The sequence below is a fragment of the Protomyctophum bolini genome, assembly GCF_963924005.1.
Source record: "Protomyctophum bolini genome assembly, chromosome: 14".
Lineage (NCBI taxonomy): Eukaryota > Metazoa > Chordata > Actinopteri > Myctophiformes > Myctophidae > Protomyctophum > Protomyctophum bolini.
Window position 1 is genome coordinate 6,781,936 of NC_137875.1, and position 288,358 is coordinate 7,070,293.

General features: G+C 42.3%; 3 protein-coding genes across 4 annotated transcripts in view; 2 read left to right on the forward strand and 1 right to left on the reverse strand.

Annotated features, from left to right (window-relative positions):
• adgrb3 (adhesion G protein-coupled receptor B3) overlaps positions 1-84,756 on the forward strand; it is a 223,785-nt gene extending 139,029 nt beyond the window's left edge. The window contains exons 13-32 of the mRNA XM_080781955.1: positions 5,829-5,975; positions 8,940-9,015; positions 9,719-9,824; positions 11,986-12,029; positions 25,601-25,727; positions 28,968-29,071; positions 30,580-30,682; positions 60,139-60,289; positions 64,798-64,867; positions 66,005-66,071; positions 70,529-70,632; positions 72,498-72,596; positions 73,544-73,715; positions 74,032-74,127; positions 75,238-75,277; positions 78,730-79,026; positions 79,594-80,069; positions 80,828-80,863; positions 82,248-82,352; positions 84,332-84,756. Of these exons, the coding sequence (XP_080638081.1) occupies positions 5,829-5,975; positions 8,940-9,015; positions 9,719-9,824; positions 11,986-12,029; positions 25,601-25,727; positions 28,968-29,071; positions 30,580-30,682; positions 60,139-60,289; positions 64,798-64,867; positions 66,005-66,071; positions 70,529-70,632; positions 72,498-72,596; positions 73,544-73,715; positions 74,032-74,127; positions 75,238-75,277; positions 78,730-79,026; positions 79,594-80,069; positions 80,828-80,863; positions 82,248-82,352; positions 84,332-84,532 (2,621 nt within the window). The 3' untranslated portion in view covers positions 84,533-84,756. The remainder of the gene's footprint in view (positions 1-5,828; positions 5,976-8,939; positions 9,016-9,718; positions 9,825-11,985; positions 12,030-25,600; positions 25,728-28,967; positions 29,072-30,579; positions 30,683-60,138; positions 60,290-64,797; positions 64,868-66,004; positions 66,072-70,528; positions 70,633-72,497; positions 72,597-73,543; positions 73,716-74,031; positions 74,128-75,237; positions 75,278-78,729; positions 79,027-79,593; positions 80,070-80,827; positions 80,864-82,247; positions 82,353-84,331) is intronic.
• A 14,049-nt stretch (positions 84,757-98,805) lies between these two features.
• lmbrd1 (LMBR1 domain containing 1) lies at positions 98,806-221,132 on the reverse strand. Of its 2 annotated transcripts, XR_013965329.1 has the most exons (17): positions 221,063-221,132; positions 217,481-217,657; positions 215,680-215,743; positions 187,439-187,536; positions 185,976-186,043; positions 178,341-178,429; positions 163,290-163,363; positions 140,162-140,287; positions 138,201-138,353; positions 130,146-130,210; positions 129,634-129,736; positions 126,113-126,217; positions 125,302-125,451; positions 124,551-124,632; positions 103,710-103,801; positions 101,025-101,718; positions 98,806-100,948 (listed from the first exon to the last, which is right to left on the reverse strand). XR_013965329.1 is itself a non-coding variant. In XM_080782808.1 (16 exons), exons 1-16 carry the CDS (start codon positions 221,120-221,122, stop codon positions 101,608-101,610), a joined length of 1,617 nt encoding a protein of 538 aa, XP_080638934.1. In that variant the 5' UTR covers positions 221,123-221,132; the 3' UTR covers positions 98,806-101,607. The 2 variants fall into 2 exon arrangements, 1 of the variants encoding a protein (XP_080638934.1); XM_080782808.1 differs by having other exon boundaries at positions 98,806-101,718.
• Positions 221,133-235,996: 14,864 nt separating this feature from the next.
• Positions 235,997-288,358, forward strand: part of LOC308328714 (uncharacterized protein) — a 222,889-nt gene continuing 170,527 nt past the window's right edge. Inside the window, exons 1-12 of the mRNA XM_080782807.1 lie at positions 235,997-236,189; positions 243,080-243,204; positions 249,609-249,683; positions 250,372-250,471; positions 262,535-262,658; positions 263,860-264,056; positions 264,458-264,539; positions 266,658-266,738; positions 268,913-269,083; positions 271,340-271,384; positions 280,435-280,482; positions 285,660-285,707. Coding sequence (XP_080638933.1) covers positions 243,117-243,204; positions 249,609-249,683; positions 250,372-250,471; positions 262,535-262,658; positions 263,860-264,056; positions 264,458-264,539; positions 266,658-266,738; positions 268,913-269,083; positions 271,340-271,384; positions 280,435-280,482; positions 285,660-285,707 — 1,059 coding nt within the window. The 5' untranslated portion in view covers positions 235,997-236,189; positions 243,080-243,116. The remainder of the gene's footprint in view (positions 236,190-243,079; positions 243,205-249,608; positions 249,684-250,371; positions 250,472-262,534; positions 262,659-263,859; positions 264,057-264,457; positions 264,540-266,657; positions 266,739-268,912; positions 269,084-271,339; positions 271,385-280,434; positions 280,483-285,659; positions 285,708-288,358) is intronic.

The window sequence follows — 288,358 nt, forward strand, 5'->3', positions numbered from 1 at the left end:
AATGAATAAAACATGTTCTAGACATTCTAATGATCACAAAAAAACATATATTACAATTATTTTACCTACATTTATTAGGGTAAAGGTCAAAAGTTTAAGGTTAAAAAATGTTCAAAATTGTCCAAACATTTTTTATTTGTGTGAATTTCAGCCTCTCTGGGGGGTATTCATATGCAAATATCATGACTAATGGCATTGAATTGGCATTGCAATGAACATCACTGATGACATTTAGGTGAAAAAAGAACAGAAAAAAATAATAATCATTTAGTAATTAATTAAAATAAATTTGTTGCTAAAAAGCAACCCTGGGTGCTAGAGGGTTAAACCCCTTATCCCTAAACTGCTTTGTCATTTTTTTAATCTTTTAAAACATCTTAAAATAGTTCAACTAGCCAATCTGCATCGGCATGTAGTGAGTTTATGGATAAATGGCATATAGTTGTAGTTCTAGGCCGGATCAGCAGCCTGCAAAGCAACTCCATCCCAACCCAGTCTATACCATTATAAATAAACACCCAGTAAGGCTCGTGGAAATAGTTACTTTTGGACAATAGTTGTATATTACTCAAAATATGAACGTAATTAGTTATATTACTAGTTACTGGAAAAATTTTTATTTACTTTCCAACACTGAACATTTTTTGTAATACGCAGTAAAAAAACAATTTCAAGATTTCGGTGTCCCGATGAGTAATGAGCATCTGCCATATTATAGTTTTGTAATGCATTGCCTTATTTCGACATCATTTTAAAATCTAAATTAATCAAAAACACTGAAGAAATAATTCACGGAATTAATCAATTATGAAAATACTAATTAGCAGCCCTACGATGGGGGTCAAAGGCTCATCCATTTTCCTGACAAAATGGTTATACGGTAATAATGTGTGTATGTTAAGCGGGTACATGGTACTGCGTGATACGTTAATGACTCGAACAAGTGTATAATGGAGACAATACCATTAACTCCGGGGGGGGGGGGGGGGGGGGGGGGAAGCAGGCCACACAAAACGCTCCTTGAACGCCTCTGAATGTTTCCTCCAGAAGCATCATCATAAAACCCAAATTATCGCTTTATTCGTTGCTCTCGAGTCCCATCAGTGGCGAGGCGTAAATCCCCCATTTACCTGCCTGAATTACGGAGCGATCTGAGCCCACTGTCACGCGGGGTCCCCTGTCGCGCTGCACATTGTGCCCCGTGACTAATGCTCTCCCTCCCGCCCAGACGCTGCTGCTGCTGCTGCACAACATCTGCTGCTTCAGGACCGCTGCCTGCTTATACCGCCACTCCGCCCTCCTCGCGGGGTCCCATGGTGCACTGTGATTTCACGCCCGCTGTGGGATCTGGGATGATCCCAAACACACACACACACACATGACACACACACACACACACACACACACTAGAGTCGACTATATCTACAGTTGATTTTCGTAACGCCTGATTTTACACTTGGTGGCATGCTGAAAATGGCCGATAATTTTTTTTAAATGAAAAACAGCAGAGAAACGCAGGGGGAGAATACATCCTAAAACGCAGCAGTCTGCAGGGACCTTAAGCCCAGGAAAAGGGCCCTCACAAGTACACACACACACACACACACACACGCACACACACACACACACACACGCGCGCACACACACACACACACACACACACACACACACACACACACACACACACACACACACCCCATTGTCAGCAGAGATTTAAACACTCCTGCATGGAGTCCTTCCAGGCTTCCAAATTGTATACTGCAGGCAGAGCGCGAGGAACAATAACACACTGTTGCATCAATGGAGGGATTAGCAGCCTCACATTCCCCCTCCTCACCGTTAGAGTACCTCCTGACACGGACCTGAGTGATGCCTGACACGGACCTGAGTGATGCCTGACACGGACCTGAGTGATGCCTGACACGGACCTGAGTGATGCCTGACACGGACCTGAGTGATGCCTGACATGGACCTGAGTGATGCCTGACATGGACCTGAGTGATGTCTGACATGGACCTGAGTGATGCCTGACATGGACCTGAGTGATGTCTGACATGGACCTGAGTGATGCCTGACATGGACCTGAGTGATGCCTGACATGGACCTGAGTGATGCCTGACATGGACCTGAGTGATGCCTGACATGGACCTGAGTGATGCCTGACATGGACCTGAGTGATGCCTGACATGGACCGGATTGGTGTGATATGCCTGACATGGACCTGAGGGATGTGATATGCCTGACATGGACCTGAGGGATGTGATATGCCTGACATGGACCTGAGGGATGCGATATGCCTGACATGGACCTGAGGGATGTGATATGTCTGACATGGACCTGAGGGATGCGATATGCCTGACATGGACCTGAGTGATGCCTGACATGGACCTGAGTGATGCCTGACATGGACCTGAGTGATGCCTGACATGGACCTGAGTGATGTGATATGCCTGACATGGACCTGAGTGATGCGATATGCCTGACATGGACCTGAGTGATGCCTGACATGGACCTGAGTGGTGCGATATGCCTGACATGGACCTGAGTGATGCCTGACATGGACCTGAGTGATGCCTGACATGGACCTGAGTGATGCCTGACATGGACCTGAGTGATGCCTGACATGGACCTGAGTGATGCGATATGCCTGACATGGACCTGAGTGATGTGATATGCCTGACATGGACCTGAGTGATGCCTGACATGGACCTGAGTGATGCGATATGCCTGACATGGACCTGAGTGATGCGTTATGCCACATGCGACATTACAGAGCACTTTTTACCCTCATTCTGGTGGCGCTGACTGAGTGCCTGTCCTCCTCTTCAATATTGATCCTTTGGCATTTACCGGGCCATCTCTAACGGTGGCATTGGAGCAGCTGTTTTGCATCAGAACCACAAGGGAAGGAAGATGAAATGATAATTATGGAGATTGCCTGATTAGCAGTTGCCAGCGGCTAATTGTATCTTTGATTGGGAGCGGGCCCATTGTCTGCGTGCGTGCGTGCAGTGCAGTGCGTGCGCACATGCGTGCGTGCGCATGAGGGCAAGGGCCATCTGCACTTCTCAGGGCGAAAGCTTTTCATCCGTGAATAATGTTGAAAGTGGCTTTAGTTTAATCGAGGCAGACAGAATGCTCTCTCAACAACACAACAACGATACGATCCTCTTGTACGCGAGAGCCCTTGACGGCTCCATGAGACTATAGAGAGATTAAGAATGATGAGTAACTTTGATTGCGTTACGTGGCGGTTTCATCATTTGTTATGAGGTCTTGTCAGGACAGACAGAGAGAGATCACGTCACGACTACCATCATTCTTCACCACTTTAACTTCGTTGACCTATTGGAGTCCCCCAGGGGTCGGTACTAGACTAGCTGCCTTTTGCTCCCTCTACATCAATTCTCCAGTGGTGGAAAAAGTACTCAAAATGCTTTACTTAAGTAAAAGTACCAATACTGCAATCTAGGTATAGCTCTGTTAGTAAATGTCCAGAATTCAAAATGTGCATGAGTAAAAGTACAAAAGTATTTTGCCATCACAATGTAAAGGAAAAGTATATAAAGTACTCAATATGCAGAATGTCTCATTTCAGAAGATGCCTCATATCACAACGCAATGCTGGTCATGCGACACATTGTAAGCTTGTACTGTAGATCGGGTATTTTCAAATGGCCAGAAAGTATATACTGTACAGCTGAAATGTTTAATGTATGTTTTGTAATAATAATAATCAAAATCTACAAAGTAACTACTGTAGCTTTAAGGGCCGTGCTCAATGAGAACATCCCTTTTATCCACACTATGTATAAGACCCAGACGGGTCCATGAGACTTGAGATTAAAACAGTGAGTGGCTACCTTTGATCAGTGGCATGGCATTACCGTTGGGTTTCGTCATTGTTATATCATGAGGTGATATGCTGTTCAAGGTTCAAGGTTTCAACGTTCAACGTTCAACGTTCTTTATTATTTGTCTCCCGGGGAAGAAACTTGTCTTAGACAAAGGGCCCTTATGTCCATGTCGTCACAGGCAAGCGCCAAATACATCTTTCTTGCAACGTCAAAGAAAAAGAAAGCAGAAGCAGGAGAAAACAAAGAAGAAGTGGGGGGTAGGGGGGGGGGGGATTCGAGGGAGGGAGAGAGAAAGAAAAGTGTGACCGCCTCCTTCAGAAGCTATAGCAAGAAGGATGTTCTTGGATTTTGGTAATTATAACCTTCTGCTTCCACTACTTTGCCTCTCTGCCTCTGTCTGTCCTGCACGTGGGTCCGAAAACCTCCTGCTCGTACTGTGACACATACAGTATATGGAGATCTAAGGGTGGTAGTGGGGACATTCTCAGGGTTTGATGAGGGCCCAGGGGGGAACTCTTGGAACATATGGAATGTCAGAACAGGTTCTGACATATATCCATATATGGAGATCAAAGGGTTTGAGGTTTGAGGCCAGATGTAGAGTTGCTGGCCAATATCGATGACATCAGGATCTTAACTGCGACAGCAGGTCACATTTACTATGATCAGGGTCTCCACATCTCCATCAGGGTCTCCACATCTCCATCCCTGATGATGTCACATGATGTCACGAGGCCTGGGCACCATATATGGTGCCCGACCAACACACTGACGGGAAATGCACGATCCCATAGTTAACTATCATCAATCATCTTATTGGCCCACGGTATAATCATTGATCATTACCCTCCTTAGCCCTATTTCATGCTTAGGCTTTTTGAAAATAGGAATACGATTTTTCTAAATTAGATTAATTAGTAGGCTAATTAATGTAAATCCTCAAAGTAACTATAAACTAAAGCTGTCAAATTGTAGTGGAGTAAAAAAGTATAAACATTTGCCTCTTAGATGTAGCTGTGAAAGTATCAAGAAATGGCCAGGAATACTCAAGTAAACTAAAAGTACCTTGAAGTTGTACTTGAGCACAGCACACTAAATAAACTAGGTACTTTCCTGTTTCCCATCACAGTGTGAAAGGAAAACATCACACCCTGTGAACTGAACCGTGCTGTCACGGTTTGAGACAAGGAGAGATAGGACCCAAGTGCAGGACTGACAAATGGAGGCTAAGTACGATGCGAGAGGTTTTAAATGTAGAATTAAATACACGAGGGAGCAAGAATACACGAGGAGAAACACTAGGAAACTACTAAGTTCTATAGGAATACAAGGAAATAAACAGGCTGACTTACATTGAGGATCTGACAAAGGACTGAAACACACTGTGGCATATATATATATATATATATATATATATATATATATATATACAAAGACTGACTAGACACAGGTGAACAACTAACAAAATCAACACAGGGATTGGCTGAGAGACAAACAAGACACAGGTGGAGAAAACTAATAATCACAGGTGGTGAGACAACCCAGGTAACAAAAGCAACAGAGGAAACCAAGGGACCAAAAATACTACAAAACAAAAGCACAACAGAAAACGTCACGGATCGTACGGGCTGCTCATCGACACTGCTGGCTGGCTGCAGAAGTGCTCAGTGTGAATGGCCCTTTAGGCTGCTCAACAGTGCCACTTTAGTGTCACCCAGCAGTATTGCAGCTGTTGAGGCCTCGTACTCGGACATACATACACACTCGCGGCGGTCACTCATTGGAGTGGTTTGGCACCGCTCAAAAACAGCATAGCAAACTTCAGTTGTATAGGCTGTGAGATTATGCCTAGCCCGTACTGTATGCCTACAGTACAGTACAGTACAGTACTGCCTATGAAAATTGGATGGATGAAATTGTGTGGATGAAATACAGTGTGTACTGATGGGTATTGTCTATGTCTTTCTGCAGTGGCCAGCATTCAGAGACTTCCGGCGGTGTCTGTGATGACCGATATCAACTTCCCCATGAAGGGTCGTAAAGGCATGGTGGATTGGGCCAGGAACTCGGAGGATAAAGTGGTCATCCCAAAGGGCATCTTCGTCTCTCAGTCAGCAGGTAAATGTGGCTCTGCATGACGCTCTGAACGTGGCACTCTGAGGCACTGTTTCACAAACAACTGACTCTGGATCCATTTGTTGGGTAGCGGACAGATTTATATGGGATTTTGTTTTGAATGATTATTATTTCAAAAATAAATTCCAGGGAAACTTTGACAGAAAAAGACTCGCTCACCGTATAGAAACTAGAAGTAGTTTCTTTTATCATGCTCATAAAGTGCTCTGTGCTCAAAGTGCAATTAATTTAATTTATTTAATTATTTAATTAATTGAAGAGAGTTTTTTTCTGTCAAAGTTTCCCTTATGTTTTTGAGACCACCGCTACCGTAGTCAAGTTTGGGGAAAAAAGGACGAAGAAATGCCATGAATTAGTAAACAAATGTTTAAGAATCTGATTTATTTTGGGTATTGAGCTAAAAAGTTTGGGAACCACTGCTCTAAGGTATAAGGGCTACTCTGGAGCCGAATGGAACCGCATTCCATGACCGAAGCAGCTGCACCAATCAGTCCGTCCCGCGGCGAGTTCTTTACAGTTTTGTAAACGCAGACACGTGGAAAAGTAGAGCACAAAAAAAGGTTCACGCGCGGAGCTTACGCCCAACCTGCGCACCGCCATCCACGCCCCGGTGTAGCCGGGGTTCCATTGATTATGGCGGCAGCGTACCGTTGCGGACTCCCGCGGATTCCGCCGGAGCAATTCCGCAGCAATTCCGTCCCCAGTGTAGCCCGGCATTTAGACGTATGATTAAATTCCGTTCGCCCTGGGATAGCTGTGATGTCAGCTCCATTCATTATGTCCCCATATGAATGGCAAAATCACAGGTACCTGTATAGGCACTGGAGAAATGCAATTTAAACTTTAAATTGGATTAGCTATTATGCTATACTGTACCATTATGTAACTTGTAGGGTTTTCTGTGTGTGTGTGTGTGTGTGCGTGTGCGTGTGCGTGTGCGTGTGCGTGTGCGCGCACGCGCACAGTTTCTCAGTGTTTCAGTTAACCCCATTAAAACCGGGAAAGCAGCTGTGAATTTAGATTTCTTTGGCTATTGAAAAACAGCAGATATACAAGCTCATAGTGCGTCACTTTGTGCTGCGCTATGAGCTTGTAGATATGCCATTTCTGAAAATCCCGATCTTTGAATTTTAAATATTTAAATATTATATAATATTATATGATATTATATATACTGTATATATTTATCAAAAAAGAGAAAAACCTAGATAGCACCTGACGAAGCTCACGGTGAAACGCGTCGTGCTAATAAATAAGTTGATGCAGTAAGTTGTCCGTCTCTGTTCCCTGGAGTGTGCAGTCCCTTCCTTGGAAGGTTTTTCTCTTTTAGATGTCTATGCCTGCTAACTAGACTTGCACCTCCTACGGGTCTTTTTGGATGTGCAGGAGTCCCTTTTTTGTCTCATTATATATATCATTATTTAACTCAAAGCTTTGCTTCTGTGGAGGTCCATGAAAGTTTGAGAACCACTGATGTATAGTAACAAAAAGTGTTTTTCAGACACTTGTTTCAGGCTTTAGAAGACACGTGGTCTCAAACTGGGTTAATAGCACTCGTGGAAGGATATGAATGTAGCCGGAGGCTGTCTCGTGCCCGGTTTAATCCAGGGATGACCGCATAACGACGGATGATCCCACAATATTTACTACCGTGGAACAGAACATAAAATATGAGGCCAGACAAAGCCTCTGAATCACCTTTGATTTACATGGACGGGGAAACGGAGCGGGATGAGCGATGCGTTGTCTTCAACGCCGCGGCGGCCCAGCGTTATTTTGTAGGACATGAAAACAGAGCATCCTCCCGTCTTTGATCGCTGCCCCTGTGCGCCGCGCTCAGCCTCCGCTTGTTCCATCATTAATGTATTTCTCCATTGACTCAGCACTCTTTCTGCGTTTCCTTTCAAGCTTTCGAGCCAAAGGCCAGAGAGTATATCCCAATCCAGTGCGTATTTATATATATATATACCAGTACCCAGTGCCAGACAATTTGGTTAATTGGTAATCAGTCTTATCTTCGGGGTACATCAAAGATAAGGAAATGAGCGATTGATTTGGGATGTACGCCTCGCGTCTAATCGCAGGCACTCTAATTTGGACAGTGAAAGAAGCCGAGCGAAGAGGAGAGTTTAGCGCCCGTTCCAAACAGGAGATAAAAATCGCTATCAGTTGCAGGAAATTATAATAATATACAATTATATATATATTTTATATTAATTTGGGGAATTTAGCAAATGCTCTTCTCCAGAGCGACTTACAAATTAAGTGCAAGATCAGAGTACAGTAAAAATGGCACGAATAGACGACAGGGTAAAGTGGTCACGTACATTTGAGTGCACAGAAAAACTATTTTGTGCTTCAAAGGAACTAGGAAGCACGCCTCGCATCAAGTGGGTGCCGTGGCCCGTGACACAAGACAAGGGTGTCACATAAATATGTTTAATAATATTTGGAATACCACTATATCACTTCAGTTTAGCCACTTAAACCCTGGCCTGCGTAGCCTACTTCACAGAGTAAGTAAGCCTCGCCAAAAATATGCGGTCCACAAGCTCACAAAGTCATTCAATCTGTCGTAATGGAAACTACTATTCTCTCAAGTTTTCCTCGTGAGTCATGTTATGTAATGTATGTATTGTACTAATGAATTGACTACAATGGACGGCAATGGAAACAAGCCCCCGGGGCATTTTGTGTTATCCTTTTAGTATTGTTATTATAGGCAAAAGTGTATACTAGTGCTGTACGTGTGCCATTTACTTTTTGCTTTGCACATTGGCACAGAACAGCTCTCAATAAGTTAGACATTTTGTCTTGATAAGATTGGTTTAACTCATCTATCAGGATATAGCTTTGTATAGCAATGGTTTTGTCATGAGACACAGTGACTGTGTCAGAATGACACCCCGACAGCAGAGCTAAACCCTTGTTTTCCTCCCGGTATAGATATGGACGGTTCTCCGGTCTACATTCTAGGAACGGTCCTTTACAAGACCCTTGGACTCATGCTGCCATCGCCAAAGTAAGGACCACATATCAGCCTATTATTATAGCACTTCATAACAAACTGTCTCCAGGATATCCCTGGAAGTGTCCCGTGTTGTATGAACGTTAACATAGTCTAGACTGCATGACAGTACAGTCATTAAAATGTCTGTTATTGGACGTCTGGATGGGCAAATAACACCATTTTGAAAAAAGCAGATCTACAATCGGCTTGCATATCGTCAATTTTCATCCAACAATATCAACTGTACATTTATTTGACTAAAACTGGACCTAAAACATTTACCGAAACCCGGTTCCAAGTATAGGAACCGATAACAACATGGTGGGTACCGTACCGGTTAGCGATACCCATACAAATAATTCCATTTGGGTTCTGCCTATTGGTTCCTATAGACAGACGCACATTCACACGCCATTTGTTTATTTTCATCCCTTTTCATCTTAGACGTGCTATAACTGGAGTAAACAAAGGCTTCAGGTATTATATCTTCAAAGACGCATTTGTCTGTCAGGAAGTTTTTTTTATAGGAGGAGAGAGAGTAATATTAGATTACAACTGCTTACCACGCGTATAATAAATGAATGCCTGTCCGTTTTTGCATCGGTGTAAAACAGTGGACAGGGAACACAGCTAAAACAAAACGGAACGGTATTCTAAATCAACACACAGTGACGGGCTTGTTTTTTTGTGTGTCTCTGCTTCTTCACACACACAGGAACCACACGGTGGTGAACTCCAAGGTCATCGCCGTCACGGTCAGACCCGAGCCCAAGGTCGTGGTGGAGTCGCACTTAGAGATCGAGCTGGCTCACCTGGCAAACGTAAGAGCACTTCAACGATGTCACTACTGGGAGACGCAGGGATGACTCATGCTCGCAGCAATTTACCTCAGGGTATTATTATCTCAAAGAGCAAAAAGCTGCGTGTAGTTTAACTAATGGCCTTTTTCATCCATTCAGAGACACGCTTTTTTTTGTAGTGTACCTTTTGGTATTAGCATTGGTATTAGCATTATGTTATGCTTTAGCTATTGAAAAATAGCAGATCTACAAGCTCATAGCGCGCCACCGAGTGGCGCGCTACGAGCTTGTAGGTCTGCTATTTTTGAAAAATCGAAGAACGACTGACAGAAATATAGCTTTTTCAGAAAACTGTCAGGATGTAGAAAACATTTTTAGAATCCGATTGATACGGTTCCAGTTTGTATGCCCCACAGTGCATACAGTACTGCATCTGTTCTCCAGATTGTCAGTGTCATGCCACACTGACTGTACAAAGTGTAAGTGTATATTAACCCATTCTGACCGGGCACCCATTTTGGTGTTAGCATCATGTTATGCTTTACCTATTGAAAAATAGCAGATCTACAAGCTCATATCGCGCCACCGAGTGGCGCGATAAGAGCTTGTAGGTCTGCTATTTTTGAAAAATTCGAAGAACGACTGACATTTTTAGAATCTGATCTCAGGTCAGAATGGGTTAATCAGACCAGTGTGTGTCCCGTGGAAACCTCGTATGAATCTGATCTCAGGTCAGAATGGGTTAACGTTGAGGCGTTTGCTAGTGTGCGTTGGTACATTGCACAAGGACAATGCTTTCCCCAGTGTTCTGTATTCATCTCAGAGATAAAGGAGACATGCACGTACACGCGGCACGTACGTACATGAGGGTGTGTGTGTGTGTGTGCGTGTGCGTGCACGTGGATACTGCAAGGTGATACGGTACATGCCACGGGTGTGCTGTACAGTAGTCTATAGTTTACGATGCGCTACAGATTGTGTTCTGCTCGTGATAGACGTTTCTGAAGGACAGATATTTCTGTGTGAGAAATCGTGACAAATGAGCACATGTAGCGTTGCTGCAGCTGCTGTGACAGGAACCTCCCACATATCTCCCATAACCCATTCTGACCTGAGATCAGATTCATACGAGGTTTCCACTGGACACACACTGGTCTGATTAACCCATTCTGACCTGAGATCAGATTCTAAAAATGTCAGTCGTTCTTCGATTTTTCAAAAATAGCAGACCTACAAGCTCGTAGCGCGCCACTCGGTGGCGCGCTATGAGCTTGTAGATCTGCTATTTTTAAATAGATAAAGCATAACATGATGCTAACACCAAAAGGGGTTCCCGTTCAGAATGGGATAATATTTCAAACCTTTTTATGTTTCTTCGTAAATTTAGGGCCCTGCTTCGTCATCGCGATTGCACAGTGTCACATAAAAGTTGCTCAAGGACACTTGGACACATCTTGTAACTTGGGGGGGCAAGCCTATAGGCTGGGACTGAACTGGGACTCACTGAACTGAACTGTGGTTTCCATCTGGCCACTCTACCCCTGAACCGTCCCACAGTCAATGTTTTATTCAAGACTTTTACTTGTAACTTGAGTAGTTCTACATTGCAGTGTTTATACTTTTACTTAAAAGGAGCATTCAGTGATTTGGGTGATTTGGAAAACCCTCCGTTTCTGCCCCAGTAACAAGATGTGCACACGCTCTACAGTGGGGGGGGGGGGGGGGGGGGGGGGGGGGGGCGTGCAACAGGCCAACAGCGCGCACACAAAGGCCCGCCCCCACTCGATCATGATTGGAGGAAGGCCCCTCTCATCCTGATTGGATGAAGACTGGGCCCTCTAGCCAAAAAACGAAACCTTTTTTTTTACCCCAGGGGTTAAAAAGTGATATTTGAATTGAGTCAAATCACTGAATTTCAATCCACAAACCCCATCACGAGCGGGGCTGACATTTCTTTAAAGAAAGAAATGTCAGTATTGTTTGTTTTCCTCACCACTGATCGTGAGACAAAAGAACACAATGTGAGGATGTCAACGCCGACGCTCAACAAGCAAAGCCTCTTTGATGCATGATGATGACCATCGTCATGACAACGACCACCACCATCACCACCATCATCACCACAACCATCACTACATGATTCACTTGACTAACATGAGTCTTCCTTCTTTGTGTGTTCCAGGGAACCTTGAATCCTTACTGTGCACTGTGGGACAGCAATGTAATGTAAGTCTTCTTCCACTTGATCTATTGTGCATGTGTGTGTGACTGTGTGTGTGTGTGTATATATATACAGTATACAGTGGTGGGTGATAAATGCTTGTGCTTTATACAGTACAGTACACGCTGCGTCCTCCTCCTTTGTGCTGAATGTTTTAAGGCACTGGTTCCCAAACAATGGGTCAGGACCCATTTGTGGATCACGGACCATTTTCTTTCCCTACAAAATATATTTGAATATGAATAATAAAAAATAATAAAAAAGAGAGAAGAGAAGTAAGTGACAAGCTCACATCGCGGCGCCAAGCGACACGTTGTGAGCTTGTAGATCTGTTATTTTCACTATAGTTTGTTCCCGGGCACACTTCTAGTTTCTCTTTTGGGTCACAGGCTAAAACGTTTGGGAACCACTGTTTTAAGGCCTAATGTATTCGTGGAGTAGAGGAGGAGGGAAACGGTCCCACACTGGCTAGACATTTCACATTGAACTCCTGCTTCATCAAACCAATGGCGTCGTTAGATGAAAACGATGCACACATGGCCCTGCTGTATAATATGACCATTTACTGGATTAAGCAGACTGTCAGTTATAGTCTGATGTTATTTTGAAATAGACACGTGGACCCGGGTGGGCCTGCACTCTTTGACGTGGCGTGTTGTTTAACGACAAACCGCTTGTCCTGATTTATCTGGTTATAATCACAGCGCAGTGACATGGAATGATGGCGTGATGATGGTGTTCCATTTCAGACAGTTGGCTTCGGTTCTTATCCCATTCTGACCGGGAACCCATTTTGGTGTTCTCATCACATTATGCTTTAGCTATTGAAAAATAGCAGATCGTGGCGCGCTACGAGCTTGTAGGTCTGCTATTTTTGAAAAATCGAAGAACGACTGACATTTTTAGAATCTGATCTCAGGTCAGAATGGGTTAATCAGACCAGTGTGTGTGTCCAGTGGAAACCTCGTATGAATCTGATCTCAGGTCAGAATGGGTTAATATTCAGCACCGTGCCACACGGAGGAGTCATTTAGGGGGTAATACCGCCAGCTGTCTGTTCGGCCATGTCGGTTCGAGCCCACTTGTGAATGTGTGCGTGCGTGTGTGTGAGTGCGTACGTGCGTGCGTGTGCACGTGCGTGCGTGAGCGTGCGCGCACACGTCTTGGTGCTTGTGTCATGTTTTGTTGGTTGTGCTGGACATGGAAAGGCATGTGATTTCATGCACTCTGCCCTTTGCATATTATTATATACACCGTTTCAGAGCACAGCTGTACGACAGCCGAGACATGAGCTGGAACATCTGGCTCCGTCCAGAGTGATGTAAACTTGTACGACAGCGGTGATGTCACCAGAGTTGTTCGACAAGAGTGATGTACTTGTGTGAGGGTGTGAGGGACAGCAGTGATGTCACCAGAGTTGTTCGACAAGAGTGATGTATACTTGTGTGAGGGTGTGAGGGACAGCAGTGATGTCATCAGAGTTGTTCGACAAGAGTGATGTACTTGTGCGAGGGTGTGAGGGACAGCAGTGATGTCACCAGAGTTGTTCGACAAGAGTGATGTATACTTGTGTGAGGGTGTGAGGGACAGCGGTGATGTCACCAGAGTTGTTCGACAAGAGTGATGTATACTTGTGTGAGGGTGTGAGGGACAGCAGTGATGTCACCAGAGTTGTTCGACAAGAGTGATGCACTTGTGTGAGGGTGTGAGGGACAGCAGTGATGTCACCAGAGTTGTTCGACAAGAGTGATGTATACTTGTGTGAGGGTGTGAGGGACAGCGGTGATGTCACCAGAGTTGTTCGACAAGAGTGAAGTACTTGTGTGAGGGTGTGAGGGACATACCAGCAGGGATGTCACCAGAGTTGTTACGATATATATCAGAAAAGCTGATGCTATACTGCCTAAAAGCTGGGTATGGACATATCGGTATGCGGGGGCTGGGCTATCGTTCCTCAATCCGTTCTCTAGATATATTATAGTTCTGTGGTTACTTGCCACCCTTTGGTTTGTTGTTGTGATCCGTAGCGTGAACGCATCGTCGGCAGTGAGCGCTCGCTGCGCTCGGCACAAAGTCAACGTAAACACGGCACTTAAACAACGCTAAGCAAAAAGAGTTTGACTGTTGTGGCTTCAAGAATGACGGTGGAATGAATGGGCTTCTGTTTTTTGTCAGGGTAAAATGCTATCACTGCTCTGGAACTTGGCACTGCTGACGGAATTTATATATTGACATTGTTTCGCTTTTTCTTTTCATCAACCCCGCTCGTAATATAAAATATGGCCTGACCAAAGATCTCTATTTTTGGCAACTGTGATAGCAGTTGATGCATTAGAGCCTTTGGTCAAGGGCACTTTAATGGTATAATTTTTTTTTACACTGGACAAAAATGTTTTCATCGGCAGAGTGTTATAATATATTGTTCTATTAAATCTCAGTAACCTCAAAATATAAATAAAAAAAACGTACTGGCCCTCTGCAGCCACGCCAGATACAAGACCAAGGACCAATGCACTAATAGACAGATAACAGAATGGAAGCCTAATACAAAATATTATACTTTTACTCCAGTACAATTATTTGGAAACTTTAGTTACTATTGTTACTTTTTGTTAACCCCTTCAGTCCTATACATTTCGGCCATTTGAAGATAGCCGATCAGGAAGCTCACAATGCGTTGTGATGGGGGCTTGTAGAACGGCTATTTTCAAAAGATGTTTAGGTTCAAGGTTGTCTTTATTTGTCTCCCTTGGGAGAAATGTGTCTTGGAGACAGAGTCACAGCTGCATACAAATAAGACACGTCCGAAAAGGAAAAAACACCCTGAAACTCCCAACCTTCACAGAACAGAGATATTGCACACATTCCCTTGATAAAGTGCAACTAGTCAGTAAAGTGCATTCGGCAATCTCTGATTGAGCATTTTGATTGACAGGGGAACAAAAGAGTGTTTAAAACTATTATACACACACCGTGGAGTTCTATACCGGCTCCTACCGGATGGCATTAGCTCGTACTCTCGGTACAACACATGCAAGGGGTCAGATACAATATTCCGAGCTCGCCTCAACACTGCTTGTTCAAAGATGGCCTGGGGAGCTGGCCTGGGGACATGCCCATGATCTTCCCAGCCATGTTAGCTAGTCTACTTATTTGAGATTTGTACTTCACAGTTAGATTGCCAAACCAGCTGGACATACCGTAAGGACTGACTCTCTACTTATACATTTGAAATGAGACATTCTGCATCATGAGCACTTAAACTTTTGCACTTGAGTAAAACATGTGAGTACTTTTCCCCACCACTGAGCCTATTATTTGCTAAATTGTTACGGTCTTTGACTGGAACAGGACGCACGACTCTGGCCTCCTGAGAATCATTGGGAGCTGCTAGTGAAATGTCTACAGTGCCAGCGAGGTTTACATACACAGCTCAGAGGGACAGAGTACAATGGAGCAACTCAATACAAGTACAGTAAGAAGAATGCATCGCTATAGTCCAACAAGGCCGCTCATTAACCACTTTAGCCACGTTTTTATGCTCCATCTGTCAACGTGGCAAAAAATAGCCCAAACTACAAGCTGAGCGAGGCATCGCGTCGCACCATGCATGAGCTTGTTGATGTTTGAAAAATGTCACCTACAGCAGTGGTTCTCAAACGTATTATTATTTTTTTGTTCAGGTCACCCCTGTAAAAAAACGTTATCATCCACACCATGGCACCCGTGAATGACGTATGTCATACTCATTATATTACACCATGTACAGTACATAAATGAAACTTTCCCCTTTAAGTTCCGTTTCCATTAGGACAGAACTTTTTTTTTTTTACCTGGCGTTTAACCATTTGAACCCCAGCATCCCTATTCTGGGGGGAGCTCGGTCTAAAGCTCACAGCGCGTCTCAATGTGTGACTTGTACAGTAGATCAGATTTTTCTGTGAAGAGACTGGATTGAAAAAGAACCCACAAAGTCTAGACGGTCTAAGTGGTTAAACTGAAGTGATACGTATTCTGCGGCACCCCTCATGGACTTGTGTCACGGCACCCACTTTGAGAAACCCTGACCTACAGTGCATATAAGGATGCGACGGTTGAAAGTTGTTAGACGTTATTGAGGACCATGCCAGTCAGTAGTAGTAGCCATTAGGAGAGAATTGTCACTTATCTTTTGAAACTCACTATGCCGTTTATTTTATCTAAAATTACATTATACTCGCCATTTAAGTTCACACAATACACCTCGAAAAATAGTTTCTGAATTTCACACATTTTTTTTTATATTGAAGAGATAACATTGATTACATTCTTATTACAGTACCTAAAAAATTAAGCAATTTGGGGGAAATGGTTGAGGTTTATCTAAACCACCGGCTCTGATAAGTAGAGTCCATGCAGGAACCCCACTGGGGGTTTCAGTCAGTGTTGATATAGACAGCAAGTCTTTTGAATAAAATCTAAGTTTGTTTTAGTCACATTTTATATTTTATCTGAAACGTTTTAGTCAACACCCAAATTGTCTTTTAGTTCTACTGGATCTCTTCTCCACTAGTCCCTCCACTAGATATTTTAGTATAGTTTTTATTTGTTGATGAAGTGGTCAGTACATTTAGTCTTAGTGTCATCATAGCTTAGTTTTTATTTAGTTTTCGTCAGTGTTACATACTGCACAGTAAATTTGCTAGATTATTATATGCTGAAATAATAACATTTAAAACAGGTCGTGAAGCGAAATCTCGTATGTTGTAATTTTGTAAATAGCCTGTACATTTTCTCAGTGGTTTATGAATGGACCTGTGTGTTTTATAACGCATTCAAGGTTAGCGTTTGGCCAGATGGTCGACTGAATAAAAAGATAAACATAAAATGGAATAAAGACCCCTAAACACTGAATGTAATACAAGAGCTCGGCTTTGTACTCTTCCCCCAGCACCTGGTGTAAGTAGGTCAGACACTCACATTTTTATTACGCTTCTAAATGTCAACATTTTCACAGTTATCAAACGAGCCCAGACCAACATAATCGTCTACATTTCAGTGGCTTTCTCCTCCTTTCCCCTTTGAATTCGGCGAGCATATGCCTTTGGTGAGACTCATTGGAAAACAAATCAACCAAGAAAACTGTCTGCTGTGTGTGTGTGTGTGTGTGTGCGTGCGCGTGTGTGTGTGTGTGTGTGTGTGTGTGTGTGTGTGTGTGTGTGTGTGTGTGTGTGTGTGTGTGTGTGCTATATGGTAACGAGGGAACAATTACCACAATAAAGTACAGTATAATTACATTCCTGCAATTATGTTACGAGTAATCTGTTAATTCCCAACATGTTACGACAAGATTTAAATAACATTATTCAGTGGCACTTAAAGAAGGAGAGACAGAGGATTATTCAGCCTACTTTCATGTACCGAAGGAAAGGATATACCGTAGAGTTTCTACTGGCGTCTCTATTTTGGAAGTGCCATTATAACAAGCGAACATTTTCAAAAGTTATTTTCCGCAGTATGATATCACACGCTTAAGTATTAAATTGGGCTTGTCTGATTTTGTAAGACTGCAACGGACCATAAGTTTCACATTATGCGACAAGAACACAAGGATGGTGTGTGGTATTTGTACTAAAACCTAACCAGACTCAAGACATTATGCAATATATATCCTTTGTGTGTATTCCTTTGTTTGGGTGTTATACACCCGCCTTATACGAACAAGTACAATTTAATTGGTCCTCACTAATGTTCATGGTAAAAAGTAGCACTTCTATGAGACACAGTCTGTGTCTCATAGAAGGGCTGTGGGCAGTTCAGAAACCCATCTTCTATGAGACACAGTCTGTGTCTCATAGAAGGGCTGTGGGCAGTTCAGAAACCCATCTTCTATGAGACACAGTCTGTGTCTCATAGAAGGGCTGTGGGCAGTTCAAAAACCCATCTTCCAGTTACATCATCGTAAATATATTTAAATTTTATCATCGTGAGAACTATTTCATTCCATTATCGCATTGCAACTTTTCAGGAATAGAAAGCCTATAGCAGTTTCTATTAGCTTGGATTCCCCATCGATCGATGGGTTTCTGAACGGCCCACAACCCTCCTATGAGAAACAAATTGTATTTTATCATGATCATTAGTGAGTACCAAATATATGAAGACAGGTTGGAAAGTGGTGAAGTCGTGGAGTCTGGCTTGACTGTATTAGTGTATTGGTGACTCTTTTTTTATCATACTGTAAATTATTGTGCGTGCATTCCCTCTGATTATTCAACAAGGCCCTCTGTGACTCGATACTCCAGGGTACAACTTTGAAACTAAAATAGAACACGACAGTGTGCAGTTATATTCCAGCGCTGGGCCAACAACGCTAACACTGTATGTTAGCCACACACTGTGGAGTAGCCCTGGATCTGTGGAAGGCCACTAAACGCACTGGGACGGGACTCATGTGTGGGTCGCGGACACATTGTTATGGGTCCCCTTAGTTTTTGTTTCCCACATTTGGTTTTTAATATTATTTCAAAACATTAAAAAAAAAAAAAAAAGCAAAAAAAAAACTGTTTGATAACCACTTAGCCTTTTTGGGTTTATGATCCTGTCGAGAGTGCATGGTAACTTACGTCATGTAGTCACTGGTTTGTAGTTGTCAGGCTACCCTGTGTCAAGTCACAGATTCATAGGAAAATAAATAAAAAGAATATCAGATTTTAGTATCAGTGACTGGGGTAAACAAACGTACTGTATGAATCACAGAGATCGTGGGCAGACATGTTGAGACTGTTATTGTGCAAAACATGCTCCTTCAAGACAAAAGAAAAACGAAAAACATTTTCTCCCCTTCAAGTCCCAATTTAGTAAAGCCAATTCCCAATTCCCCAGCCTCTCTACAAGTACTCCATCTCTGCTAACCCCCACAATCAGTCATTGGGAGGGTGAAGAAAGCCTCAAGTCTCCTCCGATACCCGGGCCGTCAAGCCAACATCTTCTTTCCACCCGACACGATACGCGTGGAGGTACACGCTATCCCCCCCACCTCCTCCCTCCCCTGAACAGGGAGAGTTAAGAGTTATAGATCTATAAGGCTCCATTTGGTTACCAACTCTTCCATCATTTAGCAGGGGACCACTCCCCGGACCACTGGTCTAGATCTATGAAACACAAGCTGTCTTAGCTGTGATGCAGCTTGTAGTTCTAGACACTATAGTCTAAAGACAGTATGGGCACATTGGCTCAGAGTCAGATGGCATTAGTCTCCATTGGTGAACGTTAGCCTAGGGAGACAGGACACTGAAGGTATAAGAAAATAAAATACAACAGATCAGTTGGTTCCCTGGCAAACCCCACCAAGTACTCTGCAGCTGCTGTTAATCGTACATGACATGTACGGAGGTCATAAAGGCAACATAAAATCCATATTTGACTTACAGTAAAATAAGTGTTGCTGTTTTAACCGCTACAGTATATGTGATTTGCTTTAGACCCATGTACCCAAGCACAAAGCCAGCACATGTACAGTGCAAGATTACCATACATTTTAAGGGGATTGTATTTATCTGTAATGTATTTCATGTGAATTCTATGAAACAAATCAATCATGCGTACAAATGTACTATTCTCAAAGACCTTTTGATGCCCCTTTCCAATGTCTGTAAGCACCACATTTAGGATAAATTCTACTGAAATCATCTTTGACTTTCAGATTTACATGATATAAAGACTTGCAAAACCTGTCCGTCATGCCATCACGCCTCGTGACACGTCATACCACCATATATGGCCATCAGTCATCACGCCTCGTGACACACTCCATATATGGCCGTCTCCATATCTAGGATCATCACCTAGATCTGAATACATGGAGCCGGCCAGCAACTCTGACCTCAAACCCTTAAATCTCCATATGTGGAGCTGACCTGTTCTGACATTCCATAGTTAGTGCAGCCGCGCCCGGCAGCCGGCGAAAACTAGAGTTCTCAACAGGCTGAAAATTAAGGCCAGGCCCTACCTGGGCCCTCATCAAACCCTGTAAACCCTGTACACTCAAGACACTGCCCCCGTTGCCACCCTTAGATCTCCATATATGGAGCTGACCTGTTCTGACATTCCATATGTTGATCTGACCTCATCAAACCCTGTACACTCAAGAGTAATGTCCACCCTTAGATCTCCATATATGGAGCTGACCTGTTTTGACATTCCATTATGTTGATCTGACCTCATCAAACCCTGTACACTCAAGACACGCTCCATATATGGCCAGTATAGAATTCATTCCATGTGTTGATCTGACCCCCCATGCCAAAGCGCCAGCTGTCAAGCAGTCTGCCGTCACCCAAGCGGATGCACGCGACCTTTAGGAATTCTAGCCTCTGCATAATCAAGGATTTTTGCCGTATTTCTGGAGGGTTTATCCAATTTAGAGGAGATCGATCACAATCACACACCAGGCTTTTTGCCGTCACTGTAACCTTCCTTCCAGCAAAGACTGACTGATACATTAACAATGTCGTCAGAGAGACCAGCCATTTGATTTAACAACATTGTGTAATATACTGTACACACTGTACATACAGTATATGAATGTGTGGGTGGGAATGACATGCAGGTTCTCTCCAACATTCTGTAGAGCCGCATACGATCAGTGGTGGAAAGAAATTAATTACATCTACTTAAGTACAATTGTGTTGAGACAATGTGTCGCATCGTGACCATTGCGAGCTTGTAGATCTGCTATTTTCAAAAGATCGTTAACTTCGAAAACTTGAAATGGGACATTCTGTTTCTGTATAATGATTACTTTTTGATGCCACTACTTTTGTACTACTCAATTTAGAATTCCGGACTTTTAGGAGTATTTCCACATTGCAGTATTGATACATTAGTTGTCCACTGTAAAGCACTGTATAAGTTCTAGTGTGAATCGCGTCATGCTTGCCTTTTGCTCCTAGGGTTCCGACATATAGCACACTGCGTGAAAAGACGAGTTAACGGGTAATTATGGGCACTATATTTTGCCCGTAAACCTCTTAAAGTTTAGCGGGCATATACCGTTAATACACAGGTGTGATGGTACACATTTCCTGTAATATTCTCATCCGTATTCCAAGCTTTTTGCGCAGTGGCAGTAGGAGCTGCCTATCAATAGCTATACCTCCCTCCTGAATCTTCAACTAATAATTGCCCGCCATTCCTTGCAACTATGTTGGCGCTCGCAAAGACGGTGCACAGAGCACCGTTGTTTTAACAACCGCGCTGGATAATGATGTGCTGGTTACGATGTCACCGCTGGGCTAATCACACACACCATCTGGGCTCTCTCAAAAGCATGGCTGTGATTTGCAGACAGAGTTAATGTGTTGGGTGATGTTGAGCCCACCAGTCCCTTTGGTTTCTATTCTACAAACCCAGTGTGTCACACAGCCAGGTAAGGAAGGACGACTCACCCACATGCCTGGGTTTCTGCATCGGGCTCTCTCTCTCTCTCTCTCTCTCTCTCTCTCTCTCCCTCTCTCTCCCTCTCTCTCCCTCTCTCTCTCTCTCTCTCCACTTGGATCCATCTCACACTATAAACCAATATGTATGAGTGGAATAAGCGCAGCAGCAGCAGCTTTCACTGCCGGAGAGATCCATCATTCTCTTTTCTGGTGGCTGCTCACTGGAGGGTGCTCGCACGCAAAGTCGTGATGACTGATGTCTTCATTACAAGAATGAGGAGTGGTCCATCAAGCAATGAGTGTGTGTGTGTGTTGGGTGGCATGTGGTCTGACTCACTGAGGTTGACACGTACAGTACCAATGTTTTTGAGCTCTGCGGTGTGCTATATCGGCTCTTCTTGGGCATGGGCCTCCATGTTGTGCGAAACCTGGCCAGTGGCTTACATAAATCTGCATGGAGGAATGGACTACTGTAATCTCTCTCGTTTGCACAAAAGACAGTTTGTGGAGTGTGAATATCCGTTGGTTCAGGCCCTTCCTGGGGAACAGGCAGTTCAACCCAAAGATCTCAAGGAGATGACGGGTCATGGGGAGCTATTAAAACCCATTAAGTACAAGACCAACACGATATTTTAGAGGGCCTGGGCAACTGTGTCCAACTATGTCTGAGGTCTCTTTGCTTTGTGTGGAGTGGTACAGTATGTGTACTTACTGGTGATGCATTTCTAGCTGTTATCTGAATACAGGAATTGTTCAAATAAGGCAAAGCCCTGAACTACAAAAATGTATGTTGATCCTACTTTGGACTTGATCCTACTTTGGACTGCATACTTTGGACTGAAAATGATTGGGAATCACACTTTGGCGTGTTGCTTTAAAATCGCACCAGTGTTTTTCCAAGCATAAATTTGTCATATCCTATGGCTTGACTGTCAAAGTCAAAGTCATACGATTTGTCACAAACGCAGTGAAATTTGTTCTCTGCATTTGACCTATCTCTTGGAGCGGTTCGCTGCAGGCGTGCCGCGCTCGGGAATAATTTGATTAGTTGTTTAGCCAATTTCATAACATGAAATATCGGACAGATCTGTCTTGAACACATGACTATAGAGATACTGTGTAACGATTTGCGGGATTTTTGGACAGAATCTGGAGGAGTAATATAAAAAAATGTGTAACAGGCTGCTCTGGAAAATTCTGGATGGACGCACACAGAGTGCAAAACATACTCTCCCCCCATACCTTCGGCCTGGTGGAGACAATAAACGTGCAGAGAATTTAAACTTGCTTGATAGTTCAATCTAAAATTGTAACTGATAATGGAAACAGTTTTTTTTGTACACTCCTAGCTGTGAAATGGCAATGATGTGTAGCTCATTGATGGCGGCATGGTCCTCTGACTCTAACATAATTAAATTAGAAATCACTGTAGAAACCGCTGCAAATCAAAGAGGAAACATCCTAATTATACGGCAGAGAAGAGTATGTCGGGCCTAAGCATCTGACCTGTGCTGTGGAAGGGTGCATGTGTCCCACGGGAACCCATTTGGTAAAAATGGGAGCATCGTCTACGAATTACAATATCACACGTTTATGGCAGTGGTGTCTTGAGCATTACACCTACTGTAACACACAACTAGCTTAGCAAACAACAAAGAAACTGTGGGAAAAAACAGTTCTACAAGTGATGAAGTATAAAATAGGGCTTAAGTGGTACAATCTCAATGAATTCAACTTGAACATTGCCTATATGTGGCTATATTTAGCTTTGTTTTTAGATATCCATACTCGTTTACACGTCATTCTCACAATTACAGTAACTGTTCCAATGTGGAAACTGCATTGTATGACTGAGCTGAACCGGTTTCATGTGTGGAGGGAGGGAGGGGTGGGGGGAATTTTATTTGCTTCCGACACAAAATCCATTAGGGGCAAAAAATGGTCCCAGAAATCCCAGTTAGGAGGAACTCCAAGGAAGAAGAGAGATCATATTATGTTAGAGGGGGGACCATTCATTTTATTGCTGTTGAACTGCCAGTGGGGTCTTAAGAATGGAACACAAATTACATTTAATTAAGGCTTGAGGGATAAATAAGAGTTGTTGCAGTGGTAATTCAAGTGGTGGTGAAGAATCGCCTTACGCAGCAGAAACCCGGGTGTTTTATGTCGCTGGAAGCAATGTGAACGTTGTGTTTACCTTTGACATGCTATGCGGTCTAGATCCTGTAGTGTACAGCATTTGGTTGTCAAACTTTTTATTTTATTTCAAGAAAGCCCCCCAGAGGTGCAAGGGTCCATTTGGTATACCCCCGCTCGAGGAACCACAAGTGTCACTTTGAGTGATTGATTAATTGATTGATTGAATACTTAAAGCCTATGGGATCTATATTTTGGAAAGAACTTGGGGCCCCTTCCCCCTACTGCCGTCACAGGTGTTATTGATGATACTGATGAAGGCTCTGTTCCATTCTGGTCAAACCTATAGTCAGGGTGCTGCTATTGTGCACTGGAAACACAAAGTGTACCTTTGAGTGGGTTCCAAATGGCCCTGTACGGGTCTGCAACTCTACACAAATGGAACCAAATGGACCCTTATGGGTCCATTTGTACACTCTCAGGGTTATGGCGATCCTTGGAATTAAAACGTTTGAGAACCATGCGTATATACATACCAAATGGAACAGAGCCTTAATTAGTATAATGTTAATATAATGGGTATCACCTGTGAAGGAAGTAGGGACATGGCCTGAACTTAAGTATAGTTATTCCGTGTGGCTTGTTTCCATTGGGGTCCTTCATACTCAATTCGACTGTAGGACTTATAGTGACACACAACAGGCTATAGTTATGCCAACAGGTGTTCATGCACACAGTAAAGTATATGTGCATCAGGGAAGAATGCAGCTTAACAAAAGGTTTTAAAAACCACTGAAGTGTCATTCTTCACTAAAACGTGAAATACCGGTAGCCTGCATGAGGATTTCTTTTTATCCGTCTAATCGAATCTTTCTCTTGAGATTAAATTAAACAATTAGATGATGACGAATGGTTATGGCACACAGACGCGTTCGGTGTTCCATTCATTTTACCTACTAGAGAGTGAAAGGAGGCAGACACTGGCTGGCTGCAACCATTCTCTCCGCAGCCGTGGGGTGGTCTAAATAGTTCTGCGGTGGTCTTTTTTATTTATTTTTTATCTCCTTCGTTTAAATCAAAAGCTTCACGCTCGCTCCGTCGCGAAAATGACCGCAGAAATAAAGCAGCCCCAAGCGTCACGCAGCTTCGCAATTACATAATTTCGGCGATGTAAAGAGAATACGGGAAAATACACCTGATATTCCCCACACGGCCCGGTCGCTTCAACCCTCCCCTCCGCTCCGCTCCGTACGAGCCCAGGCAGTGTATCAATCTGATGTTGTCCACCGTTTCCACGGTGAAAATAACCCCCCCACCCCCCTCTATAGCAGACAGGAAGAGTAAAAAAAAGCCGCTAATTACAGAGGAGATCGATCGGATCGAGAGGGAGCAAAGATACAACCCAATTAAAAGCAAAAGAGATGAGAGATTATTAACGGACAACAATGATAAGAAAATAAAAGTGTGGAGAGAGATAGAAAAAAAACAACAGAATCCTATACTACCACGCAAAAGCAAGCGATCAAAGCGACGCACGGTAAATATACAACCACCGCCTGCTGTTAATGATAATAATTACCCGGGAGAGAAATACCAACGTTGCCTTTTCGTTATGTTCAGCTGCATATAAAGAATCAATCAGCACCAGTCTCTGCTGGACAGCTCCGCGCGTCCCTCCTCCGCCTCCTCCTCCTCCTCCTCCTCCTCAATGTGCAAGCTCTCTCCGTCTCTCTCCCTTCTGTTCCGGAGCTCAATGCTTGTTGTAAAGCCGCTAAAATGCAGTGTCGATTCGCTTTTTTTAATTAGACGTTTGCAACATGTAGGAGTGCAGTGTGTAATGTAATATGCTCTGTATATGCAACATGCGGGTTTTTTTGATCGGATCTGACGATGAAATGGTGCCGAAACAACATGTGAAGTCGTGCTGATGCCTGCTGCCTGCTGCTGCTACAGACAGCATACCGCCGTGTTGAATTAGCCTAATTGCCTCTGCCCTCCTCCTCTCCTCTCCTTCTTTGCAGGAACGACTCCTGGGGTACGTGGTCCACAAAAGGATGTAAAACGGTGCTCACAGATGCATCCCATACGAAATGCTTATGTGATCGCGTGTCTACCTTCGCCATTTTGGCTCAGCAACCAAGACAAATAGTAAGTGGGCTGCATGGCTTGTTTGTTGATTTGCTATTTTGATAGGTAGAATATGCTAGATAGGCTAATAGGGGGAAGTGATACTAGCCAATGTAATGTGCAGTGCTCTTGAATCATTAATATTGCTGTTGTTGGCTGATCTTGTCAGTCAAGTGTACACAGTGTGGTTAAACTGTGCCTCTGTTTATATTTGGTACATATCATTTACAATATTGTGTGTGTGTGTGTGTGTGTGTGTGTGTGTGTGTGTGTGTGTGTGTGTGTGTGTGTGTATTTAGGTGTATAGGCAGGTCTGTGCATACAAAGTGTGTGTGTGTGTGTGTGTGTGTGTGTGTGTGTGTTGTCTCCTCTGGCATCAATCAATGGCAACAACACACATCAATATCGATGTAATGTGCTAGCATCCAGGAGAGTCTTCTTCCAATCACACCCCGCTGTGTCCATTATGCTGTACCATGAGCATAGCTATACTAGCAGCATCAGTGTATAGGCTACTGTGGTGTTGAGGCCTTCATCAGTGTATAGGCTAGTACGGTTCTCAACCAGTGGTCCTTGAGGGGGTTCCAGGTGGTCCCCAGCTATACATGTTGGAGAGTTGGTATAACCACATGGACCCTCATCTATATCTTTAACTCCTGAGAGAGTAAAATTAAGCCAAAGTTGACCCGTATGGGTGCATTTGGTTTCATTTGACGCTCTCACGAGTTAAGTCATTGTCTACACAACTAGAGAATGGAATTGTGGACAAAATCCTAAAAACAAACGATGAAATATTCTTTAGTTTTGGGTCTGAGAGGCTAAATGTCATAGAATGCCACAGACGAATACAGTCTACAGTAAGTCCACACTATTTATCCATAATGTATAAATGATAGATAAGGGGGCCAGGACAACGAGGCCTTTTCGTGGAGGGGTCAGAATGAAATTTGGACAGTTTTTCGTCTGTGGTACATGGTGGTCCGTGGCTGAAATGCCAAATAAATACTGGGCCTTGATGTGAAAAAGGGTTTAAAACCACTGGTGTAGGAGCGCTGCTGTGGTGTTAAGGCCTTCAGCAGTGGCCGACGGCCAAGGAGATTTTAGATAGGAGTACACTTAACAGATGGTGTGTTCACTGTCCATCTTCAACTAGGGCTGTCACACCACTACACGTTTAAGTTGACGATTAATCGTCACACAAAATGTATTTTTTTTGCCGTTGGAAATTGGAACGTTGTGGATAGAAATTACATTTCTGTTTGGCTTTTAGGCTTCGTAATACAAATGCACCGGATATGACATGATATGATGGGTGATATGACAAATAATTGAAATATACCAAAGAATTACTGGCATTTTTATAAAGTTTTACTAAAAATAGAAGAAATAGCTTATCTACAAACTTACCACACGTCACTTGTGATGTGCTGTAAGCTTGTAGATCTGCTATTACCCGTTTTGCTTAAGAACATCTTTCAACATGGACAAGATTATGAAGGTTTTGACAATAATCGCGATTATCTCAAATAATTGCGACTAGACGATTAGGTAATAATTGTGTATCTTTAACGCCGGATCACTGTACGTTGTACTTCTTAACTGCTTAAAAATGTGTTATTGTTTTGAATATAATGGATCTACAAGCTCACAATGTGATGCGACACGTTGTGAGCTTGTCGACATGCAATCTTTGCTAAATGTTTATTTATTTATTCATTTCAATATTTTTCACCTACGCCCAGACGACGAGGAAGCCATGGCTAAATAGTTTTCGTACTGCTTATCTACTGATTTTCTTTCATGTGCAGCCCATATTTTCACATAGACATAGTACAGTGAGCCCGATCTCACCCAAACATGGTCATGGTGAAATAACACAGATTGGCAATTCCGTACATACAATACTAGAAAACCCCCAAATACATACAGTACATATTACACTACTACTGTTTTGACCGCGACGGGGGCGTGACTTTCACCCCATTCACGATTCTGTGCCTTATCGGGTTGCAACTCGGACGTCGCTACACGTGGTGGATCTCGTTGCTCAAGTTCGCGTGAGACGGCGGACGTCGCCCCTCCGTCGCGGTCTATGGGGAGGATTTCAGTCCAATAGTTTTCTAGTTTTCTAGAAGTGTATATGTACGGAATTCAATCTGTGTTATTTCACCGTGTTGGGTGAGATGGGGTTGGCACTCACAGACAACACACACAGACAACACACACAGACAACACACACAGACAACACACACAGACAACACACACAGACAACAACAAGACCTGTGTTATTTCACTGTGTTGGCACACAGACAACACACACAGACAACACACACAGACAACACACACAGACAACACACACAGACAACACACACAGACAACACACACAGACAACACACACAGACAACACACACAGACAACACACACAGACAACACACACAGACAACACACACAGACAACACACACAGACACACAGACAACACACACAGACAACACAACACACACAGACAACACACACAGACAACACACACAGACAACACACACAGACAACACACACAGACACACAGACAACACACACAGACAACACACACAGACAACACACACAGACAACACACACAGACAACACACACAGACAACACACACAGACAACACACACAGACACACAGACAACACACACAGACAACACAACACACACAGACAACACACACAGACAACACACACAGACAACACACACAGACAACACACACAGACACACAGACAACACACACAGACAACACACACAGACAACACACACAGACAACACACACAGACAACACACACAGACAACACACACAGACAACACACACAGACACACAGACAACACACACAGACAACACACACAGACAACACACACAGACACACAGACAACACACACAGACAACACACACAGACACACAGACAACACACACAGACAACACACACAGACAACACACACAGACAACACACACAGACAACACACACAGACAACACACACAGACAACCAGATCACGTGGTTCGTTTCAGTGCTACAATTTCATTTGGACATAATGAGGTTTCAGCTTTGACCTTCTAGGTCACTGATGCAGCGCCCACACGCAGGCACACACACACACACACACACACACACACACACACACACACACACACACACCTCTGAGGGGCGCTTCATAATGGCCCCTTGCTTTTGATTTGTGTGGTGTGGTGACCAGTAAAGACGTATGCCTGCCTCTCCCTCCTCCTCCACAGACCATGGAATACTCGGGGGTTCCATCTGTGACACTGATCGTTGGCTGCGGTCTCTCCTGCCTCGCCCTGATCACACTGGCAGTGGTCTACGCTGTGCTATGGAGGTAATTATGACCCACTAGAGCGGGGGGGTCTTCAACGTTCAACTTCCTTATTAGCCGAGAGAGAGAGAGCGAAAGAGAGAGAGAGATGAAGCAGAGACCCCCCCCCCCCCCCCCACACACACACACTACATGTTGTATGAAATGGTGTTTCCGATTCAACTACTGTAGACTTGTTTGACAGCACTATCATCAATGTTGGATTCATGTTAACGTGTATTTTCAGACAATTGAAGATGCAGTGCAGTTTTTATTTATTTTAAGTGTGGAAACAAGTGCTAAAATTATTATTTTTATGTGGCCACACCCACTAGTTCATTAACTCTTTCTATGTTAAGCTTTCCCCTCTACTCCCGTACATAAAGCTTTCTATCAAATATGAAACGGTTTCACCGTGCTCCCTACAATGGCAGACTCTCCAAGCCAGGAAACCGATAGGGATGCTGGGGTTCAAGTGGTTAATGTAAAAACAATATACTACTTATCACACAAGGATTTGGTGGCCCTCCTGTAGTAACCCCTAGTGTTGATTACTGTAGTGTGTAGTAAAATGTGAGATTGCCCCAGACCAGGTTCTAGTAGTTCATGTGGTTTTAACCCATTCTGACCTGAGATCAGATTCATACCAGGTTTCCACGGGACACACACTGGTCTGATTAACCCATTCTGACCTGAGATCAGATTCTAAAAATGTCCGTCGTTCTTCGAATTTTTCAAAAATAGCAGACCTACAAGCTCGTATCGCGCCACTCGGTGGCGCGATATGAGCTTGTAGATCTGCTATTTTTCAATAGCTAAAGCATAACATGATGCCAACACCAAAATGGGTGCCCGGTCAGAATGGGTTAATGTAACTCTGAGATTATATGCAAAGATAACCAAAATGGCATTTGGTTAATTTGCAAACTCTCAGAGTTGCATTAAACAAGGTGTACTTTACTGTGCAACAGCCTTCAAAGGATAGGTTTGTTGACTAAGACTAAAAGACTAAAGACTAAGATTGTGATATTTAGTCGACTAAGAAGACTAGACTATAACACTAAACAAATTCCGATGACCAAATGGGATTAAAACTAAATGGTGTGTTATTCAAAAGACTAAGACTAATCAGAATTTGCTGTCAAAATTAACCCTAAGATTTAGATGTTTAGTCGACTAAGAATTTCAGATGAATAAAAAAGGACTAAACTAAATGGTGTGTTATTCATAAGACTACATCTGAATTTGCTGTTATTGCATTAATATGATTTAGTAAGACATCTTTGTTACAGTGTAATGGTCAGGGTCAACAGATGGTACTGGGGTGGGGGGGTCAAAATAATAATGAAAGATTATAAATCTGTGAACCATTGACCTTGCAATACGGTAATATGCTACGAATCCTTTCTCCTATGAACCTGAACCATTGACCTTGCAATGAGCTGACGTGCTACGACTCCTTTCTCCTATGAACCTGAACCATTGACCTTGCAATGAGCTGACGTGCTACAAATCTTTTATCCTCACGGCAGATACATCCGATCGGAACGGTCCATCATCCTGATCAACTTCTGTTTGTCCATAATCTGCTCAAACATATTGATCCTCGTTGGACAGACGCAGACCCACCATATGGTAAGTGTGCTTTTTATGATACGTTAACTGTCTAATGGTTGCCTTGCATCTTAATCATTATTTATCCAATTAGCCACTCATTGATGGCCCGAGTGGTTGTCATGCATATCATACGGGCTCTGATGCCTGGCGGTGAGATCCTGGTTAGATTCCCCGGGCTGGCACTGCGTGAAAAGAGGAGTTAATGGGCAATTACGGGAACTGTATTTACATGTAATATACAGGTGTGATGGTACAATTCGGGAGTTTACGGGAGTTTGTTGGAAAGATTAACGGGGGTTTCCTGTAATATACACATCCGTATTCCAAACCTTTTGCGCAGTGTGGGCCTTTGCTGTGTGTAACTCCCCGCTTTGTGTCTCTACACTGTGTCTATCTAAAAAAAACAAAAAAAGCCAAACAGATATGGATCAGCACAAAGGTATAAATCAACAGTGTTACTTTACCAAGGCCTTGTCTGGCCTGGCTTTACGACTGACTGGTCTCACTTCACAAAGGTCTGACTTCGGTGTGTGGCCCGCTGGCCCCGTGTCAAATTCAACACTGGTCTGGCCATTAGAGAACAGTGTCTGACCCAGCTCACATTCCCCAGCCAGTGGTTCAGCTCTGGCGCCTTCTGGCGCTTTCTGGGAGAAGATTTAGGGTTCCCAAGAGCTGAGCGATTCTACAAATGCCTTCTAAGTACAGTAGTTCTCGAGTTCTCGAACCTTTTGTCGCCAAGGAAGGTGGGGCCGTGGGGGTAGGCGCCAATTACATAATTTGTGGGGTCCTTGACACTGATATAGAAACATACGTTTTTCATAAAACTGTCATCATTTTAGAAGACATTCTGGTCTCAGGTTTTAAAGGGTATTGGAGCTATGTGCTATGGTCCATGGCCTTGCTCACACCACATAAATTATGATTAACAAGTAATGTAGGTGTTTTTTTGGCCATGGGGGCTGTGCTATATGTCACCTCAATGGTAACAGGTTCATGTAGGATGTTGGTGATGGGGTAGTGCAATATGTCACCATTGTCATAAATTGTGTATAGTATGTGTGTGTACAGTAAGTGTATGTGTGTAATGCATGTGCATACTATTACATGTGCTGTTTGATGTATGCCTTTTTTCTTGGGTGGAATCGAAGGACAGTGTCTCCCAGGACAGGTTTCCCAGCAGGGACATTAAAGTATACATTATCTTATATCATAATATCTTATATACAGTAGATAGGGATTTTTCTTTTTTACATTTTTTAATTTCTTTTTTAATCTTTTTTTTTTTGCGGCTTTCAACTTTATTTTATATTTTTTATAGAGTGACAGACAGTAGGCTGACAGGACATGGGGAGAGAGATGGGGGAGTGACATGCAGTAAAGGCCGTCGGGAGTCGAACCCGCGGCACACTGCCAGACTCGGGCTACCGGCCAAGGTGCCTGGACCGCTGAGCCACGGCCCAGGCCTATTTTCTTATGTTTAACGACTATCATATCGGGCTTTATGTCATTTTGCACATCACTGTGCTTTTAAGGCAACCCTGTCCTGGCCTGTCCTTCAGGTACAATGCACAGTACGTATAGCATTTCAGTATATGAAACCATCAATAGACAGCTTTAGCCTTCAGTTTAAGAAAAGAAAAGAAAAGTGTAGCAGATTTCTAAACGGTTTCATGACCACAAAGTTTTTCATGCATTCACACAACAATGTGGCTCTCGATCTCTACATTGTTTGTCTTGGAAAGCATTGAGAGACAATCTTCAAGATTATCGGAGCAATTTGTTGTATCGTTGTTCATTGAGGCATCATGTCACGTTTCTTATTTGAGTTACTTTCAGTTATTGGTTATATTGAGCGAACGGCATCTTGGTATAGATGAGACTTTAAGAAAGAACAGACAAAGGACTGTGCAAGGATGTTGAAACTAAATATCGCTGCAAGGTTTATTGACATAGTTGGAGGGAATGGATCATTACCAATTCAGCATAGTTATGTAGCATCAGTCAGTGTGTGGGATGAAGTTAGGGCTGGGCACTGCATCAGTATTTCATTGGGATTTTGGATATGGTAATATTGTGGCATGGAATAAGCGGCATCCTTAACTGGTTTTTGACACAGATGGGAACGCATCTGTGTTAATTTAGATTTCAGCTATTATAGCAACATAAGTTTTTCAGAAAACTATCGGATTTAGAACACTGGTTTAGAACAAAAAATAGCAGATGTACAAGCTCGCAGCTATTTTTGAACATGTTTTGAAAAATCTTAAGGTGTTGAAGATGGAGTGCTACGATTTTTTTATAATATAAGGAGGAAGAACTTTTCCCAAAAAGTGTACAGTATTTGTTAAAATCATGCTTTTATGTGGACATGCCCACCAGTTCATTAAGTATGCCTGGTTTGCCTGATGGGTGGTGATCCATAAGTGAAGCCGCACCCACAGCTGTAGTCGTATGATAAAGGGGAGGGGCTGATAGTGTGATGTCACTATTATTACTGTTTATTTCATTGGCCTGTTTGACGGTCAAGGGTTCAGCCTCCAGTCCTCTTCTGGGTGTCCCTGGAAACCTTTTTTCAGATGGGAGGTCCGCGGCCAAATATATTTCTATTTGGGGGTCCTCCTTGGTTTGAGAAGTTTGAGAACCATTGATTTAGAAAGCATTTGTGGAATTGGCCTCAGGTCTTCTTAATGTGTTAATCATGTATCTTATTTCATTCTCAGTCATGGAGGACACACACGCACGCATGCACACACAACACACACAGTCACACACACACACACACACACACACACACACACACACACACACACACGCACACGCACACGCACACGCACACGCACACAGTGTATCTAATGAAATGCTTGCAGTGGCTTCCTTGGATGCATTCACTCATGGTCACAATAAAACCGCCCGGCAAAAAGAGTTGCAGTTGGGACTATAGAAGCTCTCTAGCTGTTGCTCAGAAATGCTGTAAAGCTTCAATTACTGAAATGAGATGTAGGAATCATAGAAGAGGAGGGGGGGGGGGGGGGGGGGGGGGTGAATCCATCTCTCTGTCATCTTTGAGATGGTTCCAAACTGGCCGACCGGGGGTTAGAAAGGCCATCCACGGCAATTTAAAGGAGGAACCGTTAGGAACAATACAATAATATGTATCATATTTCCTACCCCCCACTTGCTCTGTAGCAAGTCAGTAAACAAGTGGCTAATGTAAGCGATTGTTTGGCAAACAGTATAGCTGTGATTTACTGTGATTTTTATCTGCCCACGCATATGCCATTCTCAGTGATTTGGCAGCATCGCAAGAACAACACTTTTCTCTATTATATAACCATTTATTTATTTATTTACACTTATTTCAACCAAAGAAAATCACGGTTACCCTTACCCTATACCTTTGACCTTTATCCTGTTGGATATATCTAACATATGTACAGTATGAAATAATTGGTATTGCTGAGGGGGGAATGAGGCTACGCATTCTATTATAAACCCTAGGTAAGGTTCACTTTCATTTTTTAATGGCTTGACTTTAAATGAACAAATAAGTTAGCTCCGAAGCTGTAGCTGTAGCTGATACTTCTAAGGAGCCGCGAGACGGTGGAAAATACATATTTCTATAAATGCAGATGAGTGTTTATCTTTATTTAGATGCTATTCACCTCGCCGGCTCTGTTTGTAATTAGACGGTTGGCTTTGTGATGTACTGACATCAGTTGCCCTACATACAGTAATACATATTATGATACAGTTCTGTGTCCAACACTTGTGGTGTGTGTGTGCACTGCAGTGCTGTTTTTGACATGGCAGCTTTTGATTTAGTTTAGGTCACAAGGTCTTTTGAATGAAATTCAAGCCATATTTGAAATGTTTTAGTGTTAAAGTCTAGTAAAATCTACAGTTGATTTAGTCAACAAAAAAAATATTTTGGCAGGTCTTGATGAATGAAATTCCATTTAGTTGTAACCATATTTTAGTAATCTGAAATGTTTTAGTGTTAGTCTAGTAAAATCTACAGTTGATTTTGTCAAAAATATATATATTTTGGCGGGTCTTGATGAATGAAATTCCATTTAGTTGTTGTAGCCATATTTTAGTCATCTGAAATGTTTTAGTGTTAGTCTAGTAAAATCTACAGTTGATTTTGTCAACAAAATAAATATTTTGGCGGGTCTTGATGGCGTTGTAAATAATGGCTGATTTTATACGTTGTTCCACGCAGTGAGCGGAAAGAACTAACAGTTACAGTTCGCCATGACCATTTACGCCTCGTCTCCGTCCAGTGGAAACCTCTTGTCCAAAACAGTTGCTTTTCGGGATTCAAATGTAAAAAAAAAAAAGAAATCGCAAAAATAGCAAATTGACAAGCTCGGAACACAAAATGGGTTAATTTACAAAAAAACTGTATAAACATGGAGATAGGAGGTCTCTGCCGGACAGCGGCGGTTTGTTTGTTAGTGCCCCAGATCTGACACTGTATCCCAGGCTTTAAGATGGACAGCCCTCCAGGCCTTTTCTGAGAGCCGAGCTGATTTGAGGCCTTGTCACATCTAATCACGGCTCCTGTCTCTCCCACTGTACTGTTTACTGTATGTCTGTCTTCCACAGAGAGGGGGAAGGAAACCCCCATAGGCTGATTTTGTAGTTTGTACAGTTGTACAGTCTAAAAACTACAGAAGGGTAAAACAATAAAAAAATACTGGGCTGTAAGCCTCTCAAACGTTTTCATGTCAAGGAAGGACCTTGGCTGCGGAGCAGTAATGAAATTAGGCCTACTGGAAAATATTAAGTAGCGAGGGAATCCGTTAATTTGTATAATTCCTTAATTTGGGGGAACAAATCCATGATTCATACAAAATTTGGATCTTTCTAAATCATTGAATTTGTTTTCAATTCATGATTCTAATTTTTTGCTTTTTTTGGGGGAATGTCTTGAAAATAATAATTAGAAATAAAATAAAGAAGGGACCCATAAAAAGGTGTCCACGACCCACAAATGGGTGCCGATCCTGTGTTTGGGAAACAAATGGTCTCCGCACTCATCACACACACACACACACACTCATGATGTCTAGTCAGGCTCGGTATCTATCTGTGAAGAGGACGCTCATTTTTCAACATGCTGTATGTATACTAGTCCCAAATGTCTCTGAAAAGGAGGCGAATATGACGTTTTAGCGCATCTGGATTTTAACCCATTCTGAACGGGAACCCGTTTTGGTGTTGGCATCATTTTATGCTTTAGCTATTGAAAAATAGCAGATCTACAAGCTCATAGCGCGCCACCGAGTGGCGCGCTACGAGCTTGTAGGTCTGCTATTTTTGAAAAATCGAAGAACGACTGACATTTTTAGAATCTGATCTCAGGTCAGAATGGGTTAATCAGACCAGTGTGTGTCCAGTGGAAACCTCGTATGAATCTGATCTCAGGTCAGAATGGGTTAATTTAGGAATGGACAACTGTGGCAGACTTTGTGTAGAATGAAGGCTAGACTGTGAGTCACTTGGATGCTTGGTACAGTAGAGCGTGTCTACTGTACTTTCACTGCCATGTCACTGCCAGAGAGCGTGTACTGTATGCACACGGAAAGGGAGCACATGCACAGACCCCGTCCCAAAGTCTACTTTCTCTGCTCGTGTTAACCCATTCTGACCGGGAACCCGTTGCTTTAGCTATTGAAAAATAGCAGATCTACAAGCTCATAGCGCGCCACCGAGTGGTGCGCTACGAGCTTGTAGGTCTGCTATTTTTGAAAAATCGAAGAACGACTGACATTTTTAGAATCTGATCTCAGGTCAGAATGGGTTAATCAGACCAGTGTGTGTCCAGTGAAAACCTCGTATGAATCTGATCTCAGGTCAGAATGGGTTAAAGTAAACATGCGACGTGCCGTGGATGATTATTTTGGCATCCTGGCTACATTCAAAACGGCTGTTTAACTTTTGTATAATAGTTACTCTGTTTGTATTTCTCAATTTATTTGTAAAAAACTAAAAAGTGAATAAACAAAACGTTAAGAAAAAAGTCAGCTATAGCAGTCTTCTTGGTATTTATCTGTTTTTATACAGGCAAAATATTTGGATTCAAACATAATCTGTTCTTAATTTCTTATTTCCTAATCCAAATCCCATCTTTCGCTAAGTATGTTTTCACATTTAAACGGCACTAGTATTAAACGTTTTCCGTGTCCACATTCATGAAGATAAAGGGATACAAATTGCACGGGGCAGGCACAGCTGAGCCAGAGCAGGTACAGTGTCTCCTACCGGAAGCGCAGCCGGACATCAAATTAGCAGCTTAGTTATCTACTCCTTTAACCCATTCTGGACTGAGGTCACTGAGGTTCAAAAAAGGCTTCTAAATCCTAATAGTTTTCTGAAAAACCCATGTTTCTATGTCAGTTGTGCTCAACCTTTTTCATGTCAAGGACTCTATCGGGCCACGGACCCCCATCTGAAAATGTGTAGTTCCAGGGACCCCCCAGAAGCCAATATTTTAGTTAAAAATGTTAGCTCTGAAATATAATTTCAAAGATTTGCGCCACATTTTCACGACTTTTCAAAAACAGCAGACCTAAAAGCTCGTAGATCTGCTATTTTCCAATAGCTAAAGTATAACAATGCTTAGAACACCAAATTGGTCCAACACCACAAATGGGGTTCCCTCCCAGAAATGCTTAATTAAAAAGATGTAGTACTTTTTCCACCACTGAATGTGAGTTGGTACCAGTACTGGTAGTAGGGGTGTTTGTGGACCATGCTGAATGTGAGTTGGTACTAGTTCTGGTAGTAGGGGTGTTTGTGGACCATGCTGAATGTGAGTTGGTACTAGTTCTGGTAGTAGGGGTGTTTGTGGACCATGCTGAATGTGAGTTGGTACTAGTTCTGGTAGTAGGGGTGTTTGTGGACCATGCTGAATGTGAGTTGGTACTACTGGTAGTAGGGGTGTTTGTGGACCATGCTGAATGTGAGTTGGTACCAGTTCTGGTAGTAGGGTTGTTTGTGGACCATGCTGAATGTGAGTTGGTACTAGTGCTGGTAGTAGGGGTGTTTGGCGGCCATGCTGCCGCGGTACAGAAAGTGCTGATGAAGGGCTCTCTCTCTCTCTCTCTCTCTATAGTCTATAGCTTAAAACATCTGAACCAAGACGTGGGATAAGAAATCAATACATTTACACAGCACAAATCTGTCCTCTATCTCCGCACAACACAATTACACAAGACAACACGTGTAAGTATAGGATGGTCCATCTGGCAAAATTGCAGAGGTGAAAAATGTGTCATATAGTAGGCTATCGTACATATACTGTTATTACTGTACTACAGTATACATTGTGTGTGTGTGTGTGTGTGTGTGTGTGTGTGTGTGTGTGTGTGTGTGTGTGTGTGTGTGTGTGTATGTGTGTGTCACTGTGCGTGCGCGCATGTATTTTCTCATCCAATTTACACCCATGCAACCTTACACTTATTTATACAAAAAAAAGAATACGAAAGAATTTCACTATAAAGTTTCCAACTTTTCTTTTTGTCTGTTGCCTTTATCTCTTTTCTCCTTGTGAACTAATCTGCGTCTCGTCTCGTGCGAGAACAGGGACGACACATCCTTATCTCTTTTCGTAGGAAAAAACATTTTATTGCAGGACAATCCAATCTCTCCTTAGCTACTGTACAGTTTTATCGGGCACAGTAAACCGAGGCTTCCAGGGCAATGCATTTATTAATAGCTACTCTCCTTTTTCCTTCTCCGACCGTCTCTCCTGCTCCTGTATGTACTGTATGTGCACGTGTGTGCGCGCCGCGCATGTGCGTGCGTGCGTGTGCATGTATGTACTGTATGTATTTTGTATGTATGTGTCGGGTAGAAACCTTGTATGCAGTGGTGTACTTGGGTACTGTAACAGTTTAACCCATTCTGACCTGAGATCAGATTCATACGAGGTTTCCACTGGACACACACTGGTCTGATTAACGCATTCTGACCTGAGATCAGATTCTAAAAATGTCACAGTCGTTCTTAGATTTTTCAAAAATAGCAGACCTACAAGCTCATAGCGCGCCACTCGGTGGCGCGCTATGAGCTTGTAGATCTGCTATTTTTCAATAGCTAAAGCATAACATGATGCTAACACCAAAAAGGGTTCCCGTTCAGAATGGGTTAAATGCCAGGGACGACAAGACGAGATGAATCCAATTATGCACTGATTGCACAGGGACGATAAGACGAGTTTTTTGAGGAGAAAAAAAATAAAAAATACTACAGCTCAGAGGCAAATTTTGTAGGCTACTTTCACTCCACTACAATTATTTGAAAACCTTAGTTACTAGTTACAGTATCAGTAGTATTCAAACGTTTCAGATGGTGGTGGTCGGTGGCCAAATAAATATAATTTTGAGGATCCTTGAAAATTGAGAACCACTGATATAGAAACATGCAGTTTTTTTTTAGGATTTAGAAGGATTAAGAATCGGCCTCCTCAGGTCTTGGGGTTAAGAAAGAAGTTAAAATATGACTGTACCATATCGATATACCTAGCCTAGGGTGCTGATTCTATTAAACAAATGCCACCCCTACCTGATATAGGCAAACAAAACAGCATGCTGTGCTGGACAGCCTGGGCAGTACAGTAGTCCAGTACAGTATAGGAGGAGGAGGAGGGAGAGCAGCTCAGGGCCCCTGTGGTGCTTTTAATTGCCACCTCTCACTGCCGCCATCTTTTAATTGCCGTTACCGCCAGCCTCCCACCGCCGCCGCCATCTTTCACCACAAAGTGTGTAGCTACTGTACGTATATATCCTGTAATTGGCTCCATTGTTTATGGATTCCGAGTGTGGCCCATTGTCTAATAGAAATCGTGTCTTTGTTATGGAGCAGGAGGGCTGTGCGTGTGTCTGTGCTTGTGCGCGTGCGTGTGCGTGTGCGTGTGCGTGTGCGTGTGTGTGTGTGTGTGCGTGTGTGTGTGTGTGTGTGTGTGTGTGTGTGTATGTGTGTGTGTGCACACGCGTGTGTGTCTTTGTTCAGCTTGGTTTATGGCAAGAAGATAAACATACAGGCAGACGACTCACAGTCTGTCTGCTGAGCTAGACCATTGATTCTCAACCACACGCATTTTGGGGAGACAGTGAAGTGACAATGTAAGGACTTACATAAAAAAAAGATTAAAAAAAGAGACCATTACTGCATCAAAAGTAATCATCAAACTTGTGAAATATTGTAAGCAAGATGAAAATCTAAGTGTTTGCTAGTAGATTTGTGCTATAGACAATCTGTATGAGTGGAACAGAGTCAAATGCATCAACTCCTACATACATTCCAACTGTCTTATCAGGGTCCCAATGTTTTTTTGTTTGTTTTTTCCCCCTAGGGTCCCCCTAGTTCAAATTAGTCTTCCAGCCTGATTCTCTGCGTTCCACGGATCTGAAAATGTCACTGCGCTACCCAGTCTGAGACAGAGGCTGCTTGACTCGCATTTCATAACGTCAAGTGTTACGTAGCCACGTTGTTGCTGATACAGTACGTCATCAGCCAGCACCAGTCTGTCCATATGCTTCTCTCACTGTTGAAAAAAGTAAACGATTCAGTAGTAGGCCTACAAAAACAATGACGGCTGTGTGGGGTGAGTTTAGGTCATGATAAGGGGATGTTGCAGGACAACAGCAGTAGCTGTGTGGGGTGAGTTTAGGTAATGTCAAGGGGATGTTGCAGGACAACAGCAGTAGCTGCGCAGCGCGCATTGATACAACATCAAACTGGTGTTTTTCCTCAACCCGCACCACAGACCAATCAGAAGCCACAGTTCCATTTCAACGTTCATATGTCCCGCCTACCTGTGGAGAATAGGAGACTTTCCAGACTGAGTAGCGAGTAGCGAGTGACAATTCAGAATCGCGGAACGCAGCGAGTTCAGGCTGGAACTTAGGCTAAATTCAAATAGGATTATTCTGGGGGGACCCCAGGTCAAGTAGGATTATTTTGGGGGTCCTCAGTTCAATAGATTATTTTGGCCTTAAAAGTTTGAGAACCAGTGAGCTATACTGTAGACATTTAGAACTGGTCCAGGACCACCTCAGACAGAGTTACTACAGAGGGGACGCCAAATCTTTGTGTGATAGGATATAGGATGTTTATATTTATTTGTGTACATTAACCACTTAGCATCCCTATTCTGAGGAGAACTTCAGCAAAAAAATAGCAGCTCTACAATCTACAAGAGATTATGGATTGTCTATTATTTTTGTGATAGATGGTACAAAGTACCGGCTATAGGGCTTAAAGTGTTTAAATATCTGTACGTGACAGAATATCATAAACTGGGGCGGGTGTGATTACTTTGGGCACCAAGGCTGACACTGTTTGTTTCTTCTGTGCCGAGTGACTGTCTTTGCACTGCTACGGGAAGAGAATGAAGACAAAGCTAGCTTGATGGCCAAGGTTTTGCGCTATTAAACACAGGCAGTCATAAATTAACATCTACACTTCCTTAAATGACAGGACATAAGATCAACACAGAAATCAGTTAAGCGTTTTATATCTGTCTAATTAACCTTTTCCTCAGTATAAAGGAGCGTTTGAGGAAATCAAGACTAGATGTTTGGACATGCTAAACACGTATACGACTAAGAGATCCCATGGTGCATTAGAAGGATTATCCTTCATTTAAACGTTGCACAGGCTAGTAATAGTTGTTTGTCACAGAGACTGAATATCGTGGCATTTACAGTAAGTGTCTTTTTAGTGCCATACATTATGTGCTTTACTGTGGATTTAAAGGGCCACATGGGCCATTATTTGGTTATGAAGTCTTTCATAATTAAATGACTACATTGTACAAGATACGAAGGACGGTGCACATTTTGTACAGTACAGAAGCTTTCCAGAGGTGACCTTGAACTTATTTTGACGTACGGTCGTACTCAATTGATATTCTGAGCGCTTGCGGTATCATCTAGTGTGCTTTGTATCATCAGTGTGCTTTAATTCAGTGCTTTTCAAACCCTTTTCATATCAAGGTCCATTATTTATTCGGCATTTGAGCAACAGACCACCATTTGTTCCATGCTGTATTGATGTGGTACCATAATATACCATACTATTATAGGAGAGACAACGGGCAAATTGATTGATGGATCAAAGTAACAATTCTTCTACATCCTCTAATTATGTGTAGACGTCTTGTGAATTAAGTAATGCAATTATTTAACAATAAGTTAAATCTGGGGACCAGACGGAACCCCCCCCCCTCAAGGACCAGTGGTGGTCCCCGGACCACTGGTTGAGAACCACTGCTTTAATTAATCACCGTTGTGCCTCATGTGGCGCAAAGGAAATGCATCTCTAGTCAAGTTGTCTGTCTGTGGGTTGGTGGGTTGGTGGGTCCATGTGTCGTCTGGGTCAGCGCAAACTGTTGTTGCTAGGCAGTGGCATCTGTTGTATGTGACGCTGTAGACTGGTTCCCAAACTTTATGGCGGGGGGTCAGACCAAATGTGCACTGGCGGATTTGTTTGGTTTCCAAGCGACGTCACACCCATGCAATAACCTGGCCAGTTCTGCTCAGTACCGAACCCTGGACCTGCTGGTCACAATGCATTTTCTTTTTTTTTCTTTCTTTCTTTTTATCCCACAATTTTTTCACCCAGTGTCAATGATCTAATGTAATCCTGAGGGGCTACACTTCCTCTGCCAACCGCCTTGCATTCTAAGTGAAATAACAGTATAGTACACGCACGCACAATTATACTATACTGTAATGTACTCTATACATGACTTATTTTATATTTTATGTGTAGGGGGGGGGGGGTGGTGGGGGGGGGGTGGGGGTGGAAAGAGATACATGTCGGCACGAGTAAAAGAAAAAACAAAAAGAAAAAGAAAAAAGTAATGCACGATTGGATCGATACGGTGCAGTTAAGACGTGTCACCCACGCCGGAGAGATTCACTTTGGCACCTCGCTACTGTTTGCTCTTCAACTGGAGAGTCCATCCCTTCCTTCCCTCATCTCTCCAGATTCTAATAAACGCCCTCCCTCCCAAAGGGGCTGTTTGTTTGCTATTCATGAGAGGAGGAAGCAAAGCCTCCTTGAGATGTAATGAGGTGAGCGGAGGAGCGCTTGCTTTTTTCACATCTCTCTCTCTCTCTCTCTCCCTCCAAGTGTTCCACCAGAAGCACACGCACAGCGCTCAGAGCAGCAAGCAGCCGCGTTCTTTGCGTATAACGAGGACAACTCAACCTTAGCATCTGCACCGCGTCACCTTCAACACGCGCACGCGCACACAGAAGGAAGCACACGCACGTGTTTGTGTTACTGCTACACTTGTGAGGACACGGGGATGTTTTAGGGCAGCGGTATTTATGAATGCCATGTTTCGACTGTAAGCGTATGTTGTGTTTGTATTTGGCACTGGACGTCACAGTCACATTGGACGAACCAGATGCATATTGCTTACAGTATATTAGCAACAGTGCTAGTTTTCAACACAAAAATAGAATAGCACTATAGTCTGAAACAAGTACAGACATAATCTATCTCTGCTGTCCGGAGGAAAGCTCATAACTCCAAAAGGTTTTATTTTTCAGGAAATGAAAAATATAAGTTTTTAAGGAAATTAATAAAACCTTATATTTTTTTAAACGATGCAATGCTGCCTCATCAAAGTTGGTGTTGTGACTTTTAGATATTGTCAATTACTTGCTTGAGAAGGAGTTTGTCTGCTAAAACAGCTACCTGTTTTAGCAGACAGTTTGAGGGTCCAGTGGAGTCAAGAGGTTTTGTCCAATGCGTTTTTTTTACTACTTTCCATTGGTTCAATATTTTCAACAAACGTAAAGGGTGTTCAATAGCACTGATTTATGGAATAAAAATATAAAAAATTGAGTTATAAGGTTTCCTCCGGACAGCAACGTAGTACCAAAAGCAGACATACCGGTACTTATTCAAGTAACCACTTCAGAACGCAATATAAAAAGTCTGAATTCAGTATGAGGGAAAAAAAACGCCAACAAGGCATAATACTGTGTTTGTCTCTAGAATCTACACTGCAGTTCACATGTAGGTACAGTACGTTCCCTTCAAGCGGTCACACATCCTGCATACAAAGCTGGAAAGGTAGTAGCAGCAACGGCAGTCAACAGCCTCCTTTTAATAAGATTTGCAGGGAAGAATTATAGCTTCCCTACAGCTTGAGGATTGTTTCGGGGAGATAAATCTATACCCTCTTCTTTTACGGCATACGGCTCCTCTAGGGGCCAAGCCATCTGGGAGAGGCTCTACGTATGTCTGAGTCTGTCTGTGAGTCTGTCTGTGAGTCTGTGTGTGTGTGTGTGTGTGTGTGTGTGTGTGTGTGTGTGTGTGTGTGTGTGTGTGTGTGTGTGTGTGTGTGTGCGTTCGCGTTCTGGGCCAATCTCGCAAACTGGTGGACAGAGCCGTCGTGCCAAATGTGCTGTGCATGCTGCCAGTAGGCCAAGGAAATGTTGTCTTTCCACATATTTTATATCTTTTTTTAGAAACTTTAATTTTACAATGGAAGTCAATGGCATGTTTAAGCCCTATCCGAGGCTTAAACATTGCCCAAATATGTAGACAACAGTTGTCATATAGTACTGATGACGTGACTGATGGCAGTGATGGCCAGTGTTGCCAAGTCTACTTTTTATAAGTGACTTTGAGATTATTTATTTTCTGTGAAATTGCTTGTAAATATTGGTAGTTGTTGGGTTGCTTGTTTTTGGGCTTGTTTCTGAAGTGTACTGTGGTACTGAAGTGTACTGAAGTGTACTGAATTCAGCTTGTGTGGTAGGTGGCCTTAATGCTCAAAAACAACATTAGACAATTAGACTGGCTGGATTGTTTTCTAGACGGGCCACATGAAGTCCGAGATCCACGTGGAAGACCACGCCGTTATTACACCCGTCTCGTTTTAACACACTAGGGTGACCAGGACGCCGGCATGGGGACGTCTTAGGGCGCACTGCCATTCACTTCCTTGTTCACGGCCCGACTAAAGTGGCTCATAACTCTAAATCTATGGTGCTCTGATCAAAACGGCAATGTTCTGTGTTCATTTCTTAATAACCTAGACTTAACCTAGCATCTGGTTTGGAATATAAACGCTTCTAGAGAGAGTTTAGAGGTGACAGAGCGACCAAATAATGGAAGATTATGTCTCCCTGTTTTGGGGGTTAACCCATTCTGACCTGAGATCAGATTCATACGAGGTTTCCACTGGACACACACTGGTCTGATTAACCAATTCTGACCCGAGATCAGATTCTAAAAAATGTCATTCGTTCTTCGATTTTTCAAAAATAGCAGACCTACAAGCTCGTAGCGCGCCACTCGGTGGCGCGCTATGAGCTTGTAGATCTGCTATTTTTCAATAGCTAAAGCATAACGTAGTGCTAACACCAAAATGGGTGCCCGCCCAGAATGGGTTAATGGAAGGCGGAGCTTTTCAGAGTAAAATCTGCCTCATCTGCTGGGCGCCTTTTATTCTGAATCTTCCTGGGCAAAGAAAGCCCCACGGGCAATGTAAATAAAACAATACTAACAATACACTTTCAGGGCCAAGCAACTTTAACTCAGAGAGTTTGGGGTTTAATTTGTTAGGTTAGGCTATGTGCCTGCTCTCTCTCTCACTTTCATTAGTGCTGCAACCTTGGGAAATATGACGCAGAAGAGAAGTGACTCGCATAATAAATCATTACTTGTTTGTTTGTTCTTGTAGAAACAGTATGCGTTACAGTATACAGTCGCTGGCTTGTGTTCGTGTATCGACTCGCTCCCCTGTTACTCAGTCCAGTGGCTTAACAAAGTTCCCATTTACCGCTAGGAAACTCCCAGGTTGCACCTTTAAGTAGCTGTTAGTCAATCCATAAAAGGCAAAAACCTCTACAATGACTGTCCTCTCAAATTCAATTAGAATTTAATAAACTCTATTCCCTGCGGAGGAATCACTGGAGCATTAACCCATTAAAAAATACGATTGAGACTGCAATGACTATACTACCAAGACATATTGTAAATAAATAAATAAATACATCATTTCATGAACACAAAATAAGCCCCCTTACACAGTCAAATCCTAGTCAAAACTCCAAGCCCCTGAGGGTCCATTTTGGTAACATTTGTACACTATTACAGACTATTTTACCGTGTTTAAAGCAACGAGAGTTGTTAAAGTCCTGTCCAGGAAGACAGAGTGGGAGTCCCGTACTCTCTTAGTGGCAGTTCTAAAGATGAACTCATTACAGAAAGAGGGGCCTGATTTGATCAACGATCACCATAATGTATAATAATCTATCTATAATTCTGTCTGGGAGACGTCTCGACAACGGTCTGACTGATCGACTTCAGACTTCAGACATTGCCTTGTGCATGCTCGACTGGGATTTCGGTCAGATTAGCATTTTTCCCGGAAAACAATGAATCCAACAATCTCTGTATCTGTCTGTCTGTCCCTTTAGGCCCATATATAAATAGTGGTGAAATGTAAGTACATGTGCTCCAAGTACTCTTGAGTTAATCCATTTTGACCTGAGATCAGATTCTAAAAAGTGTCTTCTACATCCTGAGACTTTTCTGAAAAAGCTATGTTTCTATGTCAGTCGTTCTTCGATTTTTCAAAAATAGCAGCTATGAGCTTGTAGATCTGCTATTTTTCAATATCTAAATCATAACATAATGCCAACGCCAAAAGGGGTTCCCGCCCAAAATGGGATAAACAGTGGTGAAATGTAAGTACATGTGCTCAAGTACTCTTGAGTTAAATTGTACTGTAAGTGAAAAATGTAGGTACTTTCACTTTACTGTAGTATTTCCAATTTACAGTACTTCTACTCAAATATCGTAGCCTACTTTTTACTCTATACTATAATTATTTGAAAACGTTAGTTACCAGTTACATTGTAGATTAGAATTATTATTACAAAACATGCATTAACCACTTCAGCCCTATTTAAACTTTGGCTATTTGAAAATAGCCAATCTGCAAGCTCACAATGCGTCACATGAACTTGTAGATATATTACATAATTTATTTTAAATAAAATACACATACGTATGATAACCAATACCTTTGTACTTTTACTCAAGACAATTTTGAATCCTGGACACTTGTACTTTATCTAGGAGATCCAGACCAAACACATGTACCCTGAATCAGACCTTAATACATGTTGGCCTTGAATTGTTTTGTTCTCCATTTCCCCCCACAGTAAAATGAAGTTAGAACGGAACTAGTTGTCTTCATTCTAAATCCAGGAATTTTAGTAGGTCCAAACTGGCCTATTAATAGTGTCCTGGTACTACTCACACATGCACCGTTTGTCAGCCTCAAGACAGAACCAAGGCCCGGCCCAGGCCTTAATACTCAGGCCCGTTGAGAACTCCACCGCTGGGTTCTGCAACGGTGAGTACCAGGACACTATTAATAGACCATTTGTGAAGGACCTACTAAAATACTGGCATTAGAATGAAGACAACTAGGGGCACGGTGGCAAGACAACTAGCTCCATTCTAACAACATGTTACTGTGGGAGTGGTGGGGAAATGGAGAACAGGGGGCATCTATGAAACAATTCAAGGTCAACATGTATGTTGGGACAGGATTATAGGCTGATTCAGTAAGAACACATCCTTATCACTCAGTAATAAAAAAAAGAAAGACAAATGTCAGGAGAACATTCTTTAGTTTAAGAATTACTGCTCCTCTTCTCATAAATCTGAAATGCAATAGGAAACAATTGCAATCAAAAGGTAAACAATTCAAACAGGCCTCATTCAAACGGTCAAAATTAATGAATTGTGCCTTTACAAGGGGCCATTAGTCCCCGCTGCAGGAAATTAATTACCCCAGGTTCCGTGGATTGGAACATCAGGTTCTAAGGATAATGATGTGATCAATCACCATACTGTAGCACGCGTGAAAGGCAGTTTCCTTCATTTTAAAAATCCACGCTCTCTTGATTAACTATAATTTAAATAATTAAAAATATTGCCTCTCTTTAACAATCAATTAACATGGCTGTTTGGTCTCCTCCGCTGCACTATCAAGATATTTAACCACTGAAGCCTCTGTATAGTAGAGTCCATGTTTTCTACTGTATAGTAGAGTCCATGTTTTCTACTGTACAGTAGAGTCCATGTTTTGTTCCATGTCCGTTGTTCCTGTTGGATTTTTGACGTGTAATGATTTCATTTCTTCACCACGTACAGTATATTCATATTATTGGTTCTCACTAATGTTCATGATTACTCGTCTCATAGGAGGGCTGTGGGCAGTTCAGAAAGCCTTGTCTTGCATCGACATCATCGACGGGGAATCCAAGCTAATAGAAACTGCAGGCTTTTCTATTCCTGAAAAGTTACAATTCTATTAATGTAACGCCTATAACGATGATGTCACTGGATGAGCGGTTTCTGAAATGCCCCCAGCCCTCCCTATGAGACACACAGGAGGGTGTTATTTTATCATGAACATTAGTGAGGACCAATTATATGAATATACGTAGGTTGAAAAGTGGTTAAGTCGTCCTTTAATTCCTGACCAACCGCTTGCTCCCCTGCCTGTACCAACGTTTAACCCATTCTGACCTGAGATCAGATTCATACGAGGTTTCCACTGGACACACACTGGTCTGATTAACCAATTCTGACCTGAGATCAGATTCTAAAAAATGTCAGTCGTTCTTCGATTTTTCAAAAATAGCAGACCTACAAGCTCGTATCGCGCCACTCGGTGGCGCGATATGAGCTTGTAGATCTGCTATTTTTCAATAGCTAAAGCATAACATGATGCCAACACCAAAATGGGTGCCCGGTCAGAATGGGTTAAGTAGTTGCATAATCCTGCAATATTACAGTTTAGTCCCGCATAATCCCACACTATTTCCATTGAGACCCTAAAAAAACATTACAAACAGACTCGGAATGAGCCAGAGAGAGAGAGAGAGAGAGAGAGACAGTCAGAGATGGCCATTACAGCACCATGGACAGCGACACAGTGGGGCTCAGCTGGACTTACTGCTTGACAGTTAAGTAGGTTATGAAACAGATGCATTATGCACTGCACTGTACCTGCATTTAGCCATGAGACAAATGTGATCAAATCAAGCTACAAATCAAGCACAACCACACATGCTTCAGGTGGCCAAGAGGTTTCTTTTTGACCACCCCATTGCCTGCAAATTATTTGGTCTTTGAATGTGTGATTAACCTTTTAGACCAAATAACAAAAAACAATACTGGGCGTTGGGGTGCGACATTAGAGTTATATATTGTCATTTTTATATAGAGGGGGAAACATTATAGGCTACACGTGTATGGGTAAAGGGCCGGGCACATCGATGTAATTAATATATATTTGATTGATTGTGCCAGCTCCAGAGGTCCGCATCTCAGCAGCAGTAGCAGGTTTATAGCAGCAGGGTTTATATACCATAGGATAGATCAAGTCATGTGACGCATCACAGCCACAAATAGTGCTACAGCGTTATATAAAATGCACTTCCGCATACCTCACCGTCAGTTACTTGGATTCATGGACATTTACATGCCTCCGTGAGGGAGGGAGAGAGAAAAAAAAGGAAAGAGCCATGCGTGCGTGCAGGCAAATCAGTTCCACCGGTCGCTTGCAGAAAAGTTTACAGAACAAAGAAGGACGGACAGAACTGTTATCTTTTGACTGACAAAACATTTAGAGGTTCGGGGAGGTCCATCGGGGTGGAATGATTTCAAACACTGTCATTTTTATTTGGCATTCTCGTTCCAAGGAAAGGAAAATGTCTTGTCGGGTCAAACCGACCATGCACAGCTCGTATAGTCACGATGCTATATAAACTTTATTATTCCAACGTTTCGGGAAACGGGTTGCCTTCTGCAGGGTAGGCTATATTGAATATTTAATTGAATATCGGCGAGTATAGTCAACATTTATTTATTGAGCTATGCGCTTGGCGAAAACAATACGCCAGTCAGTCAACACACACCATATTTCACCATATATATTTTTTTCCGTTTCGGGAAAAATAAAGTCAGACATTGTTATTTCTGCAAACCGCATCTAACAAAATATAACCTCTAAAACAACATTTAGTCTACATGTTGTGAGTAGCCTACATTCGTAATGTAAGTTTGCCTACATGTGGAAGTAGTTGGAATGCAAATGAGACATTAGTTTGAACAATGCCCGTCTTCAGCCGGGAGGGACGTGTGAACTTCACTGCTTGTAAGGGGGGCGAATGTTGGCGAAAAAGAGCAGTCATAGTAGGTATAAGTATGCCTAAAATTTACAGAACGTCTCAGATGGAGGAAAAGAAAACAGACGATTTGAATCGAATATTTAGAAAAAGTCATGCAAGGGGAACTTTCGCAGAACTTCATGGGCAAAGAAAATCCACTTAAAAATCTCAAAATCGGTCAGATGGACCGCTTAGACGTGCTAGTGTTAATGTGGTTAAGTAACAGCTATATCGCTCCAGGCCTACACCTCGGCTCAGCCAAACATGGTCACATTCTCAAGCCCCACAACACCACAAAGACCAGTTCAACTTCTCACACATTTCTGGCTCAGGGCCACCCCCCATGTCACCCCTGAATTACATGGTTACTTTATAGCACACCTATTGTCATATTAACGGTACATAAATATGTAAATATTATCCCCAAAGATAGAGTATGTCACAAGGGAAACTGGAGAGAATATTTGTTTTCCATTAGGACAGACCTTAAAATGACTTTTATACTTCCTGTTCTGGGGGGGAACACTCAACAAAAATAGCCGATCTACAAGCTCACAACGCTTCACAAAGACTTGGTGTACTGTACGCTGAAAGAGAACGCAAGTGGTGACATTAGTTAATTCCAAATATCATCAAAGTATTCTGAGGCACCCCTGGACTTGCGTCATGGCACCCTGCCGTAGACAGACAGCCACCCCAGGGCTGTGCTGTGTTGCAACATAGTGCCATGCAGCCCCTGGCCGTACCGTCATGCCCGTCGACGTCACCTCTGCAGTAGTGTTTTAATGTGGTCCCTTTCTTGGGTCCTCTGTTGCCATGGATACTGACACAGTGAGCTCAACATCCCCCGGCATTTGCCTTTCTAAAGGGCAGCGTGTGCTCTGGGTTTCAACCTTCGTCGCTGACGGCCAGACACCTCAGAATTTCAACTTTTAAATATATGTAATTTTTCCTACTTCATTGCCTAGCAACCCAATGCTAATGTATGTAGCATTGCAACATCGAGCTATCATAAACCACTATGATAAACCACCATTTGACGAAGATCTACGTCAAGGGGCGGTAGACCACTGAATTAAGATTTGACGCAGATCTACGCCAATGGCGGCGAATGTGTTTTAATGCCCTACTTCGTCGTACAACATTGAACCAATGGAAATGATTAGCAGGAGATTGTGACTAAATAATAAAAACCTTGGATCTATTGGAACACAAGGTTTCCAGTTGACACAGACACCTTGCTTGTTGTATGATGACATGCCGTCATCCAGTTCTCGCAACGTCCTTTGCTTTCACGCGTTTCAAAGGCGTACTGTAGCCAACCAAGACCTTGTGTCATTGGTCGACCTCACAATAGACATGTGCCACCATGAAAGGGCATGCGTGCTTTGTCAGTGATCTAAGGCAAACACAACTGACACGTACCACGCTTGTGCCCGACGCTGGTTCACAGCAGGGAAATTGAGATGCATTTACTTAAGGTAAAAGCACTATTTACATTATGCAAGAAGGAAATTGCCATGAAATTCACTAGGCTTTAGTGAACCTGAACGCGATTGACATTTTGTAAACAGCAGCTTGCCCACTAATGTGTGTCCCACTCCTCCCACATGTTCCACCATGTCTGCTCAGCAACATTTGCATCTTTAATTATCACACGGCCAGGTGGCAGCGACGTCTAGGAAGGTTCATGTGCTTATAAGCATTTCCCTCAACTCTAAACTGCTTCACTCGTCATTAACATAAGCTTAAAGAAAACTATAAAGTCTGCACGCTGCTTATATGCTCCCTCTGTTTATTACAAACGTTCTACAGTTCTACAGCGGCTGTATCCAGATCAGACGTGACTGAATTGTTGAACCTGTAATAAACAGTGGGAGTATAATGTATTAGTAGTGTGTGGACTTTGTTTTGTTGTTGATATTCTGTTTGTACTGAACCTGGATAATACCGTGCATGTGCATGCACTACGTTTGCTAATCAACATAAATGTACTCTTTGAGGGGGTCACTGCACATAGTATACAAATACTTTGACAGTGAAATGAATAGTGGCGTCTAGCCAGAGTGCAATACAGTAATGCAGTAATGGGAATAAATACACTAAGAGGAACAAAATGCATGAAGATATATATGCATATATATACACACCCACCCACACAAGCCATAACATGCTAGTGTATGTACTGTATGGTGTGAGCATGAGAGTTCAGATGGGTCATTGGGTCATTGTTCAGCGTCATTGAGGAGGGGCAGAGTTCAGCAGGGAGACAGCAACAGCAAAGAAGCTGTTCCTGAGCCTACTGGTGCGGGAACCAATAGACCTATAGCGCCTCCTGGGTGGAAGGAGGGCAAAGAGTCTGTGGTTTGGGTGAGAGGGGTCTTTCAGGATGCCCCTCGCCCTACGCAGACATCTCAAAGAGTCTGTGGTTTGGGTGAGAGGGGTCTTTCAGGACGCCTCTCGCCCTACGCAGACATCTCAAAGAGTCTGTGGTTTGGGTGAGAGGGGTCTTTCAGGATGCCCCTCGCCCTACGCAGACATCTCAAAGAGTCTGTGGTTTGGGTGAGAGGGGTCTTTCAGGACGCCCCTCGCCCTACGCAGACATCTCAAAGAGTCTGTGGTTTGGGTGAGAGGGGTCTTTCAGGACGCCCCTCGCCCTACGCAGACATCTCAAAGAGTCTGTGGTTTGGGTGAGAGGGGTCTTTCAGGATGCCCCTCGCCCTACGCAGACATCTCAAAGAGTCTGTGGTTTGGGTGAGAGGGGTCTTTCAGGATGCCCCTCGCCCTACGCAGACATCTCAAAGAGTCTGTGGTTTGGGTGAGAGGGGTCTTTCAGGATGCCCCTCGCCCTACGCAGACATCTCAAAGAGTCTGTGGTTTGGGTGAGAGGGGTCTTTCAGGATGCCCCTCGCCCTACGCAGACATCTCAAAGAGTCTGTGGTTTGGGTGAGAGGGGTCTTTCAGGATGCCCCTCGCCCTACGCAGACATCTCAAAGAGTCTGTGGTTTGGGTGAGAGGGGTCTTTCAGGATGCCCCTCGCCCTACGCAGACATCTCAAAGAGTCTGTGGTTTGGGTGAGAGGGGTCTTTCAGGATGCCCCTCGCCCTACGCAGACATCTCAAAGAGTCTGTGGTTTGGGTGAGAGGGGTCTTTCAGGATGCCCCTCGCCCTACGCAGACATCTCAAAGAGTCTGTGGTTTGGGTGAGAGGGGTCTTTCGGGATGCCCCTCGCCCTACGCAGACATCTCAAAGAGTCTGTGGTTTGGGTGAGAGGGGTCTTTCAGGATGCCCCTCGCCCTACGCAGACATCTCAAAGAGTCTGTGGTTTGGGTGAGGGGGGTCTTTCAGGATGCCTCTCGCCCTAAGCAGACATCTCAAAGAGTCTGTGGTTTGGGTGAGAGGGGTCTTTCAGGATGCCCCTCGCCCTACGCAGACATCTCAAAGAGTCTGTGGTTTGGGTGAGAGGCGTCTTTCAGGACGCCCTACGCAGACATCTCAAAGAGTCTGTGGTTTGGGTGAGAGGGGTCTTTCAGGATGCCCCTCGCCCTATGCAGACATCTTTGGCGCTGTAGATCCCCAATGGACGGGAGTTGGGTGCCAATGATGTACTGGGCCGTTTTTACTACCCGTTGCAGGGCCTTTCCGATCAGACACTGTGCAGCTGTTGTACCACACTGAGATGCAATTTGTTAAGATGCTCTCAAATGGTGCAGCGGTAGTTGCTTAATGACTTATAGTTCACCATTAAGGCATTTGCTTCAACTCTAAACTGCTAGCAGCGTTCACAACATTAGCATAAGCTTAAAGAAAACAATAAAGTTTACACTTTGCTAATTTGTTCTCGCTGGTTATTGCAAGTTCACCAAGCTGTTGTTGAACTCTCAAGTGGGAGTGTATTAGCACTGTGCAAACTTTATCATTTTCTTTGTGTTTGTCTTGCACATGGATACTACAGTGCAGTGCATGTGCATGCATTACACTCTGACCTGTCACATTAAAGTTGATTAATGGTGAATTACAGTTTTCAGTTAAGGGCGATTCGGCAACCAAGGATTGTTTTGTGTCCCAAGGCTGTAATTTAGTTTACTTTTATCTAATGCTTTACTTATTATTAAATATCTCACTGTAAACCACTGAAACCACTCAAATGTCTCTGAAGCACGACACACAGTCAGTCACACAATTTACTTTTGGTTCACGAGGCATATCATTGATTCCTCAATTGTGCCAAATGTCCCACATCCAGAATTTCAAACTTCTACTTGCATTAATTAAAGTATTTCATGTATTCTGCTGTATCAAATACAGTACATATATTGTTCTACCTAAACATTTGAATTGTATTTTTCCTTTACGGTATATGGTTTCCTTTTTCCCCCACAATACCTGTCCCCAAACAGAGATGTCATGTTAAAAAACGGGAAATGCGTCAATGAGAATACTAAAATGTATTGCAAGATTTTAAGCTTTTATTGTCAATCATATGCAAATGTGCTGTAGAAAAACTCATATTTTAGTAAGTAATGGCTATTTTCAGCCAAAAACGCCAGATGTCATGACCATCACGAGGACTGTCTGTGTGATGCACGATTCCATTGGAAATCTGCCATCTTTTCTGTCACTTCCACCACATAAATTGGCAAATTGTCTTTTCTAGTTTAAATTTAAAAAAACGTGACAAATGAAATTGCTTCATGCCAGCCATGATAAATAGTGCAATATATCCTTTCTGTGTGCCTAGCTGGAAGGAGGACATTTTTTTTAAATTATCTGACCTATAGCAATACTCTTGTACTTTTACTGAAGTCAATGAATTCCAGACTTGTAACAGAGTATTTCTACATTGCAGAAATGTGAATACCTTTTCGATCCACCAACTGCTCCTTGCATGGACTTGTGGTGATGAGGCAGGCTATACCCATCCCCATCACCCATCCCCAGGCTATACCCATCCCCATCACCAAGACAGACAGACAGAGTGTGACGATGTACTTGGGCTCTCATTGTAGAGCACTGTACCATACGGCTTACAGATACAATTCCGCAACTAAATACTACATGTTTTGGTTGTGTGCGGTTTCTGGTTACTCTTGTGTATCGTTTTATGCATTTATGGGTCTATAATGCACACAGAAGGAAAGAAAATAATCATGCTAACTGAATCCATGTAGGCATAATTAATATCCTCGCTGTAGGTAAACACCATTTCATGTAATTTCCATGGAGGTACTGTGGGATTCGTCTTATGCCTCAAACCCCTGCTGCTAACATTATAGAAGTGTTGCATGGTTTTCTATGTTTCTCTCCATGGGATTGCATTGCCAACGGTATAGTACGTGGGTGTGTATTAACACTATGGAATGAGAATGAGAATAAACTTTTCCGTCACGTCACAGGTTTTACAGGAATAAATAAGGTGAAATATAATTTAGTAGTTTTCAGGAAAGGGGAGGGGGGGGTGGGCAGAGAAATGGAGAGCAAGTAGAAAACACAGGAAAGAAACGGGCCTGAAGCGATTTAGAAGATATTATGTGCATTTAGAGTACCTTACGTCTTATCGCATAGAAAAGTAGCAGGCATGTACACAAGGTTTAACATACGGTAAAAAAGTAGCAATGCATCAGTGTTTTTAGTCATATTTAAGTCATCTGAAATGTTAGTCTAGTTTTAGTCGACTAAATAAGATTTTAGTCGATTAATCTACAGTTGATTTTGTCGAATAAAGCGTAACTTGGCGGGCCTTGATGGCTTTATAATGGCTGATTTTACACTTGGGCTGCATACTGAAAATATCTACAAGCTCACAACGCATCATGGTGAACTTGGAGATCTTCTATTTTCAAAGTGCGCAACCAAACATAATGACTTCTCTTTGAGTTCTACTAGATCTCCTCTTCTCCACTAGTCCCTCTCTAACATTTTTGTCTCGTTTTTTTTAATCGTTTGACGAAATGGTCAATATAATGATTTAGTCTTTAGTCATCGTAGCTTAGTTTTCACTAGACCAGTGCCCTTCGGTCACCGGCCTACTTGGGAACGATGCAAGTTGCCCGACTGGCGTATAGGTCTATAGTTTCCATTTAGTTCTCTCATCAGTGTAAACGTTTTAGTCTACGAAATCAACACTGGTCTGCACATCTTGTATTCGAATACGGAGCCAGCAATGAAGCGTTGCAATGGAACACCACGTACTGACTCAACACAACTCAGTCAGACTTCAGCTTAAATACATTCCTACTCCCTCAGGGAGAGTAGGTGGGTCTTAACACATGAGCCAATGGGAAGACCCCCCTCAGACCGCACAAAGTCACAGGTCAAATGTCAGTAAAGATAATAATGGGACAAGAAAACAACTTCTCATAGCTTAGCTTCCCATGAGTGATTTGATCTCCTTAACCCATTCTGACCTGAGATCAGATTCATACGAGGTTTCCACTGGACACACACTGGTCTGATTAACCCATTTTGACCTGAGATCAGATTCTAAAAATGTCAGTCGTTCTTTGAATTTTTCAAAAATAGCAGACCTACAAGCTCGTATCGCGCCACTCGGTGGCGCGATATGAGCTTGTAGATCTGCTATTTTTCAATAGCTAAAGCATAACATGATGCCAACACCAAAATGGGTGCCCGGTCAGAATGGGTTAAAATGTATAACTTAGTGTATTCCACATTTCCTCGACAGTACAATCCACATGATAAATCGACATAGGAAAAAGTATTCTGCACATGGAACACATCCACATGTACGGTAGGAAGGTAAATACAAATCATACGGGGAAAAAAATAATAACACGAGCGGAATACATGAGAGGCTATAGGGCACTCCATTGTTGCCTCTCTTGTGCAGATTACCACAGCTTCACACTGCAAATCACCAGAGGGCCCCGAACTCATACAGCTTAATCTCCTCTTACAAATGTCAGCGCACACTGACGCCACTCCTAAGTATAGTTCTTTTTCAATTTCCTCCAAATCCTCTTCTTAAACACTTACGCCCCGGAGATGCTTTTCGCGCGGGGAAAAGCAACAGACAAGCAACCGAAGGCAAGACTTGTCAATGCAACAAGAGGCACTCTCCCCGCCTCTAAAGCCATGTTGAGTTTGACAGCTAATTCTGATGTAGTTTTATTCATATTTCACTAGTCATCTGAAATGTTAGTGTTGATCTAGTTTTGGTCGACTACATACAGTATAATATTAAAACTACAGTTGATATAGTCGACTACATTTTTATTTGGCCGACCGTGATGGCGTCGTAATGCCTGCTTTTACTCTGGGTTGCATGCTGAGTTTTAATCACCACAGCTTAGTGTTTAATTAGTTTGTCAGTGAAAAAATGAATGAACATTTCTCGTCAGAAGAAATCACTGTGATCCACGAAATCACTGTCATCCCAAATCAGATTTTTATCCGATAAGAGTAAAAAAACCCACATGCAAACAGATTTCTGTGAAATCTTTGAATCTCATTGCTATACGACGGCGTTCTGATGTGTGATTCAAATCCCATTTCTAAATGTGCGTCTCGCTCTGAGACACCTAGGCCTGCGTTACACGTTGTCGTGTGACGGGGGGCGGGGGGTTCGCAAACGCAACTCACTGAGCTTATACATCTGCTATTTTTGCAACAAATCCAACCTGATCACTAGGCTAAAAAATACAGTAACAGCGTGGACTGTGGACAGTCAGTCAGCCAGTCCTAAAGAGCAGATTTGAGAGAAAACGTGGGATATTAGCCCGCAGTCTGATCAAGGCCTAAGGCCTTTGTGTCTTCTAGATGAGTGGAGCTGCGCGGTGGTTGGTTTGTAGCCCGGCGCTCCTATCTGTGTAGAACAGTTGACCTTGACTTCCATGCCTCCAGGTAGACGGTCCCCAGCATACTAATGAGTTCCACCGCAGAGGACTGTGACGTGCCGACGCCATGTCTGTCTGTTTGTGTGAGCGTAGCTTAGCTTAGCCACGGCTGGGATCATTAGCAGATGCTGGAAAGTAACATACTGTACTTGTGTACAATGTTGAGGTATTTTGTACTTTACTTCTGACCTGAGATCAGATTCATACGAGGTTTCCACTCGACACACACTGGTCTGATGAACCCATTCTGACCCGAGATCAGATTCTAAAAATGTCAGTCGTTCTTCGATTTTTCAAAAATAGCAGACCTACAAGCTCGTAGCGCGCCACTCGGTGGCGCGCTATGAGCTTGTAGATCTGCTGTTTTTCAATAGCTAAAGCATAACATGATGCTAAACACCAAAACAGGTTCCCGGTCAGAATGGGTTAATTTCCAATACTTTTTCTTCCAGTCCACTACATTTTTCAGGGGGAAATATTGTACTTTTACTGAACTACGTTTACTTGAAAACGTAAAGTTAGTTTATAGATTTTGATTGTTATTACAAAAAACATACATTAGCAGCCACTTCAGCCCTATATATAATTTACATTTCGACCATTTGAAAATAGCCCATCTAACAAGCTCACAATGTGTCACGATGCGACCATTGTGAGCTTGTAGATCTGCTATTTTCAATAGATTTTTATACATTTGAAAACTTGAAATGGGACACTTTTACTTTAGGTGCTTTAAGTGCATTTTGATGCCAATACTTTTGTACTTTTACTCAAGTACATTTTGAATTCCAGACTTTTACATACTTGTAACGGAGTAGTTCTACATTGCAGTATTGATACCTTTACTTAAGTTAACCAATTGAGTACTTGTTCCACCACTGATCATTAGTATTCTTCTGCATATATGCATTGTGGTTTAACATTGACCTTTGTATTTTAAACTGCAGCTACAGTATTAAAGTGGTAATAACCTAATTCGTATATCATAACTAATGAAACGTTGAAGAAAAATCAGTTTGAGACAGACACACACACACACACACACACACACACACACACACACACACACACACACACACACACAAGTGATTCTTTCCTTTTCCATGTCACAGACAGTGCGCATTTAATTACTCAGCCTCTATGCAGTGAAATCCTGAGTGTAAATGTGATTCTGAGACCGTTCAAATGGAATGGAAATGGGCCCGTAAGGACCACTTGAGTGAATTAACACGCATAACGATCAGAATCTATGCATTCATAGATCGCCTGCGTTTCCATTCTCCTATTGATCCATCGATCCGGGAGCCCCCATGGGGGGTCCGTGAGGGAGTGCAAAACCATAAATAATATATTTTCACCATTATCTCACAGTATAGGCCTACTATAGAGTAGACAAGATGTAGAATCATTTCTCTTATATTCTTTGTTCAAGGTTTTGTTTTTGTGTGCTTTTCTGCCTTAAATGAATAGTACAGGGTGGAGAGACCATGAGTGGCATGCAGCAAATAATGCACCTGGCTCTGGAGTGTCAAACTGGGGTACCAGAGGTCATCGATACTGTATGTCCGTACTGTACACAGACTAAATGGAATGTGTCAGTGGCAAAGACAGAGCCTTGTCGTCCGTGGCAAATTTTAGATTTTCTTATTTTGATCATAATGCATAATCACTGAATCTCCAGGTTTTCTTCAGGATATGACACTGATTTACTGTGACACTATTAGGAGTCCACTAGTACTATAGTAGCCTGGAACTCACCTATGCTTTCTAGGGCATAGGCAGCTCCCGAAACTGTGTGCAGCTGCTGGACATGAGACTAATTAATTAGAGCGACAGAGAGAGAGAGGAGTGTTTACGTGTGCGTGTGTGCGTCAATTTAACAAAGGTGCAGACGATCAGAAATCAGCAGAGAGTGATCGACGTTTGCGCTACTCTATGCCAAATTGAAGTGGACTCGGACCCAGACGTTTTTTTTTTCCTCCCTGGAATTAAAAACGTCTGGGTTTCCGAGGCTAGTACTATAGTGGTTCTCAAACTTTTTGTTATTTCCAAGGACCCCATGAACTCTGAGAGTGTACAAATGGAACCATTGTTTCCTACACCTCTTCTTTCTGCCTCTTCTTTCTGAACCCTAACCCTGTGTGTTCTGCCTCCATGTCCCAACAGCTGGTCTGCACCATGAACACATGTAGCCTTCCTCCACTTGTTCTTCTAAACCCTAACCCTGTGCGTGCGTTCTGCCTCCATGTCTCGTCTTCTTCTAAACCCTAACCCTGTGCGTTCTGCCTCCATGTCTCGTCTTCTTCTAAACCCTAACCCTGTGCATTCTGCCTCCATGTCTCGTCTTCTTCTAAACCCTAACCCTGTGCGTTCTGTGTCTCAACAGCTGGTCTGCACCATGACCACGGCCTTCCTCCACTTCTTCTTCCTGGCGTCGTTCTGCTGGGTTCTGACCGAGGCCTGGCAGTCCTACATGGCCGTGACGGGGAAGGTCCGGACCCGGCTGATCCGCAAGCGCTTTCTCTGTCTCGGATGGGGTAAGACTTCAATCTGTGCAACTATAGTTTACTCTATAGTCAGTCAGTGATCTGGTAATATTTTCCGAATCCTCCCAGACATACAACACAAGCTATTATATTTAGTTTTCTGCCTCTAGGCCAAATGAAGCATAGTATGTATACCTGTGAGATGAGTGGGGCTTGAAATGTGTGTACAGTAGCTGAAGCGAAGACAATCGATATTTAAAATACAATGGTACATATCCCCACACTATCCCCGCTGCGCCTCTGCGTGGGAGGGGGGAGAAGATGTTAGACCGTGTGGAGCTCCCAGGGCGGGGAGACAGGTTTTAGAACAACACAATACTGCGTCATCAAAGTTGGCATGGCCTGTGGTGAGTTTATATACATTCAATGTGTCCTTATATTATTATCACGTTACCCAAATGCAGCTCAAGTGGAGTTAGGAGGTAGATAGATGCTGTATCTGTCGTTGGCAGAGATTCATTTCATACCAAGCAGCCATCAGGATACAAACAAATATAGGTTTTTGATTAATTTGATTTTGATTAATGTGGAGATAAAAACAATCTGAAGGATGGGATTTCCCTTCGCCCACTTAAACTCTGTACGTTGCTTTGTTGAGCGGTGTAGGCTACCCAATACATGCTCCTTTATTCCCTCTACACCAGATCTCTATAGACAAGGTTATTTATTAGGTTATTTATTAGTGTCCCCGAAGGGCAATTGGTTTTTACAGCAGGTCATAAGGCTTGAGACCGCCCTCTTCAAGAGGCAAGCAGAGGCAAGCAGACGATAGACATGCTGGACACGTCATGTTGCAATACTTTGTGAGCTTGTATATCGCTCCCTTTTCTCCGAATTTTCACACGCACAGAATTGGGATGCTAAAGGTTCACACGGTTAAAATCATCATTGATTTAACTTAACCTCTTTTGGCTTAATGCACACAACTTCTCATTCTCATATTTTGGTTTTCACTTTTCGTGTCACGATTGAGTCGTGTTCCCGGGCGAGGTTCTTTGCCGTGTAATGTTTATGCATTTTACCTTCAAACTCTCTGAGGGTTAGAGGGAATGGCCTCGTCTTGTCCAATGACCTTAGGTCTGATAAATAGGCTGCGAGCCACCCCGTTCGGATCACAGCAGAGCCTCATTCATCCAGAACCCTCGGGAACAAGAGGTCGTTCAGGAAATTCGATGTATCCGCGGCAACCAAATAAAATGTAATACACGTTTACCGAAACACGGACACGTCACTAATAAGCATAGTGTCGGTTTAATTTGCAATGCATGCGTACTTTAAGTTCTATCATGGGAAGGAATGCTCATAACTAACCATGTAACATGATCTATATCTGTGGGTTAGGCATATTGATGCAGCTCTCATTAGTTGCTTTGGAAGCCTGGGGCTGAAATAAACAACGTTGGTACTGTATGGTCAGACTGCGGGTACAGGCTTTTGTTCCGACATACTATTGATCCGAGACCTCAATCCCTAACCTAAACATAACCGCAAGCACGGGAGCAGCGCATGTCGGACCATCGCATCGAATGTCCCCGCGCTTCGGACCTTTGGTGTGTCGGAAAAGCGTGCGCACCCCCAGACTGCATGACGCTGTTAAAACATTAAAAATAAATGCTGCATTTCAACATACGGGTCAACATACGGGTCTAACACCCCCAACAGGGTTGGTGGGAAACCCCGGTATCGTTTAGCCAATTAGCCATATTATGCAAAGACAGGTGTGTTCTGTGTTGCTGCCTCCTCTCACAATACGTGTTGAAGCTCACATGGCCATACAGTACATATGTTAATACACACACACACACACACACACACACACACACACACACACACACACACACACACACACACACACACACACACACACACACACACACACACACACACACTATATAAGATAAAAACAAAATGCAATATTTGCCTCTGAGATGTAGTGTAACAGAATTTAAAATATTGGGGGGAAAAATCTAATTACTCAAGTAAAGTAAAGTACTTGAGTAAATGTATTAGTTACTTTGGAGTGGAAAGAAACCGTCCACCATTGCCTTGCACACAATACCTTCCACTTGTTCTCGCTGCCATTCTTTGTTATTGACAAAGTACATCACACTTGCTTGAGAACGCTTAATAAAAGAAAAGAAAAAAAGTGGAGAGAAATCAATTTCATTATGACAGCCCACACTCACTCTTCTTGTTACCTAGCAACAAACGAGGCTCTCTTAGTTATTTCGCAGTGTTACTATTTGCTGGAAAATATGTATACTGTGTATATACATGCATATACTGTACAGTATATTGTGCAATCATTCAACAATCAACAATCAATAAAATGAATCATGCAGCTGCAAACGTCAAAGCAAACCTTAACCCATTCTGAACGGGAACCCATTTCGGTGTTAGCATCATGACATGCTTTAGCTATTGAAAAATAGCAGATCTACAAGCTCATAGCGCGCCACCGAGTGGCGCGCTACGAGCTTGTAGGTCTGCTATTTTTGAAAAATCGAAGAACGACTGACATTTTTTAGAATCTGATCTCAGGTCAGAATGGGTTAACTACTCAGGCTCTATCTATACTGTATATGTTGGTACAGTAAGATGAAGCACGTGGGTGAAATCACCCCTCAACGACAGACACACTAGGGGGTGGAACATGCTGTGCACCTAAGATGCACAGCAGAGAATAATATGGCGGGTACATAAGCTCACAGTAGGAGCTACTTTCACTATTTTTCTTGCTCTATAATGGACATGGAAAGTACCTGCCGGGATCTGTTAAAGCCTGTCCTCTAGTGTCGAATATAACGACACGGTAAATTGCTCCATCTCTGTTCAAATTCAAGGATATAGCAGATGCCCTTTCAGAATGCACATCGTCCACGCGGAGACTAAAATCTGAATTGGCCTTTGCAGTGAGTTACGGTCCATTTTTGTCCATTTGTAGTGTACTGTGTACGCTCTCAGAGTTAAATTAGCACAGAGGAAGAAGCACTTTAGGGTGTAAATTCGAGTAATAGTTACAGTATAGTTAATTTCAAGGACCCCCAGTTTGATATGCATTAAGCCACACAGACCCCCGTTTAATGTATGTCTACAGTATGCATTTCTACAGTACATGTATGTGTACAAAAAAAAGCCTGGTGGTCCCGAAGGCTCGAACACAACGGTTGAAAGACCAGTGGCCTGCAGTATACAGTAACAGTATACAGTAACAGAGTATGCAGTGATTTATGTGATCATCTGAACAATATAGGAACCTTCACCCCTCTGCTGAGGTGAAGGTTTCAACAGCGAAAAAAGCAAAAAGAGATTTATTTAGTTTCCTGCGAATCAGATTCTATTAAACCGCATTCCTAGGTGGTTGAAATTCGATTAATTTTTATTTTATTTTTTTAAGATCTGTCTCAGTCTGGCCACCCTGGACACTGAAGCCTTGTGGTTGTAAATGCATCGTACAAGTACAACAACACAGCCTGTAATGTTAAGCATTACTCACGCCTGTGTTGTTACGCCGTTACCACGGCAACCCACGCAGAAAATAGACCCAGCGATGTGTGAATAATAATATACGATCTGAACGCTTGTAAATTACAGCGTTGACCGTCAGTCTTAAAGATTGCCTTTCGGAAACAAATGTTTTTGGTTTTATTTCTGCAGGCTGAACAAAGCCATAGGAAAGCCTCCAGGAAACGGCTTTCATCAAGTGGCAAAGTGTTAATATTCTGACTACACACTGCGTGTGCGTGCGTGCGTGCGTGCGTGCGACCGTGCGTGCGTGCATCACGGCTGGAATGCAACAATCCATAACACTGATCCATGCTGAAGAGGCCAAGAGCGAGAAAGTCTGGGCGAATCCACTGGTTGTGTACTAGATTTTAAGCATTGCTGCGATTTTGTCTGAGCAAAAGTGAAGTGCAGTCAGTGTCCATGCAGGCTGTAATAAAATGCATAATCCAACTGTATATTCTAATACAGCCTCGTTACCCAGGCTTTTATTTCTGCTCACATTGGGCTCAACAATAAAAGCCTGGGGGAACAAGACACATGTCCTGGTCTAGGAGTGGGAGTGAACTACAGTGCAGTGAACTACAGGGCAGTGAACTACAGTGCAGTGAACTACAGTGCAGTGAACTACAGTGCAAAGGGACGTCACTCCAAATGTGGTGACGTCAGTGTTGTCTGCCGTTTTCTACCAGGGAGGGGAGGGGCAGAGGCGGGCAAGGGTGGGCGCTCAGATCGATGAACCGATATATATCCGACACCGTGATCCGGGCGGCACCAGAACCACCAGAACCTCTATACCAGAAATCACGGCGGCTAGGCCAGGCTAATTACGTGACTGCGATTAATTAGACAAAAAGGAAATGGTGGTTTTCACTCACTCTGCTCACTCAGATACTAACTATTCTTTCTCTGTCTCTGTTTTCTCTTAAAGGTTTACCAGCCTTAGTGGTCGCCATTTCAAACTATTCCTTCTCTGTCTCTGTTTTCTCTTAAAGGTTTACCAGCCTTAGTGGTCGCCATCTCAATGGGATTCACCAAAGCAAAAGGCTACGGGACCCCACAGTAGTAAGTAATCTTAGTTTATATCATCACTGCATTCAGTATACCAGTGTTTCCCAAGCTTTATATCTGCGACCGGGTACCAGAATTGACCACTTATTTAATACCCTATTTAATCATGAATATTAGCAGATCTACAATGCTCTACAACAGAGGTTCCCAAACCATTTCATGCCAGGACCCCCAAATTTACACTAATTAGCCTTGCGGACCCCCATTTGAAAAGATATGCCAGATTTTTACGGCTCTAGCAGTGATTCTCAAACCGTTTAACACTAACTAACAATTCTGAGGTCATTTTGACCGTTTTTATTTTTTATTTTGAAGTTGACATCCATCATCATTTTCAAGGACCCCCAGTTTGACATGCATTAGTCTACGGACCCCCCCATTTAATGGCTTTTCTATCTCTGGGACCCCCAATTTATATTGTAAAAGCAATGTTAATTTAACTCTGAGTGTACAAATGGAACCAAATGGTTATAGAGCCATAAGGGTCCATTTGGTTCCAAACTATCATTTAGCTGGGGACCCCCTGGAACTCCCTCAAGGACCCCACTTTGGGAACTCACAACACGCCAAGATGCAACGTGTTCTGAGCTTGTAGATCTGCAATTTTCTACTATATATAGTTTTTTTTATTGTAGGAAACATAAAAAGGGACCTTTTCTTTATCCATAAACACTGCTAGTACGGTATACAGTGAATGAATGCAGTAGTAGACTCATGCCAATACCCATAGTACTGTGTGCGGTAAAAGTATCCTACAGTATACAAAGCTAAATTGTTGTGAACCTCATTCGTCAGCTAATTATGAATTACGTAGTTGAGGTAACGGGGGTACCTGACACAGCCCGACAAGAACTCAATCACTTTCTTTTTTAACAGCCAGGCGCCCAATTAGGTGCAGCCAATTCCCCGCACCCGCAGCACACACAGAGGAATAAACAATTATGCTTAAAACCTCTTTAGCATTATATTACCCTGTGCAGCTTTTTAGAAATAGATCCATGACAGTGACACATGTGCGACGGCTCCCTTGACATTTGAGGCAGAATGACATTGTGTACTTGTGTGTGTGTGTGTGTGTGCAGTTAATGACATGCCGGATGCTAATTTCGGCTTTCCTTTTTGCTCTCACAGCTGCTGGCTGTCTTTGGAAGGAGGTCTGCTTTATGCCTTTGTTGGACCGGCAGCCGCTGTTGTGCTGGTAAGGCTTCTCATTCTACAAATCTACATTCTACAAGGCTTCTCATTCTACAAATCTACATTCTACAAGGCTTCTCATTCTACAAGTCTACATTCTACAAGGCTTCTCATTCTACAAATGTCTTTAAATCCTGACAGTTTTATGAGAAACCTATGTTTCTATGTCAGTGGTCCACTGGTGCTCAGACGCTTTCATGTCATGGACCCCCAGAATGATGTGTATTTGGCTGCAGACAGCCATCTCTAAATATGTTGTCCCAGGGAAACCCAGAAGCTAATATTTCAGTTAAAAAAAGAATATACATTTCAAGATTAAAAAAAAATAGCAGATCATCAAGCTCATAGCGAGGCACTCGGTGCCGTGCTATGAGCTTGTAATGGTTAATGTGGTTACATTCTAAAGTAACACAGATCCGTTACAGGTCTAAATGGGCAGGTGGACAAAATGGTATAGTTGTGGCTGTAGCTCAGGAGGTAGAGCAAGTGGTCCAATGATACATGGGTCGGCGGTTTGAATCCCAGCTCCTCCTGTCTATATGTCGAAGTGTCCATGGGCAATAAGATACTGAACCCCACATTGCCTCCAGTGGTCGCCCCACTGTGTGAATGTGGGAAGTCAGGACGCTGGCATTGACTCAGTCTGTTCGCCGCTTCACCTCCTTTCTTTCAAGAAAGAAAGCTGTATATTTTTTACGATGAAAGGCTATACATAGTCAGCAAAGGAATAGTACATTTCAATCTAATACCTAATTGAGGTGTTCTTTTTAATCTGGTGAATAGCTAAGGATATTTATCAATTACTTCCTTATTTAATCACATCAATTAGACTGTGTATTTGAGTCACCCACATTATATTTACACCTCTCAATAAACAATACTCTCCCCATAGCCACCCACGAACACAACTGCACTACCTAAAATGCTTTCCCATGCTTTATATGAACGCACGTTCGTCCTGCACATTGCTGCCGTGTTCATCTCAAAACTGTGCTCCATTTCTCTGCTGTGCTGCTGTTCTGGGACAAGTAGACAGATGATGAATGTGGGTCAGACACGTGCTGTTTACAAGCCAACTCCAAGCCACAATGCGCCTGGAAACACCTCGCCTCCCAAGGAGGTGTGAAGCTTCATTTAAAACACCACCGCACGCGGCCTCCGCCACTCGCCAAGAGGAACAGATCTTTCCAGCCTGAAGATCTGTTCATTTTTGGCAAGCGACATAATCGTTGTGCTACAAACTATGCACTATAGGCTTAAGTGATGAGATTTCAGTCTATCCCTGACACTTCCTACAGGGTGTATACGCCTATATTTGTATGCACGTACAGTATGTGTTATCAAAACATGACATGGAAGCTCTAAATGGGATGAGAGATTGTTCACACGTATACACAAGTCAATTTCACCCAAAAAACCTGAACTGTGAACATTCAGTGGATTTTCTGTGGCCTGTTTTTGGCCTGAAAAAGTGCCCGTGTGTCGGGTCACATGATGTCACCATCCTCTATGCATCAGCCCCTGGGGGGAGCAGAGGCGATGATTGACAGACACAGCAAATCCACTGAATGTTCAAGGTTCAGGTTGTCTAAAAAAGTCTAAAAAAGAAAAAAAGAAAAAGAAAAAAGAATGCCATGAAAGCTTTAAATCAGTTTAGTCTCTTCCTGAATCTTTAGTCTGAACTAGACTACAGCAACACAAATTAATCTAAGTCAAAAGCACAGAACATACAGTATCTGCTACTCCAGTTCCATCATGGTTAGCTTTTAATCTAACAGGCTTAGTATTTATATCGATATGTTATTTTAGCTGGGCTAGATTACAGTGGTGGAAAAAGTACAAAAATATTTTACTTAAGTAGAAGTACTGATTCTCTACTTGAAAATTACTTAAGTAAAAGTACAAAGTACCCATTAAGAAAGTTACTTAAGTAAAAGTATAAAAGTACCTCAAATTAAATGTACTTAAGTACAAAAAGTACTCTGTGTAAAAATGTACTTAAGTATAAAAGTAAAAATTACAAAGTACAAGTAAAAAGTACAACATGCTTTTCAAAATGCCTACAAAGAAATGAAGTCCAAAAGTGGCTTTATTTCAACACTCGTCTCGAAACTGGCCATTCATTATCAATGGCATTTATATGTTTGTGTTGGGATAAACACTAGAAACTAAACTGGCCACTCATTATCATTACAAACAACTCAGGGTGCAAGCAAGCTCACACAAAAATATATTTCAGATTGGGGTCCACAGTAATTTAGGGGAGAATGGGGAGAGCCATTGCAATTTGCAAAACAGACATTATAATTTCGTGAATTCACGCATTATAATTAGCCCTTCACTAATTAAGCCCCACCCACTCCACTTTGCAGGGCAAACTGTCTCCCATTGAGATGCATGTAAATGTGTATTACATTATTGGGGGATAAAGTTGAAACCGATATCAACTTTAACGACCATCCCGTTCGACAGACATGCAATGCACGGTAAAGACTAGGCCTACAGTGATTATTATTGCAATCACCTGGATGGGTGAGTCGTGTAACATTCCTGACGTTAAGATGTGTATGTGAGTCCCATACACATGCGCTGCATCTGCTGGTTATTGCAGTTCTGTTTTCGTCACATAATGTGACGAAAACAGAACTGCAATAACCAGCAGATGCAGCGCACGTCAGACACACACACACACACACACACACACACACACACACGCACACACGCACACACGCACACACGCACACACGCACACACACACACACACACACACACACACAGCGCGGCTCGCTGTTATTTATTCACCGCACCAGAGAGAGACAGAGAGAGAGAGAGAGAGAGAGAGACGGGCGCTTCTTGTCCAGCTTTTTCAACGCACCGCACCACCATGCTTCTGTGTGAATGTGAACGAATGAGTGAGGCGATGACTTTATAAACTTTATGTGGAAAATGCGGAGATTGCGCATATTTCGCGTGGAAATGTGTAGCGAGTAACGAAAGGTGTCCAATTTTAATGTAGCGGATTAAAAGTACGATTTTTTACTTGTAAATGTAACGAAGTAAAAGTAAAAATACAGAAAAATAAAAATAGTAAATAAAAGTACAAATTCTCAAAATGTGTACTTAAGTACAGTAACGAAGTAATTGTACTTCGTTATTTTCCACCACTGCTAGATTAGTTTGAGTCCCATTGAAAGAAAGGTGTAGGAAGGATCCCAGCGTCGTTGAAAGCACAGCACATCCTCAACCTGCCTCAGCTCTCCGTTAGCGCCAGGCACTGATAATAGTCTGATAATAGTCTGATGATAGTCACAGCACATTCTCAACCTGCCTCAGCTCTCCGTTAGCGCCAGGCACTGATAATAGTCTGATAATAGTCTGATGATAGTCACAGCACATCCTCAACCTGCCTCAGCTCTCCGTTAGCTCCAGGCACTGATAATAGTCTGATAATAGTCAGTCACAGCACATCCTCAACCTGCCTCAGCTCTCCGTTAGCGCCAGGCACTGATAATAGTCTGATAATACTGTAGTCTGATAATAGTCTGATAATAGTCACAGCACATCCTCAACCTGCCTCAGCTCTCCGTTAGCGCCAGGCACTGATAATAGTCTGATAATACTGTAGTCTGATAATAGTCTGATAATAGTCACAGCACATCCTCAACCTGCCTCAGCTCTCCGTTAGCGCCAGGCACTGATAATAGTCTGATAATACTGTAGTCTGATAATAGTCTGATAATAGTCACAGCACATCCTCAACCTGCCTCAGCTCTCCGTTAGCGCCAGGCACTGATAATAGTCTCCAAAAAGGTCTCCAACCTGTCTCAGCTCTCCGTTATAGCACCAGGCACTGATAATAGTGTCCAAAAAGGTGCCTTTGAAAAAAAAGACGAGTGATTCTTGTCGGCCAGATCTTCCCCAAAGGCTGCCATGTTGGCCTTATTGCACGGCGCCTCATCCATCCATGGACGAGGCTACAATCTGGAAGATCGTCTATTTTCAAATGGCCAAAATATATATATATATATAGGGCTGAAGTGTTTAATGTATGTTTTGTAGTAATACTCAAAGTAACTAGTAACAAAACTTTTCAAATAAATGTAGTGGAGTAAAAGTACAATATTTGCCTCTGAGATGTAGTGGAATAGAAGTGAAAACACTGGGAAGTGGAAATACTCAAGTAAAGTACAAATACGTCAACATTGTACACTGCCCTATAATGTACTCAAGTTACTTTACACCACGGTTGTACACTGCCCTAATGTACTCAAGTTACTTTACTGTACTCAAGTTACTTTACACCACGGGGAAACGGAGGAACGAGTCTCTGCAAACAAAATGACCTGGATTATTTCCCTGCGAGGACCGTCTCAGCCCAAGGTCTTTATAAATAGCCCAGGCTGTGTGTGTGTATAGCCGTGTGATTGCAAACACTAAATGCTGTTTGTGTTCCACCGACAGGTCAACATGGTGATCGGCATCCTGGTCTTCAATAAGCTGGTGTCCAGGGACGGCATTCTGGACAAGAAGCTGAAGCACCGTGCCGGCTACGAGCCACAACACAGGTTAGCACTGCTGGTTTTTACCCCCCCTAAATGTTTAGCTCCACGATTGTTGTAACCCCATTTTCTTTCACCCAGTGTCAATTACCTAATGGCTAATGCAGTGGTTTCCAACCTTTCAACAACCATTATTTATTCTGCATTTGAGATGAGATTTAGCCTCTCAGATCTAGATATCGTAAAAGTTTGTCCACAATTCCATGGTATACCATAGGAGATATAACAGGAAAAGGTTGATCAGAATAGCCATTCTTTGGCTATACGAAACGGCATGAAAGAGACCTCCAAAGATACACCCCCCCCCCCCCCTTTTCTAGAGTTTAGTTAGATTTGATCAACATTTTGGGAAGAATTCTGGGCTGCGACTGAAAAATTGGTCCCGACCCATTGTTTGAGTAACAGCGCCTCACTAAATCACATCCTTTTCTTTTCCCCACCCCCCCCGTATGGAAATCTAGACCCCCTTCTTCTGGCGGTGGAGTGAAAATTAGAGGCAGATAAACATAAAGAGGTCAGATCTCTCATGGGAATGATCTGGCATCGTCTCTTCTTGGCAGAATCAGACCAAGACGCACATCCTTTAAACAGCCACATATCCGACTACGCCTGATATGGTGATGAGGGAGGGGGGGGATTTAGGCTACTGTATGTTCAGGCTGGCAGCCCCAAATCCAATTTCTGGCCAGCTCTGCCCGTCTCAAAAATCTGATTTCTAAAAGATGTATCTTGGTCTGCACGCTCTAAGCCACACTCAAGTCGGATATCCAACTGTCCCAAAATGCCACTGGCAATGCGGCAGACACTGTAAACCATGTTAACCTGAGAAACTGTACGATAAAGGGAGTGTGTTTATGGGAGAAATATGGAGAAAATATCTGCTGTGGCTGGCGGCACAGAACATTGTTTTATATATCCTTCCCCTAAAACATCCGGGACGACGCTACACCAAACTATTCTTCCTTCTGGCTCCCAAACTGTGGAACAAACTCTGTGGAACAAACTCTGTGGAACAGACGCATCACCATTATGACTGCGTGGCTTCAATGTGCGGTTAGGGTTAGGTACAGGGTCAGTAATGTGGTTAGGGTTAGGGAAAGGGTCAGTAACGTGGTGAGTCAGAATGGCGATGTGTTGGAATAGCGGGTTTCAGAATGCCGGTGTGTAACCCTCCTAATCTTCTAGCCTTAATCTGAAGACTCATGCACCTCTTCAGACTCCACATTAGCCCGTAGCACTTGCCCTAGCCTTGACAACCTTGAAGGCTTATGCAAAGGTTAAAATGTAATTTAGCATGATAGGCAGGCTGGTGGTTTTGGAACCCCTTCAAGGACCCCTAGGGGTCACCAATGATGTAGACAGATGGCAGGTTATTTTGTAGACCTGGCATCCTATAGTGTGTATACTGTAGTTTCAATGTACACATTATAGATGTTAGGGCCGATTCATACTCCTATTTTAGAGCTGAATAAAAGTCGGTTCGGCTCTGTACAATGTAACGTCATTTGAGGTTCGGGGGGGCGGGTACCGTCCTAAAGTCGTCTCTTCGGTGCTACTGAACACTTCTGACGAGCCAAAATCTTTTCGGCACTACAGCGCCGAAACAGCTGTAAAATAGGAGTATGAATCGGCCCTTAGACTGATGATTTGTTCTGGGTTTATCTATGATCCTAGATTACTGTCTCTATGCATTTGATTACCTTGTGTTGACCTTGCTTACTGTAAATCGCTCTGGATTAAGAGCGAACTGCTAAATGCCTAAATTGTACATTTTGTGGCCTTTTGTAAGGCCTTGACGTCAGTAGGACGACGGCGGTAACAGTCAGTAAACTAGGAACTGTTTGTCATGTTGTCGTTTCTGTGTCCCACAGACAGATGAGCGAGCCGCACACAGGATTAACGCTCAAGTGTGCCAAATGTGGTGTTGTATCAACAACTGCTTTGTCAGCGACTACAGCGAGCAATGCAATGTAAGTGCCAAGCGTCAATGTCTGCGAATCAATAACACCACGGCGATACTGCACCGCACGGGGTGTGTGAGTGTCTGTCCACGTGCACTAACATGATACCTCAGCGCTTTCTGAAGCCAGGGTACGTTAGGCAGGCAGGCTGTATACTGTAGAGCAATTTTTTTTGCTCAAGTCAACCCCTGTAAATTACTTTTCCATCCACGGCACTGCTAAATCACAGATCATTTTCAGAATCTTACATCATATTGCGGTACGTATGTAAATATGCAAGTCATTCCCCACAAGATACAGTATGTATGTCACAGAGGAAACTTGAGAGAATATCTGTTACATTATAGAGGGTATATGCACGTGACATCGTCATCATACCAGCAAGTTATGCGAGAACGCCTACTAAGTGGCAAATAACTACTTTCTGGCCTTGGCAGTCCATACTGTACATCAAACAAAAGTCCCATTCACCAAAAATAGCCGATCTACAAGCTCACAACGCATGTTGTGATACGTTGTGTGAGCTGGTAGATCTGCTATTTTTGGTGAAGAAAGTTGGTGTAGATGAAAACAATAACAATGCAACTCGGGTCCGTTTTACCAAGTGCAGAGGGTCTACTATAAGTGATTGAACTGAAGTGATGGTGATTAATTACAAATATTATTATTACTAGTAGTAGTACTACTATTGTAAGGCATCCCTATAGATTTGCGTCGAGGCACCCTAGGGTGCTACGACACCCACTCTGAGTTACAGAGACATGGCTACACTATCTGAATGTGTCACAGTGAAAATGCCCCCGGGGGTATTTTGGTAGAAGTGATGATGTGATACAACAGGGTTGAGAGACGCACTAGACCTTGACCTTTAGTATGTATTTCTGTCTCCTTTTATGTTGTACTTTCCCTCCTTTCATCTCTCTCTCTCTATGTTTATTTATGTCTCTCTCCCTCAGGGCCTCCCTGTGGAGTTCGTGCGTCGTCCTACCTCTGTTGGCGTTGACCTGGATGTCTGCGGTCCTCGCCATGACGGACAAGCGCTCCATTCTCTTTCAGATCCTTTTCGCCGTCTTCGACTCCCTGCAGGGTTTCGTCATCGTGATGGTCCACTGTATCCTGAGGAGAGAGGTACAGTACCCAGTCTGAGTGATATACATCCAGGATTATATAGCTTCCAACTAATTATTCTGACATCCAGCAAGTCTTTGGCGCCAATGTACTGTACACTCCCTTATCAAAACACACCGTGTACATGCAGTATAGTGTTTATATGTATATGAATCATATCGGAACACATTTCTAGTTTTGCATTAAACCAAATTTATATATAGGGCATACAAGTTGTACCGTCCCTGTGCTCATAGTACCGTCCCTGTGCTCATAGTACCGTCCCTGTGCTCATAGTACCGTCCCTGTGCTCATAGTACCGTCCCTGTGCTCGTAGGTACAAGACGCTTTCAGATGTCGGCTCAGAAACTGTCAAGACCCAATCAGCGGTGACGCGACAGGAACCTTCCCCAACGGCCACGCTCAGATTATGGTAAGCAGAGTCACCCCCCCCATGCAAGCATTATTAGATCAGCTTTCATTTAAAAAATAAAAAAAGACCCACAGCACTGTGTAGTGTTCTGTTACACGGTTATTTATGATAACCACACACAGCTTTTTGTTCTCCCACAACCTTAATTTAACTTGTGCACCTAATGTGATTTTTCATTCTTTTATTATTCCGTTTAATATCTCCTCTCCTGGATAGGGTATTGTGTCCCACGGGCTTATCTTTTCCCCCAAAAATAATCCGTCGGTGCAAACCGCAATTACACGCAGGGTAGACGACTTGGCCCTCCGACAAATGGGCCGACATCCATTTTATTCGGTTCTCGTACGCAGCCCCAAGTCCCCCGTCTCCGTTTGGTGCAGCGCATTGTTCGTGTTTTTGACGTGCATCTTTCTCATTTCCCGTTATCCCCCTCAGGGGGTTTGAGGCCTCGCCTACGACCGCCCACCCCACCCCACCCCCCACCACCCACCCACCCGTATAACAGTATCGCGTGCCCAAAAAAGAGCCGATCTACAAGCTCAGAACGTGCTGCGGCCTCGACGCGTTCGGAGCTTGTAGATCGGCACGTTTTCTTCTTTTGGCCATGCAAAGGGCCGTGGCACACCGAAACATAAACGGGGCTTTAATAGAGCAGTGTTCCCCGGCTGACCTTTGAAATGGGACACACATCTCTTCCATCTAGCACAACACCAGCGGCACATCATGGCTATGATCTGCCATTAGTATTCTAATATCCCTCAGATTTAAATCATTTTCACAGTACTGGAAATGGTGTCAGAGGACGCCGGTTCAATACAGTCATTAGCAACGGAGAAGCGCCCAAATGCTTTCCAGACGAGCAGGCCTTATTTATTTTTTAACTGCAAGCATTTTTTTATTTTTTTTGCATGGGTGTCTAATTAGCAGAGACGAACGAATGGACCTGTAGCTTTTGCATTTGCCCAGTCAAGCACTTACATTATCAAAAGCACTTACTGTAATGCTGGCTTCTGTTTTGTTTTTTTACTGATGCCTCATATGTTACAGTACTACAGCATAGATGATGTTATTTGGAGCAGCGTTAACCATTTGTCCGTCTTGTACCAACAGACCGACTTCGAGAAGGATGTGGACATCGCCTGTCGATCAGGTAAGGGCCGTAATGGTCTCCTGCTAACGAGGTCATTAGTGTGCAGCTGCCTCTAAAAGCCTGCGACAGGTTTCAGTGTAGGGTAGGCCTCGTATGCATAGACCCCAGGGGACCCCCACAATGGGACGATAAGAGGGTTCACAATGATACATAATAATTAATAATTATAATAATATATAATGCTTTTCTTAGTAGTCAATTTACAAAACAAATCAAAGAGTTAGCAGGGAAAGCACGGACATGTTTTATTCTCTCTGCTATCGTAGCAGAGCGAATAAATGTCTGCCTAAAGCGATGACTGGGGTGGCAGTGATTTTCCTTATTTGCGTCATATGGCATTGTTGAAGTTTAAATAGAATTCAGTAGAGGTGTGCATTGGCACTGCCCTCACAATTCAATTCGATTACGATGCACAAGATAATGTTTCGGATCAATCTACGATCGTTGCAACACATCACACTTTTGTATAGCGGTATTATACTGCACAACACATACAAACACATTAATAACACATATAACACATTATACAAACACATTTTTCATCAGTCAGATATACTGAACATATTTTATTTGGAAAAATATTATTGTGACCGAAGGTCGCAGTTAACTATATGGAATCGTGCGTTTAGTTGTTTGTCCGTCAGTGTATCACTCAAAACCCCCATACATGGAGAAAGCCATAGTAAATGTGACCTTCTGTCGCAATTAGGCCCATATATGGAGATCCCTGATGTCATCAATATCAGTATATAGCCTATGGATGTCAGAACCTTTTCTGACATTCCATAATTGATCCTTCTCCATCCATCCTTCCTCTTCGATGTCTCCCAATTAAGGCTAATTGTTCTGGAATAATGTACTAAACTAACGACTGGTGTATTGACATGTTAACAGCCCATGTTCTGGAATAATGTACTAAACTAATGACCAGACCATGAACATATTCACTATTCTTATTACAATCTCTGTAGGTAATTTCTTCTTTCTTTATCGCTGTGCCAACGTGCTGCAGGTACTGACCAATTAGTCCACGATTAGTTTTTTTAAATGGAGATCACCCTTTAGTCTAGCGTCTGGGCTGTCTCCTTTTTTTGACCGTCTGGAGGTGTGGATTTCCACAGTGGATGCACTTCAGGCAAAATAATTAATTTGTTTGGGCTAAAATAATTCTTAGAGGTTGATATCAAGGACAGGAAAAGCCCACAGGTTATACTTTACAAGCCATCTCACTCTCTATGTGGTGTAAAGTAACTACGTACGTTTTCTCAAGTACTGTACAGTATTTTGAGGATATATATATATTTTTGGATGAGAGGTGGATGAGAGCTGCGATGAGACACATTTTTTAAATCCTTGTATACATTTGAAAACATGTGAAATGGGACATAATTAGACTTTTCTACTTTTGGTACATTTTGATACCAATGCTTTGATTGGACAAATTGCAGATCTACTTAAGTCACAGCGCGTCACAACACTATTTTTTGCGCATTTCTTGGGTGGGGAGAAAATTTATGCAAATGCTTGCCTATCATGACATGCCCAAGGATAGGGCTGTTAAACATCATATTATACTGTGTATTGTTGCCATCCAGGAGAAACAACATCACATCTCCAGATTTAAACTTTTCGTTTTGTTTTAGGTGTTTAAGTAGGAATAAAGAGCCAATCTACAAGATACAAATTACAACCAATTCAAAGTACCGTATTAAGAGCTTGTGACCAAATAAATAATAACTATATTTGATAAGACTCGAAAACTAAATCCCATGTTCTGGAAGTAACAGCTTTGGATGCAGGAGATAAGAGCTTTTCACCCAACCACGCCGTGTACAACAGTATAATGTATTTTTAGTTCAGACCTCTCATTTCCACTACGTATAAATTGTGCATCTCTTTCCCCCGTGGACACGCATCGTCTCTCTCTCCCGGGTCTTCCAGGCTACTGTACGTACATGCAGCAAATTAAGCAGGAACAAAAAGAAACGCTTAGATTTTTTTTATCTCATGTTTTTTTCCCGTGTATAGTCTTGTGTGAGCCCTTTTTTGTAAATTGCTCCCTCCTGGTTCAAGGCTTCAATGATGATGAGAATGCCCTCGAAAAACAAATCAACAGTGGAGGTTCTTCTCCTGATCAGAGAGGCGGAGGCGGGCGGCGTCCTTGTTTTCCTCTACAAGGTGACCCTTAACATGCAGGACACTAGTGAGACGTGGTGTAGCGTTTTCACAGAGAGGTTCTAGGGAGTGAAAATTACTCCCCAAGTGCAGATTTCGTCTGCATGTATTTACCAACTTTCAAGTCTCCATTCCTAGTAAAAACGGACCCGAGTTACGACCGTACTCGGTAGTGCCGTTTCTTCTCATCTACACCAAAATCTTTGACAAAGAATCACACCTGTGTGAACTGAGTGGTGCAACTCCCACCCCCCCACCTCTCTCTCTCTCTCTCTCTCTCTCTCATTAGCAGGCAACAGTGCAGCACTATCCCTCTCTCCGTTTATGGCACAACAGTGCCCCTACTGGTACTCATAGTCATATACTGGTGCTCATTAACCAACACATAGGCACATAGGTGAACACAGGCATAGGTGAACACGGAGTCACGGACATTGCTGTTCCTTGGAGTGGTTGCACCACTCAAAAATAGCAGATCTGAAAGCTTTCGATGTTGTGAGCATGTCATGTCATTGTAGGCGAAGATTCGTACAAAATAATGCCGATCAAAAGCACGCAATGCGCTGCGACGCAACACGTTGCGACCTCGTAGATTGGCTATTTCCGAGAATTCTCTCTTAAACAGGGTGTCAATTGTACTACACTAACTACAGTATATGCACCGTTTAATATTCACCACGTGTTCTCTGCAGTCACGTTTTAAAAATATACAGTAAAAACAGAAAATCCAATTTGAGAAATGTCCATTCAATCTGAGTGCATATTGACTCAACTTATCTGTGTATTTGTCCATGTGGTGTTGCAGCTCAGAGACAGTATCCTCGCTATGAAAGTATTATCTGAGTACAGTGGTTCACAGAGTGGGGTCTGGGGCCACACAGGGGTCCCTGAGGAGGTTCCAGGGGGTCCCCCCAGCAAAATGACTTCATACAGCATCAGTTTAACCACTTTAACCCTAAATACTTAGGCTTCAATAGCCGATTTATAAGATAACGACACGTTATTAACTAGTAGATCTGCCATTTCCAAGAAATCTTGAAAAGTATGTTATTTTTTGGAATAGTTTAGAAACATTTTAACAACAAAAATCATGTATGGGGGTCCCTGGCACAAGAAGAAAAATAAATCAGGTCCGCACACTGGAATAAGCTCCAAATGTTAAACATTTATATAAGGTTTCTTACACCATAGTGGTGGACACGACCCTTCAGATGGGGGATGGGAGGGGGGTCCACAGCCTAAATATTCACAGTGTGATTCTTTCCCCCTCTGCACAGCGCTCCACAAAGACATGGGCTCGTGCCGCGCGGCCACCATCACCGGCACGCTCTCCCGCATCTCCCTGAACGACGAGGAGGACGAGAAGGCGCCCGAGGGGGGCGGCGGCCTCAACTACGCCACGCTGCCCGGCAACATCATGTCCAAGGTCCTCATCCAGCAGCCCGGGGCGCTGCACATGCCCCTGGGAGGAGGAGGAGGCGTGCACGGAGACATGGGCGACGGAAACGCAGACATGCGCCGCACCGTCTACCTGTGCACGGACGACGCCATGCGCCAGAGCGAGCAGGACATCGGTAAGGAAGGCCACGCCCCTTTTGACTTAATCCCCCACGATCGCAATCGTGAGAGGATCGCAGGTCTTTTGTGTAATTGTTAGAATCCTTTCCACGGGATGGGGGCACAGTGCTGTAGCGATATCGCCTCACAACTAGAAGGTCCTGGAAGGTTCGATTCCCACCAGGGATGCTGTAGGCGTTTTCAGTCATCAGGGCCATTCTGTGTGGAGTTTGCATGTTCTCCCCGTGTCCCCCTAGGGTAGGTACTCTCACAAAAAAAACATGCAGTAATCCTGGCCTCCCCCTGGCCAGCCGAGCCCCTGATGGAGGGGAAAGGAACTGGTTGGAATAACGTGTTCCTTCCACGCGCTACGTCCAACCAGGGAAACTCCTCCCTGTCAGGTGAAAAGAAGCGGCCTGCTCGTGCGTTGAAAGGAAGCTCTCCCCAGGTTGGCAGAGGGAGAGTAGAAACCAGGATTACAGCTTAGGCACCGGGTGAAAAATGAGTTACAGAAATAGCGGGATAAAAAAATAAAAATGTAAAAATAAATCATATGACGTCTGACCGTTTGGTCCAACCCTCAGACATGGGCGTCGGCCACCACCACGACATGGAGGGGGGCCACATGGGGGGCCCCCAGGGCCACCTGGGGCCGGGCCAGCAGATGATGGAGACGGACTACATCGTCATGCCGCGCCAGGCCGCGGGCGGCAGCGTGCCCACGCTGTTGAAGGACGACGGCGGCGGCGGCACGCTGCCCCACCACCACGAGAGGCTGATGTCTCACTACAAGCTGAGTCCAGACTACGGCCTGGGGGGCCCGGTGGGGGTGGGGGGCAGCATGGTGGACCACATGAACCTCAGTGCCGCCGCGGACCACCAGCAGTACGGCGGCGGCAGCGGGCCCCTCCCGCCGGGGGAGCAGCACCAGCTGGGCCAGACAACGCTGCCCTTCGAGCCGCGCACGGCCGTCAAGAACTTCCTGGCCGAGATGGAGGGAGACGGCTCGGGGCTGGCCAGGAGCGACACGGGCTCCACCATATCTATGAGCTCCTTGGAGGTAAAGAGAGCAGGGTTCATTTGGTTCATACATGGGCGACTAGCGGCCCCGGGGGGCCATATGGGGCCCTCACCTTCACTTAGAGGCACTGCAGCAGGGTTCATTCTGTTCATACATGGGCGACTAGCGGCCCCGGGGGGCCATATGGGGCCCTCACCTTCACTTAGAGGCACTGCAGCAGGGTTCATTCTGTTCATACATGGGCGACTAGCGGCCCCGGGGGGCCATATGGGGCCCTCACCTTCACTTAATGCGGCCCTCAGGTCTGAATCTTCATTTCGTTTCACTTCATTATTCAGACTGAAAGCCCTCCCCACGGCAGCAGTTTCTAGCAGTAATACTAAACAATTTCAGTTGACTAAATTGAACTAAAACTATTTGTCACTGTCAAAATTAACACTGCTACAGTCAGTAGTCAGTCATTCTCAAGAATTTTACATTTCAAAGACTCATAGTTTTAATATGTTTTTTTTAGGCCCTTATGCCATTCTTGACTTTGCTTTGATTTTGATGCTGTTTTATGTTTTTAGCTTTTCTTGTTCTGTAAAGCACTGTGTGCTGCATTCTTTGTCATGAAAGATGCTCTATAAATAATGTTCATCATTATTATTATAAATAGGGATGTTGAAAATCAATTGTGTCATATTGTTAACAATTTGGATTGATTATTTATGCACTGCACGATACTGAATACTCTCAAAGTCTAATATAATATCATGATTCTTTTTTCTCTCCTTTTTTCCCCTTCTTTTTTACAGAGAAGGAAGTCACGGTACTCTGACCTGGACTTTGAAGTAAGTTGACCGTTTGGTCTCGTCACGTTTGTTCATCTCTGCATCTCTAGCTTTTTTTTTACCGCTGTCGAGTGACATTCCGTTGCGTTTGTGTTTGCCATTTGATTTACCACTACCACTACTGTTGTGGCACTTAAGCTTATTGGAGTTACTTCTCACATCATCTTAACCAAACAAAAAATGTATGTTTGTGCTGTGTATAGTCAAGGTAAAAGCAAGGTTATCAACTGACAAACAAGGCAGCAGTTCTCACATCCATGTTTTGTGTTATTCCTCTCCATCTCCTACACATTCACCCAATGAATGCTTTTTAAAAGAAAAGTCATTTGCACATTTCACATCAGATTTTTCCAAGTGTCTCTTAAACAATACTTATATTGGCTTGCAACCCGAGGAAATAGATACGTAACCAACCGCCCTGTCTACAGGTTTGAGCAATACCTTTTGCATTCAAGGCTTTTCTGCACATGTAATACAAATTGAAAAAAAATAAAGGAAACATGTTAAACGAAGCGATGATGCGGCAGCCGTTGTGTGTAGGATGCATCGCCTTGGGTTTGTTTCAGGTTCACAGGTTCGCACGATAGCAATGTTTTACTCGCTAGCGTGACATGATATTGCCGCCAGCAACCTAAATCATCATTGAATGCCGGCATGCAAAAATATCAGTGTTCACACATGGCACCGAAATGTACATTTCTCATCATTTCAGTAATATACCAACATTGTTTTTTATGAAGCATCTTGTTCATAAAACAACAAGTTTGTTTCATAGGATTCATGTATCCTTATGAAAAAGACCGTCATGACTCACTGTCATGACAATACTGGTATAAAAACACTGTGTACTGTACATACTGTACATGTACTGTACATGTACTGTACATGTCGTGATGACAATGCAGGGATTTCGACTACTGTAGGTAGGGTGACGTGATATTGCTGGTATGAAAGACTATATCAGTAAATTGCCAGCATTTCAAGCAAGTGTGAACAGGGCTGAGTGCAACACTAAGGCCAGACCATCATTGTTTTCCATCTCCATGGATAATATGATAACGATGGACTGACTTTATGCAATAAATAATGCCGAATTCAAGCACTCTAGAGTCCAGAGTAGACACATTATGGCAGAGAAGTCTTAGTGAATTGTGGCTTGTTTTTATTATGCTAGTGTTTCCTTTATTTTAGAAGGTATTTGTAACATATGCAGAAAAACATTACATTGATTTTCTGGCCCACTATTAAAATGTGGCCTGTACTAATATGACAAAGACACTTTCAAATATAAAACAGAATAGCTGTAGGGGGTGGAGAGACGAAAAAGATGCATTGATTTGCATTATTTGGCTGTGAATACAAGACAAACCCCTTGCCATTGCAGAAAGTCATGCACACCAGGAAAAGACACATGGAGCTGTTCCAGGAACTGAATCAGAAATTTCAAACCCTGGACCGATTTCGAGACATACCAAATATGGGCAGCATGGTGAGTAACAGGAAACCCCCAAAAAAGATGGGGAGGGGGGGGGAAGGGGGTGGCTCAATAGAGAGAGAGAACCACCATCTCTATCCAAACATTCTGTTTTTCGATCGCCAGCACAGGATACGTAGTGTGTGATTGTGCAAATGAGCGGTTATCCGGCTAATGTATTCATGTGGAAGAGGGGCCTCCTATACCTACTTGGCTTGCCAACAGCTGGCAGGGGCGGAGGGCTGCCTCCCCCCCCCCCCCCCCCCTCCTAAAGCAGTCGAATCGTTTTTCTCCACAAGGCCAGAATTAGGGGAAGGAGGGAGGGCGATGGCTGTGTTTCGTAATCCGGCTGCAATAGAGTGCATCCATTTCCAAAACGCAAGCAAGGCCATGAATGCACTTTTATTTACATTGCACATTTATCTACCCCCAGCAAACCCATCATTATTCCATTAATGCATGGCCGATTCTTTAATCTATCAACATCTATAGACATAATTGCCTCGAGTTTTGCTATTTATTCACTTAAGTGCGTGTGTGCGTGTGTGCGTGTGTGTGTGTGTGTGTGTGTGTGTGTGTGCATGTGCGCGTGTGTGTGTGTGTGTCTGTGTGTGTGTGTGTGTGTGCGCGCTCGCGTGTGTGCGTGTGTGTGTGTGTGTGTGTGTGTGTGTGTGGGGGGGGGGGTTGGGGGGAGTCTTTTGTTTGTGAATTATGCTCACTGGAGTAGGTATTGAAAGTGCTGTTTTGAAGTGCAATTGTTTCCAATTCTAACCCGCCGGCTTTCGACACGAGAACCGTCCAAAACAACTCTCGCTTTCGCTTTCTCTCTCTCTCTCGCTTTCTCTCTCTCTCTCTCTCTCCACACTTAACCAGAGATCTAGATAATGGCCATGGATGGTCGACATTTATCCACAGAAATGGCCTCTGTGTTGTGTAATGCACCAATTGGCTGTTGACCAAACATAGCTACACCATTGTGTGTGTGTGTGTGTGTGTGTGTGTGTGTGTGTGTGTGTGTGTGTGTGTGTGTGTGTGTGTGTGTGTGTGTGTGTGTGTGTGTGTGTGTGTGTGCACGTGCGCGTATAGGCGCTGTCAGCTAAACAACAGCAGCCTTTCCCACTGCATGTAATCCTCTTTCACTCACATTTCAATCACCCCCACAGCACAATGTAATTTGCTGCTTGTTGCTTAGTTACCACTGCAAGGACTTTTGTACAGAAAACGATAACCACATCCTGAACACCAATCCCCCCCCCCCCCCCCCCAAATGAATCTACTGCAGAGCTGGCTGCAGACAACATTAGTAACCATTGTGTAGAGTAGACTGACTGGCAGCAGTCTCTCTCTCTCTCTCTCTCTCTCTCTCTCTCTTTCTATCTCTCGTTCCATTGTGACTGTCAATAACAACAAATTCAAGATTACAAAAGGGCTTCACAGCTGGAGCCCACAGTCGACCGGAGTCGCTGGGCTTCAAGGGAAGCATTATCCACTTCAAACTCTGTGAGAATAGTGTGTCGTCCACTTAAACAAAAGTAAATAAATCAATATCCGTTTATTCCGTTATTTGATAGTTCTTCCGACATTGTTGTTTCGCCGACAATGACAACCTGCTCCGTTTCAACACCGGGGGGGGGGGGCTTTTTACACTGAGAGTGTACAAAGGGTCCATTTGCACGTTCTCAGAGTTAATTAAATAGCAGCGTATGAGCTTGTAGATCTGCTATTTTTGAAGAATCGTGAAAAGTGACATGAAAGTGTTGGAGAACGACTGACATAGAAAAACATAGCTTTTTCAAGAAAACAGTCGGGATTTAGAAGACATTTGTAGAATCGTTCCCAGGTCAAAATGGGTTAAAGGAATTTCGAACCATAGGCCTGATAATATCAAACCGTCGCGTCCTTGAATGAATGAAAGTAAAAGGTTGAGAATGTTTTATTCTAGCTCTCGACAATGCTATCCTGTCTGTCTCTATAATCACTGTCTCTGATCACAGGACAAGGCAATGATGATGCAACAAAACAAGAATCCATGGGAGAGCTACAACCCAGCCTGTGAGTACCAGAACTACGCCACTATGAATGTACTAGAATCTGACCCACACAAGGACTCGTTGGAGATGACTCCCGCAGAGTGGGAGAAGTGTGTCAACCTCCCCCTAGACGTCCAGGAGGGAGACTTCCAGACGGAGGTCTAAAAAGACCTCCGTTTTTTTGGAACTAAAATCTAGGGGGGGACAAAAAATGCAAACCAGGAAAAAAAAAAAACCCGAAGGAGAGCGAGGATGTATTTTGCACTGAAGAAAAGAACAAACAAGAAAAACAACACAAAAAACAACAAAAAAGAAAAGAAAAAAAAGCGACAGACTTTTCTAACAGCCTTGGCATACATATCTGGATAATAGGAGTATGGCAGGGACAACATGTGCCAATACGATACGAAGGACATATAAACGCGAGGTCACAGCGAGCGACTGAGGGACAAAAGGGGTGGGGGGGTTTGGGGGGGGAAACAAACATCAGTGTTACTTTTTGTATTCTCACTAGTGTAGTGTGAGGCCTGGTGTATATTTACCATCATGTGTTTCAAAGATATCTGTTGAGAAATTGGCTATGACAAAAACAAAGTACTCTCTCTATCTCTCTCTCTAGACGACACCTCAAAACAAACTATATAAATGACACGTCATGACGTGGTATCCCCAAGCTTCGTCGGGTTCAGTTTTGATTTCATAAAAACTGGACCCGGAAGCACAATGTATATATTTATGCAGGTTTTTAAAAAGTTTATAACAGTCTGTTTGGCCATTACTACACTTTTTACTTTATAATATAAAAACATGGGAGTCAAAGAGGATTTTTTCTGTCATATTAAAATGAATGTTTGTCAAGCTACATTCTTCATTGCTTTAAATGCAATAAAGATAATACTCACTTTTATATAAATAATATATTTCACAACTTTAATACTGCAGAATTATGCTTGAAGGATCCCAGCAAGCTCTCTCATCTGCAGCTCTGTATAAAATATTTAAAAACAAAATGTTGTATGGTGTAAATAAACTTTTGTCTACATATGTTTTACTTGTGCCAATTTATTTTAATGAAAAGAAGAGAAAAAAAAAATGCCAACCTGATCAAAAGTTATAGCGAAAAATGTTAACATTTGAAAAGGAATGTAAATAAAAGAGGAAATATGTTCGTACTGCTTCAGGGGTTGTGTCGAGTTTATGTGGTCTGCTGTTGTGATATTGCATTGCTCTTTACTAACAAATCAACTTGCCCACATAACGCAATTGTTACGCATAACGTAAAAGGTTAAAGCTACATTCTGGCAGTTGTTCGTCCGTTGTCTCCCTCTAGTGATGGAGAGAGGTCATTTCAAGGATGTCTAAACTACAATAAAGATGGCGGCGCTTCTAGTTATACTTTTGAGTATCGACATTGACAACCGGAAACCTTTTAGGGCCGATTCATACTCCTATTTTAGAGCCGAATAAAAGTCGGTTCGGCGCTGTAGAGCCTACAATGTGACGTCATTTTAGGTTCGGGGGGGTGGGTACCGTCCTAAAGTCGACTCTTCGGTGCTACTGAAAATTTCTGACAAGCCGAAATCATTTCGGCACTACAGCGCCGAAACAGCGGTAAAATAGGAGTATGAATCGGCCCTTAGCCCGTACGTGACCCAAAAGGGAAATTTGATGTTTGGCCGAAATTTTAATATTTTGAAATAATTAAAAATGAAATGTAGGAAAAATAAATAAATAAAGGAGATATTTACTCGCGACTCATAAAGGGGCCTGTGAGCCACTGTTGGGTGCAGTACTTAGTTTACTACAACCTATCTCAAACCCTCACCCTAAACTTAACCTCCCACGGGGCAGCACACCTAAACCTAACCTTAACCCATGTCTAACCAATGACTAGTCTAAACTAAGTATGCACCCCCCACTGTTTGGTCTAAAGAGTAGGGAGACCACCTCCAACCATGTGTAACATCCGGGAGTCAAACCTGCAGGTCTCCTGCATGGAAATCCAACATCTTAAAGGACCACTTCACCACTTTTCAACCTATCTTAATATAATAGGTCCTCACTAATAATCACGATAAAATTGCCAAAAAAAAATCTACTCAGTCTGTGTCTCGTCCACCAGTGACATCATTGATGGGGAATCCAAGCTAATAGAAACTGCAGGCTTTCTAGTCCTGAAAAGTTGCAATGCGAAAATGGAAAACGTTCTCACGATAATACAAATCTAAACATTTTTGTAAAAAAATATTGTTTAAAAAAATATCTGCCTAATGATGTCGTCACTGGTGGACGGGTTTCTGAACTGCCCACAGCCCTCCTATGAGACACAGCCTGAGTAGAAAAAAATGGTGCCATTTTATCATGATTATTAGTGAGGACCTATTATATGAAGATAGGTTGAAAAGTGGTCCTTTAACCACCAAGCCAAAGGCATATCCCTATGACTTGGGGGAGATATTACTTGTAGTCTTTCTCTTTTAGGCTGAGGTTGTGAGCTGCTACACATGTCTAGTTATATTGTATTAAACATATACTGTATTACAGATTGGTTCAGATAACATTTTATTCATTGCTTTTAAAGCTCAAGGATTGAAATCATTGCATAACAGAGAACGATTCTTATCCCAAAGCAACAGACAAGAGAGTGGAATTTTCTAAATTAGATCTACTCCTGAATAGTATAAATAAGTCTATAATGTCTTTAGAAAGCTGAAGAAAACTCAGCCGTTGAACTGAATAGTACTTAAAAGGAATGTAGTTCTATATGCGGTCCCCCAGAAGCCAACTTGAGATTAGATAGTCCATCCCCTTCCATCTGTACCAGATCAGTAGCCAGTAAGCTGCCCAACTCGCCTCACAAATCCACACATAATGTGCTTTCACTGCTTTCTGATTTCTGGCTAACTTTCACAGTCTAATAGGCTTCTGTGGCCGTGATGCGCCTTGAGAAGGTTAACTGGATAAGATCAGTTAGGTTTTACTGGGGGAGGAGGGGAGGGAGGGAGGAAGGCAGATGGAGCAAAGATAGCACCATCCATATGGCTTATAGGAAATCTTATTTATTGGGCCAGGCAGTCTGCCTGTATATGGCAGCAGCCATCAACTTCAACCCAGAGAACATCATAGCATGTTCCTGTTCCCCCTTTGAGCACAATTTTTGCTCCGTCGTATGAGGGAGCCGCGCGAGCTCAGATTGTGTCATATTCGCACCACTTTGCGAGCTTGTAGATCTGCGATTTTCAGCGACAAGGTTCAAGGTTGTACTCTATTACATCTTGTGTACAAATTACATGGGGGGTCCTTTTTGTGGGCGTGGGCGTGACCAGACTAAATCGGGGGGAGACACTGTGTCATTACAATAAACAGGGCCTGGCGCTCCTGTGTACAGGTACATAAGAGTAAAACTATTTTTTGTTTGGCTTCCTTCAGACAATGCAGCAGCATAAATAACATCAAACAGCAACAACAGCAAAAATAACAGGAATAAAAAGGATCATGAATCAGGCTCCAAGAAGACTAAGAGGATAAGGAGCCTCCTTATACTCCTTATGCACATGAAGCAGCAGCAATCCACCCATCGAGACGGTCAGAGAGAGAATGATTAGCATCAAGAGACCACTTGCCACAGAGTGATGGGAGAGAAGGAGGCTGGCAGGAAATGAACAGGGCAAAGATCCCAGTGCTTACACTAGCTATAGCTTCCCATAAGTTAATTGGGCTGACGATGAGAGAACAGTTTGGGGGTTTTTTCCAACAGCTCTGGTATTGTGACACCGCAGCTCAGGTTAATAATGGGCATTGCAGTATAGTTACCGAGGTTTCATTGCATTATGATAAATACATTGCAGGCAAGGCTGCATAAATGCATTGCAAAGCTGCCTATTGAATTGTGAATGCAGACATTGCTTCCTGGATCCAATTTTCTGTCATTTCTGATTGCAGTCTGGCGCCCTCTATTGAGACACTAGTGCACCAACCAACTCCTGGCTTGGTTTACTTGTTTAAGGTGATTTCAAAGCAATGTATAATCTAATTTATGCACGCAAGCACGCGCACACTCGTGCACACCCACACTTTGAAATAAATTACTCTTAACATTAAACTGTCTTTTACCAATCGTTTTCATTACAGCATTATAGTATTTCCACATTTCATTGTAATTTATTTAAAGTCTTTCTCAAAGCATTTAGTGTCAAGTGCTCACACACTTAGTTAGTAATGAACAGCTGATTTAAGTCAAGGATTGAAAGCAAGGGATTTCCACTTTAGAGCTGCAATAAATAACTTATTTTTTAAAGATTAACCATGAATCTATGCGGCAGAGCAGCGGCCGGTAGCCAACCAATACTGGTCCCAATACAGCGCTGCTAGTGCAGTGAGAGAAACACACACCGGGAAACAACACAGGTCAACGTGACATGACAGGTCAAGTACCTGCAGTGATTATTAGCTGCTGCCAACTACTGTAGTGGTACTGTAAGTGGACGTACAGGATGAGACTGAATAATTGACAAGGCTGATTGGAAGGCTGCGATGCAATGCAAATAGTATTACTACTACTACAAATAATAATAATTACATTTTTTCCCCCTTTTGGGAGGCCCCTGGAGCCTCGAGGCCCGTTTCAATCGAAACGATTGAAACATATATAAGGCCGCCACTGACTGTAGTACTAATATGGTACTGTACTACTGGTACTGTGCTGTACTGTACTGTACTACACAGTGTATTGTACTACTGGCACTGCTGTGTGCTGTACTAATACTGTACTGTACTCGTGTACTGTACTACTCATACTGTACTGTGGTGTGTGTGTGTGTGTGTGTGTGTGTGTGTGTGTGTGTGTGTGTGTGTGTGTGTGTGTGCGTAGTGAAAAGTGGAGTGGCTGGTGAATGTGGAAAATGTGATGTATTTTGCATCACAGTAAAATGTTGCGCAATGACATAGTCATTCAAATGCAAACTGTAGCCTACGGTAAATCTGCAAGTTGGAAGCATCATGCAATGTGGTGCATGTGATTTCCAATTTGTGCAAACAAAGTGGTTTGGTGGAAGAGGAGGAACAGATAAACAGGCTTTGCACCCCCTTTTCAATTAGGGTAGAAACTGAAGGATGATGGAGTTTTAATTAACGCATCGTGCTGCCGTTTCCTGTATTATGTGCAAATTCGAAACAGGTGGTAGTATGTAGGTACGCAGAGCCATTCAGTGACTTCTGATGAGCGGCTCTAAACTCAATACTTATATCAGTTATTTGTCATACTCATAACATATGTCTATGGTGGAATTTTATGAAACAAATGCTTTGCAGATTGAAAGAGGATAATTCAAGCTTGCCTTACAGCTGCAAATGTTGTTGAGTTTAACTCCAGATTCATCCCATTATTTAAAAAATATCTAGTGTTGCAAATTGCGACTGCATGACAACAGTTATGTAACTCTGAAAGTGTACAAATGTAACCTTACGAGTCCATTTGTACACTCAGAGTTATGAGAGAGAATCACCACCAGTTGAACTCCTAATGTGCCATACATATTCTGAAGACAATCTGGAGACAACATTCAGTAATTGGGTCTTATGATCAACATACAGTAGGAACTATAGGAACATTATAATGGTATGTGAAACAGTAAATGTAAAATTTGCCACGGACACTTTTGTCTTTGTAGCCTACGGACATGTTGATTGATGACTATAGTCTATAGTCAACTATAGTTGGTGGGCCCAGATGACACTAACCTACTGGTCCGACATCGGCTCCCCATGCAGATGGTCTGTCTTCTCCATGGTTAGTTAGCTCAGCTCCAGTGTGTTCTCCGGTACAGGATGGAAGATGGCAGCTATAGGTGCGTCTCCTCTCCAATGTCAGCAGGCCTCGTCCCAACAAGGTAGCTGGTCAGTCAGTTATTGTCGTCAAGGGACACTTGTGTGACGGTGGAGTATACATTGTTATGGCTGGCTCTGAGGCCATAACGAAGAAGGGGAAACCACACCGGAGGACAATCCAAAAATAAGTATTTTACTTACATAATTGTGAAAAAAGACAACGCAAGCAATTCAATTAAAGTTTCCAAATCATACCGGCAGGGAAACATGCTGCCCAAAGTCTAGAACCAAAACAAAGACTGAACAAAGGTGCTCTCCTGCGGCAGCCCCTGCAGCATGTGGAGAAAAGCAGTCTTGAAGTGCTTTGAGAGAAGGTCTCTTAAATAGTGTTTGGAGAGACAATGGCCAGGTGTCTCCCCTCCCACTAATCATCTCTGGCTCCACCCTCCAATCCAGGACTGCAATGGACTTGTTAAAGGCACAGCCACACACACACACAGACAGAACCTGTGTTGGCACTGTAGTTGGACAGCATTTTTCCATATACACAGCATCTCTTTGCCAAAAATAGCTGATAAAGATCACAATGGCTATTGTTGGCTAATACCCCTCCGCCCATGAAATATGGATGCTGGGGTTTATGTGGTTAAGCAATAGAAATGTCCTTTTTTATATACGTGAAATTCATTGCAAACCACATCCCACACGTGCACAATTCCCCATGTGATCGAGTTAACGTTAATTGTCTAACATTGGCTATAGCCTAAAGCTGTTATGACCTTTTTCATGGAACATGGCATGGCAGCCATGTTGAAATCGTGGGTAAACATAGGTGTTACCAATTATACTAATTAAGGCTCCATTCCATAGAGTGCAGCAGCTAGAGCCTGGCAGCCTGCCCCACCTGACTCTGTCTGATGCGAACAATCTCAATTAGTATCAATTAATGGCAACACTGTGTTAACCCTGCCCTTTCACTCAAAATGTGGCTGACTATAATGAAAAGGTATATAAATACCTTTTCATGCCAAAATACTATTCTCGCATGTTTAGTGGAAGGCGGGAAGAGGGCATATTGAATAGCTTTAAAAATAAGTCTGTTTTTTTAACTGAATATAGAGAGAAGTACTGCCGTGGCAGACAACGTACTGCCGTAGCAGAAAACGTACGCGTTATCAGTCTCAGAGGTAAATAAAATCATGTAAAAGGACATATAATGAGTGCTGGGCATTTTCTTCATCTCAACTTAAACTGAATATAAACTAGCTGCTGCTTTCCACACCAGCACAAAGGAATTATTGAAACAATTACAAAAACGACATTTACAAACATCATCTTAAGCAGATCTGTTTGTAATGTCTGGTAATGTGGTATTACGGTAAGGTATTATTTTAAGGTATTGTGGTAGAGTAAGCTACACCTGTAGTTTTGCCTTTGTGGTGCGTCTATAGAAGATGTTTTCACCATACCATGCCTCGGCGCCACACACAGGGACACAGTGTAGTGTTGTCCACAGAGCTGTTGGACATCTCGAGACATCTCAAGGTTAAATGACATGCTTAAGGGCACTTCATGGCCTGTCGTCAAGGGACTGTGATGGCAGGACTGAGCCCGTGGCGAGCTAACTGTCAATGTTTACTACTAGACCACCCAAGGATTTCATCTTCATCATCATCATCACCATCATGACCTTTATTCCAGCTCGGAGTACATGAGGGGCAGGCCAGGACCTCATTTTCAATGTACTGTAACCAAGATTTACTAGCTAAGGTGACATTCACAGTTCACACCAGAAAGCTTTACTGCGATTAAAGTGAATCCTCCTGCTGCGTGGGTCGGGACCCACTGTTGTATGTTTGTTTCTTTAGAGCACTGAAACAAATTCCAATCAACTCTGTTGACATGGCAATAAAGTATTGAGCAATGTCCACAGACAGCTCAGTCTAGTCCTGATTAAGCCTCAAAGTCGACTGAAGGACAAAATACCTAGTTAGGGTTAGGTTAGGGTTTGGGGTATGGTCAGTGTCGGACTAAAGACCTGGTTAGGGTTTGGGGTTATGGTGTCGGACTAAAGACCTGGTTAGGGTTAGGTTAGGGTTTGGGGTTATGGTGTCGGACTAAAGACCTGGTTAGGGTTTGAGGTTATGGTGTCGGACTAAAGACCTGGTTAGGGTTAGGTTAGGGTTTGGGGTTATGGTGTCGGACTAAAGACCTGGTGGGTTAGGTTAGGCTTTGAGGTTATGGTGTCGGACTAAAGACCTGGTTAGGGTTAGGTTAGGCTTTGGGGTTATGGTGTCGGACTAAAGACCTGGTGGGGTAGGTTAGGGTTTGGGGTTATGGTGTCGGACTAAAGACCTGGTGGGTTAGGTTAGGGTTTGGGGTTATGGTGTCGGACTAAAGACCTGGTTAGGGTTAGGTTAGGGTTTGGGGTTATGGTGTCGGACTGATGCCTGGCGGACTGTTAGTACGTCAGACCCATGTCTCTCTCGACAGAGCGACGTGATTCCATTGAGAATAAAGCAATTGTCAACCAGTAGATGTGACGTTGTGAGAGATGTTAGGTTGGTGACATTAGAGGTACTACATTGTTAAATGTTCAATGACCTCCACCCGCAGTTTTAACATGCAGCATTTTCAATACTTTATTCTACTCCACTACATCTCAGATCCAGATATTGTACTTTTACTCCACTACATTTGAAAATGTAGTTACTAGTTAAATTTGAAAACTTGAAATGGGACATTTTGATGCCAATACTTTCGTACTTTTACTCAAGTCAATTTTGAATTCCGGACATTTTATTTCTAACAGAGCATTTCTACATTGCAGCATTGATACTTTTACTCAAGTAAGAAAATGCCAGGTCAAAAGTCCATGGAATAGGGCTGTCTCCGTCCATGCTGTGGAGAAGCGTATTTCATTTGGTTTGGTTTGGTGGAAACTGATGCTGGGAGATGTCGACAAGCCTGCTGGACGAGGCCAAACGGTCTTCATGTGGGAATGACGGTGGCAGGTCCCACAGGCAAGCGCAGGCCAGCCAGGTTAACCTGCTTAGGGGCCCCAAACACTAGGATCAACATAACTACATTGATCCTGCCTCTCTCTCTCATTTCAAGCACTTTTCTCCCCAGAGGCAGGGCTGGCTGCTGAAGGGTAAGGCAAACAGTCACCTATTCGTAAATCAAAAAGCTGTCAGGAGAGCTGAGCCCAACAGGAACTATCTGAGTGATTGGTAGGTTGAGCACATAGAAAGAGATTGCGCTGGGTTCAATAGTACACACACACAACTATTATCTTTCCTTGTGTGGGCTTGAAACTGCAACGCAAACTGTTCAATATATCAACGCTGCTATATAGTTTGAAGGGTATTCAACTAATGAAAAGTATTAACAAGAAATACTAAAGGTATTAAAACGAACATACTTAGAAAGACAAAATTATGACTACATTGGGTCCATCTGTAAATAGGCTCTGTCTTCCATTTCCTAAAAAGTAATGATTTTGGACATACAAGGTTTCCACCCGGCGACAGTGATGATAATAGTATAAACTACTACAGTAACCAGCTCAGTGGCCAGCTGTGGTGTTAAGAGTGTCCACCCTGAGACTGGGAGGCCGGGGTTCGATCCCCGGTCGGGTCATAACAAACACTATAAAAATGGTACAAACTAAGTGCCTCCCTGCTTGGCACTCAGCATTACGGGTTGGGTTGGGGGTATACTGTAAGTCCCTGTGACATACTAGTGTCATGTCCAGGGGGTGTAGGCCTACTTGTACATCATTTCCAGGAGGTGTATCAAGCTGCCTCACGCTACAGAAACAGGAGATAGGCTCCTGCCCTGTCGGCCTCATGGCTCGGCTTACTTACTTACTCCTACAGTATTAACCATTTTTAGGGCATGGCAAACCGTCTAGGAGAGGATCTGTCTGTCTGTCTGACTGTGTTTGGAAGATAATCACTAGCCACAAGCCCAACATCCCCTAACCTCAGTCTTAACCGGTCACGTAAGTCCCCATAACCTCATATACAGTAGCCTCGGTTCCAGCCTTACTCATCTGCGAAGAGAAAAGCCTTGTCACAAACTCACAACCTAGGGCAGAGGTCACAAACTCACAACCTATAGGGGCAGAGGTCACAAACTCACAACCTAGGGCAGAGGTCACAAACTCACAACCTAGGGCAGAGGTCACAAACTCACAACCTAGGGCAGAGGTCACAAACTCACAACCTAGGGCAGAGGCGCTATCGTCGCAGAGTGTCAGTCCAGAACATCCGTCAGATTTGTCCGACCGACCGCTGTGACTCACAACACTTGTTCCATTCACGGAGAATGAATGTATGCCCTTGTCTATTTGCACATCCTTACAACGGCAAACTACGTCCCTGTCTGACAAACATAAGCTTACAACACGCATAATTAATTCTGTCTGGCTCATGTCCAAATTGAATTAATTCCATGACCCGCCAGCTCCGCTATATGCGTTTCTATTGATTGTATAAAAGACCCTGACGGCTGTGAATGTTTTTGTAACAAGGTTTTTGATAAAATAAATATTCCATTTGCTAGTACAATCCAAAAACAGGTTTGGAAATCATTTAATTCAATTTAATTCAATACTCACTTACGTCAGACAGCTTGACGTTATCTGATACGAGAAGCCAGTATTGTATATCTTTTATTCAATTCATCTCGAGTTAAAGATATATAATATGACTAACTAATGAATCAAGTAATTAGCCTGAATACTCCTGGTACTTCCGCCAAAATCCTGCAACTTCCATCCCCCAAAAAATGATAGCTTACTAAAGAAAGTCAACTGGATTGAATTAGTCGTTCTTTTGGACTATTGGGACTTTGGGCGTTATGTGATTGTGACATGGCAGAGGATATTAAACAATAGAAGTGTCAGGGAAGCTCTGCCCTGAGTGCTTAGCAACCTTGAACCATTTTCCTTCAGCTGCACCCCTATACGTACCTATTCTTCACTTTTGCCATTGTGCGATAATTGTAAAGGATCAAAAAAGGTCATAGTAATTTATTTACCTTCACAACACACGCATGTTTGTTACTACTGACATGCGGTACGAAAACGTGTGGTCCTCGTAGCAGTTTCTATTGACTTGTGCTTTCTTTTGAAATGTACTAATTCTACATACTGTGAATACAATTTTCAATCAATCAATCAATCAATCAATCAATCTGCAGTAATGATAAATAAATGGTGCATTTTACAAAATATACTGTCGCAACTTCATCTAAAGTGCTTTACAATGAGTTGCAGCATCCTGCTCATCGGGAACAGTTCAGTGTCTTGATCAAAGACACGTCGACAACACTAACACTGTGGGAGCGTGGGCCTCAAACCACACTAACACTGTGGGAGCGTGGGCCTCAAACCACACTAACACTGTGGGAGCGTGGGCCTCAAACCACACTATAACACTGTGGGAGCGTGGGCCTCAAACCAAGAATGTTATCGATTCCCGGGTGGACGCTCCGCCTCCTGAGTCCTGACTGAGCCACTGACCGCCTCTCTCCAACGAGAGCTCCAAAGTTTGAGCAAAGCGACTCAACATGGAGGTACTGCCCGCTAGAAGCAGTGGTCACCCTCACTTTTCTGTGTTCATTAAAAACGTTGTGCAGGAGGATGCTAAACGCACACCAGTCTTGGTAGTGGTGCCAGCTCACGGCAGAAACATCAAAAAAGTTAAGTCTCAAAAGACAAAAGAGTGGCCGCACACACTGATAGCCAAAGTGCCGATTATTTATTTGGATGCAGAGTAGAATAGAAACCAACGTTTCGGCAGGTACAATTAACTGCCTTCTTCAGGGTATAATCGGCACTTTGGCTGACAGTGTGTGCGGCCACTCTTTGGTCTTTTTAGACTTAACTCTTCATTAAAAACGTGACATAATGGAAAGCCACTTATCATGGGAACATGCCTGAATGAAATGCCACTATATTCACACCACTGAATTACAAGCAAGGGGAAAATTAGGTACTTAAAGTGTTCAGGAAAGCTGGGTGGCAAGGCAACGCGGGGATTAGGTTAGGTAAGCCTGGGTATCGAGGCTAGGTTAGGTATAATAGATTGCTGGGAGGTATCATTTCAGTAACCATTAACACTTTAGTGTACTTAAAGGCATACTACCACAGGGATTTGATTTTAAGTTATTAAAATCCATCCATCTTCAACTGCTTATCCGTAGTCGGGTCGCAGGGGCAACAGCTGCCACTCCAGAGAGTTCCAGACTTCCCTCTCCAGAGCAACATTAGTAACGTCATTTTGGGGGGCGATCCCGAGGCGTTCCCGGACCATTTTGGAGATATGATCCCTCCATCTGAACCTTGGTCTGCCCGGGGCGTGTCACATCTGGTATTTTTGTAATTTTGTTGTGTTCGAAGTGTTCACAAAATTTGGAATAATTTTGAATTACATAGAAATAAAAAAAGAACTACTGATTTAGAATCCTTTTGTAGAATCGGCCTCATACAGTAGGTCTTAATGGGTTAATTAGTTACAAATGGAATGGTTTTGTCCAACGTCTAGGAACAGTTCACAGGTCAAGTGGCACACCTATACCGTATGAACACAATAAGGATACTCAGCCAGGAGTAATTACAGGACATCGGTTGAACATGTTGGGGTTAATTGAACTTTAAATACCGGACAGAGACAAAAAGGCACCACAACGGGCTAACGAGGTCGGTCACACTATGCCAATTAGTGTCAAAATTAAAGGTTGCATCGTGACAACACGTTTCATCTCATTGAACTAGTGCACAAAACAACATCCAATTAGATTTAGTTCTGACTTATTGTCAACTATTCAGTGGACCTGTGAGTGGCAGAAGGCAGTAAGAATGACTGTGTGTTTGTTTCAGTCTTTAGAGAAAAGGAGGATTGAAGGAGCACTTCAGCCATTTTCAACCTTATCTTCATATAATTGGTCATCACTAATACCTCATTATAATAATGGCGCCAGCTCATTTTGCCTAGTGGGATTCCAAGCTCATAGAAACCACTACAGCCCTTTCTCTTCCTGGAAAGTGTTGAACTAGAAGGCATTGTTCTTGCAAATAATAATAATAATAATAATAAAGAATAACGGACGGACGGAAGGAAGGAAGGACGGACACACACACACACACACATACACACACACACACACACACACACACACACACACACACACACACACACACATACACACGGACAGAGTGCAAAACATACTCTCTCCCCATGCTCTTTATTTCATTTTTCCTTTCTGGCTCCTTCCTTTCTTTCAAGAATTTGCCGGTGCCGTTTCAATTTACTGTTTCTTGTGAAGCTTTTTCCACATTGGTTACAGTACTTTACAGTACAGTTTCTTTCCTTTATCCATCCTGTCATTGGTGCCCTAAACAAACCTTAAAGTCCATAGACTTGGCTGGCAAAGATTTGTGTCATAATAAGTGCTCTGAACAAACATTGAAGTGAGCAAGTAGACATAAATGACACCATTTTATAATGTATTATTATTATAATGTTATATTATGTATTATATGGAAAATGTGTGAAGTGGTCCTTTACTGTAGTTAGTACTAGTCCTTCCAAGGGTATCATGAGTTTACAGTAGTACTACATGCTGCATTTTGTCAATACATACTGACCCCCCTAACACACGTATTATTGATTTGACTAATGTAGCTACTACAGTAAGGTCAGCAATGGCAGTACACAATACACAGCCTGCCATGTGTTTTAACCTTAGACTCTACTCTAAGGTTTTAACCCCAACTGGAGAATAAACTATGATCAGCCTATAGGGTTTCATGACGGTTTACAGACCAAACCTTGAACTAATATCACTGTGTAGATATTATTCTGGAATCCCTGTGTGGAACCTGCCTTTCCAACGGGCAGATACTTATCATTTACTGACAAACAAAATGGACAAAAGTTACACCATAAGTGGCCTAAAGTACAATTCTAAGTATACAGGTCGACGCATTTCGTTGTGATGAAATATATGAGCTTGTAGGTCTGCCATCTTTTGCTGAATGTTACCCTATATTTGTGTATGCCCAGCAAATTGACACTAGGATTAAATTAAGGTTCTCTTTCAGGGGAGCCAAGCTCCATGTAGCTTTGAAACCTGTCTCCTTTGTTTTGACCTTTTCAATTTCAAGGACCCCCACTGAGGGCACGGACACCAAATGAGCTCATGCCATTGACCCCACCACTACTGTATTTTCTTTCACAAGTAAATCTGAAGCTATAAAGCTATAAAATGTGCTATAGATTCATATACTTCATTAATGAATGCCACACTATTTATCCATAATGTATAAATGATAGATAAGGGTTCAGGACAAAGAGGCCTTTTCGTGGAGGCGTCAGAATGGAATTTGGACTTAGACAGTTTTTCGTCTGTGGTACTTTTTGACAAATTGTGAAATTGTCAAATAAAACTATTTGATCAAATGATTGTCACTAACACACCGTGCATTAAGTTGTGAAATCCAGCTACTTCATTTGTACCGTACACAATGTAATACAGTATAGTGTGTAAAGATAATGTGTTTAGTAAGCTCAGGTAAGGTAATGGAAAAATACGATACTTGATGGGTAACCAAATCCAAATTTATTTAGGTTAAAGACCACATAATTAGACAAATCTTCTGCAGCCATCTTGCTCTGTCCTTTTGCTGTAATCACCTTGCAGCGAATCAATAGAAGTCAAGCCATTAACCTTAGGATAAATCCAAGGCTTGATAACACAACCCACGGCCTTGAACCAAGAAACAAACTACACCAACCAAAGCTGCAGGTTCATTCAACACCAAAATAGCTGCAAAATGAAATCCATGCAAATCACTATCACCCAGTTTTCTCCATAACCATAACCCATTTTGGGTGTTTAGGGTTATAATTTAGCTATTAAAAAATAGCAGATCTACAAGCTCATAGCGCACCACAGAGTGGCGCGCTACGAGCTTGTAGGTCTGCTATTTTTGAAAAATCGTGAAAATATTTATTTCAGAAAACTGAAAAGATTTCTTTACATTTTTGAGGTCAGGCCAACCACTTGGTAGGTCCATAGAGGGGTCTAATTGTGCGTACATTGTGGGTTTCCCCCGTTAAAAGTATTGGATGCGTCTGTTGTAGTCTACATACATCGGAACAGTAGTGTACAAAACATTTCATTAAAAACAAACATCCAGTGTCATAAAGTAATGCATAATTGACCAGATCATGTCTGATGCATTATCGACAATTTCTGCTTTACATATTATGGTTGCATTAATATTTTTTCCTTTAATTTAGCATGACGGTCAAATAAATGTGTGAAACAAGTCATTTTTTAACTGTATTACCGAAAGAACGACCAAAAGGAAAATCTTCATTCCAAAGCAAAATACATTTGTTCACTTCTTTCACGCTCTTGGAGTACAATGAGCCAAAAGCTATTAAACCAGGGATTAGTTAGACCCTAAAAACATGACAACTAGAATTGGTCCTATTTATGTATTTGAAACATCGTGCACATTATGCAAGTATAATATTACCAACTTAAAAATGGCCTGAGATGAGACCAAACAATGCAAAACAAGCGTAACCAAAATATATTACTGTAACGTTTGTAAATTCTACTGCATTGAGAATACAGTAATACACACATGTACATTTTATTCCAGTGTGAATTATCTTAAAATAAACAGATGGGGGGGAACAAGCAAGTAAAATATTACATTTTTTTAAGTCTCTACTGCTTATGAATCTTCGTAAATCTCAAAAATCGAACAAAGACATCATAATGTTGTGTTTGATGCACACAAGCAGCCATTAAAACCCTTTATATTCAGACATTCACCAACAAACTGGTCCAGTTTCCCCAATAGCAGATTTTTAAGTGACATCTTTGTAACACATCTGTTGTTGGTTCTACTATTTGAAATGATTGTCAACACTTTGACCGTTAATGCTAGTGAATGAAATAAAATAAAATATAATTTGCCTCATTATACCGTTGACCAAATTGCTTGCCAAAATTGTAACAACAATTGTTCCATTATTGCACTCTTTAGTATATTGTGCAAGTAATGCAGGTTTAGATACAAAACGCCCAAAACCTTTACATTTTTCTACTTAATCTAGTTTATTTTCCACTAAAGCGAGGCCAACTCTGACAATCCACGTCTTACTCCACGTAATACAATCGATACAAATCAAATACCAGTGTGTATAACCCCCTGTTTCTATCCTTATCCCATTCTGACCTGAGATCAGATTCATACGAGGTTTCCACGGGACACACACTGGTCTGATTAACCCATTCTGACCTGAGATCAGATTCAAAAAATGTCAGTCGTCCTTCGAATTTTTCAAAAATAGCAGACCTACAAGCTCGTAGCGCGCCACTCGGTGGCGCGATATGAGCTTGTAGATCTGCTATTTTTCAATAGCTAAAGCATAACATGATGCCAACACCAAAATGGGTGCCCGGTCAGAATGGGTTAAAGCTGTATCCACCGATATACTGTACAACAAAATGTCATCGCTGTCAGACACAAACATAACAATAGGTTTTCGTCTGATGACGAAGACCTTTTGGTCGAAACGCGTAGGTCCTGTTATTTATTTGCCTTGCTCATCAAATAAACTATTACATTTTTCAGCAAAGACGGAGTGCCTTGGATTCCCTTATTTTCTTTTCAAGTCTGCAACTTACACCTTGACAAGCAGTACAACAGCTCTATGTTCCCCACTTACCTTACGGTTACGTTTAGGGTTAGACTTAGGTTTAGCGTTATGTAAGTGGGGAACATAGACACAGTCCCAACCTAGTATCTGCATATTTAATTTCATATATATATATATATTAATAGCCGATCTGCAATCTCATATAGTACACAATAATGCAACGAGTTGTGAGCTTGTAGATATGTTTGCCATTTAAAAAAGAAACGTAATGAAAATGTGGACATGCTAGGGTTGGAAGTGGTCAAGTCTCCGTCTTGGAGGGTCTTTTGACTAAATAATAACTCTGTTGGATTCTTTTCATTTCCTGAAAATAAACCACTTTGGACAATACACGGTTTGCAGCCGACAGCGATGATACTCTGAATGAGTCAATTCCTTTCAACTCTCACGGCTGGAGTCCGATTATGGAGTCAATGCCCTCTCCCCCAAAAACATCCCCAAGTCATCACCAAGTCTGCCCAGAAAAGACCCACCCGTCTAAGCTCAAAACAAAAAAAGCTGAGACATGTCTGTCAACAGAGATGGCACAGATAACTAAATAATCCTTGTTTTAAGAAATGGTGCTTCCTAAATCACCCCTAAAAAATATACCGTTAAGTACGCGGTTTGGAACACTGCATATGTACCGTTGCTACTTGTCACCGTTCAGCAAAACACAGCGTCTCAGTGGACATATTCATCGTCACTGACATCCGAGTCGTCGGCTTCCACCTCCCCTTCGATCACAGACTTCTTCCCTCGGCAGCAGGACACCCCCAGACCAATGAGGAACACCTGGAATTACAATACAAGGTTAAAAACCCTTTAAGGCTCATTATTTATTCGGCATTTGAGCCACAGACAGACCACCATTTGATCTTGTCCACAATTCCCCCCCGCTGTATTGATGTTGATACCATTAGGAGAGATAACAGGCCAACGTTGATCTAAATAAAATAAAAACGACATTATCTCTAAACGGTGTAAATGAAGCAATGCAGATGTTTAACGATAATGTAACTCTTTCATGTAACACATGAAACACATGAAAATTAAATTGTGTGTGTGTGTGTGTGTGTGTGTGTGTGTGTGTGTGTGTGTGAGTGAGAGAGACCAGATCTCTCACATTAACAGTATTTTTATACTGTAGTAATGCTACTCAAGTAAAACAAATCTGTGTACTTCTTGCACTGTTGCTCTCAAGTAATCAGAGGAGTTTCTTCTCGTCAATTCTGCACACACACACACACACACACACACACACACGCACACGCACACACACGCACACGCGCGACTGACGGGCAATAGCAGGTTCAGACGCTGTTATGCTTTCATACAACGGTGGACAGATATAAGAATCCTATTCAGCCGCTGCAAACAGCAATAATATATTAAAGAAAGCTACAAAAGGCAGAAGAACAGAGAGGAGTATGGTGGATCGATAAATGAAACACTGTGAACATACAGTGTGGCGCTGAGGGATCGTAAACATCAGATCTGCTCTACTTCTTCTGGACAAGTAAGTAACTAACAAGCCCTTATTTTTGGTTCAGTATCTATCTACAGAAGCTTATATCAGCGTGTAACTTTATGAATCTAGTTGCGCCGGTCAGTGGTGGAAAAATGATAATAAGTGCATTTACTCATGTGTTGCACTTATTAATGAATCTAGTTGCGCCGGTCAGTGGTGGAAAAATGATAATAAGTGCATTTACTCATGTGTTGCACTTATTAAACCTAAAGTCCCGAGAATCGATTATAAAAGTTTGTCTGAAAAACGTATGTTGTTATTATCAGTGGTGCACAAACCTCTTCACGTCAAGGACGTCCACATTTATATGTATTTTATATGTACTATAAAATATTTTGTCCCACGGACACCAAGAAGTAAAGATTTGACTAATAAAACATATAAACAATGTTTGTGTTTAAAATAATATACAAAGATTTGATTTGATTTACAATTTTTTGTCCGCTGGTCACCCCCCACGCCTCCATATATGGTCACGCCTTGTGACATCACACCTCCATATATGGTCACACGGTCACACCTTGTGACATCATGCCTCGTCACGCCACCACATATGGCCATCTCCATATAGATAGATGCAGGTTTTCATAGTAAACTGCGACCTACAGTCGCAATGAATACAGTATTTCTACATTGTGGAATTCGTACTTTTACTTGCAGACTTTGCAGTAGTATTACTGTACGTAAGAAAATAAGTATGTCTTCCTCCTTCTGGATCCTGTGTTGTGTAGTTATCAACTACAGAGCATGCCTGTATATTCAGACACTATTGATGAATGCAGCAGCAACAGCTCATTTCACATTCAGAATCCAGCTTGTGCTAATTTCTCCGAAGTTGCCGACCGCACCTTGAATCTTGAGGCGGATCTCCGTTCCCCTTGGAATTTTACCTCCCAGAACAGCGTTCCATAAAACCAGGATAAGGCTATAATTACTTATTCTGATGAGATCAGTCGTATATGTGGGTTAGGATAAATATTTTTCATTCTGAACGCTAAATGTGGGCCTGCACTTTCTGGTTGCAGAGGATCTCTTCTTCTACTTTGGAATTTCGCACATTTCACTGGCACTGGACGCACGTTATGGAATCGGTCTCAAAAAGAGACAATCTGGCATGTTTAGGATCTTATAGAACATGAAAACAAGCTAATATAATGCTGGTACAACCGCCGGCCGTTGTCAAGACCCACAACCCAGGCCCAGACCCGGTGTTTGGGAACCAGTGGTCTAACTATGGTACATTCTTGAAACTTACCCCGATGAATACCCAGTTACCGAAGTAGTAGATGGTGCTGAAGAACCAGAATTTGTGTAGGAAAAGGTATGACCTCGTCACCGTGCATTCGTCTGAAAAATAGAGAGAAAGAAAACGTCAGTCAAAATCCACCTAGTATTTAATTGTACATCAATGGATGCTATGTCCACAACTTAGCTGTTTTCGCAACATTTGCATGACAATCTTGTTCAACGTAGTAGGGCATAAATAGTTTATTTACTCATGAGTACAATTAGAAATTGGGGGAGCGTTTCACCCAATGCTGGCTGTCTGAAGAAAAAAAAGGAAAAAAAAGGTTTTCTTATATCAGGTTTGCTTATAGCAGCTTTTTAAATAAGCTTTTAAGCTTCAGCCTATGCCTTTTCCATCATCCAAAAATATGTAATGTCAAAAGTAATGAACTCTGTCCAACATTGATTATTGCGACGGTATAGGTCGCAATAATCCGTCATGCCTCGTGACACGCTCCATATATGGCCAATACAGAATTTGTTCCATTATGTTGATCTAACCTCATCTGACCTCATCAAACCCTGTACACTCAAGACACTGCCTTACAGCAGTAGCATTGTAACTCTGTCGGGGGGGGAATAGACAGACAGCACAAAGCCATATCCATAACTACACCATCTGAATCATCATGGCCACAACAACACAATCATTCATTAACCCATTCTGAACGGGAACCCATGTTGGTGTTAGCATCATGTTATGCTTTAGCTATTGAAAAATAGCAGATCTACAAGCTCATAGCGTGCCACCGAGTGGCGCGCTACGAGCTTGTAGGTCTGCTATTTTTTGAAAAATCAAAGAACGACTGACATTTTTAGAATCTGATCTCGGGTCAGAACGGGTTAATCAGACCAGTGTGTGTCCAGTGGAAACCTCGTATGAATCTGATCTCAGGTCAGAATGGGTTAATCCTAAGCACAGCAATTACCCCATTCAAAATGGGAAAGCGTCCATTTAGCATTGGCCATTGAACGATAGCAGATAGACAGACAGCACATATCCATAACTACACCATCCAATCATCATGGCCACAAAATCACAATAGTTCATTAAACCAAATCACAGCCTGTTAACCCATTACAACCAGGGAATCGTCCATTTAATTTAGACGTTAGCATTGGCTAAAGTTGTTGCACTTTGCGCCGCAAAAAAACTGCCATTTGTGAACTTTTTATTTTTTATTTTTTTCATCTTGAAAATGCGAGATTCAGATTCAGAAGGCATCTCGTAGAATCGGCCCCAAGTCTTAATGGGTTAAACCGAAGCTGCACAGCAATTAAAAGCTCATAGGGTTATACAACAGCATCTCCCTGGTCTGCATCAGTCACTTCCACAGATAAAACACCTCTTATCAACACAGATCAGCCCTGGGTCTTCAATGCTTTTCAGGTCAAGGACACCCTTAGCTGAGAGGGAGAGAGATGACGCGGCCACGTAATTGTATGAAATTGTGTTGCAGATTTCAAATCAGGGCCACACAATCCGTTGGAACCACTCCGGGACTACTAAGCCGGGACTGAGAGGTACAATTCTGGTATGTGGAGGGACTACTAGGCTCTGTGGGTTGCCTCCTGTCCGGGCCCCTCCTACGTACGTCTCACCAGGAGTACAGCGAGGACCTGTGCGTTGCACCAGACTCCCAGCACCAGACACTTCATTCAGGAGTGGTGGATTCTTGAACCGCAATGGTTCTGCAGGCTCCACTTGCGGCTCGAATGGCTCTCCTAAAGGCCTCACCGAAGGTTGGAATATCTATCAAGTCAAAATCATAAAAATCATAAAAGGCCTATTTATTGCCTGCTGGTGACTTTCCAGACTATTTTCGGGGAGTGACACCGCTACACAACTTAATTGAAGCATTAACTGGTATTGATGCACAATAAAGAAAGTGGTGGCTAAGCAGGCTGTAGATACCAATTTAATAAATTAGACAGCAGTACCGAATTAGACAGCAGTACCGAACACACACGAGTGCTTTGGTAAGCAAGTCTGAAGCAAAGGTAAAGTATAGCATGCGAAAAAGTATTTTCAGTCAAAGGAGCGACATGGGAAGTGACTGCAGTCTTGACGATGTCGCTGTGTACAATAAAATGATACAAATGGAACGCACTGTACAGCGTCTAGAACTGCACACTACAGCCAGAACACTCGACAGACACCTGGGTTATAGATAGCCTTGCTCTGACTCAACCACATCGACCCTATAGTGGTGGGAGAAGTTCTCACATTGTTTTACTTAAGTAAAAGTATCAATAATGCAGAGGCCGAAAGTCCAAATGTACTTCAGTAAAAGTACAAAAGTGTTGGTATCAAAAGGTACTTAAAGGTCCCATTTCACAAGTTTTCAAATAAAACTGGAGTGGCGACTTTGTCACTTTGAAAGTCTGACTAGGCGAAACTGGTACTTGTAAAATGGTAGCATAAACGGTTCTTTCCTGAATAACCAATAATACTGCACTATAGCAACGTGAAAGCAAACTCCACTTGCTTAAAAGGTTTTATTAACTTCAGGCCACCGTGTTTGTCAGGCCAAAGAATCATGACACGACAAGTCATAATGCCGGTGTGTCAAATGCCAACAAGCTCACTATGCACATTGTGAGATAGTAGTTTGGCTACTTTATCATAAATTAAGCATTCGGACATTGCAGATAAAAATTGCAACGATCTGAAACACCCCTAAAGATACAGGTGAACTCTCAAACATCGTTTACAACGGCTGCAGAGACACTGGTGGAGGCAATTGGACGCGTCGAAACCTCCAAGAGCATCGGTTCTATTTTGGAGCATCGATCGACGCTTGGCACACACACCACCCGAAATGAGTTCCTCTTTTCATTCTCTCTTCTTGACGTGTGTCACGGATGCTTGCATGTCAGTGACACTTTGAGTATGTCACGGCCTTAAAGAGCCAAAAGCTTGCCACTGCCAGTATTGCAGAGCAGTAGCTCAGGGTGACGCGTCACCTTAACGCGGAAAGACAGCAACTCTTGTGGAAAGAGGGGAATCATGTCACTGTCGACGACGCTAATGTGGTTCAAACTGCACGGGGGTTTTGAATGATGTCGCACTTAATGCACACTTGCGTTACAAACAGTTTAAATATTATGCAGGCAGCGCCATGCCCAATATTTCATTCATGCCGAAGGCAACAAAACAGCCTGGGAAGCATGACAACCTCCATTTGTGTAGACCAGGGGTGGGCAACATGTTTGGGCACATGATCACTTAGTCATTTTTCCAAGGCTGGCGTGAACTGATCGCCCAGTGCCAGACAGTGAAACAACAGAATACAGTAGCAGAGAATGTTTTGCACGTCAAGCAATAATGGTTAATAATTGTTGTTTTTGATCATCTCAATAGCCCGGTAGCACAGCAGGTACAGTAGGTGGTTGCCCACCCCCCGGTGTAGACATTGAACTATAAGTTGAAGTGATGGATACTTTATCTCATGGCATTGTCAGTGTGGGATTACTCAAAAAGGATTCATGCCCGCCAATGATAATGCAGTTTATCTACTATTCACTATTCAGACTTTTTTATTTTTTAAATGCCCAGCGCGATAGAGCATGCAGCATTCATTCCATCATCCCTCCATCCATCCATCTTCAACCGCTTATCCGTAGTCGGGTCACGGGGGCAACAGCTCCACCAGAGTGCTCCAGACTTCCCTCTCCAGAGCAACATCAGTGACTTCCTCCTGGGGGATTCCGAGACGTTCCAAGGCCAGTGATTCGATGTGTTTCCTCCAACTGCGCCTTGGTCTGCCCCGGGGTCTCCTCCCAGTGGGATGTGCGTCGAGGACCTCCCTAGGGAGACGCCCGAGAGGCATCCTAACCAGATGCCCGAACCACCTCAGCTGACTCCTTTCCAGGCGAAGGAGCAGCGGTTCTTCTCCGAGTCTCTCTCGTGATACTGAACTTCTCACCCGCGACTTATAAGTGCGACTTATTACGTTTAATTTGACCAGTTTGATCTTACATTGTAGATTAGTTGTAGAGCGTGTACATTGTACATGCTATACGATCTGCAACAGACTCCTTCATAAAATGTGTTGTGGCCCAGCAGTGAAATTCACACACTGAGGTTTCTTACAATTCTGAAACTAACCTGGACAGGAGAAAGGAACTGGTTGCAATAATGTGTCCTATGGGGGAAATATAAACTCACTCCTCATGCACTGAAGGAAGCAGTTTGGCAGAGGGAGAGTAGCACCCAGGATTACAGCTTAGACATAGTGAGAAAGATAAAATAAAAAGCCCAAAAAATAAATAAAATAAATTGCAGATCTACAAGCTCATAGCGAGGCACAAAGTGACGTGCTGTGAGCTTGTATATCTATTTTTGGAAATGCCAACATATTAGAATGACACAGATGCTTTCCCGGTTTGAATGGGTTAAGCCTGATTTAGACTTTGCCGCATGGCAGTGTCGAGCAGCATCAAAAACAGCCGACCTACAAGAAGCTTGTAGGACAATCCGGTCGCTACATGTAAACAAGAAAGCCATAAGCAAATATGCCCGAGATCGACTCCCACTTTTATGACATGATCACGCACCGAAATAAGACAGCTGCTCCATAAATAATGAATTGTGAACACCGTTGCATTCAACCCGTCTATCATGGCAGCTCTAGAACTGACGCTCTATAGAACCTATAGAATAATGTATTCCATTGCTACGTACAGTATGTGTTTGTTTGCTTCTTGCTTTCTGTGGTTTGGGCTTCTATAGGAAGAGTGAATTGTTTACACTCACAAATATTGATGGGACTGTCACACAGACCTAAGAAATAACACAGGAATTATTAATGACTGCCTTTTACCGTTATAGGGGCAGGCATAAAAAAAGAAATAAAAAAAGGATGGTGTCAAAATGGGGAAACTGGCAATGCTATTTATTGTGGTGTGCTGGTGGTGTCTTGGTCGCGCAACCACTAGGGGAAAAACAAACGGACAAACAAAAACAACAATTTATTTCCTATAATATTATTCATTAATCAAAAGTGAAATGGGTACACTCGGGTCCTTTCGGATGATGAATAAGGCTATTTGGTTGCGGTTCTTAAAATAAACCCCCACAATTATCCAGACTTTTAGCATCCATATGAGGCTCTGGTAACGGTGAATGGAGGAGGAACACATACAGTATGTACTGTCTGGCTGTGTTTTAGAGCGCCATCTGGAGAGCCTGCTGGGTCGTTCCTACTATCACACTGTTCCTCGCACTGACCCCAGACCACATGACATGAGCAGGGCGGATCAGCACACAGACCATGTCGCGTTGCTCCTTCAGATAATAACAACTCCTTTTAAACGCCATTCATTACCATCTACAGACATAAATGTGTTTCTTTCCACAATTTATTTGTATTTTTAAACTAGATAAAGAAATGTAGACATCTGCCTAACACTGATGAAGGCTGGATAGCCGAAACGTTTGTCCATTTGTTTCAAATATGAAATAAACTATATTTGAACTGCAGTCTTGGTGTGTGCGACCCACTACCCTTTATTTTGATATGTTTTGAACGGGTGGCGCACCTACAGTCAGAGCGCGGTGGTCATATGAAGAGTGACATCTGCCTAACGACATGCCCTAAACATAGACACCAGATTGAACGTGGTGGTCATGGAGATGCCTTCCAGTGTGCAGTACGCAGCGTACCACAGGGGTTGGGATTGAAACGGGGGGAACCCCCCCATGCACCACCTCGTTACATCAGGTGCGTTAACGTTGTTCCCTCCATAACAAAGACTTCAAAGCACTGTAGAGAACAGGGAGGTCCTCCAGACTAGAGAGAAGCTGCAGATCGTATTGGAGGAGGAGGCGAGCCCGCCCGGGGTCTCCCCACTGTTCCCCCCTCTACCACCGCACCACTATGGCCATCTGCAAAGCCCCTCCCTCCAGCTGCTCAACCGAATTACAGGGGGCTCAGAACGGGACCCGCAGATGGTTCACACCCAGCGGTCCGTCTAAACTTATTATCATGTACAGCGCTGACCCGTTTCACCTTGAAATCACCGGCGCTGCTCGATAAGAGCACCGTACGGGCGGCGGTGTGTGAGTGCAGGTAATTTCACCTTCAGCCATGATACTGGAGAAGAGTGCTATGCCCTGTGTCTGGCACCATGCATTATGTATGGCTTTCATCTTTCGCCTCTCACCGCCAACACAATGGATGCATCGGAAGAGGACTCGATGATCACACAACAGGCACGCACGCACACGCACGCGCACACACACACAGTGAGTGAATGCTTCAAAAAGATGTGTTTTTATGTACAATTTGGTTTTACTTTTTCCAGTCATTCCATCTCCTTCCTTCTTTTAAAAGCTTTTCTTTTACTACTTCAATAAAAGAACAACCATTTTCAGACCTCTGACAGCCGGGGTTATTATTGTGTCAATGAATGATTGCCATGACCATACCAGAGCAGCACTCTCAACATTCTTTGCTTTTTTTCCCTTCCCTTCTCTCTCTCTCTCTCTCTCTTTCATCACCTTTAAGAAATGCACAAGGTGTGAACACCTTGACCTGACATACAGTACAATATATACATGATGCGTGCACAATTTTTAGACACGACAACATTAAATGCCAGGCGGTTCTTGGGCGCCCCTTTGACCCGCGCCAGGCAAAAACTACAAAAGACTACAAAAAGAGCACTCTGTGACGCGGCTCTATGTATTAAGTATTAGCAGACGCCGTTTCCGTAGCTCCATCTGACCCGTCACTAGCATGAAACACGCTAATCTGCTAACCGGAGCCTCACGCTAATTTTTGAGTGGTGCAACCACTCCAAGGAACAGCAATGCCCGTGTTCACCTATGTGCCTATGTGTTGGTTAATGAGCACATGATCACCAGTATATGACTATGAGTACCAGTAGGGGCGCTGTTGTGCCAGAAACAGAGAGAGGGATAGTGCTGCACTGTTGCGTGCTAATGAGAGAGAGAGAGAGAGAGAGAGAGAGAGAGAGAGGTGGGGGGTGGGGGAGAGAGAGTTGCACCACTCAGTTCACACGGGTGTGATTTTTGATTGACCTCCTAACATCGTGCCTCACCTCATATCACCTCATCTGAGCCTCAATTTGGAGATAAACACAGCTAAAGATGGCCGCCATTACAGGAGTCTATGGACCTCATCGCCTCATCGATATGTAAAGGTTCATTCGTTTTTTTTTTGCCCGCTCCAAGATGGCGGCTCTCTATGCGGTAAATATAACAGATGAGTTATACTACAATATAAAGACCGTAGCCCGTACATACACGGGATTGGCATAAATGTACGGTTTATGATAGATGGCTTCACCAGTGCATAGTTCTACTGTACTGTACTGTACTGTACTGTACAGTACTGTACATGGTTCTACTGTACTGCGAGTATCCGCAAACACAGAACATACTGGGTTGAAGTGAAATACACTGTAGTCCAGGATTCCCCAATAGGCGGCCCGCGGAGCGCCTCCTTGTGGCCCCTGGAAGAATAAATAATAAAATAAAAATAAAAGGTTTTATTTTTTTTGTCCCCCAGATATAAATGGCATTAAATGGGGGTCAGTAGCCTATGCATGTCAAACTGGACATCCGTTTCAAATGGGGTCTTGCCCTGAAAATTAAGACCTCGACCGTGCGCGTGCGGACTCGGCCCCCAGCCTGGTACCCTAGTCAAAATATGGCCCTTGAGGACAATTCATTGGGGAACCCTGCTACAGTATTGCATTGTCATAGTCCACATGGACACTGGGACAATGGGACATTGTCATAGTCCATGCAGAACGTGCACTACTTTGACTTACAGTAAGCTTTAGTTTAAGATATCATACTTGAGGAGAATAGCATATACTTGATGTTTGGTTTTATACATTTTACGATTGGGTATTAATTATTTTTTTTTGTTTGATTGTTGTCGTTTCGATTTTTGTCCTTGTTTTTAATTAAGGTTAAAAAAAACTAATTAATTCTATCGTTCATTCATTCAGAAGCACCGGTCATAAAAGCAGATATAACAAAGAATGTACTGGATCGTGCCAATTAAATTGTGGAGAAAAAGAAAATATATATAATTAATTATATATACCCAATTCTTTCTATGATTCAACTGCACTTTGGATGGAGATACACCATGACGGGTACAGCGACTGCCCTTGACCTTTTCAAAACGCCATTAGTGTGTGCATGCACGCGCATGTGTGTGTGTGTGTGTGTGTGCGTGTGCGTGCCCGTGAGAGAGAGCGAGAGAAAGAGAACGAGAAAGTGAGGAGATAGAGGGGAGAGATTTAGCAAACGCACACGATTCTATTCAATTGCAAAGGACATTCCGAAGAAGCTGTAATTTAAGAGAAAGAGAAAAATTGATGACTAAAAAGAAAAGAAAAAAAACTCTCATAAGGTTTCTTCAAGGCTGCGTTTTACCTTTTGTATGTCACATCTATTGCAGATAACAGAACTAGCGAAAAATGAACTTCAAGTAATGCTTTTTCTTTTGCAGAGCTTGTTATAAAGCTCTGCAAACTGTATCCATTCAGGGAGAGTTGATGGACGGTCATTACAGTACGAAACACATTGCCCTTATATTTAACCTTACATCTTTTACACCGCAATTTAGTTTTTTAGCTTTAGTCATAGTCTTTTGAATAAACTTTCATTTAGTCTTCTGAAATGTTTTAGTTTTGTATAGTTTTAGTTTTAGACTAAATATATAAGATTTTAGTTGGCTAAATATGCAGTTGATTTTATCACCTAAAATGTATTTAATTTAGGCAGGCCTTGATGGCGTAATGGCAGACGCACTGTGAGCTTGTAGATCTGCTATTTTCAGCATGCAATCAAACATCACGACATGTCTATTTGGTTCTACTGGATCTCTTCTCCACTAGTCCTTCCCTAACATTTTAGTCTAGGTTTATTTGTTGACAAAATTGTCAATATATATTTAGTCTTAGTTTCAGTCATTATAGTTAAGTTTCCATTTAGTTTTCCTCAGTGAAAGAAAGGTAGTCGACGAAGATTTTTCGTCAGAGTTTTAGGCAACGTAATCAACACTAATAGCACCGATAGCATTTGTGCTTTTTGTAGCCGGAATATGCGGGGCCATCAAAGGCAACCTCAGCTTATATAGACGAATCCACGTAAGGGTGCCCTGGGCACAGCCACAGCTGAGCTGCACCATTAAGCTGATTATCTACACCTGGCCTACAGGGCACTGCTCCATGGATTAGTTTATAGTGCACTCCCTGATTCTGAACGTCAGGTCTAGAAGGGCCCACCAGGGGGTCCAAATAGACCCTTTACAGCCAGGTCTGTAACTCTGACAGTGCACAAATGGAACCAAATGGACCATTACATGTCCATTTGGTTCCATTTGTGTGGAGGCCTACAGTGGCAGGCAGGCAGTGTGCACAAGAGATTTGGTTTACGAAATGACACACACACACACACACACACACACACACACACACACACACACACACACACACACACACTCTCTCTTACTGACGACGCTAAGCCTCCTGCAGAGTAATGCAGTAAAGACAAAACTAAAAAAAAGACTACGTATATAAATTACAAGATGCACCTTTTATCTGTCAGAAGAAATGAGCAGCTCTCCACTGATGCATCAAATGGTAATGCAATTTGACCAGAATCCCCTGCACGGCGCACAGAGAATTGGAATAAAATTTGTGCTGGGATGGGGGGCCGTTGCATTGGACACCTGGCATCTCTGCAGCACCAGCACTGGATAAAGATCACAACCGTCTTCCCTCCTCCTCCTCCTCCTCCTCTCCGGTGTTTCTTTGAAACAATGCTGTGGAAACTTGCCTGTTGCTAGGAAACACAGCCAGAAGTCCCTCCACGTTGACAGCACTGTATTCCCTGTATTATCCATATTATTATTAATATTCCAAGATTCACTTCCTCCGCGACCTGCTCGGGGAAGGCTAAGGTTAAAAAGATCAAATTGGCATCAATTACACCTCGCGGTATAAGGTGAGTGCGTGATTACGGCATTCATGATGAACTAAAGTGACGCCCGGGCACTGACCCTGAACCTGAACACTGAAAAAAGACCATATTAACCACATGAACCACCCAGGCATCATATCCTGGGGGGAGACATTAACTAAAGAATAAATAAAAGCTGCTCAACTGCTTTAAACAGCGGCCCCCCCAAAATAATCATATTTTTACTGGGAAGTGGGGACCCCCCCCCCCCCCCCCACACACACACACACACACACACACACACACCTCCTGACAAGCATTTGGAAATGTAGGAGTCGGGCATTAAAAAAATATAATGATAAAAAAAAGAGCAGTGCCCGATGCGTTGTGAGCTTGTAGATCGTCTATTTTCAAAATGTTTGCCTCTGTATTATATTGTTTGACAATTTGGCCAATATTTGAACAGTTTTTTATGGTATAGTTTGTGATGTAGTCTTTTTCTTTTATTTCTAAAATATAAAAAAAAATATATAAATAAATCTGTGGGGGTCCGAGTCCCCTGGACGTACTGTACTGTAACAATCCACAGGTTGAAAACCACTGATCTAACTTCGGCTATTTTTTGGCAAAGATATTTGGTGTAGAAGAGAAGGAGAACAACTGACAAATCATGGCTCTCGAGAGCCGTGGTTCTCAACCAGTGGTCCGGGGACCACCAGTGGTCCCACCAGTGGGTTACAGGTGGTCCTCAGCAAAATGAGGGAGAGTTGGTAATCAAATGGAACCTTTTTTTGTCCCATCGATTACCCACTCCAATCGAGACACTTTTTGTTTGTTTTTGACGCATTCCTAAGCCAATTAGTTTATCTTTATAAATGTTTTCTACTTAAACCCCGTGTGCACAAATGGACCTAACGCTGTCTCTTCTTTATCTTCACGTCCAGGATCAGTGACCCCCCCCGGCGTGCATCGTTTAGTTTAGCACGCAATGCGTGGTGTCGTCCTGACACTCACGTACCGCAAGGCTAATTGACACAATTAATTTCACTCCATTGTTTTGAACCACTTGACCCACTAGAAGTCTGCATTTCTTGACTTAATTCTACAAAAGTCTACAAAATTAGAGAATGTAGAAGAATAGTTCTTTTGATCAACATTTGCCTAATTATCGACGTCAATATACAGCATGGGATTGTGTACAATATCCTTTAGTTTTGGGTGTGCAAGGCTAAAATGTCATCAAATGGAGGTCCGTGTGGCTCAGCTGCCGAATGCATAATGGGCCTTGATATGAAAAGGGCTGACAGCCACCGCTCTGGAGGGTCAAGTGGTTCAAAACAATGGAGTGAAATTAATTGTGTCAATTAGCCTGGCGGTACGTGAGTGTCAGGACGACACCACGCATTGCGTGCTAAACTAAACGATGCACGCCGGGGTCACTGATCCTCGACGTGAAGCTGAAGAAAAGACAGCGTTAGGTCTATTTGTGCACACGGGGTTTAAGTAGAAAACATTTATAAAGATAAACCAATTAAAATGATTGGCTTAGGAATGCGGCAAAAACATAAAAAAAGTGTCTCGATTGGAGTGAGTAATCGATAGGACAAAAAAAGTAATTTGGCGGAGGTCAACTATCCCTTTAAGTGGCTGTGGGAATTTGGATTTCACGTGAAAAGTGGTTTTGCCCATTTGCGCCCACACCAAATGTGTGATGTTCTTAGGGCCGACTCTTCGGTGCTACTGAAAATTTCTGACGAGCCGAAATCATTTCGGCACTACAGCGCCGAAACAGCGGTAAAATAGGAGTATGAATCGGCCCTTACACCGCCTGTGAATAAACCAGACTGGTCATACATGCAATACTGTAAGTCATACATGTGTTTTTGCATTGGCCCGGCTGGCCGCGGAGAGCAGCACCAAATAACGGTCCAGAGGAAGCAATTACAGTCAGCTTGTATACGGTGGTAGCGTTATGCATCATGAAGCAAAGTGCACCTACGGAGCATTGAACTTCACTAAGTCTACTGCGGCTGTGAAATCACATATCATGAAGCATGTATGATTACTGAGGATGTTGTTACAGTATGCAAACGTAACGTATGCCCTATTTTGTTTGATGTCCACCGCGAGAATATAGAGGTCATCAGTGACAGTGAATTGATCCAGGGATTGATCCTTCACAGACACTATGGAGGTACCGTGTGTGTGCAACAGAGTCCACCAACGTAGATTAAATGAGGAAAACACAACAACGGTGCTCAATGGGAGAATGAAGTAGGCCTCTCAGTTTAAAAGGGTGTTCCCGGATCATGTGTACTATTAATACATTGAGATAAAAAAGTTCCTGGGCAGAAAAAGTCTGGAGGAAAAAAAGGTCTAATAAAAAGCCTTTATTAAAAAAAACATGGCTTGTCAAGTTAAAAAGCCATCATGTTTCGACCCAGTGGTCTTCAGCAGGACATGCCATGTTGACTTCTTGAGTGCCTGCATTTTTCTCCCTGTTTTCAAAGTAGAGCATTACTTTAAGCGTGCTATGTATTGGTTTTCTTTCCCATTTAACTGGTCTCTCCTGGCCATGCAGCGCCTATCTCTGCCAGAGGCTTTTCATCTCAGACGGATTCTCGATTTAAAAAGACAGAATGTAGAACTCCCAGCAGCGCCGGCCCAGGTTGGTTCCCTGTACCAAAGATGAGCAGTGTAGAAAAATGCTTAAGGTTCTCTTAAATTTGTAAAAACTAAAACTATCTTGCATGAAGTCCCTCATGGCAAAGGCCTTGGCTTTGTGGTGCCACGTTCATGTTCTCACTGAACAGTTAAAAATCAACAGCAGTTGTTCCACTGAGATCTGTTGGTTCCTCTGGGACCACATTTCACCCCCTTTTCCTACAAGAAAATGTGCATGTTTGCAAATACAGATATAGAGGGCGTGGGATAACAGTGTGAATGACAGGGACATGCAACAGGGGGCAGGTGATGTCAGAGGCTGACTAATAACAGTGTCAAATCAAGTTGAGCACGTTTGAAAAATTAAATCGTTGGACCAAAGTGAAATGTCATCTTAAGGTCTCACTTCTTCGCCATGCCAGCTGGGAGGATTTGCTACTGAAGCTAGCATGGGGGCTAAGGGATATGAATATAGAATAACACTATCACGCTCTAAATGCCAACAAACATTCAGAGTTCAGGGTATAAAAAAAAAAAAAAAAGACTGATTGAATGTCACCAGAGGGAAAAAAAGGACATTTACTTGTCTTGTCTGCATTCAGCTGGAAAGCACAGTTGCCATGGTAACACGCCGTCTCAGTAAAAAGTACATTTTATTCATCCCGGGCTTGTCGTGTCGTGAGGAAACAAGACGCGGTCTGATAGCGGCGTGGCTCCGGTCTATGGCGTCGCTAGGCCTGCAACTTGTCAACTAAAACTATAGCAAAAAATGAAAGTCGACTACCCTTTTTTCACTAAGCTATAATGACTAAAATTATGACTAAGTATATTGACTATTTCGTCAGCAAATTAAAAACAAGACTAAAATGTTATGGAGGGACTGAGTGGAGAAGAGATCCAGTAGAACTAAAAGAAAAGTAATTTATGGTCGTTGCGTGCGACACATTGTGAGCTATTTTCAGCATGCAACCAAGTGTAATTAGTTTCCCCGGGCCGGCCTGGGTACTGACGGAGGACGCCACGTGAACGCTGATCCATTACATCATTGGAATACTCCGTTTCCAGTGTATTCCATCTCCACAATGCTAAAGCTGCCAGAGAACTAAACATCTATCTGAGCGGACTCAAACTCAAGCATGCACCCTATCCAACCTATCTCGGTGTGTGTGGCCCTCGGCAGAACCCTGTCCTTCAAAAGGAACACCTAAAAGGGACAGCAGCAAAGGTGAAGTCCAGAAACAATCTGCCCTGCAAGCTCGCTGGTGCAAAATCATGGGAAGAGGCAGCCTCCACACTGCTCATCTCAGCATTGGCCCTGTCATACTCTGCAGCAGAATATTGTGCCCCTGTCTGGTCTAGGTCATCACACACACACACAGACACACACACACACAGACACACAGACACACAGACACACACACACACACACACACACACACACACACACACACACTCCCAGAATTATCAAACATAGCCCCCCCACACATCCGGCGAGCAGCAGTCTCTCAAAGGATGCTTCAAAAGGTCAAAGACTCTCCCCACCTACCAATCCATGAAGACATATTCAACCCACCCACTGCTCGACTTCCAAATTGGTCGTCTAGATTCTAGACGACCAATTAAGCAATATTACACGAGAGGGTGTGGGTTAACGTGATTATTGCCACGACAGGGATGCGGTCAGGAACGAGACAAAGTCGAGTTCCACAAGCATCACTGAAGTGAGGAACAAACTATGGAGCACATCATTGAAGTTTGTCCTCTCCAAAGACTGGAGACTGGAAGCTCCTTAGAATAATCTCCAAAGCGACAAAACATAATTGCGACTAAAATTACTATGCATGTTAAATGTACCATCGAAAACCAGAAACATCATCACTAGTATGGTAAACTATGGTTTTAGACAGTCCAGTCAATTTATGCAGATGTGTAAAACATCTGCGTCTCTACGCTCAGGAAGAACAGAGAAGCATAGCAAAATACAACAATCAAAGCTCTTGCATACATTAACATCTTATAGAACGCTTTTTATTGTTGTTGTTTTCTATTCAAATGAGCTTTATTTTGCTGTAGTGCATTCTCTTGGTGAGTAAGAACACCTGCCTCTATCCCTGTAAACTGGCCCTGTGTTCTGTCATCGTGTTACACAAAATCTATGAGCCATGGATTTGTCAGCGGAGGCAAAGCGCTAGGAGTTGTGCCATCACATTCAGAAGGGAATCTATAGGCTTCCTTTTTTATTGCTTTGTGGTGTATTTAAGAAGTTCAACTACACTCCCACAAACAACATTAACAAATGTACTTTGATACCGCCTTACCACTGAAAATAACACAAAATGGCATTTATAAAACAACCTTAACTATCACATGCAGTGTAGCGTAGCTTGGCTGCTTTTATGTAGTCTGTTATGACTTCTACTGCATGTCTCTTGTATTGTGTTATGACTTCTACTGCATGTCTCTTGTATTGTGTTATGACTTCTACTGCATGTCTCTTGTAGTGTTGAATTTGACAGCACATCTTTATAGTTTTACTTAACGGTTTTACTGCTCCTGGGCGAAACGTTCCATCATAAGGAATCCAACCAGCAACTGGTTCTGGTGTAATGTTCCGTCTGATAAGCTTTATTATTGATATCAAACCGGATCCTAGACCGGATTGTGCAACCGCGCTGCCGTCCACCCCCCATTATACAGGCTGACTAAAAGCTGAACGACTCGAAATCTACGGAGCTCTCCATGGTTTGGATAAAATGCACGATGTTCGGAGGTCTTTGCTGATTATCCGGTGGTTTAGATGGAAACATTGGCGCTTTCTAGAGCAAGGATGGCATCATTTTAGCTCGCTAGCATTGACGCTATTTATTTAGCATTAAAGATGGACGCTCCAGAGAGGATGTCAGTCCCAGCATGTGCTACATTGAAATCGGCTCGGCAGTCTGCGGTTGGCTCTGCGTCCAGCAGGAGGCAGTATAATGGGTTAAATGTTTTTGTATGTTTTAGTCAATTAAATTAAATATCCTAAGATTTTAGTTGAGGAAATCTATAGAAAAAAATGTGGTGGGCCTTGATGGAGCCGTAGTCTGATTTTACACTTGGTAGAATGCTGAATATAGCCTATCTACAAGCCCACAACGCGTCATGGGCGGCGCTAGCCTCGCATAGCCAGCCTTCATCTGCCTTCATTAAGCCTGGGCCTTCTCAATTGTGGGAGGACTTCATGGCCGAAATAGTGACGAGCCAACCAGATTCATCTGCCAACAGGCTAAGACCAACGAGGGCCCAGTATGAAAATATGGGGCAGGAGCAGGACATTGCAGAACAAAATCTAATACCCAGAGGGACGATACTAATATCCACGCAGTGATATTAGTATCGCTACGCAAGGCTAAGGCGGCACACTGTGAGCTTGTAGATTGGCTACATTCAGTATGCATAAAATGATTAAGAGTCTCCACTAGTCCCTCCCTCCCTTAAATTATTTTATATTATTTTTTAAATCAATTAAATGGATTAATTCGACCAACTGTTTGTCAGACAGACATGGTGAATGGACTGGCAGTAGGGAGATTAACGCCTCCACCACGGAAATTAAATCAACTTGTGATTTTGTGATGGCAAGTCACACGTGCTTTCTCTGTTTGACACATCCCCCCCCCCCCCCCCCCTCTCCCCCCTCAGGCTCGCTTGTGCAACAGCTGTTATGAAAGCGGGAGCCTTTTACAAGACTGCCAAAATAAAAGTTCAGGGTCCTGAGGTGATTATAGGGGTAGACGCTAGACGGCCCATTTCAGTCCTCTCTTAGGTGGACTGAACATGGCCTGAGGATCATGCTATTAAACTCTTTCAACCTGGAGTACAATGTTATTTGTTTCAATAACAAATAACGCAAATGAAATAGTGACAATAGCCAATCCTACAACGTATTGATTCTGACACATTGTGAACATGTAGATTGGCTATTTCCAACACGTGAAAATATCCAAACTATCTAACTACGAAGTATAAAACAGGCCTGGGCTTAAATAGTTCATGGGTTAATCGTATCACCCAAAATACTGCACGGGTCAGGATTAAAGGGGAATACCACTCATTTTCAACATTGAATCAGTGACATCACGCCGGTGTACCATAGAGTAATAAAAGGATACCGTCGTGATGTCACAGATCACATGACCCCAAGCTCTAGACCTCCAGGTCTATAGGCTAAACAGAAGTGGGGGACATTTTGCATTATTATTTCCACACAACTCTAATATTAATTAATGACAGAGTTCAATGTTGAAAATGAGTGCTATTTCTCATGAACACATTACAGCTTTTCTCAAAATGACAATCCCTCTATGCCAGGTGTTCCCCAATTAGTTTTCTCCAAGGGCCAAATCATGTCTATGAATGAATGAATCCTAGAATAGATTTTGACTTATTTGACAGTTGCAGAAACATGATTGCCTTCCGTGATGCATTAACGAGCGTCAAATGAGCATCAGCTCGGGGCCGCCTATTGGGGAACCCTGCTCTGTGTAATCAGCTCTTCCATTGTTCCCTATTGGGGAACCCTGCTCTATGTAATCCACTCTTCCATTGTTCCCTATTGGGGAACCCTGCTCTGTGCAATCAGCTCTTCCATTGTTCCCTATTGGGGAACCCTGCTCTATGTAATCCACTCTTCCATTGTTCCCTATTGGGGAACCCTGCTCTGTGCAATCTTCCCATTGTTCCCATCGGTGTTGATGTTCAGCGCTACAAGACTACTTATGAAGTGCATTATACCAAGTCAATTATTGGATTCTGACGCTTTCGCTGTGGAGGAGAGGAAAAGAAGAAAGATGGCAAATATTTGCTGTACCTGACTGTTGACTATTTTGGTCCAAGTCCGCCCTCCAAAGAAACCGCATAACCCAAGGGGCTTATTCAGAGTTTACATACATACATTTTTAAAGTCTATATAAATCTTTTTTCCTCACTTGCTGCCACTACATATTCATGTACGCACGCCACGCAGCAGACGGTACGTTCTTGACCTTTTAGTGAGCCTGGTAGTTATGGGGTTAACCGTGGAGTAGGGATCGCTCGTTTACATCCTCTGGCCTACCCGAGGCCTAGAACCGTCAGACAGAAGAAAGCATCTCCCTCTGCACAAATAATAAATACCGTGAACATGCGTCCTCTTTAACCTTGCGTGTAAGAATCCAAGCAGTGTTTCCCCACACATAGGTATCTCTAGATTACATTATCCAGTCATATCCACCCATGGGGGCCTCTGGTCAACAAATATAGGGCTGAAGTGGTTAAAGTATGAGCATAAATAATCTCAACTGAGGCCAACGGTTATATATCACCCCGGGGAAACAGAACAAGCACATTATTTTAGCTTTGTTACGCTTTAATATACTGTGATTTAGTGTGTCCCCCTCTCTGCAGTCATGACTCATGCTTACAGTACATACGCACTGTGGCTTTCAGGTAAGTACAGTGACCTCAGGTCACCACGGATGGGGGCGAAAAGACATTGGGAGAGTGACCGATGTGGTAATCGGGAGTCAAAACAAATCACGCTCTTTCGAATTATTGAACACGCGAGGACTGAAACAAGGCATGCAGTATCCCCCTATTCTGCTAACGGGAGCGATACAACGGTCGCACGGCTGCTGTGTTACCTTTGTGGATAAAAAAAAACGTCACAGATGGCGAATCAATTATTTCACAGGGAGGAAAAAAACATTAGGTAGGTTGATGATTAAAATATTACAGAATTGTTCAATTATTAACCAATATCGGATACTTTCAAAGAACTTCAAGACATTTCTAAACAACAACAAAATTTCAAGCTCAAAACTGAATTTCAAGCTCACAATGTGTTGCTTCCCAACGTGCTAGTAGATCATATGTTCTCTCTATTCTTACTAATCACATGTACTAACCATCATATTGGCAGTAATAACATACAATATAAATGTTGTATAAAACAACAGATATTTTCCTTACTGCTCAACAGTAACCTTCTACAAGTTAGAGTTGAAAAACCTTTTGCTTCATACTGTACTTCCCTTTCCTAGGTTAGGGCTTAACCCATTCTGACCGGGCACCCATTTTGGTGTTAGCATCATGTTATGCTTTAGCTATTGAAAAATAGCAGATCTACAAGCTCATATCGCGCCACCGAGTGGCGCGATACGAGCTTGTAGGTCTGCTATTTTTGAAAAATCGAAGAACGACTGACATTTTTCTAGAATCTGATCTCAGGTCAGAATGGATTAATCAGACCAGTGTGTGTCCAGTGGAAACCTCGTATGAATCTGATCTCAGGTCAGAATGGGTTAAAAACATCTCTTATAAGAAGTACAGTACTGTATACATGCGACAGTGACGCTGCACTGTTGCCTTGCTTTGTCTCCCTTGGTTACCAGTGGAACACAGAATACATTTTAAAATTCTACTGTTAAAGCCCAAAATGGCCTGGCACCGGAATACATTTGTGACCTGGTTTCTGCACCTCCAGCCTCCAGGGTACTCGGGTCAACCTCCCAATTGCCCCTTGCTGTCCCCTCAACGAGCCAAAAAAACCAAAGGCGACCGGGCCTTCTCAGTAATTGCCCCCAAACTCTGGAATAGTCTCCCCACTACAGATCAAATCCAGCCCAACCATCGCTTTAAAAAAAAACAGTTTCAAATCCTCCCTAAAAACCTTTCCTTCCTATCCTTTTGTAATTAGTAGGCTATTTGTTGTTTCATGTTCCTTAAAATGTTGTTATATTGTATTTTTCTTATATGAAGTATTGCTAAACATTTATTTTAATTTAGTATTTTATGATGTAATTTTTATATGGAAAGGACTTTGGGTCAACTTCTGTTGTTTTTAAATGTGCTATATAAATATAGGTGACTACTTGACTTGAGTATTTAGACAAATAACAATAAATGACTGTGATAACCGACTGGGAAATCGATGCTGTATTCCACGTCGTGTATTCATGGATGACTTACGGTTAGGGGTAACCCCCCAAAGGATGACTTACGGTTAGGGGTAACCCCCCAAAGGATGACTTACGGTTAGGGGTAACCCCCCAAAGGATGACTTACGGTTAGGGGTAACCCCCCAAAGGATGACTTACGGTTAGGGGTAACCCCCCAAAGGATGACTTACGGTTAGGGGTAACCCCCCAAAGGATGACTTACGGTTAGGGGTAACCCCCCAAAGGATGACTTACGGTTAGGGGTAACCCCCCAAAGGATGACTTACGGTTAGGGGTAACCCCCCAAAGGATGACTTACGGTTAGGGGTAACCCCCCAAAGGATGACTTACGGTTAGGGGTAACCCCCCAAAGGATGACTTACGGTTAGGGGTAACCCCCCAAAGGATGACTTACGGTTAGGGGTAACCCCCCAAAGGATGACTTACGGTTAGGGGTAACCCCCCAAAGGATGACTTACGGTTAGGGGTAACCCCCCAAAGGATGACTTACGGTTAGGGGTAACCCCCCAAAGGATGACTTACGGTTAGGGGTAACCCCCCCAAAAAATAAATTGAACTGCAGACCCCCACGCTGAGAAGCACTTGGTACAGCGGGCATTACATTTAATTTGACTCCGTTCCAAAGATAAACATTGTGAAAATAGCCGATCTACAAGCTATATTTTCACAATGTTTGCCTCTTTCTTACGTAATATTTGACAATTTGATATTAAAAAAAGGTCTTAAAATGCATGACATGGTAACTTTATGAATGTGCAGATACGGCCTGGATAGTGTATACACTTAAGTTAATAATACTGTATGTTGGCTTGTTTACTCTTGAGTGAGAAAACAATGCTCATTAATACTAATTAAGCCACATAATAAATAGCAAAATAATCCCCCCCCCCCCCCCCCCCGGCAATGACGACATCAAAACAGCAGTCTGCAGCAAAGGAGGCCAAATGGTTGTCTTTGCAATTAGCCGGCACGGTAAATAAAGAATCAAGATGAATAGGCTTTAAGTGACACTGCTGTACAAGGCATGCTCATGTCTCTCTAGTACACATGCCCTCTCCTTCCCTCTGGCATGAATTCCTTTTGTGAGGGATCAGACTTTGATGATGAGGCTGTTCGTACAGTATGCCGTTCCTGGCGTTGGAGCGGAGAGACGCGCTATACTGTATGTGTTACTGTATGTAAACAGTGTTGTTGTTCAGCAGAGACATGTCAGACGTACCTTCGGGCGCGTCGGCGTCACAGTTCCTGGTGGTCCCAGAGGTAGAATTCCCAGATGAAAGCCCTTCGAGAGACATCTGGTTCTATAGATCAAACACACATAATATCCATAGGAGGCATGGAAGTCTGATTAGGATGGGAATAATTACACGTATACAGGTGCCGACAACATATCCTATACAGTAGGTATTTGTGTAAGTAACGTATAGTTTGAGAAGGAAAACAATATAACAGACACAAACTCTAGAAACCTGTTCACATGAATATGATTGACATAGGGAAGTTTGCGCTCTAAACTCTGTAAAAACGAGAGGTTTGTCCCTTTATTTTCACCATGTCAACTTTTTGCACTTTTGTAAACTATGCTTTGCCTCAGTTTTCATGCTTCAAATCAAAGTGTGCATATGGAAACTGTGAAATGAAAAGAGATGATGGACAGTTCCGGATGGACCAGCCAGCCTCGACATCGCCATGAGAAGCCTGTGAAGGATGCCTTATTGAAAGGGTCCTTTTCTTTGCTCCAATAAAGCAAAACGCACACGCTGAGCTCACACACAAGACAGCGTTCCCTGAAAGCCCTAGTATTCACTTATACAAGGATGTGCCGCCCACACACACACACACACACACACACACACACACACACACACACACAGGTGACATCCATTACACAGACAGTAATGGCTCGAAGTGGACAGATTGAATAGAAAAGGCATTGATTGGTGTCTCCGGCATCAGAACGGTTGCCTCACCTGTACAAGGTATTTCTGGCTGCCATACATGACATATTGTGGCGCGAGGCTGTAGATCATGTAGCTGCTGTGGAGGACAATCAGCAGGAGGATCATACAGAGGAACAGCAGAGCCTGGGGACGCGTTCTCTTGGCTCTTATTTTGTATAACTGCAACAAAAGAAAACATCAGTCAGCCTTGTTGTTGTTGTTGTGTGTTGTAGCGCCGTCTGCATTCGTCAGAAAGTCTTCATGTCTGAATATACTGTGTGTGCATGGCATGTCCTTCGATGATGATATGCGCTATTGATACTGAATTGAAAACATACATATATGTCGTGGAGTATTACAGTATTGAAACATTTTCATCCTAAATGACTCCCATTATTCTGCAGTGAGGCGGACAAGAAAGAACCATGTTGTCATGTTTTGGGAGATATCCTCCGATATTAATATGCATGGGTCAAATCGGGCCGATACCGATATATTACATTATTATATATTATATTTCAATTGAGCTCATTGTTCAAAATATTGGCCCGATATCGATATGCTGTCGATGATATCTTGCATCACTAGAATATAGTGTGGAAATAAACACCCTATACAGTATGTTGTCCGTTTATTTATTATCACAAAATGGAGACTGGCTAAACGATGCCTTCAAACGTGTGCACAGAACATGGTTGAAAATGCACATTAGACATAGATTACTATTAGTATTTTGTATCTCCTCACATAATAGAGAACAATGGGATTTAGGTTGGAAAGTGTTCCTTGAACTACGGAGGTGTTAAAGGGACAGTACGTGGGTGGCGCCTCGTCTTCTTACCCGTATCCAGAAGAACCAGATGCCCATGTTGCGAATGCCAGCCATGGACGTGAGCACAAAGTACATGGTTATGAACGTGATCAGAATGTAGTCCAATGGGAAAACCTGTGGAAGCACAAAGGAGGGATTATTGAGTGAGAGAGAGAGAGAGTCCAGAGTTCAGTCACAAACAAATCTCCTTAGTGGTATAATCACATGCAAGGTTAGTTGAGCATGTGATCGTTTGAGTTTGTTTGTGTGTTAAAAGAGCGACTGTGAGAGCCGTTTCATCACACAATGGAGGTCAGCGAGACGGATAATTATCTTCTATTCAACTGAGCCGACATATGTTGCTAATTGGACTAGTTGCGTCATCACGACAAGGTAAGACCACAATCCAGATCTGTACTAAAGTGTCCTTGCAATTTAAAACATGGCTGCAAAGTACACTAGTAACAAGACACGCATTCCTGTTGGGTTTTTGATTAGGATTGGGATCATTAAGGATTTTGACAATTCCGTCTCCTGAACGATTCCCTCTTAGCAGTCCGATTCCTTAACTCTATCTCTACCTCTACCTCTATCTCTTAAACGATTCCTATAGGCCAAAATGGCCTTGCACCGGAATACATGTGTGACCTGGTTTCTGCACCTCCAGCCTCCAGGGTACTCGGGTCAACCTCCCAATTGCCCCTTGCTGTCCCCTCAACGAGCCAAAAAACCAAAGGTGACCGGGCCTTCTCAGTAATTGCCCCCAAACTCTGGAATAGTCTCCCCACTACAGATCAAACTCTGGAATAGTCTCCCCACTACAGATCAAACTCTGGAATAGTCTCCCCACTACAGATCAAACTCTGGAATAGTCTCCCCACTACAGATCAAACTCTGGAATAGTCTCCCACTACAGATCAAACTCTGGAATAGTCTCCCCACTACAGATCAAACTCTGGAATAGTCTCCCCACTACAGATCAAACTCTGGAATAGTCTCCCCACTACAGATCAAACTCTGGAATAGTCTCCCCACTACAGATCAAACTCTGGAATAGTCTCCCCACTACAGATCAAACTCTGGAATAGTCTCCCCACTACAGATCAAACTCTGGAATAGTCTCCCACTACAGATCAAACTCTGGAATAGTCTCCCACTACAGATCAAATCCAGCCCAACCATCGAATGTTTCAAATCCTCCCTAAAAACTCACCTTTTCTCCATTGCCTTCAGCTCCTAGTTCTGTGAATGTTGTAAACCTTTTTGTAATTGTAATTAGTAGGCTATTTGTTGTTTCATGTTCCTTAAAATGTTGTTATATTTTATTTTTCTTATATGAAGTATTGCTAAACGTTTATTTTAATTTTGTATTTTATCATGTCATTTTTTATATGGAAAGCACTCTGAGTTATGGTGTTCCATGAAATGTAAAAGTTTGAGAACCACACGGTATATAATTGTGTACGTAATGGGTTCCCAAAGTGGGGTCCGGGGAGACCTGGGGGTAATTCAAGGAGTTCCAGGGGGTACCTAGCTCAATTAGAGATAGTTGGGAACCAAATGGACCCTTATGGGTCTGTAATTGTGCATTTGTACACTCTCAGAGTTAAATTAACAGTGGTTTTCCAATATAAATTGGGGCCCCAGAGATAGAAATGCCATTAAATGCACACACATAATGCGTGTGAAACTGGGGGTGGGGGGGGTCCCATGAAATTAATATGTTTCGGAATCTCATGCTAGAGCCGTTAAAATCCTCCCTTATCGGGGTCACTGGCATTATGTTTTCAAATGGGGGTCCGTGGCCTAATAAATGTTGATTTGGGGGTCCTTGACACGAAGAAGTTTGAGAACCACTGGCTGTAATGAATAACCATGTTGTGCACATTAACACAATGAGTGCCGCCTGCTGGACGAGAGTGGTATGGCGCTTGGGTGCCGGTGATTTCTGGCCATTTCATTTCTTCCATCTTGGGTGCTAAAGCATAGCATCAATGCTAGTGAGCTAAAATTATGTCCAACCCCAATGTTCCCATCGCGCTCACCGGATAATCAGAAAAGACCTCCGAACATCGCCGATCTGTTCAACACCAGAGACAGCGCATTAGTTTCAGAGAAAAACGCCTGCGAAGGCCGCGACTGAAACAGAAGCCAATGTCGTTGGGTCAACACAAACAGTGCGGGCGGGACCCTAGCAACGGGGCACGGCAACCGGAGTGGTTAAAAAAACATGAAACACAGCGAGGCAATGTTATATAGCGATATCAAACGCCTCAAGATGAGCCTACTCGTCATGAGCGCCCCGCGCCTGTCAAAAGGGATCAAACCAGCTCATGTGTTTTTGAGCGGATACCCCCACACACTGCTCCGATATGTGGAGTTTATATGGTATAAGGCAGGGGTGCCCACACCTTTTTGACTTGAGAGCTACTTTCAAAATGACCAGCTCAACAAGATCTACCCAGCCCAAAAAGTGTTATCCCATTGCTGAAAACCGTTTAAAAGTTTATCTGAGGGGGCTTTTGAATTGCGGTGCTGGCATTACATAATAAGAAACACAAACCGTTGTAATGCTACTGACGTTTGTGTGGAACACTCTTGTATTGCATTGTGGGTTTGAGCTGACAGGCCCTTTTAATGTCAATCAAGTCACCTTAATTCAAGTACGGCAGATGCCTTTTTTTGTAATATTAAATTGTACATTTTTAGGGGCATGTCATGTGGTCTACCTGAACAGCCTTTGTGATCTACTGGTAGATCACGATCTAACTTTTGGGCACCCCTGGTATACGGTTTTCTACACATTTGGAATTTCAAATTACCATATTTTTTTACAGACTCTAATTCCGGGCAAGCTGCAGCCAAAAAAAACAACGGATGGTTGTCAGAGAGAAAAGGTGGACGGTTCACTGTCAAGAGGGACTTCCAGGGTGGTTACAAGGGGGCACAATGACCTGTAATATGCTTTGTCTTTCTGTCTGCCTCTCTTTTTCCCTGCAGTTTACCGTGTAATTTATTTCAGATGTGGTCTCATTATGCTGTCATAATCTCTCTCTCTCGCTGTCTCTCGTATGCTGTCATTAACATGGCAGACGTTATTCAACTGACTCTTAGCGACGCCGGTGTTCTTGGTTCAGACGTGTTTTAATCAATTCTGCTATCCAGCAGAGCAATACCAAGTGGGGAACGCCGTCACTCACATTTCTCAGTCTAGAGAACCTGCTGTAAAAATAAATAAAACAGTGGTGGACAGTATAAATAAAATTACTTGAGTACCATACTTCAGCAAATAAAGAGTATCTGTACTATGCGGGAATTTGCAAAATATGCTGAAACATTTGCACGATTAAGCTTTAAAAAAATAAAATAATAATAAATACTGCTGTGATGAGATATGGGGTAAAAGATGAGGGCTAAAAGTATTGTTTTCTTCCCCAAATAGAATTCAGCTTTTATATTATTCTTCATTCTAGTAATAGGACTCCTTTTTGCCATTACAATACAAAAGGAAATGTTTTGTAATTCCAGGACAGATGTCCAGGTAAACTCACAGGTTGCAGAGTCAACAGGAGTTCATTCAGTGGATTGGTGAGGTTGGTGCCAAATATGATGAAGCCAGAGCTGATGCCAGCGGAATGGAGGGCCTTATCCAAACTGAAACACAACAACAACAACAACAACACAATCTAAGAATGTCTTTTAAACTTTTCAAAAAATGTTCTAAAAACGGCAGATCTACAAACTCCTACTGCGTTGAGAGCTTGTAGTTCTACCACAATTGCTATTTTTGACCATCTTCATTGATCATTTTGTTTTTGTATAAAAATAAGATTTAGGTGATTAAAACCAGGAAAAGACAATATCTTTGCTATATCACGATATATAGTATTGCACATGACACACTGACAGCGCCTTAATTAAAGTAATAATATCACACTATATGAAGTGTGATACTATAATTACTTTAATTAAGGCTTTAATTATAGCATAGATCATAGTACATGACGTTAACTGTTGCTTTGGAGAAGCACACACAACACTTTACTTGGAAAGGGCAACTTACTTTGAAATGAAAAGAGCCACATTGAACAGAAGTGCCACCAGGATGCAGAAAATGCCCAATATTATCTGAAAAACAAAATCAAAAGCAGTGATATTTATGCATAAATGTATACATATACACACTACAACATGCTGCTAAGGACTGCGTGGACTGGGCCTGTAAATGTAAACCTTTGGGTCATGTCATATTTCGTCAAGGCAGGACCATATGGCTTGGCTTGGGCTCTGACTGGCACCGCGCGCCCAAGGTGGCAGGGGGAACAGTGGCACAGCCCAGACCAGGCCCTGAAGCAGGCAGGAAGCAAACAGAGGGAGGTAGGGGGTGTGTGTGTGTGTGTGTGTGTGTGTGTGTGTGTGTGTGTGTGTGTGTGTGTGTGTGTGTGTGTGTGTAGGGGGGGGGGGCGGGGGGGGGTTGGCAAATGCTGCAACAGCTCATTGGCTCATGAACATTTACCACATGAACCCTAGCGTCACGATTCTTGGCATGTCATGAAATGTATGACAAGATTTATAATAAATAACAGGGGGATATCTGCGAAAATAGTCCATCTATTACTATTTTAGGCAAAGAGATATCGTGTAGAGGGATAAAAAGAAGTGGGCCGAGGACCAACGGTTAATGAAGTATGTAAAAAAATCTAATATAAAATACAATAAAAATAGAATTCCTCCCAGCGTTATGTATGGCCCACCTGCCTATTGTGTTACACTCAACAAAAAAAACATGGAAGTTAGACACTCTTGAAATGCCATTTCACCTGGACTTTTGGTCTGTCTGAATGGTCTCTTTAAACCTAGTAACCTACAGGGAAAAAGAACAGGCAGAGCAGTGCAAATACATGTCCTTCTCTCACCTCCACCCACACCAGAACACCATGAGAAGAGACTGACTCCACTCTTATTTTATTTTTTTGACTGACTGAAACCTATTTTTTGCTCTGCACAAAAGTAGAGCTGCCTTGGCAAACCAACAACCAAAGACGGTATGCTATGCCACTGGTTCCCAACCCACTGCCACTGCCTCAGGGCCCACTTGGAAATCTAAAAAAAAAAGAATAAAAAAAAATGCACCCAGCCATATACTCACACGGCAGTCGAATGTCTGCCGTGTACAGTGGTCAGATGGGTGAGCCATGCATGTGCACTTTCAGAGCACATTTCTTTTAATGATCAATCGATCGACAATCGTGTTCCAGCTTGAATAAATGGAACTATTGTAGTATACTTCTTATTCCAATTCATCAGTGTCACAAAGAAAAACTCACTGACACCGTTTAAAGAAGAAATACTCTTAATATAATGTCTTACTCATGATATAACCACTGCTGTATGCCACTGGAAACACAGCCAAATGAGCTAACGGTGACATGTTGGTTTGCAGTGACTGATCCGCGGCTAGCTTGCTGTGGGCTGACATGAAAGCCAGCAGCCGGGGCAATAAGAGAGTCACCGCTGCTGCCGTTCCCCCGTTGTTCAGCTTATCACTCCTCGCTGGTGTCTGAGTATACAGTAAATAAATCTCCCGTCTCATTACTGTGTAAATTGCAGTCCGGGTAACCGTCATTAGCGGGCCTCCCCGTGGATAAAGGCACACTGTTCGAGGTAGCGGTTTTACATGTCATTAGAGGTCCCTGCAGTGCCGTAAACCGGCAGAAAAATGAGTGGCGGTGGGGGCCTCGACACATGAACCGATCGGAAAACGATGTCGGAACACGCTGTCCTTATGAACACACTATATGATCCATGATGAATAGTTATTTTTAACCCATTCTGAACGGGAACCCCTATTTGGTGTTTTAAGCATTATGTCAGGCTTTAGCTGTTGAAAAACAGTGAAAATGTGCCTCTAATCTTTGAATATATATTATTACAGAGTGAACATGTTAACTGAAATCTTTGCTTCTGGGGAGGTCCCTGGAACAACATATTTTCAGATGGGGGGCGGAGGCATATTACATATAATTTTTGGGGTCCTTGACATGAAATATTGAGCACCACTGATACAGAAACAAGGTTCTTCAGAAATGTTGAAGATTTTTTTTTTTTTATTTCGACGTCAGGCTTAAATGGGTTAAAGAGTAGCCAATTATTTTTAGCCTGCTTCTTTATCTCAATTTAGTCGCTACGTATGTCAATGAGATCCCCCCCCCCCCCCCCATCCCCCCATGCATTTCCGTGTTGCCACCATGGTTCAACAGTCATGGCTCACCCACCGGGATGACATGGCGCCACCCTCCATCCTATCCAACTCCGTGGGCTGACTGCCGTCGCCCGGGCACGCACGTAGGAGTACGTGCTGGCTAGCAGCACAGATCCACCCTCCCCTCCCGGCCTCCCTCCCTCCCGTGGAGTGAACACAGGCTAATTGCGTTTACAGGACAAGTACTTTACCCTTGCACCGCACCGCCACCCAATCGCTACTGTATATGATGCAACTACAGCATGACGCATACCTACTTTATACGAGTATGGATTATTATGGGAGCTTTTCACCATTTTCTTTTGACAGGGAAAACGAATTAATTACAGGGCAGTTTAAAAATGCCAATCAGATATTCTTCCACATGAACACTGCGTGGGCGCTCCTTCTCAACTTTTAAGAATTCTGTTTAGTTAGTTACAGAGTCAAAAGGAAAAAAAGGAAAGCAATTTAACGCACATTTCTGCCGTCACTACAACTCGGCACTAGCTGTGAAACGGCTTAATGGCACATTAACGACTGCCATTTAAATCCGGCCTTGGTACTGTAGGTGGTCAGACTTTTATATTGCATTCCTACAAAGCTCCAACAAAATCACATAATGACATCTCACTTATACTGCTGCAGAACGGAAGCTCAACTATCTATAGAGATTCTAGACTTTATATGATGCAGGGATACGCTGTATACCAGCAGTCCTTGATAACGGAAAGGTTCCCTTTATAGTGGTCAGTGTGTGGCCTCGGGTAGCCTTCGATCAGAGATGTCTGCCCGACGATACGTCTGGTGACAAGAAAAGTCAATATATGGGCCAGAACAGTATTGAAAGCCTCTGCTGAAAAACCTACGGCCATTGCTTTGAAAACCAATCCCGATATTATCCCACTATATGCAATGCAGATATCCGATCGTCTGCCTAAGGAACACTAGAGTGTGACGACATATGGAACCATTTCTGTCACAAACTGAGCATACAATGTGTCTCAGAAACCATCGCAACAACTCAAATAAAGACACCACAGAACATCAAACACACGGTAGCTGAAATACGCGTGAATCCAGACATCTCAGTCCACCAGAGTAAAATTGGCTCTCAGTGTACAAATGGACCCTGTTTGGTCCCATTTGTAATCTCTGAGAATTACTTTTTACAGTGTAGTTCTGAGTGTTGCCCTGGATTATGACAGGATGAAGTGGAAATACAGACAAATGATTTTCAAAATGTATGCACGAGATCCAGGTGTCATCGGTCTGCCCATCTAGAAAAGAAGTAAAGAGAAAAAAAAGGCCATCAAAGAGGCCTTTGTGAGGTGTGGTGACTGCTCCGGTTCTCCCCTGTGGAACCAGACACACTCCCCCTGAGACCTTTGAGAGGTGTGGTGACTGCTTCGGTTCTCCCCTGTGGACCCAGACATTCTCCCCCTGAGAGACGCAAGACCCTCCCTGAGAGACTTGAGACTCAAGTAGGCGAGGGAGGCTCCTCTGGGACTGCTGTAGATATATATATATATATATGCAGTTGTGGAAACTTAAAGTAGAACTGAAAAGTAAATGTAGAGCGGTCCAAGATTAGAATTTTACTGTAAGCGCAAAGAAAGGATTATCACAAAAATAAATAATAAAGCTTTGGAAGTCATGCATCATTTGATTCAAGATATTGGGATGTGGATTAGGCTAATACCTTTCTTATGCATTTTGCACAGGGTGCATTTGTAGAATAAATAAATTAGTAGTTAGTTACATTGCTGGTAGAATATCAATGTGCTGCTTCAAACTTGGTTTGGGATTGACTGTATTACAGCTTCTCATTATTCTAGTGACAAAACTAAACATATGCAGCGTGGTTGAAAATTCTTTGATAAAATTATCCATACTTTTAAAGCTTTTATCTACAGCTCCTGTAACCCGGCATCACGAGACGCTTGGAGACGGTCTGGAGACATCCAATCAATGCCTTTGTTGCTGCTTATATTAGTTGATGAAATCTCATTGGAAGGCTGTCCGCTTGTACACAACATGGGCAATTATATGTTTATGAAATGACAGTTGAGACGAGTAGGCGTGGGAGGCATCAATGTAAAAATTAAACATTTCAACACCGTTATAAATATTATTGACGGAAAACTGCCGAAAGAAAAGTTGGTGCAAGGAAATACATAATTGGCTGGTAATTATTGCGCCAGGGATCTCCTAGCTAATCAATTAAATATGACTAGATATGGAATGATGGAAATGTTGCCCACATTATAATTTTATCTTGAGATGACTTCTTCCAACTACAAAAGCGTTTTTTATTAGCCACAAGATTGTATTCAACTGCCAATCTGCCAAAACCAGCCACCCACATATCATCTCCACTCAGCCGTCGCTGTCGCAGCGGCAACAATTCAGTCATAGGGTTCTCCAGCACGCTGTGCTGAATCCATGGAAGTATGGGGTTCTTATTGCTTAATTATTCTACAAGCCATTGTCTGCAGAATGATGCAGAGGAGAACCACATCATGGTGTTGTTTACCCATTTTGACCTGAGATCAGATTCTAAAAAATGTCTTCTACATCATGACAGTTTTCTGAAAAAACTATGTTTCTATGTCAGAGGTTCTCAACCTTTTTCATGTCAAGGACCCCCAGAATTATCTCTATTGAGCCACGGACCCCCATCTCAAAATGTGTAGTTCCAGGGACCCCCCCAGAAGCCAATATTTTAGTTTAAATGTTTCGCTCTGAAATATATATTCAAAGATTTGCACCACATTTTCACGACTTAATAAAATAGCAGATCTACAAGCTCATAGCACGCCACTCGGTGGCGCGCTACGAGCTTGTAGATCTGCTATTTTTAAATAGCTAAAGCATAACATAACGCCAACACCAAAAGGGGTTCCCGCCACAAAATGGGTTAAAAGCTCTGCGCGGTATAAAGTCATACCGTGTAACTTTTTCAATTCAACCAAAAGTTTATTTTTTGATATCATTCTTCACTGGAATATTTTCACAGTAACTATTCCACATGAATATGTCGACGACAACTTCTCTACAGTCTACTCTACACTAACACTATTTTTTATTCAAGTGTGTCTGCCCCCCCGACACTTACCCACGCATAATAAGCAGAGCTATACAATGGGCGCCCGGGCGCCTTTGACAAACGCTTATAGTTTGTTTGTATAAAATAACATATGCTGATTTTGTTGAATAAATACATGATGAAAAATCATGTCAGCAGGGAGTGTTGGGGCGGGAGGAGTAGTACGGAGGCTCTGCGTCCTCCCGGTGGGGGCTCCTCACTGGCAGGTGAGCCAACAGTGAGCGTCGCAGTCCCGCCCCCCCTCGAGAGACCCGGAAAATAAATCCCTGTTCATTTTCCTCATAGACTTTTCAGAAAGTATTTATTTAAAGACGTTTACGCCGCGGACAAAGCCAACTCTTGTCGTGACAAATCATGACAACAAACACAATTTTTCAGGCCAAACAAAGGTCCAAAATATTGTGTGTGTTGTCATGATTTGTCACGACAAGAGTTGGCTTCGTACGACGCTTAAAAGGTCTTTAAATAAATAAATACGTTTTGAAATGTCTATGAGGAAAAATGCATTGGGATTAATTTCCTGGGCCTGGCGTCGTCATGAAAGTGGGCGGGACTGCGACGCTCTATAGGATATGACAGCAGTGACAGCACACATAAATGTGTGTTAGGGGAGGAATCAATTGGTATATCAATGGGAGGAAACTGGATAAAAAGCTAAAACTAAATGAATTGTGGAGAGAGAGAGAGAGAGAGAGAGAGAGAGAGAGAGAGAGAGAGAGAGAGAGAGAGAAGGGAAGGGAAGGGAAGTGAGGTGAAAATGCAAATGGTGAAACAAAATAATTGATCGATGGTTCACTGCATCATTGGAGCACTGAAGAAAGTTGATATGTATTTGTGTTACAGTATACAGTATAGTGACAAATGCTGGGCATCTGTTTGTCTTCATCTCATTGGCTTCAATTGAAAATGACTCATCGCTCGCTTTGTCACTGCTCAGTGTGAATGCAGCATGAGAGGAGCAACAATGTAGCATGACTGACACCGCTATTCAAATAACTGCAGGAAGGGGCACATTGGAGGGTACCAAAATGATGAGAAGGCAGAGCTATATTATTTAACCCATTCTGACCTGAGATCAGATTCATACGAGGTTTCCACTGGACACACACTGGTCTGATGAACCCATTCTGACCTGAGATCAGATTCTAAAAAATGTCAGTCGTTCTTCGAATTTTTCAAAAATAGCAGACCTACAAGCTCGTATCGCGCCACTCGGTGGCGCGATATGAGCTTGTAGATCTGCTATTTTTCAATAGGTAAAGCATAACATGATGCCAACACCAAAATGGGTGCCCGGTCAGAATGGGTTAACATTGCATTAGTGTATTATTGCTCTGCTATGGTATTTTATCGTGCTAATTAAACGAATTTCCGCATGCTAATGAGCCAGGCTGCCATGTCCGAGATATGAGTTAGTTATACTGACTGTAGCTTCGTTTTTTGACAATTTTGTCAAGTTACAGGCATGGGGAGGTGTTTGTTTTGTATTTTTCGCCAGGCCTGATCGGCTGGGGTTGTTTTGTCTTGTCTGTCAGTGTCTCAGTGTCAGAGTGTCAGTGTCTCAGGCAGGAGGAGGGAACTTGTGAACTCAATAGTGCCGCAATCTGGCGTAGCCAAATGGTAGGTTACCATTTTGCAACAAATGTGCACAAATCATGAACGTGTCTGATATGTCCCAGATTTTAATCACACATCGGGGCCTCTAATCAATGCACAGCCAAAAGATATTTCACTTACAGTCTTGTATACACCCATGATGGCTGCAGCGCCACAACGGACACAGCCCTGCGTAGACAACCAGGAGATCTGCACCGAACTAGTCGTTATATTGCCTCCCAATTGTCATATTGTGAAATAGTTGGTTCCTGCCATGTCTGCCTAAAGGATCTTGATTGCCATGGATGTCAGCATTACACATGGCCAACAACATGGTACACCACACAGTTTACTTTTCCCTCGCTCTACTTCTGTGACACCGTGACGCAACAAATAGATCCCACTTTGCTATGTTAATAGTTATACAAACACAACAAACATTTAGCTTTGTTTTAATTGTATTCTCTCTGCATGGAACAAGAATGAAAGAAAGAAAAACACCCGAGGCATCCTTTAAAGGACGCTACCCGTGTCAATGTCGTGGACTCTCACATAAACAAAGGCCATTTTCCCGTTAATGACTTTATTTTTAGACTTGGCGTTTGTTTACATTTTGTCCAAAGTTATCAAACTGACCTGAATAACTGAATCAATGTTAGCCAAACGCAATTGAGCGGCTAATAAGTCACGGACATTTGTATTTAGCTCGTAAAAATCAATCTAGGGAATATTTGCAGTTACTGTTCAAATCATTCCACTTTTTAACCACTTAAGCCACATATGGGCTTTATACTAGGGTACTTTCTGGTTTCTGTTCGCAGACAATAGCCGACTGACGAGCTTAATGGACACACTAGGGATCATGTGGTTAAGACTTAAGACAGAAACTTTATATCTTAACTTTGACCCCCAAAATGTTATATTTTACATGGTGGATTATCTGTCCCAATAAATGTCCAGGCCTCTGCATGTTGTTCATTTTCATACCACAGTCAAATGAACTGAAACCAAATGGCTTCCCCAACAATCAAGTAAAAAATGATATGCTTTAGAAAATGGTGAGCAGTAACGTGAAAGTAAGGAGAAAAAAAAGGGCACGAAAATGAACTTTGCAGCAAAAGGAAGCCACTGTTTCCTCCTCGGTGCATTACGAGACCATATGGTGCACTCACCTTAAAAGGTCTGAGGGCACGGCCTACTTTGGTACAGCAGTTCCTCTCTGCAATCTCCAGGTGTCTCCCCCTGCGCTGCAGGACCTGCAGTCTGCCCTCCAGCTCCTGCAGGCTGTGGCGGTCCCTGGAGGACAGCGGGCGGCCGTCTATACACTGCCGTTAATTAACAAAAACAACACACAGCAGTTATACAGCGAAGTCTGCGTTAGGTTAGGCAAGAGTTGTGTAACATCATGCAAACACACACTAAATAAATCCTGTAGTTGAGTTCAGTGATTAAACCCATTTAGGCCCGACGTCGAAATAAGAAAAAACTTTCTCTCTGAAAGAATATATATTCAAAGATTTGTGCCGCATTTTTACGATTAAAAAGAAAATAGCAGACCTACAAGCTCGTAGCGCGCCACTCGGTGGCGCGCTATGAGCTTGTAGATCTGCTATTTTTCAATAGCTAAAGCATAACATAGTGCTAACACCAAAAGGGGTTCCCGCCGAAAATGGGTTAAACGTAGTAGTGGATGATCAGGGATCACGAGGAACTGGGAGGGGGAATTATACTACTCAACTTGTTATCATCGATACCGATTTTTCCCGATCCGATATTTATGTTTTTATCCCATTCTGACCTGAGATCAGATTCATACGAGGTTTCCACTGGACACACACTGGTCTGATTAACCCATTCTGACCTGAGATCAGATTCTAAAAATGTCAGTCGTTCTTCGATTTTTCAAAAATAGCAGACCTACAAGCTCGTAGCGCGCCACTCGGTGGCGCGCTATGAGCTTGTAGATCTGCTATTTTTCAATAGCTAAAGCATAACATGTTGCGGACACCATAATGGGTTCCCGTTCAGAATGGGTTAAAGAACACTTTATGCCATATCACAATAATACAACATACACAATAACAGACAATATCCAGTCTATCATGATATGGATATAATATTGATTCAAGTCCCTTTTTTTTGCTACAGATTACGGTACAGTATGTCCAAAATTCGCAAATGGGTACATATTGTCTCTGGAGTCGTGTGATGTTTCTCCCGAAAACACCCAATCCCGATCATTTTCAAATGACGTGATCGGCCCCCGATTTCCGATCATGTGATCGGATCGGGACAACCCTAAGTGGTTAAATAGCTGATGAGATTTAATAGTTTTGACCACTGCTCAGTTATTAATACACAAACTGCCAAGACAACAAAGCCAAATTGAAAATTACAACCTTATTTACCAAAGTATTAATCTAAACTATTATATTCATAAGTTATTGATCTTTCAATGGGGAGTGGTTAAACCAGGTTACAGTAAACAACATGCTTGTATGGGCTGAATTCAACTCTGTTTTAGTTTTCTGTACAACTGCACACAAAGTTTTACATCAATTTATGGTGACTCCCAAAAAAAACGTTATCTGGCAAAGTTGTCAGCGCCAAATAATGTCTAAGTGAGTTTTCAGTGCATTCCAGCTGGTGCTGCGGGAGGGGAAAGTGCTGAGCATCGCAGTAGAGGGGACGGATGAGAGCAGGTCAGCTGGGAGTGCATGGGAGAATATTTCAAATTGTTTAACAACTTCCACCCTGCCGTCACTACTTAGTAGTAATTGTAGAAATTCAAATTTCTCAAAGATATAGCAGATCTACAAGCTCACAATAGGTCGCACTGCGTGATTCGCGACACATTGTGACCTTGTTGTAGATGGGCTATTTTTGAATAGCCCAAGTATAAAACGGTGCTTTGTATTAAATACAGAGAACCACAGGTTAAAACACACAAGTAACTGAGCTTACTGAGCATGTTTAAACTCTTTGCTAGCTATTTCATTATTTTCTCTCTCCATCTCCACTTATTTTCCCAGCTATTTCCTGTCGCCCTTGAACCTTGTTAAATTATTTCATACAGTCTCTGTGAAAGGAAACTTTATATTTCCGTTCAGGCGGTGAACAGTGAGAGACCAACCTTTGCTTTCAGTTTTTCAATCTGGTGCTCCACGTCCTCCGTGTCTTCGCTGTTCTCCAGGCGTTCGTACACCACGCTCCGCGTGCCTTTTATCAGGTTCAGAGGCAGCACAGACATACCGTATGCCTGAAAGACACGGAGCGAGCAACAGCCATTACACTCAAAAACATTTTAGGCAGTTCTGTGTCACTCTCCATCCATCCTCCCCCTCACTCACTAACAACAAACTCTTGAAACTGTGCAACACAGTGTTTGTCGAACATTATAATTTCAAGGAGCCCCCGGTTTGATATGATTGTTATAGTTACCCCCGGGACACGGATCTATACACAGTAAAATCCTCAATGTTAAAACAACTCTGTGTACTAATTAAATGGAACACAACTCTGAGAGGGTACAGAATGGAACGAGGCCATTTTGCTCTCAGTGTTAACTCCTCAAGGACCTCTGGGGGTCCCCGGACTGCACTCTGAGAACCCATCGTGTAACACATGGTAACAAAAAAAATAAGATAAAGGGACCTACATAAAAAAAAACCCATTATAGTTCCTTTAATACCTCCCTGGAATATATCATTCTCTGAAGAAATTAATAATAATACTAATAATACTAATCATCATAAGTGTGCAATCTGTAATTGTGTTGGGGTTTTGTAGCAACCATTTTGTGTGGATATGACATTGGCTTATATATGGACGGCACTGGTGCAATTTATAGCTTAACAGTGCCCCCCTGTGACAGAAGAGAACCAGTCCCCCATCCAAGACCTGGAGACATTTCTACTGTAGAAGGGACGAAAGCTAATGGAATAAGATGAAGATATACAAGATTGTAGCTAAATAAAACACACTAAATTCTTCCCTTTCTGAAATAAATAAGATGGGGTGGTGATGATGATAGACAGACAGACAGACAGACAGACAGACAGACAGACAACCAGTGCATTTGGAAACATCCCGTTAGGCACAATATGGCAAGTTTGAACTTTAATTAAAAATTGACATTTCAAGAGAGACCAATCAACACCTATTCCTGTACCAATCTGGCACTGTGCGCAATTTTAATGTTTTCAATGAAATAAACCTTCAACCCTGTCAAAAAATGCTAGCTTATACTTTTATCTACTGAAGATTTTCCAGCAGGGAAGGAAAACGTTGGGAACTCATATTTCTCTAAAACAACTTTTACTCGTTTCTGAGCGTTAGGTAGTATTAAGAAAGTCACATGGGATACTAAGTCAGGCTGGACTATTATTAGTCTTGTGCTGTGGATCTCTGCTATGGGCGATGTCGCCTACTGCAATGAATCATGGAGCTCTTAAGGCCGAAGCATGTCCCGAATATCAAACGCACTCATAAAAAGGAAAACCTGTCCCAGATCCCGGGGAGCTGCCACCCACCCCCCCCCCCACACACACACACACACCGGTAAGAGACGCCAGAAACCACGCACACACAAACCCAAACAGACTCAGCAGGAAACCTATATACTCAGTGACCACATAATCATAAGTGCTTGTTAAACTTGTTGTAAAAATATACTGTGATCAGTAATAACTAGGACCGGGGGGGCCTAGAGCAGGAGGAGGAGGATATGGAAGTGTCAGGTTGAAGCGTGGGGGGGGGGGGGGGGGGGGGATGGCGAGTGAAATCATTCAAAGAGCATCATGTGACTGAAGAGAGGGAAGAGAGAGAGTGAGATGGCCACTGACACGACCTCGACACAAGCCTCCCCTTTGTCCTCCTCCCGTCAACTGATAGCCAGCGCTGGGAGCGGAGAGGGAGGAAGGGGAGTCAGTGCGTCAGCCACAGACATGTTGCTGCTTCCACACATCTCTGACAATGACTCACAAGAACAATTTAGGCTTTTAGCAGATGCCTTTATCCAGAGTGTAGGCCTGTCACAATCACAATCCTTTATATTTAAGATAGTCGCAATTATCTTTGCATAATTGTCATAATCATGACATGTTCCAAGTTGGATTTTCAAAAAATAGTGGAAATGGCCGATCTACAAGCGGCAAGCTATTCCCACTATTCATATATATACAGTTATTAGATTAGCTAAATCATGTGTCAAATCTGCTTATTGCATGTTTTGTTTACGGAGCCCAAACTGAAATTACTTTTTTTATCCGTATGTTCCAATTAATGGTCAATGCCAAAAACACAATTACATCGTTAATCGCAATTATTCGTGTGACAATTAATCGCCAAGCTAAATTTCTAATCGTGACAGGCCTAATCCAGAGCGGCTTACAAGTGTGAATCATTAGCAACAAGAGTTAGCGCAGAGAAAGTAATGCAACCCAAGTCAACAGACGACAAGTTATGATTGTAAAAAGTCACATAAGTAGAGTGCAAAGAGAACTGTGTGTGGGGTAAGTAAGTAGCCTTGCCGAGCCATGAGGCCCATAGGGCAGGAGCCTATCTCCTGTTTCTGTAGCGTGAGGCAGCTTGATGTACAAGTACACCCCCTGGACATGACGCTAGTATGTCGCAGGGACTTACACCCCAATCCAACCCTTGATGTCAAGTGTCAAACAGGGAGACATTGGGTGCCATTTTTACAGTCTTTGGTATGACCCGGCCGGGGATTGAACCCCGACCTCCCAGTCTCAGGTTGTAATGGCCTACCACATGCTATATGGGAGTTCCCCACATATACCCATTTTAAGACCTATATACATCATATTAAATATAGCAAAAGGATATGAATTTCCTTTGGGACTATAAACATTATTATTATTATTATTACTGCTATGCCATTCAAGACACATCAGCAACGTCAATCACACCTCACCATAATAAGCCTGTACTACCGTAGAAATCACACCTCACCATAATACGCCTGTAGTACCGTAGAAATCAATCACACCTCACCATAATAAGCCTGTAGTACCGTAGAAATCACCATAATAAGCCTGTAAGTACCGTAGAACGCCAATCACACCTCACCATAATAAGCCTGTAGTACCGTAGAAATCACACCTCACCATAATACGCCTGTAATACCGTAGAAATCAATCACACCTCACCATAATAAGCCTGTAGTACAGTAGAAATCAATCACACCTCACCATAATAAGCCTGTAGTACCGTAGAAATCACCATAATAAGCCTGTAGTAGAAATCAAACATTTGCATTTGGTTCACCATCTGACTGGCAGTGACTGCTTTAAAGCTCCTATTGTTATCCATAATTAAATAATCGTTTCATACAAATACATAATGAAGGACCATCTGTTATCCTAGAGAGACCACATTGAATTTCTCTGCAAAAGACAAAGCAAATAATGTATTGTATTTGCCGCCTTCTAGTCCGTTGGGTCTGTTGATAAATTATTGAGTTTTCAAGTACAATTTAGATATATATATTTTAGGTTATTTCCAAAAGAAAAATCAAAAGATTTAGACATATTGCACCTGTGAAATGTGAAACTCTGCATAACTTTTAATTTGGAACTTTAAGTATTTCTACATTGTGGTATTGACACTTTTACCTAACCAGAAGTTTCATATTCAATATAATACTAGCATATAAAATAAAAAATACCCCTTTTGAATCGTTTTGATACCATAGCAACAAGGCCTAGGCACACAAAAAAGGGTAATCTTTGTTTTATAAAATACAAGAGCAAATTATGAGATTTAATGGTATAATTGATGGATGCATTTGTAAACAAGTAATTACTGTGCATGTATACTTATGCTAATTGTTATAGTATGTTGAGCACAATTGTTAGTTAGTTAGTCTTTGAAGCAATACATTCATACAATGGAATGGATGGCACAAATAGCATTATAAATCGGCTGTAAAAAGGAAGAGAAATTTGAGAAAATATAGCTTTGTTTGTTACTTTCGATACTATTAATTAATACTACTTAGATGAATACTGTGTATGTGGAACCGTAATATAAAACCAAAATGTCCAGTCTAATAATAAAGTATATATCATCCTCGGGTGGTTCAACCCACTTCGTTTCTGCACTGAAACGCAGTGACATCACAGAATCAGAATCATAAAACACGGGACGTGATGTTAAGACTGTCCATTGTGCCAATAGATGGTGTGGGCTCACATGAGATTGCCTTGATGTTAAGAGTGGCATCAGGAGGTGTATTTCAACTAGGGTATGATGTCAATTTTGGGACACATCCTCAGTAGTGTGCCTTTGAATCAGCGGGTGTTTCGGCCTTCCAACACTATACACCCTCATCAAAGGTGGCCAGCTAAAGGGTGATCAAGCCTTAGCTTGTGTCCCATATACAGTATCTACATTCCACTGAAACGCAGTGACATCACATATATCCACATTCAACTGAAATGCAGTGACACCACATATATCTACATTCCACTGAAATGCAGTGACATCACATTATATCCACATTCCACTGAAACGCAGTGACATCACATTATATCCACATTCCACTGAAATGCAGTGACACCACATATATCCACATTCCACTGAAACGCAGTGACACCACATATATCCACATTCCACTGAAACGCAGTGACACCACATATATCCACATTCCACTGAAACGCAGTGACATCACATTATATCCACATTCCACTGAAATGCAGTGACACCACATATATCCACATTCCACTGAAACACAGTGACACCACATATATCCACATTCCACTGAAACGCAGTGACACCACATAATCCACATTCCACTGAAACGCAGTGACATCACATATATCCACATTCCACTGAAACGCAGTGACACCACATTATATCCACATTCCACTGAAACGCAGTGAGACCACATATATCCACATTCCACTGAAATGCAGTGAGACCACATTATATCCACATTCCACTGAAACGCAATGAGACCACATATATCCACATTCCACTGAAATGCAGTGAGACCACATATATCCACATTCCACTGAAATGCAGTGAGACCACATTATATCCACATTCCACTGAAACGCAGTGACACCACATATATCCACATTCCACTGAAATGCAGTGAGACCACATTATATCCACATTCCACTGAAACGCAGTGAGACCACATATATCCACATTCCACTGAAATGCAGTGAGACCACATATATCCACATTCCACTGAAATGCAGTGAGACCACATTATATCCACATTCCACTGAAACGCAGTGACACCACATATATCCACATTCCACTGAAATGCAGTGACACCACATATATCCACATTCCACTGAAACGCAGTGAGACCACATTATATCCACATTCCACTGAAATGCAGTGAGACCACATTATATCCACATTCCACTGAAACGCAGTGAGACCACATTATATCCACATTCCACTGAAATGCAGTGACACCACATATATCCACATTCCACTGAAACGCAGTGACACCACATATATCCACATTCCACTGAAACGCAGTGACACCACATTATATCCACATTCCACTGAAACGCAGTGACACCACATTATATCCACATTCCACTGAAACGCAGTGACACCACATATATCCAAATTCCACTGAAACGCAGTGACACCACATATATCCACATTCCACTGAAACGCAGTGACACCACATATATCTACATTCCACTGAAACGCAGTGACACCACATATATCCACATTCCACTGAAACGCAGTGAGACCACATATATCTACATTCCACTGAAACGCAGTGACACCACATATATCCACATTCCACTGAAATGCAGTGAGACCACATTATATCCACATTCCACTGAAACGCAGTGACACCACATATATCCACATTCCACTGAAACGCAGTGACACCACATATATCCACATTCCACTGAAACGCAGTGACACCACATATATCCGCATTCCACTGAAACGCAGTGACACCACATATATCCACATTCCACTGAAACGCAGTGACACCACATATATCCACATTCCACTGAAACGCAGTGACACCACATATATCCACATTCCACTGAAACGCAGTGACACCACGTATATCCACATTCCACTGAAACGCAGTGACACCACATATATCCACATTCCACTGAAACGCAGTGACACCACATATATCCACATTCCTATCACAACGAATGTCGTGAACTTGTAGATCTGCTACACCGGCAAGCACCCACATATAAACCAGGCTTACAGGTACTCCCACTCCCAGGTTGGCGTTGGCAACTCAGCCACATAACTGTGCACCTTATTTGCCCGTTTGGTAGATAAACGTCTAAGATTTTTCTAAGATTGGCTTAAGTTTGGATAAACAGAGAAAGCTGTAAAAAGCTGATTGATTCAGGACGACCTTGAGTGAGTGCATCCTGCCAATGTCAAGCCTGCCGCAAGAAAATCCAAGGGTCATTTCTGGTCAAGCTCTTCAGTTTTGATAAACAGGTCAACAGGGCTGCATGGACATGCTTTCTCAACATCAGACAATAATAGCAATTTTTATACTGCGAGACATTCTGAAGAGACTCTTCCTATGATGTACATATTTTCTATAGTGTATTGCATAGTCAATTTACTGTTTCTATGCCTACTTGACATTATATGGGGGGGGGGGGGGGGGTATTTATTGCCATTATTACAATGTAGCATTGATAGTATTATTGAATTACATTTGGAATAAAAAACATTAGTTTGGAAAGGGAAAAAAATAAACAATGTTTTTGAGAAATGCAGATTCAATCATTTTTTCATTAAATATACAATTTCAAATTGCATGCTTGCATAGCGGAATGGAAAAAGGATCATAATTGGACAATGAGACAGCCACAGTAACCTAGACATGAGGCCGATTCTAAAATCCTTCTAAATCCTACTCAGAAATGTAAATGGAAAAAATAACAAGAATACCAAAACAAATAATGTTGTCATATATTGTCTATGTCGGGTGGAAACCTCATACGTTACGGTCACGACTCAAATTCAAAAGTAGCAAAATAAGTAGCAGATCTGGGAGCTCAAAAAGCGCCACTTTGGACAGTCTTTCGAGATTGCAGATCTGCTACTTTTGATGCTTTTGTGTGACACGGTAGTATGATCATTTACGATTCGTTCATTTACGGGAAAAAAAAGACAAAAAAGTTACTAAAATGACACGGAAGCATTCTGAGCTTGAAAGGTTGAACAACGTATTAAGTGTAACAGGTCGAAATGGGTCAACTGCGGTCATACACAGGGGGTTATTTTATTATTTTTTATCCCACGATTTTGTAACCCATTATTTTACCCAGAGTCAATTATCTAATGGAATCCTGAGCTCTACACTCCCTCTGCTAACCTGGGGAGAGCAACGGACGGACCGCACGCTTCCTTCAACGCATGAGGAGTCCAAGCTGCGTCTTTTCACCTGACAGGGGGGAGTTTCCCTGGTTGGACGTAGCGCGTGGAAGGAACACGTTATTCCAACCAGTTCCTTTCCCCTCCATCAGGCGCCCCGGCTGGCCAGGGGGAGGCAGTTTAGAGGCCAGGATTACTGCATGTTTTTGTGAGGGTACCTGACCTATAGGAGACATGTTGAGAACATGCAAACTCCACACAGAAAGGCCCTTTGTCAACTCCACCCAGGGTATGGGCACTGATGACATGGAGGAGAGAACAGGCTCTTTGTCAACTCCACCCAGGGTATGGGCACTGATGACGTGGAGGAGAGAACACGGCCCTAGCGCCCACGGCGGCCCCAGCAGGAATCTAACCCAGGACCTTCTAGCTGTGACGCGACAGCACTATACAGACTGTGCCACCAGGGGTTAATAGTGATTAACCACTCGAACCCCAGCATGCCTATCCTGAGGTGAACTCCTGCCAAAAAAAAAAACCAGCTGATCTACAAGCTCACAACACTTTGCGTGAATCACGCCGCGTCACGTTTTGAGCTTGCAGATTGTCTATTCTTAAATAGAGTGTACCAAGTACAGGTGTACTTTGGGGCCTTTTGCCTTTATTGATAGACAAAGACAGTAAACGGGGAGATAGATGGGGGGAAGCCACATTGCAAAGTTCGTCGGGATTGGGACTCGAACCCACGACACACTGTCACTGTTAATCTTTTAAACTTTTCCTTCAACATCAGCATCTTAGGGCTGACAATTTAAGAGCAAGAGAAAGGTAGGCGCGCCGTACGACACACAGAGCCCATGAGGCCCATAATTCAACATGCTAGCCCGGCCTTTTAAATCAAGCCAAAGGACTGAGCATGACGCATGAGGCTGCAGATGGGCCAGGTGGGGGGTGTGCAGGGGTTTCTTACTGTACATCACAAATGGTACACAAATAGTACAGTTGAAGATCAACTGGGAGGCAACAACGTACAAATGATAGGCGCACACATTACGGTGACATTAAAAACTGCCAGCAATCACATTTACACTAGTATCCCATAAGGCTAATGCAAGGTTTGATTTAATAAGGAGGATTTTTAAAGAGTCCTCCTACAGTATGTGAACTTTTTTGATCAATAAAACAGCTTACCAATTTGATACTATCTTTTAGCTTCTTAAACTACGGTACTATAAAAAGCTGTGTCAAGTGCATCTGCCACCCCTCCAAACACTTAACATTGCATTTGTACCTGATGAGATTAGGTTTGGGAAGTCAGTTTCTGCTTCGGCTACACTGCTTTTTAAGTGTCATTTACATAACAGATGTTTTCGTGATTTTGTTGTTTCGCTTGCCTTGATTGTTTACTGCTTGCTTTCCATTGTATTCATCATAGTCCGGGGGCGGAAGGCAGATTCATGGCTGAACGTGGATTCTTGTAGCTTGTAGCTCTTAACAATTCAAGAGGGTGCATTTCAAAAAAATCCCCCCAAAATAGAGTTTTATAGTATTTCATGCAAGATACTTGGTCTAAATGCATCAAATTAGCCTTTCTACAGTGTTTATGGATGTGGAGATGCACAATGCATTTCATTTATGATTAATGCATTATTAAGTAATGCATATTAACCCCTCCATCCATGCCCGACAACCCCAAAATCCCATGAAATATATTGTTTGAGATTATATGCACAATAATCAAGTGAAATGTATCAAACCCGCATTCTACAATCTGTATTAATGAAACTGTAGCATATTTATTTTCAGGTGGTTGCATATTAACCTTTTCAGGCCATCTATCTTGAGCAACGTGCACCAAACATCCACCGAATCACTTATAAATTAAATACACTGTGCATTTTCCACATTCATGAACACTGTAGAAAGCTAATTCAATGGATTCAGACCAAGTAAATGGTGCATTTATATAGCGCCTTTATCCAAGGCACTTTACATAGATTGTGCAGTACAAGTACATTCACCCATTCATACACCGATTGCGGCGGAAGCCATGCAAGGTACCAACCAGCACATCGGGAGCAATTTGGGGTTCAGTGTCTTATTGCCCAAGGACACTTCGACATGTAGACAGGAGGATCCGGGATTCAAACCGCTGACCCATGGATCATTGGACAACCTGCTCTACCTCCTGAGCCACAGCCGCCCCTAGAAGTAGGACTATCTTGCATGAAATACCATAAAACCTTGGTGGATTTTTTGTGTTTTGGGCATTAATAACTAAAAGTGCCAAAGGGATATCACTGGGCACCCTCTTGAATTCTTAAGAGGTGACCCCAAGCTACAAGAATCAGTTGAGAAAAAAACTTTATCTCACAAAACCACGTTCACCCCCACGGCTCCTTTGGATCATCGTTTTGTTTTTGTACACTTTCCCGTTTTTTTGTTATTGTGGGACATATTTCTGTATGCAATTAGCTCACAATCTGGATCAAATTAAGGTCTGATTTATTAAGGCAGCAACTAATTATGCATTATATGCAATCAATGAATGGGGCCACCTTCTACTTGCCAGCTACTGTATGTGCATGTGAAGCAGAGGTGCAAAGGTGATGTTCTTCTTCAGTTCACCAGTTCAGGATGAAAAGAAAAGATACATTCAGTGATGGTGGAATCAGGTGCTGCAGGTCAGGGCCAAAGCCCCACCACAGAGTCTAGGGACTTTGAATCTAGCGTGGAGCATCCTCATTTCTGAGGCGTCTCTCTACAACTGAGAGAAATGTAATGTGGATGACATTGAGTTTTGCTCATAACTTACAGTAAATGCATTAGGAACTCCTGCAAAGATATGGCACTGGCCAGAGCAAGGATCTTGATACATTGCGTTAGATGAGAAACAGATACCTTGCAAACATCCATTGATTATTGAATGTTTGAATTTCTGTAAAAAAAGAAAAATCAGACCCGTCTGAACTGAGTGGTGCTGTACTGTGTGTGTACGCACGTGCGTGTGTGCGTGTGAGAGTGTGTGTGAGAGTGTGTGTGTGTGTGTGTGTGTTAGACTGCGCAACAGTGACACTTGGTGGTGAAAAGGAACACCATTTCTGTGCTTAGACATACACAGAGACAGACACACACACACACACACACACACACACACACACACACACACACACACACACACACACACACACACACACACACACACACACACACACACACACACACACACACACACACACACACACACACACACACACACACACACACACACACACACACACAGCTGCGTATAGGAGTGGCTAGCACCACTCAAAACTGCATTAAAAAAGTCTATTGAAATTATTTGTTGGATATAGGGGAAATCATGTATGCATTGCACATGTGTGCAAAAACAATGTGGGCTGTTATACTCCAGCTCTTGTAGAGTCAAATGATCCAGATAGTGTAAGTGCACAGATCTGATTCTCCACTTGCTACTATGGAGTGGGGAAATTGGCTCAAGGTCGTCTTTGATCTCTTCCAGTAGTGTATACTGTATATTATTGCACGACTGCCTTATCTATAGGCCATGTGTTGATAATGTCTTCTTTTCTGTGTCTCCTTGCTGCAAATTACTGTAATATCTCGTGTCAGGGTAGCTCAGTCAGTCGAGCGCCCGCCTTAGGACTACTGTACATACAGTATGGTTCTGGGTTTGATCCCAGGAACTGCCAACTCAGCGGATGAGTAGAGCACGCCTGGGAAAATAAGGCCTGTGGAACGTAAGTACTGGGAGCTGATAGTGGCTTTGTCGCTCCACCTCAGAAATGGTACATTGAAAAGGGGATAGAACACCCTCGTTCTCCACCGATACCGACAATAAGCCAGTCCGGCCTTCTACTTAATAACTCGATTGATTGAATACTTTAAGAGTTTTCGAAAAGTACACGATTATAGAATGATGATGCTTAGAGGATAACACAAAAAAACCATGAGGGCTTGTTACTTACGCAAGCAGAGCGTGCAAGTATTGTGGTCGTGCTGGTGCGAATTCATGCATGCTTGGTATAGGTATCAATGCCAGGTTATAACTGGCTTTTGATGGTGACGTAATAAAGATGGGTTTCAGATTACATACATGTATACATACAGCCATTAGCTTTAATTCACTCGACACTGAAACATATCCTAATTACGTCACCATCAGTATATATACCTACCAAGCATACGCACATTAAAAAGCCAGCCGACCACAGTATAGTACTTTCAACTCACAACTTACTATACATGTATACATACATACGTTACTCGTTACCCAACCAATATTGAAACATATCGTAATAACGTCACCATTGACAGCCAGTTATAACCCAACTGTAGTATTTAATTTCAATGTATGTAGTATTTAATTTCAATGCAAGTAGGCACTCGACAGAGTGCCGGTTCTAGTTCATTTCAATGTTTTACAGAGAGGCTGAGATTTGAAAGTTCATAGCGGTCGACAGTACTTGCGTGCTCTGCTTGCCATTCATGGCCTACTTGTGTGCAACACGCAAGTATAGGCACTGATGTATATTTTGATAGATTATGCCTCTCAACATATCTCATAATTGTACACAGAACACTTCGGCCCACATGCAGAAAAGCCTAAGTGAAGAGGTCATTTAGAATAGCAAGTCACTAAGATAGCCTAGGGACACTTTAAGATAGTCAGTTCGTAACAGCTGTGAGATCCTGCTATATAGTGGACATTGTGAGGTTGTGACCACACTGAAGAATGCTTTGAAAATAAGACCACCTGTGGTAACTTGTTGACAAGAGGCAATAGAGCCTTAAGGGTCAACACACACACACACACACACACACACACACACACACACACACACACACACACACAGATTGGCGATGTATAAGATGGAACGGAGAATCAGTTAGAACTGTGAGTGAGGGACAGCAGAGAGAGACAAGGGGAACCTAGGGGCTCTGCCTGGGACGAAGGCCTCAATATGCTGTAACCATGGAACGAATGCTTGTAACCTGTAACTGATTGCTGATCAATAAATGGAAAGAAGGAAATATGCCTGCTTGGACCTCCTATTCATTTCAACAGCAACTCCAACAAAGGAATTAGGTAAATTAATCCACGGAGCCCTGTAAGAAAGACACATCATAAATGGCGCCCCGATGTTGGAGAAATGTTGGTGAAGATTGTCTACGCCACGCAAAACGGACCTGCGTATCTGTGGATTTTTTTTTCTTGCCTTTGACGTGAGTTTGGATGGAACCCGAGGACTGAAGTGAAGTTGGAGTGATGGAATAGGCTTATCATTCTTGTGTTAAGCGTACGTGTTAGGACCATAGTGTACATCTGGACGCTGTGTTAGGCAAGTTATTGGTTAGGTTAGTGATTAGGTTATTGGAGTCTGCTTCTGTTAGGGAGTGGACAGAGTTTAGGAGTTAAATGGTAGTGTAGCCTATGCATGGTATGGTTGTGTGTGTATGTGCTACATTCATTTGTTTGTTTGAGCCTAAGTCTGTCTATGAGTCTGTGCTGGTATAGAGCATCTTTGTGAGTTATGGTTGAATGCCAAATAATTGTTGATTAAGTGTTTTGTTGCTATTTTGATTGTGCGGTCCAGTGACTTACACGTTTTTGGGAGTGATTTGGCATTTAATTCATTTATTCGCTCTTGCTATATGGTATAGAGGGACAGGGTGCGTCTGTGTGTTTCTCTTCTGGGAGACTCACACATTCACACGCAGGGGAGACCTTTTTTGTCTGTGCGACAAGGTGTGCTAGAGCGGGGGAGGATTTATGCTTTAGGCTTGGGTATTATTATTTGGGCTGGCCTATTGTATTATTTTTTCTTTTAGGTATAACATGTGGAACATGTTTCAGAGGAGGGAGTAATATTGATATTAAATTGGGGGTTTAATTCAGGTCTAAAATGAAATTGGCTTTAATTTGGGGTCCAAGCTAAATTTAGGAGGTAAATGAGAATACATTTCTCATTGTAAAATTCTCCTTTGTAAAATTAGGTATAGGTTAATTTGGATTGTTAAGCCTACAGGTTTTTATTTTAGTCAAAAACAATATAGCCTGCATGGATAATTTGATTCTGGGACAAAACAGTTGCATACTGTAGATAAATGAGGGAGTGATTGAGTGCATTTGACGCCTGTGTGGAGTGCATGCAGGGGGGGGTCAATCTCTTCCCTCAGTCAGTGACTTGACTTGCTAGTCTAAAAATAAAATAGAGGCATTTATATGTTTCTTTTTATTTTAAGTTGCAGATTGTCACTGTCAGTAGTTTTCTAATTTATTTATTTTACACTTTCCTGTGTGGATGGTGTGAGAGAGACAGTATTGAATGTTTTCCTTGAAGTGAGTTTCTACTCATTCTGTGGGGACAGTATGCAAATGAGCATGCATGTCTGTGACTGAGTGAGAGGAGACACAGCATGAGTGTGTCACAGTGTGACTGTGTGAAAGTTTAGTGTCTAGTGTCTAGATTATTTACTATTTAGTAGATATGATGGACACAGGGATAATCCCAGTGGACATTGTCCAAGAGAAAAATTCAGTTTCATGCAAGGATATTTTGAAGATTTCAAAGAAATTTAACGAGCGTTGGCCGGACATTGACAGACCATGGCCTCTGGAGGGTACTTTTGATGCAGAAGTCATCAATGCCATAAGGGTTCTTGTGCATGGATACAGAGCAGATCAGAAAACGAATGAGCGGAAACTCAAACGCAAGACTGAATTATCAGTATTAGATATGTTCTGTAAGGAAGGCCCCAATGTCAGTGAGTCAGTACCGGACAAGAAGCGACAGTGCATTGACATTGTGGACCACAGCAATGTGCTCTCAGCAAAGGCTGAGGTGAAAGTTCATGACAGCGGAGACATGAGGACATCAAAGCAACGGCCAGAGGACAGCGACACTCGATGCTCTGTTAAGAAAGAGCTGGAACGGGTACGTTGCCTGAAAGAGGACTTGACCAGTAAATTGAGGACACAGAGACAGTATATGCGTTCTATAGAAACACGGTTGAGTGAAATTCTGATGAAAGAGGCGCATCTGATCCTCGATTTGGGTGACCTCACTGACCTGCAGGATGAGGCTGGCCACAGCCACAGAGACAGTTTACATGGAGGTGACGACATCTACAGAAGCTACTCTCCGGTGGCTGCGCCAAGGGGCAAAAAGACTTTGACTTTTGGGGGATATGACCCGCACAGGGATATTATAGCTCAAGTGGAGGGACGTACAGTACATGCAGGGGATGGGGGAAGCCGTACCTCTGCCCATGACAGACGGACAGCAAGCCCCGATCTGGCAGTGGGCACCCTTTCTGTTGGTGGCAGTGACAATAGCGACAGCCAGTCGCAGAAGGAAGAGAGGAGGGACGCTGTCATAGAGCTGAACTCTCTGGGCAATAGTCTCAATGTTCTTTGCAGGCAGATTACTGAGACGATGGAGACTATGCGGGTGAATAGGGCGGATTCAGCCGCTACTACGTACTTTGAGGAGCGTTTGGCTGGATTGAAAGGTCAAGAAAGTGACCTGGTCCAGCTATACAATCACCGTTCTAAGAAGCTGAAAGAGCTGGAGCACAGACAGTGCAGTGACCGAGCTGCTGGACGCACGGAGAGACGTGTGGGATCAACTCAAGAGGAGGACAGTGGAGCTCGTACACAGCAGGGCTACCATTCCGACACCTACAGGGGCCCTGCAGACTGGCAGGCGAGCTCTCCACGACACTCCAGGGGGGAGATCGAACGACAGGCGGACAACAGGATGCTCCCGGTGATGGTGAAGAGCAGAAATATGGAGTACAGCCAGAACGAGTTGCCAACACTTGAGAAAGGAGCATATCAGTGGTGTCGGAAGTTTGATGCCTTGATGGTGGACACTCAGTTGACTATGGCAGAATTTAAGAAATTACTTTCAAGTAAGATTGGCACACTTGGCCTGGAAAACGTTCTGATCCATGCTGGCCTAGCTGCACAGCATGTGGATTCGACCCTGGGGGACTCAGACCTTTTTTCAGTCCACCGAAATGTTTTGTGGAGTACACTGAAATATATTTTTCCTTACAATATGCATCCGGATACTTTTACGATAGATTCGCTGGGAGACTCCGAAAATCCACGTGACTATTACGCCAGGGTTGCTCAAAAATGGATGGATGTCACAGGAAAAGATCCTGAGCGTAATGAGATGGAACGGGCTATTGTCCGCTCGAAAATTGAACTGGGACTTCCTGAAAAGGTCAGGGCCAACTTGGAGACAGTGGTTGGTCTGGCGAAATTGCCCCTCGTACAATACATCGATCACATTGTGCATTGGGTTGGGCTTTTCCGCAAAAGGGCAGAAGATCAGAAGCAGAACGACGTGGACGTGATTCGGCTGTTGGCGAAGACCCAGCTGAAAGAGTCACAACAAGCTATACAGGCAACAGTTGTGACCGCTATGATGGAAACTCCGCAAAACCAGTTTGGAGGTCAACAAAAGGGTCGGCGCTTTAATGCTGCACGTGGCTCCAATTACACAGGCTGTTTTCGATGTGGCGGGATGAATCACTCGCAGTGGTACTGCACTGTTGTCTTGACAGGGAACCGACAGCAGAACCAGCAGGGGGTCCCTCAACAACAGCAGAACCAGCAGCAGCCGATGCCACAGACTCAACAGGGGATGGGTCAGCAACAATCTACAGCACCTCAACAACCACTTCTGCCATGGAGAGTACGAGCGACACCTGATTTCTTGGGGCCACCACAGAGGCCGCTGTGGGAAAACCCACCGCCACAGCAGGGATGGCAACAGGGGGGATGGCAGCCACCTGTGCCACCCTGTCAGTGGGCTTCATCTCAGCAAGGATATATTCCACTGACACGTCACAGCCCAGAAAGCTGGAGAATGAGAGGAGTTTGTCATAAATGTGGTCAGTATGGTCATTTTTCTGGACAATGTGACCAGAAACCACAATGGGAAACTTTGAGGGAAGTCAAGTTGACCGGATCTCATGAACAATGAGTTGGACAGCTAAAGGAGACAGTTGACTTGACACGCCCCTCTCTGTGCTATTGAAAGCATGGTTTTAGATCTGTCACCTAGCTGTCATCCGACACTGACCTTTTCTAGATGTTGCTCTATCTAGGGGCACTGAGAAAATGTCACCTCGTTTTGTTTTTTGATACTTGTTTAGTTTAGGGAAAGAAAGACTTTCTAATGAAAAGGGGTAGTTCAGTTTAGGAATGATGTCCTAAACGGTTTGATTTTCTTTATAAGTTCTGTTCATTGTCATACAAAAGAAGATAGGTTAATAGTGATCAGATGAGTATTTTAGAATTTCCTTGAATATCACAGTGAAATCCAATCCAAAAATAAGAATTATATTCTAATTAGTAATACGAATATTGTTTTAGCTCTTGGTTTGTGTGTGCCTTTCCAAATCATGGGTTAGATGATGGCTTCTGCAGGGCCACCATCTGTCCATTATTATGTGGAAGTTACTCACAAACTAAGGGGGGGGAGAAGGGAATGTTTATAAGGGAATATTATTCTTATTAAGTCGATATTGGAATCCACTTCCACACAAAAATTAATGTCCATACAGGTACAGAGATCAGCCTCTCTCCCCTCTCCCTTGCTCAGCTGGCAGGGGGGAAGGGGGGTCAGAGGTGCAAGGGGTATTCGTATGTGTCTGTGAGTGTATTGAAGTCCTGGCCAGGCCTGTCTGTATGAGAAAAATGTTGGGGAACATTTATAGATTTGAATTCATTTTAATCATTCTGTTTAATTATATTTACAGTTTTCTTTTAATATTTTAAGTTTTATTTGCAGTGAGGAATTCTCAAATCAGGACTTTTATGTCAAGACCAGTATGTGAGTCTAAAACAGTCGCAGGGCAAGATAAGACTGATAGGGTCATTGTCTAACAGATGTCAAATAACATAGCTTTTGATTTTGTTCGTTTTGTTTTGAGTTTTGTGTTAACCTGACTGTGTTTTACCTTCTCAGTATCCAGGGGGGAAGAGGGTTATTACCTATGAAGGGAGACAGTTGGGGAATTTGAACATTTTGGAGTTTTTTGAGAGAAGAAAAAAAAAAGAACATTGTTTTTTTTTGAAAAATAATTTTGGTCATTTATGAAATATGAATTATGTCTGGGGAATATGTAATTCCCCAGAAGGGGGGATATGATGTATATTTTGATAGATTATGCCTCTCAACATATCTCATAATTGTACACAGAACACTTCGGCCCACATGCAGAAAAGCCTAAGTGAAGAGGTCATTTAGAATAGCAAGTCACTAAGATAGCCTAGGGACACTTTAAGATAGTCAGTTCGTAACAGCTGTGAGATCCTGCTATATAGTGGACATTGTGAGGTTGTGACCACACTGAAGAATGCTTTGAAAATAAGACCACCTGTGGTAACTTGTTGACAAGAGGCAATAGAGCCTTAAGGGTCAACACACACACACACACACACACACACACACACACACACACACACACACACACAGATTGGCGATGTATAAGATGGAACGGAGAATCAGTTAGAACTGTGAGTGAGGGACAGCAGAGAGAGACAAGGGGAACCTAGGGGCTCTGCCTGGGACGAAGGCCTCAATATGCTGTAACCATGGAACGAATGCTTGTAACCTGTAACTGATTGCTGATCAATAAATGGAAAGAAGGAAATATGCCTGCTTGGACCTCCTATTCATTTCAACAGCAACTCCAACAAAGGAATTAGGTAAATTAATCCACGGAGCCCTGTAAGAAAGACACATCAGCACTCTACAGAGTGCAGTTCTAGTTTGTATTGCGGTCCTATGTATTAAATTGCACAACAAATCCTGTACACTCAAGACACGCTCCATATTATGGCCAGTACAGAATTCATTCCATACTGTATGTTGATCTGACCCCCCCCATGCCAAAGCGCCAGCGCTCACCCAGCAGTCTGCCGCCCTCAGGGCGTCTTACTGGTAAGTACAAAGTACACTACTGTGTCACCAGCAAATGGCATTTTAAAAGGCATTTCAATGAAGGGATTTACTTGAACCTTTTTAGAATACTGTTTATACTTTATAATAATCTTAAATAATAGTCTGCTACAATCCTGTGGTCAATTCAGTTTGAAGAACCACCAAGTAAAAACAATAGTGAGCAACAACGTTGAGGCCTAGAATCCTTATTCTGGGCCATTGTGAGCTTTTTAATTGCACTAGAGCACAGAGCACCATGAGCACAGCATCATAAAATAAAAGAAAAAATATTTTTCTAAGTCTCAGTCTAGAAGTTTTACTTCTATTTCTATACGGTGAGCGAGTCTTTTCCTGTCAAAGTTCCCCTTATGTTTTTGAGACAACCGCTACCGTAGTGAAGTTTGAAGAAAAAAAGGACGAAGAAAGGCGCAACAGTTTTCTCAGTGCTCCATTGTGAGCTTGTACAGTAAGATTGTCTATATATTTATTTTTTATTTAGCGTAAACTAGAGGGAAAACAAGGAGAGAGCCCTCGGGGACCCCAGTAAACTAACTACTGTACATACTGTATATAATGGGTTAAGAATCAAACAGTAGGTCCATAAGGTTAACATAATAATTACCGTTCTTCAATGCGGTAACTATCCCTAGAGTTCTAGATGTGCTGGTGCAACAACAACATAGAAGGCAACATGAAAAAATGATGATGTTTCCCACTAAAAAGAACAAGACTGAGGGCATGTTGTTTTTTCCCCCCATAACTGCCACTGTATTTTCTACATAGAAGCTCAGAATGCGGCCACTCTTTAAAGGCAGGGGGAGAGAGACTTGGCTGTGTATTTTCTACATAGAAGCTCAGAATGCGGCCACTCTTTAAAGGCAGGGGGAGAGAGACTTGGCTGTTTATTTTGGGGGGCAGGGAGTGTTTTTTTCTCTTTCTCTTCTTTGGCAGAGCAGAGAACTTTAAAAAGTTGAAAACAGCCACAAACTTTTTTCAGATAAGCTCATGTGAGATAGTTTTATCGGCTGACCAATGCTACTCAGGAGGACTCAATGAGATTTAGAACAACACCACCACCAATAGAAAGATGGAGTGTGTCAAAGGACCCGCTGATGAATGAGCGTTGACCACTGGCCAGAAGCACCACCACTCACCACTTGTCCCTCTGTCAATAACACTCCTTAAGCCGAGTCCTTGCAGAGGGCAGACAGGGTAGGGGTAGAAGGTTTTGAGGTGGTACTAGCGTACGGTTCTCTGTTGGCGTGCGTGTTACTTAGATGTTGTATGAGTCACTCTATTGTATTGTATTTATGTATGCTTTGATGCTCAAATCCAACTAAACACACACATGGTCTTTTCTATTAATATGTTGGATTCATGTTAATGTGCACTTTCATTCAGCCTGCTCTTTTGTCCCTCCACCAAACCTCTTTGGCAAAAAATGGCCGATCTACCAGCTCATCACGTGTGGCGAGTATGGAGTGGTGGTGAGTAGTTATTATGTTAATGCATTAATAACCACTAGAGTGGTTGGACATGGTCTGCTGACACTATACATTAAGACCCTGCCGTCGTCAGGGAGGAGGACACCTACTGGTTGACAGGGAGTACGGCATGGAGCTCACAATGAACCTCCCCATGGAGCTCACAATGAACCTCCCCACTGGCCAAACAGGGATTTACTCTTTGAGGAGCGGTAGTAAACTTCTCTCCCACGCAGGAGAACCGGATTGAGCATACATATACACACACATATACACATACGAATGAAATATAATCATGTAGCTGGTGGGTATGGACCGAGACACTAGAACTGCAATTAAAATCAACTGAGCTCTACTACGCTGCAATGTGTGGGTAAACCGTTATATTTTTCACATGGTGCCAAAATGCACTCCAGGGCACAGGCAGTGTTTTTTGTTTGTTTGACTCAGAAAACACGTGCAATTTGTCTTAAAGTAGGACCTACTGTACGTGTAGACCAAACGCAGCTATCGCTGCACATTCCATTATGTTCAGTACAAACAGAAAGAAACAATGACCACCGCGGCAGGCAGGCAGGCAGCGACGGCACACAGAGACAGAGTGTGGGTGGCTGCCGGCCAGTGTTGCCAGACGTACTGAGAGAAATAAGCAACCGGGTCGATGAAAAAAAAGGGCCAAAAGATACCTGTACTGTACTTTGGATAGTTGAATATAGACGACCTACGTACAAGCTACAAGAACGTGTCGCAACCAGTTGTGAGATTTTACATCTGCCATTTTAAATTGATTTGATTTGGGGTCCAAAATGTTTCAAAAAATATTCAACATTGTCACTTTTTTTTTCAATTTAATTGTACGCTCTCAAGCGTAAAATTACAAGAAAAATGAGAATGTAGAATAATTGCTATTTTAGAGATTCTAGTCTAAAAGATGGTCTCTTATATCAATGCACCAACGCTGGACTTAAATCTTATCCAACGATAACAAAATATTCTACGTTTTGGATCTGAGTGCGTGGCTCAAATGGGGATTGAATAATGGACGTCGATACGAAAAGGCTTGAACCCCACTGGGGTAGATTCTGATACACAGGAACACCTTGGAACAGGTTGCAGATCATTTAAAATTTGTTTACTTAAAGTCTAATTTGTATGGGGGGGGGGGGGGCAGTCATCCAGACAGTCATTCAGACAGATTGAAAGATATAGAGACATTGTGCCAAGTCTAACAAAAGGACAAAAATTATCTCACAGAAGAAGACTTCCGTTTTGCATCTGCTGTGGTTGAATATTAATTTGCTCGCACCACAAAAAAGTATCAGGTTGGCCAAAAAAAAGAAACAAGAAAAAAATAAAGGGGTTGGGGGGAGAGAGAGACAAAGGAGAGAAAAGAACAGTGAAAGCCAGAAGCTTGCACTTGCATTTACTTAAAGTGCACTAGGCTCTGCTGCAGTGTTGTATGCAGTTTACATCCCAGAGAGTTGTTTGAATTAACCCATTCTGACCTGGCACCCATTTTGGTGTTAGCATCATGTTATGCTTTAGCTATTGAAAAATAGCAGATCTACAAGCTCATATCGCGCCACCGAGTGGCGCGATACGAGCTTGTAGGTCTGCTATTTTTGAAAAATCGAAGAACGACTGACATTTTTAGAATCTGATCTCAGGTCAGAATGGGTTAATCAGACCAGTGTGTGTCCAGTGGAAACCTGGTATGAATCTGATCTCAGGTCAGAATGGATTAACGGTGAGTGGCCACCTAGGCACAAAAAGTAGTGATAAATTAACCCAGGAGTCGTGGACAACATTGCTGCTGCATGCGGTATATACCCGTCACTTAGATTCCATTAGGTTAATCATGCATAATAGTAACACAAAGCACAAAGAATGATAAATCACCCCCACAGGCCTTTTGCAAATAATGGTAGGGCTGGGTATAGGGTAGGGTGCTACCGAGAAGGGCTTTATTGCGACGAAGCAACGAAGAAAGTACATGAAAAGGACGAGTGAGATGAAAAAAAGTGTGGGGAAAACCCTGTGTGCACTGTATGTGCATGTACGGAGGGAGAGAGAGGGTGGGGGGGAGAGGGATACACATTGTAGAGGGCGGGAAGCCCCAGCTGTTTTGTTCCAGGGGGTTCATTTCTTTGATTGACTTTGAATCAAAACAAAGAACATAAAAAAAAAACTAAAGGCACACTAGGAGTTGTGATTTCCACAGGGTGGCTCATGGAGCCTGGAACGTAACAACGTGGGGTCAAGGCAAAGCCCAGCACATTTCCAACCCTCAATCAACACTTTCTGGGTGATTATCCGCTCTTAAAAAAATCACCCCCGTGTGAACTGAGTGGTTGTAGGAGTGGTTGCACCACTCAAAAAAAAGAAAGTGAAAAAGCAAAGACAGAAAGCAGTGCGTAAATCCCAGCTGAGAGGGATTGGAGCTCCTAAAGAAAGACATGGTTGTAAAGCTTTACTATAACTGTTTTATTTATTGAGGCTTCTGCGCTCCGTGTGTTGCGTGCATTGGAAGATAGATAGATAATCCAGAGATGGGCATTGGCTATCACTCTGGGACACTGAGCGGATACCTGCGCATTATTCCCTTTTTACCCACAGAGCTCTGGCAGCTTTTCTGTATCGACAGCACAGCCATAAGCCAACCTTCCAGGGAATGTTCACAGTCTAGTTACCATCATAATGACTGTGAAAAATTGACAACATTAACAAGTGTTACGGGATAGTCAATCTTTCATATCTTGGGGGTGGAAAGAAAGTGGAAATATAGACGTCAGAGTGCTGAGAGAATCAAAACGCAGGCATATATTAATGCCTGGAAGAAATATATATATATAATATAAATAGACAGCAGATAAGTGTGATGGAGAATGGCGCACATATCCTGTGATAGTCTCTGGCAGAGAACAGTCTGAACAATCTGAGTGATTGAATGCCAAAACATTACATTAACATTCACACAGCATTGCTAATAGCGAATGACCGAAGTCGTCTGCAGCTGCACGCATTCTAAAATGATGTCAAACTATCTGTGCACAAAACACAGAACAAAACAAGCGTTAACAAGATGGACTAATGTGAAGCATAACGTCAGTAAAAAAAACAACAACGTCATGCCATGAAAGACAGTTTGTCATAATAGTCAACACAAAATGACAAATCCTTGCAAAAACCCTGCAAAAAAACCCCAAAAGAATACTTTCTTTTTTGAAGGATGTTACCAAAGTTTTAAATGTACTCCACGGGTGAACGGAACAGGCCATGTCCCATTAAGTCACTGGGCTAGCAACATTTTTTGGAAATCATCCCGTTGAAAGGGGGAGAGTGATATTTTATGGCCCGTTATAGCCCTCCCGAGCTCCGAGAGGTGACATCAGACAGACAACCTTCTCGGGTCGGGTCCCCTACTCACCGTGTAAGTGATCACTGCCAGCATGCCAATCAAGGTCAGGGAGCTGATGGTGAAAGATAAAGCAGGTAGGCCATCTGCAGGTAGGGAGAGAACGAGGGGGAGGGAGAGAGAGAGAGAGAGAGAAGCCATTAGAGTTTGAAATCTGCCCTCTGACAAAGAAAAAACACCGGCCCACTCCGAATGATGCAGTGTGCCAAACGCTAAGAGCCTAGTTTTTTTTTTTTTTTTTTTGGTACCTCAAATGATGTATGTGCACTTTGGGGATATTTTCAGTGAGCGGTTGTTTCAGATTATTTTCTTTTTCTCATTGTTCCACATATTCTGCTGCCGGGGCTGTCATTTAAAGGTCACGGACACATTTACCCTGAGAGCAAATATGTGACGGTGAGAAAAAGAAAAAAGGAGAAACACATTTTTTTTTCTATCTCTCTCTCTCTCTCTTCTCCAAATAAATACCTACACTGAACGACTGCCTTTGAAACAATTCTGAAGGGACCAGTAACATAAAATAACATAAAATAATAATAAATAAGTATATCTAATTTCTTATTTATTTTTAAGTGGTGCAACCACTTCCTTAAGTAGCTTTGTGTGTCCCTGGGTGGCTGGCTGGGTAGCTGGCTACCTGTGTCTGAGCACGGAAAATGCATTTGCTTGGTTTTCAAAACCAAGTGTCACTGTTGTGCAGCCTAACACACACACACATATTAACTGCATATACCGGTATGATGATCTCAAGTGTATCAGTACAGTACAGTACAGTACAGTACAGTACAGTACAGTACAGTACAGTACAGTACAGTACAGTACAGTACAGTACAGTACAGTACAAGGACCCCCACATGGTAACATTTCTCAACTGTTTCGGACACGGGTGACTAAAATACGACTAAACAAAATTACATTTTATTCAAAACACTGACTAAAACTACATTTGCTGTCAAAAGTAACGCAGGTGCACTGTAATGGAGTCTTGGCTCAAAGCAGCAGGCAGTGCTCACAACGTGTGCAACGTGACCCTAACCGAGTTTGACTGACAACCTCCACTCAACAGCTCCCCCTGCAGGGCAGAGCAGGCAGAGCAGCTCATCTATCACTGTACAGTAGCTCAGTGCTTCTCAACCAGTGGTCCGGGGGACCACAACGTGGTCCTTGAGGAGGTTCAAGGTGGTCCAGAGGAAAATGATGGAATAGTTAGTAACCCAAAATGGGCCATTATTAGATCTTTAACTCTTGAGAGCGTCAAATGAAAATAAACGGTTTAATTCGAAACACTCAAGTTACATTATTGTGCTTGCTCGCTTCTGAAGAAGGCGGTCGCCTGAAGATGCAAGCAGGCCGGGCGCAGCGCACGCTTGCGACCAGCAGCAATAAGGTTTGACTGATGTATATGTGTCTCAAGCCTTATGACCTGCTGTAAAACCTTTTGCTCTTCGGGGACACTAATAAACAACCTTGAACCTTGATTATTGTTAAACATCTGCATTACTTAATTTACAAGATGTCTATACAAATTGAGAATGTAAAATAATTGTTACTCTGATCAACGTCTGCCTGCTATCTCTCCTAGGGTACCACTTGTGGACAAAAATGTATCCAATGACAACAAAATATTATTTAGTTTTGGGTCTGCATGGCTAAATCTCATCAAATGTGATTTGTGATTTCTGTGGCTCAAATGTGGAATACATAATGGATCTTGGTATGAAAATGGTTGAAAACTAGTAAACTACTGCTGTCACTGGGTTTAAAACCTTGAAAGAGAACAAAAATGAAAGTGCTTTAACAGATTTTTTTAAAGCAAAAAAGAAATAAAAAAGAAATCCTTGAACAAAATGTATATTTGAAAAACTGCACAATTGTCCACTTTTATACACGGTTATTGTTGACAGCTTTTTCATATGCTTGAGAGATATTGTAGGTGGGTTTTCATTATACACACACAAGGTTGCTTTTCCATCAGCGCTTCCATTTAATTCTCTGTAGCAACACGTAGTGCACTCATGGATGTACCTACGGACATAGCTTAGACAAAATAACCATGACATTGTCAGGGAGGAATTTAAATGGTTCACTAGGTATCATGCAATTATTCAAGCATAATGTCGGGCCATGTTGGAGAAAGAAATGTTTGTTAGCATTAGCTTTCTATACATACTAGATATGTTGATCTGACGTGACCTCTAACTTCAGGGAGAGGTGGCTTCTCGCCCTCAGGGCGTCTTACTGGTCGTCTACAGTTGATTTAGACGACACGACTGACATGTACTCTGGCAGGCCTTGATGGCGTGTTAATGGTTTAATTTACACTTGGTTGCATGCTGAAAAAATAGCCTAAGCTCACAACGCGTCACAGCACGCCACACTGTGAGCTTGTAGATCAGCTATTTTCAGCTATGCAACACGCAAACATTTTAGTGTCGTTTTTAAATGTTTGACGAAATTGCCAGTATATTTAGTGATCATAACTTAGTTTTTATAATGCTTTTCCTTTGCCTTTCGTCAGGTCTAAAAGGTAATCGAAATCGACACCGCATCCCCTAACAATTAACGGCATCCTGACTCCTGAAGCGCATTCTCTGAACATGGGCACAGTTTTTATTAACATCTGGTCCTTTGCACCGTAGGGTTGACTTGATGCGTGTCACCTCTGATTGAGACAGAGAGAGGGGGACCGCCCGTCAAGCGAGGGCAACAGTGGGTGCCACGCCAGCTGTCAGAGCGGGCGCCAGAAGACAGGGATTGATGAAGAGACTGATCGTCCCCCCACTCCCCCTGTCAGGATCCCAGCTGTCATAACACGTTTAGGCCCAACGTCGAAATGTATTTTTTTCTGAAAAACCTCATGTTTCTATATCAGTGGTTCTCAATATTTCATGTCAAGGACCCCCCAAAAAATATGAAATTGGCCGCTGACCCCCATCTGAAAATGTGTTGTTTCAGCGACCACCTCCCAGAAGCAAAGATTTGAGTTAAAAACGTTGGCTCTGAAAGAGTATATATTCAAAGCTTTGAACCACATGTTCATGATTTTTAAGAAATAGCTAAATTATAACATAATGTTTAAAACACCAAAAGGGGTTCCCGCCCAGAATGGGATAAGGTGCCACGTGAACGCCACACACGGTCCCCGTTCGCTGTGTTTACCCCACACGCGGCTTAGTGGGGGCCTCGGCCCACCTGTCGGTGCGGGCACGCCACGGGGCAGCTATATCTGCAACGCATGGCAAAGCAAACCTGCTTCAAACGCAAAAAAAAAACCCGTCTCCTTGGGAGTGACATTTGACTATGAAGTACGAACTTGGCTGGTCGCGGCGGGTAAAGCATAATCCTTCGGTAACATTTATCACTCTCATTTCACAAGCAGCGGGACGGGCCCCGGGTGGAGGGGGAACGTTGATTAATTCGCATACCGTCCATCTATTGTGCGGCAGTAGGAAAAACAAAAACAAAACAAAAACTTTGAAGCGTGACAACTTTGGATGAGCATTAACATTTTGAATAGGCATCGTCTCCTATCCTCGGGTATTGCTTTGTGAAAATGGTGATCTCGCTGCTATTGTTATAAGGGGGTGAGCCTGGTAAGGAAGACAATGGCTTTGTGTTCTGCATGGAGATCATTCTGTATTATGAAAGACGGGGGTGGGATGGATGTTTGTTGCTTCCTTGCGCGCTTTCTTGAGCAGATTTTCCGGGGATTAGACGTCGTTGTCGGAGAGAGAGAGAGAGAATATTGTCTATTATCGGTGGTGCTCCACATCTGCTCAGCCTCGGAATGAGGAGGTCTGTTATCTCACCGTGCATAGAGGCCTTCAGGGCTTGTGTACAGTGAGGAGACTTGACTTGCACACACACACACACAGAAGAGAGGAAGGTGTTTATTAATCCATTTTGGGCGGAAACCCCTTTTGGTGTTCGCATTATGTTATGCTTTAGCTATTGAAAAATAGCACATCTACAAGCTCATAGCGTGCCACCGAGTGGCACGCTATGAGCTTGTAGGTCTGCTATTTTTGAAGAATCGTGAAAAGTGACATGAAAGTGTTTGAGAACGACTGACATAGAAAAACTGCTTTTTCAAGAAAACAGTCAGGATTTAAAAGACATTTGAAGAATCATTCCCAGGTCAAAATGGGTTAAAGAGTCTCTCTCTCTCCCTCCCTCTCTCTCTCTCCCTCTCTCTCTCTCCCTCCCTCTCTCTCTCCCTCCCTCTCTCTCTCTCCCTCTCTCTCTCTCCCTCCCTCTCTCTCTCCCTCCCTCTCTCTCTCTCCCTCTCTCTCTCTCCCTCCCTCTCTCTCTCTCCCTCTCTCTCTCTCCCTCCCTCTCTCTCTCCCTCTCTCTCTCCCTCTCTCTCTCCCTCTCTCTCTCCCTCTCTCTCTCTCTCTGCTATGGTGACACATAAAGCTCACTACAGAAGGATTCCAGGAAGAACTAAGTGCTACGGAGAAGAAGCAGCAGCAACACCGGAGACTGTTTGAAAGGTGTGGGGAATGAGAGGAAATCTCTGTTAATCCTGTAGGGGTGTTTCTGCCACGATGAAGAAAACCAAATGATTCCATTGAGAAGTATGGGGGCTCAAAAAGGCATCTATAATCCGGACAAATATATTGGTTTTTGTCACTTTTATTCAACGTATCCAGAGAGCAGGAATTAGAGCACGACCCCCATGATATAAAACTCGATGAGTCTACAGCACTGATATTATAACGAATGAATGCATTCCCTCATGTACTGTACATGCAGCATGTACAGTAGCCGAGTGAAAATGTAAGTAATTATCTTGTTAATGTCTTAATTATCTTGTTACCCCGTTGTGTTATGGTTGGTACGCTATAGGAGTGGAGCTATCAGAGCTGCTCTGAGGGATAAAAATAAATAAAAGGAAAAACTTGTTTTTTCTCCAGCTTGTCAAAACAATCGTCTGAGTGAGTTAAGCTTTATATAAGATTTATGTTAAAGTCAGTCAAAAGTGAGAAAGGCAAGTATGCATATGCTCACGTAAGATCGACTATACTACTATGATTAAAAGAATATTAAAAGTGAATTATTTATTTAGAATTAAGAAATGCTGAATTACCAGAACCAATAGAAGAGTTCCTTCCCTTTGTAGAAAAGCATATGTCAGATGGTTAAATAAGGATCTATGGCAGACTGTTTTATTTGAAAAATGCAAGGCTATATTTTTGGCTTGGCTTGGCAAAAACTATTAAAAAAACACAAAGGTAACCCGCGTTTCAACTCAAAGAGCCTACACAATGTCCCCTGACGAAGGGATCAGACTTAATGAACTTAGCCCATTTAAACCTGAGACAGACAGATTCTACAAAAGGTCTTCTAAATCATGACAGTTTTCTGAAAAACCTACGTTTCTATGCAAGTGGTTCTCAAACTTTTTTTCATGTCAAGGAGCCCCAAAATTATATATATTTGGCTGCCGACCCCGATCTCAAAATATGTTGTTCCAGGAACCCTCTCCCTCACAAGCAAAACTATATGAGTTAAAACGATCGCTGTGAAAGAATATGTATTCAAAGATTTGCGCCACATTTTCACGGGGAAAAAAAAGAAAAAAAAATAGCAGATCTACAAGCTTGTTGATCTGCTATTGCTAAAGTCTAAAATAATGGTTAAAGTGGCTAAAGGCAATAAGGTGACAGAGATGCGTCCTCCGGTCTAAATGGATTATACTCTCCCACTGATCATGATCTAATAATCCTCCCCAAAGAGCATCCGATTCCTGATGGACATCATTAACCCATTCTGACCTGAGATCAGATTCATACGAGGTTTCCACTGGACACACACTGGTCTGATGAACCCATTCTGACCTGAGATCAGATTTAAAAAAAGTCAGTCGTTCTTCGATTTTTCAAAAATAGCAGACCTACAAGCTCGTAGCGCGCCACTCGGTGGCGCGCTATGAGCTTGTAGATCTGCTATTTTTCAATAGCTAAAGCATAACATGATGCTAACACCAAAACGGGTTCCCGGTCAGAATGGGTTAAATACACCCCCATGCGGCGCCAGCTATACTACATTTCCATGGAAAATGTTCAAAATGAACTCCTACGAGCTCATGGTGAATACTGTCTGAGAAACATCAAATATTGAACATGTTAAATATTACATCCTTTAAAAAAGAGTTGGCAAGAAAAGGAGTCTACTAACTAACTTTCTGGCCTCCCTGTCCAATCTTTAGCTATCAGTAGCAAGTGCTAAGTGTGCAGTGTTCCAGTGGAGGAAAGTAACTGAACTTAAAGGGATATTTCACTTTCAGAAAACTTTTGGTCATTTTATCGTCTACTCAGGCTTATTTGAACACCCCAGAAATGAGCAGACAAATGTGGAATCGGAAAGCTATGCAAATGAAGCTCATGAATAGCTACTCTCTCCTGACTGGCTGACATGTTGTCAGCCAATCAGGATGTACCTAGGCTGTACCTGAACATGTATTTTCTGTTTATCAAAGAGATGGAGAGCCAGACCCTGTTACTGAATAAAACACTCTCTATAGCAATGATTACTATCAGACCAAAAATGTTTTGTTCCAACCAAAACATATCATTTACACTACCTTCTAACTAACCAGGCTTTTCAGCATTTCACTGCTGTAACTAGGACTGCATTCAGACTCACTCCCCAGTATAACTGCAGCAGTCTGAAAAATCACCTCTTCTGACTCTACCACTGCTTCCCAAACTGGGGGTTGGGAGTGGGAGTCCCCAAATTATTTAATTTTATTAATGTGCAACATAGTTTTCTCACTCAACAGTAAACAAGCCAAAATACAGTGCGCATTGTGTGCACATTTCTAATAGTTACAACTACAAGAAATCATATTCTAAGATTTTAAGATTAATCTTTTGGGCTTTTCTGCCTTCATTTCATTTCATTTCATATTTATTTATTTCATTTCAGTTATGGTTTTACATGATTATATTCATTTTACATATTTTCTTTACATATTCCATATATGATGTTTCCATATCATATTCATTGATAGTTACAGTGAAGGCTGACAGGAAAGAGGGAGAGAGAGAAGGGGAGAGACATGCAGAAAAGGTCGCCATGAACTCGAACACGCAACGCGCTGTCAGGCCAGAGCCTATAATATGTGTCATGCGCCTGGACCACTAGGCCAGCGGGAGCCCCAAAAAAAATCATATTCTTTGGCTCCCCACACTTTACACAGAATATAAACACCTCCATTGGCCCGCTGACAAACAAACCTCACGTGAAAAACGGTGGCGTAATCCTGGACTCTGCCCTCACATATTTTGACAAGCAAATCAATGCTGTTGTCAAAGGAGCCTTCTTTCAATTAAGACAAGTCAGTAAAATAAAATGTTTTCTCTCAAACCATGACCTTGTCAAGCGATCCATGCCCTCATCTCTTCCCGCTTAGATTATTGTAATTCACAATACTCCGGAAATTCTAATGCTTCTCTCTAGACTGAAGAATCAATGTTTAAGGTCTCAAGGTTCCACATACTGAGCTAAAAGGTAGAAGGTGACCGAGCCTTTTCGGTCGCCGCTCCAAATCTGTGGAACAACCTACCCTTAACTAAGGTCTGGACTGCAACCTCATTTAAAAGCAGACTGAAAACACAGCTGTTCTCCCAGGCCTTTTAAACCTTACCTGGAGAATTGACTGGACACTGTTTAATGGTTTACCTGATGGCTTTATTTGATTGTATTTGTTGCCCTTTCCTTTTGTGTTCTTGTTGATGTGTGTGACTGATATGTGATGCTTTTGGTGTACAGCCCTTTGGTCGGCCATTGGCTGTTGTTAAATGTGCTTTATGAATAAAATGTAGTTGACTTGACAAGTCAAGAAGGTCTTGTAAGACCTTCTTAATACCCAATTGGCCAAAGTGTTACATATTACAAGAGTGAGGCTAATGGCGTTGTGATCTTGTAGTTCGACTCGACTATTTTAACAATATTTATCTGTGGAACAGAGTCAAACTAAATGTAATGCTTATATATATTTCCAAAAGCTTATCAGGGTTGGGGAGTCGCAGCCTTGCCCTAGCACTCCTCATTCCTTATAGGGTTATATTATGCAGATGTATGTCGGTTTCTTGTTCACATAATGTGGGGTTATTTAGATAAGATAAAAGGATAAGAGCATCAGCTAAATGCCTGAGTTGTACATTTCAGTAGTTTAAACAGTATGTTAAAACGGGGATCAAGGAGTTTTGCTGAGCAAACTTAACAAATATTATAATTAGTCTGTCACGATTAACAATGGCTGGCTCGTCTACTGCAAGTGAAATAAAGTAATACAAGTGTCTGATCCAATAACAGTTTTCAAATAAAATGCTAATTACACAAATCTTTTAGTGATAGCCCCGATTGTAGCATCCTCGACAGTTTCAGCGAGTAGGACCTCTGGGTTTAAAAAGCACTATATAAACCAGTGGTCCATGAAGGGGTTCCAGGTGGTCCCCAGCTGATGCAGAGTTGGTAACCAAATGGACCCTTATTAGATCTTTAACATGAATGAACATGTTATGCTTTCAAGAGTTACATTATTGTTAAATACCATGAGAAGAAAAAAAACGCAAAAAATAAAAGCTTTAAAACGCAGAAGCTGCTCTGCATAGAGATAACATGGGACCACGAAGCAAGAAGCTGCTCTGCATAGAGATAACATGGGACCACGAAGCTAAAGCAGAAGCTGCTCTGCATAGAGATAACATGGGACCACGAAGCTAAAGCAGAAGCCAGCTTCTTCGGTGTGAACGGAGCTTTACTGAATATACAAGAAGTCTAAAAAATGTTGAAGAATTGTTATTTTGATCAAAGTGTGCCTGTTTTCTCTCCTATGGTACGGTTGGTACCACATCAATACAGCATGGAATTGTGGACAGAATCTAAGGTTCAAGGCTGTCTTTATTTGTCTCCCTTGGGAGAAATTTGTCTTGGAGACAGAGTCACAGCTGCATACAGATAACAAGACACGTTCACATACGAAAAGGAAAAAAACACCATGAAACACCCCAACATACACAAAACGGAGATATTGCACACATTCCCTTGATAAAGTGCAACTAGTTTTCTACAGGAGATTCAAAGGGATTTGTCACACGAGTAGCAAGCAGAAACATGTTGTTGGGAGTGCAGCATCTTATTGTGTGTGTGTGTGTGTGTGTGTGTGTGTGTGTGTGTGTGTGTGTGTGTGTGTGTGTGTGTGTGTGTGTGTTTGTGTGTGTGTGTGTGTGTGTGTGTGTGCCTCCCAAGACTCTAGATAAGAAAATAGAGTCTTGGGTCTGAGGGGCTAAAAAGGCCTGAGCCTCTGAGGGGCATCAATTGATGGTCCGTGGCTCAAACGCACCAACAAAAAAACACACTGAGATAAAGCCCCATTGTACAACTAATAGTGAAAAATAGATCTACAAGCTCATAGATCCTCTGTGTTCGCCCAATTCTCAATGCCCCAAAATAGGAGTGGTAGCTTGAAGTGTGTGAAGTGCTGCAGGAGTTAACCCATTCTGAATGGGAACCCCTTTTGGTGTTAGCATTATGTTAAGCATTATGTTATACTTTAGCTATTGAGAAATAGCAGATCTACTGTATAAGCTCATAGCGCTTGTAGGTCTGCTATTTTTGAAAAATAGTGAAAATGCGGCACAAATCTTTGTCTTTGAGAAGACTTTTTTTTTAACGCCAGGCCTAAATGGGTTCCCATACCCTGGTATGGGAACTCTGACATTAGTTAGATATCACTCAGTGCCATCACCCAACATCAGTCGCCAGTAACAAAGGACTTTCTAACATGTATGATTATCTGAAAGTAAAAAAGATTATTAAAAAGTCTGATGTATCGTCAGAGCACTGAGAGTCCGGCTCACGCCACGAGAACTGTGACAGTTCTGAGAGCCCCTCCAAGGACAGTGGCTCTCTCTTACAGCCAGCCACAGAATAACTCAAGGCTATCATTGGATTACTGTGGATTTCAGAAGCCTTTCTGTCATGTGGGCTAAGAGGCTTGGGGAGAGAGAGAGAGAGAGAGAGAGAGAGAGTCAGAGAGAGCATTCCTCTTTTCTCTATTGGTATAGTGCAGTGGATGGAAGAATTAAGCTCAAGGTAGCGTCTCTGACTGCAGTGATAGTTGAATTAGATTCAGAAAATGCAATAGACTAAATACACATACCGTACCCTCAATTCCATTTCAATTCCAACCACGCACAAGAGACTGTGATTCCATGTCTGCCTGCATTTTAACTGCCTCCTTTTATTGCTATTTAACAATGCACTTTGCATCTGTGTATTTGACAGTGAATGGAAAATTGATAAAGCATATTTTCCCCCCTCCCTTTTTTATTCTTCACCCCTTCCTTGAAACCGCATGTTGTTGCGAGCTTGTTGTACTACAAATAACTTCACCTACTCTTATATAAACCGTGAACCTGGTGATGTGACAGCTAAAGTCACACACACACACACACATCGACACACACGCGCAATAAGATGCTCCCAACATGTTTCTGCTTGCTACTCGTGTGACAAATCCCTTTGAATCTCCTGTAGCAAACACGACACGTCCTGTGAGTCGATGATGCCGGCGCAAAAACAAGCCTGACCCTCATTTCGTGAGTTGCCACAGATTTTCTTATTGACGGCGGATGTGTGGGAGGAGGGCTGTCATACACGGGGTTGTGTTGAGAGTCACACCAACACATCACACCAAGCCAAGGACCTGCTCATTATCGCCACTCAATTGAGCTTTTTTGCTGACCCAGCTGGCTTAGTAATGGTAGAAACATTAAGCCAGTCACCAAGATGTCTAATGGCACATTTGTCTGTCCATAGCAATATAGAGAAAAGGATTCACCTTTAATTGAGTTGTATATTTATTCCACATACAGAAGGTGCTCGTTAGACCAAGGGGCAGTTACATCCCATACAGAAGGTGATCGTTACACCAAGGGGCAGTTACATCCCATACAGAAGGTGATCGTTACACCAAGGGGCAGTTACATCCCATACAGAAGGTGCTCATTAGACCAAGGGGAAGTTACATCCCATACAGAAGGTGATCGTTAGACCAAGGGGCAGTTACATCCCATACAGAAGGTGATCGTTACACCAAGGGGCAGTTACATCCCATACAGAAGGTGATCGTTAGACCAAGGGGCAGTTACATCCCATACAGAAGGTGATCGTTACACCAAGGGGCAGTTACATCCCATACAGAAGGTGATCGTTAGACCAAGGGGCAGTTACATCCCATACAGAAGGTGATCGTTAGACCAAGGGGCAGTTACATCCCATACAGAAGGTGATCGTTAGACCAAGGGGCAGTTACATCCCATACAGAAGGGGCTCGTTAGACCAAGGGGCAGTTACATCCCATACAGAAGGTGCTCGTTAGACCAAGGGGCAGTTACATCCCATACAGAAGGTGCTCGTTAGACCAAGGGGCAGTTACATCCCATACAGAAGGGGCTCGTTAGACCAAGGGGCAGTTACATCCCATACAGAGGGTGCTCGTTAGACCAAGGGGCAGTTACATCCCATACAGAAGGTGCTGATTAGACCAAGGGGCAGTTACATCCCATACAGAAGGTGCTAATTAGACCAAGGGGCAGTTACATCCCATACAGAAGGTGCTAATTAGACCAAGGGGCAGTTACATCCCATACAGAAGTTGATCGTTACACCAAGGGGCAGTTACATCCCATACAGAAGTTGATCGTTACACCAAGGGGCAGTTACATCCCATACAGAAGGGGCTCGTTAGACCAAGGGGCAGTTACATCCCATACAGAAGTTGATCGTTACACCAAGGGGCAGTTACATCCCATACAGAAGGTGATCGTTACACCAAGGGGCAGTTACATCCCATACAGAAGGTGATCGTTACACCAAGGGGCAGTTACATCCCATACAGAAGGTGCTCATTAGACCAAGGGGCAGTTACATCCCATACAGAAGTTGATCGTTACACCAAGGGGCAGTTACATCCCATACAGAAGGTGCTCATTAGACCAAGGGGCAGTTACATCCCATACAGAAGGTGCTCATTAGACCAAGGGGCAGTTACATCCCATACAGAAGGTGCTAATTAGACCAAGGGGCAGTTACATCCCATACAGAAGGTGCTAATTAGACCAAGGGGCAGTTACATCCCATACAGAAGGTGCTAATTAGACCAAGGGGCAGTTACATCCCATACAGAAGGTGCTCGTTAGACCAAGGGGCAGTTACATCCCATCCTGGTGGTGGTGGGGAAAACATGTAGGCCAAAAAGCGGCTCTATACTGTAGGTGACCTCCACCGCAAGACTACGTAATTGCAATCCAACCAAAAAACCCCCATGCCCCATTTCAGTAAAGCAAGTCAGAAATTCATGAAAAAGAAAGAAGAAAATATGTCTGCAAGCCACTGGCAATAAGGTACAATTCCATGTTCTCTCTAGAGACTGGATTCAACGCTTCCATCTGGAACACCTTTAATAGCCAGAGTGATCTTCAGAGCATCCAGGCGTTATTGGAGCACTGTGAAAGATGTAATAGGCACCCCGTTTAAGATGCAGTGGCCTAAATGAGCAGTCGCGGCGCACGGGGTCAGGGGGCTTACTTAGAGCGAGAATGGCTTCCCTTTGCTCAATTAACCTCCCATCTGGAGGGAAGAATGGGGAATTAGAAAAAAAGGATCATCCTCACATTTCCTCCTCAGCAGCAGCTCAGTAACCCCCAGGCCGATGTGCCAACGGAGGAGGAAGGCTGGGATGAGGGGTGGCAGCCAGGGGTCCGGCACAGTCAAAGACTGGCAGATGGGTCCACTTCCTCCCCATGATCCCCCGCATGGCATGAGGCCAGGACATTGTGGGAGTCGACGTACAGTATGGCTGGCTCTAAGCCCCCTTGAACGTACAGTAAGAATGGATGTGGACGATGCTCCATCAACGCACCGGTTCATTCACAACATCGGAATTTATTTATGACATCGGCCGATACTCGACCTTGGTGACTGACTGCCATCAGCAAATATTAATGACATTCATCGATGCCAGTCGCCAATGCTTATCGTGTTGCATTAAATTAATCCATTGTCAAAAATGTTCATGAGTCTAATCTCTGTGATTGAAATCGTACTCATCAAAAGATAATGTGATGAATTGCTGAAAGATGTATTTTTTTTTCCCTCTAAAAGAAAGAATGAAACAACAAAAACAAATAAAAGGCCAAATTTAACGGTGCAGGGTATCAGCCCAGAATTTCCCAAATATGCATCACATACTGTTCCTATAGAAAAGCAAATTTATTTATTTAATTATTGGTTTTTCAAATATCTTTGCACATTGTTCGCTGATTCTGACCCACAATGGCATACTGAAAAATAGGGCCAACAGGGCGAGAGTTGTTAAAGGCAAAACACACACTGTATGGGGGAAAGGAAACATATTGTTCATGTCCACGGGGCTTTATGTATGGGGGAAAGGAAACATATTGTTCATGTCCACAGGGCTTTATGTATGGGGGAAAGGAAACATATTGTTCATGTCCACGGGGCACACACTATATGGGGGAAAGGAAACATATTGTTCATGTCCACGGGGCTTTTCAAGGCCAAAGAAAATAAATCACCGCGCTGCCCCCCTGCCTACGTTCAAATATCAATGGAGCACCTTCTGCGAGGATCACAACGGCTAATTTCCCCATTGACCCCCATAATAAAAACTAGCTGTGCAAAATTCAACGCGACCATATATTTCCCAATTAAGCCGGGTTGACAATGACAAGTGATCATATCAGCTCGATGCTAAGTCAACGTGGCCTAGTCTTTACCGCATGCGCCGGTAGCATCCATCACCATGTCCCCAACAGCTCTGGTGACCTAGGATGCATTACTCTGTACCGCACCGAGTCCAAAACACTGGGTCGGGACACGTTTGTGGGTCACGGACCAATTTGTATGGGCCATTACTTGAGTAAAAATATATTTTCCTACATTTAAAAGAATACATAGATTTCAAAAGATTGAAAGAAAATAATTGTATACATTTTAAGACTTCTGGTCCACACTGATGAAGGCTGGATAGTGGAAACGTTTGTCCTGTGATGTAGAGAATAAGCCTTTTGAAAGTATATTCTAATCTACAATGTTGATTTAAGCTGGTAACGCACCAGAAATCAGAGTGCGGTGGTCACAACAAGAAAGCTAAAGCCCAACACACACCGGGTGCGCAGCGACGCCTGGAAAATAATTTAAAATAACGGAGGCGGCTGTTTTGACGCGCGGCGTTCGCAGACGGTGTGTGTGACCCTATACACATGTGGTGCCACCAGAGTTTTTTTTAGAATAAAGGCGCTAGACTAGAGTGTCAAGCAGACGAGGGAGACGAGGCCTTCCATTTCCGCCCAAAACCGGGAGATCTGCGTAAGTCTGATCTCCCTAAACGTGTCCTCTCCACACCTCTTCGGCCTCCTATGGGTGTAATTGTCTCCACCAGGCCGAAGGCATGGGGAGAGAGTATGTTTTGCACTCCGTCCGTGTGTCCATCCGTCTGTTACCAGTTAATCTCCGGCACCGTTAAGCGTTAACCCAGTCTATGCTAACTTTTGCACACACACTCCCTAGAGATGCCAACGATGAACCTCTGCCCCAAATTTTCCAGAACGGCCTGTTATAGCGCCACCAGGAGGCTGACTTTTGAAAAACATTTTTTTTTATATTACTCCTCCAGATTCTATCCCAAAATCCTGCAAATCCTTACACACTATCCAAGGCACTTTACAGAGATTGTGCATTACATTCACACACCGATGGTGGGGGAAAACATGCAAGGCAACAACCTGCTCATCGGCAGAAATTAGGAGTTCAGTGACATGTCAAGGACACTTCGACACCAACTCTGGGGGAGCCTGGGATTGAACTGGGAACCGTCCGGTTCTCAAGTGGTCGCTCTAAACCCTCCTAATATTGAATATTTGAAGTATATCGCCAAACCCATTTTGTATAGTCACATTGCACAGCATCAATGACTGCTAAAAGCGTACATTAAACATTAAAATAAACCAATGAAGGAGATGTACTCACGGCCACTCCCAAGCTCTTCAAAGAACTCGTGTACTTTCTCCCATTGAGTGGAGTTATTACTTGACGTGGGTTCAAGTGGAACAAAGGCCCTGAAAAAAAGATCAAACAATTTTTTAGTAGGAATACAATCTAGGAGGTTGTTTGTTTGTGTTCTAGTGGAAAGATAACTGGCATTTTCTGAGCAGATTGCATTTATTTTAATGAGCACCAGCTGCTACACATACAATAAGCCTCTCTAAGTTTTAAAATTCCAGATCTGAAAATAAAAATAGTAATTATTCTCGGTTACCAGAATCAACAGTCAAGCAAGTCCACTATCATGATTGACTCCATGCCCCGCTGGGCTATAGGACGATAGGGTGACCCTATCGAACAGCGTTTTCTCTAGTGCCACCATTAGGCTACAATTTACACTTTCACAAAATATATCACAGAATGCATTGGGTGGATTGCCATGCAACCTGCTTTACAGAGTCTAGTCACAGTTTCATATGATTTTCAATTTTAAAAGGTTTAGCCCCATTTTTGAGAGCATGAGGGCTCAAAGACAAGGCTTTTAGACCGACCACACACACACACACACACACACACACACACACACACACACACACACACACACACACACACACACACACACACACACACACACACACACACACACACACACACACACACACACACACACACACACACACACACACACACACACACACACACACACACACACACACACACACACACACACACACACACACTAAAGTGGTTTAGCCCCACTTTTGAGAGCATCTGTCTCAAAGACAAGGCTTTTGTCTTCCTTTGGTTAAATCATAGGTGATAGGCCTACACTTAAATATTGGAAACTAACTGACTTGGCAGAGGAAGTTATATTTAGCTACAGTAGTGGACATTGTTTTTCTTATATATTAAAAAGAAAGTCTGTTCTAACAGAATAAATGAATAGCACAATAGACAGAACCACATGTGTTATGAGAAGCATGATAATGGCTTCAGCCATTATTCATCAAACAAAGTGATGTTGGTCATTTATTTATTTCAGACAAACAAAACATTCGTCAACACACGTCTTTCAAACTGAGTGATGGATTAATGATTGATTCATGACTAATGAATACATTTTAATGTGATCAATGTCCTCTAGGTCTGTCCAGACCGGTACGTGTGTGTGTGTGTGTGTGTGTGTGTGTGTGTGTGTGTGTGTGTGTGTGCGTGCGTGCGTGCGTGCGTGCGTGCGTGCGTGCGTGCGTGCGTGCGTGCGTGCGTGCGTGCGTGCGTGCGGACTAGAGTTCAAGAGCATGGCAATGAAAGACGGCCAAACCAATTTGCTTAAATAAATAAACTGAAGCTTTATTCAGACTGCATGCTAATCTGATTAGTTCTTTACTATTATTTGCAAGTGATCAGATTGGGTATTCAAACACCTTCTTTTCATGTTTACCACAGCAACCAATGCAGATGGATCTGCATTGGTTGCTGTGGTAAACAAGAAATTACATACTTTAAGTGTTGTGAGCTTGAAAATAAAAATATAAGTGCCTAAGTGTACAGACTGAGAGCATCTTTAGAAATCATTTGAATCACATGTCAAACCACCTGGGAATGTAGTTCAGATCTGATTAACAAATACATCTGATCTGATTAACAAAAAAAATCTGTTTCCATTCGTTCGATTCGACAAATTCGATTTGTCCAAATATTGGATTTGGGCTAATGTGAAAATAGCCTTTATTTGGGTGTTCACAGTGCCATCCAATTCCATAAACAATTATGCAAACTTAAAAAGTGCAACACTATACAGGACAAGTACAAATTGTTTTAGTCTTAGGCTTAAATAGAAGTTCTTGCATGTATGAATAATTGTATTGTATTTCCCTGTGTAATGTTATGTAATGTACTCCCCTGCCTGTTTTAGTTTTTATGCGTTTTGAGTCGGCATATTTGCCATTTGATACATATAAATTACCAGTATGTATTAGTACGTTCATCATTAATGTGTTGTCTAAAGAAACAAAAAAAGTAAAGTAAAGACATCGTCCCATTATGTAAAAGCATGTTGGAATGAATGTGCATAATTATGTTTAAATTAAACTAATGGAAAAGGAGGACTAAGTTGGCATCCTCCTGAGTAAAACATGACCGTGTAAGGCACATTAAAGAAGATTAATATCAGATATAGACTTAATATCAGATATAGACTCCATTGTCCCAGAGTGGTGGGGGGTCTGTTCTAAACCCACAGATATAAACACGGCAGCATACATTTAACCCATTTTGCGCGGGAACCCCTTTTGGTGTTAGCATTATTCTATGCTTTAGCTATTGAAAAATAGCAGATCTACAAGCTCATAGCACGCCACCGAGTGGCGCGCTACGAGCTTGTAGGTCTGCTATTTTTTTTTAAATGAAAAAATGTCTAACATTGTGGTATTGATAATTATACCCCAGGTGTTTGACTATGCTCTGTATACCGTTTATCAATCAATACTTAATTGATATAATATGAAAACCACTGTCAAAAAATGATACTTTTTAGAATTCAATGGATTTTTTTTGCTCAAAACCAAAACGCATTTGGAGCTTGAATGTGAATCTTTTCATACCTTTGTGTGACACTGCACCGACTGCAGTGTGATAAAGTAGGACGTTACATTACGGAAAAAACACAAAACAGTTAGAATAGGAGATAGGAGGTTTCTGCCCGACAACAACAATAAGTAATGAGTACTTCTTCCACCACCGATTAAAGACAACACATGGATACATTCATACATCCAATTCCCAGCACACAATATTGTCAGTTTTGTTTCCAAGGCTGCAATGGCAGGAGAGGACAAAAAATCCTGCTGAAGTGAGCTCTCATCCATTTTCATACATTTCCTGTATCTCTGTCCAGATGGCAGTAATGTGAAGTTATGATTGAGGGGGTGATCAGTGTCATATTTGGCTCGTGATGGCTCCGTCATTCATGTCATTCAGAGTTTGGATGTATAGGCAGCGACGGAGGTCATTTTAGAGGCAGCACGTGTGATGCCGTTAAGTGTGTTTTTGTTGGAAGATTGCAGTGTTAAAGGAGGAGGGAAAATGATACAAGAGGATGGGTTGAATTGTTCTTTTTTATAGCCATAACCAGGAGGTGGGGTCGTTTGCAGAACACATTTTCTGCGATTGTTGAAGAATAAGAAGTGATGTTTTGATCCAAAACTAATTCTCTCCACAGTGAATCCAAGATATTTTAATTGTCAGAGCATCCTGACAGGGTCAATCAGTCTGGTACGGGACTAGCTCCTCCCGGGAGGCCTGGTGAGAGGTGGTGCGGTCCGCCTGGAGTCTGGAACTACACCTCCTGAAATCCAAGGGAGGAATCTGGCATTTCCCCGTCACGAAAATATATTTTAACTTATGTTTTTGCATAGATGATTTTGTTTTCTATTAGGATACATTTGCAACAGAACGGAAGTCCAGCGATGGACTGTTTGTGCCGACGCAGACTGGCAAGTGCCCAAGTCGTCTCAAAGCGCAAGACTTCTTTCTAAACTCTTTATGTGCCTGGATTTACAGCGTTTTTTTCACTCCACTGCACTGCAAGGGTGCTCTCAAATGACGTGCACGGATGTCATAGAATTGTAAAAACTGGCTCCTACGCGTGTGCATGAGGATATGTTCCAAAGGCTCACGAGAATCATGGAAACCAGCGATGATCCATAAGTTGGCGAACAGCCCCCTCCAGTGAAAAAACTCGTCAAACGTGTCAAGGCTACTCAGTCTTACAGAAATACGTAAATATGTACGGAATTGCAATTACGTACATACATATTTCTACTCCTTTCTTTTTAGCAGTCTCTGAGCGCGCCACACCAACGTTTTGCGGTAGTGAGTGGCAAATAAAACAATCCTGAATCTTGTTATCTTGAAATGTGTCCAGTGTTATTTGTGTGTTTGATGTGCTAATGACCAGTTTTGTTGTTTTGTTTACTCCACATTCCGCTGCAAGTGGTCATTATCACTGCACCGTTGTGGGACGTGAGAAATGGAGATCTGAAAGGCAGTGACAGAGTTATGGTCATTGTGTAGTCCAAGAATAGCAGTTTCATGTGGTGTGTGCGTGTGCACGTGTGCGTGTGCACGTGTGCGCACGTGCGTGTGCGTATGTGCGTGCGCATGGTTGAGGGGCTGGTAGAGTTATTTCTGTATGAGTGGAGAAGGAACTGAGGACACAACCCCATCCTGATTCCTGAATAGGCCCAAGGGAGAGGAAATGATCACTTCTGCCTTAGACCGGTGATCTTTTTTCTTCTTCTGTGCTTCAGATGTTATGATGATATTGAATTGTTATTTTTCCACGTCATGTTCATGCATTGAATTACATACATTTTAGACCAAGTGTTTACAGTTTGACTGTTTTGCATTTCTGTCTAACAAAGAATTCAAGCAATCACTCACTCAATCTGAGCAGCTTCAGTGTTGGTGATGAGACCTATCGTCTGTGCTCCGTCGGAATTACGTGCGGATCCCGTAACTCCGAGTTACAGACCTGTAAGGGTGTATTTTGACCCCCCCCCCTGAGGGTCCCTCCCTGGTCTCCACTTGGAGAATCACTGGTCCAGAGGAGAAGGAGGAGTGAAGGGGTTTTGAATGTCAACAGTCAACAAAGTCAACTAAAGAAGACTATAGTGATGATTTGCCTGGAGATTCCAGATGCTGGCCCTCGTTTGGCCCTGTAGGCAAAGCGGTGAGACCATCTGTGGTCCGACGGCTGGCAGGAAGGTGTAAAGTGTGTTAAGGTGCTTTTTCCTTTTTTTTTTTAATCATGATTATTTAATGAATGTGGTCCGTGGTCGGTCAATAGTGTGTCCGTCCTGTAGGACTGATATACTAGGACATGAGAGACCTCCATGGAACAAAACTTCAGCACCTTAACTGGGATGCCATCTGGCCACTGGTGCCATGCCAGGCCTGCACCTGCCCGGCAGCTGCAGATCATCATCCTCCTGTGTGATTGGATTGGGGGGTGGGGGGGGTGCAGGTTCATGAAAGGAGAAAGAGGGCAGCCACAGAACACCCTAGAGTCTGCAGCTGTCACCCACGATGAACACCAGGGCTTCGGGGTGTTTAGCCCATTCCGACCCGAGATCAGATGCATACGAGGTTTCCACTGGACACACACTGTGGTCTGATTAACCCATTCTGACCTGTGAGATCAGATTCTAAAAAATGTCAGTCGTTCTTCGATTTTTCAAAAAATAGCAGACCTACAAGCTCGTAGCGCGCCACTCGGTGGCGCGCTATGAGCTTGTAGATCTGCTATTTTTCAATAGCTAAAGCATAACGTGATGCTATAACACCAAAACGGGTTCCCGTTCAGAATGGGTTAATCCAGCGTGGCGCTATTGCGGCGCCCTCGGCTACTGCTGTAGCTCGGCTGCTGCCGTGGTGTTAAACTCTGGGCGAGAGGTAATGTGAAGACATTAAAAAAAAACATCCTGGGATACAGTATATGCTTCATAGATAATGTGATATCTTGTGTGCGATGTTGATATTTTTGACCCGATGGTGGTGCTAAAGGACAGTGGGGATCCGATCGCTCAAATATTAGAGGATTGGTCTTCAAAAGGAGCAAGAATATTATGCTCAGCAAGTTTCACTTCAATCTGCCCGTTGCGTTCTTCTGAGAGAGCTTGTGTGGAAGTGGATGGTGCAGCCTATAATGGTGGAGAGAAGGCCATGGGGTCACCGAAATCCTTTACAGTCCATCCTTTCTGAAGTCTAAATTCTACAGCAAGTCAGCCAGTCATTTATTTGAGAATAACATTTGTGCAAGTGGACATTTCGGCCTAATGGTGGCAAAGGAGTCACCAGAGCAATGTGGTCACCAAAATCAGTACGTAACAAATCTGCTATATAATACCGACACACCGACAGAAACATTTGTTTATAGTGTGCTACACAAGTGGAATTTTGAGACATGTTTTGATCAATACTATAGGCAGAGACCTCTAATAAATGAGAATGAGTCCAGTTTGAGTACCACTGTCATGACTACAGCTGTATAAAGTGTCCTTTTATTTATGCACATTTTGTATGCTGTATGTATGTGGCCTGCGAAAATGAACATGCCTATTATAATGTGTTAAAAATGAGATCCATTGTTTGCCATTTCCTTATGAATTTGAAATGGGACAAAAACATGGCAATTTTCTGTGTATAACTGAAATTACTTTCAGCCTTGTTGCTCGAAATGTCACTCTAATAGGTCCTTGTAAAGAGAGCCATTTGGTGAGTGGATTTTTCTTTTTCGATTTCTACCAAAGTACCAAACATTGCTCTAAGCCATTTTGGGCGGGAACCCCTTTTGGTGTTAGCATTATGTCATGTCTTAGCTATTGAAAAATAGCAGATCTACAAGCTCATAGCGCGCCACCGAGTGGCGCGCTACGAGCTTGTAGGTCTTCTATTTTTTTTTTATCATAAAAATGTGGCGCAAATCTTTGAATATATATTCTTTCAAAGTGAATGTTTTTAACTCGGATCTAAATCGGTTAAAGACTTTTAGAGGCCTTGTCTTGCCAGGTAGAAGAAGTGCACACAAAAGCTCTATATAACACTAAGCAAGCCCATTGAATCAGCAGTCAAGATGCAGCCCGGCACTCTTTTGTCTCCAGGTATAAAGGAAGCAGCGCCGGATAAAAGCTATCATGTTACTGAAAATCAAGGGATCAAGGGCACAATTCTCCCCAGAACAAAGCTACAATAGGTCCAGTCCACCAGGTAAAAAAAGAAAACAGACACACACACACACACTAAATTACTTGTCTGTCTGTAGAGTGCCAATGTTCCAACTTCAACCTGTGAACTGTATATAGGCATGTGTCAGGACTACGCTTTCACCAACCAGGCATCCCAACGCCTGCATTTAATGGTCGAGGGCGCACATTAAACACATGTTACCGTCACGGCTGCAATAGAAATCCATTATGTTTATGTTGTGCGAGTGCTGTTGAACACAAACACTATAAACCCGGCAGATGAACGGGACATGGATGAGAGACGATGCATCGCTATAGATTTAGACATCACGCTGGACGTACACACATGTCTGTATGGTCAATATACTATATACAGTTAAACAACCCAGGAAGTTTAGTTTGTCTCAGCCTAGTGTATGTTGCAATTTTCTGGATGAGTCGTTTCAGATTGGAGAGGAAACTAAAATGCTTACATTAAGATGAAGATAAAAATCAATTATGTTTGTTAGTTCCCTGATAATACTTTTGTGTCGAGTGCCACACTTTTTTGATTAATCAAATAATCGAGAAGGGTGTTTTTTTTTAATATATTTATTTATGTCTTAACAAAACTATTAACCCCTCAAGCCATACTTTGTCTTTGTCTGACAACAGTGGCAATGCAAAAATAGTGAAAATGGCAGATCTACAAGCTGAGAACGAATCGTGGTACGGTGCGTTGTGAGCTTGTACATCAGCTATTTTTTCCACTATTTACCTTTTTTATCACCTATAATGACACGGGCCTATATGCACCTAAATCGACTAGATTCAAAGATCGATTACTGTAACTCTTTGCACCCCGAGGTAATTCCTTCGTTGACGTCTCACTCACCCAATCAACAGCAGCACGGCACAGACGAGGACAAACCCCACGGTGTACTTCAGAGCGTTTCTCACCTGCTGTAAATGAAAGAAGAAATTAAACCGTGGCAAAACCCACGACCCGAGTCAAACGTAATTACTCATTGTGCGAGCGAAGGACAGGCATTCCATTTTAGTGAAAGGACAAAAGGGGTAGGGTGTGGTTTTTAGAGTGACTTTGACAGGGCAGAGATAGCTCCTCATTCCCCCAACTGCTATTCGCAGTGCTTTGAATTGACTGATTCAAAAGAATTCTCTGCCTTGGAGAGAAAGTGCTTCTGTCAGCTCAAAACTAACACACGGCAAGGGGGAGAAAAAAAGAAACCGTCCTGCGGCATATAATCGCTACATCTTCTACTATAGAGGCCCCTCTGAAGACTGGCATTTCAAATATCAGCAATAAGGATACAGGAACGGCACAAGGTTTTAAGCTTTTTCTCCCTTTTTTTGTTTCTGAAAAAAGTTTCACAAAAATGTCACTGCTGACCTTGTTTTATTATTATTATTCTTCAGCCAAATTATTACCTTTTTTTGGTGTGTGAAAAATGAAAATATACCAGCACTACCTGTAAAGGTTTGTCGGTGAAAGGGTTCCAAACAGAGCAAATTCTGTATGCCTCTAAAGGTCCAAAATTTCATTTGGATTGTGTAACATTCCATAATAGAGCAGCGCTGCATAATGGCTGTATCAATATATTCCATATGGATTTATACATTATGCAGGTGTAATGAACTAGGCAAACATTTCACCATTTCTCCTCAAGGGCCCCAAGTAAGACAGATGTTACTAAACCTGGCAAAACACCTCATAATCCTACTGTAGATTTCTCCTCACCACCCACGTCTCCTTTGTCCCTCATGATTAAATTATACCAAATGGGTGAAGAAAAAAAAGAACATTGCTGTTCAGGTTCAACGTTTTCATGTCAAGGACCCCCAGAATGATCAGTAATATTTTGGCCGTGGACCCCCATCTGAAAATATGTTGTTCCAGTGATCCCCCAGAAGCAAATATTTGAGTTCGAAATATTTGCTGCGAAAGAATGTATATTCAAAGATTTGCACGTTTTTAAAAAAAATTAAAAAATAGCAGATCTACAAGCTCATACAGCGGCACTCTGTGCGGTGCTACGAGCTTGTATATCTGCTATTTTTTTTACAGCTAAAGTTTAAAATAATGGTTAAATTGGTTTAAAGCTATGGTGACACAGATGCGTTCCAGGGCTTAATGGGTCAAATAATGGGGTACCATTATTTTGTCTTTTCACGCAAAATATATGATCGTGCGAGCCTGTGAGGAGGGAAAAGATTGTATAGGCACCCATAGGCACGGTCAACTGGAATGTGATACAGTATTGGGGAAAAAACATGACCCTGGTTGTGGCAAAGCCATTCCGTCTTGAATAACAATATGACGAAAACATATAGTCTTACCGAACATCTGTTGACACCGTCATCGTCCCTCTCTTCATAGTAGAAATAAACAAAGGGGATCCACAGGAAGACGCACAGGAGGATGATGGAATACATGGCTGTGGAGAGGCAAAATAAAGACATTTAATGGAGACAGGAACACACACAAAGTCACCCACCGATGCAGCTCGTGTTCTGCATATTGAAAATGCTATGGCCCAAGGACGCCCACACTTTTTGGACTTGAGAGCTACTTTCAAAATGACCAGCTCAACAAGATCTACCCACCAAAAAAAACTGTTAAACCATCGCTGAAAATAGTTTAAATATGTATCTGAGGGGGCTTTGGAATACCGGAGCTGGCGTTACATATAAGACAAATGCACTCGGAATGCGAAATAGAGCGGGAGAAATGGAATAGGTAGGGTTTTTTTTGTATTCATTTGTAATGCTACCAATGTTTTTGTACACAACAACACTCTTGAAAACAAAATAGGCCTATTGCATTGTGGGTTTGAGCTGACCCTTTTGATGTCAATCAAGTCACCTCAATTCAAGTGGCAGATGCCACTATTTCAATTAAATATTCCTTAGGCACATCACATGTCATGTGATCTACCTGCACAGCCTTTGTGGTCTAATGGTAGATCGCAATCTACCTTTTGGGCACCCCTGTGTCAGCTATACGATAAAAAATAAAAAATAAAAAATGTGATATCCTAATTAATTATACTGCAATAAACACGTTTTCATTCTGCTGCTTGAAATACTATGAAATATAAATGAACAAGCCAAAGGCTGCCTGCAGCTCAGAGCTAAGTCTACACCGCAGGGATTTAACCCATTCTGACCGGGAACCCGTTTTGGTGTTGGCATCATGTTATGCTTTAGCTATTGAAAAATAGCAGATCTACAAGCTCATAGCGCGCCACCGAGTGGCGCGCTACGAGCTTGTAGGTCTGCTAATTTTTGAAAAATCGAAGAACGACTGACATTTTTTTAAATCTGATCTCAGGTCAGAATGGGTTAATCAGACCAGTGTGTGTCCAGTGGAAACCTCGTATGAATCTGATCTCAGGTCAGAATGGGTTAATGCAAAAAGTGCACACGTTAGTACTTGGATGTAATACTTTAACCACTTCAAATCCCTATATACTTTGTTGACCCGGGGTTCCCCCAGGGGTCTGTATTTGCCCCCCCCTGCCGTACATCAAATCAATGCCATTCTCTAATAGGCTTTTATGTAACTTACTGTAGGTGAATACGCCAGCAGTTATAAGAACTTAAACTTGTCTTGACATAAAAGGGCCTTGAAATCCGGTTAACATGAGACCACGGCTATTAGGGGGAAATGTGACCATTCTGGGGACTGGGCGGGATTCAGGATAACGATGGACTCATTAACTAATCCCCAGTTCCCTTTAACTCAATTAAATTTTACATTTCAGAGCCAGACTTAAATAGAGATGGAATAGTTAACCACTTATTCAACCACTCTAGGCAAATTTTTGACAGCTGCTGAAAGTTGGGGTACCATCAACAACCATTATAAGGCAAAATGTTCAAGATTTCACTATGCTTTAAGTAGCATGTGACATGTCAAACCACAGGGGTTTCATCATTCTGAATCCATTCCAAGCATTAGTTTTGCACGAAAAACCCTCCTTGGGCATAGGAGTGTTTGTATATGTACACATATACACATACATATATACATCATAATCAATACTTAAAGATTTAAAATGGAGACAGAACAAACAGACCTGCAGAGGAAATCAAGTGACAACATGGGGAAAGTATTTACGGAACAAAAACGTTTTTAAAACTGCTTTTAAAAATGTCAACTGACTTGGTGTTTCTCAGAGGCAAGGGCATGGCGTTCCACAAGGTAGGGGCAACCACTGCAAAGGCCCTATCACCTTTTGTCTTTAGCTTGGTCACTGGGATTTTTAAAAGTTCTTTATCCGAGGACCTGAGGGGTCTCACATTATCCTTAGGAGGTAAAAGGTTGAGGATGTACAGTGGGGCCAGTCCATGAAGTGCCTTAAAGGTGGAAGGAAGGGATACCCTGCCGTGCCTGAGGAAGGTCGAAGGACCGAAACGTTGCATATTGTGGACATTAAATGAAAAGGCTCTTGAACCTGAAAGTTCTGATAATATTCCCTGACTATAGCTGCTATCTGACTGCTACAGAAATAAAGCCTGGCACAGCCGGACCCCGATCACATCATTACATCGAAAATAAACTATATATTTTTTCTTGATGTAAATGCGTTTGTTCATCTTGCCAACTTTGAACTAACAAAATATTCTCCTAGTGCACTCGACTTCTTCGTCAGGGCAATTAGACAGCTCAATTTATGCCGGATCTCAAATGCAGAAGCGAGGCGGAAGCGCCAGTGAACTTTCTAACATTCCTCAATAATATAGATTTACGGAGGCAACAGAGTAGAATAAGAGGACTAATTAAACATTTTACTGACACACTAGGAAAACAAATCGTAAATCGGGACCACATGAGTGCATCCCCGAGCGCATACAAGCTTGGAAACTTTCTGTCCGGTTTACTTCTTGAGCCAACCGATGTGGAATGAACTCATCCAGTAAATATGAAATTAATGCACATCGCTGGCTGTGAGATAATGGAAATGCATACTGTACACTCCTGTGTAAAGAATAATGAGGGAATGGGACATTGGCACACTGCTGGCTGTATAGTGGATCTCTGATGTATTGGTGGTTGAGCAGCGTTATCATCTGCTTACGGTAAAGAACATATTTATAAGTTGAGCAGCATGAAGCGCGAGTGCTGAACTAATGAGACTGTGTGTATCAATATTAGCAAAATGACTTATGCTTTCACTTTTACATAAAGGTTAGCCTGGGCTAATGTGTTTCTGGTCTAGAGGGGGCGGGTTGCGGCAGAGATTTGTGCACGCACGCCCTGATTGGATCTCACCGATCTGTCTATCAATCCCCCCTGCCCCCCCCCCCCCCCCCCCCAGTGCAGCGCTACGTCACATCATTTGGAGCGACGCCCACTCGCCCAATGCGTTCCTCCAGGCTTTCATTGTTTGCGCCGACGATGAAAGCCTGGTACCGAGGCTACATACAGGGTGACTTCAACAGTCCTCTGGGCCATATGAACTCAGGGCCATATAAACTCATAAAAACTCAGTTATTATTAACATAATTTGTACAGATATATTCATTACTATGATGATCACGATTGCTTCTGTTAGTTTTATATTATTTTTTGTGGATGGGAGTCTCTGAACTCCAGGTGAAGCCGTTTATGATTAATTTAAACTAGGAAATGTTTTATTTCTGAAAAAGCAGATAAATCGGAATTTCATTTCCCACAAAGGGTTGTTGGAGCCACACAAAAAAAACGCCTCAGAACGGCGTAAATTTGGCAGTGGCTCATTTTTTCTTTAGTAAGAATACTGGCTCTTAGCCAAATGTCACTTAGTAGGCAGAAACAAAATAGGAGCAGTGTAAGAATTTCAGACTTTCTTTTCTCCATCTATCTATCTATCCGTCTGTGTTTCTGGGTATCCAGGGCATAACTTGGGTGCCGAGTAGGCCAAGGTATTCATTTATAACAAGGCTGTGTTACGGGGGGGGGGGGGGGGCACAAAATGAAGGCAAATGGGGCAGATAAATATGCACACAGCGCCACCCACTCAGTCAACGGACTGTTATGGGTCCATTGACCATTCCCTCATTAGTTAAGCATCTAAACATAACATGAACCCCTAGTGTCCCTGTTCTAGGGGCCAACACTCAGTCTCAGTCGAATCACATTTGAAAGCTCACAACACATCGTGTTGCAACAGCACATTGTGCGCTTGTAGAACAGCTATCTTTGGCCAAGATATTTAGTGTTAGAATGAAAACAGAAGCATAGAGACCTGGGAGACTCTCGGGTCAAATTACATATAGGTATGTAAGTGGTTAAGGAGAATGTACGTCGTACACAGTAGATGGATATAGTAGTAGCTTTTAAATCAAAGAATTGGGGCTGTGTGAAACAGCAATGCCAACATCTATCTGTAGATGCTATACCTTCTCCTCCCTGGCTTCTGTGTCGTGTCTTTCTACTCATCAGTTCTCATCTCATTCAGTGTGTGTGTGTGTGTGTGTGTGTGTGTGTGTGTGTGTGTGTGTGTGTGTGTGTGTGTGTGTGTGTGTGTGCCTACAGCCTACGCATTTTGGGTTGTTTTCAACTCTTACAGTTGCTTTTCAGTTTGTTCCAGGCTGTCAGAGTCTCTTGGAGTTTGAGATCGGCTTGGCTTTCAAGCCGATAAATGTACCCTTTCAGAAAATGCTATTTTTTTTACGGAAATTGCACTTTGCACCTCTTACAAACCTACCTAAAGTAGCAGAAAGCCTTCACTTTGCACCTCTTACAAACCTACCTAAAGTAGCAGAAAGCCTTCTTTTTACATTTCAATATTACCAAGGCTGCACATTTAATGGAAGAGAAACAGAAATCGTGATTACATGTTACACAATCATGTAATTGTGAAACATGGCGATGAATTAAAATAATGTATTTGGTCAGGTGTTGCTCCTAGACCTTGCCCTCATCATCTCCTTATACTGTATAATTAAAAACGGTTTAATAAAACCAGAACAATGTACAAGGCAAGCCATCGTCCCCTCCTACAACATGTTCACAAACGCACAATAAAAGTCACATTTGTTATGTTGTTTGTCCTGTTGAAGGAAAGGCCATGGGGTCATCAGAATAACTAGGGGTCATGTTTGCTAAGTGCGTTAAGCTGCAACAATGGGTTGGTGCCTGCCTGCCTGGCTGGGTATGAGCATGAAAATAACACACACACAAACACACACACACACACGCACGTACGTATTAACTGTATATTATGATGATTTCGGGTGTGCCAGTACTGTACAATACAGTAGAGGCCGGGTACAGTAGAGGGACCGGGACACGGTAACTCTGTCATTTCTCAACCGTTTCGGACACGGGGCGGCACGCCGGAACCGGCCCGGCCCCCTGGGCGCGTTCCTGAGGGTCTGGAACTACCCCATTTATTGTCATTATTGCTCATTGTTCTTGCCATGTCTTTGTATACTTCATCTTTTTTATTTACAATAGTGTTGTGCCTGAACTGTTTTTCTTTTCTTGTTTGTTATCATGTTCTTGTTGCGTTTATTGTCTTTAATTTAGTTAAAAACCAATAAATATACTCTGTAGTGAATTTTCATCATGCAACCAGGTTTAAAACGAAACTATTACGACACCATCAAGGTCTGCCAAAATACATTTTAGTCAAACTGTAGAAGTCAACTAAAACTAGGAGATCCTACGGGAATGTTATAGCGACACCACCATGACCAACCTGACTGGATGCAGCATCGCCTGGCATGTGAACTCAACAAACTCAACGAACCGCAAAGTGCTGCTGGTGTGTGTGTGTGTGTGTGTGTGTGTGTGTGTGTGTGTGTGTGTGTGTGTGTGTGTGTGTGTGCGCAGCACAGTGAGTCAGTGGAAGAGTGGATGTGAGCTTCCCTCCATCCAGGATATACAACAAATGTCTTCAACGCTCGTAGGATAATCAAAGACCACAGGACAGCTTACCAGGCAACCAGGGCTATGAACAATGGACGGTCTGTTGCCTGACTGCCTGTTACAGACAAATAGAAGGGACAAAATATTGACAAAAGTTTTGGGAAAAAAATTATCCAACGATAACAAAATATTCTTTAGTTTTGGGTTTGAGAGGCTAAATCTCATCAAAAGGGTTGAAACCCACTGGTATAGAGTCGACATATCTAGAAATAGCAATTAACTCTATTGGAGAGAATTGTGGATGATATAATTAGACTGAACAATTGTTTCAATGCATTACGTTTCAACAGGTTATCCTCCTCACTGGCCTATTAGTACTACCGCTTTGAACAAAACATTTGGGTAGTGGGTAGAAAATAAATCTATGTAATTTCTGATGTAACATTGCAACTGGAAGAAAAAATGTATTCCCCTTCTGAAAATGAATGTTGCACCAGGAACATTCCCCACTAGTATCCAAAGCCAGTTGTATCCATCAGCTGCATTAGGTGAAGTCAGCCTGCTGGACAAAGTGTTGTATATCCTCCTCACATCATCCAGTGCTTATGACTAGTCCTGTCCAAGCTGCTGCTTTCGGAGACAGTTTAACGCGCGGAAGCCATTTGGTCCAGAGTGACCCATCATCCGGTATAAGCCGCTTCTTTTACAGCAGATTCAGCAGAGTTGGGACCCCGATTGGGGACTTGGGGCATAAGGACTTTGACAAAGGAACATAGCCTTCCAACTTCCAAGGCAAATTAAGTCCCTTCCATTTGTTTTTGAAAAGCATAGCCTGTGAATGCATTTTATTTGTTTGTGTGTTATTGTTTTAAGGCAACAAATACAGGCTATGCTGTATACTACAGTATATGGATATGGGGCGCTCTCATCATCATACAATGCATCATCATCTGTGTGTGTGCGCGCGCAGTATGCACACGTGTGTCTGTAACAGGCGGTCAGGCAACAGGCGGTTAAGGTGACCATGCGTCCATTGTTCATAGCCCTGGTTGCCTGGTAAGCAGTCCTGTGGTCTTTGATTATCCTACGAGCGTTGAAGACAACACGAGTCCATTGTTGTACGTATATCCTGGATGGAGGGAAGCTCACATCGGTCCACTCTTCCACTGACTCACTGTGCTGCATAACAGGGCCTATATTTTCATCACAGTGGAACTGGCTCTCAAGCACCTTTCTGAATATTTTGGGACTGTTCCGGCGGGCAGGTGGAACCATTCAGCCTGTGTCTTGGGGAAGGTAATGTATGTCTGTACATACGTACAACCAGCGGCTTGGATTTAGCTGCACTAATGACATTTACAAGTTGGACACCACCACAACGGTCTTGGTCTTTAATTAACTCTAGAGGCACTGCACAGAACTCTCTTCACTCTGCCATCATCATTGGGACAAAGATGTATGTATTTGGGGGCGACATCATGGTGTCTGAGTTTGACACAGAGACCAACCTCTGGCTGAACACACCTTCTGCTGCTGCACAGCCTCTTCCAGAAGGATGCTGGCTTCATACAGCTGTCACCTACACAACGGAAACCTATACATACACTTCAATGATCCTAGGATATACTGCTTCTCCCGGAAGTGGAGGTTTTGGTATGGATGGGGTCCAACTAAGTAGTAGTTGCTGTTGCACAGTGGGAGATCGTATCATCCTCTTTGGGGAATGCGGTACACCCAATGACCTGTACATCCTAGACTTAAGTCCTAGCCTGAAGACATTATGCATGCTATTCAGTACGGTTTGGAGCAGACAGAACTCCCACACAACATCAGATGGGAACTGGCAGCCATGACTAACAACCAGTCAACCACCATATGAGCCTAAGTGGAGTGGGAGCGGAGCGGGGAGTGGGTTTATAGAAAGGTGGAAGCGACTCTATTTGGGGCCGAACACATGTTTTAGCATGTGTGGTCGCACGAACAGACAGAAACACACGTGTTGTCTTTGTGACTGTCACAACTGGAAAAAAGATCTGTACACTAAATGAAATGAAATGACATATTGAGACGTGTGAGGACAAAAGCTGTATATAGGAGGGGCTCAAAAATATTCGAGAATTGGCCTGGGCCGTGGCTCAGCGGTCCAGGCGCCTTGGCCGGTAGTCCAAGGCTGGCAGTGTGTCGTGGGTTCGACTCCCGATCCCGACGGCCTTTACTGCATGTCACTCCCCCATCTCTCTCCCCCATTTCCTGTCAGCCTACTGTCTGTCCCTCTATACAAAATATAAAATAAAAGCGAAAGCCAGAAAAAATATATATATAATATTCGAGAACTCCCTGTTTTACCCTGTTTTGGATAAATGCTAAAAATAAAAATGTATGGCATTGTGTGACAGTGTGTTGCATGCCGCAAATAGGCTCGTTTCACTAGTCTAAACAATTGGGAATTAGAAAGCACAGGTGAGGCCAAAAGAAACACAAACATGCTTCCAGCTGAGAGGGGCATTTCTGAAGCCAATGGATTGGGCGAAGGCAATGAACCCACACACCTCAAATAAGCACAGAAAAGCATATCAAAGATATGCCTTATTGCCTCAGCAACATGGAAGCACCATTTGATGTCATTCATTAGCACCCATCACGCTGAGATGCTACATAAACACATCCCTGCGCAACACAAACAACTCATAGTCTTAATTATATCGCAGTCGGGTCCTTCCCAACCCCCTCGTCTTGAATAGCGGAGAGGCACTTTCTAATGTGTGCCGTTAGCCCCTTATAACGGCCCTCCGACCTCATCTCTATAAAAGTATCGCGCCCTATTTACCTTATTATGCCCGTCTGTGTGCACCTGTGTGCCCAGCAGCTGTCAGAAACAACATGAACACCAACCGAAGCAGCATCCGTTTGCGAGTAGCAAAAGAGTAATAGTAAAAGTCAAGTCAAATAATTTGACCTGACATGGAAATAAAGAAAATGTTTCTGTATCAGTGGTGCTCAATATTTCATTCATGTCAAACCTTATGTTTCTGTATCAGTGGTGCTCAATATTTCATGTCAAACCTTATGTAAATATGTTGTTCCAGGGACCTCCCAGAAGCAAAGATTTGAGTTAAAATGCTCACTCTGTAATAATATATATATATTCAAAGATTTGAGGCACATTTTCACGATTTTTCAAAAAATAGCAGACCTACAAGTTCAGCTTGTAGATCTGCTGTTTTGGGTTAACAAATTAGTCGATATTAAAATATACAGTATTATAACAACCTAAAGCCTAAACCCGAAGCCTTCATCTCAAAACGCCCCCCCCCCCCCCCCCCCCCCCCAATCGTCTGACAGTTTATTTCTCCCATTTACAGGGACCTGGATGGATGCGCTAGAAAGGAAGTAATGAAGGAACAATTTCTCTCCATAATGACCTTGTGTTATCATCACCGTCATTGACGTCAAATCATAAATATTAGTAATGAAACTGCATCAATTAGAAAGGTGCGCTCAGTAGAGTCTCTGCCAGGGGGCATTATCCTACTAATAACAGTATAATGTGCTCAGTAGAGTCTCTGCCAGGGGGCATTATCCTACTAATAACAGTATAATGTGCTCAGTAGAGTCTCTGCCAGGGGGCATTATCCTAATAATAATAGTGTAATGTGCTCAGTAGAGTCTCTGCCAGGGGGCATTATCCTACTAATAACAGTATAATGTGCTCAGTAGAGTCTCTGCCAGGGGGCATTATCCTAATAATAATAGTATAATGTGCTCAGTAGAGTCTCTGCCAGGGGGCATTATCCTAATAATAATAGTATAATGTGCTCAGTAGAGTCTCTGCCAGGGGGCATTATCCTAATAATAATAGTATAATGTGCTCAGTAGAGTCTCTGCCAGGGGGCATTATCCTAATAATAATAGTATAATGTGCTCAGTAGAGTCTCTGCCAGGGGGCATTATCCTAATAATAATAGTATAATGTGCTCAGTAGAGTCTCTGCCAGGGGGCATTATCCTAATAATAATGGAAGCAGTTACATTTTTACAGGCATTAAAGTGTGGCATGATGTGAATACTGAATAATGAATTTATATGTGTTTCACGTGTATATGTATGCACTGGATATGTACATATGTCAACTGTACTCTAATGCTGACCAACGGAAGTGACAGTCATATCTGACAGAACAAAATGATCCATCTCTTTGCCATTATGCTTGCATATTGTAATACCCTGTGTTTTGTTTTTCTCCTTTTTTGTGTATTGTATTGTATTGTATTGTATTGTATTGTATTGTATTGTATTGTATTGTATTGATTGTAGTTAGGACCCTGTCGAAAACGAGATACTGTATCTCAATGGGGTATTCCTAAATAAAGACATTTCAAAACAAACAAACAAACAATACTAGTTTACATCTATGGCCCTATTTTCACCAGTGAGTGCCTTCTTCACCCCACGTCTTTTTCAAAATAGCAAAAATAAATAAAAAGGCGAAGTTTAGGGATATAGCCCCCTAGACTCTACTGTCGTTCACCCTGTCTCATACACACATTCATTGTTAATGCAGTATTGTGTCATCACCACCAGTCAATGAACCACTTAAAGACGGGGTGAAACGGCTTATTTGGAGCATTTTCTCTCAAATGGAAAGATGTGCGTTTTTGAACCAGTCAGAACGTCGCATCCCTCCAGACGTTTCTCTGCTACGTGCACAATGCGTGCACGCACATGCAGATTGATTGTAAACAAAGTCAGAGAGAGAGAGACAGGCAGCATTAAGCTCATGGCTTAATTCTAACCTATAAATGTTTTCAGATACATATTTTTTGCATGATGCAACGGGATGCAAAGGTACCTGTGGTTAATGGTTGTGACTTGAAATCTAAGTGTCAGGTGTTTGCTGGCCCACAGTTGCTTTGCGAGTGCTTTGTAAAGGTTAATGATGCTGACATACGGGCTACACAATCTGTCAGTGAATTGTACGTTAAACTGCAGGGTGAGATTTGAACAGCTACAGTATATCTGAAGGGTGGCAGATCATGCCAGCATAGTCTCAGGAAAAAGACTTCAGGTCTGTGTGTGCATGTGTGATTGTGTGTGTGCGTGACAATCTGCATGAGAGAGAGAGAGAGAGAGAGAGAGATAGAGAATCAAGAGACTGGTCTCTCAGCCCATGCACACGCATATCTAACGTTAAATACAAGGTCGAGGTCCCCGTCAAAAGGTCAAAGCCAACATGTTTGTTCGGCAAACTGTATGCCATGTGATTTGTTTTTACCAATACGTCTCGGTAACCTCCGCCCACTGCTTTGAAAACCATCCGTGATAGCGTCCCAATAGGAAGGGCCGCCCTTTAAAAGTCTTTGCATTAGTTCTGCACTGCCATTTTTTTTAAGTCTCCAAATTGTCTCTCTACCCAGTCCTCTAAGCCCTTGCATTGAATTTAGATGTACCGCCAGATGTATTGGTCTGCCGGAGCTCTCCGATATGTCTGACGGCGAGCCAAGACTACATTTCCAGGAAATGTCCAGGATTGATCCTTTTGAGCTCACTCTCCCAGCCTCAAGTATCCATGTCTAGTGGCGAGAACAAATCTACCCCCTTGTGACTGCGTCTCCCTCCACGCAGCGCCGGAGACAAATGGGTGTCAACGTTTTAACGGGATTTCTTTTTGCCAGCTACGACTGTGGCAGGACATTAGCTTTAATAAGTACATGCTCATTGCTCCACTAAAGGCATCCATTTACACTCATTTACGGCCAGACAAACTCCGTTTAGGAAAGACTCCGTTCGAGAGCAAACAAATGGAGGCCTTGCACAGTGCGCTGTGCAGCCAATGGCATGTGCTCGACTGCTCGTGGGTTAAAGCAATGGCTAATATTAATCATAACACCATGAATATTAACATACTGAGGGAATAGGTCATATTACATTGTCGTGGATCATCCATCTACTTCTACTGGGGGAAGAACACCTGACCAGGGATAAAAGTTTAGCAAATTTGTCCACTTGACAAGGAGGAGGACTAAATAATTAAATGCCCTCCCTCAACCCTCCTCTCAACACCGTCCTTGTGTTCCTTCTATCTCCACTTCCAATTTATTTCTAGCGAAAAACAAAGAAAGGATCGTTGGAGGACAGGGGGAACAAAAACATACAATCTATACAAAGGCTGAGCTATGAATAAAAACAGCAAACCGGGAGCCGCAAGGTGGGAGCACACTGTGAGCGCATCGCAAACAAAATCACAGGCAATCAGAGGCACTTCAGTTCAACTTGGGACATCGCTTTTTATGGTTCAATCATTATCAAGTTGTATGGGTACATTTAGCAAAAAGAAGGTTTAATAGCAAGTGTTCCAACGAGTTTACACAGAGCGCTAATATTACACGGCGATGATGCGACGCAAGATCATATTTGTAACGAGTAGGTCCATTTTTCATATATCTATGATCTACTGTACCCTGTATGACTACTGAGACATCATAGGCTATTTTCAATAAATCACGAATGTTGAATGTTTGTGAAATATTTTAGCAATGTTTTCAGATGGGGGATCCACGGCCAAATGCACACTAATTTGGGGGTGTCCCCGAGACGTAAAGGTTGTGAGAACCACTGGTTATATCCATCATTACGCCCCCCGGGGTACTGGAAAGACCCCGACTCAACAGTCAGGCCTGATGAGAATCAGAGACCCTTGTTTTCACCTCACGATGGCCGTCCACAAGGGCACCAGGAGTCTGCTGTCCTTGCACAGAGACGGCGGCTCCAATTTGATGCGAAAATGAAATGCCAGGGGAGGAACCCCACAAAAGCGGTGGCTCTGACAAAGGACTCGGGAGACTGATGAAAATATCTGTGCCTGTGCAAGACTCTGAAAGGAATGTCAGGAGAAGCCTGCACTCTCATTTCCTGTGAACATCAGGGGAGACAGGGTTTTTTTCTTTTTTCTTTTTTTTTTGGGAGGTCTGTGTGACAGAAATTGGCCACAACATCTATTTAAGCCCTATTTATAGGTGGTAGCTCTGTGACACTTTGTTTGAGCTTGTAGATCAGTACATGTTTGTTTGTGTGTGTGTGTGTGTGTGTGTGTGTGTGTGTGTGTGTGTGTGTGTGTGTGTGTGTGTGTGTGTGTGCGTGCTAGCCAGCAGATTCGTACAACCATGTAATGAATCAGGCCTTAAGGTCTTGGCACACACGGGACATGATGAATAAACAATACAAAAATCACTGGCAAAACAAATATTAATTTACAGATCGATGCCTTTATTTGCGGTGACAAATAAACGGATGCAAATCACATTATTTTATATATTTGCGTTGTGTGGATGTTCTCGTGAAAAACTGATAGAAAAAGTTCAAAAAGATATATTCTCAGGCGAACAGAGTTATCATATTGGGCGAAAAACTCTCCCGGTGTGTGAACACTTTGTCTCCATTCCTTGAGTTCAAATGTATGCAACCATCTCCATTCATTTAGGAAACTAGGTAAACTATAACGAAGAATCCACACATACTGTACTGGTTGCAGTGTACAACCTCATCAGTAATATTTGGAAAAATGTACAGTTCTAAAGCCCAAACAACAGCAATGATTCGAGACGTAATAAAACCGCTTTAGTGTGCGTCGCAGCGGTCTGATATGTCCCGTTGCACGTCGGCGCATGTTGTTGCATTGTTAATGTGTGTGTTTGTGTGTGTTAGGTTGTGCACAGGTGGTGAAAAACAACCATGCTGTTTTCGTGCTCAGACGCACCCACCCACCCAGCCAGCCAGCCAGCCACCCAGCCACCCAGCCACCCACACAGCTCCGTAAGGGAGTAGTTGCACCACTCAAAAAAATGAAGAAAAACCAGGGCCTAGGGATTAACTTAACCCAGCATCCGATTTGTGCGGCGAACAAGGTGACAACGCCGAGTCTCTTGCAGATCTGTTATTTTCGGTTAAGATATTTTCGGAGGGAAAAGAGCGGACCTATCATAAGGGTCAACTAAGCACACTACAGTACACTATATAGGGTTTAACTGGGTTTTAACAGAAGCATAAATATGCAGAAGATCCCTGAAGGCATTCCATCATAACAGCCACCTTGACCTTAACTATAACTGTTATTGAATTAACAAGAGCAAAGCTATATTTCACTTTGATATAAGATTTTCATTTTTAAATGAGCTAGCTCGGTCAGCCCTCGTTAGAGTTAAAGGAGAATTCCATGCTAGAAGGCTTTCTTACCTTTCTTTGTAGTTGTTACGTCCCCACCAAAGAGGTGTTTTTTTGTGCAAAGACTCCTTATTGGCTATTTCCCCTACCATAAGCCCTCAATGAATTGCATTGAATTGAATGGAAATTGAATGGGGCTATGGGGTGTTGTGCTAATTTGCTTATTTCCATCGAAATAAGTAGTAAAGTGTGCCGCTTGGGACATTATTTACATTATGAAGAGAGGATATATACAAAAAATATATAATTTTGAGCGATGGAAATAAGTGAATTAGCACAACACCCCATAGCCCCATTCAATTCCCATTCAATTCAATGCAATTCATTGAGGGCTTATGGTAGGGGAAATAGCCAATAAGGAGCTTTTGCACAAAATAACACCTGGACCTCTTTCGTGGGGACGTAACAACTACAAAGAAAGGTAAGAAAGCCTTTTAGTATGGAATTCTCCTTTAACAATAGAGGGATAATGTGGCCAATGGAGTGTGTATCCCCCCCCACCGCCAACACTTCACTGACAGGCTTTAATTGACCCCACAATGACCACTGTTTTGGATCGATAATATGTTTTAGAATAAATTGTTAACATTATGATTATCCCGACGACGGCAATGAAAACAAAAACTTTATGAATAACATCATCACTGTACAGATTACCAGCGACATTGGTGATGGCTGACTGCTCAGGAACCCAATTTAGCAAAATGGGATCTAGTGAGCTAGCCTGGCGAATAAGCCAGACTAATATCACAGGCAGAATTTTTTTTTTTGCCAACAGCTGATTCGGTATGGCTTATTAGGCAGGCTCCTAGTGAGCTGCAGTATAAGTATAGAGCACTGCTTCCCAAACACTGGGTCGTGAGTCGTGACCCATTTCTGGGGTCACAGACCAATTTGTATGGGCCACGGCTCGAGTAAAAATCCCATTTTCTTTTCCTAAAAAAAAACGAAAAATAATGCATACAAAATAAATTAACAAACAAATCTAAGGAATTCCATAAATAAAAAATAAGAAGTAGTGAAAATAGCCGATCTACAAGCTCGCAACGTGGCGCAAAGCCACGCTTTGTGTGCTTGTAGATCTATTTTCACTATAGGTTGGGTCCCGGGCAAACGTCTAATCTCTCTTTAGAGTCTCTATGGCTACACTACTGGACCATTGCCCTTTCAGCCATAATGAAGTTGCTAACATGCTATTCTGCCGAATACTAAGGTAGAGGCAAGCTCACAGTACCACAGAGTTACAGAGAAACTGCTAATGAGACAACTCCACCCAAAACTATAAAGTGACAAATACTTCTGCACATGACTGCCGCTGCCTTGAATAATAATCATTTCATTGAGCATAAACAGGGCACACATGCTCTAAGTGAAAACAGCAGCACAAGCCTTGCCACAAAATATTCATGCATGAATATATTCAAAATACGCTCCAAAATGAACCATGAAAGTGCGGTACGTGCCTACTGGTGGCTCAGACAGTTTGTGCACAGCCACAACGGTTCGAATCAGACCCACCACTTGTCTCTCTCTCTCAAGTTCAAATGCAACACAACTGAATTTACTGAAAACAAGATTTAAAAAAATATTATACATAGAATAGTTGTATCACTCAAAATGAGGACAAGAACAGACAAATGATTATTGTCATTGCCGTCATTAGGGAATTGCACTAAAACAAAACACATGAGACTCGAAGGCTGCCTCGGAATCGCAGCAATTTGTTTCACTTTATAGTACAGTTGCGCAGTTATCTGATTCAAGAGCAGCCTTTATTTTCCCCAGTAGGACACATTGGCTGCAAAAGGCCTCCCTCCCTGTCCATCCTTGCAGGAGGCAGAGGCGCATCAATTTCTTGAAGTAGCCGTGTAATACAAGACATGAGTAGTAAATTGATACGGAAAAGAGACAGCCGGAGGAGCACAGCATCTTTATGTGGCACATTATCAAATGAGCCCTGACCCAGAAGACCGACAGACACCACTTTTCACAGCTCCTGCAATCATATTTGCAACTTCCAAAAGACTGACACCAAATGTTCAGCCTGGACTACATTTCTAATGTAAAAAGGTCTGAAATGATGCATGATGAAAATGTGTCTGTGCATTACCATTTCACTTATCTTTCTTTTTCAGATTTATTTAAATTTGTATTTTATTGAACGCCAGTCAGTCGTTATCTGGCTGCATTGAAGTGTATGATTCGACTTTTTGGGGGCAAAAATTGCAATATAAATCGATCAGCACCCTATAGACATCGGGAGGAAACTTGCCTCCCAATAAAAGGGCCACTTCTAATAAAAGGCATGGACTGACAGATGCAGAGATCTCCATATGGGAATATTGGTAGGATGGGCAGTGCATTGTACGTGGGTGTGAGGGCCTCGTCATCGGCCCAAATTCTAGACGTGAAGAAGAAAACATTGTCCTCATTGTTTCTTTTAAATGTAACTTTTCAACAGGCAGTAAGAGACTTTTATTTTATTTTATTTAACCTTTATTTAACCAGTAAAATCACATTGAGACTGCGTCTCTTTTACAAGTGGGAACTGGCCAAGAGGCAGAAATAAAAATTACACTTCAATACCACATCATCAAAGTTACATTTTGAACCAGCAAATACAACATCCGTAATACACGTAATAATACCTATACATAAATACAACAAATCACCTGTCTTACTTTTTTCTTTTTAGTAGCAGGGCAAAATACACCATATACACAAATGTACACAATCTCCACTAATTTAGCCGATATATATATAGATATATAGGCATAAAAATAAGCTAGAACATATCCAGACATGTGCAAGTGTTGGATTGTACATCAAAGATGATCCTTTTGAAAGTTCTCAAAGGAACTTTCAAAGCCAGTTTTAGACTGCCATCTATGATTCACATGGGAGGGCTATCAGCATGGTGCCCAGACAATTACCATACCTGCCTGCTTCAGTACAACCTCTGTACTCCATCTTGACTCATAGCTTAACTACGGTCAGGGCTGTCAGGTGAACAAAGACATAAGAGGAGAAATAGCCCTCGGCTGCCTGTGAGGACCCTTGAATTGAGATGGAGAACTCAATGACACAGCTCAACATACAGCTCAATGTTTCAAAGACTGACTCCAAGGTGTGAATTCAGATGGAGAACTCGATGACACAGCTCAACATACAGCTCAATGTTTCAGAGACTGACTCCAAGGTGTGAATTCAGATGGAGAACTCAATGACACAGCTCAACATACAGCTCAATGTTTCAAAGACTGACTCCAAGGTGTGAATTCAGATGGAGAACTCAATGACACAGCTCAACATGCAGCTCAATGTTTCAAAGACTGACTCCGAGGTGTGCCAAATTAGACTTTTCATTTTATGAGGGGCGGCGGTGGGTGGATCAGGGGTAGAGTGGCCGGATGGCAACAGCAAGGTTGCCAGTTCGAACCCGGGCTCCCCCAGAGTTAGTGTCAAAGTGTCCTTGAGCAAGACACTGAACCCCTAATTGCTCCTGATGTGCTGGTTGGTGCATTCAGCCTTGGATGGTTTCTGCCGCCATCGGTGTATGAATGTGTGTGTGAATGGGTGAATGAAATGCATTGTAAAGTGCCTTGGATAAAGGCGCTATATAAATGCACCATTTACATCCGACTGTACTGCACTTGTTTGGTTACTAAGCTCAAGGCTTCGTAGACCTTTTCAGATATTCACATTAGTAAAAAAGTTACACAAGATAATACTTTTAGAAACTATGAAAGGATGGGAACAAATATGAGAAATATAAAAAGAGGTCAAAGATTGGCTGCACTCATTATGAACGTGTGTCTCTTCTTATCGGGTCAAAGTGCATTCATGTTTTTTTTTTTATATTAGCATTCTATAATCATTGGTTCAAGTTGGACCAAGTAACACGGCACATCAGCCCATAAATCAACCATTTAAGATAAGATTAGCAGTACTAAATCGTATCGGAACTGCGTGACTTAAGTGTCATAATATCTATAGGCTTTGAGCAGTCCAAACAATTACCATGTTAATTACCAAGCAAACAAACATAAATTTATCTGCCACAAATAGGTGATCAATCTCCAGCACGGTGTCATGCTTCATTAATGTAGGGCTGTAACAATCATATTGTCACCCTTTATCATTTTATAACTGTGACAACGTTACTATCACAGACTATCAATGTCTTTAAGGGAAAACGTTGATATAATGTTTTTGAACATTATATGATTTGTTGTGTGTAAAACGAAGCTGTAATTGTAATATCAAGTGATGAGACACATTGTGAGCCGAGCTCTGTGATTCACATGGGAATCATAGAGCATACTGCATACAGATGTGACCAGTATAGACACCTTCAGTCAGGGCTAACAATATAAAGAAGACAGGCAGGGCAAACAAACAACTGAGATGAAACACTGACTTAAACAACTTAACCCATTTGCACCTGAGGCCCCACAGTGGCCACACGCATGCACGCACGCACGCACGCACGCACGCACGCACGCACGCACGCACGGTATAACAACATATGGTGGTGTTCCAGGTCTAACGGATTAATACTACTTACTTAGCTATCATTTTCCAAACTGGCAACACTGGCATGAAAGGGAGTTTCAACTTCTTCTTAAGAGCGAAAATACATGGCATGGATGTTTGGGACGTATCCTCAGTGATGTATCCCAAGGTCATCGGGGTTTCGGGTCTCGCGGACATCATACCCCTCACTCGGTTGACCCAGCCGGGGTGATCAAATCGCGGCTTACGTCCCAGTAGCTACCCTTGATCAGACCCACTAGTCTGCCACGACTGGGAGGCACAATTCTGGCATGTGGAGGGACTGGGCTCTGTGGGTTGCCTCCTGTCCGGGCCCCTCCTACGTCTCACCAGGTCCACTCCTGCTCTCACCAGGAGTACAGCCAGGACCTGTGCGTTGCACCAGACTCCCACCACCAGACACTTGTCACATAGTCTGTTCCTATGAGTCACTATACCTCATAGAATAGAATATCTCTGAACGAAAATACATCGCATGAATGCACCTGGGACGCATCCTCAGTGATATATCCCTTCATAAGTTTAACCTTTATAATTATTAGAGTGCTTATAATATTGTGAATGGTGTTAACATATTTGAGTCGACTTGTAGCGATGTCTGACAACGATGTGCGTACAACCATTCCTCCCGGTTATGTTATTAGTGGAAAGTACCATAGTGAACTCACATAACAGTTCCACCAATCACACACTGTGGCTACCCTTTAGGATTTGGGCTACTGTAGTATTACAAATATAAACATGTTGATTTATTATATCACGTTTTTCATCACCATGGCTCATGGTGAGTCTACCTTGGATGGTTACGACATTATGGCTAAGGCTAATACAATCATCAATGCAGAACATCCTCGAAAAGGCTAGGGTTTTTAAAACTGAAAAGACGTATTCCTCAGCAGACGATGCTTGTGATTTAATTTGCTAAGTAAATCCTAGTATTATTGACTTTCTTTTCATCACAGGAATGGAATGTTTTATTTCCCTCGGATTGTTAAGTAAGTGTGTTAATGAGGTGAAAGCTTTACTCGTCAAGTTGTCAATAAGGCATTTGAGACTTTATAAATCAGAACACATTTATTAAACAGGACGTTCAATAGTTTAAATCTGTTTTCTTAATTGTGGGCTTGGTGAAGCAGCACTGAGACCAGCATATTCTCTTAATCCATTCTGACCTGAGATCAATAAAATCATAAAAAAATGTCTTCTAAATCCTGACAGTTTTCTGAAAAAGAGGTTTCTATGTCAGTCGTTCTTTGATTTTTCAAAAATAGCAGACCTACAAGCTCATAGCGCGCCACTCGGTGGCGCGCTATGAGCTTGTAGATCTGCTATTTTTCAATAGCTAAAGCATAACATAATGCTAACACCAAAAGGGATTCCCGCCCAAAACGGGTTAAGAAGAGAACGTTGGCACCTAACTAGTCTTTCACTTCACAACGTTTCAAGATGAAAAGAACAAACAAACAAAAAAAACATGATTTGAATCGAATATTTAGGATAAATCACGGGAGGGGAACCTTCTCAGACCTTCACGGGCAAAGATAATCCACTTCAAAATATCAACTTGACTGCTTAGAGACAGTTGACCTGAAATGCTTCTGAAATCCACTTGTGATGTGTGGTACAGTAGGTGGGTGTCATGCTAGTGTTAAAGGGTAGCAACAGCATATCCAGATTGGAGAGCCCAGGGAGCCAGATTGCTCATGCTGAGTTGTTTATGGCAGGATTCGAACCCACGACCTTGTGGTTCAGAGACAAGTGCACTTAGTTCCTATTGAGCTACCCACACACACACACACACACACACAACACTGTAGATTAACATTCCATGAGCATCCAATTTTTAAACTACAGATATGTTTACAGATTATGTATATCACCAAATTCGCACAGGTCTGCTCTCCGATTTAATCCAAAGATCTAAACTGTATCATGTATACATTTTGAGTTAAGAAACTTAAGACCATTGATATCATCAACCCATGTCCCGCTATGCAATGATGCCTATCAGTCAGTCATTGCAAAGAAATATTTACTCAAGTACTATACAAGTGCTTACAAATAATGCACAGTACCATTTTGAGGTACTTTTACTTTCCATCCCCCCCCCCCCCCCCCCAACACACACACACACACACACACACACGCATATCTACAAGCTCAGCCCGCGTTATGTTGTGGCACTTTCCGATTGGCTACTTTACCTATTTTAAAATGTTTATAAAATATACAAGGAGCACTCATTTCCACCAAACAGCCACGACGTGGCTTCCTATGCACTCCGAGTCTCCGACCAATGTTATCGTTCAAGGACCTTTACATCACATGAAGCTGCTCTCCCCAATGAGCGTTCAATCCGTCAGTGTTTTCAGCCATCCTCTCACAACATGAGAACTACGTAGGCTAGCAGCACTTTACATTACAACTCACTCGGGCACACACAGTACAGATGTGACGGACGGAACGATCACAGAGCTGCATGTTCTTCTGTATCACAACAACTACATACAGTATGCAGTTGTTGTGATCTTTCATTTCTTACCCTAAATCAGGGCGCGGAGAAGGTTAACCCATTTTGACCAGAGATCAGATTCTAAAAATGTCTGTTTGAAAATGACAGTTTTCAGAAAAAGCTATGTTTCTATGTCAGTCGTTCTTTGATTTTTCAAAAGCATAGTGCTAACACCAAAAGGGGTTAATAGCAGTGCATTTAAAGTGGCACTGAGTACTGAGGTACTGAGTGGTACTGAGTGGTTCTAAAAAAAGAAGTATAAAATGGACAGAACATTATGCTTTCAAACTGTTAAAGCACAAATAACATGCATTTTAAAAACGGCTTTTAATATTTAATATCATATTGTCTATGTCCTTCAAAGTTATTTCTAATGGTTTGAGCCTCAATCACCACTCTGATATAACCAGTCCTTGTCATTTCTTTCTGGACTTTGAAAGCAGTTTTGGTGGTAGGGGTGCCGATATGCAGATTATTTAATATTTGAGTAATTATAATACTGATGCTAGATAAAACCAGGCTTGTTTCCATTCCATGCCAGCTCGGAAAATCAACAATGGTGGACATTGTAAACAAAGTGGAAATGCAAATTTGGAACTGAAGACTGAAGAAGAGGAGGAATTATACAAAGTAGGGTGACAGGCAAGCTAAAGGCAACAGTCATATTATATCAACAGGTTTAATTTGCTAAATGTACATCGTTTACAAATACATGAACGGCAATTTCACATTGGAGGAACATTTTCCCTTCTTAGCTAGAATAATGCCCACAGTACTGTAGTGTACAGTAGGAGTCACTGAGCACTCATTCATCAAGACTTTCTCATTATCAACAACTGCCAAATGTCATAAAATCCAAATGACAAACGACACAGCTATGGCTCCATTTAAAATGTAAAATAGGCCCAGTAATACACCGTGCGTGGTGTAATGTATTATAAAACTCAATAAAACAAAACCCTAAATCATGACTTCGGTGTTGACAGCACGACCCGTTGATCCTGTACCAGCACCCATTCAACACACATTACAATCACGGGGAAAAGCCAACAATAGATTTACAAAACAGCTAAATGTGAATGTTGAATGTGATTGAAAAAAATCACACCCGTGTGAACTGAGTGGTGCAACTCCCCTCTCTCCCTCCCTCCCTCTCCTCTCTCTCATTAGCAAGCAACAGTACAGCACTATCTCTCTCTCTGTTTCTGTACAACAGCGCCCCTACTGGTACTAATAGTCATACTCGTGCTCATTAACACATAGGCGGATTGTGTTCCTTGCTGTTCCTTGGAGTGGTTGCACCACTCAAAAATCACACCCGTGTGAACCGAGTGGTGCAACTCCCCTCTCTCTCTCCCCCTCCTCTCTCTCTCTCTCTCTCATTAGCAGGCAACAGTGCAGCACTAATCTAATACTATCTCTCTCTCCGTTTCTGGCACAACAGCGCCCCTACTGGTAGTCAGTCATACTGGTGCTCATGAACACATACGCATGTCTAACCTAAAGAAACATCACAGACTTACGTCATGTCAGTGTGGAGTGGATTTAAAATGACACTCACTGTTCATATCAGCAATAGGTTTAAAATGACACTCACTGTTCATATCAGCAATAGTTTTAAAATGACACTCACTGATCATAATTATCAGCAATAGGTTTAAAATGACACTCACTGATCATATCAGCAATAGGTTTAAAATGACACTCACTGATCATATCAGCAATAGGTTTAAAATGACACTCACTGTTCATATCAGCGATAGGTTTAAAATGACACTCACTGTTCATATCAGCAATAGGTTTAAAATGACACTCACTGTTCATATCAGCAATAGGTTTAAAATGACACTCACTGATCATATCAGCAATAGGTTTAAAATGACACTCACTGTTCATATCAGCAATAGGTTTAAAATGACACTCACTGTTCATATCAGCACTAGGTTAAAAATGACACTCACTGTTCATATCAGCAATAGGTTTAAAATGACACTCACTGTTCATATCAGCAATAGGTCTAAAATGACACTCACTGTTCATATCAGCAATAGGTTTAAAATGACACTCACTGTTCATATCAGCAATAGGTCTAAAATGACACTCACTGTTCATATCAGCAATAGGTCTAAAATGACACTCACTGTTCATATCAGCAATAGGTTTAAAATGACACTCACTGTTCATATCAGCGATAGGTTTAAAATGACACTCACTGTTCATATCAGCAATAGGTTTAAAATGACACTCACTGATCACATCAGCAATAGGTTTAATTAAACCCATGTGAAGCATGAACAATCGGCACACAGATGGACATGTCTGTCAACCACAGTGTGAAGCCATCACATTATTTCAGACATCATGAAAACACAGCACAGATTTTCAATGAGCTCTTTAGAAGTCTGTGGCTATACACATGCTGCTCGTTAACTGTAATCACCACTGAAACCATATCAATCTGCTCTGGGGGGGGGGGGGGGGGGTCGAGGGGGGCATGGATCGGTAGAAAAGAAGATAGGGAATGTCTGTGTCATCAATTATTCCATTTGTAAAGACACAAAATGGACAGAGGCTGTCAAAATCTACTATAACCCGCTAAAACCGGGAACGCATCTGTGTAATTTTTAGATTTTAGTTAAAAAGCAGCGTCACTTTGTGCCGTGCTGTGAGCTTGTAGCGCTGTGAGCTTGTGGTTCTGCTATTCTTTCGAAAGAAATCGTGAAAACATTTTAAACTCAAATATTTGCTTCTGGAGGTCCCTGGAACTAAATATTTTGAGATGGGGGGTCCGCGGCGCGGCCAAATGCATATCGTTTTGGGGGTCCTTGACATGAAAAGGTTTGAGCACCACGGATACAGTAACTGTAACAAGACAAAACTGTTTTTTTTTCTTTTAGACATTTTGTAGACTCTGGTCTTACTGGGTTAAAATATATCTACTTTAAAGGTTACATTTGAGGGGAGCTCAGTCAGTGTGTGGTTCACATGGAGCATCGTCTCCATCTACTGGTAAACAAATAAGTGATGCTCAGACGTGCAAAATTAGGAAAAACCTTTAGGTCACCAAATGTTTTACATAAAATTATACTGCGGGAACCAAAAACCACAGGCTGCACAATTTTATGAAATAAGAATAACAGTCAGCAACATAATAGCATGCTATTCCTGCGTTATGTAACCACACACTGCCATTACTGTGTCATCTTCTGAGGCCAGATCTATACTCCGTCGACTGACTCGTAAGAGATGGTGTCAAAAATAGCCGATCTCCAAGCTCAGAATACAATCACGGATGTGGCGCCTCGGGAGCAAGCAGATCTAAAGTAGATCTGCTATTTCCCAGTGTACGACTCCGACAAACAATGGGGCATACTGTAAATCTACAGCAAGCATCCACTGCAGAGCTGCAGAGAGAGCAACACAGAAATGCATTGGGCACAAGGGACGCTCAACAGCTATTCAAACACAGAAATGCATGGGCACAAGGGACGCTCAACAGCTATTCAAACACAGAAATGCATGGGCACAAGGGACGCTCAACAGCTATTCAAACCAGTAGATTTTATCCCTATTTTGGGCGTGTCATTATAGGCGACGCTTGTACTTGTAGATCTGTTATTTTCCAAATTGTTGCATGACACTGTTTTGTGTGACAAAGTATACTGTGTAACTGTATACTGTATATAGGGTGTAAGTGGTTCATCGATTCATTTTAAGATTATAAAAAAAGAAGGGGAAAAGAATAGTTGATAATTGATAGTTGCAGCCCTAAATTGTGCACAATATGACAGTAGTTCGTTTGGTGTGCTAATTATGAATGCTATATGGCAATCTAACAAAAGGTTATCATCATCACACAATATGGGCTGCCTGTCTCGATGTGTGCATAACAGAACAGAAGCCGTCGCACCAAGACTAGCTTCAAATATTTCCACAACAAAGAGCATGTTCAACTGAGTGACACGTTCTTTAATAAACTATGATGATGTTAGACACTCGTCAACGTGACTGACCTTTTCTACAGCATTAAAAAGTCATGGGTCTGCCAAAAGGTTACAGACACAACAGATCTATGTGAACATGAACCACACATTCCAAAAGCTATGATGACAGAAATAAAGTACATGAATAATACAGTACTATGCTTTAAATAAAGTAGATGAATACAGTACTATGCTTTTATGAAATAAAGTACAACTCATGTTCAACCTACTTGTGTTGGACATGGTACACTAGACTACACGCATAGGTAACCGTTTAGTTTTTTTAATCAATGCCATTGTTCGCAGAACAGACGGCATGCCGTGAAGAACCTTGTAATTTGGGGTGCTTCACTGGAAACATCTCTCCTGTACGTTGATTTCTATTTCATCTTCAGATCTCTAGCACATAAAAAGATAGTCATAAAAAAGCCTTACAAATTACTATGGTAACCTGGCGTTAAGCTTTACTTTTGATCTATGACAATGCCTTTGAGTGTAACTGCTGCTCCATGGACATGGGTCTCAGGCAGTGTAACTGATGCACCGTGGACACAGGTCTCAGGCAGTGTAACTGATGCACCGTGGACACAGGTCTCAGGCAGTGTAACTGATGCACCGTGGACACAGGTCTCAGGCAGTGTAACTGCTGCTCCATGGACATGGGTCTCAGGCAGTGTAACTGATGCACCGTGGACACAGGTCTCAGGCAGTGTAACTGCTGCTCCATGGACATGGGTCTCAGGCAGTGTAACTGATGCACCGTGGACACAGGTCTCAGGCAGTTTGACCATTAAAGAAATGTAATTGCTGATAGGATATACAACTCTACGTTCAAGACTACGCCTGCTAAATTATTCATTTCCAAGTCCCTGAAAAGCGAAGTTTCCCTTCAAGGCTATATGTCTCATCCAAAGTCTCAATGGTGACACAGAAAATCAATCTCATGTATGAAATCACATTTGTGCGTTCAGAGGGCAAATATATTATCGTGGCCTGCTGAGTGGTGGGCTGAACTCACATGTACTGTTACGGTACCCACCCAGTCTGTCAAGGGCAATCTTGTGATGCCATTATGCCAATGGAAGTGGTTTGGTTTGATTGAGCTGGCTGGGAATGCAGACAGCTTGTTTCTCTTGAGAACAGACGGCTAGGAACAGCACTGCTGACGGACAGTTTAAGCCAGCATCTGTTTCCAAGACTCATCATCTAGGCTGGAGTCTTTGACATGACACTGCATTTGCAACAGTAACAAGACTGACTGGGTCAGAACCCAGGATATGGCTGGACTGGACCAAGAGTGGGCACTTTGTGAACCTGTGGTCAATTTGGTTAGATAACTTACTGTCGTAAATGTTTTTGTATGGTTCCAGTAAGATTTGTTGTTAAAGAGTACTTAAGAACATGACATTGTTAAGCTACCGGTTATTTTGGGTGATTTAACTGTGTACTCTCCCTAATGCCTCTCCTCATATTCACTTTTTTCGTAATTATACCATACAAGAATGTTGCATGCAGATCTAGAAGTTCACATTGTGCCGCTATGTGTTGTGAGCTTGTAGATCGTCCATTTTCACTAATTTAAAAAGTTTTAAATGATTAAAAAGGAATGGTTCTAGACATCCAAGTTTTCTCTCCAACAGAGTAGAGACGATATGAAGAATGTGTTTCTTTTCACTCCCACTCTGCTGTATGGTGGATTGTTACAGTGTGTAACCAGATGTTTGATTTGAAAGAGAATTACAATGAAGCTGTAATAGTAAATGGTAGAGTTTATGAATTATTTAGTACAGTCAAGTCAAGCCAATTGTATTTGTATAAACAGCAAATCACAATTGGAAGTTATCAAGGAGTGTGCAACCCGGGCCCGCAAAATTGGCCCAATGAATCCAGACCACAGGGTGATTTTGGTAAGATGACTAGTATTCACAACCATGTATTATGCATCTACATGGCAGTCACCCTCAGGCCACTGTCCCAGTGCTGTCTCTCCCTAACTGCAGCCTGCTGCCCTGTCTGGCAGCTTGTTGTTGTGTGTACTTGGACAACAATGGACAGTCTGTCCAGGGCCTCACCCAGGCCAGCTCGTCCCCCCTCTGTGCATGTCACTCATAGGAATAATTACAACCTGTAAAACATGACCTGTACACTACACGGCCGATGGGCAAATGCTCTTAAGACCTTTAGTGCCAACCCCTGTAGCGGACCAAACCACCAAACAGAGTGTCTCCAGCCACTGCATCGCTCAACCGGGGGTTAACCGCTGTTTCTGAACAATGAACATATTATTTTGTAGAGTTTTCTGTCATAGCCTGGAGGGATGACTCATCTGCGATTGGCTAGTTAGCTCAGTGAAAATGCTGGCAGCTGGCTGCTGTTACAGAACAGCAGATTACCCGAGGATAAACTACCTCACTATACTATAGCCTGGGAAGATGATTGCTCTGCGATCATTGGCTGGTTCAGTCAGGCCAACCGAGGATAAACAACATCCCACAGCCTGGATGGACGATGGCTTTGCGATTGGCCTGTCTGTTAGGCCAACCAGGGCCAACAAATACAGCTGTGAATGTATGGAATTTGTACGACGTAGATATCAAGGGTTCAAGCAGAGAAATAATTAATAATCAAAGACAAAATAAATCCCCCTTAGTGCCCCCCCCCCCCCCCCCCCTCCCCTCTCCCGTCACAGAAAATAAGCGGTACAAAATGTGCATTTAGTCAAATATCTCCACTTTCCCACAAGATTAACACGGGCCTCAGTCTCCCCACTGTCTCTATAGTGACTAATGACTATGGCAATGAAGTGATTTTCCCTAGAAATGCCGTCACGGCCTGTTGTGCTGTGTGTGTGTCAGGTTCTTTATCTGACTGGCGCTTTTAACTGAGTAGAGTTGTGGAGCTGAGCCAGTATAATACATTAGTCACCTCTGAAGATTACCTGTGTGTAATAACAACATAGCAATAACAAATTATCTAGTTGCGGTACAAATTAGGCTAACGTATTTGCACTCACAGTGGAACATTGTGTTTACTGCTCCTTTCACCACTTCTAAACTAATCCAACAGCTCAGCAGCCTAAGATCTAAGGCTGACTTTTGCCAAAAGCCTCTTAGTACCGGAATCCTCTTAATCCCACTTACTTAGAATGGAAGGTGATCTAAATGCTTTTTATTGGAGAACAAAGTAGTGATCAATAGTCTAATCACAATGCAATTACTACCGAAATGGAAAAGTACAGTAAGCCCTTCTCTAAATATTACCACCAATCACATGTGATGTGACAATCATCAAACGGCTAACGTCGATCGAGAGAGAATATTGAAATTATTCTCCCTTGAAGTACATTCACAGTTAGAATACAGTTTCAGAATTGTGCCGCAAATCTGGCAACTGAACAAATTATGTTTTACCACACACACACACACACACACAAAAAAAAAAAAAAATGCACTTACTGTAGTATCCATGCAACACAATATCTTCAACTTGCGCTCTCGTCACATTGTCTACCGCCCAGTCCTACATGTGGGAAATAGAAAGACAATCACTAGAATTGAGTTCAAAGAGAAAGGGCTCATAGTTAAGAATATACAATAATAATACACATTTTATCACACAGATCGTGTCCTGCTTTTTCCAATTTGTTGTCACTTTATCCAGATATAAATTTATAACCACTGCTTGACGACAAGTGGTGAAAAACAAATCCTTGTGTGAGACGGGGTCTAATACCAGCATGGCTCACACATGTGGATGTCATTTTGATTAATTGAAAATGGTGGGCCCTATTGTAAACAAGTGCTTTTGCTTTATGGTGTCGTCCACTCACTGTTAACATCTTTTGTATCGAGTTGTACTTAAAATGTACTGTAATTCTGCAAACTGTTAATAAATCAATAAATCAATTCAAACAGCCTATGACATCAGTCACCTACTGTATATGACATAACTATTACAGTACATATGGCAAGGAAAAATAAAGAGGTCCGACCACAAAACAACTGGTGTACAAAACACCTGCCGCACAAAACACCTATAGCGCAGAGACTTGGAGGCAGATGTCAAGAAAATGGCCCCAGAAGGGGTAGGTGTATGTAATTGTAAGTATATGTATGATTCCCTGATGTTTCAGCCTGATCCAACTGCCATTGACTTCCAAAATGTAAGTGAAATATTTCAAAAAGGATAAAACATACATACTGTTTATGTGAAAAAGGTTACTTCCTCTGCCTAACTAGAAGAATGCTTGTAAATACGGTATTAGCCATGATCGGTCCAGTGGTTTGCAAGATTAGCCCCTGAGTGACGAACACAGACAGACTCACAGACCCATTTCTATATGGCTCACCTCCTATACAGAGCCATGCCGTAAAGAAAAATGAATCTGTGACTTCAGAGTATAAACTACATTATTATTGCAACTTGCAAGGCTTGCCAGCAAGCACTATGCTGGATGGGTAAAGAACTCCATGAGATAAAAGAGGCTTAGGCATTGGCAGCTGTATGGAATAGCAGTGCTCTCGTTCACGGCTTGGTTTACATTAAGCTGAAGACAGACAGAAACACCTTCGTTCTCCCTGTTAAGAGCTTATATAACACAACCGAATAAATATATGAAAAGGTTTACAAAACACCAACCCCCCTCCCCCTTTAATTACATATCCCATGACTATTATTGCTCTGAAATGAGCTCACCTGATCTCAGCCAGATCACTTATCACTTGGACACATTTCTATTCCCACTAGTCAGCATGAGCAAAAAATAAATAAACCGCTAATTTCAGGTCTAATAAGCATTGCAAATCCCTCTGGACCAAGTGAAGAATTTTCTTTATGAAACGGATTATATTTCTGATCAGCTAATGCATGAGATGGCCATGATGACTTATTAAAAAAAGAAAGAAAGAAAACATGCCACTTAACATTCGAGTCTAATTACAACCCGAGTGTGGCAATAACGTACCTGTCATTCACATGAGGGGTGGGTGTGAGAAGTGACAACTCTGTTACACTTGAAAATGTAATTTAAATAATGCAACCAAGAATCTAATTGTGAAAATGTAATTCAGTACTTACAACAAGACAACAAATATAATCAACTCGTAGATTAGTCAACAAGTCAAAGGACCAAGCTGGCAATTTGGACAAAAATGAGAATCTAAACAAATCAAGCTGTCCCTCGAGAAGAAGCCTCCCTGTGGCTTTATTTGATTCAACTTTCAGGCAACAGAGGAGAAGAAAGGAAGCGACGCTTACCTTGTAGGTGCCATTGGGGTTCTTCATGAAAGAGACCAGGAATATATCCACTGGAAGAAGGGCCGACGTTATCAAAGCTACTGCCAGTGCACATATCGCTGTGATGGTTGAGAAGACTTCACTCTCCTGTCGACTTTGAAATTTACGGATGTAGACCCAGCAGAAGGCGAGGATGACCTAAAGATGAAGAGGATAATTTAGCCAAATTACCAACATTACCGTTTGCACAGTCATTGTAAAGATATACCCATTTAGGCCCGACGTCGAAATAAAAGAAAAGTCTTCTGAAAGAATATATATTCAAAGATGTGTGCCACATTTTCACGATTTTTCAAAAATAGCAGACCTACAAGCTCGTAGCTATGAGCTTGTAGATCTGCTATTTTTCAAGAGCTAAAGTATAACATAACGCTTAGTTAAAACACCAAAAGGGGTTCCCGCCCAAAATGGGTTAAAGTCTTTGAGATCTGTCACATCTTTATTTAGTCGTACATTATATAAAATTGGAGAATAACTGAAATGAAGGCTTACAAATCCAACGTTCAAAGAACTGATCACCTGAACTGCACCAGTCATATACTGTAATATTACTTCAATATTATGCAAGCTACTACGCAATAGATCTGCTCAATCTAAAACAGTAACACACCTGTAACAGATAAGGGGATAGTGGGTGAAAATGCTATACTAGTCTGCAGGGGTAGTATAGGCAAACTTAGGCTGCAGGGGAGGGAGGGTGATCACTGGCACACTGGAATACGTGTGAGAGAGCAGTTTTAATTTAGTCTAAATTTGTTATGTATATCCTATGGACAATCAAAATCAGTTGGGAATATTTAATTTTGACAAAAGTTTGCCGATCCGATCCCTGCTATGCTATGAACTCGAGTACCAGATTACCACCTAACCCCGCCTCACACCATTTTGGGCACATGATTGAAACAGACTCTCAAACACTGTTTAACACCAGAGAGAAAGAATAATAATCAATGACAGCTAGGTTGACTTTTTAATCACACCCCAATTAATCATCCTATACATGTATATCAGCTGAGGATCATTATGTATAATGTAATGGGGATATTTTAAAGATTCTTCCCGCTGATTGATGCATCTGTTAATGTATTCCTCTGCAGTATTAATACTAAACAGACATCAGAACAGGAAGTTGTTCACATAATGGGCAGAGAAAACTCATTAAGAGACAGCAGCGGAAAGAAGAGTTTCAAAACGACAAGGTCATATTCCAGTCACATAATGCAAGACGCAGTGAGGACACTGCTAACACCAGTCCCTTCAGATCAAGGGCTGCCATTCACAGACAGGATCAATTAAAGGCCCACAGACTTAAGTCATTCTGACCTGAGATCAGATTCTGAAAATGTCTTCTACATCCTGACAGTTTTCCCATTCTGACCTGAGATCAGATTCTAAAAATGTCTTCTATGTCAGTCGCCCTTCGATTTTTCAAAAAATAGCAGACCTACAAGCTCGTAGCGCGCCACTCGGTGGCGCGCTATGAGCTTGTAGATCTGCTATTTTTCAATAGCTAAAGCACGACATGATGCTAACACCAAAACGGGTTCCCGTTCAGAATGGGTTAAGCCTCCAGCTGCTTGTCTTGCCAGGTAAAGACACAGGCTTTGCATCTAAATAAGATCCATTGAGATGATTGCTTCGGTAAAGCTAGTAGTGCGTACTGCAGATAAACAGGGGCCATTTGTGTTCAAACTGGCACTAAAGTTATTTTCCTACGTCATTCAGCCCAATGTCAATTTTAGGCAGGCAGATTACATGCAGCTGACATCAAGACTGTGTGTTGTGTTTGTTCCCAAACAGTGAAAACGTCTTTGTGCGGACCGCTAACGAGAGACGAGTCACAACATATAAAAACACATACACATAGACGTAGATGGAGCTCAAAATGAGGAAAGGTTGTTAGTAGGTGCGTGCCAGTTTTAAGATATTTACAACAACGGACATGATCTGCCATTGCCTGCTCGACTCTGGACTGCATGGTGCCAAGGGGGGCACCATGTGGTAGCTAATTTATCTAGACAACCATAAGCAGTGGTTTTATATCTGGCTCTATCTTATTTTAATTTAAGAATGGTTTATTATTCAGTGGTGGAAAGTAACTAAGTGCATGTATTCAAGTACTGTAGTGTATAGTACAAATTTTTGGTATTTTACAGGAGTATGTCAATTCTTCTACTCCACTAATTTCATTGCACTTTCTTACTACTACAAATATTTTTAAACATACTAGTTGCTGTGTAGATTTGTATTATTTTACCAAACACACATTAACCACTTCAGCCCCATTGGCTATTTGAAAATAGCAGATCTCCAAGCTTGCATCGTTGCATCGCTTGTAGATCTGCCATTTTCAAAATATATTTTTTTAAATTCTAGACAGAAATTGTGAAACAGGACCTTCTGCATAATGAGTACTTTTTAACGGACTTTCACTTTTGTTTCTACATCGAGGTTAGCTTTAGATTAAGACTCTCGTATGAGAAGGGGATATATACAGAGGGTGAAAATGCTATACTATATACTTAAATATTCAAAAAGAAAAAAAAGTCCCCTCACCTACAAATGACATGCTGAGCCTGAGCCTATGGCGTGCCCCAAATGTTAACTATAGCACTGTGGGTGTTTGTGAAATGTATTAGTCCATATATTTTTCAAAAATAAGTGATTTAATCCCATCTGTGGCCGAATGTGTCGGAATTCAAGTTCCCAATGGGCGGTAGCGCGGGGCGCATCCGATGAAGGATGGAATTACACTCAATTTAAGTGGAAGTAAGCGAGGTTCGGCCAGAGAAAGGATTAAAACACTTCTTTATTGAACAATATGCACTAATACATTGCACAAACACCCCATAGAGCTACGTAACATTTGGGTCAAGCGGGTAAGCACCTTATATTTCGCATGTGTATACATGTTCGGAGAGCTGTGGGCTGTACTGGTGAACGTGCAGTGACCACAGGGGCTAGGTCACCAAGACTCTCGTAGATATGAAACTGTCAAAATGGATCAAATACATCGGGCAAGGCTACATTGCAGTATTGATATTTTTAATTGACCTTTTCCACCACTGGTATTATTAGTATCGCGCTTTACTGCGCACATTACTGCGCACAGAAATATTTATTCAGCGTGAACTTGTCAACAAACAGGTGAAAGAAACACAAGCATGCGAATCAGTGTCAGTAGTTACAGATCACTGTGACGTTGAGTTTTAGTTGCCTTTTCTAGAATACCAAGTATGAATGTGTCCAACAATCAAGACGACTTAGTGTTCTAAATAAGCAAACAAATGTACGTGTTTACTGTTTTTTTAATGGCGTTACAACTGCACCAAAACACCGCACTTCAATGCACAGAGGGATAGCTCGTCACTCTGCTAAAGCTGTAAGTGCGTTAGCGCTATGCTTAGCTTAGCCACACAGACAGCGTCTGTAACAACACTACTGACTAAATTATACAACTATATCTATTTTCACAGCGTCATGAACTAGTGACAGAAGCGCGTGCCGCGGAGGCAACGACAATGCAACGTTGTCTTTGCTTACCAAAAGTACAAACGTGAAAATAGACCAGCCGACAGCGTTCTCGGCAAATAGCGCCGCCATCTTCACACTTCCTGCAATAACAAAAACCACGTGTTTTCTTTTGTTCTGATGTCACGATGAGAGATGAACGTGGGCGGGGCTAATAGAGCCACACTGACAGACAGTGACTGCATGGTTGGTTGGTGACACCAAAGGGAGAAATACATACCTCATGCAGTGCGGTGTAAAATAACTAAGTACATTTACTCAATTGCTGTACTTAAAAGTACAATGTTCTATGTTCATGTATTTTCTCTTCACTGGAATATTTCCAATTTGCAATACTTTTAGCTTTTATTTATACACTATACAGTAGCCTATACTCCACTACATCTTAGAGGTAGCCTAAATATTATAGGCTACTTTTTACTCAAAAACTACAAATCTTTGAAATCTTTTACTAGTTTGTAGTTTTTTTTAATCTATTTTTAAAAGATTTGTATACATTCGAAAACCTATGAAATGGGACATTCTGCATAATGAGTACATTCTACCAAAGTACATTTTATTTTGTAATTTGCTCAAATAAAATGTTCAATTCTGACTTTTACTTTACAATCTAGTAGTATACAATATTCATTAGTGATACTTTTGACTTTTTGAAGTAAAACAATTGAGTATACTTTTCCCACCACTGCATACAGTTCATCATCATGTAATATGATTCCATGTAGGCTAATTGGAAATTATGTCACAGTTGTTACAGAAAGTCAGGAATATATAATGTTATATCTTATTTATTTTTTCAAACTATAGCATTTGTTACTGATATGCAAGACAATCAATCATACAATGTAAAGCTGAGAGGCAAGGATCCTCCTGTTTTGGGTTTTCTATTTTTACTATTATTTTAATCGATTTTTATTTAACCGACCTGCTAGTCTTCCAAGAGTCCAGTAAAAAACAAAAACAAAAAACATTACAGCATACAAATCAACAACCAAGTGTTACAGCATAGCTATCAAAATAAAATACAACTCTACTGACTCACTCACACCTACTGCGCACACACACGCGCGCACGTGCACACACAGTCACACAGTCACACACGCACACGCACACGCACAGGCACAGCTTGTGCCTGCGGCCCTGCCCCATATAAGATAGATACATAATGGACTATGCTACTATATGGTCATTTATGTTATGAGACAAAAGTGGAACAATGTAAATTAACATTTAACATTTACAAAATGTTGGTGAGACAGGCTAAACTCATGCTGATTCCAACACAGAGGCAAGATTTACAGTGACACTTCTGAGATCACATTTAGCCATCATTATGTTATATTGCGTCTATCCATTTCCATGAGTTCCCTATAGCTTGCACACAAAGTGCCCACTGTGTCCTCTATTGAAGCCTCTCAGCACAATGTGGTGACTAAAGTTAGCTCTCGGTTGTTAATCGCCGCCGTGGCACCCTCAAGTTCCTGCACTTCCCTCTGACTGAAAAGAGATGGAACTGGGTCAGCGGAAATGGAGAAATGAAGTGTGCACTTGGGGCTGTTTCCCTTTTTTTCCAGGTGAAGAGCAGATCTTCAGGGCTATTAAGCTATCACCTGCTATCATTTATTCTCTCCTGTGGGGCCCTTGTGAGGTGAATGGACCCTCTTTGTGAAACTGAAGGTGGCCCCACTGCCAAATGACCCGACACAGGGACACCGGGGTGCCACGGTTGTGAACATGATAGTCACCAGTGTTTTTCTACTAGTGGCAACTGATGTTGGTAACAAGCCAAACGTAAATTAATACCAGCGCTGTCCTTAAGCCAGTGGTAGTGCCTCTCAGTTGGAGAGTTGCTGCAGCTAAAGAGAGTCCTTGATTTCCCGGTGCGGTTTAGTTTGCATGTTTGTTTGTACATTGCAGTTCTATTTATTTGGTGTCTTATATCACCTAATTTCTGTTGGTGGCATTGATGGTTTTCTCTGAATCTAGAGGAGAAAATTAGCAGCAATTAGCAATTGGCAACTGAGATTTTATTGTATACCTACTGTACAGTATTAAATATGATCATGATTGCTCCCTTACAAACACTAATTGTCATACTCAACTTATGCTATTATATCTCCAAGCTCTATGAATTTCACAGAAAGTGCTGTGAGTTGTGAATAGCTGGCATATGGCAGGTACACCATTGCCCGAGCACTTCCTCTCACACATGTATGGTACCAGCTAAGACCGCTTCTCACATCATACAATGACCCTATAACAGCGATATGTTCCCTTTCAATATAGGACAAGGCATATTCTAAAGTAAGATTAGATTTTCTTAAACACTAAACACTAACTTTGCTAAGGAACTAAAACCTCTCCCCTCCCTCTCCAACACCCTTTTCTCAGAAGTGATATCTCGGCATCATGGCATGGTACCAGGATCTAACGCCTTTCGGGGCGGCTCCGGCAATGGATAGCTTGCTATGTAGTGCCACTCTGGCCTACACTGCAGCCTCTACATTCAGACAGTAACTGAAGTAGCTAGCCGGGCTGTAGTCTGCGGTCATCCAGACATCATCAGGTGACATCAAGAATTATAATGCAAAGTGTCCCTATACAGCTAAACAGTTCTACCAGATTCAGACTTAGAGGCATGTCTACACAGGCTGGGCTCACCAAATGGCAAAAGTATAGACAGATGCACAGTCAGATCATGGAATCATCCCAAATGTGAAACTGCACACCTGCAGTATGTTGTCGTATACTGTATTGTTGAGAGAAGAGGGTACTGTACAGCTGTTGTTTCATCCAGTAATTAAAAGTGAAGTGAAGCTATAAGATTTTGTTGGATACCCTTTATGTTTAAGAATTAGGAAGCAGCAACGGAAGACAAGAAATGCCTTTGGGAATGGGTGCTGTAAATGTATGGCCATATGTCCACACTTTATGCACAATTAAGCTAGAGTTTGGGGTTTGTAGTCAATGCAAACTCATTCCTTGGCCCAGCCCCAGACGGTTAGCTCAACCGTCTGGGCACCTAGGCTGCTGAGCCAGCCTGACGGCGCGCCACGGGCTCGACTCCCGATCCCGACGGCCTTTGCCGCGTGTCTTCCCCCCATCTCTCTCCCCATTTCCTGTCAGATTACGTTCAACCTATCAATGAAGGCAGAAAAGGCAAAACAATATCTAAAGAAATTAGATTCCATTCCATTAAATAGTGTCTGAAGCTGCAGATAAACCTCTTTTAGCAGGTAACCATTAATCATAATCTAATTGATAGCTTGAGTAGCGAGCCCACTCTTTATTAGTGACAAGCTCATCAGTGCTAAGCTTGTGTATAGAAGGCCACCAGAATTAACTGTTGAGCCTTCCTGAAGTGGCTCAACAAAAGTGTGTTTGGAGTCACACACCAGGGACATCTCCTTTCACCCATTGAGTATGATGGCTTTTGGCTGACACATTAACCTGGCACAAAGCTATAGAAACTGTTAGTCACAAACACTGACTCATAAACTGAATCAGTGTGCCGGAGAAAAAACCCTGGGTGGGCCAGATGTCCCTGGGTCCTCTCAAACAGTCTTTCATTAATGCTTACGTGTTTCGGCCTCAGCCTTCCTCAGAGAAGATTCAAATGTGATAATGGTGGTGTGTAGGCACCTCTTTTAAGCATATACACATTAAAACAAAAATGAGAATTTGGATCTGAGCCAGTCTTGCATCCTTTATTTTGGACTGCCGCTTTTTCCACTTCTGTGTTATTTGATTTGATTCAGAGGAAGCGCACCTGCTTTTCTTTGTTAGCAGTCTTTCATCAACATTGATATTATTCTTTTTTTTTGTTATCAAATGTTTTTTTTATTTAAGACAATAAATTACAATAAGATGTTAACACCATGAATGAATAAAGAAAACAAAACACCTGTAAAAACAACACATAACAGCAAAAGCAAGGAACACAAAAACAAACAATCCCACCCACCCCTCCCCCCGGGACCAAAGATGCCACAAAAAGACAATGTCAGGACTCCTACCACTGTGCAATGGGAACATACAATAAATAAATAATAATGACTAAATCATGTCCTTAACCAAATCTGCAATACCAGACCAAATCTCAATGTTTTCCTCTTTTGCACCGTGCAATCTTGCTGTTGACATCTCTAGATAAATGATATCTAGAAAGGTCAAAGCCCATTGGCGAAATGTCAATGTATGAGGTGGTTTCCAGTGCGAAGCAACCATCTTCTTTGCGGCCGTTACGCCAGCAAAGAAGACACGAATACGGGTATTATTTAAAGGCAATTGGGATACATCGTTTAATAAGAATAGAGATGGGGAGGGTGTAATGTTAATTTGTAGAATAATCGAAAGTTTAGCAGCAACCAAATTCCAAAATGTGAGGACAACATTGATATTATTCTATATGTAAAAACTTCTACATTGTTCATGCTATATCTACATTTAGTATATCTACGTTTATTTTCAGGTTACTGAAGAAAAGGCGGCGATCTGAGCACTCAAAAAGGTGTAAAAATGAGGAGAATCAAGGTCTTCGTCAGCCCTGATGAAGACTCCTTTGCGAGTCGAAACATTTTTAACCTTTTCTAATAAAGTACCTTGATTATACATCCACCCTCTCCCTCCACCTTTTTGAGTGCTTGGATCGCTGCCTTTTCATCAGTATTTTAGTCCCACTGATCTTTGAAGCACCAGCCCTACTTTTAAACCTTTGTGCACCTCCATCGAGCACCTGGTTGATTCTCTTTTTTTCCGCTTTTTATTTTCAGGTTAGTTGATATAATTTAGTCCAAGGTAATCCACAAAGCAAACAACTGCACACCCGATGCAGCAACAACTGAAATGAACACCTCAAAGCCCTTCAGTACCTTAAGACTTAAGGTACTTGAGGATAAGTCATCATATGGGAACTTAAGGCTTAAGTTACCATATGATGACTTATCCTCAACCCCTCAATACACTACGGTTTATATGAATCTTCAGACATTTTGGAAAGGTCAAAAGCATATTTGTGTGCTCGATTCATGAGTCAGCTTTATCATAGGTCAAAAACAGAATCTACTGTAGGCTTATACATTCTGTTCATGAGTCAACTCTAGCATAGGTCAAGAAGATAATGACATCTATGTACTCCATTCCTATGTGAATCATCTTCTCCAAAACCCAGATACAGGTCACTAACGCAATGATATCTATCCTACACTCCTCAACAAGTTTCTCAGACTCCATCAGATGTAGTCCATCTGATAACACCCCGGTTGGCTTAGGCTGGTATATCATTGACCCGTGCATGTTTTCCTAACAGGTGCACTAAAGAACTGACCTTAATTCACTCTTCCACCAATGTGTTTCTGTTCTCTCTGTCTGAATACAAAACAAGTGTATATGTCATATTATGCTCTAAGGTTATATTGTGTATTTATGAAATGCATTTTTAGTAATAAGTATCGGTTTAGAAATACATTCCATTGGAGGAGACCTGAGGCTTTCTTCACCCTCCCAATGACTGATTGTGGGGGTTAGCAGAGATGGAGTACTTTTAGAGAGGCTGGGGAATTGGGAATTGGCTATACTAAATTGGGACTTGAAGGGGAGAAAATGTTTTTCTTTTGTCTTGAAGGGGCATGTTTTGCAGCACAATAACAGTCTCTTGTCATTATGTCTGCCCACGATCTCTGTGATTCATACACAGTTTGTTTGTTTACCTCAGTCACTGATACTAAAATCTGATATTTTATTTTAAATTTTTCTATGAATCTGTGACTGTTACTGTTATAAAACGAAAATAAAAATATTTTGAAAGAAAATAAATACATTCCAGATAAATGTATGATACACTCATCATGAAATCTACAGTAGAGCAGAACAGTACAATGTAATGTAGTATGGAGGAGAATAGAGTATAGTGCAGTGTAGCGTTGCGTTACGTAAAGTAGCGTTGAGTATAATTGACTCTCTTCGAAGGGCCAAGTACAGATTTAAAAAAAAATCATGAATCCTAATTAAAGATGATGGTTACAGAGAAAATAAATGTGGTTGTGGGGAGGAAAATATATTAAGAGAGGCTTTTGTGTGGCCTCACGATACTTGCATTGGCATCACATTATTTGTATGCAGTCTTCTGGCAATATACGTTTTGAGTTCCCTCACAAAACCTTTTGTGTGGTATCACAAACATGAAAAAGGGAAAGGGAATTTCTTCACAAGTGTGAAAGAAATGTTATATTGTATGCAGTAGGCTAAATGTCATGGATGTGTCCAGCTTATAGCTGTCAAAGGCTATAATGTCACAGAGTGTTCTTTTGATGGGAGAGCTGAGCGTTTGAAAAGCAAATGGAATGTAGCACGGATGTCAGGCTGATTACACTGAAAGGAGAAAAAGGAGATGAGCGTGCCGATTACATGCAGCATCATAATTACAACCACTGGTCTAGATTGTGGTACTCAGATTCATGAATGAACTCAATTGACTCAGTTAAAGTTGGAGCCATATCTTCCCGTTGACAAAGTTTCCCATTATGTGATGTAAACTGTCAATTAAATTGCCTATAGAGATGAGCACAGCCATATAATATAGTATTTGAGTCCAAATTCAATGTCATATTCTATGAATCTCTCCCATTCTTGCAACAAATTCCACACTTTGTCTAAAACAAGTATACTAAAATGTGTTTGTTATAAATGTTTTGCACGGCCTCACAGATTGAACTGGGTGCCTAAATAAAGCAGTGAGGAACAGATGATATGAGAGCTAAGCTCAGGATATAAAAGCTAAGCCTAAATTCTGACACATAATATGTGTCAGAAGGGTTACATGTGTGAACATTGACTTTAGATTGCTTTGACTTAGTACTTTGTAACTAATTCGATGATGACGACTTTAGTTGGTGATTTGCCTGGCATTCACACTATATATATTGATCAAAAATCGTTTAAATTGTTTTGTGCAGGGATTTGTTGTAATTTCTAAACTAAATTTGATGAAACTGTTACATTGCTAATGTGCAAAAAACAATAAAGATAGTTTAAATTAAAATACATCACTTGTATGAGTCTAGAGCTAAAAGAGAAAAATCAGACCGTCTCAATTTCAGTTTTCCTTTGAGGTTATGAACATCTGCATTGTGTGACTTTGTCAACATCTGTATAGTTGTATACAGCTTATTTCAGCTGTAACCGCGTTAAACAAAGATAAGCTGCAGGCCAAACATATTTCTTTTATGTTTTGTTTGCCATTGTCTTTTGGCTTTCATGTCCAGGTGGGCACCGTGGACCACAAAATGATGAATGATACTTCAAAGTCTTTCTTTGGGATTTTTGATGATTATAATGAATCAACTGCAATGTTTGCACACACATTAGTGGCACAGAATATTACGCTCGCTTAGTCGCTTTGTCTCCTGCTATTGCCCACAAAATGCTTTGCCATGTCAGTTGTATAAATGAGCCAATCAAAAGGGCAGGTGTTTTACACCTTAAAACCTCAGACAATAGGAATGTGAAAGGCACAATGAAGAGTCACGTAGAGTGCTCTTAGAGGCTTTGTTTGTGTTGGAGGCAAATCACTAAGTCCCCAAAGCAAATGTGTTTGCTGAGATTATACAACATACATACCCAGCTGAAACATAATACTACACACAGAGTACTGTATGAATAGAAAAATACAGGTGTCCCAGATTGATCAGCATTGTTACTGTAGAAACCATGTCATGTGCCAGATTCACCAAATTAAATTAAGTTGATGTGTGAAGGCTGCAATCCGTCGTTATTTTAATCAATATGTATGGTAGAGTATAGGCTATGTTAATACAATATAACTAACGTGTCTACAGTGGTAGGAGGTGGTCTCCTTACTTCTGCATTGATAAATGTAGACCCCATGGTATCAGGTTGCACACCTACTGATAACTAAAGTACTACCTCCTAAAGCACTCTTGGAAGAGCATTATAACTAGAAGACCTTGGTTCAAGGACATGCAATTATAATGTATTGAAGTATTTTAAAATATTGCCCTAAATGTTACAACCTGTGGTAAGTAGCCTACTATAGGATCTAGGATATAGGAAGTGCATTAATCACTAGAGTCAATGTTGTTATGGAAACAAATTAGAAGTTATACCTCGGTGGAACTATATGTATGCTGAGAAGGATAAAGAGTTGTTATTATTAAATCTTGATTACTGTTAAAAGCATTTTGCTGTAGGCTATTTCATTGTGTGTGCGCTTGCGTGCGTGCGTGCGTGCGCGCGCGTGTGTGTGTGTGTGTGTGTGTGTGTGTGTGTGTGTGTGTGTGTGTGTGTGTGTGTGTGTGCGTGCGTGCGTGTGCGTGCGTGCGTGCGTGCGTGTGTGTGGTAACATACAACCATATGTCCCTAAATCTATACATCCCATTATTGTGAACATGATATCTCAGGAAAGCCTTGTATGGAAGTTCATTACATTTGGAACAAATGTCCCCTTGGACTAAAGAACCCGATTTGGTGGTCAAAGGTTAAGATCACTTTGACCTAACATTTTCAAAGTCTTACTACAATACGATACTACAATGCATGACTCTTGACAGAGGCATGCAGCCACAAAATGGTATTTCTAGTTTAAATGTATTATAGTGCTGATAGTGGCAGCAATCGCAGCATTTCATCTATAGCTTCAGAACACTGAGTCATGCACAATTTAAATAAGTCCAAATACTTTCTTGTGTTTGTATCCTTTCTCCGATGAACATGATGTAACTTGTTTTTTCCTGTATAAAGTCTATAATCAAATCAAATCAAATGTACAGATTTGGTGGTCTCTAATAAAGTAGCAAGTTTTCTCCATTTTCTCATTCTCAGCTATCTTATTGAATATAAATTAGCAATATATTTATTATGGTTTGGCGATGAAAAGTCCCCTCACCCACCCTGGCCCTGCTGTCAGATTTGTCTAGTAGCCTGGGTCCAGAATACTGTACTTGGTGGATACTGTTTATTGCTGAGGTGGTTTTTCATCTGTGTCATATAGTAATTAGGCCATCAGTGCTTACACCCTGGATAAGTAATGCAACTTGACATCCTGCATGGACTAATGGACTCGTGGTAAGCCCAGTGGGTGCTCTCTTGTTGAGACCTTTAAGCTGACATGCCAGAAAATGAGGGCCAAAAGTGAAAAGCAACATCTCACTGTAGGGTGGGTGATGGCTCATTTAAGCAGTAACACCGGGCCCGAGTCAAACTAATTAGACTCATGAGCTTGACGTGACTTCAGTACATATATACCTGTTGTGAAGATGTGTGCAGGATACTACACGCAGCCCAGCCTTCCCCCCACACACCCATGGAGAGCCTCTGTCCGAACTAATGCATTACATTGGCTCTCCCCTGTTTGTTCTATATGTAGCAATATACAGTTTCAAATTAATGTTTATACACAGCAGCATGGCGTGCAGCATAGGCTACTGTAGCTCTACTACAGTAGCTGCATGGTTCTGAATTGTACTGTAAAAAGTAAACCACCATTATTGAGCCTGCATGCCTGTCACACTGACATTATAGTTAGCTGTCACGATAAAAGTCACCATATCATTTAATATAATAATGTATTATTTGATAGTAGGCTACTTTCAGATGGTCTTGTGCAGTACTGTACGTGCTCTTCAGTCGCTGTCATGTGGGTATTCAATTCAAAGAAAATGTGCCTTAACCTCTTGATCCCTTTATGCTTCATTGACTGGTGTCCCTGGTTGACTCACTTCCTTTTAACCTTCTACTACACCAAAGCTCATCTTTAAAGAAAATGTAGATCTGCTATCTCCCCCAGTTGCTCGTCTATTATGACATGCCCAGAATAGTGCGCGTCGCAGTCCTGCCCCCTCGAGAGACCCGGGAAAGAAATCCCCGTTCATTTTCCTCATAGACTTTTCAGAAAGTATTCATTTAAAGTCGAATTACGCCGTGGACAAAGCCAACTCTTGTCGTGACAAATCATGACAACAAACACAAATTTTCAGGGCCAAACACAGAATTAGAAAGTAGAAAGAAAACGGCAGGTTTTAACGCTTTTCTTCACTCTTCTTTGTAATTATTTGTTTGGTCACATTATATTGTGTGTGTTGTCATGATTTGTCACGACAAGAGTTGGCTTCGTACGACGCTTAAAAGGTCTTGAAATGTCCATGGGAAAAATGCATTGAGATTAATTTCCTGGGCCTGGCTTCGTCATGAAAGGGGGCGGGACTGCGACGCTCTATTGGGATGCTATAGTAGTGTATAAGGGGTAAGGGCCACCCACACAAGTTTAACTCGTCTCTAACTCTCTATGACTCTCTAACTCTAACACTAACAAACTACTTAAAGTTCACTACTTTTGTAATTATTCTTGTACATTATACTTAGAGAAGCTGTTAATGCCACCACTTATCATTTCTCAACTTTAAATAATGCTTCTGTGAAAAAAACAATTATAACAAAGTAAAAAATAAATAAAAAATCACACATTTAATGTGGTTTGAATGTATTTGATGTGCAGCAGCTTGTCAGAAGAACAATCGAGATCAGCCTGGATCACACTGATGCCTTCCACAGAGCTGCATGGTGCCAAAAATAATGCCTTTGTCACTGCCAGTAATTCTTCTGTGGACCTTGAATTCTTTCTTCTACCCAGCATTGCCTGCTGCTGCCCATGCAGACCTGCAATACCGGCTCGGTCACAGATTGCTGTGACCGGAAATATGTTGTGCCAAAATCTACCAAGCGCATCTTTATGTTAGAGCTGACTGTCCCTAAGGATGCCTGGAGGAGACATTTGAGGGGAAATAGACAAGGAGAGGCTGGTTGGTGCATGAGCTGTGGTGGACAGCATAACTATAAGTAGGCCTACATTTAGTACTTTTTACATCACAGTGGCAAATATTGTATTTTTCCTATACTACTTTTACTTAAAATATATGAGTATACTACTCTTACTGCTGGTGAGTATCAGGCAGGGCTGAAAGGCTTTGCAGGACTATCCTTCATTCTGTGGCATACAGAACTAATGAGCCTCAAGATGGGCTTGGAGTTGGACTCACAACAACAGGATTAATATGGGGAAGCATGTCACAAGGGTACCTACCAGTGGTGAAAGGTAACATAAGGACATTTACTCAATAACTGTATAGCCTATAGGTTAATAGCCTACAATTTAGAGCTACACTTTCAATTTCAATTATGTAAATTCTCAGAGACTACTTCTACCCCACTATACATCTCAAAAGCAAATGCTGTACTTTGCAATCCATCAAATTATTATCAGAAATCATCTAAATCTATCAAAAGGCTAAAATAGAGATTCTGCAGGTCAGTAATTGCTGTCCAAATATAATTATGAAATGGGTATAAGGAGCAGTTTTAGTTTTACTATTAGGCTATAGGCCTATGTATATGGTATTAACTTTGTACTTTTACTATAGTAATGCAGGATTTTTACTTCTAGGCCTAACAAAGTAGACCTATTTTATACTGGTATTGCTACCGGTACTTTTACTTAAAACAACACTATGTGTCATTTTTCATGATTTGTGATTTGTCCAATCAGTAGACTAGAGTAATACAATATAACTTTTGGGGTAAATCAAAGGTCATGTCTCACAGGATATCTGACACAAATTTTGACCTGATGCGGTCAAATTTATCCCCTGAGCAAGCAGGCAGGCTCAATGGTAAAAAAGGCTAGGAGGGGATCTTTCACGGATTCCGTCGTTCTTCCGGGTTAGGTTTAGTTTACTGAGGTTAGGTTTAGGTATAGTTTTACTGAGGTTAAGGTTAGGGTTAGGTTTAGGTATAGTTTTACTGAGGTTAAGGTTAGGGTTTAGGTGTAGGCTGTCAATCACAGCGACTGGCAGTCACAGCGCACCCTATAGTCTACGTCACTCTGTACTTAACCCGAGGAAGGAACCATGCTCGCTGAAAAAAGGCTCTTGCCTAGGAAATTGCCCGGGTTCAATTCCAGGTTTAGAAGAGGAAAGTTAGCAGATTTAAGTCTGAGTATAGCCTACTTTTGCCACCACTGAAGGACTTCAAGGCTTTCACCTAATCTATACCTGGATAAAGCGATCTGATGGAGACAGACACTTGAGTGAGCTGACGATATCTGTGATGACCTCAAGTTCCATCGCTGATGATGAGGTTTCCAAGTGCATATTAACCGCGTGAACCCATATAGCGGCCTCGTTCTGGGCAGAACAGTGAGTGAAAATAAGTCTATTAGTCTATATATATATGCTCGTAAATTGTGAGCTTGTACATGGCTATTTTCAGCAAAGAGACAGTCACAGTTTGGTGTAGAGTAGAGGAGAAAAATGGAGGAGGCCATTTGAATACATAATAATGGTAATTATAATTATAATCATAATTATAATGATTTATGTCGGCAACGCTGCAAATGACCATAGGGCAACCTCGATGTCTTTCGAGAATAAATAAAGTTTGTTTGAGTGATGAAGTTTGAGTGGTTTCAATAATGATAATGAGTATGATGATATTATTAATATGAATTAATATGAATAATTAGCCTATACAATACACCACAATTTCTGCAGCCAAATCTAAGCTATAGGGTTGTTTGAAAGAAACACATCACCAGCATACACCACAAATAGAGGTGGCGTGCAGGAATGTACCAGTTAGCTTACATGTTGACAGATGGGGTGAATGCAGGTTAGGTTACAAAACTGGGAAAAAATAAACAAATAATAGAAAGAAAATAAAGCTGTCTCCTCTGTCCCACCAGAGCCTTCTAAACGGTCTGCTGTGGGTCCCTGGACTGCACTTTGAGAACCATTGCTATAGTTTAAAGTAAACCATTGCATTGTTGAAACATGGACATCGGTCATCTAAACTTATACAATAAAATAATAGACATAACATTTCAAATAAAATAGACAAGGCTGTGACCACTGACTAGTGACTATGTCATGTGGTAAACAAGAAAGGACTACTTCCTCCGGCAGAGGGACTCTGGGCGGAGCAATACATGAGGACCAGATCAGAGCACTCCCCTGACAGAATCGCGCCAATTTTCAAAACATCTCCTCCTGGCTTCATGTGTGAACAGTGAAGTTGAACGCAACTATGAGCAGCGGGCCAGCGGCCATGCAGCGTCAAGACAACAGGTGTTTTTATGTTCTATTTTAAATATAATATAGCCGCTATATTACATTAAGGTATAGCCACTAGCCAGTGCTGAGTATTCTAGCTGCTCCTATGTCCTATTTGTCTTTCATTTGATTCGAAATGTTTCTCTCAACGCCACCCCCACCAACTGAACAGGTAGGCTATGGCCAGGTGCATGGTGACGCATTGCTAATTCAGCCAAGTAGCACGTGCGCGCTGTGTGTGTGTCGTGTGTGTGTGTCGTGTGTGTGTGTGTGTGTGTGTGTGTGTGTGTGTGTGCGTGTGCGTGTGCGTCGTGTGTGTCCGTGTGTGCGAGAGAGACTGACAGATATAAATAACTATAGGCTAGCTAGCCTTTACCCCTCGTTTTTGCTTACTGTAAATCAATAGAATTATTTTCTTTCCTTTTTAGTGGTCTAAAGTTTTCGTTTTTATTTTCATGGAGGGGGCAGTTAGTGTGTGAACAACTGCTGAGCTCATGGTTTGAACACCTGTTTCTGCAAAGCCTTTAACAGGGCATTGTTTCAAACACGTTTAGGAAAGAAAACACCCACTTTACCCCCACAATGCTCCTCAAAGTGGGGTCTGGGGATTCCCAGTGGTCATTAAGGGGACCGGGACACCCCCCCCCAATCCGCAGGTGGTCTTTGCAGGCTGCAGCAAAATGGCTTTAATTTCATGAATACAGGCTATAACCTATAAGGCTATGTTTCACTCTCCCCCCAGTAAAATGCTTGATGATTTAAAACTCAGAAAAACTGAAAAAAACACTTTGCTATTTACTCAATAGCCTACAAAGCCTACAAAGTTTATTGTGGCCTATTGCTACCACAGGCAACATATATGACCACAATGATAACACTGAGAATACAAAATACAAATCGAACAAGCAATTAAGGGTCCATTTGTATACAATTCCAATCCATTTGTATACACTCTCTGAGTTAGTCATTTAGCTGCATGGGGACCACTTGGAACCCTCTCAAGGACCCCAGGGGTCCCCGGACCACACATTGAGAAGCAGTGCAGTCAGTGGCAGTGAGTGCACTATATCATTTCATCAGGAAGGATTGGACAACTTGTCAATATTAATTTATCTCCAGTTTTGACAAACGTCACGTCAGCCATATACGGCAGTGACATAGCATCTCAAATTGTAATCTTGGGGAAAGCATATGCCGCAAATTATTGCGAAACGTCCTGGCATTCTGACAAAAATAGATGGCTCGAGTCGACTGCTCCTATGGAATTAGGCCCATAGCTTCTACAGCTGCGGGCAGCTGAACCATTATGCTAGATAACGCACTTTATGAATACAAAACATTGACTGCCAACACGCCTTTTGGAGCATAAACATAACAGACTGGTCACTGGTAAGATTGTTTATTTCCTTGAATCCTTCAAATTTATACCTGGATCTGGATGATCTCTGGGTCGGTAGCCTACTCGGTAGTGAGTGAGTTTATGTGCACTGTTCATTCTACATTTCGATCGTTTACTTCAGGGGGGAAACAAATCTGGGCAATATCTGCAGTATTTTATGGCTTAGCTAACTTACAGGTGGTCCCCTATGGAGCAATTTATGAGAGATTCCGAAATATTGATAAGAACGCAAGCGTGGCAAGAGGCAAGAGCTATTTACTTTGCGCACGTGGTTTTAATAAGTAGGGAGCAAGTGTGCCTGAAACTCTGCTGGGCTTTTCGCTCCCCCCACCCCCTCTACGTGAGGGGTTGCGATGTGTATCTGACTATCTTATCCATGCTGTTTGCAGAGGAGTCTGTGTCAATACATTTTAGTAATAATGACAGAGTGGGTGGGTCATTTCAGTGCGACTAATAAGGACCGCGATCTAGCAGGCGATCACCACCACTGTGACTTTTATTTCCAAGTCTTGGCACCGGGATTTACTGTAAACTGATCGTAATCATATGGATTAATATGCCTCTCCGCTGTTTGTTTACTTGGTTGTTTTAGCTCTAGAGGGGGAAAACTTTCTCTACAACAGTAAGTAAATACCGCTGCTTAAAGCCGAATCAATTTATACTCTTAACACAAATAAAAAATACATAAAAAATAACACAATAAAGAAAGCGCGTCTGTTAAAATGAACGATCTGCATGTTCACCCCGGTTAATCCACCTCCCCGGCTACCTTTTCTTTTGCTGTTTGGCACAAAAGTGGCTTTTACGCACCGACCGATTCCTAAGCTTTCTAACTTGCCACGGGACACACGCAGGCGCAGCCTAATAGATTTATCATGCATGTTCCTGTGTGTACGGTTAAACATTTAATTAGCGTTAGCAGGCGGTAGTGACATTTTAGGGAACACATGGAAGACAAAAATATCTTAATCACTTGATAAAATAATTATTAAAAAATGAAACCGTTCAGCCAATCAGCGGCCGCTCATTGTAACTGTAGCAGCGCATGCAAGGTGGAAACTTCATGCTGTTCTATCAGTTTAGAAAAGTACAGCTGCCTGTTCACTGCATGACTGAAGTTGATTATGACTTATGATTATGAATGAGATCAAAATACTGTGCCTTATATGCCTTTACTGCTCAAACACGACATGGAGGTTGAATACAAAATGTGTTGCCTGCTTGTTGCTGTTACAACATCAGAAATATGGGCTACTCAATATACCATTTAATATTTATCGTTCAAAAGCTTTTTAATTTTAAGGACCCCCCAGTTTTGAATTCATTACGGACATGGACCCCTCCAATAACTCTGAGAGGGTGTACAGATGGAACAACATGGGTCCATTTGGTTCCATGTGAACATTCTCAGAGTTGCAGACCTGTCAAAGGGTCCATTCAGTTCCTAAATATCAGTCAATTAGCTGGGGGACCCCTCTGGAACCCCCTCAAGGACCACTGGGGGTCCCTGTGGGTCCCACTTTGAGAACCACTGTTGTATAGACTGTATCAATGTCGGCATCAAAACCACACATTCTCAGAAGATGACATGGCGATGATAGTGGCAGCCAGCTATGCAACCTCTTGAGGTGAAATATCACATGGGGTGGGGGGGGGTCACTGACACTGTTTTGAGGTAATCTTCATATAGGGCGGCCCGGCCCCTGCTTCTCTGGTGTTGCATGAATGGTATACTGTGGTGGTGGTGGTGGGATGCTAGTGTATTGTGCTTGCTTAATCAACACAGTTGTGTTGTTTCGTAAAGTGTGTGTGTGGTGTGAGATTTGGTCTTTTCACTTGTTAGGCTCATTAGGCTATTATTATTTTTGTTTTTAATTATATATTATAATGGAGAAATGATCTGCAGGGACACTAGTAAAAGAGAGTGTCATGATCATGAAAACTAATAGTTTACTGTTGGTCTTAGTTGATCAAACTGCTCATATCGGCAATATCTTGCTGCATTGCCATGATCTGTAGAGGTCAAGGATACTACATTACCTTATGCTAATAGTGTGATTTACAGTGTGGCAAAGTAATCAAATGGATTGCTTCTTAGGCTAATTGGGATTTGTTTTATTGCATAGCAGGACATTGATTCCATTAGTTGCCTGAGGTACTATTAAATCAGTCAGATCAAACTGATTTTACGCACTGTGATTTTTGTTGTTGTTAAAGTAAGTGTTAAAATAGCTCGACAGTATATTCTCCTAAGTATCATAATTGCTAGAGTTGTTTGTTGGGTCTCCCCATCTCTCCAGCTATTTAGTAAACATAAAATATGTCTTCAGGTCAGGATACCAATTTCATCCAGTCAGGAGAGAGAACTTATACAGAATGCAGCCAGGATAAAGAAGTGAAGTTGGAAGTGATGAAACAAAAGAAAAAGAAAAAGTAATGTGCTCAGAAAGAATCACACCTGTGTGAACTGAATGGTGCAACTCCCCTCTCCCCCCCTCCTCTCTCTCTCTCTCTCTCTCTCTCTCTCGCTCTCTCTCTCTCATTAGCAGGCAACAGTGCTGCACTGTCTCTCTCTCTGTTTCTGGCAAACAGCGCCCCTACTGGTACTAATAGTCATACTCGTGCTCATAGTAACATAGGTGCATGGGGGTGGACCGGTGGGTTAACGTCACATAGGCGGACACGGACATTGCTGTTCCTTGGAGTGGTTGCACCACTCAAAAACTGAGCACATAACTGGAACACTAACATGTACATAGGCTGATAGATGAGTTCCAGCTCTTGATTGGATGAAATCGTCAGCCCCGCTGAAAGTGTATTTTATTTTGAGATAGTTTACTAAAGTGCTGGAGAGGTGGGGAGACCCCTACTACTGAACAAACACTCTATAGAACGTCGCAGTCCCAACCCTGACGAGAGACCCTAACCCTAACCCCATTAGACGTTTCAGAAAGTATTTATTTAAAGACCTGTAAGCCTCGAACAAAGCCAACTCGGATGGTGACAAGTAACTCATGACAATAAACACATTATTTTGGGCCGAACACTTTATTTGTTTATTTTTTCGTCTATAGGAAAAATGAATGGGACATTCTCTTCTGGGTCGCTCGTCGTCATGAATGGGGGCGGGACTGCAACACTATAGCAGTGATTATTATTACTGTACTGTACTGTGTACAGTACATATTATAGAGCTTTAATGTTTTGCTTTGTTCAAAACATTATTCACATTAATAATAATATACTTATACAACTCATTGTCTAATAACATTTCACTGATTAGAATTATTATACATTTTTAGTATTTAAAACAAACAGTCAGCTTGACTGCAAAGCTTTTCTTTGTTTCCACAATATAGTCAGCCCATGCCCAAAGTTTGGCTACAGGCATAAGTAGGTAAACAATATCAATATTGTCTTAATTTGAATGATACTAAAGACATCAATAATTGGTTATTTATATGCGATGAAACCCTGCTCTAAAACTTGTCTGGTCTCTGAAACACAACAGTCCACATAATCAATCAACAAACTTAGGATAGCAAGGTGGTCTAATGATAAAAGAGGTCATCTTCTTCTTGTAGCTAACTGTCTCAGGTTTCATTTCTGTGGTCCACCTGGAAGAATTATTAGCTGATGTACAAAATTCCGTCCTGCGGAAGGGAAGGGATCAAACAATCTGGTTTACCACTACATGAGAGATGGCATCCTATAATGTATGAAGAAGTGGTGGGCAAATGGAGTGTTGCCACGCTACAAGTTGTTAAAAATTAAAATTAAGTTTTAATAGGGCATGGCATGGAGTTTACTAGTGTCTCTAAGATGCCATTGAGAGAGTGACACCATTTCTCCATTAGAAATGGAGTTATGTAAAGCCTTTATGATCGTAAAGCCGGTGCCACAAACTATTTTCAGAATCTCCCACAAACATTCTCGTATAGGTTCAGAACATGGTGAGTGAGAATTGTATGAATTGCCATGCTTTTCAATTCATTGTACAAAGGATTGAGACTTGCGGACCAGGGAATTGTGATTCTTGGAATCCATTGCTCCCACGGGAAAGGAAGCCATCATGAGAATAGAATACAAATGTTGGGGATTAGCATAAATGTTTACTTATAAAAGAATGATGGACAAGGATGAAGGCAGGAATTGCACCCGCTACAGAGCCATTGCTTGAGTAAAACGGAACAAACTACTGCGATAGTGTTGGTATACAGATGACTCTGTCTTCTAAAACTCTCCATGGTGACTTGTTACAGTGAATATAGAATATACATTACTAGAATTTCGTGGCCGCTACGCGGCCACTCAATCCCAGAGTTACTTCGCCACGCACTATGGGAAGAAGGAAATGGCGGGAGTTGACTCCACATCGGATGGGTTATTAGTTATTATTATAGCACAATGACAATGATAACGTTGTGTTGTAGATTGTGAGAAAGGGATTTGAAAGTAGCTCTCAAGTCCATAAAACAAACTAACATAGGCTACTTCTCTATAAGCAGAATCATGAATAGGCCTATTTAATTTATAGAAAAGGAGAAGAGAGAGAGAGAGCAATGTGTTTGTGGCTCAAACTTTGTCCAATATTGTTGAAACAGAACACAAAGATGAGTAGTAGCCTATTTTTTTTTAACACGCAGCACCTCTCTCTCTCTACGTCTCTCTCTCTCTCTCTATCTCTCTCTCTCGTGTGTGTGCACTGCTGCGCAATGTCACAGACAGACACAGACGCGATCAATAATATATAGCAGAAATAATAGGCAAAATATAACACTTTTCCTCTCTATCTGTGACTGTGATCAGCTCCTCACACATATAACTCCTCTCTCGTTCATGTACGCCTGCTCAAATTAGCAGCAACTGTTAGCATAAATTATTTTTTCCCCGTTTGGGGGGGGGGGGGGGGACGCTGTTGGGAGTCAGGTTCGTTGAGGCCCGGTCGTGCTGTCTCACCCCCCGGCCCGGCCCAATGTTGTTCCGCCACTGTAGTAACGGATGGGTTATTGGAAAAGCGAGTTGTAGTGTGTGTAGTTGTGTTGGTCCAAAGCAAACTTCAATTGAAATAAAAGAAATGGTTTTTCATTGTCAGGTCATTAACGCTTTTCATGAGTCAAAAATAAATGTGAAATGCAATGTATAGCCTATTATAAAATCCCAGGTTGATAGAATACACAATCCTCTGTGATCACCAACTCACCAGAACATCTCTCATTAAAAACGTTTGGATTGTCATGTTTGAAAGTATTCTACATGCAACACTGAGCCTGTAAGCTGTGTGATGCTAACGAACTTAAATTGAAATAAAATAAATGGTTTTTCACTTCAATTGAAATAAGATAATTGTTTTGTCATTGTCAGGTCATTAACGCTTTTCATGAGACAAAAATAAATGTAAAATGCAATTTATAGCCTATTATAAAATCCCAGGTTGATATAATACACAATCCTCTGTGATCAGCAACTCACCAGAACATCTCACATTAAAAACGTTTGGATTGTCATAAGCTGTGTGATGCTAACGCGCTAACACCGTTAGCATGGTGTGTCTTAAAAAACGGGCAATCAAGACACGCAAGGTTAGGTTACATGAGTTTATAAAGTTACATCGTGTGTTTTTGTGGTAAACAACTGACGTTAGGTCTGCGCACACTGTACGCTGCTATGGCAACCTGTCATCAAATGCTGCTAACGTTGTGTTCACCACTGTTAGCATGTGCTATCATCAAGCCAAAGCTGAGACAGATATGAAAGTACTACTGGCCAAAATGTCATAGAAAGCACAACACCTAATTTCGGAATGTTATTGTGACCTATTGAGCACAAACAGACCATGATTTGCTTGCTGGACCTATAATTAATTTATTTGCATTAAAATCCTCTGTGATCACCAACTCACCAGAACATCTCACATTAAAAACGTTTGGATTGTCATAAGCTGTGTGATGCTAACGCGCTAACACCGTTAGCATGGTCTGTCTTGGTCAAATAAAAAAGGGGCAATCAAGACACGCAAGGTTACATGAGTTTATAATGTTACATTGTGTGTTTCTGTGGTAAACAACTGACGTTAGGTCTGCGCACACTGTACGCTGCTATGGCAACCTGTCATCAAATGCTGCTAACGTTGTGTTCACCACTGTTAGCATGTGTGCTATCAAGCCAAAGCTGAGATAGATTATGCAACTACTACTGGGGAAAATGTCATACAAAGCCCAACACCTAATTTCGGAATGTTATTGTGACCTATTGAGCACAAACAGACCATCATGATTTGCTTGCTGGACCTATAATTAATTTATTTGCATTAAATGTCCACTCGCCCATCAAAAACGGACAGAACAGAGCTGGTGACGTATGAGGCAGGGTGTTGCCAGGTTTGCGAATTGTAAGCGAGTTGCAGTGTATGCAAGTAGCGTGGTTAAATTCCTTGTTTCTCGGCGTGTTGTGGCACCCGTTTATCTGCTGGCTCGATCATGATTTTCATAAAAGTAATATTTGCCGAGCAAATGAGACACTTGAACGGCTAAAAAATAGGCTATGTCAGTTCGGGGAGCGTGCCGAATTTATTTTGCATATAGAGATGTGTGGTGAAAGTGTGGTTCGGTCGGAGATAGAGCATGAAGAATGAGTATGGGTACACCTTTTCACTTGTATATATAGATACAATATGGAATGGTTGAAAGAAGTTATTTAATTTATATTTATCAATATAGCTGCAGGTGTTTTCTTACAATTACAAATTGGGGGGCTTAAAATACTGATTGTGGAAAAATAACAACTTGTATTATACATTATGTCCATTGGACATAATGTCCAATGGACAAAACTAAAATGTATAAATGGCAAAGCAAACTAAGCAGGTGTAATATGTCGGTTCAAAATTCAGGGTTGCCTGACAAGGGCCCATAAAACATGCTTTAGACATGTCCAATGTCAGCGTAGGACAGGTATAAAGCCTCATATTATGAGAGAGTCAGTAGAGACTAGACTGAAGTGCAACTCAATATTAGGAGGGTAATACTTTTACACTTGGTGTACATGGAGTGAACTATGAGAGTAATGGAGTGAACTATGGGAGTAATTCTGTTTCTCTGTAAAGTAAATCTTTATTGATTATATTTGGGATGAGGTGAGATTGGATTTTTCACAAGGTGTCATTGCAATTAAGCTAAAGACGAGGTGCCCTGGAGGCCTGGGGAGTAGGCTACTCATCATCCGACTGCTTGTGACCTTGTCTGTATATATTGTACAGGTTTCTCTGAATAATGACGTGCTTGAAGCACATAGACGGTTTAATTGCCCAAATGGCATCTTGGCTTAGATAAGGTTGAAATGTACCCTAGAGCTATCCATTCTATGCCGAAAGATTGTGAGATTAAACGAGTTTGATGCATTTGTTTCAGTTGTCAATCTGGCTAAATGTTTGGCTATCTTTTAATTTAATCAGATGTACTCTTTGCTCTATTGTGCTTAAGATCTGTGTGCATTTCTTGTATTTGTGTACAGGTTTGCAGGGAGCCTGCTTTCTAGAGCCAGACAAGACATGAGTAACTTGCTACGATGGACTGCCTTCCTTTGGACTCTGAATTCCATTCCCTGCACTTTTGGAATGACAGTGAATGACAGAACAGGTATGTATTTTTGCTGTCACCATATTTTCTGTCACTGTATACTTTTGTGTTTTGTTTTAGAGGGAGACGCGCACTGTATATGATTATGGTAACGTGTACAGAACAGGGTGTGCAGATAACCCACAAATCATGGCTGATTTGAAAAACATATATAGTTAAAATCACACCTTTGTGAAGTGAGCGGTGCTACTGTACCGTGTGGGGGTCCCTGCAGACAGACAGACAGACAGACAGACAGACAGACAGAAGCAGCGTATTGGAGTGGAGGCACCGCTCAAACATGTGAATATATGACACCTCATCATGAATAATGGTATGAGCCTTGGACAGCCTACACTGAGTGAGTGACCCTGGAATTGGCTTCTGCTGTGCGGGTGTGTGACAGAGGGCCCGAACCCACTATGACACTGATTAGTCTATTCTGAGCAGACTGGACTCCCGAGCAGCTTGACTTTGGGGAGTTAAGTTAAACTCTCAAAAAAAGCAGTACAGGCAAAGTCAAAGTAAGACAAAAGAAAGAAAGAATTGGCTAAAAGTAACATTACATAATGGCTCTCAACGAGGGTATGCGCGTGACATCATCATCATACCTGGAAGTTATGCGGGAACGCCTACTAAGTGGCAAAAAACTACTTTCTGGCCTTGACATACATCCATTAAACATGACATAAGTCCTTTCTGATTGCATTGAACAACGTTAATGACGTTGAACTCACTTTGCCACTCACTTTATGCATGTGCATATACCCTCTATAAACCTCTATTTCCTGGCCTTGACAGCCCATATATCCAAACAGAAAATGAAAAGTCCTATCGGTTTGGATTAAACGACATTAAACAATGTTAAACTCATTTTGCCACTCGATTTGACACTCACTTTATGCATGCAAAGTATGCATCTATTGTTTTTCGTTTGTTTTTTATCTTGAAAAGTGAGTTTTCATTGTGATACTGCTAATTGTGCTAAATAGGAAGAAGTATTCTACTGTGTTAGTTCCATTGTTCCAAGCTGGAACACAATTACTTGATTGATCAATAAAATAAACATTCTCTACGCGCAGCCCATCAATCTGACCACTTAACTTGTGTGGTCAGATGGGGTGGCCACAAACGCTTTTGAGATTTCCATGTGGGCCCTGATACAGAAACGTTTGAGAAGAGAATCACTCAAGGTTCTAGCTAAACATTTTGTCAAACACGAGACCCTATCCAGTACATTCAGGGCATATTTCAACAATCCAGATTCCTCTACAAATAAGGTATTTCACTTATACCGGTATGCTTTTACAGGAACTATAATTCATCATTCAACATAACCTTAACCCATTCTGAACGGGAACCCATTTTGGTGTTAGCATCATGTCATGCTTTAGCATATTGAAAAATAGAAGATCTACAAGCTCATAGCGCGCCACCGAGTGGCGCGCTACGAGCTTGTAGGTCTGCTATTTTTAGAAAAATCGAAGAACAACTGACATTTTTTAGAATCTGATCTCAGGTCAGAATGGGTTCATCAGACCAGTGTGTGTCCAGTGGAAACCTCTTATGAATCTGATCTCAGGTCAGAATGGGTTAAGGCCTACTAAGCTTGCATCTTAAACCAAATTAATATCCCCAGTTTGAAGCTTTACATATGTATTATATTAATCTACCCAAATGTGATTGCAAAAGGTCTGTTTTACTCTCCTTATGAAACAGTGGGAAAAGGAGCAGACCATAGTTCTAACGCACCGAATGTCTTTCTTTCTTCACTTGTGCTGTTTATGTAGTGAATTGAAATGAGCTCCTTGAAACCTGCACTGGAAAGCAATCTCATCAGCCCAGCTATAAAACCTGAAAAAAAGAGAAAAAAAATATTTATTTATTTATAGCAAATCAAGGATGAGATACAGAGGTGTGATTTACATTGAATATGTGTCTGGGTGCAACAACCAGAAACAAAACGTATTTGCAGGTATTTATTAAAAAAACAAAAGAAATGTCATGCTGTTTATTAGCTGTGACCAGGCCACGCGGCAACATAAGCCACTCAGTCAGTTGGCTCAAATGCAAACCAAGAGCTGGTCACGGCTTGCAAATGACATTCATGCTATTTGGCTTGCACTCAGTATTCTAGGTAAGGGTGTGTGTCACTCATAAAATATGAATCAGCAGTCTCTCTGCTTAACCACACGAACCGTCGCATCCCTATTCTGGGCGTGTTAGAAGTACAGTAGGTGAAAATTCGGCAAAAATAGGAAAACATTCTGGGGAAAATAGCCGATCATGAAACATGTTGTGAGCTTGTAGATCGGCAATTTTCAGCGAAGAGATATATGGAGTAGAATAAGTAGGCTATATAGGGTTTAAATGGTCATGTTTGATGCGTCAAATTCATGCCATCTTCAAACCCACGTGCTAAAACAGCTGCGTTCAGGAATGGCTGCCCAGGGGATAACCAGTTATAGCGTTTCTTTAAGCAGCTCCTGATGTTAATGATTGAAACATGACAAGTGCACAGACATGTAATGTAAAATAATCGTTAATGTCATGAGCAAACAATCTTTGTCTGTTTTCGGTTCTTTATTTATTTTCGCTTTTTGTTCGTTTTGCTTTTTAGCCCCGTTTGGCCCTTTCTCCCCAATTTAGTCGTTATGCCAGTTGATTCCTCCCCACACACATTTATGTGTGTTGTCTCCTACTGGCTCACCTGCCGGGAGGACGAGTGACACACTGCGAGCTTGTTTATCTGATATTTTTGAGAACCACTATTCTAAATCCTAAGGCCAAAACCACACCAGCTCGCAACTCCTTGCAACAAAAGAAACCACACCAATGCAACTCCTTGCAACTCCCACTGGGAACAATGGAACAACAGTTGCAAGGAGTTGCAGTCCCTCTGGTTAGGGCTTAAGATGTGTCACATCAGGCATATCTGCACATACCTAGACCCACCTCTGCCCCGCCCTAACTAACATTAGCTAATAACTTTACATTCTGAAGCGCTCAGGTGTTGCAGGGATAAATTACCTGTCCACCACGCAGAGAGTAGGGGTTCCAATCCACCGCAGTGCATTCCGGTTTGGGGTAAGCGTCGATATAAACTCAATTGGGCCGTGTTTGGGCCAGCGAAGCCGGATGGGGAGTGTGATCCTAGTCGGTGTGTTGGCGGGCTCCTGTCAGTAGGGTGCGTTGAACGGGAGGAATAGGACCAAGGCGCACTGTCCTCTCAGTGGGGGCTCCTCACTGGCAGGTCAACCAATAGAGCACAACAGCAGTGGTAGCATAGATCTGTGTGGCGAGGATTAATAGGCTGGACTACATTTTGAGTAAAAATAGTTGTGCTGGAAAAGCATAACATTACTGTAGCGTGTGGAATAATAAGTATCTGTGATTATTCACTATGTATGTACAGTATAGCACAAACATTGGCATGGATATACAGTACAACAAAAAGTATTACAACCATCAACCACAAACGGCTCCAAAAACCTGCTAATCTGGACATTCAGTCCACTCAATGAAGATGAACACGAACAGCTCACTGCTTGTGATTTGTCATTCAAAGGTATTCTGTTCACCACTTTCAACCTGGGGTTGCTATTTATTTTGGGCATGTTATTATGGGGAGATATCAGGGGAGATTTGACAAAAGAATGTCTTCAAAAGGTGACATGCAGATTGGCCATTTGTGCTGGTCGTACGAAGTACGTAGTATAGGGTTTACTGTAACTTTAGAAACCGTATTGCAGTGGAATTGCACAATCAATTGATTTTGTGATTTATTTGTTCATAGTTCTTCTTGGACAGTTTGTCATTTCAGAAGGTTGTTGATGTAGTGTGGTTCTACTAGGGCTTTAAGCAACTATTCGACTATTCAACTAGTCGACTAGTACATCCACTAGTCGACCTTGTTGGTGCTAGTTGACTAGTTGATAAGAAAGTTTTTGTAGGCCTCAAGATCAGCTAGACTGGGTTATTCTGGTTGCCATTTTCCTGCCTACCAGTAGGCCAGTAGGCTGCGAGGTTACATTTTCAGCCTCACTGTAGAGACATATACCATTGTAGATATGAAATTAAATAAACACTGTATGGTTTGGGTGTCAAATGACATAACATAACCTTGGCTTGAACCGTACAACAGTAGCTGCCCTGTCTGTTTTAATACCCTAACTTGTCCATTCCACTGCGGGTCGTCAGAATGATGCTTCCATTGTAGACTGACGGAGATATCAAATAATTCAATACACGCTGTCTGGTTACTTTGATTTGTGTGTCTGCTGACAAAATAACATAACCTTCAGCAACATTCCCAAACACATGTATGCTCTGCTGCTCTCTACCTGTCCTCAAACGAGCATGACGGTGTAATCAAAATAATAATGGTCAGATCGCATACAGACAGATTATTTATTTACTGCGGAGAGAACACATGTTTGACTGATGATCACTCGTCACTCTCGTGGTGTTTTTTCCCCCTCTCCCTGGTTCCATAAGGATATGTCCACATGTCGTCTCGTCAAGTAAGATGTAAACATTGAGAACTGTTTTGACGTGAGGGGAGGGGAGGGGAGAGGTGGCTATGAGATCAGAACACCCGAACATTTTAATGAATAATAATAATACCGTCGATCCAGAGTCAAAGATAGTAGAGAGATGGAAGATGGTGTACTGCAGTGACAGTGTACACACCAGCACCACTGATATGACAAGCAAACCTACGAACTACAGACTGGCAGCCAAGAAGCCTAGCATCCTACTAGCCTACATGTAGGCAGCAAGATGGCGCCCAAATAAACCAAAATCCTACCAAATGTGTCACTATGCCCTCCCCCTATAGTCACCAATGTACACAGTTTTTAACAAATATCATTAAAAAAAACTTAAAAAAAAAAAGTTTATTTGTTATTATTATTTTTTGAGTGGCGCAACCACTCCCTTACGGAGCTTTGTGTGTGGGTGGGTGGGTGGCTGGCTGGCTGGGTGAGTGCGTCTGAGCACGAAAACAGCATGGTTGTTTTTCACCACCTGTGCGCAACCTAACACACACGCACATAGTATGTATTGCCAGACACATGCACATATTAACTGTATATATAGTGATTTCAGGTGTGCCAGTACAGTACAGTGACTGTACAGTACAGTAGAGGGTACAGTAGAGGGACCCCCCCCCCCACGGTAACTCTGTCATTTCTCAACCGTTTCGGACGCGGGGCGGCTAGCCGGGATCGGGCCGGCGCCCTGGGTGCGTTCCTGTGGGTCTGGAACTACCCCCCACACACACACACTGTAAATGAGTCCGTTTGATGAGGGCTAGGTGCACAAAAAAATGACATACCAAAAATCTATTTTTAGATTTATTTCTTCAAAGGTTTCCAAAAATTGAGGTTCAAAATAAAAACCTCAAATATTTTTGTGAAAATATCTTTCACAAAAATAAAATATAACTTCCAAAAAAAATGAAAATAACAAACTTAAAAATGACCACCATAAATAATAATTATACTTAAACAAATAACAAATAATCAAAAGGACCGTGGTCCGTAACACATGCTTAAATTCAAGCACCCAGTCTGGACATTACAAGTCCTAACACTGTCCTAGGGCAGAGCTTCCCGCATTGTGCCCCATGTCTCACCATGGACTGACTACATCAATTCAAACTCAGGCCTCTGACTAGTGGCCCATACCATCTGTCTAGAGACAGGTTTCCCCAAAGCATTCACTTACAAATCTAGTAGTAGTGAACATGTAACACAGAAAACATTTCCCAACCTTTACAGTATACTTGTCAATACTAAAGTAATTAACAAACCAGGTTTTAAACAACCCGTCTCGTTGCAATCATACTAAATAATATGTATTGCCAGACACATGCACCCCTGCAACATGGTGCAACCCAATTTGAATCCTCCACCTATAAAAGGAGCAGTGGATTCAGTGGTGACTCTTTTGTGTAACTTTGACCAGGAAATGAGGAGGGTGTGAGTAGTGGGTGTTTGACAACATAGTAATGATAACTTAAACTGTTGGACTTAAAAGGAATAAAAGTATGTTTGACCAACCAATTGAACAAGTCAAGATCAACTGACTGCTAACTTAGCCGGCATGCATAGTTAGCAAACTGTTTGATAATGACTGAATACTGACATGTGGGAATGCTGAGTATGAAAGGAGGTTATGCCAAACAGAAAATGAAAAACAATTAAACATGTGTGGCTCAAGAGGAAATGTGAGAAAGCATTCTGTCTTTATCACACACACACACACACACACACACACACACACACACACACACACACACACACACACACACACACACACACACACACACACACACACACACACACACATACAAATCACTAGAAGTGAAAGCCCTAGGTTCTACTGCATTGTCATTCAAACATAATGTCTCTGTTTTGCAGATAATTCATGTCCAGCATTGACAGTAGAGGACCGCCGTTTCTCCAGTAGTTTAGATCGTCCATTACAATTGACTGGTAAGTGTGATCTCTTCATTCATGTTAATATATTATAGTTCACTTTGGAATACTGCACATGCCAGACAGTGTCAATATCACGTCGGTCACATGCTTTTAGCTGTCACTTTTTCATCACCTTGTTTGACCTACCATGACTGTAAAAAATGATATGGTGATATGGATGATGATATGGGTGTAAGATGAAGCCTGTCAGTCCTTTTCAGTTTGACTCGAGCGGGGGGTGGATCCCGATCATAGACTGTAAAAGTAGCCACACGCCCCTCAGAACATACTCGACTTTATGGTCATTTTTTAAATATATGGGACCATAATTTTCCAAAAATAATATTATGACATGATAAATGAGACTTTAAAGTAACTAGTGACTGGAAGCAGAAAGTATTCATGACCATGTTTATTGAGGTAATACAGTCTAGGTGAAGTTGGGCCCAAATACATGGACCTCTATGGAGCTATGGGTTTTTTTGGGCCCAATGACAGCGTCACAACAGGCCATTATATGAACTTTCAGGAAGTCAGGATTTCCTACTGGCTTCAGACACTATTGGCTTCACTGCACCCCTGGGGTGTTCAAGGCCTATGCAATATTCTTCATGTATGTAAATATGCATTCATTGTACATAATGATAAGACTGCCTTTGTTCTTTTCATTACATCTTCTGACATCTTGTAATCTTGGTTACAGGTTTTGATCTTACAGAAAAGTTTCTTCTTAGAAAGGGAACACACACAGAAGACAGGGAATCTTTTCGTCTGGGAAGCAGCCCGCTCATTAAGCCAACAGAGTGAGTTGGTGTGTGTGTGTGTGTGTGTGTGTGTGTGTGTGTGTGTGTGTGTGTGTGTGTGTGTGTGTGTGTGTGTGTGTGTGTGTGTGTGTGTGTGTGTGTGTGTGTGTGTGTGTGTGTGTGTGTGTGTGTGTGTGTGTGTGTGTGTGTGTGTGTGTGTGTGTGTGTGTGTGTGTGTGTGTGTGTGTGTGTGTGTGTGTGTGTGCGTGTGTGGTACTACTTATTTTTGTGTACAGCAGCCTCTGGGTGCATCTCATCACAGATGCTGCAGCCAGATTATTTATCATGTTGTGGATATCTCATAAAGTATGCCTGACAGTCTCCCCAGTAAGTAATTCCCGTGCATGCTATTTCAGAAATTGCTACTGTTCTCTGCGAGCTGGATGTGATGTATGCAGCTGTTGTAGAAACAGGGAGGCATTCCATGACGAGGGTTAGGGACAATCAAAGAAGACGCTTCAGTGTTTGCCCACAAATTGGATTGCCCAAATTTTCCTGCTGTGCCCACATGATGCAGTTAGAGCAGCTAATCCAATTGTAGTTTAACCCATTTTGGGCGGGAACCCCTTTTGGTGTTAGCATTATGTCATGCTTTAGCTATTGAAAAATAGCAGCTCTACAAGCTCATAGCGCGCCACTCAGTGGCGCGCTACGAGCTTGTAGTTCTGCTATTTTTGAAAAATCTTTAAAATGAGGCGCAAATCATTGAATATATATTTCAGAGCGAACATTTCTAACTAAAATATTTGCTTCTGGGGGGTCCCTGGAACTACATATTTTGAGATGGGGGTCCGTTGAGCACAACTGACATATAGAAACATGGGTTTTTCAGAAAACTATTAGGATTTAGAAGCCTTTTTTTAATCGACCTCAGTCCAAAATGGGTTAACATAAAATCAGCCCCCGCTGGGGCTCTCTGATCCTACAATACTAAAATAACACTGAGCAATCTACTCACAAACTCTGCAATCTTTGCCGGTGATTCATGACGGGTGGCCATGATGTAACGCGGATATACCATGCCTAGAGAAGTTCCATCTGCTCTGGCTGATAAGGGCAAGCTGTGAGGTCGGCCATTAGACGGGGAATAATTGGGGATAGCATTAATACACTGTGAATTATACTGATTCAGAGAGTTTTGTCAAACTGGAAGGATTATGAGCAACGCCTAAGCCAGAATAATGAGGCAAAGATATTAACAATATGCTACAGCCAGCCATGGTTCTCACACATTTTCACTGTCGGCTGCAACCCCTATTTCGAAATACTTTTTGTGCCATAAGAGAAGATTTGTGTTTTTCAAAAAAAAAACATTTTCTACTTTGCCCTCACTCCTGCTTCGCACCGCCGATCCCTCTGTCTGTGTCCCTGTTGTGCCCACATAATGAGCTCTGTCAGTCATGTTTATGTCTGAGTCATGGTGACGTGACTGTGGAGTGTGGTCCGGCCCAGTGGTGTCATGGTTATCTTTTCTCTGGTACCACGGGACGCCGCGCGCGTGTGTATCGCGGCATGCACACAGAACAGCTGCGTAGCCTACGTCTATTGTTAAATAGTGTATGAGAGTTTTAGACACACAAACACAAAAGTAGACTTAAAATAGTCAGACAAACATCTGCACACTATAAAGCGAAACTAAAACGTTTGCTTTGGACGAATGATTCTGTTCTTTGATGGAGGAGGAGGAAGAACACCACACAGCAGCAGTACTCTACTGCTGTAAGTGTGCTTGCTTACCGTATCTCAAACCCTCACCGTAACCCTAACCTCCCACGGGGCAGCACATCTAAACCTAACCTTAACCCTCTCCCAACCCTTAACGCACCCCTCACCAACCTTAATCCAGTCGGACCAATGCCTATGTCTAACCAATGCCTATGTCTAACCAAAAGTATGCCTCCCACGTGGGCTCAGGTTAGTATAAACCGTTAAAGCTGTTATACAAAGTAGTATCCATTTGAATTCGGCACGGTACTTGACACGGTGTGAAAATAGAGGGGGGGGGGTGCCAGTAAACCTAGACCACTGGCTACTTGGCGAGGTTTGGTGCGTCTTCTCTTGAATTTAGGGGGACGCGTTCTCGTTCTCTTAGAGTATACCGTTCTGTCCCTGTGTGTGCACGACTGCACGTCACAAAATGACTGGTACCACGGCGTGGTACTGCGTTCTAGGAGCATGACACCACTGGTCCTGCCTATATGGGCGTATCAGGTTTGTTTATGGTTATGTCTGAGTGTCCCCAGCCCCCCTCCCTCCCATTAGCCAATTTTAATATTGAAAGCAATGTAAAAAAAAATATAGCAGATCTACAAGCTCACGGTGCATGATTTTGTAGAATTTAGATCACCTATGTTAGAATAGCTAATATGATATTGTATCATGTGGTTGAGAACCACTGACTTATAAGCAGTACATTCTTTATAACCCTGTCACCTGGAACAGTGATATGACAACCTTGATCTAATGATCTGTGATATACAGTGTTGTATACTACTGAAGGTTGTTCTAGGGCAGGCCATGTTGTTGTTTCCATAAACCATAAAAAGCAACAAAAAAAAGGATGGCAGTGCCAGGGACTCGTATAGAAGCAGCTCTATTGGAAAAACAGAAGGTTCTTCAGTCCAGAATCTGCTTTATTGTCACATCACAGGTTTACAAGGTAAAAAGAGCGGGTGAAATGTGTTGCCGTGCATAGTTCCCAATGCCATCGTATTGTTATTCCCATACCTAAAAAAAGTGAATTGCGGCGGGGGTGCAAGTAAGGATATCAAACGAGAAAGCAAGAATCAAAAAATATATATGTACATATTTACACGTAGTGCCTGAGACAAGATAGAGGTCAGTGCGTCTCCTCCCGTCTATAAGTGCAGAAGTATCCTTGAGCAATGCACTGAAACCCTAAACTGCTCCGAATGTGCAGGTTGGTACTGTGCATGGTTTAGTCCACCGTCGGTGTGTGAATGTCAGGGTTCAAGGTTTCTTTATTTTGTCTCCCAAGGGAGAAATTTGTCTTGGACCCCAAGGAACCGCCCTGCAGCATACAGATACAATACAATACAATACAGTACAATACAAGACAACAAAGGCACACAGTGACCCGTACAACATTAAAAAACCACACACCAAAATACCTAGTGCAAAAGAGGAGGAACATCACCTCATAACTGTCGACCTCTACCCTGTCTGCCCTCTGCAAGGACTGTTAAGGAGTGTGATTGACAAAGAGGGACAAAGGAATGCCTGTACCTATTGTAATGCGTGTGTGAATGGGTGAAAGTACAGCAATGCAAATGGTAGATGAGTGCATCGGATAAAAAGCAAAAAAGGTGCTATTATATAAACGCACCCCATTTACAACAATACTTTGCCAATTCCTCTGGGGACAAGGAGGATGTTAGTCTATAGTAATCATTCCTCTGGGGACAAGGAGGATGTTAGTCTAATCGTGTAACACGTACAACTGTAAATGCAGTTCTCTGCTCCGGTTAGTGGAGTAATCTCTGGGTCAGATGATTAGTGATTTATTTCCCTATTCACTCAAGCCAGTCCCAGAAGTGTGGTACGGCCCCCTACCTACTCCATATACCGCTGTCTGTCTGTCTGTCTGTCTGTCTGTCTGGCCCACATGTCCAAGGAGCTGTTGGTGCTCAAAGGACACTGCTGACGGCAAGGCGATTATACTGGAGAGAGGGAGAGAGAGAGAGAGAGAGAGAGAGTGCGATCCCCCTCATATCCAATTATCTGAGTGCTTTAACAGACGATATTGCATGTCAACTGGGGGAGGGAGCGGAAGGCCAAGTGCCTGCAGAGAGGGGCCCCTCTCTGCCCCTTCCACAGCCTCTGAAACATCTCTCACTTTACTCTTACGATGAACGTCGAGATGCTCCACTTTCTACATCTGGCTAATGTTCTGTCACCTCCTTTGGCACAATGTGTATTATGACACCGTGCCGAGAGGCCTCCTCCACTCGGCTCGGGGACTTGTTTCAGTATGGAAGTGTACCCGTCCCGGGAGACTTTTCATTGGAAACGTCTCCGTTTATTACGGGCGATAAATTGCCTTTATCCCGTCTATTCCTGCAGACATATTTTTGGGCCACATTTTTTAACCTTGCATTACCTTGTGTGTCTCGACGTATCAAGATCCCATGCAGATAATGATTTGGCTGCGTTGTATTTACTATTTACACGCAGTATTAAACATTTATCTCTGAGATCCGCGTAAATCTGTTACGCTTTGCAGAAATTGCAAATGTGTTCTTCTCATTTCGATTTCAACATGATGTTATTGTTGAAACAATATCCAATTTGCAGTACCCAATGGATTGTTTATCATTGGCAGCAGAACAGTGGCTTCTCCATTCCTTCCATTGGAAAGGTGTTAGAGCAAGTAAACCACATGGGTACCTTACATTGTTCTCTTTATGTGATTGGTGTTTCACAAGGATTAAAAATACACAACATGATGATGATGGAGTTGAACACACATCAACACAAATTACTTTGAAAGTATTTTAACCACTTAGGCCCCGTTTAGACTGCAGTCGCATTCAGTCAAATCTTATTCAAATCAGATTTATTTCTTCTTTTGGCCCAACGACACTGCATTTGCAAGTGACCACATCGGATCTGTCACAGATCTGTGTGTTCAGACTGGCAGTCAAATCCGGCCTGAATCAGATCTGTGCCACATCCAGATTGCAATCTGATTTGTTTAAATAAGTCTAAACACAAAAAAGTCACATGGAATCCGAATTAGATCAAGTTACTGAGTTCAGACTGAGTCGGATCTCCTGAAATCAGATTTGAAACCACCTCTGAATGTGTCTCAACTCAAGTCACATTTGTGTAAAATCAGATTCCATGTAACTGCGTTTAGACTTTGTTTTCGGTTTATACTTAGTATAAGCCCAAACCCCCTCAGACCATGGATAACACTGCTTGCCAAAGAGCTGAACAAGTTTTACTGCAGATTTGAAAAACAGTCTGGCCCCTCTGCTATCGACACCCTCACTAAAAAGGCCCAGAAGAGACTGTTTTTTCTGAGACAGCTGAGAGAATTCCACCTCCCAAGGACCATGCTGCTTAACGTCTACACTGCCATCATAGAGTCCATCATCACCCTCGCCGTCACCGCCTGGCTCCCTGCTGCAGTGGCCAAGGTCAAGGCCAATCTGCAGCGGGTGATACCATACAGTATAAAGGTAGACGCCCTTTCTGGCTCTGGAGCGTACAGTATGCTCAAGGGAGGGAAAAACTTCCGGCGTTCTTCCTCCCCCAGTACAGTGTAAATTCTTCCGCTCCTCCTTCAACACACATCGCTCCAACGAACCGCAGCGGCCAATGAGGCATCTATTTTTTTTTTTACCTATACAGAGGTTTAATGTTTGTCTTTAGTTCAATGTTTGGGTTGTAAACGCATTGACAATTAACCCATTCTGACCTGAGATCAGATTCATACGAGTTTTCCACTGGACACACACTGGTCTGATGAACCCATTCTGACCTGAGATCAGATTCTAAAAATGTCAGTCGTTCTTCGATTTTTCAAAAATAGCAGACCTACAAGCTCGTAGCGCGCCACTCGGTGGCGCGCTATGAGCTTGTAGATCTGCTATTTTTCAATAGCTAAAGCACAACATGATTCCCGTTCATGGGTTCCCGTTCAGAATGGGTTAAGGGAAAATGTACATCATACACAAATGTGTCATTTACGTCATATTGTCCCTTTATTGTCAATGGCGTTTAATGTTTGCACCGTTTGTTTGACATCACCATTACATCACCGTCCTAATCAACATGAGATAGACTTTAATATATTAGCGCCCCTCACTTCACATGGGTGTGATTTATTTTTAAATATCAGTATGGGTGATAGGATTTGCCCCGCTCCCCTCAGGCAGGAGGTTGTGTTCCCTAAAGACTGTGAAGGCCTGACAGACACTCAAACAGCTTTATGGGCTCCTCAATGCTGCTGGTGTCCCGCCCTGACCCCCTTCTATCCTCCCTCCACCCCCGCTCAGAGTCATATGGAATATTTATTCATTATTCATGGCACTCATGTTGTTTTCGCATTATGTCTTGTCCTGTTTTGCACTTGTCCTAATGATGTAACTGCACTCTGCTGTCCCACCAAAGTTAAACTAAATATAATAATATAATATATGTTTACATGTCATGGATTCAGATTCAGATACCTTTATTTGCCATTTGTGTATACACACATAGGAATTTGCTTTGACATAACATGAGTGCATTCAATTATTTTTTCACAAAGAAACAGACATAAGACAACACCGTGCAGGGGAATAAATATAAAGTGCAGGGTTATACAGTAGTACATAGTGATTAAAGTGCCGGTGTCACTAGGAGGCAGGGGTGGAAGGGAAGCCAGAGTCATTGAGCAGCCTGACGGCAGCTGAGGGGAAAAAACCTTGTCTGTGGCGGGCTTTCGTAGCCTTCATGGCAATAAAGGCTTCTGATTCGGACTTATTTAAATAAATCTGATTCCAATCTGGATGTGGCACAGATGTGATTCAGGCTGGACTTCACTGCCAGTGTAATTAAACGGGGCCTTAGACGCGACTTCATTGGTCAGAGTCCTCAAAGGGTCTACTCTGTACTGAACTAGGCCCCCTCATTTTATCCTCTTACATCAATCTCAAGTTCAAAACGTGCTTGCAACGCAATGCGTTTTGAACTTGTAGATTGGCTACAGAATGGGATGCTATAGGGTTTAAATAGTTACTTTCCGTTGGTGTTGTTGTTATGCGTGGATTAGGAATGGAGCAGTCATTCACAACAACACACGCCATGTCTCTGAGCACCACCCGACGTGCTCCAGGGTGACGGGATTACAATGCATCGTGGACGCAGTATTTCTTTTAATACTGCAGCATAAGCTCAAAGTCAGATAGTGTACATGTCTTTAAGTGATAACCGTTAGTACGAGGCGCAAAGGGAGCGCTTTGGATTGAGCAAATTCTGCTGAGGCAGTGGAGTGTGCGATACTACTTGTGTTATTTGTTTCTCCATCTGTGGCTTTAAAGGTGTATTAGTGCTGCATCAGGAGATTAGTGTTGTGTGGAGGCTTCACGGCACGCAACGTATCTGACTTAGTATTCTCCCACTGTGCAACCCCACTTATTCATCTCTGGAAACTGAAGTCTGAAAGTGCTTGCAACTTTTTAGTTGCTTTTCCTTCTTATCATTCACGTTCGTAGGCCAGTGTGTCTTTTTCTCATTAGAAACACATTTGTATCGGTCCAGACTTAAGCTGCTTTACGCTAAACTGGGAGTTGATATGCTGGCGGTTGGTAGCATCATTCATTAGGGATGTGCGATGGATTTACGCATAATGCATGGGTGTTAGTAGCAGCATATACAGTAGGTACTAATGAATAAACAGTAAAACGTGTATGTACACTACAGTGACGATTAAGTGCATGGTCATCTCGACCGATACCGGTCGAGATGTTTCCACTAGAGTTTCCACTAGAAGTGTTTACCATCCATCCATCCATCTTCAACCGCTTATCCGTAGTTGGGTCGCGGGGGCAACAGCTCCACCAGAGTGCTCCATCAGACTTCCCTCTCCAGAGCAACATTAGTGACTTCCTCCTGGGGGATTCCGAGACGTTCCAAGGCCAGTGAGTGGATGTGTTTCCTCCAACTGCGCCTCGGTCTGCCCCGGGGTCTCCTCCCAGTGTTTACCTCACACCTGTCATACAGTAGCTGTGATTCTGGGTGCAGATGCAGACTTCTAAAGACACGTACAGTATATTCATATTACCCGATTTATTGGGCCTACTGATGCACATAATTTACTCAAGCCGAGCTTGTAGATCGGCTTTTTTTTTTTCCGAATAGAAGAAACTGTATCAACTCGATCTTAACGTGTTGATGTATATATTGTAAGTAAAACGTATGTATTGAGTTTGAGCTTGAGTAATTGTACTTAGTTACTACTTACATATTACACCACCGTCGCTTACAGTATGTAAGGGCAGATTTCGTCAGGTGTTGAAGGGTCCAGATATCTGTGATATTTCAACTTCTTGCGTAATCCTTTGCAATGCATTGTGAGCTTGTAGACATGCAATTTCTAGGGGACACCAAGTTGGAAGTGGTTAAGTGTGCCTGTGGGTTGTATAAATATTTAACCAATTAAAAGTATTAAGAAGAGCTTGTGACTAAATAATAACTACTATGGATCCGTTTTGGACATACAAGGTTTCAGGATGACATCGATGATGGCATTAGTTGGTCATGCTTTTTTGATAATAGAAGAAGATGCTCTGCTAACAAGGCTGGTTTTGCTTTGGTATGTACAGTTGTACACTGGAGGAATACAGTATGTTTCACAGGCAATTGCCATTGCAATTTTGTGTAAAAACCTCGGGTGGAAACCTATGTACTATTTTTCAGGAAAAGGAACGAAAACAGTGAGAAATAGTGAAATGATCTTATATTACGATATAAGACAAAAGAAATGCTTACTTCGCCGTTGCTAGGGGCACTCTGTCATTTGCATAGACAGTAAAGAAAGCCCTTTTGGTTAGTACGGCATTGTTCTGTTCATGCTTATACAGTATTTGTGCCTTGTGGGGAATATACTGTACAGTATAATTTATATCATTGCTATGATGGTAATGGGGCGTTTGTACTGTTAATTGAATCTCCACTGCATTGGAAGTGGTTGCACTTTAGATAGTGTTAGATACAGTAATAACCTTAGATTACTTTAGAGAGGTCCAATCTAAGTTATGTCGTACAGTGATGAACCTAAATTAGGTAGGCTGCATATTCCTTCTAAAATTCAATTTCTGTTTTATCTTCTCCATTTTGTTTTGGCTGAGTTAAGTTAAAACTATCTTGAATTCAAATCTATTGCATTCAGAATGTCAGCAACTACCATGAGTTAAGTGCACTGAGTGGGAGTTTGTTCTATTTGCAAAAAGTCAGGAAAAAACAGTGTTCAAAACAAAATCCACCTGCCAATCGTGTTGTGTTTTTAGGCACGGATAGTTGTCAAGACAGGGTCAAGATCTCTGCCCCCACCCCCTCACTATACCCCCCAGAGATCAAGCATGGCACACTGTGTTTTGAAATGAGAGCATACTTGTTTTTGAACTCTGTGAACGTTGCAAGTGAGTCCAGGAGTCCTACCATAGCACAGCACATATTTATAGCATCCGGAAAAATGCCTCTGCAGGATTATATCCATTCAAACTTATTATGATCTTTCAGTTACTACTCAGCCCCTCGGAGATGTCCTTTTAAAATAGAATAAAAAAAAATCGTACATTTTATTTCTCTGCACTTATTATTTATGAGGTTGTGTTACACATTTATTGCCTGATGTTATATGCATAGACGGCTCGGGAAATGTTTTTTTTACGTTGAATCTTTTACATGAATCATTTTAACCCATTCTGAACGGGAACCCGTTTTGGTGTCAGCATCATGTTATGCTTTAGCTATTGAAAAATTGCAGATCTACAAGCTCATAGCGCGCCACCGAGTGGCGCGCTACGAGCTTGTAGGTCTGCTATTTTTGAAAAATCAAAGAACGACTGACTTTTTTTTTAAATCTGATCTCAGGTCAGAATGGGTTAATCAGACCAGTGTGTGTCCAGTGGAAACCTCGTATGAATCTGATCTCAGGTCAGAATGGGTTAACAAATAGTGTTGCGTCTCTTCCTATTGGACTGCGGCTGAAATAGCCATTTAGACCCTTGGGGCTACAAATAGCTCCTCCGGTTCTCTGCTTTTCATAAAAAGCATTTGATTTTTCAGGAGCTTTAACTTGGTGTATTTATCATCGTGGGGTTCTGTGTACCTTTTTTTTTCTTTCTACCGGTTTCAAATAATTCAAGACGCATACAATCTAGGAGGATATCAAGAACAACGAGAACAGGGGATGATCTATGGGGAGCAAAACTCATTTCCGAACTGTCTGAGGTCTCTCTCTCTCTCTCTCTCTCTCCCTCTCTCTCTTTTCTCCTTCCCCCAGGCAGTGCATGCATTGACTTCTCCGTGACCTTATCATTATTATTATTTTTTACTGAACTTGATTTATTATGTTTATGGTGCTTCACTTTTGGCAGCTAAAAGCTTTAATGTAATTTCATCGGAATCTTAAGTTCCAGCCAATTAAACTCTCTTTTTGTAGAAACGTCTTACAGAAGTATGAAAGGATCATCAGTTAAGTGCCCATACCCCTGGGTGGCGGTTGGCAAAAGGACCTTTATATGTGGAGTTTGCATGTTCTCCCCGTGTGCCCTGTGGTAGGCACACAACATGCAGTGATCCTGATCTCTATAATACTGCCTGATGGAGGGGAAAGGAACTGGTTGGATTAACGTGTTCCTTCCACGTCCAACCGGTGACACTCCCCTCTGTCAGGTGAAAAGCAGTGGCTTGATTTAGATTTTTGATTTGATTTGATTTGATTTAGAGGATCCCCATTAGATGGTGCCATAGCAACAGCTAGTCTTCCTGGGGTCCACATAAGAATATACATTACAGTAGACATACAATTACAATTACACATTTGTTAAAAAGTCAGTATTCAATTTACATTAATTCGGATAAAATACAAATAAAAATTACTAAGATTACAAGTGAGAGTGAAAAGAAGAAAAAAAACACAACACTTCACTGTATCAAATGGAATTTTAGATGCTTTTTAAACGTTAATTTACTGTAAATGCAACCGAGGTTTCGAGGCAGGTTATTCCAAAGTGACAATGATCTATAAATAGGACTCCTCCTCATGCATAGAAGGAAGCATGAGGTCAGTCTGTTGCTCTCCCCAGGTTGGCAGAGGGGGTGTGTAGTGCCCAGGATTAGATAATTGAAAAAATGGGTTGCAAAATCGTGGGATAAAAAATTAAGAAGAAAAAAATAAGAAAGTATGGGGTTGAGACTGAAGGGGCAATGAGAGTCTGTTGCACTCTATACATTTGATGTATGCAAATTCTTGAGGTATACGGTGGAAAATTGATTTTGCACCCATTACTATTACGATGCTAAAGAGGTTGGTATCCAGACAACAGTCTTGTCAAAACTTGACTATTGTAACTCCCTCCTTACTGGCCTACCAGCATGTGCACTTAAGCCTCTCCAGCTGATCCAAAATGCTGCAGCTCGCTTGGTCTTCAACCAGCCAAAATTCTCACATGTCTCCCCCCTGCTCCGCTCCCTCCACTGGCTCCCGGTCGCTGCCCGCACAGAATACAAAACCCTGATGCTGGCATTCAAAGCAACCAAAGGTATGGCTCCCCCATATCTTGCAAGTATGATCGAACCCTACAAACCCTCCCGCTCACTCAGATCAGCCAACGCAGGGAAGCTGGAAGTACCCTCACTAAAAACGCCGGGACAACGCTCCACACGTCCCAAACTCTTCTCCCTTCTGGCTCCAAAACTGTGGAATGCACTTCCCATTGCAGTCAGAACTGCAGCATCACTCCCAATCTTCCGCCGTAGTCTGAAAACCCACCTTTTCAGACTCCATCATGGCCCATAGCACTTACCCCACCCCCTTAGATAGCAATTCTAGTAGTCATAGCACGTCATAGTACATATGTGTAGCATAGTAGTATAGATGTATAGCTTATATGTATAGTTTCATTATAGATATTCCACTGTTACTTTCTTAGCTACGCATGTTTCATGATAAATGTCTTTATGTGATGTATTCCCATGCTTTTGTTCTTGCTTAATGTAAATCGCTCTGGATTAAGAGCGTCTGCTAAATGCCTAAATTGTAATTGTAAATTGGTATGAAATTAATGACGTTCGATGGAATCACCTTTGTCATTAAATCAAATGTTTATTTATGTGTGTGTTCTTTGTGCGGAATCATGAAATGCTTTATCGATTCATTGAAGGTTGATTGGCTTGTTTATTGTTCAGACACTAAAAGCTACCCAAGGGCTCAAACAAAGCTTATTAATTGCTGATGTTGCTATGGGGATATATAAATGCTCACTCTTAATGTACAACTTGATTTTGTGACACTGCGATTTGATCCTTTTCCCTTTTTCTTTTTCATAGATTAGTTTTTCCAAATGGAATTTCAACTGAATACTCCCTGGTGGCCACCTTCCGGCTGAGAAGAACGACGAAGAAAGACAGATGGTTCCTTTGGCAGATATTTGACCACTCGGGAGGTACTCAGGTGGGCTTACGGAACACTTTAACCACTTAAGCCCTGTATACTGTCTTTGTGGAGGGAAGGCACTGGAGCAGTCTCGGACAATAAAGACTTTATTTACAGGGTGCAGGCAATTAACCCATTCTGACCGGGCACCCATTTTGGTGTTGGCATCATGTTATGCTTTAGCTATTGAAAAATAGCAGATCTACAAGCTCATATCGCGCCACCGAGTGGCGCGATACGAGCTTGTAGGTCTGCTATTTTTGAAAAATTCGAAGAACGACTGACATTTTTAGAATCTGATCTCAGGTCAGAATGGGTTAATCAGACCAGTGTGTGTCCCGTGGAAACCTCGTATGAATCTGATCTCAGGTCAGAATGGGTTAATGATGACGTTTCGATGCCAATGCATCATCTCGAGGATCAGAGGGTATAGGCCCTTCAATTAGCCAAAGGCACACAGCCAGCAATAATGAATAGAATACATACATCTTTTTACACGTGGAGAACTCAAGTGGAGGGTTCTCCAATAGGGAACTATGACCTGCAATTTAGGCTATAAATAATTCAATTAATGGCACATTAATAGCAAATAACAACATTAGAAAGAGTTAAAAGCATATAGGTTATGGTAGGGAGGACCACAAAGCAAGCAGCAGCAGCAGTGTTGCACAATGAATGGCATCGTGTGTCAGGATGTGACCTTGTTGTGAATTGTCTATTTCCGTTATATTTGAAAATGTGGAAATGGGTTTCAACCTATTGTTTTTGTCTAAAATTGGACTGCCAGGGTGAAAGTGGTTAAAATCAAAAGAACATTTATTTTAAATAATAAACCTTAAAGATGGAGTGCCGTGATCCCCCCCTAGGATGAAGATTATTTTCAAAAAACTGTACAAAAATGATGTTTTTATATGGCCACACATATGCCTTGCCAACAGCTGTTGTATGATAATGGGGGAGGGTTTAGGGTTATGTCTGATGTAACTAAAGTGGTGTATTTGATTGGTCCTTTTTACTCAAAGGCTTTCAGGAAGAAACCAAAAAAATACACAGGGAAGAATTTGAATATTATAACCGCACCTGTGGGTCTATTAGGGTGAAGTAGAGTGTAACTCCATAGACAGTGACACATAAAAAATGTAATTAAATAAAAATAAAATCACGACACTTAAAATAAACCTTAATAAGTCTTTGACTCCTCCTTCCTGGCGTCCTCTAGGTGTCCTTCGTGGTGGACGGTGCCAAGAAGACGGTGGAGTTCTCCGCCCACGGCCTCCACGTGAAGAACGGCCTCCACGTCACGTTCAAGAGCCGCGAGCTCCACGTGCTGTTCGACCGCCAGTGGCACAAGCTGGGCCTGTCCGTCCAGAGCAGCATGGTCTCCATCTACGTGGACTGTGAGCTGGTGGAGCGCAGGTAGGCCTGTGGTCAACGTGCGTTCACGCCTCTCCTGACGCTCCGATACACCACTGTTCTATTTTCCAGGCGTTGCCGCGCAGCAACGCCTGTGCTGCATCGCTGCGCACCCGGTGTGTGTCGGGCGTTACACATCTAGGTTGACGATTAATTGTTAGAAAAAATAATTGTGATTTACAATTTAAATGTGTTTTTGGCGTTGGAAATGGCAACATTATGCATAGAAATAATATTTCTGTAATATACCAAGAAATTACTGCCATTTTTCTGAATGCTTTTTTTATTTATAAAAGTTTTTCAACATGCACATGATTATGACGATTATGACAAAATAATTGCGACTATCTCAAATAACTGCGATCAGACGATGTATGTAATAATTGTGACAACCCTAAACGCAGGCTGACGGAGGAGAGGGACGGCATGGACCCCACCGGACGTACCCTCATCACCACCAGGGTGGAGGACGGGCGGCCTGTCGACGTAAGTGTTAAAGGCCTATTCATACTCCAGTTTTAGGTGATAAGGTGTCTGGGTGACCACCGAAAGCTACAACATGACGTCACGCCGCGGTGGTAAGCGACTCACCGCTCTATACGCAAATCTATAAGCTCTTGTGAGTTTATAATATTGTCTGTTTTTTGGCCAAAGAGATTTTGTTGTGAATTTAGGGTAGACCCTCGGTGTGGTCCTAGTACAGTGGTGTATGACAATTCAGTTAAAGTAGTGTTGTTTTTTACAGCAAATTTTGTTGACTAAATATCATGATTTTAGGTTTGCTAAATCTACAGTTTATTTTGCAATGGCATCGCAACGTCTGATTTTACACTTGGTTGCACACTGAAAATAGCCTTGTTTTGGTCGAGGGAATCATAACACTGAGTTGAAGAAATCCTCTGTTGCAAAGCGGCGGGCCCGGGAGAACAAGATGACACATTATCAGACAGTATGATGATGCGACAGGTTCACAGACACAGTTTATTACACACAGGGAATACTTATAGTGTTGGACACATGACATGACCAGAAGATATGAGACATAGAAAGAACACAACATTAGGGTTGACCCTATCCGATCACGTGATCGGGAATCGGGGGGCGATCACGTCCTTTTCAAATGACCGGAATCGGATCGGGAGCAAAAAAAGGTAATCGGGACATCACTAGTATCACTGTTTGGGTTTCAGCCTGAGCCAAGTCTCATAGAGCACTGAAGTCCTGACGTAACTCGCTCATCCCGACGATTCCCCTGGTTCGCGGAAGTAATTTCTCTATGGAGAATAACATGGGGTGATCTTAATATCGTCTACTATAAGCGTTGTGGTCCAAAAATAAACAAGCTGTCTCGGCGTTATTGTCAGGGAGGTGTCTCTGTATCGTTTGCAACAGTCAGTCACTCATATATGATACAGTCTGCTTCTAGCGAAAATCTAACTAATTCAGCAGCAGTAACATTAGCGTTTTCTCTCAGTCAGTTGATTCTTCATATCCATATGAGTGAAGCGGCCGGGGTGACATGTTTATTTTTCAAACACAGTTCTTATATGAAGCAATCTAAAAATCCTCCTATGGCGATTTCAATGCAACTAAACAAATACATGAACCTGGGGACTGACGCCCTCTACTGAAAGTGATGTCAGACTTCGGTGCTCTATTGACTGCCATTATAAAGTTTTAACATTTCAAAATGTGACAAGAAAATGAGTGGAGGTAGGTATACATTCTACTGGCGGTTTGCACAAGAAATCTGATGATAATTGGTCCAGCACTTTACGAGAATTGCTCCAGACACAAATACAGACGGACAGACAGACAGACGCACACACGCATGCACAAAAACAAACCCTCCTAGAGATGGCTAGCCTCCTGCTGAGCAAGGCTTATAACAAGAAAGTTTCAATGCTCTTTTCAGTTTAAAATGTGTTTATTTTTTATTTTTGTTGAGCAAGGCACCCCACGACTTTGGCTGCCGAAGCATAAATAAGGCTTTACTTTGTGAAGACAGCATGTTTGGTTTTAAAACGAAAGCATTCAGACAGCTTAAATTGGACCGGAGCACAATCATGTCATGGTAAAGTCTTGAGGTGTGACGTGTGACCCACTGAAGATGCTTTCCATTGCTGAAATACTTGTTCTGTTTCATGCTGAATCTCCAGTTGTTACCAGTGACCTCAAATGAACTCAGAAACAATGAACAGCAGGGATTTATTCAATTCAATTCAATTCAATTCAATTCAAAGGAGCTTTATTGGCATGAGAAAACATACGTTTACATTGCCAAAGCAAGTGTCAAAATGTAATAAAAAAAGTTGAAAATGGGGAACGTATATAGAGTTAGTTATAGAGGGGGTACAGCATTGTGTAAACAATGTCACATCATTATGTCACGTCATTATATACATGTTATACAGGGCATGATCATTTTTTTTAAACAAATAGCAGCAATATTTTGCAGCCACTGATGTGTTTAAAGGTAGCAGCTCTGTTTACATGTGCAGTAGGTCTATGCAGTATAAGCTTGTAGCTGAGCGTGATGTGATGAGGGAATTACTGTTTGATACAGATGCTCTACGCTGCTTTAACAATGGTTCTTCTTTGCAGATTGAACTCACACAGATTCTGATCTACTGTGACCCGTATATGGCTGAAATGGAAAACTGCGTTGAACTCCTGGAGTCTAAGGTACAAACCTATGCGACACTATCATTTAAACATGTATTGTTAGATGTTGGTGCCTACAGCCTTTTAATCAAAGAGAACGCTTATTGGGGGTGCTAGCTGGGCAGTCAGGTAAGTGGCTCAGCGGTAGAGTGGCCCGTAGCGTGCCGGTTGGGAATCGTGAGGTTGCTGGCTCCCCCATGCCAGATTTAGTGTTGAAGTGTCCTTGCAGCAAGACGCTGAACCCCTAATTGCTCCCGATGTGCAGGTTGCTGCCTCGCATGGTTTCCTCCGCCATCGGTGTATGACTGTGTGTGTGTGTGAAATCTATGCAAAGCCAAAGCGCTATAGAAATGCACCATTTGGCTTGACAGCCCGGGTATCGGAGGAGACCTGAGGCTTTCTTCACCCTCCCAATGAATGATTGTGGGGGTTAGCAGAGATGGAGTACTTGTAGAGAGGCTGGGGAATTGGGAATTGGCTTTACTAAATAGGGACTTGAAGGGGAGAAAATAAATGTTTTTCTTTTGTCTTGAAGGGAGCATGTTTTGCACAATAACATAGTCTTGTCATTATGTCTGCCCCACGATCTCTGTGATTCATATAGTACGCTTGTTTACCTCAGTCACTGATACTAAAATCTGATATTTTATTTTGAATCTTTCTATGAATCTGTGACTTGACACCCATACTGTTATAAAACGAAAATAATAAGATTTTGAAAATAAAATAAATGCACCATTTCGCTGGCTCACCCCTGGTCAAGTCTTAAGTTCCCCTAAACACCTCACTGTTCCTAATGATTAGGATGGATTAAGTGTACATTTGCACAGTAGTAAATAAAAATACCACAAAACAACGAAAGGGGACTAAATGATTATTATTATTATTTGAACCTCTTAAGAAAATATGCCTGGAGAGATAGTGTACAACTAGAGTGTAGGCCGAGTTTACATGATTTGTATGATGTTGACAGTATTATCTTGTATGCAGTTCTAAAGACACAAACACAGACCGGGAAAATAATCCTGCTCCCATCCCACAAATCAATACGGGCTAAGGTTACAGTCACTTCAAAAGGGGACGTCACCTTTGACCTCTAATGGTTGTGCATTATGCCCCCATAAGCATAGCGTCATGTCGGTGTTGAATTACTCCAAGGGTATCATCATAACCTTGAGTCGACAGCACCACGAGGGTATTTTATTTTGGTCTGCCACTGGTCTGACCTATCATGACTGCTGCATACACTAGTGCTCAATGTATATACAGTACATATCATTGATTGTCAACCTTTTTAATTACAAGGACCCCCCGTTTGATATGCATATTAGCCCATTTGACGATTGTATTTTTTTACCTCTGTGACACCGATCTACACTGTAAAATCCTCAGCAGTTATACGGGTCCATTTTTGGTTCCATTTGTTCACTCTCAGAGCTTGTACGTGCCACCTTTCCGACCCCTGGTGGTCTCCGGGAATTGTCGTTGACAATGTACGTTTGATGTACAGCAGAGGTTCCCAAACGTTTTAGCCCATGACCCAAAAGAGAAATTGCTCAACGATTTGCTTATGATTTTTTTTTTTTACATATTATTGGTTATAGCAGCTTTAAATATGGGGCCAGAGACCCCAATGTGTCGTCTGTAATAATGCAGATGGACAGAGAGACTCTTCCGGATTTTCTCCTGATTTGTCTCGCTAAAAAAAGCCATTTTAGTATGAATATCTTTTAAATATGGTGTGCCTTGTGATGATTGGGTCCAGTATTTAGTTCAGTGGCCAATGGCCATGGAGCTAAGGGATTGGTTCATAAACTGTGTTCACGTTCACTCTCCCATTGGATCCTGCTTCAAAAGCAACAATTTTGTGTTATTTCTTAGATTTTTCTTTCTTCATGACATGTATACTGAAAAAACAAACATTGCATTTGCTTTTAATTCATGAAAAATGTTGCTTTGTGTTTTGAACGTGTTTTGAAATGCTAATAATTCAAACCCGAAACGTACGAAACAAGTCATTAAAGGGACCCGTAACATCTTGTCCATGTGTCCCGAGCCACTGTCCAGGAGCCAGTGATGTACAACACACCCCCAGGACATAACTGGAATGTACAGTAACTGGCTTCATCTTTTGCCATTTAGCACAAAGCGTGAAGTGTCTTTGAGTGATGAAGTCTCTCTGTATTGATCCACAGGGCGAGCCCAAGACGCCGTTAGATGGGTCTCCCAGTCCCCCCCCTCCTCCCCCGGCCGATGGCACCCACTCCCCTCCCACCCCAGGGGCCGTCGGCCATCTACCGCGGATGCTGTCCGTGTTGTCATCGTCGCAGTCCACTGATGGATGTCCGACGTGTCTGGCCGGAGAGGTACGATCCCTATCCAATAACCCATTCTGACCTGAGATCAGATTCTAAAAATGTCTTCTACATCCTGACAGTTTTCTGAAAAAGCTATGTTTCTATGTCAGTCGTTCTTCGATTTAAAAAAAAATAGCAGACCTACAAGCTCGTAGCGCGCCACTCGGTGGCGCGCTATGAGCTTGTAGATCTGATATTTTTCAATAGCTAAAGCATAACATAATGCTAACACCAAAAGGGGTTCCCGCCCAGAATGGGATAAACACCCAAATGGAGGGAATTTATTGTGTGTGCACTCTAATTGAACCATTGTAGCTTGGATATACACCGCACGGATCCCCGCGCAGGCACTAAACTGCCAGTTTTAAAGCACATTTATGCCAATAATTACTCTCCTTGGAAGCCAACCAAAGGCCGTATATGCATAATCTATGGGGAATGGGTCTCGGGGAAATGTCTCACGCAGACGTGATTTTGTGCATTCCAAAACGTTGGGGAAGTTTGCAAACTAGGCACTTGTGGGGAAGATCTATTTGCCTATAATATGCTGGATTAAAATGTTGACTGAAAAGATTAAAACCATATTTCTCTGGATCTCTCAGTCCACATCCCAAGGCTGTTGGGTTGGTTAAAGCTCACAGTTATAATTGGAAAAATAAATTGACTCTTTAATTTATCTAAATTAATTTTGAAAGAGAAAAGGGATGGATAGAAATGATAAATAATATTATTGTCATGGTCCATAAAACATTATTTTCTGTTCCTTCCCAATAATACTTGATTTTTGTAAACCAAAACATTGCTTTGGAATATTCCAAGCAGCCGCTTGAATGAAAATATTGGCCTATTAGCAATCTTTCACTTACGGTATACAGTTATTATTTCACAATAAAATAACACAGTATCGCACAATTCTCATGAACTAATTCTGATTGAGAGGTCATATAGAAGTGATTCTCAAACTTAATCTATGACCCCCAAATTGATTAAATTGATGTATTTGGTCACAGACCCCGTCTGAAAATATTTCGTACCAGGGGTTTAAACAGATTTTTCTATATTAACTCATTTAGCTGGAAACCCCCTCAAGGACCCTTGGGGGTCCACGGACCCCACTTTGAACAACCACTGCAGTATAGGGTTGACAATTAAATGTAGGTATCAATTACGTACAGTATGTTGTCAGCTTGTTACAATCCAAAGGTTGTTTTTTTGCTGCACAATTTTAATATCACAGGATCTACTGAATGTGAAGGGGGAGATGACAAACTTTTTAGCTTTTTGTCTGTCCTGATGCAGGTCGAATAGACCGAAACGTTGAATAAAGAGCAACATTTTTGGCAGGTTTTCTGACAGTGTGCCGGGGCCCTTCTTTGTTTTTCGGAGATGACAAAGTGAAATATTGAGCCTACGAGCACACAGTATGGCATCCCCCTAGTATGCCCCTTCACATTCAGTAGATCCCGTGATCTTTCGTGGCAAAAGATGTAATTTCCTGCAGTCTAGTTAGGACTATAGTAAATAACAATAAAGAAATCGCCGTAAAATGTTGTAAAAAAAAAATACATATTTAGCCACTTGTTGGAATGCCCCTCGCCCCGCTGTCAATAAATGGCTAAAATCGCTATAACGAAAGAAAGCGGCAAATAAAATAAATACATTTATAATAAACAAATGCTGTAATAACATCCGAACACAAGCCTTTCTCCCTGACGCTAATGCCCTGGTCATTTGAATTAGGTGATGACTTTTAATTGTTCATGTTACTTGCAGGCTACTGCATGTATTTTGGCAACTGGTCCAGTGACACATTGATAGCTCTACAAAGTGCTATATAACACACGGTCTGCAGATGGTACAAGGACACCGCGTGGACCTCACACGCAGCGCTCTAGGGCCACTGGAAGGCAAACAATGGACTGTATGCTAAGCTCGCCACACAACTGCACACACACGGACTATATACTGTACATTCAACATGCCATAACAGTGCAGTAGTGTACTGTATGTGTCAAGTGTGCCATTAACAGGATTCTCCTGGATGGAATGATCGGGTTAGATGATCACATGTAGGTTATTACATCTTATGGTAATAAAAACTGTATATAGCGCCATCAGGACTTACAGACAGGTGAACTGGATGTTCAGGATGTGTCTGTTCATGTTCTTTACTTGATCCTCGAGGAAGAACAAGTGATCCTTTAGATATAATTCATGTTTTCTTTGTACAAAAACAATATTGAAGTACTGTTTTGTTCTGTACAGGGAGATGCTGGACAGGCAGGAAAAGTGAGGACTGCAGGAGAGAAGGTACAGTACATGTACACATATTTCTTCTTCAGTTATTACTATACTGTAGATACAATTTGCACAACTGTAACATATTTCTACTTCAGTTATTACTATACTGTAGATACAATTTATTTCCCCCCAGGTGCAATAGATTTGCGATGCAAACTTATGCAGGTGTAATCTTTATACGGCAAAGTTTAGTGCTAACCGTGCACTGCTGCACTAAATATGGTCCCTGCCACCAATATAAACAGTGAGAAGGATGTAAGGAATCCTAATCTGCTGAAAAGAAAAATAGCAAAAGGCCAGGGAGAAGACAAAAATAAATAAACTCAGACTCGACTCATGTTGAGCATTCAAGCCATTATTAGTGTCCCTTAGAGGCTGCAATGCAAAATAAATGTGGGAAATGAAGAAGCAGCCGTCTCCCTGCTGTAAACAGCCATTCTTATCGGCCCTTAACCCATTCTGACCTGAGATCAGATTCATACGAGGTTTCCACTGGGACACACACTGGTCTGATTAACCCATTCTGACCTGAGATCAGATTCTAAAAATGTCAGTCGTTCTTCGATTTTTCAAAAATTGCAGATCTACAAGCTCATAGCGCGCCACTCGGTGGCGCGCTATGAGCTTGTAGATCTGCTATTTTTCAATTGCTAAAGCATAACATAGTGCTAACACCAAAATGGGTTCCCGTTCAGAATGGGTTAAGAACGAAAAGGAACAACTGCTGCTCTGAAGTCTCTCTCAATAGAAAATAGCACAAGGCTGTGGTTGCGCTCGGCTAATGTAATGTGTCGAAACGCCTTTGCTGGGGAAAAGATTAGGTACTCTTAGGCTGAATGTAATGTATTATTTACCATGGACTCATTTGTCAGAAGAGAAAAAAAAAGAACAGAAGTCAATCCCTTCAACTGTTCATGGAGTTTTCTTCATTGGTAACATTAATTTGCTAGTAGTGGTACAAGATAAGTGAATCGGGCCATAACACGGTTTCTCTCCATCACTGGAAAAAAGTGCTTATGGTTCAAGAATGGAATGAGCATTCCTCCTAGGACAGCTGAATGGACATGTTCAAGTACATCTGAAGTGTAGGTATAAAGTAACCAATTACTGAACAGAATGGGCACAGTATTGATCAGACGTCACCAACAAACACCTGCATTTGTGGTCGGCACAGTGCAAAAAAGAGAGAACAACAATCTGACCAAAATGATTACTCAAATTAAACCCTAATTAATGCTTTGGTGTAAAAAAAAGTGGTAAGCTAAAATAGTGATTGTGAGCTTGTAGATCTGCTAAAAGGTCTGCTACACTGGAGGCGGATTTAACATTTATTTATTTTACTCTTAATTGATTCTTTTTCATAATCAAATACATTGATTAGTTTGATTAACTGTTACACCCCTACTGTGCATGAGTCTATGCTAGGTAAATGAAGGTAAAACATGTGCTACACGGCTATTGCTACAGCTGTTCGCCTATGAATTGAATTCCTGATGACGAACAGGTGTTGGTATGCCTATTAAAACCAGATGGCTTTTGGGGTCAGTGGCCTAATTACCATGATGTGGTCTTGGGGATTAAGACGTTTTCAGGGCTACCGTTAGACTTTCTGTTTTTTTTTGGGGGGGGAAATGGCTCTGTAATTCCTGGAAGGCACAAACGGCTACACGGTGCATTCAATCATTGTACCTATAGGACCAAGCCGCTGTGGAATGGGACTTGGGCTATTTCTGTAACTGTCCACATAATAAGTTTGTTAAAGTCAAATTGTGTTTGATGATATTTCCACCAGGGCCACAAACACCCTAATTCACAGACGCCACCAGACTGAAGTAGCTTCCTCGCCTTTCATTAATCCTAGTATAAACAGCAACCAGGCAAGTCTTAAAACTTAGGCATTATTTATTTTAGCTTCAGACGTTTTGAGCATTTTGTGATAAGGTTAAGTGTGCCTTGTGCCTCGTTGCGTGGCATTTTATAGCTGTGGTTTCCAGCTGCAGCCTGGAGGAAGATAAATATCTCCCCATCAGCAATTAGGTCAGCGAGGTCACCCTGGCGCCTTTTGTTTAGTGTGCATTATTTCATGCTCTCATACTGTAGGAAGTTGTGATTAAATTGTGTTTAAATTGTGTCTAATTAACTATGTGTGACATGTGGTAGATATAGTGAGTGAACAAATAACAATGTGGTAGCTATAGTGAGTGACTGAATAACAATAGAATTGTTCAATCAATCAATCAATAAATCAATATATCAATCAAGATGATCTAAATAAACAAATTAATTGGAAAATGAACTCTTATGTTAAATCACTTTCTCTTTTGCCGTATTTATGAAACCAAACCACCATTCAGTTGAGTTGAAATTGATAAAATATCACCTCTTTCATGGTGGTGCAACCACTACTAATTATGCTAAACACATCATACTCGGTGATGTGGTTGGTAAATGCTGTTTAGAAATATATTTGAAAATAGCCTGATCTTTTGAACACATACGCTCCATTTCATTGCATAGCCTTATAAACACAACATAAAACATGCAACATGAATCATTTCCTTAAACAAAATCACATAATGTAGTTAAGTGTGCGTGCGCGACTGTGTGTTGCTGTAGCTCACTTTCCCATTCATGTCAAACGTGGAAGAGGAAATTATGAATCAAGGAAACACAATTATACAGTGACATTATACAGTAGGATGCATACAACTAAAGAAGTAAAAATAACAGACAATTACTAAAGAAGGAAAAAAGAATGTAACTCAATCAAAGGCTACGGCAAAGGTTGTGAAGTTGCGAGTTTGTCGCTATTCTTGAATCTTGACTTTTTGAACCTATGCCCAATATAGGGATGCCAAGTTAAAGTGTTTTTTATAAATATTTAACCAACGCAAAGAGCTAGTGACTAAATCATATCTGCAGTGGAGGCTCTTTTATTTGTCTCCATTTCCATTTAAAGTACCGTAATGGATTTCGATGTACAGTACAAAGTTTCTACGTTGACGAAATGGCGAAGCAATCCCGTGCAAAATGACCTGAAGCCTCAAGCGCGCTTAAACAAACATCCCTTATTAATGCATCTTCTGCAAACATCACCTAGTGTACAGTAGAAGCATGCAGTCAACATAAAATATATAATTGAATTGAATGGGGCAGCCGTGCTAGCGCTGTGTTAAACCATTTTGGGGCGGGAATCCCTTTTGGTGTTAGCATTATGTTATGCTTCAGCTATTGAAAAAATAGCAGATCTACAAGCTCGTAGCGCGCCACCGAGTGGCGCACTACTAGCTACTAGCTTGTAGGTCTGCTATTTTTTTTAAATCGAAGAACGACTGACATAGAAACATAGCTTGTTCAGAAAACTGTCAGGATGTAGAAGACATTTTTAGAATCTGATCTCAGGTCAAAATGGGTTAACTTTACAATGGAAGATGTTTTGAACAGTCTTTACAAGTGAGAGACGTGGTTTTAGTTTTCATCGGAGCGGTCTGTACGGTGCTGTGAGTCACTGCCTCACTCATCCCTCTTACACCTGAAATCTAATTTCAGGTCTTCAACAAATCAATACTTGACACATTTTATTTACTTACTGCACAACAGAATTCATATCAAATCCTATTATGGGCCCTGAACACTGAATCAATGAAGTTGAGGGTAAAACATGATCTGTAGGCCTATACAGACTAAAATATGTCTCACAGTTAGAGGTGTGTTGAAAATGTACACGCAAGAATAATCTAATTATGTGGATCTTGGGATTCACATAAACAACATGGCTCCAATGTGGACACGTTTCACAAGGATTCTATTTCTTTACTAAATAGTTCCTGTATCGATTTTAAATCATTGACTTGTATCGTATCGCCATGAATGAACCAATATGGTCCATGCATCGTATCGTATTGCTGTATATTAACAATGTATTACACCTCTAGTATTACTGAAGAATGCTACGTGATCACAGCCCCATTGTCTTCCATTAAGTTAAATACTTTAAAAAGTACTGAGCACACCATTAAAAAGACACCCAGTTAGTGTACACACACACACACACACACACACACACACACACACACACACACACACACACACACCCACCCTATGGGGGGGGGGGCTATCATCTTGCAGAGCGCTGCGAAAATACAAGCACAGATTTAAATCACACTTTGTGATCCCGCAATTTGCTTACATTTGCATATAACCTTTTCGAATCTGTAATGCAGATGTTAGCAATAATATATATAGCAGAAACGGTTCAAAGAAGAAAGCGTGCCAGGCGTTAATCTGATCGTCACAACCACCACCGCCAAGATCTGCTTTACACAAACGTAGAACAGAACATACTGTACGAACATAGACTACTGGGTGGATTATTATGAAAGGCAAATTCTTATGATGATATTCAGATTTATTTATTTATTATCCACCTTTTTCATCCATTAACTTCATGGGTATCGCAAAGTTGTGGAATGTGCATCCAAAAATACCCCAGTTTACTTTTGGATGATATTTGCAGTTTATCTTTCATTCATTGTATTTAAACGTTCATGAAAGTTTGATGACTGGTTTAAACGCGCCATGACCTACATTCTTGATTCTCCTGAGTAGAGCGAAACAGCCTGTGTTTGCAGACGTTTCCTTATGACAGTAGAATGGGTAATGACGATTAACTGAAACGGTTGTCCCACATTGTGCCTTGTGGGATATGTGTTCATGCACCGCCGCTATTAATAAAGCACTGGAAGATTAGCTGAAGAATAGCAATTGATTCTTGGCCATCTGTACAATATTTTAAACCAGGGGTTCTCAACGTTTTTAGCTGGGGACCCCCGGAAATGCTTTGGCCATGTCTCGCGACCCCCGCCACCGCCCCTCCCCCCTCCCCTCCACCAAACAAACTGACTGCAAAAATAACCTTAATAATAGAGAAAATACATCATAAATGAATACTGAAAGCAGATATAATCATTAAGGAAAGTTTATGCATGCACCACGTAGTAGGCACGTACTATGTAAACTCTTAATTTCCATTTTCCAGTTTCCATTTCAGTCTTTTTTTTAATATAAATATATATACTTTGGGGACCCCCCAAAATAATTTGGCGCCCCTCCAAGGGGAACCCCTGTTTAAAACAGATGTCGTGCTCGGATACAATTCATGTTTAGCAATTTGTTTTCTCTCATTTGCTCTGAGCCTCTGACCTGGTTCGAGGTAATGCTTCTTAATTCACAATTCACATGGATTGCTGAATCCCCAAAAGGCTTCTAAATACTCTGACTTGCACTGCACTGCATACTTAAATAATCACGTCAAATGAAGGTAACATACTCCAAACAAATTACTACGAAGAACCACTTAAACCCTATATTGTCCGGTGTTGTCCAAGCAGGGGTCTATCCCCTAGGTCCCCTCCTTTCTTCACTGTATACACCAAATCTCTTCACCAAAAATCTGCAGTAGTACAGCAGCTTGAGCTTGTAGATCAGCTATTGTTTGCCCGATGACTTTGCCCAAATAGCATACATCAGTGGTTCCCAAAGTGGGGTCCGGGGACCCCCAGGGGTACCTGAGGGAGTTCCAGGGGGGACCCATCTATTTTGTTCATGTTCATAAAGTGCTAAAGTGTTTAAAGCAGTGGTTCCCAAACTTTTTCATGTCAAGGACCCCCAAATTGACACTACTTAGCCCGTGGACCCCCATTTGAAAAGATATGCCAGGGACCCCCATAAGAGAAGACGTACACATTTAGACGTCTACATTGACGTCTACATTGACGTCTACATTTAGACGTCTACATTTAGACGTCTGTATACATTTAGACGTCTGTATACATTTAGACGTCTACATTTAAACGTCTACATTTAGACGTATACATTTATTTGTTATCCGTGTTGCGAGGATGAGGGGGTACCTGGAAAAATATCTACCCCAAAAGGGGTACCTGGTCCAAAAAAGTTTGGGAACCCCTGGCATACATCACTTTATGCGCATGCATACAGTGAGGGGCAAACCAAGGGCCAAGGTGAGTTGTTTAATTCAATCAGATATGACTTCTGTTTGGATGTATGGGCCGTCAAGGCCAGAAAGTCGTTTTTTTGCCACTCCCGCATAACTTCTGGGTATGATAATGATGTCACGCACATACCCTCTATAGGGACACTATAGGTTTCAACTGGTTAATAAGACAAGTCTCATAAAAATGTTCAGTTACTGGCAGTTTCATTTTACAGATCCTTAATCTGTTTATAAATTAGTCGCCGGAACACCGGGTAACCTTTCTCTATTAATTACAAATTAATTTGACTTTGTCAAGATTAACCAAAGGCATCTCTTTACAGTTTAGAGCATTTAACCCATTTTGGGCGGGAACCCCTTTTGGTGTTAGCGTCATGTTATGCTTTAGCTATTGAAAAATAGCAGATCTACAAGCTCATAGCGCGCCACCGAGTGGCGCGCTACGAGCTTGTAGGTCTGCTATTTTTGAAAAATCGAGTGTGACTGTGGCATCTGTGTCATTTTAGACTTTAGCCTTATAGCACATTGGTTCTCAAAGTGGGGTCCGAGGAGTGTATCAGAGGGTCCCTAATCATTTTAACCACTTTAGCCATATATTATATATTATTATACTTTGCCAATTCAAAAATATCAGATATTTTTAAAGCAAACATTTTCAATTCAAATCTTTGCTTCTATTGGGGGGGGGGGGGGGGGGTCACTGGAATAAAAAATCAACAGCAACATCTTGTATAAAACTGAATCAGCCTCCAGTCCTAACGGGTTAAAGGCGTGCGTAATAATAACTGAAGGCCAGGCGCCGTGACCTACATGAGAAGCCTTTTTGGGAAAGGTCTACGGGGATTACAATGGCACTGCTCCATGTGTTACTCCATCCTACAGTACACATAGTAGTACTATACAGTACATTACAGTGGAAGTTGGACAGAGGATTCTAATTCACTGCAAAGGGATTAAAACCGCTATGATTAATCCAGGGGGTCCCTCAGGAAATTAAACAGATAAGTAGTGGGTTATAAGAATGCAGCTTGGGTTGAAAGGAAATCCATTTTGTACCGCCTCACACATAAACCTAGATTTACAGCTCCTGCATTCACGTGAAATACAAGAAAACACAGAGGCACAATGATGGTGAAATTAAAATTGTTTCTTCCTACAATACACTACAGTAGATATTTGTGTGCATCTATTACAAATGTCTAGCTGCCCTCATAGATTGTGTATTCAATTAACTCTCTCTAATTCAATTTGCGAAAGGGTCACAAACTCACAAAGCACGCGCATCCAAAACGATAAAATCCCAGGTGTTGGACTTTCAAGAAATTGAAACATACCGAAGAGTCCTCACACCACTAGGTAGATCATGCTCCAAAGTGTATTTATTTAATTACCAAGGTACCCTGATTTTCTTTTTTAATAATTCAATTTCCTCCAAGGTACATTGGAGGTAACCTTGGTACACTAAGGGAGTCATGATATAGTCTGCAGACAGTGTATTTCTATTACTAATTCAATTTGTCACCTCCCCGAATTTTTAGTCGAGACGGTTTATTATCACCCTAACGCTGAGTTTAGTCTTAGCCGTCAAAAACGTTCCATTGTTCATGTTACATTTACCGGTGGTAAATTGTGATTGCCTTCTCGGAAAAAGGGTTTGTGTGTCGATGGGGCTGAATAGGAATTTCAAATGGAGGCCAGGCAGGCTGAATTTATGGCGGCGCTATAAAATATACATTCCCCATATGCACTATAGTGCTTTGTGTGAGGTTTTTATCTTTTTCTGTATGAATGACAGCAGCGGTGAATGCATAACACTGCAGCCTTGAACAAATAGGATCGATGCAGTGTAATTGGGGATGGCAGTGTGTCTTATCTCCTGTTCATTATGCAGCACCTGGGAGGACAATCACCCACTCCCTTTGAAGAATAACCCATTCTGACCTGAGATCAGATTCTAAAAAATGTCTTCTACATCCTGACAGTTTTCTGAAAAAGCTGTGTTTCTATGTCAGTCGTTCTTCGATTCTTCAAAAATAGCAGATCTACAAGCAATAAAATAGCAGACCTACAAGCTCGTAGCACGCCACTCGGTGGCATAACATAATGAGCTATAACGAGCTATTTTTCAATAGCTAAAGCATAACATAATGCTAACACCAAAAGGGTTTCCCGCCCAAAAGGGGATAATGTGTATCTTATGAAGATCAAATGTCGGGGCCGTCTAAAATATAGAAGACTAGACTCATTGTCCAAGACTCATTTAATGCATAGTATTGTAGAGAGTTCATACTGTATCTGCATTGGTCTTAAATGTAGAACATAGTTTTACTTCTCCATGGAGAGAAACTTTAGATTAAGGTTATATTAACCCATTTAGGCCTGAAAAGAATGTCTTCTTAATCCTGACAGTTTTCTGAAATGCCTATGTTTCTAGGCCTTTTGTCACTCAATATTTCATGTCAAGGACCCCAGAAATGATCTGTAATTGGCCTCTGACCCCCATCTGAAAATATGTTGTTCCAGGGACCTCCCCAGAAGCAAAGATTTGAGTTAAAAACGTTCGTTCTGAAAAAATATATTCCAAATTTGAGGCACATTTTCACGATTTTTCAAAAATAGCAGACCTACAAGCTCGTAGCGTGCCACTCGGTGGCGCACTATGAGCTTGTAGATCTGCTATTTTTCAATAGCTAAAGTATAACATAATGCTTAATTCTCTTTTCAGTCTTCTCCTTTAATCTCATTTTCCTTTAAATTTCTTTAGTTTTTTCCTGTAATTTTCCTTTAATTTCTTGCATTTCATGCATCGACATTGATCAAACATGGTAGTTTACTGTGCATGTTTTATGTGTGTAGCCCTTTCCTCCTCCTGAAGGGAAACGTTATATGCCCATTGTGCAGCTGCTGAGTCACCGTGTCGGACAGAACCGCAGAACAGCTGTAGCAGCAGCAGCAACATGGCTGTTCATCTGAAACGAAGCCACTGACTATGTGTAAACGAGAGACCTTTCACTAACCGTTCTCTGAATGCTGTCCTTCACAGGCAGACAACACAGGGCAGGACGGGTCTTCAGGCGTCACTACGAAGAAGGTATGGTGCCCCCATGTTCAATTCAGACATGTATAAGTGTAAAGTGTGTGTTGTGTTGTGTTGTGTGTGTGTTTGTGTGTGCACTCCTGCAAACTTTGGAAGCCAATCCTAGCCAATCAGGATGGAGTCTGAAAAATCTGAAAAACACCTTTCGTTGAATGGCTCTAGAGAGACTGTGTACCAATTTGCGTGATGTTTGAACAAGATCTGTAGGTGTACTTACTGTCCAAAGGAGTGTTTTGTGGCTTCCTGGTGACTCTACAAGAGGCCAATGTGAAAACCTTTGGGCAGAGGTTCAGCTATGTGGCATTCAGGGAGTGTGTGTGCAGAGTATGGCTGCGATCAAGCCAACTGTGCCAGAGATTAGACAGACAGACGGACGGACACACACGGACGGACACACACACACACACACACACACACACACACACACACACACACACACACACACACACACACACACACACACACACAGACACACGGACGGACGGACGGAGGACGGAGTGCAAAACGTACTCTCTCCCCGTGCCTTCGGCCTGGTGGAGACAACTAAACATACTCTCTCCCCATGCCTTCGGCCTGGTGGAGACAATAAACATACTCTCTCCCCGTGCCTTCGGCCTGGTGGAGACAATAAACATACTCTCTCCCCGTGCCTTCGGCCTGGTGGAGACAATAAACATACTCTCTCCCCATGCCTTCGGCCTGGTGGAGACAATAAACATACTCTCTCCCCGTGCCTTCGGCCTGGTGGAGACAATAAACATACTCTCTCCCCGTGCCTTCGGCCTGGTGGAGACAATAAACATACTCTCTCCCCGTGCCTTCGGCCTGGTGGAGACGATAATGGAGGCACGTCTTTGAAAACAAAGTGTCCAATCAGGAAGTCAAGCTGCTGCTTCGGTGTGACAGAAGTGACAACCCTAATGCTGCCCAATTAAGACCCACTCTGTCCACACACACACACACACACACACACACACACACACACACACACATACACACACACACAGCTGTAGATACAGAGCTCAACACCCCAGATGAGATGACAGGGGCTAGTGTTTCTGTCCTGTTCTGTTCAAATGAGGATTAAATGGAACACATGTTGACCAGAACAGAAATTTCTGTGCAAAGGGTTTGATGACAATTCACTTGCAATTCTTTCTTTTTTTTCCATTTTTCTTGTGGTGATAATCATATTATATTATACTTTTACATTCACAGATGTTAAGCTGACATGCATAGTGTAATGGCTGATGGAATGTCATGACAGTTAAACCTTTATCATCCAGGCATATTATTATAGTATGGGAACATTCAAAGTATACATTCAAGTATAAACTAGGGCATAAAGTAGTTAATGTAATAATACATGATGATACAGTTCATTCTACTTTAGCTTTCATGGATGGATATGATTGAGCTTGACCTGCAAGTCCTCAAATCATGGATGCCAAGTTAACAGTTCTATGGACCACTTCTTAGTGACGAACCAATAAAAAGAAGGAATTACCAGAGCACTTTAGTCACGTTGCTACATTAATGAAGGCTCAATCAGACACACGTTTACTAATGTGAGTGGCCAGATTAGACCAATTATTCTATGTTTCTGTGTAGGGGGAACAAGGTATTGCTGGCTAAAGGTACTAGAAACATGGTCTGGTAGTTGTACTAGTCATTTTCTTATGAATGGCCTCAATGAATTATTCAGGCTCTTTTGACAGTTGAATACTGTTTCTCCCTAGTGCACCTGTCCAGTGGTTGAACAAGTACTGTTTTATATTTTTACTTATTTTTTTGGGGGGTGGGGGGGGGGGGATCAATTCCACAATGTAGAAATACTTTGGTATACGTGCTGTATCCAAACTTTACTTTTAGTACTTTTGAAGATCTATAGTAGTATATAAGTATAACCCACAAAGCGTCACAATATGTGACATGCTGTAAGCTTGTAGATTGGTTATTTTTTACATAATAGGGGGGTTCGTATTAACAATACAAAATCGTAGCCGTAACGAAAATGTTTAAATTAACGTAGTGGAGTAAAAAGCAGCAGTCGTCGTTTGCCTCTGAGATGTAGCGTCGTAAATGTGTACCAAAATGTAAATGACTCAAAGTGAAAGCTCATACCTCAAAGTTGTACTTTACAGTAAGTTACTTAACACCACAGTAAGTTACTTACAGTCATACTTACCACCGCTGCGCCTGTCAATATCATTCACGCCCTCGCCACTCCATAATATGGCAGGTTGCTTGAGCTTGTGACATGCTGTGAGAGCTTGTAGATTGGTTATTTTTGACAGAATAGGGTATAGGTTCGTATTAACAATACGAAAATTGCAGCAGTTGGTAATGGCAACTAAAAATGTTGAAATTAACGTAGTGGAGTAAAAAGCAGCAATCGTCGTTTGCCTCTGAGATGTAGCGGCATAAAAGTGTAAGACAAAATGTAAATGACTCAAAGTGAAAGCTCATACCTCAAAGTTGTATACTGTATACAGTAAGTTACTTATACCACCGCAGTTAACCCATTCTGTCCGGGAACCCATTTTGGTGTTAGCACTATGTTATGCTTTAGCTATTGAAAAATAGCAGATCTACAAGCTCATAGTGCGCCACCGAGTGGCGCGCTACGAGCTTGTAGGTCTGCTATTTTTGAAAAATCGAAGAACGACTGACATTTTTAGAATCTGATCTCAGGTCAGAATGGGTTCATCAGACCCAGTGTGTGTCCAGTGGAAACCTCGTATGAATCTGATCTCAGGTCAGAATGGGTTAAGTTATACTTACAGTTACTTGACCACCGCTGCGCCTGTCAATATCATTGACGCCCTTAAGCCACTCCATGATATGGCAGGTTGCTTGAGCTTTATTGGCCCGCTGAGGTCATGAAACCGTATAGGCTAACTGAGCAACACTCTTAACCCATTCTGACCTGAGATCAGATTCATACGACGTTTCCACTGGACACGCACTGGTCTGATTAACCCATTCTGACCTGAGATCAGATTCTAAAAAATGTCAGTCGTTCTTCGATTTTTCTAAAATTGCAGACCTACAAGCTCGTAGCGCGCCACTCGGTGGCGCGCTATGAGCTTGTAGATCTGCTATTTTTTCAATAGCTAAAGCATAACATGATGCTGACATCAAAATGGGTTCCCGGTCAGAATGGGCTAATAACCCCCCCAGCCAACGAGTTCCAAGATACCTCACGCTCTTCTGGCACTGGCTGTGGAAAGCAGAGGGTGTGTTGGGGTATAGCTTATTGAGGAATTGGTGATATTTGTGGAAATTCTAAGCCTTTAAGAACCTATAATATTATTCCCTGACTGCGTGTATAATCTGGTGGAGGAAGAAGTATACTCATTACTTATTGTTGTTGTTGTCGGGCAGAAACCTCCTATCTCCTATTCTAACTGTTTTGTGTTTTTTCGTAATGTAACGTTTGATTGATTTATTTATTTACAGTTTGCAGAATTACAGTACATTTCAAGCACAAACTCAATACAAAGACTGTTAACTGTGAGTGGACGACACAATTAAGCATTACACTTGTTTACAAGAGGGTCCACCATGTTCAATTCATCAAAACATTTAGAGACGTACAAATAGACACTTCCATGTAGTCAAAGAACAGAACAGGAATTCATCATAAAGGAAGCAAAAAGGGAAAAGAAACATATACAGTGAGGGGAAAAGGGGGGGCTGGGGATTCAGATTTTACGGGGGCCAGTTTCGAATTGCAGCCTAATTACGTCCTACTTTATCACACTGCAGTCGGTGCAGTGTCACACAAAAGTATGACAAGCTTGAGCTTGTAGCTATTTTGTTCTTCATTGAATTCTAAAAATTATCCGTTTTTGACAGTGGTTTCTATTATATGCATGAATTAAGTATTGATTGATTGATTGAATGCTTTATTAGTCAGAAACGTAAATGGTATACAGAGCATAGTCAAACGCCTGGGGTATAATTATCAATACCACAATGTTAGACATTTTCTAACATTGTAAACATGTAAAAGTCCTGTATTCAAAACTTTACTTCAGTAAAAGTACAAAGGGGTTGGCAAAAAAAAAGAAGTGAAATGTAATTTTTTGAAAAAGGCCAGTGTTAGCAAGCAACCAGTAAAACACATATATATTTTTTTACCAGTAAGTTAAGTCAGCTAAAAGTACCTCAAAAGTACAGTACTTGAGTAAATCTACTTAGTTACCTTCCACCACTGGAAAGCACTATAGAAGGTGGGTTACTGGGGAATGGGATGAATAGGTTACTTAATCATGATCAGTGAGATATTTGTGGAAATAAGCCTTTAAGAAGACTGCGTATAATCTGCGTTCTGTAGCACTGTTCCTGAGGTTAAAACGTAGACACCGCGGTCCCAGGCTCACACAGAAGAGTTTTTTTCTTTGTGGAACTTTGGTATTGAGAGTGCATTTGTGCGCTGGTTGGCACCACCGTAGAGTAAAGTGCATTGTTCGGGCACTAAGCTGAGCTCAGAGGAGCTCACTGTGACTTGGGGAGTTTGGGGATTTATACAGACAGGCAGAGGAAATTTCATTGCCACCATAAACCACACGACCAACCTGAATCCTCCCATGACATAACCGCCTGCATAGATCCAATTAAGAAAAATCCATTCGTTTAAAGACATTTTTCTTCTTCTTCTTAGTTTTGGATAGAAATTCAATATGCACTTTGAAGTACTGGAGACTAGCAAACCTAATGTATGACTATATTCATTCAATTTAGTTTTTTTTTTTCTCAATTTTTTTGTATTTATTTATTTACAAGTAAACATCTTTCTTCATTATTCTTGGTGGGTGATTTGGGATGTAGCCAAGACACAAACACTTTTATCCCAACAGAATAACCCATTCTGACCTGAGATCAGATTCTAAAAATGTCTTCTACATCCTGACAGTTTTCTGAAAAAGTTATGTTTCTATGTCAGTCGTTTTCAAATTCGATTTTTCAAAAATAGCAGACCTACAAGCTCGTAGCGCGGCACTCGGTGACACGCTATGAGCTTGTAGATCTGCTATTTTTGAAAAATCCCGGATCATTCTGTCTTGCAACACTCCGTGAAAGTCAAAAAGTGTGAACTTTTCAAGCAACTAGGCCCCCTTTCTTTTTTCTCATCTTTTCTTTTTCATGTTTTCTTGTCATTGCAGGCGGGGGAGGCCGGAGCAGAAGGGCAGAAGGGAATCGATGGAGAGAGGGTAAGCGTGGCTATCTCCGGCCGACATATCTTCCATACACCAGATCTGGTTTCATCAGGGAATCAATTCTTATGGGCTATTCATTTTCTGTTCATCTGTGTGATGCCCTCGGGGCAGAAGTGAGGTAGAGGTTTTTCTCTCTCCTCTCCTCTCTCTCCAATGTGGTGGCTGTCATATTCTGAAGAGGCTTTTTCTGAAGTGTGGTCAGGGCCGGGGCTGCCATGTCCTTCTCCAGTTAGATTTAATTGATACAGTCTTACAGTATGTAGCACAGAACCTGCATGTTGATGAACCACAGTCGGTGTTTTTTTATAACCTCAAAGCTGTGCCTGTGCTAGGCCATTTGGATTTTTACAACATTGGCCTATCTCCGGAATCACCATAGCAATGAAACCTACACCATATTGTACTGGGATATTAAGAGCGAAGGCAATACCGGGGGCGTGAATTTATTTGACCATTGATTGTGATAAAGAAGATCTCAAAAGATTCATTATATCCTAACGGGGGTCTACTGAATAAATGAATTGACTAGCATTCCGAACCAGGAGCAAAACAGCCTGCGTCCCTGTATACTAATGGTTAGCATGGGCCAAAGACCGTTTCATATCCTCCTCTCTTGTGTTGGTTGGTGGCCGAGCACTGAGCAGATGGTCAGTTTTAAAGTGTTTTTTATAAAGGGACCTGTTTTCATCACCATTCCCTCACTGAACAGACCTATTGCCAGAGAAACCTGCTTCCTTGGCACGGGTTCACGGTGCCTCGCCATGTCCAAAAGAAATAGTGATCCAAATGCTGAGTGTTCAGGGGAGAGGAAGTGGAACAGAAAACGAGGAGCAGTCCACTTGCCTATTGTGCTGAGCCAATCGGTGCCATGTGATGTGAGAGTGGTCTACTCTAGCCAGCGCCAACTTGGGACTCCTGAATCCTTGCCCTCCACACTCTCCTGTCGAACGTCAGGGCCTTAAGTGGCCCTAAAGCCCCCTAAAGGCTCTAAAGTGTTGTTGGCTAAGTGTTGTGACACAGTGCATCTATCTACATAAGTGGTGCGCTTCTTCACTTTCCTGTCTTTGCCCTGGGTTGACTCCCAGAATGTCAGTTTGCTTGCCACTATAGCTCCGGGTGCCTGACACAGTGCCCTGCCAGCCTCATCCTGACTTTGTCTGGTCCCTGTAGAGGTCCATGTTTCTGATTTGGTGACACCTATAGGGCCATTCCTAGCATTATTGTATCGTCTCCATTCAGGGCACTTTCCCGTTGTACTGTAAGGGTCCATGTCTCAGCCCATATACAGCAGTACTGACTCCACTGTAGCTACGAACAGCCGCCTCTTGATGTCTTCTCCTGATTTCCACACTCCTCAACCACATTCCAATCATTCCAAGCGAGTGCCCTCAGTACCTTCAGGTCCGGTTCCGTTGAAGCAGTCCAGACCCAGAGATATCCCGTCCCGTCCCCAGTGGCAATGGTTTTGTCCCCGGTGTTAACCGTCAGTACTGTTGTTTTCTTAGCATTGAGCTTGAGGCCAATCTTTTTCTACAGCCAGTAGCAGTGTGCTGTATCTGCTTGTATCTGAGACTAATGGGCAATGTCATTTGCGTAGTCACCGCCAGTAATCATGATGGGGTGTATACTCGCCTTGACTTCCTCGGGACCAGAGAGAACCCCAGTACATCCTCTGTCTGTCCTCTCTGCCATTGATTGTGAATGTAAGGGCACGGTCCATCGCTACAATGAAGGGGGCCAGAGTGTCACCCTGTAGGACGCCCGCTAGCAGCCAATCGATAATGGAATTGTTTGGTAAATGAATGGATGAAGTCATTGTATGCAGAGTATCTCGACCACCTAAGCCCTGTAGACATTGACTGGGTGTCCCAGGGTACAAGTTAAGCATTACTCATGGCTACGGTGTTATGTCATTACACCAGGGCAGGAATTTCACGGCGGCCATAATGGCCGTACCTTCACAAATACTTTGACAATGAAATGAAGGATGATGTGCTGAGAGTGCACTGAGCCGCTGCAACTGTGTACGCCGTGCTGTGGGTTAAAAGTCACCATCATTCCTGTGAGTTTAGGGTTAGGTTAGGGTTTGGGAGAGTGTTAGCCATGGTCTAACGGGAGGTCGAACAATACCTATAACTTAGAATATTTTTTTGTCGTTGGAAAAGATTTAGTCCACAATTGCATGCTGTATTGATGTTGGTGGTACCATAGGAGAGATAACGGGAAAATGTTGATCAAAGTAACAATCCTTCTACATGTTCTAATTACGTAGACCTCATAAAAGTAGACCATTTTGGTTTCATTTGACACTCTCAAGAGATAAAGATCTAATAAGGGTCCATTTGGTTACCATCATTTAGCATGGGGACTATTTGGAACCCCCAAAAGGACCACTAGGTTGGTATACCTTGCATGGCTTCCGCCGCCATCGGTGTATGAGTGTGTGTGTGTGAATGGGTGAATGTAATGCACAATCTCTGTAAAGAGCCTTGGATAAAGGCGCTATATAAATGCACCATTTACCACTAAACTCATGTGGGAGCAGAGCTAAGAGGGTGGCTATTTGGCCTTTTATACACAGTATCACGTTAATTTCAAACAGAGACCACGGCCAGAATGAGTGAAACATAAAACCATTGGTCTCC

Coding starts and splice junctions, on each gene's coding strand:
- lmbrd1 (XM_080782808.1), bottom strand. CDS start 221,122: ATGGCGGCGCTATTTGCCGAGAACGCTGTCGGCTGGTCTATTTTCACG. Junction 178,430..185,975: donor GCCGTGCTGCTGTTGATTGG/GTGAGTGAGACG, acceptor TCTTTTTTTCAG/GGCCTTTGTTCCACTTGAAC. Junction 125,452..126,112: donor TCTGGTTCTTCTGGATACGG/GTAAGAAGACGA, acceptor CTTTTGTTGCAG/TTATACAAAATAAGAGCCAA.